Below are 202657 nucleotides of genomic sequence, written 5' to 3'. Positions count from 1 at the left end.
GTTTTACTGTTTTAGGAATTTGTTACAGTCCTTTTATTAATTAATTAATTTATTATTAGATTTATATTCCACCCTTCCTCCCAGTAGGACCCCAGGGCGGCTTTATTTCTTTGTTGTCAATGTACATTTGTTTTGCCAGAGTTACTGCTTCTTTTAGGAGAAACACCATAGCTCAGTGGTACAGCATCTGCTTTGCATACAGAAGGTCTCAGGTTGAGTACCCAACATCTCCAGTTACAGATGGGAATGTCCACTGCCTGAAACCAGTGGCTGCCAGTCAGTGTGGATAACACTGAGCTAGGTGGACAAATGGTCTGACTTAGTATAAGGCAGCTTTGATTTTAATTTTAGCAAGACTTTCACTTTTTAAAGAAAGGCGTTCTCCTTAACCAGCTGTCTTGTTCTATGGAATTTTAAGTGGAGCCTTGATACTTTTCTACAAGCTTGTTTTCTGTAAAATGTCCCCCCAGATCTTAGTGTTAAGACAAAAAGGTGTCATATATATAATCTCTTTAGTTAGTTGCTGTTTTAAAGATGTTTTAATTATATTTTTAAGATTTATTGATAATTTTAATGTTTTTTGTAAACCACTTAGAAGTTTTTACAATCAAGGGGTTTATAAATTTTATTAAATCAATATTAATAAATAATATTATAATATAATAAATAATATATAAATAAATATCTGGATACTTATTTGAGAATAATTCCCATTAAACACAGGGGGATTTCTTTATGAGCAGATGTATTTAGGACTGGGAATTCTAATCTGAGATTGCAGTCCTTATTCTGGATTAGTTAATCCAGAACATGTTTGTTTCTGGCTCTGCCCACTGTTAGGACTCTGACAAATATGTCCAAGAGAATGCAGCCCTCACCAGAAAAAAGGTTGCCTAACTATGAGAGAGAGTCTCATCATACTCTTGAAGGTCTCTTCAAACCTCTCTCATCTTCAGGTTACTGTGTTGGCCTCAAGGAAATGGGCCAGAAACTCACTGAATACAAAGCCATGATTTCTGCTCAGCAGGCAAATAGTCATACAGGTGGAAGTCAGAACAAGACACTGAACACCTCCCCACCCCAAAATACATTTCCTAGTTTCATAACTGCTCTTGTCTGCAATCTTTTAAAGTTAAAATGCTATACTGAAAGATTAGATGAGGTTTGTTTTTAAGTTTACTGTGGTGGAAGGAAGGTGCATTACTTTTCTAGTCTTCTTATCCTGTTCTCAAAGATACACAGAGATTACATGATTGTGTGTGTGGAGTGAGTATGTGTGTGTATGTTAAGGTTACAATGCTTAATAGTACTAGTAACTTTATAAAGACATAAGCAAATAAATTTTCAAAGAAAGGATGATTGTCTAAGCTTCTCAGATTCACACTCGTATACACTGTTGTACATAGCTGAGGTCATTCTTAAGTGCACGTTTTCTTTAGTCTCATCAATTCATCATATATTAATATGTCCCTATTCTTTACTGCTGCTTATTTATATTAAAAAATAAGTTTACAATGAATACCATGTTTTAAAGAAAAGGATTTCTTTGTAAAGAAAACGATTTTTTTTACAAACAAATGGCGTTTGATTTGAAAAATCTGAATGTAATGTTATACAAGGGCTTACTTTAAATCAATAATTTAATTTTCCCATTTTTAAATGTGTTTTCAACCATCCTTCTGTTGGCTTCTATTACAGTGTTAATCCATGCAGTAATGGCACAGGTGATTCCCCCCCTCCCCCCAAAAAGGAAAAGTAAATAAAGTGAGCTTTACAAACACAGGCAATGATTTTAAATATTTTGTTTCATACCCCTTAGGGGCAGATGGCTACTTGATGATGGGTGATCAAATAGTAGACAATATTGGATGAGTTTCAGTGTGTGCAGCTCGAGGATGTTGACAAGATCCTTGGACTGGTGCGGACGACCACGTCTGTACTGGATCCTTGCCCCTCTTGGCTGGTGAAAGCTAGCAGGATCGGAACCACCGGCTGGGCCAAGGAGGTAATAAATGCCTCTTTAAGAGAGGGAGTGGTTCCTGACTGCCTAAAAGAGGCGGTGGTGAGACCACTCCTGAAGAAACCCTCCTTGGACCCAGATAATTTGAACAACTATAGACCTGTGGCGAATGTTCCGTTCCTGGGCAAGGTCCTGGAACGGGTGGTTGCTGGCCAGATCCAGGGGCTCTTGGATGACACTGATTATCTTGATCCATTTCAATCCGGTTTTAGGCCCGGTTTTGGCACTGAAACAGCCTTGGTCGCCCTGTATGATGACCTTTGCCGGGAGAGGGACAGGGGGAGTGTGACTCTGTTGATTCTCCTTGATCTCTCAGCGGCTTTTGATACCATCGACCATGGTATCCTTCTGGGAAGGCTCTCGGAGTTGGGAGTTGGAGGTACTGCTTGGCAGTGGCTCCGCTCCTACTTGGTGGGTCGTCGCCAGAAGGTAGTGCTTGGGGAACATTGCTCGACACCCTGGACTCTCCATTGTGGAGTCCCGCAGGGATCGGTACTGTCCCCCATGCTTTTTAACATCTACATGAAGCCACTGGGTGCGGTCATCAGGAGTTTTGGGGTGCGTTGTCATCAGTACGCTGATGACACGCAACTCTACTTCTCCTTTTCATCATCTTCAGGTGAGGCTGTTAACGTGCTAAACCGTTGCCTGGCCGCGATAATGGACTGGATGGGAGCGAACAAACTGAAGCTCAATCCAGACAAGACCGAGACGCTGTTGGTGAGTGCCTTCACTGCCCAGATGGTGGATGTTCATCCTGTTCTTGATGGGGTTACACTCCCCTTGAAGAAACAGGTTCATAGCTTGGGAGTTCTTTTCTATCCTTCTTTGTCTCTCGAGGCCCAGGTGGCCTCGGTGGCACGGAATGCTTTTTACCATCTTCGATTGGTAGCCCAGCTACGTCCCTATCTGGACAGTGATGACCTCGCCTCAGTTGTTCACGCTCTGGTAACTTCTAGATTGGACTACTGCAATGCGCTCTACATTGGGCTGCCCTTGAAGACAGTTCGGAAACTACAGTTAGTCCAGAATGCAGCGGCCAGATTATTGACGCGGACCAGAAGGTCCGCCCATATAACACCTGTTCTGGCCCGTCTGCACTGGCTTCCTATTTGTTTCCGGGCTAAATTCAAAGTGCTGGTTTTGACCTATAAAGCCCTACACGGCATGGGACCGCAATATCTGGTGGAACGCCTCTCCCAATACAAACCTACCCGTACACTGCGCTCAACATCTAAGGCCCTCCTCCGAGTACCATCCCATCGAGAAGCTCGGAGGGTAATGACTAGAACTAGGGCCTTTTCAGTGGTGGCCCCCGAACTGTGGAATAGTCTTCCCGATGAGGTGCGCCTGGCGCCGACGCTGCTATCTTTTCGGCGCCAGGTGAAAACTTTTTTATACTCCCAGGCATTTTAAACTGTATCTTCAAGTGTATTTTATAGTGTATTTTAACAGTATTGCATTATTGTTGTATTTTGGTGTAGTTTGGTTCCTTGCTTGTTTGTTTGCTTTTTGATTCTGTTAGATCTATTGTATTTATATATTGTGCTTGTTTTATTTCTGATGTACACCGCCCAGAGAGCCTTTTAGGCTTAGGGCGGTATATAAATTAAATTAAATTAATAAATAAAATATAGGAATACAATAATGATATCCATTAAGTAAGAAGCGATCACTCCACTGCCAGAAGACTCAGAAACAAAAACATTATTTTCACAAATTCCTAAATCAAGCTAAGATCATACATTACTCAAACTTGGTCCATAGTGGTTCACATTTTGTTAAAAACGCAATCAAACGATGAACAGATACTATAGCAAACCCCATCCCTGCTCATTACCTCTTTCTTTCTTTTTTTTTTACAATAATTTTTATTCAAATTTTCATAAAACATACAAAACAAAATCATAAAACATTCAAAGACAAAAAACAAAACAAAACAAAAATGATTAAACAAAAATAAAATAAAATGTTGACTTCCCATTTGTCGCAGATCAAATCAGTTATAGGTCTACAATATATAACAATCCTGTCTCTTAAATTATATTATAAAATCACTTTCCTCCAATAGTTATCTTAATTAATCATCAAATCTCATAAACATTACTTTATTCTTTCCACAAAAAGTCAAAGAGAGGTTTCAATTCTTTAAGAAATATATCTATCAATTTTTCTCCTAATAAACATGTCGATTAATCCATCTCGTTAATAATAATAATAATCTTATTGTCATAACCATAGTCCAAATAAACATATCGATTAATCCATCTCATCAAAATCTGTTAGGTCCAATAATTTCAATAGCCATTATTCCATTATCCATATTAATTCCATCTTCCATCTTCAATAGTCCTGTTAAGTCCAGTAATTTCAGTGTCCAATCTTCCATTATCAGTATTCCATAATAATCTTGCTGTCATAACCATAGTCATATAATAAGAGTCTGATGGGAATTTCCTCTATCCCAAATATTTTCTTGCTATCAATTCTGAATAAGTTGCTGAAATATTGTTGTAAAGTCATATCTCTGTTCTTCTTTTTTACAAAATGCACTGGCTCATCTCTTGAGAGTTTTTCCATTGTCACATGGCTGCAGTTAATTCCATATATTTTCTCTATATCAAGCTCCATCACGTCATTCCAGTCCAGAAGATTATCCAAGCCATTGATAACTTTATCTCTAATATCTTCATTAATTTCTTCAGAGATAACGTTAAATTCCAAACAGTAGATTTTATTTCTAATATCCATAAACTCCAGATCTTTTTCCAATTCCACATTTGTTCCAATCTCCAGGGCTTGTATCTTCCCTTTATTTTTTCTTTTCTCATCTCTGATCTCATTCTCCTCTCTCACAGGATCCCCTATTTCTTTAAGCTCCTGCGTCATTTTGCTCAGTTCCATTTTCAGCTCCTTACTGCCCTGTCGCAGGGTTTGTTTCGTTATCTCAATCTCATCCATTATTTTCTGAAACATAATTACTTCCAGATTCTCAGCCACTTTCTTGATTGCCATTTTTAAAACCACGAAAACAAAACAAAACAAAAATAAAGAAGAACCACTTCTTATTTCAGCAACAATTGGGTTAATATTCCAGGCTTGATGACATCACAGTATAAACAGAGCAGCCTGCCTTATCTCTCTATGTTCAAGAATACAAAACAAATTTAGTTCCCAGCATCAAAACAGTTAGTGGCGTCGTGAAGAAGCAGATTCGTCAAAATAAAATAGACCAAAAAGAGAATAGTCCCAGACAATATAATGTTCCTCGGAATAGAAATCCCTCTTCTGTTTATATCTTTAGAATGTACTTCCAGGACAGCTTTTTGCAATAGAAACAGAGATAAGCTGTTAATTTCGTGAATAACAGAGAAGAGTTATAGCTCACCCAGAAGTTCTTTAAAGCTGATTCATTTGACAAATCTCTTTTTGCTGCAACAATTTAAACCAAGTAAAAAAAATAATAGAAAGAAGGGTGCTTGCCTGTTAGTCCATTTTCTCTTTGAAGAAAAGATAAACGTATCGCATTAATCAGATAGAGCTTGTTCGGAAGTCTGTCCGGCATTGCTGGCTGGACCTTTTCTCATAAATTAATGAAATCCAGTCCTCCCAACAAAAACAGGCTTTTGAGGTTGATCTCTACGTTTCTCCCTGCCCGGGAGAAATTTCATCAGTCAAAAAAAAAAATGTTCTGACTGATTTATATCTGAATAAGCTTCTTTTGAGGCGGGAGCCTGTCTCAAAAGCAGGCACAAGCGAAGTCACCCTTCCCGGAAGTCTCCGCTCATTACCTCTTTCTTGATGCTTGTTGCTTGGGCTGTGATGCTTCAGTGCTGAAGCTCCCTTGGCTTTGCAGAGCGGTGGTTCTCTTGTAAACCACTTTTTAACTGTCTAACTCCCACCACCACCACCACCAGCACTGCAATTCCTGTTGTAGACAATCAGGATAAGAACTTCAAAAAGGAGTCTGCGCTAGTCCCAGCTGTGCAATCCAGCCAGATGATTTGATGTTATCATGTCTGGTAAACAACCAAAAGTTGTTTCCATTTTCCTGTAACAGATTGAATTCCAGGAACTGCTGTGGTTGTTTATGGAGATCATAAATGGTCCAAAGGTTGATATTCACTGCCAATGAAAATTACATGTTTGAAAGTATTCCTTTCCTTTAAATTACTACCTCACATTGGTTATAGCATATTGATTGCTGTAGCTTTGTTCAAATCAGGTACCGTCTTAGGGTCAAAACTACTCCATGCGATCACATTACTTCAAGAAAACTGTCTAATTCAGCATCGGTGATAGCCCTGTAGCCACCCTTCCTTGTTAGATGGAGCAGCCTGTGATTTTCCATATTTTGTATAAATAATTATTGTGGGTTTATTTCAATATATATGGTAAGTGAGTTTTAAATAGGTTAAGTATGGGTAAGTAGTGACAGTTGGCAGGGGGAATGTATGGAATGTTGGTGAGTGCTGCACATGATTTGCTGGCTGAATGTGGAATGACTGATTTATATTTGATAGGGAATTGACTTGGAAGCGATAGGGGTTGATGTTGGACTGGGTTAGAAGAGGGCTGGAGGGTGTGTGCGGGGGTTGAAGAGGGTTATAGGCAGGTTAATATTAATTCATAATATAGGAAAGACTTGAAACTATAAAAAAACACATCTAGAAACCACACACTTGAGTACTTGAAACAATCTTGATTAAGAACATCTGCTAAATAAGTAAAACTTGTACTTCATAAACACGCCTGGTTCTTGGCCAGTTACGAAGGGGCCCATAAAGAGGTGGATCATAAACAAGTGTGAGGTAAAAGGTATATATGGTGGCAGCAAAAAGTACCTCTGAGGGACACTAACCAGGGAAGGAAACTAGCCTAGAGTTGTGGCCTCAGGGAAAGCACAAGAGGTGGCACACGGGGGCGAGGCTTGCCTGGAAGCCTGGTGGGTATAGCAAGGGATGGGGAACTTGAACAGGCTTGCTTTACATATAATGTGTACTCTTGATTCTTGAAGCACTATTAACATGCCTTCTTCTCTCACATCTCTGCTAAAGGTGGGGTGTTGGCAGGGTGGGGGTGGGAGAAACCCCACACAACCACATTTCTAGGTGGGGCAGCCACATACCTAGGTGGGCTATTGGGAGGGAGGCACATAGTGCCAGCCAATCCCCCCCCCATTGGTGGAGAGGATGTGAGGGCCAGGCCAGGGAAAGGGAAACACAGTGACCTTCCCCATCACTCATACTCCATCCAGAGAGTATGTTAACTTACATGAATGAATCCTTTTTTGAGAGATCCCCAGGAGCAACAGACTCAAAAGCTTGACTTTGCGTATAGCTACAGTCCCCTTTCCCCTGTGATCTGCCCTGATTCTTCATAACATGAACTACTTTGGTAAAGACAGTGAGCTCATGAGCTTGGTTTTGATGCTGCATTAGGTATCTCAGTTTTACATTCCACCCGAAAAGCAAACTTGTCCATATTACAAGTTTACAGATGGGCACAGAGAAAATAAATGCTATAGGATGTGTTTGTTAACTCCTCCTTGAGAGTCCCTCCTTCTAGTCTTGCTCCTGGCCTTTAGATTTTCCTTCCTGTTGGACAATCAAGGGAAAACCTTTTAACTGGCTGACATACAAAGGATGAACTAAGCAATTAGAAACTAACTGTGGAAAGCAATTGGATTTTTTAAATTGGTTGATTTTTCTGTCCAGAGACCCTGAAAAGACCCCATGCTGAGCATATTGGGAAATTGGGCCTGAGTTACAGCCTAGGTGTCCAGCCAGCCATCAAGCTAACTGTAGTGTAAATAGCAATATTTCTATTCCTTGGGGACTGTTTTCATCCTTTGCCATCAATTAATCAAGAAAAAGTATGATTATGAGTATAATGAGTGCCTTAAAAGAGTAAAAGGTAGCCATTTTTTCAGATCATTTTTATTTTTCACCCTTTAGCAATAGGCACCCAATCCTGCTCTACTAATTATAATGATGGCAGAATAAACAAACTCTTACTTTTTACTGCAGGCAAACAAACATGATTCTGTATTGCTTGCTTTAAGACAGCACAAGTGAAACTGAAACTGAAAAGCAGACCAAAGGAAAGTCCAAGCGGTGAAGTCTAACTGTAATCCCTAATACAAAGCTCTAATATTTAACTCTTCAAGGGTCAACTTACTATACAGGGTGCTTTTTTCAGGATCACTTAAGTAATTACAGGGTGACTGTGATCATGAAAAATCCACCCTCAGTCAGGGAGAGACTTAAGTGAGCAGACTTTTGGGGGCTCTTCCAGATGAGGCTTTTGTTGTACCCTCATCCTGCCTTATTCACTGAATTTTTCAGAGGGTCCTATTCTTAAATTGCTCGTTCTTAAAACAAGCTATCATTCTTTAAATGGAGGTTGTCATTGTCCGTCATGTCACAAATGAAAAAAGACAATTTTCCCTAAAAACTCCTGGGCAGGGGAAGCACAGCTCTGGGGAGGCATGTGATGTTCCTGTATTAATGTAAATATGGTAAGTGCTGTTTGTATAGAAGATACATGGTAAGTGGAATGAAAGAGGAGGGGGGAGTAGATGAGCAGTAGAATGCTGGATGATTGGCTGAGCGTTTGAATGGCTGAGAGTATAAATGGAAGAATGACAGTTGAATCTGGGAGGTGAATGTTGAGGTGAATGTTAAGAGAGGTGGGTGTTAGGTGGCGAATGTGATTGGAGGTGTGTGGGTGTTAGTTGGTGGATGTTAGGAGAGTGTGGAGAAAGAGGGAATTGGAGTTCTAGTTAATAATAAGTCAAGTATCACAGGAATAGATGAAACCATATGCTTAAGTACCATTATAAAAGTAATCTTATTATTTCTGTTATTTAATAAATACTATTTTGGTTTACCGAAGGCCTGATCCTTGGCTGGGGTTTCACAGACCAGAAGGGAGGGTAAGGTAATTACCAAGGCTGAAGGGCAACAGTAACAAATGGTGGCAGTGGTGAAGAGGAGAATAATAACATTACAAGTATCCAGAGCAACCCCGAGTTATATGAGTTATCTACATTGATACAAGGGGGTTGGGAACAGCATAAGCATGCAGTCACAAAAGTAACCGGATAGAGAGAGACTCAGGCAAGGTCTCTGGGAACATTGGTTATAGAACGTGACTGGTGGTGCTGCCTAGCAGGGGGATCTAGTGAGATCTGTGCTAGAGTGGAGAGAGAAACCATAAAAAAGGACAGTCCGGACTGGTGGAGTCCCTGGTGGTGCCTAGTGAAAGGCAGTAGCCACAAGCAGGTAGGAACCTGGCAGGGAGAGCCAGGGAAGGGCATCACAAGGCACTCCTCCCGTCCCGTCCCCCTCCAGCTACAAACTTGATTGGTGTTCATTATAATATCCCTCATGTAGAAAATATATGAGAAAATGATATAAGGAATAGTTTTTCAAAAATTACAATTAACATTTATGGTTCAGACAAAATTGTCTGCACTCTAAGCTGTGTAAACCACAGATTGCATTGACTCCTACCATGTAAAACTATATCTATTTATCAGGTCCATATAGCCCCTTTATGGCAGGTACTTTTTCAAGTACTTTATGGTTGAACATTTTCAGCCTAAGGGCCACATTGCTTCATGGGCAACATTCTGGGGGCTACATGTCACTGGAGGATGGGGCCAGAGGCAAAAACTGGCAGAACAATGACTCTGACTGACCCCTTTGTCTAATAGGCTTCTGTACCAAAAGTTTGATCTGGAAGTTCCTACAAAATTTCCTTACCACTTTTACCTGGTCCTTGGAGCTGGTCACCTGCTGGACATGGTGCAAACTTTGGCCACCCACATATCAGTCACCAGATGTCCCAGTGTCAGGTGACCCATTTTCCTTTGCCTGTGAATTTTAAAATTAAACCGTGTGGACAAAGGCACAGCTGGTAATCGGCACTTACAAACCCTGCCTTGCCTTTGTAAGCACTGCCAATCACTGACAGTGCCTGCAAACCCTGGTTTGACAGGGAGATGCATCTACCTTCCCCACACCTGACATCATAGTGAACATGGCTTGGCCAAAACAGCCCACTGGCCAAATGGAGAGGCCTAGTGGCCCTAATTGGACTTGCAGAGCTGAAAGTTCTCCATTACTGGCCTAAACAGACATCCACCCCAAAATAGAAAAAGCTGATACCAAAGCTAATTGTGACTGGCAGGCTGCATTCTTTATTTTACCTCTGCCATTCTGACAGCTATGAAAATACACATGAGAAAGTTTTCAGTCAGATTAAAAAAAGCACAACATATGTATGCAAGATTAGATAACTGATGCGATTCAGGAATGTCATCTCAGAGACTCTGCCCAGTACTGCCGTCTTTACAGGAGGGACAGCTGTAGCTTCTTCAGTTATAGGAGAAATCTGGAAAGCTTTTTAAGGTTGCAAATGACATCAGAGCTTTATTTCTAAGATTTGCTCCAGGTAGCACAATTTTTCATTCTTCTTAGAAGGCCTGACAAGAGAAAACAAACAAACTCTGCCAAGTAAGCTTTCACTTCAGAATAATTTTAATTTTGCAGCGTAAAGAATTTGACTGCAAGGCATGAAACAATATGATAATCTAAGAACACAAATGTAGGAATTGCATAAGAGATGGCTATGTTGTAAAATAGACACAAAACACTTCCACATTGACAATATTGTATTTGTTGTTACCTGTATGAGATATGGAGCTGTCTGAAAGTATTTTATTGATAACTCTGTCTCTGGTTTCTGTGTGCTTTTTCTAGTAGCCATAAACACAGCCTCTGAGAGGGAAAGGTGGAGATGGAGAGAGCGGCAGGGTTACACTAACCCTGTAGCTACTGTATTCCTCATGCCCTCAATGCAGTGACAGATGTGGGATTGTCCCTGTAGTGCACTGCATAATTATTGTATACAGGAACTTCTTGAACATGTGAGACCCTGGGTCGGATCTAGACCAAGTGAGCTGCATTTAGTTCCATAAGTTAGTCATGACTTCTTTTCCATTGATTTCAATGGGAGCTAAGCAGACAATTAATTTGGTCTAGAACCAAACCCCTATGACTGTCTGTGGCCTCTGTCAGCATATGCCTTATGGCAACAGTTGAGCAGATTACGAGGCCATGGCTTTCCTCTCAGTTCTTTCCCCCCCTTTCAACAATTTACACATAGGCCCAGTTCAGATGTCACAGTGTACTATAGCCTTGGGCTCTTGTATCCTTTTATCTCCTCTCTTCAGGTGCAGCTGGCTTTTGCTTCCATTTTGCTTGACCACAATTTGTCAGTGTGCTCATTTAACTGGTTACTGTTATGTAGTTTCAAATTAACAACATTTAACTTGAAATCACCTGCCAGCAGCCATTACACGATCAGATTGCAGCAGTGGAGGGGAGAGAAGGGGTGCAGGGCCACTCCACTGGTGCTGCTGAGAGACCAGCAACTTTTAGCTTCTCCTCTCCTTCAGCCTTTCTGCCGCAGCTGGTCATTAGAAGGACCTGAGTTTATTTCCTCCTCCTTCGCAATATTTTTTTTCTTTTTGTATCATTTTTTTAAAGATTATAAGCCTGAGGGCAGGGACTGTCTTGTTTGCAGTGATTTGTAAGCTGCTCTAGGAGCCTTTTTTGGGTGAAGAGCGAGATTTAGAAAGCATTTAAATAAATAAATAAAGACAACAAATAAATGCCTTGTTTCAAATAAACCATAGTAACATTAACCACAGTTTATTGGTTCAAACAAAGCAACAAACTGCGGCTAACCAAGAAATGAAGTGAAAGCATTCAACCTTCAACTGAACCAGGGAAAGACATAGAAAGGGGAAATGCATGAGCCTGAGGCTTGCTGAGGTTTGTTTTTATTACGCCAAGCTATGGTTTGGTCTGACAGTCAAATAATGTTAAATGAGGTTGGGGAAATTCAAATGACAAAAGGGGAACTAGTATGATAAGAAAATATATGTCTGTTTTAAACACAAAAAATCTTGCTTGTTATTACAGCAAAATATTAAAAATTCAATGATACTGAAATAAAAGCATTTTAAAAAGTGCTGACATATTATACAATGAGGTAAACATTCCATAAAGAGACATTCAAAATAATTTTAAGCAAGGGGAATAGCGGGATGTTCCAAACAGAGTAACTTAAATGAAACAAGGGGAAGGCACTGGCAGATGGGTTATGTTACTGTAATGAGAACATTCTCAGAAAATCAGTTCTATTATCCAGCTTCATCATGTCCTCGGTACAGCCTCCCATGTGGGAAATTTGTATGTTTTATGATGCTCTTGTGAGGTGATGGAATTGCTGAGTTCCAAACAACTAAATTGCAACTCTGAATAAATGACCCTTCGTGAGATTGTTCAAGATGAAACTGCTTTTTGCTGCCTTTAATTCTCACAAATAACTGTGTGGTCTGACAGAGTTCGGTCTCTCCTTATAGAAAGGTGATAAATGTAAACCACTTTTCTGTCTTTGGGTCACTGGAAAATATCAAATTGTTGTGGCATAGGCTTTCAAGAGTCAGAGCCCACCATTTCATCAGATGCATGAAAAATACTAAAGGACAAATCACAAAGTGAAGGGGGTGCCTCAGAGGGATTTGGGGCTTGCCTGAGGTAAAGCCGGATCTGTATGAGGCTGCACATGTATAAGCAGGGATGTCTGAAGCGCTTTGTGGTCCCTCGGCAATAAGCAAAATCATAACATATGTCTCCAGTATAAGGAAAATGCCAGGATCAGGAGTGGGAAGGAGAGACTCCTTCACAACTTACAGACTCTTGCTTGTAACCAGAGGGAATGATTTCACCCAGAAAGTGAATCCTTTTTAGTCCTTCCCACATCAAAATCAATTTTAAATGGTGTCTAGCACAAAAGCCCTTGGAATTATTTCTCTGCAGTTCGGCAGGTTTCTTACCCAGGGACATCTACCTGATGTCAGCAGTGTTCAGACCAATTACCCACAAAACAAAAGAGGAGATGAAGTGGTTCCTATTTCACTCACCCCCCAAACTGAAATTATTTCCCTTGCGGGAAAAACCACTGCAGCTATCCTGAAATGTAGCAGGATTGGTCCCCATAGAAAGGGTGACATTTTCTGCAAATTTCACTCAATTTCACCCCAAAGTAAAAGTAACCGCTATTTCCTTTTTAAAAAGGGAAAAGCAAATTTGAAAGGTGCCTTGCATAAAAGTCCCAAACCTATTTGCCTGTAATTTGATAAACGTTATCTACTCTGGAGAGGCTAGTCTGCCTGAAAATCTTGTCCTCTTCTCTCAAAAGGAAAAATATTATATACTCCAGCCTTTCTCAATGTGATGCCATCCAGATGTTTTGGACTGCAACTCCCATCACCCAGCTAATTCACTCTCCCCTCACCTTTCCATTTAACTCTGTCAGCTGACTCTCAATGGATCAGAGTCCTCATTTTTGTACCTTTGCAAACCTCAGGTGCTATTAGCTCCCTCCCTCTGCTCTCTGAAACCTGATCTACCTTAAAAGGGTTGCGCTCTGCAGTAAAAAGGAGTACTACGCAGAGAATATCTACATACAGAATGCAAGACATCTACGTACCAAAAAGTGTTAAGCAATGTAGTCAGGTTTATTTATTTCTAAAACTATTTCTATACTGTCAAATCATAAAATATCAGGGTGGTGTACAACATGACAACATAAAACACCATTAAAAATACAGATAATAATGAAAGTGATTGGGTAATCAAAACATTAAAAATGAAACAGCTACAAAGGACTGTTGGCATATAAAGATCCTCAAGAGATGCCTGAAGGTCAAAAAATGAAGGTGCCTGCCAATCTCTGCTGGAGGAGTTTTCCACAGCATGGGACGGGCAACACTAAATGTCCAGCTTCTAGTTGAGGCCAATTAGGCCTCTATAACACAGGGGACAACTAACAGTGCTCTTCAAGATAATTTCAGAGATCAAGGCGGGATATAAGGGCTCAGGTCCTTAAGGTATCCTGGGCCCAAGTTGTTTAGGGCTTTGTATATCATCACAAGAGCCTTGAACCTGGTTCAGTAGCATATGAACAGCCAGTGCAGATGTTTCAGCAGAGGTGGCACATGCTGTTGGCCATTTGCCCCCCCCCATCAGCAGCAGTCTAGGGCTTCATTCAGCCCCACATAGAGCGTATTGTAGTCATTCATGGACTACAGTGGCCAAACGTACCAGACTAAGCTGGTAAAAGGCACTCCTAACCACTTAGGTCTCTAATGACAATCATGTATTGAGGAGTACCCCCAAGCTATGTACTTGCTCTAAATGTTCACAACATGAAGTCAGAGATGCCACATACATAATTTGCCTTGTGATTTCCCCGTTAGGGTTTATATACTGGTGGTGGTATGCAATGTTTTGTCAATGAATTACACCATATCCTATAATCTGTCATGGCAACATGGACAAGGAAGAAGGCAGCAGGAGCGTTATTTTCATCTTCCCCCAACTGAACTCAATTGGAGAAAAATTCTTATATTAGGTTTGGGTTTATTTAAAAGTTGTGCTGTCAGTGTGAGCATAGCAGTGATATGGGAGACTATAGGGTTTGATGCAAGGTTGTTCCTGCCATATCCTTGCCCCATTTTTAGCCACTTTGTTGGTGTAATGGTCGGCCAATATACATGCCATGACATCTGCTAGGATACAGTGTTTCCAGCACTTCCAAAAGCCCCTTAGCTGGCAGATCTTGAATACAGGATTGTGCCCTTAATAACCTTCAAAGCTGATGGCATTTGCACAAATTCTAGTTTTAAAGGTTAGATAAATAGCAAGTATCCATTTTCAAAAATTAGTAGGGTGTGACCGATCACTAGATTTGGTTGGGAACCCAATGTTGTGCTTTGGGAAACAGGCCAATTCAGTCTGAAGTGCTACATTGTTTGACTGTTTAAGCTCAAGGTCTAAGTCTACTATGGGGAAAATGAGACACACACCCCCATTCATTATCAGAAAATTTTGAAAACGGCTCAAGCATTTTCCTTTTTGACAGAAGTGGATAAAATCTGAAGGTATACTAGCCCCTTCACAATTAATGTTGCCCAGAGTGACTGGTTAGCCAGCCAGATGGGCGACTAAGAAATCAAATAAATAAATAAATAAATAAATAAATGGCTAATAGTTCCAAGGGTTTTACGCCTCGCACCTGTAATTTTTTATTTTTATATATATATATGCAGAATTTGATGCTGTGCAGGCATGGTAGATCTTCCTGAGGGGATAAATCCTGGCAAATTTCAGAAGGATGGCTGCAGCAGTTTTCCTGCAAAGTGAGCCCTTACAGTTTTGGGGTAGGTTAAAGGTAATCGCTTAAATTTACTCTAGTGCTTTGTATGCAATTGGTCTGGAAATAGTACATATGAGAGAGATCACTCTAGATAAGAATTCTGCCAAATTGTATACAAATAGGCCCGGGTTGAGGGTTATGCTAGAAGTCTATAACATGATTTTAAAGTTGAAAATCATTCCCTCTAATTATGAGTTGGACCTGACAGTCATAACAGAGCTCTCCCTCCTACATCTCCGCACATTAGTGCTTGGTCTACCTCCCCCTCTCTCATTCTGGCAGATGAGTTAACTTAGATTCACTTTTAACTAATTACTTCAACATCTTTCCCCCAAAGAACCAGAAAGCACTGCTAAAATCATTTTCTCTCATTACAAGCTAGACACAAAATCAGTCCCAAAGGAGCTCTCCCTCCTGTCCCTACCCTGACATTCTCCTTATTTGAAGGCTTTAGTAATGCTGGGAAAAACAGAAGGAAGTAGAAAAAGAGGAAGGCCAAGCAACAGATGAATTGATTCTGAACTTACAAGATCTGAACAGGGTGGTTCATGACAGATGCTCTCGGAGGTCACTGATTCATAGGGTTGCCATAAGTCATAATTGACTTGAAGGCACATAACAACAACAACAAAGTTTAACTTTTAACTAATAGCGTCTGCAGCGTTGTTGTTTTTTACTACTGAGTCACAAATGTTCCACAAAATGCTTTGGGGTGTCCCCACTTTTACGGATCGCCTTGGAGAAGCCAGGAATCCCTCTGAGGCCCCCTGCCTTGGCTTGAGATTTGAGATTCATCTGAATCTGCTGCACATCCCTAGAAACTGGTCCAAAATTTAAAAATTGTTTAGAAATCACCATTTTTGTTATAAAGGCAGCTGATATTATTGGGTGTCCAACAACAAAACAGACCAGAATTAATGCAAGAAAGCTATTTTCTTTCATTCATGGTACAGCTGTAATCAGGCAAATTTTTAACCTTCTGTGTACATACTCACCAGTCTCAAAGCTCCTCAGCCCTCTGGAACCAACGAGAAACTGTCCTACTTGAACGTACTCTGTCTCTCTGTCTCTCTCTTAATCTTCTTCTTATCTGTCTTGCAAAGTTTGGGTCTACCGTGAAGCAAAACAATTCTGTCTACGATATTCATAAATATTTAACATTAATACAGTGGTGGAATCATCATCATCATCATCATCCAAGATCAACCATTCTGTCTTACACAAATGTCACTTTAGTGCTCTTTAGAGAAAGTGATATAGCCATCTCCTGTTGCCTGTCTCCAGCAGCTGGTCATCAGAGGCATGCTACTTCTGTGTTCCATATGGACAGAGAAAGATCTCCCCCCCCCCACTTCATTCATAACTTACAACCCCCCCTCTGTATACATAATATAATATCTATATTTATATCTATATCATCTCATTCTAAAATGTCATGGCTTCATTAGCCTTTTCCCCTGATTATTTTAATTGCCCTTTTCTGACTTTCTGCAGCTCTGTGTAACCTTCTTGAAAATGGACAGCCACAACTGTGTACAATATTTTGTATGCACCACAGCTTTAAATGAGGTGTTGGGAAAACCCGTATTTACAAGGCCATTTGTCTAGCCACCACTAGAGACCACCAAAGGGGCACTGCAAAACTTGAAACTGAAATTTGTATTTCTGAGTTCTACCAAATCTCCAGTTTTCTAGGAGCAGCAACATATCAGACTCTTTTTCTTTCATCTGTAGTTTGGGAGTTTTGACTTTAAGTATGGAATGGTGTACACTGCAACATTTTAACTGAGTTTTAAAAGATAGTAACTTGTGAGAGGTTGTCAAATATAGGCATCTGAATTTTGAAATGCATTTGTTTTCTACTTTAGAATTATATAAAGGAATGTTGGAGAATTCAGCTCTAAGAGACGCAGTTATTGAAATCACAAGTTTGCATGTTAGACTTCAGGAATGGAAACTGGTCAAGCAAATGCAATTGCTATTTGCTTACATTGTTGTGGTGGTGGTTTTAAGTCCACAAATTATATGTAATTAATAATGGTGGGGTTTTTTTTACATTGTTTGATGTTTACTTCACAACAGAAACTTATAGAGTTGGCCAAATACAAGTTTACAAGCTTACATGGTGGTTAGACTATGCCCAAATCTTTATTACTCTGGGACAGAGAAAAGCAGGAAAAGAGCCACATGCCACTTCTACGTGGTATTTTGCTCCTCTCTCTTTAACAGATATACTGTCCGTATGGAGTAGTGCAGGTACAGGAAACTTGTAGTCATCCAGTTGTTGCTAGACTCCAGTTCCCACCAACCGCAGCCAGACCATGGCCAGTGGTCAGGATTGATGGGAGCTGGAGTCCAACTACATCTGGAGGGCCACAAGTTTCCCATGCCAGGTGTATTAGTTTGAAGGGAGCAGCATAATCCTTTGCATGTTTGACTTGGAAGCAGGGATGAGGGAGAAATTCAATTCAGTTCACATTTAAAGCTGAATTTATCAAATTCACAGTTTCCGAAATAATATGAGAACTGAAACACAGCCGTCCTTCAAAATTTGTACTGATCCAAATTTTGCTGTGCAGTTTACCAACCAAACAATGTTCACAAACATCCATAGGGGAAAGTATGCATAAAAATGAATTTACTTACAAAAATATCATACAAACATGAGTGAATGGGCAGAAAAATGGCAAATGCAATTCAATATAAAGTGTAAAGTGTAAAAAATCTTAATTTCACATATACGCTCATGGGGTCTGAACTGGCGGTGACCAACCAGGAGAGAGACCTCGGGGTTGTAGTGGACAGCACGATGAAAATGTCGACCCAGTGTGCAGCAGCTGTGAAAAAGGCAAATTCCATGCTAGGGATAATTAGGAAAGGTATTGAAAATAAAACAGCCGATATCATAATGCTGTTGTATAAATCTATGGTGTGGCCGCATTTGGAATACTGTGTACAGTTCTGGTCGATATTCTAGAGTTGGAAAAGGTTCAGAAGAGGGCAACCAGAATGATCAAGGGGATGGAGTGACTCCCTTACGAGGAAAGATTGCAGCATTTGGGGCTTTTTAGTTTAGAGAAAAGGCGGGTCAGAGGAGACATGATAGAAGTGTATAAAATTATGCATGGCATTGAGAAAGTGGGTAGAGAAAAGTTCTTCTCCCTCTCTCATAATACTAGAACTCGTGGACATTCAAAGAAGCTGAATGTTGGAAGATTCAGGACAGACAAAAGGAAGTACTTCTTTACTTTATCTGACCTCAATAATAAGAAGGAGCCACTTGGCAGCAAGATAGAACTGCAGCCAGCTAGACGGACTTAACTGGGGGTAGGGAGGCCTGCCTGGGCAACAGGCGTGGAGGGGGTTATGTGCAAGGTGGAGAGGGCTATGGTGGGGAGGGTGGGGGGCCACGATATTAAGAGGCTAGGCGGCAGACGCTGGAAAGGTGTAGGTGGCAGGCCATGCCAATATAGGGGAACGAGGGATAGATGCATTATATCCATCCCCTGTTCTGGGCCTGCTCACAGCCAGAAGAAAGCTGGGGGATGTACAACTCCATCCGACCTTCGACTGCTGCTGTGTAATGCCGGGTCTGTGGTTCAGAAGACATCACTCATCCACGATATGATTGTGGATGAGAATGCAGACCTGTTGTGCATCACGGAAACTTGGCTGGATGAGGCCTCAGCCCCGGTGCTTGGGGCCATGTGTCCGGCCAGGTTCCAGTACGCGCAGCAGCCGAGGGTTGGTAGGCGGGGAGGGGGTGTGGCAATTATCTATCGGGAGTCTTTGGTTTTTACCAGACCTCCTCTCCACGAGACCACGTTTGTTGACTGCATGTACTGGAGGTTGGGCCCAAAGGGCAGTTTAGGAATTCTGCTTGTGTACCGCCCACCCCGCTGCACAGCAGACTCCCTGACCGAGGTGCTTGAGGTTGTCGCGGATGTGCGGGCTCTGTCCCCTAACCTAGTGGTTTTGGGGGATTTTAACCTGCACGCTGAGGCAGCTATCACAGGAGCTCCTTGGGATTTCTTGGAAACCATGACTTCCTGGGAACTGCACCTTAGTAATACGGGGCCCACCCATGTACCCGGTCATGCTCTTGACCTTGTGTTTGTCTCGGGAGGGGATGGAAGTGCTCTGAAAATAGGGGCTGTTGTTGTTAACCCCGTGTCATGGTCAGATCACTATCTGGTAAATATAGATCTCTCACTGCCGCACACCCTCTGCAGGGGACAAGGACCTATTAGAATGGTCTGTCCCAGGCGCCTGATGGAGCCTAAGGGATTCCTGAATGCACTGGGGAATTTGGAGTTGTCTGAAGGTCGCCCGGTCGAAATCCTGGTGATGGAGTGGAATAGGGAGATCACCGGGGCAATTGACCGGGTGGCTCCGAAACGTCCTCTCCCCCTGAATAGAACTCAGACTGCGCCCTGGTATACTCCACGGTTGCGGGGTCTGAGACAGGAGGTGAGACGACTAGAGCGCTGGTGGCGGAAATCGCACTCTGAAGACGATCGGACACTGGTTACAGCAGCAATTGCAGCCTACCAAGTGGCAACGAAGGCAGCAAAGAGGGAATTCTTTGCTGCCTCTATTGCATCTGCAGAGTGTTGTCCCAGGAGGTTGTTCCAAGTGGTCCGAAGCCTGGTCGGTCCAGTTGTGCAGGAACCCATGGAACCTTCTAAAGCCTCCTGTGACATATTTGCTAAACACTTTGCTGATAAAATTGAGCGCCTAAAGAGTGCGATTCCGTATGCCGTGGATACAGGAAGTGTGCCAGAGTCGGCCAGTTGTATTCCGGTCTGGTGGGATCGGTTTCAGCCTCTTCCCTCTGAGGAAGTGGACAAGGTGCTCTCTACTGTGAAGCCAACCACTTGCTTGTTTGATCCTTGCCCTACATGGCTCATTTTGGGCTGTAAAGAGAAACTGAGCGAAGGGATCAAGGCAGTGGTGAATGCTTCTTTAGAAGAAGGTGTGGTGCCATTAGCCCTCAAGGAGGCGGTAATAAAGCCCATTCTGAAAAAGTCCTCCTTGGATCCCCAAGATTTAAACAACTTTCGCCCAGTTTCTAATCTTCCATTCTTGGGCAAGGTCATCGAGCGAGTGGTGGCCGAACAGTTAAAGACACACTTGGATGAAGCAGATTATTTGGATCCATTCCAGTCTGGCTTCAGGACTGGTCATGGAACTGAAACAGCTTTGGTCGCTATGGTGGATGATTTAAGGAGGGCGTTGAATAAAGGAGAACATGCATTCCTCGTCCTCCTGGATCTCTCAGCGGCTTTCGATACCGTCGACCGCGGTATCCTTTTAGATCGTCTGGAGAGAATGGGAATAGGGGGCACTGTTCTACGGTGGTTCCGTTCCTATCTCTCAGACAGACATCAATGGGTGGCATTGGGGGATAAGGTCTCGGACCCTTGGCCTCTCAATTGTGGTGTGCCACAGGGTTCTATCCTTGCCCCCATGCTATTCAACATCTATGTAAAGCCGCTGGGAACCATCATCAGGAGATTTGGGCTGCGGTGCCACCAATATGCGGATGACACCCAGCTCTATCTCTCGTTTAAATCCTCACCAGAGTTGGCTGTGGAGACCATTTCCAAGTGCCTGGAGTCAGTAAGTGAATGGATTGGAGGAAATAGGCTGAAGCTAAACCCTGACAAGACCGAGGTACTGCTCGTGGGAGACAGGAAAAGATTAGGAGCTTTAGACCTGGTGTTCAACGGGGTAAAATTGCCCCTGAAGGACCAGGTCCGCAGTCTCGGGGTCATCCTTGACTCCCAGCTGTCCATGGAGGCTCAGGTTTTGGCAGTGAGCCGGGCAGCTTGGTTTCAATTACATCTAATACAGAGGCTGCGACCCTATCTGCCTGTCCATCTTCTCCCACGGGTAGTACATGCCCTGGTCTCCTCTCGCTTAGACTACTGTAATGCGCTCTACGTTGGGGTACCCTTGAAAACGGTCCGGAAACTGCAGCTGGTACAGAATGCGGCGGCACGTTTGATTACGAACAGCCGTCGCCGCGATCACATCACTCCGGTGTTACAGGATCTACACTGGTTACCAGTTGTTTACCGGGCCCAATTCAAGGTGTTGGTACTAACCTTTAAAGCCCTATACGGTCTCGGCCCAGCTTATCTGAAGGAACGCCTCCAGCATCAACAAACATGCCGCCTGACTAGATCAGCCACTCAAGACCTTCTCTCGGTCCCACCAGTCAAAACAGCTAGACTGGTGCGGACCAGAGAGAGGGCATTTTCAATCGTGGCCCCCACACTCTGGAACTCTCTCCCTTATGATCTTCGCCATGCCCCCTCCCTGCCAAGTTTTCGCCAAACCTTGAAAACCTGGCTATTCAGGCAGGCCTACAAGATCCCTGGGGTAGCCTAATTTTATTGGTTTTAGCTATGGGTGGGTTCGGTTTCGTTTTATATTGTAGTTCTTGGGTTTTTATGTAGTTTGTATGTTGTGTTTTACTTGATCTTGTACGCCGCCTAGAGTGGCTGCTTGTGCGGCCAGATAGGCGGCCTAGAAATAAAAAAATTATTATTATTTATTATTACTCAGCGCACAGTCAAACTATGGAATTTGCTCCCACAAGATGCAGCTTGGATGGCTTTAAAAGAAGATTAGACAAATTCATGGAGGACAGGGCTATCAATGGCTACTAGCCATGATGGCTGTGGTCTGCCACCCTAGTCAGAGGCAGCACGCTTCTGAAAACCAGTTGCCGGAAGCCTCAGGAGGGGAGAGTGTTCTTGCACTCGGGTCCTGCTTGCGGGCTTCCCCCAGGCACCTGGTTGGCCACTGTGAGAACAGGATGCTGGACTAGATGGGCCACTGGCCTGATCCAGCAGGCCCTTCTTATGTTCTTATGTTCTATTAGGGGGAATTGCTTGCAAAGATGTGTACGTTAGTCAAAACTGCATACAAAAATGCTTTTATTAGGAGAAATTTGCACTAAAATGCTGAAGAATTTTCATGTTTATTTTATTTATTTATTTTAATTGCGAATTGCTGCACAAATGTGAAGCTGAATTTAAAACTGGAAAACGGACAACGAAGTTTACAGATTCTTCCATCCCTATGTCGAAGTAAGTTTCACCGCATTCAGTGGTGATCACTCTCTGGTAAGTAGTTTAGGATTGCAAACTTAGGCTTGGACCACATTGTGTTCAAATCCCTGCTCAGTCACAAAGCTGACAAATGGGATGTTAAAAAAGTTACCATCCCTTTGCATAGTCTGCCTCACAGGATGCTGGACTACATTTATTTATATTTTTAAAACTTTTTTTCTGTCTCAGTGTAGCACCAAAGCCAGTTAACAACTATAACAGAACAGGATTTAAAAAACATTCATTCAAACTAATTAATTAAATGAATTAAACCAATGGTTCCCAGACTTTCCCACGGACCCCTTGAAAATTGCAGAAGGACTTGGCAGACCACTTAAAAGATTTTTCTGCCTGTTTTGTGGCAATTGTAATGTGCTGATGTTGTATGATTTTAACTGCATTTATATTGCTTCTTTTATTTATTTATTCATTAATTGTAATACAGTAAGATACAAGAAATAAAAGAAGCAATAAAATACAATTAAAAATCAATATGAATAGGTAATGTGATGGATGTGCTGTTTCCTGTCTTCACCCACAAATCCGCAGACATGCCATAGACTACCTGAATGAAGCTTGTGGACCACTGGGGATCAGCAGACCACAGTTTGGGAACCCCTAAATTAAACAAAACTAAATGAAACAAAAGGAAAACACCATCACACTGTACCAGAACAGACCCCCCTTTCCTATTTATATTTATTTATTTATTTATTAAATTTATTAGTCGCCCATCAGGCTGGTTGTCCAGCCACTCTGGGCGATGTACAAAATAAAAAACATACAAATACAAATATATAGGAATTGTTCTTTTGCCTTTAACTAGTAACCCTTGTAATAAGTTGAGAGGGAGCACAGTTTTCAATGAAGAAGCAGAACTCACCTGTCCTGACTGAGGAACACCATATCTCATCATTGTGGCAAAGTGTTCACAGTTTGATGTCAGAAGATTGTATGGAAGCTGTAACCCCAGCAAATCTTCAGCCATCTGTACTATAACATCTGGATCTAATGGAGGATGCTCACCATCACCATCAAATTGATTGTGTACAGCATATGGATCACGACCCGCCACATCAGCCAAACGATCCCGTTGCACTGTGGCTAATAGGGTCTGACCACCTATTACATCCTGACGTACACAATCCCAATCTAAAAGTAAACAACAAAGTCCTTAAAAATTAATTAATGGGAAAATTCAAAGTTGAAATGTTGCTCTGTACATAAGCAACATAGAGACAAGTTTATTATCATTCTCATCATCATTATTATTTATCAGATCTATATAACCACCCATCAATCAACACTTGCTGGGAGGCTTACAACCAAATATTAAAAGCAGAATATACAATTATAATTGAAAACCAACAGAATACATGCTTAGCATAGGGTATGTGGCTTAGAGATGGCAAACAAGATACATTGGGGCAAAGTGCTTAAAAATGGAATTTCATGGCAACTTTTATGGATTATGTAAATCTCTGCTTTTCTGCCCCCCTAGGCAATAGCTCCCCAGAAGCTCTTCACAAAATTTCCTAAAAGTTGGGGGTTTTTTTTTAGTTTGTTTTGTTTTGCCACAATACATTTGAAGAAACAACCAAAAATAGGTTTTTTTGTACCTCGTCAGTGAAAGATTATGGGGATATAATTTCCACACTTTTTCCCAGTTTGACCCTAGAGGGATCAAAATGACTGGAAACAATGAAATAATTTGTAGGGGCATCATGAAAAACATACAGAATAGGCAATTGAAAATGTACACAATATGCATTGCACAAATCTTGTTTTACCAATTTCACTTAAGGATAAAACAGTTCATAGAACCCTGAGGCTTGGTAATTCAGCTGTATTTTATGCACCAAAATCTTCTCATTTTGTATGCTTTCAGAAACCGTGTAACAATCATACCCTGCTCTTATTGGGATATAATTGCTAGGGCAAAACATCACCTGCCCCACCTTTTCTAGCAGCAGTAACATTCATAGTAGTTTACTTTATGCTCTGTTTACACTCTTATGGCCTTGTTCATACATCGATGTCAGCCAAGCTATGGCTTACCCAGATTGTGCAAATGTGCTGGCTCCCGGAGAGGAGCTTACACCCACTTTCTTCTCCTTGGTCCTGTTAGCACAGCGTGGTATGGTAGCTAAGGTTTGGTTTGGTGTGTTGCCTGAATCCAGGATAGCAATTAAGGTCTCTCCTCCTTAACCACTATCTGTAACCAAAGTTTTCCTATGGACATGTAATTTTTTACACAGACATAATGTCATTTATAGGGTTTTCAGACACCCAGGGAAAATTATATCTCCCAGGGTTCCTTGGACACTGCCATAGCAACATTCCAGGGACTAGGGATGGGAGACAGACATTTGAGGAAGGGAAGAAGAGAGATACCAGGCAGAATGAAGAACCTCCCTGTCTGCCGCTGCCACCACAGCAGTAACCAGGTAATGGGTTGGAGGGACTTCTCCAGTCCAGTAGATTTTTCAGTTCCATCCCATTAAAAGCAATGGCAACCTAAATGACACTTTGTGTTAATTCTCAGAAGGAAATTCTGTGGTAGCAATATGCACATGTGTATCCATTCAATGTAAATAGATGCAAGGGCAGGGAAATGAATGATATGTGTCAAAGTGAGAGAGCCCTTAAATAATAATAATAATAATAATAATAAAATTTTATTTCTAGGCCACCTATCTGGCCGAATTAACGGCCACTCTAGGCAGCGTACATAGACTAAAATATAACATAGAGTAAAATATAACGTATAATACAAAACAAAACCCCAGTAGTCTATAGACATCCCGAGCAGCAGGTTCACGCACACATACACACACACGGTCTCTGGCCCCTTCAGCAGTTGCTGCTTTTGTAGCTGGAGAGAGACAGGGCCCTGCCCTTCCAGGCCAGGTGGAAATCAGCCAGAAATGCAGGGAGCAGGTCTTGCAGAAACTCACACAGGTAGATGGTCTCTGGCCCCTTCAGCAGTTGCTGCTTTTGTAGCTGGAGAGAGACAGGGCCCCGCCCTTCCAGGCCAGGTGGAAATCAGCCAGAAATGCAGGGAGCATTTCATTATCTGAATGTTTTAAATCACATTGCCATTTTTGCACCCCTCTCATACCTGGCAAAGTAAAGTGAATAACATTGCCATTTCCCACATAGATGCCCCAGTGTTGGTATCCAGATCTCTGGAACTGAACCATATCCCCTCGTCTCGGCTGTTGTTGTGAAGTATATACATTGATCACAGCTTGAATCTAGAGTTGGGGGGGGAATAACAGCTTATTCTTCAACAGAAATAATGGGTGATATCAGTCATACACAGAGGAGACCCATTTAAATCAATGGAGTTTACAAGGGGAACAGAGGCACATACAATTAGCATTATAATCAATGTCCACTATAAGCGGAGTTCAAAGGCAGACGTCAGTGTTGGTAGCTAAATGAGCAGAGGCAGGTAATCAAAGCCTAAAAAGCCAGACCACAGTCAGCGTTTTTACAGGACTAGACAAAATCCTATTGGCCCTTTGTATCAAATGTCAGTTCTTGAGCAGGGAGTTGTAGTGCTGCCATCTGCAGTGTGGTGCTGAAGCATAACAGAAAGCAGGCAAACAACCCCAGCCGTCTGAAAAGCTACCATAGTGGCACAGAGAATAAGACACCTGATTTTCGTGGATTTAAACATACAAACAAATACATGGAACTTCACAAATCTTTCTCATAGACAAGGGGCTTATAAACTTACAAGAAGACCCAAGAACTCTGTATTTCTATTCCCTGTTTGGCATGCACAAGCTCATACCATGTTAGGCCATTAGCAAACTTAAGTATTTTCCCCCATCAGTTTGATTACTAGCTTCTGTGGTTTTCACTGAGATCCATTTTCCCTTTGAATGAATGAATGAATGAATCTTTATTTTTACCCCGCCCTTTTTCCAAAACTGGAACTTAGCGGGGGCTTACAAATGAAAACTACACATAGGTAAAAAACATACAAAAATATACAATTAAAATAGAATTAAACTATTTGTAACATTAAAATCATGAAACATATACTTAAGATACTAAAACAATTTAAAACATGAAGAATAGGACCATAGAACAATACAACAGACCTTATGAGGCCCTATCTAAAACATTTATAAAATGTTTATAAAAATTTATAAAAATGAACACTTTAAATGAGTTCCCCATTTATATTTAAGTCCCCCTCCCAATGTGTTAGTGTAAGGAATTAAAAAACCCTTCATTTAGCAAAAATAATCAGGCTGTTTATCCACAAACATTTCAATTTGGTTTCCATCTATAAGCAATTTCTCACCCACCCAATCATCAATAATTTATTGCTTCTTATTCATAAATTTAACAAAAATATCTTTTCAAAAGGAAGGCATTTGTGACAGACTGGATCCAATGCTGAATGTAGTCTCAGTTCCTAGTGAACAGTTGTGTATAATCAGCTAATTCCGCTTCCAAAAAGTAACTGGATCACCCAGTTTTTCCTCTTGTATGCCACATAATTTTCAGTGTTTCCCCCTTAATTCTTCAGTAATTTCTTCTAAATTTTTCTGTTTTTATTCATAGCAATTTTGCATGCTCTAGTAACCCCCTTTTAAGAACTTTTTGATCTTGCTGAGGTTGTTCTAATAAGGCTACAGTCTTCTCCTTATGTTCTTTCAGTTCTTCCAATTTCACTACCAATCTTTCAATATTTGATATTTTTCCTGAAACTGTATTTTTGCAATTGTAATTTTGATTCTACTATCTTGTCTCCTTTCAATCCTAAAACATGAGGGTGGAAGCCAGATGAAGTTCTTCCACCTTATCCAACACCCTTCTGGGCTCCTGCTGGTGTGGCAAAAATGAAGTCACAGGAATGCTCTTGTGTTGCTCTATCTTTTGGGGTGGGAACTGAAAAGATTATGGAGAAACACAAGAGAACTTCCCCTCCCTCCACCCCCCAAGTCTTCTCCTGGAGGTTGGAAGGGCACAGGAGGGGGTGAGGGGGAAGAAATTCCATTGAGGTTGTGGAAGTTCAGTGTGTGCAATTAGTTGGATACAACCCAAAGTCTATTCCACTGAATAATCAGATTGCATGTGAATATAAATGCAAAGTTCAAAGATGACGGTCATAAAGATTACAAATTCACTGAGAAGTGATGAGCTCTTCAGATTCCGAAAGCAAAGCACTCCAAAACAAAGGCTGCCAAGACTTGAGTTCTCATTCTTCTTGAAGCGACTTACCAAACCAGCAACCCCCTCTAGCTGTGTTGTACAAGGGAATCTGCACCCTGGCAAATTGCAAAGGTTTTTAAAGTAGCACTGGGACAAGGTCTTCAAAGAAAGGTGTCTAAGGATGGAAACAACTGTTCCTCCCTGATTCCAGGGGAAGGTAAGTCTCTGCCATGTAGACTGGGAAGCAGCATCTGCATCCACAGAGGGCTTTGGATCATTATGAGGACCTCTTTTCCTCCCTTATTCCATTCTCTCCAAATTCCATTCTCTCCTCCGGGTCCCGACTCATAGGGAGGCCCGGAGGGCAGTGACAAGATCAAGGGCCTTCTCAGTGGTGGCCCCCGAACTATGGAATAGTCTTCCCGAGGAGGTTCGCCTGGCGCCGACACTATCATCCTTTCGGCGCCAGGTTAAAACCTTTCTCTATTCTGAGGCATTTTAATTTTTTGTTAATGATTGTAATGTTTGTAATTTGATTTTAGCCTTTGCTGTTTTTAGATTGTGAAATTTGATTTTAGACTGATGTTTTTGTATTATATTGTATTTTATTGTATCTATGTTCACCGCCCAGAGAGCTATTGCTAGTCGGGCGGTATATAAGTTTTAAAAATAAATAAATAAATAAATTCCTGTTTAAACAAACTCTCAGGCCAGCATGCAAGTGTAACAATAAAAACAGTGGATTGCATTCAACTAAGGCCAACTCAGAGCAGACCCATTGAAATAAATGGACCTAAGTTAGTCACATCCATGAACTTCAATTAGTCTACTCTGAGTAGGACTAGCATTGACTACCACTCAGTATCAACAAAATCTGAAAACATACAAACATCAAATGAAACAGCAGCTGAAAAACCAGATGCATGAAATTCACAATGTAATGACATCATATTATAAATTGTATTACAACAGATATTACTAGCAAGAGGGGAGAAAAAGATCCAAGGGGCAGCTCTCTCTCTCTTGTAACATCTCGGTCCATTTTTGGTCTGCACCAGGGGCTGCCCTTGGCTGTAAAATCTGACATCAGAACTCGTAGCTAATGCTGCATCTACAATACGAAAGGAAGATAAAGGACAGAAAGAAAAGACAGGATCTCATATAAGAAAGTTACCGCTCTCCCTATTCCTGCCATTCCTGTCATTCCTCTCTTCATTTTGATTCTCTTCAAAGTCCCAAAGTGAGAGATAAATATCAAAACTTTAAATGTTCTTGCTTCAGGACTAAAATATGAATGATATGAACTCCACATAACGTTTTGTTTATATATACTATGCTGCTAATAAAAAAGCTCCTGCTTTCTTGGAAATGACTAAGTTCTAGCAAAGGAAGTTTGTTCACTTTCATTTTCATTCTGAAACACAAAATGTTTGCATTCTCCACCTACCATTGAAGGTTCAGCTGAAGGTCCTGCGGCATTGCCTCTTATAAACACATACCCTAGGGGTTGCCAGCTGATTAAAAGACTTAGGCATAGGAGAGTAGTGTAAAATGACACTTCAAAATAGCTTTTGACTTTGAATACAGTCCAAGAAGAAAAAACCCTGTAAGTTTCCCTTTTAACAAGCTACTGCTCACTATGCAAGGTGCTGCATTCCTGTAGGCACCCCACATGCAGTAAGAGAAGACACACACCCCCAGGCCTCTGTGACAGCCCTTTTCAAAGCCCCAAGTGAATACAATCACTCTCCTAGTTATATTCTCCCCCCACTGGAACTGGCTGTCCCACTTCATCTGCCTTTTGTAACCCTTTCTTAAGTTACTGACAACCCATGAGGTGACTGCCCTAAAACAGGAGCAGTGAAATTAATGAGTGAAGTGTGTACCAATATTTCCCTAAATGTGTGACCGGTACCAGATAGGTTCTAGGAATAATATACTTGATATATCCACAGCATTTAAGAGATCCAGGCAGTAACGTAAAACAAAGAGGAAATGTTCTATTTTAAAACAAGGACTTATTTAGGACAAGAATATACAGCTGGCACATGAGCGTGATGGTTACCAATGTTATAATTCTCCACCTTTCCCTGAATTCTGCTTCTCAATGTTTCTATATTAACCTACTCTCAAGCAGCCCCCAACAAACTGTCTCCCTCTCTTCTAAAACTCCAACTACTAATCTGAACTTTATTCTCATCTAACTAACTTCATTACAACTTCAACCTCAGCTCCCCTGCTTTACTGACAAAACAGTCTTTTTACAGTCTCCCCCTTCTCAACATTCCAATTTCAGGATTGGCCAATGACAACAAAGAGCAAAACCTAGCCCTGTCCATCAGAGTCTCATCTGGGGTGGAATGCAAGCTGAGTTGGAAGTGGTGCTTTTCATGCTGTTTTACAGCAGAATTATGGGTCAGCATAATTGGGCATTGGCCAAGGGCCACATCCCATCATGCCACCTCCCAGAGTTCCCTGACCCTGTTGCTGCTCCTTTCTTGTGGTTTCTGCCTGTTCACCTGCCTGTTCCAAGCAAATGAGCGATGACAGGACCAACAGCCTCCCCTCACCTTACCTCTTCAGAGCTTGGAAAAGTTACTTGTTTGAACTACAACTCCCATCAGCCCCAGCCCGCATGGCCACTGGATTGGGCTGATGGGAGTTGTCGTTCAAAAAAGTAACTTTTCCAAGCTCTGCTCTTCCTCTGGACAGTGCTGCAGATTGGGCCAAGAGAGGCAGGGCAAGTGAATGGGCAGCAGCAGCGGTGATGAGGTGGTGGGTCTGTAAAGAGTCGGTTACTTTTATACACATGTGGTGGGGGTGCCCACTTGTTCCAACACTCTGGGAAGTATAATCATGGATTGCTGAGAACATAATAGTGGTGGCATGCCCTTCCCTGGCACTATCCCTGGTTACCAAATGCAACTCTTCCTTATAAAGGTGGCAACAAGGCAGGTGATAGCTAAGAACTGGAAAACTGATAATGGAGGCACAGTTCAGGAATGGTGTAATAATCTATGGGAAATAGCTCTACAGGAAAAATTGACCAAGCAAGTAAAGGCAACAAGGCACGCACTTTGATCATGACTTTGTGGTATGATTGTATGGATTTCTGCAATGGGCCCAAGACAGGACTGCTTTGGAAGGACCTAGTAGGCTGAAATAAACAAGGCTGCTTGACTGCAGTAACTGATATATAACTGAATGCTTACCTGTACATTGATGTCTTTGCTGTATTGTGTACTGTTGCTGTTCCTACTAAAAAGTTCCAATAAGCAGATTTTTTTTTTTTAAATCTCATATTAACAGGACTGGGGAATGACATATGGCTCTCTCATTGTAGACAGCCATCAGAGTGATGCTGAGGCAGCATGCAGCAGACAACAGGGAAAGTGTGGAACTTGGCCAGGATCCCAATGAGTACAAGGCACAAGTATATACCTTGATGTCCATTGTCCAGTGTAAATCTCCACTTCTATGTTTGGAGTAGAAATGCTAGTCTTCAGTTCTTTACTTCAGAATTGGGGACTACATGGACAAAAGTTGGCATGTGTTAGGTACATGTAGAGACACAAAAGTTAGCATCTTGGCATGATCTAATATGCCCTCAACACAGATAGATCTACCTTTTTTATTTGTACTAGGGGCTTTGCCCCTGCATGCTTTGCACACCAACCTCCCCAAGCACTTCTAAGCCATCCCCGTCCCTGGCACTTTCAAACCACCCCCTACCACGTTCAAACCACTATCACCTTGGCACTTTCCAGCTCCACCCAGGCAGCCCACTCCCCTCACCAACCCTTCCTCGCAGTACCCCCCCAGTGCCTGTAGGCATTGGTAGACCTCAGCTACCATGGGCCTACTTGTGCTTTTCACCCTCTTGCCTCATTTGTTCCTATGCTGCTGCAGTCCCCTGCTGCTGCCCCACTCTACCCCCAACAAATGCTACCACCTTGTGTGTAGGCTGCTTATGAGCCTCCTACTTGCTCGGCTGCCCAAGCGGATGCCACCACTGATGCCCTGCTTAGGTGGCTTCCCAGCCTCCCTTCTGCTCCCACAGCCTGGAACAAAGGGAGGCGTTGAGCCACCTGTCTGTAATACTGCAAACTGCACAGAGTGACAGTATAACGCTTACATTTTTATTATATGTATAGACACTGCTTTGTGATGGATTGTGCCTGAAAAGTAGTTTATAATTTTAAACAATAAGAGTTGTATTCGACTAAGTCTTACTCACAATAGACCCATTAAAATTAATAAACCTAAGTTAGTCATATCTATTAACTTCAATGGGTCTCCTCTGTGTAGGATTAGTGTTGAATACCACCCAATGTGAGTAAATTAAATAAAGCTCCAAGTCCTTTGCATTCTTCTTATGCTGCTGTCATTAATAAAGTTTTTCTCCCCCTTCTTTTTGATGGGCTGTGATGATTGGGTGAAGGGTGGAAGGGTTGTGGACTTTTTTTTGTGGATGTGAAGAAAAAGTTGAGAGGCTGGTTAGATGCTGATCATGCATTAGAGGTGGGACTGAGGCTCATTTGGATTCCCAAAACTCATCCCCCATGTTTCAGGAGAAGAGGGAGACTCCCTACACCCTTCCTCTCTCTTGGAAAGGAGGAGGGAAAAGTGCTTCACCACTGCTCAGTTGGGCCTCCTGAAAAGCCACTATGGTTCCTTCAAGTGGAACCATGTGCAGAAATCTAACCACAAGTCTAAAACAAATCTCTATACCTGGGACAGAGACTTGGGGCTTATCCAGACGACTGTATAATGTGCGATATGATCGCTTTGTGTATTCATTAATTTTCGATGGTCCATATGATGTCCATTTTTGCGCATTTTCACGCGGTTAAATCCGCTTTTGCAGTACCGCAAAAAATACGATATGCTTTTTAAAATCGGGAATCATCCGCTGTACCTTAAGGCGCTCGGATGCACAGCTCTAATGTGGGTGGTCCATGGGCGTTTCCCCATACCCCTTGTTCCCAGCCAATCATTAATTTCCACTTTGCGTGAATGTGCGTGAATGTCCAGGGAAAGCCCAGGAAAACTGAATCAATCAGAGCAATGGTGTGGTGTTGGGGGGGGGGGGCTCTGCAACTTCTACTGTGCAGCTACAGCAGTTTATTTTTAGCCAGCCTGCGAACTGGGTGGTCGCTCCGGGTGAGATCTGCAATTGTAGTTGTTTGTAAAGCCCCCCTTTTCCTGGCTGGTCTTGCTCAAGTGCAGCTGGTTGGTGCAGGGAGCTCGCTTTGCTCTTTCCTCCTCGCTCGGAGACAGACAGACACGCACAGGCACACACAGCGGAGAAAAGCGAGAGCCTGGCGCTTTGCAAACGGCCACAGGAAGGAAAGGGAGATTTGTGATGGCTTTAGAAGAAGGCACGGAAAATAGGAGGCAGCTTCTTTCTTTCGAGTACTACACAAACCAGAAGGCATTTTATAGTAGAAGGCGAAGTCACGTCAATAATATATCCTTATATCTGAATGCAGGAATGGCCCTTTGTACTATTCAAAGAAATACCCTGCATAGTATGTGGATTAGAGAATGATTAGAACAGTACCAGAAACTAAAGCTTGAATAATTCATGGAAGTTGAACAGTCACTCATCTAAGTACCCTTCTCCCTAAAGTTGAATTTTTTTCCAGGAAATTCACTCCAGTTTGACACAAAAAGGCCACAGCGTATAAAACATAGCAAAAAAAAAATGTAATAAAGAAGCTTGAAATAAAGAAGGCTCCTAACAAAAGCAACAGAAACTCCCTGTGGAGAATGGACCTACTGTCCAGCCTACAAATGGCTGCTCATTTTAAGGTGCTGATAGTTGTGAGACATATCTAACCTGACCCTTCCTTCCTTAGTTCCAAAGCCTCTCATCTCTTCTTAAACGCACAATATCTCCAGCCTATAACTAACGAAACACTTTCTGCATCTTTCTTATTTATGGTAAATGGGGAAAAATGCTTCTCTAAATCCAACCAATCAGAGCTGACAGCTCTTGCCCAATCAGCTTTGTTTCAGAAATCAGCTCAGGAAAATGATTGACTGCCTTGCTGAGAGGTCATGAGGAAAATATAAATTATAAGTATGCAAGAAATATATGAACGTCATCAGCTGTTTTTGTTTTGGTGGAGATCCATACAGAGCAACAATCTCTTTCCTCCTGAATAATATTGCCTATCTAAGTTCATCTAAAATGTGTCCTTTCTTATTATAGACAATGGAAGAGACATATTTATTGCCCCTGCAATCAATCTCTGCATTACTGCAGACCACAACCCATTCTAGGGGTAGAGGCACACTTACTCTTGTGCCAGTTGCAGTGCAATCTCCACCTCTGTTTTCCGAAAATGGGGGCACACAATGCTGTGTAGCTGTGTTTGGAGCTTAGTCTTTTCATATTTAAGTTCAATAATACAGACAAAACTGTTTTAAAATAATTGATCCTCCTCATATGCTCTTCAAAATTTATGTGACTTGTCCTTTTGAAGGAACATACAATCTCAAAAATGCTTAACAACTTTGAAACAAATATCCATCATCTTCCAGATCTATGAAAGCTATGACAATTTTTCTTTATTCCCCTCACACCGTCTTCACATTTAGTGCTGCTTTTTCTTTTCTTTTCTTTTTATGAATAATTTTTATTAACTTTTAAAGACAACACAAACTCAAAATACAAAACAAAACACCAAGGTAGTGCCACAATCTTACAAGCAAAGAGAATAAAAGTAAACAAGTATATAACAGTATGAGTTAAGACATGTCAGCCAAGAGGCTGTTACTCACATGACAAAGAATCTCGCCAAAAGGGGAATTGGGCTTTCGGCAGGCACGGTGTTGTTCCAGTGGTATTCACAAATGTAATAAACTGGAACCATGTAGCTGAGAATTTATCCTTTCTTCTTTTCCCCTGGGCTTTCCCTACATTGTTGGGTTAGCTTTTTGTCTAGTGCTAGCTGCTCCATGCTAGATCCTCCATGCTAGATCTAGTGCTAGATCCTCCATGGCGCAGAGTGGTAAGCGGCGGTAACTCAGCCGAAGCTCTGCTCACGGCTGGAGTTTGATTCCAACGGAAGGAGGAAGTCGAATCTCCGGTAAAAGGGGTTGAGGTCCACTCAGCCTTCCATCCATCCGTGGTTGGTAAAATGAGTACCCGGCATATGCTGGGGGGTAAAGAAAGGCCGGGGAAGGAACTGGCAATCCCACCCCATATATACGGTCTGCCTAGTAAACGTCGCAAGACATCACCCTAAGAGTCGGAAACGACTCGCACTACAAGTGTGGGGACACCTTTACCTTTTAGCTGCCAGATCTTGGCATATCAGCCATTAATAGAATGATTAAGAAGGTCCTTCCAGTGGGAGGCAATTCAAGCCTGGCAGCTACCAGCAGCTTCAAAATCATATATTTATGCATTAAATCAGCATTAGACCCTCCTTGAACTAGAAAGGAGGGCCACTGCCAGATTGGGAGACACTGTTTGCATCGTGATTTGACTGATAGAAGCAAAAACTGTGCCCCAGAAACTGCACTTTTCACAGGACCACCAGAGATAGAAAAATGTACCTTTAGTTGAACATCCCCTCCAACAATATGGACAAAAAGAGGTAATATAGGTAACAGGTGTCCACTACCATCTATGTATCAATTTCAGTCCTGTTTCTCTAATCTCAGATGTGGATCTCAGATGTGATCCTGTGGATCTCAGATGTGGATCCCAGATGTGGACCACATGCCTTTCCAATCTGAATCTGAGATCTGAAGCTCAAGGTCAGCTTCCCAAAGGGCCTGCAGCCTGCCCCCATCTGGAAAGTGAATGTCAAGTAAAAGTTTTAAAAGAATAGATATCACCCCTTTCATGTCCCACCCTCCAGTAGTGCAAAGGTCCTCAAAAGAGGTTAATGATCTCAGGGATCCTTCCAATCGATCACTGTGCTGCATGATGGCGATGGTTTGATGAACGTGAAACCAGTTAAGAGACAAGCCTTGAAAAAGTCCTCTGAGTTTATCAGGCGCAATCGCCTTCTCTCTCTTGTATACTAGTACACACCCTTTTGTCTGCCCAACCTTTAAACTTGTCAGGATGCCTAAAGTTAGAGTGGTCGAGAAACGGCAGATGGGGGAGGGTGAAGGTGCTAGCTGTTTCACTCATGTCTTCCAAACCATAAACACTTCCAGGACAAGATTGCATGCATCCGTCGGGACTTAGACTCTGATGTTATGACAGATGAATCCATTGAAGTGTCCAGAGCGCGGCCTTGTCCTTTATTATTGGATGAATTTCAGTTGGTGCAGCTCGAGGAAGTGGACAAGGTGCTTGGAATGGTGCGGGCGACCACGTCTGCTCTGGACCCTTGCCCATCTTGGCTGGTGAAGACTGGCAGGGCTGTAACCGCCGGCTGGGCCAAGGAGGTAATAAATGCCTCCTTGAGAGAGGGAGTAGTCCCTGGCAGTCTCAAGGGGGCAGTGATAAGACCTCTTTTAAAGAAACCTTCTTTGGACCCAGATGTTTTGAACAACTATAGACCGGTGGTGAATGTCCCTTTTTTGGGCAAGGTTCTGGAGCGGGTGGTCGCCAGCCAGCTCCAGGCGCTCTTGGATGAAACCGATTATCAGGATCCGTTTCAATCCGGTTTTGGCACTGAAACAGCCTTGGTTGCCCTGTATGATGACCTTTGTTGGGAGAGGGACAGGGGGAGTGTGACTCTATTGATTCTCCTTGATCTCTCAGCGGCATTTGATACCATCAACCATGGTATCCTTCTGGGGAGGCTCGCGGAGTTGGGAGTTGGGGGCACTGCTTGGCAGTGGCTCTGCTCCTACTTAGCGGATCGTCGCCAGAAGGTAGTGCTTGGGGAACATTGCTCGACACCCTGGACTCTCCATTGTGGAGTCCCTCAGGGGTCGGTTTTGTCCCCCATGCTCTTTAACATCTACATGCAGCCTCTGGGTGCGGTCATCAGGAGTTTTGGAGTGCGTTGCCATCAGTACGCTGATGACACGCAGCTCTACTTCTCCTTTTCACCTTCTTCAGGTGAGACTGTTGATGTGCTGAACCGCTGCCTGACCGCGATAATGGACTGGATGAGAGCTAATAAACTGAAACTCAATCCAGACAAGACTGAGACACTGTTGGTGAGCTCTTTCCCTGCTCAGATGGTGGATGTTTATCCTGTTCTAGATGGGGTTACACTCCCCTTGAAGGAACAGGTTCGTAGTTTGGGGGTCCTTTTTGACCCTTCCTTGTCGCTCGAGGCTCAAGTGACCTCGGTGGCACGGAATGCGTTTTACCACCTTCGCTTAGTAGCCCAACTACACCCCTATCTGGACAGTGATGATCTCGCCTCGGTTGTCCACGCTCTGGTAACTTCTAGACTGGATTACTGTAATGCGCTCTACATAGGGCTGCCCTTGAAGACTGTTCGGAAACTTCAGCTAGTGCAAAATGCGGCAGCCAGGCTGTTGACAAGGACCAATCAGTCTGCGCATATAACCAGAGCTTGGAAAAGTTACTTTTTTGAACTACAGCGCCCATCAGCCCAATCCAGTGGCCATGCTGGCTGGGGCTGATGGGAGTTGTAGTTCAAAAAAGTAACTTTTCCAAGCTCTGCATATAACACATGTCCTGGCTCGCTTGCACTGGCTACCTATTTGTTTCCGAGCTAGATTCAAGGTGCTGGTGTTGACCTATAAAGCCTTACACGGTGTGGGACCACAATACCTTGTGGAACGCCTCTACCGCTATGAACCTACCCGTTCACTTCGTTCAGTATCTAAGGCCCTCCTCCGGGTACCAACTCACCAGGATGCCCGGAGGACTGTTACTAGATCTAGGGCCTTTTCTGTGGTGGCCCCCGAATTGTGGAACAGCTTACCGGAGGAAATACGCCTGGCGCCTACGGTTCTTTCTTTTAGGCGCCAGGTTAAGACCTGGCTATACTCCCAGGCATTTTAATGTTTAATGTTTTAGTTTAATGTGTCCTCTCTGTTACTGATTTTATTCTATATTGTATTTTAATCTCGTTTTGTACACCGCCCAGAGAGCTATTAGCTATGGGCGGTCTAGAAATGAAAGTAAATAAAAAATAAAAAATAAACATTGCTCTGAAGAATGGGTTTGACAGCAACTTGAAGGAAGAGAGCTGCAATGGCAAAAGTGAGAGAGGTGGAAGAGATGGGAAATTATTCTCGTTCCATGGACACCCAAGGAATTTCCAGCTGTGCACCAATCACATGGAGCAGTTGCTTCAGCTGGTAAGTATCAACTTAGAGATGCAGGTTAGGAAGACCAAAGCCCCCCCTAACCAGCTGATGGAAGAGAACCATCTTGCTCAGCCTAGAGCTTTTGCCCTTTCCACAAAAGTTGTCTAGCAACGTTTGCCACTTTTAAAAAACTACATCAGGGATTGTGATAGGAAGGGTTTGAAACAAAAGAAGAATTTGGGCAGCAGCAGCAGCATCTTCAGCACTGCTATCCTCCCAAGCCAGGACAAGTTAAGTGTTCTCCACCCCACAGTTTTCTTCCTAAGAAAGATAAACAGTGAGGCAAAGTTTACCCGATGTAGTTGACACAGGTCTTTAGTGATTATGACATCCAGATAGCAAAAACTGAGAAAAAATAGTGAGAGACCTGACATGGATTGTAGTTGAGTCTGTGCGGATGGAATGGACTGCCTTCAAGTCGATTCCAACTTATGGCCACCCCATGAATAGAGTTTTCATGGTAAGCGGTATTCGGAGATGGTTTAACATTGCCTTCCTCTGAGGCTAAGAGGCAGTGACTGGCCCAAGGTCACCCAGTGAGCTTCATGGGGATTCAAACCCTGGTCTCCCAGTTCGTAGTCCAGCAGCTTAACCACTACACCACACTAGCTCTGCCTGTACGGATAAGAGTATTCAAACAGAAAAGTTCAGATTTAGCATAATTGATTTTAAGATCACTGTTTTTGTGATATTCTGAGAGCAGAGATTGATCGGCTGGGATTGCTTGGAACAGATTGCTAATTATCAAAAGGATATCATCTGCAAAGAGATTAATGAGGTGTGTCTTGTTATTAACCTGCTAGCACTTCTATGGTCACATCAAACAGAACTAGGTAAAGGGGGCATCCCTGCTTAGTCCCATGGAATATCCCTGCTTAGTCCCACTGGAATATTTATTTATTTATTTATTGCATTTATATACCGCCCCATAGCTGAAGCTCTCTGGGTGGTTTACAACAATTAAAAACATTAAAAACAAATATACAAATTTTAAAAAACACATTTTTAAAAAGCCATGTAAAAGCACATGCTAAAATGCCTGGGAGAAGACGAAAGTCTTGACCTGGCACCGGAAAGATAAAAGTGCTGGCGCCAGGCGCACCTCCTCAGAGAGATCATTCCATAATTTAGGGACCACCACTGAGAAGGCCCTCTCCCTTGTTGCCATCCTCTGAGCTTCCCTCAGAGTAGCCTTTGATGTTGAGCATAGTGTACGGGTGGGTTCGTATCGGGAGAGGCGTTCCATCAGGTATTGTGGTACCAAGCCGTGTAAGGCTTTATAGGTTAAAACCAGCACCTTGAATCGAGCTCGGAAATATACAGGCAGCCAATGCAAGTGGGCTTAGTAATATGTAGAGCCCCAAACAGGAAAACATTAAGCTTACAGCCAAAAATATTCTCTCAAGCATGACAAGATTTTCACAGAGTCCTGCAATATCCCAGTCACCACTCGTTCTTGCATTTCCCATTTACCACCAGTGTGAAGACAAGAGTTGACAATTCTTCCAAAGCTGCATCTGTTCTTGGGATGTCTTAAGCATATGCCTTACTCAAATCCTTTCTCCAACAATAGCATTGTTTACCACATCTCAAATCCACATTCTTCTTTTTCCTAGGTTTACCATATTTCCCAACTACATACTTCACACACACACCAAGGCAAATAAACCTGTTTGGGATTGTTGTTTTTAAATGTCACATACATGTCATTTGAGCCGCTTTAAACAAAGCCTATGCAGGATTCTACGGGATTCTTCTTCTTACCTTGTTCATCCCACCCTATTATTCAAGTTACATTTCTCAATTTAGCCTTTGAAAGAAGATCAACCCCCATTAAGGACCTAACGTTGCACTTCCTGCTGACAGGCTTATTATAAATCAGCAACTGGGAAAACTTAGGAGCCTGATACTGAAAAAGCCAGGTGGGTTGGGGGAATGAACCGATTCAGGATCAGAGAATGAAACAAATGAAACCGCAAAAACAAAGCATGTTTAAAGAGCGATCATGTTTGGAACTCACGAAGAGAAGCCGGTTTGGAAACCGAGAAAGAAAAACTCCAGGCAAGCCTGTGGTAACATCACACTCTTCCTGACCAGTCTTCAAAGTACAAGAAAAGCCACTTACCCAAGTCGAAAGCACACCAGGATTTTCCAAGAAGTTCAGGCCTCGCCCTCTGTTCAGCTTTACAAAATCATCCTCCCTCTCTCTCTCTCCTCATCTGATTCTCCCCTCTTCCCGAGCTCTCTCCGTCTTATACCATGTCAGGATTCCAAGCAGTGACTGAATTTGGATAGTTTGAAAGATATAAACTCTCTCAACGCAAATATGCCATAATCAGTGGAGCAATAAAAATTAACACTTTGGTCTACCCTTTGATTCAGGTGGTATCATGGTTCCTCCTACACCCTGTGATTCAGACCAAAAGCAAGAGACACCTGAGGTTGAGGACAAGAACTTGGAAGAGCAGGGCAAGGATGAGACTATGCTACAGAGCCCACTTGATGAAGCCCTCTCTCTACCCCTGGACCTGGTGAGGTGGGAGAGCCAGTGTCTGCTTCTTCCCAGCCTGTGGGGGACAAGGAGGGTTTAGGAGTGCAGCTCCTGCTGCAAGAAAGTGCGAGAGTTCAGCGGAGGAGGTATGCCAGGTGATGTCTCACAGGGAGAGGTGGTGCATCAAGAGAAGAGAGGAAACTCATCCTTCTCAGAAGAGCACCTGTTTTTGGAATTACATCAGAGCCTTTGTGCTCCTTAATCCTGCCTTGCAGACAGACAGGCTTTAAGGGCTATATTTGACCAGCAGTTTCTCACACCATAAGCTATTCTATCAGACCTCCTGCAGCCTCTTTGCTCCTCACATCTAAAGTGAGGGACAGGGACAGGAGAAAAGAGAAGACAATTGCCCCATTGCTATCTGTTCATGTGGTGTAGTGGTTAGGGAGCTACTCTGCGGTGTTTACAGTGTGGGATGTCTGTTACATAGACGACATTTATTTTTCTCCAAGCATGCAAAAAGTGAGCGGGGTGAGGGGGCATTTTTATCCTCTGCTTTGATTTAACAATTCTCTTTGCTTACCCCAGACTTTTTAAAAAAAATGTTTTTGCTAAAAAAAAAATGTTTTTTTAAAATATAATAACAGAACAAAGGTGGATTGTAAAACTACCTGTATTAAATATGAAAGGTGTGATTAGGTCCACATCAGCCAACTTCTTACTCTGGATTTCTAGGAATGCCTGCATGCCTGGGACAGTGTAAAGAAAGGGTTGAGTTGGTGGCAGCTATCAGGGTTATATCCGCTGAGTGAGATCTGGTTGGCTTAGCCTCATTCACCGCTGTTAAAAAGGCATCTCAGAGCAGTTCTGAAAGAGACAAAGAGTGTGGGGGTCAGTCATCATCATGCAGAGCAATCTATCTCAACCGTAACAGTGTTACTCTAATTTTAACATACAGCCTGCTAATAATGGCAAAAAAAAAATTTGGTGAATGAAGTAGAAAGAAGTTTCTTTTCATTTACAAGAGAGCAGAATAAAATTTTAGCACTGAAGGCCACAAGAGAACCTCATCAAAACCTGAGATGCTGCAGCAGATTTGCAAATGTGTTTAATGTAATTTGCACTTTGTCTAAATGAACATCATGAGGGCCACAACTGGTGGGCAGGAGATTCTCATTCTGGAATCATTAATTCCCTAATGTGAAACATATGGTTCTATGAAAATGGCAGGTACTGCAAAACATAAAGACCTCTGCCATTTTGTACTTACCTCCCGGTTTCTAGAGCATATACTATATATTTTAAGTTTCCCTCTGCTGTCAGTGTAATGAGAACTATATAGACATAGTTTGCAATGCCACCAAAGTTAAGAATGCTTCCATCCCACTGAGTTCAGCTGGATAGAATGAATCAGTGTTCCATTTTGTCTGATTCATTCCCATCCTTTTTTTAATAACAGAAATTGTGGACAGAGATTGGGGGTGGTTTTATGTTACCTATTGGCTACTTTGTTGTTGTTATGTGCCTTCAAGTCAATTTCAACTTATGGAGACCCTATGAATCAGCAACCTCCAATAGCATCTGTTCTAAACCACCCTGTTCAGATCTTGTAAGTTCAGGTCTGTGGATTTTTTTGTGGAATCAACCTATCTCTTGTTTGGCCTTCCTCTTTTTCTACTCCCTTCTGTTTTTCCCAGCATCATTGTCTTTTCCAGTGAATCTTATCTTCTCATTATGTGTCCAAAGTATGATAACCTCAGTTTCATCACTTTAGCTTCTAAAATCAGAAATGATGAGAACATCAGTATCTGCTCTGTAATGCCTAAAAGTGCTCTTAGGTCTGTTTCTGCCAAGATAATGGTATATAATATAATTTCCTTTCCTTTTTAAGGTAACGTGAACCACCATTTTAAAAAAAGTTATCTGATACAGAAGAGTAACCTGGTCTGAGAGCACTAAGAAGCATTGTGTTTTATTATTTATAGTCTTTGTTCTCTGCTGTCTTCTTTCCTCCGTTACTTCTCTGTAACACAGAGCTATAAAGATTATGCTATACTATGCTGAGATTTTATAGAAAAAACTACTGTCAGCACAGTATTTGCCTTTTGGGTGTTGTTCATTGTCATGGTTGCCCCTAATTTTGGGAAAATGTCTCTTGTTATCTTTTGAAAGTCCCCAATAACTTTTCAGATCCTAGTGGCTAAATGTCCATCTATTTATAATGTTTATGGATGGTTAATATTTGGATTCCTCTGCTGGAGCTGGCATAACAAAACTTCACTGAACCTCCCTCCAACTGTCTATCCTAGGGTTGCGAGGTCAGAAGCATCCCAAAACCTGAGATTTCAAGGGTGAGATTTAGTGATGTCACGGGGCAGGCCCCAATGATGGATTGGGGTGGGCCTTAGTTATGTCATTAAGCGTGATACATTCAGCATAAACCACAGTTGCTTGGAGCATACCATTCAAACAAAACAAAGCTCTGATTGGAAATTAAGATAGAAATCTTAGCTACAAGAGGGGGTTCCTAGGTCCAGCTGAAATGATGGGCTCATTCCTTCTAACCTGCTTAGGGAGCCTGGATAGGGAACATTTAATCTAGTTTACTTGCTTCTGGCAAAAAGGGTTTGGGTGCCCTCAGGCCAGGCCAGTCACCAGAAGGCCATTGTAGGAAGAAGGGAACCTAGTGTTATGGAGGTGTTAGATGGGAGCACTCTGGAGTAAAGATGGATGCCCCTGAAGGCTGCAATTCTAAACATACTTACGAAAGAACTAAGTCCCACAGAACTCAATACAACTCCATATCTGAGCATATCTGGTTAGGATTGTGCTGTTTATAAGACTTGACTATGGATCCTCTGCAAAGATATCCATATCAAAGCAGGGTTGGCAACCCTCTGCTTGAAATGCCCTGCCCCTGTCTTTTAACATTGATGCTCCAAACTTCTTTACAGACTTGACCCTTCACAATTGGGGACTTTCATTCTGTTTCCTGACTCCTAACAGAGCAGAGCAGAGGGAGCTGTCTCAGTTGGTATACAGGTGAGGAGATATAAGCAAGCCAGCTTCCAGAGAGCAAGTGAACAGAGCGAGCGAACAGGGAGAGCAAACAGGAGTTTGACAAAGGAGCTGTAGTGAGGAAAGGAAAAAGGCCAAGAGGGTTCTGAAGCCATGTGTTCTGAAGCCGTGTGCTCTGAAGGGCTCCATAGCAGCTTGATTGGAAGGGGTGTGGCCTGATAGCTATTGGCTTAAGGGTGTGGCCTGAGAACTGCTGAGGGCAACAAGCAGCAGCTGTGTGTGCTGGGGCTTTCATTCTGTTTCCTGTAGGTACGGTTCCATAGCAAGTGACCCTAATGAGAAAAGGAGTCCAAGATGGGTGGGAGTTTCTAAAAAAGGAAATTCTAAAAGCCCAATGGCAAGCAATTCCAACAAGGAAAAAAGGGGGAAAACAGCAGAAGAAGCCAAAACATAAAAGGACACATACAGGAAGTGGAAAGAAGGCCAGGCCACAAAGAAAGAGCACAGGCAGGTATCACAAATTGCAGGGATGGTGTCAGGAAGGCTAAAGCTGAGAATGAGCTGAGGTTAGCGAGAGATGCTAAAAGCAACAAAAAAGCTTTCTTCAAGTACATCCATAGTAAAAGACAGAGAAAAGAAATGGTGGCACGGCTACTCAATAATAATAATAATAATAATAAATTTAATTTCTTCGTCGCCTATCTGGCCAATGGCCACTCTAGGCGACTTACAAAATTGTTAAAATACAATTGATAAAATACAGTAATACAATATAAAAACAACACATCTGCAGCAACAATATTAAAACTGGGCAGGAGGCATTTCAGTTATAACAATTAACCCTCCCCAGATACCCCGAAGGCCTGCTGAAAGAGCCAGGCCTTTAAGGCTTTCCGAAACACATTTAAAGAAGAGGCGTGCCGGAGATCTTGTGGGAGGGAGAATGGCAAAATGATAACAGATGACAAAGAAAAGGTAGAAGTGCTCAATTCCTACTTTGGCTCAGTCTTCTCCCAAAAAAGGGTCCATGACCCGCCCGGGAAACATGAAGTAGAAGGGGCAGGATTGGACCTTGAGATTGATAGACAAATGGTCAAGGAATACCTAATGGCTTTGAACAAGTTCAAATAGGCAAGGCCCAATAAACTGCATCCTAGAGTATTGAAGGAACTGGCTGAAGAACTCTCAGAACCACTGTCTATTATCTTTGCAAAATCATGGAGGACTGGTGAAGTGCCAGATGACTGGAGGAGAGCTAACGTTGTCCCTATCTTCAAAAAGGGAAAAAAGGAGGAACCGGGGAACTACAGACCAGTCTGCCTAACATCAATCCCTGGAAAAATTCTGGAGCAGATTATAAAGCAGTCAATCTGTAAGCACCTTGAAAACAATGCAGTGATTACTAGGAGCCAACATGGATTTATGAAGAACAAATCCCACCAAACTAATCTTATCTCAAATTTTGATCAGGTAACCTCCCTTGTAGACTGTGGGAATGCTGTGGACATAATATGTCTCGACTTCAGCAAAGCTTTTGACAAAGTGCCCCATGATATTCTGATTAGCAAACTAGCTAATTGTGGGCTGGATGGAACAATTTTTAGGTGGATCCACAGTTGGTTTCAGAATCGTACTCAAAGAGTGCTTATCAATGGTTCCTTCTCAAACTGGGTGGCAGTAACAAGTGGGGTACCACAGGGCTCGGTCCTGGGCCCAGTGCTCTTCAACATTTTTATTAATGACTTGGATGAGGAGGTACAGAGCATGCTTATCAAATCTGCAGATGATACAAAATTGAGGGGCATAGCTAATACTGTGGAAGACAGAAACAAAATCCAAAGGGACCTTGATAGGCTGGAGCATTAGGCTGAAAACAACAGAATGAAATTCAACAGGGATAAATGCAAAGTTCTACACTTAGGAAAAAGAAACCAAATGCACAGTTATAAGATGGGGGATACTTGGCTCAGCAATACGACATGCGAGAAGGATCTTGGAATTGTCATTGATCACAAGCTGAATATGAGCCAACAGTGTGATGTGGCTGCAAAAAAAGCCAAATTCTATTTTAGGCTGCATTAACAGGAGTATAGTTTCCAAATCGCATGAAGTATTAGTTCCCCTCTATTCAGCACTGGTTAGGCCGCATCTTGAATATTGTGTCCAGTTCTAGTCTCCGCACTTCAAGAATGATGCAGACAAACTGGAACAGGTTCAGAGGAGGGTAACAAGGATGATCAGGAGACTGGAAACAAAGCCCTATGAGGAGAGACTGAAAGAACTGGGCATGTTTAGCCTGGAGAAGAGAAGACTGAGGGGAGATACGATAGCACTCTTCAAGTACATGAAAGGTTGTCTCACAGAGGAGGGCCAGGATCTCTTCTCAATCATCCCAGAGTGCAGGACATGGAATAATGGGCACAAGTTGCAGGAAGCCAGATTTCGACTAGACATCAGGAAAAACGTCCTAACTGTTAGAGCCATTCGACAATGGAATCAATTACCTAGAGAGGTAGCGGGCTCTCCAACACTGGAGGTATTCAAGAGGCCGCTGGACAGCCATCTGTCGGGAATGCTTTGATTTGGACTCCTGCATTGAGCAGGGGGTTGGACTTGATGGCCTTATAGGCCCCTTCCAACTCAACTATTCTATGATTCTGTGAATGAGTAAGAAGATTTTATAGTCTTTCCTGCCTACCTTGTGGGCTGCTATAAACTCACGTTGACAGCCAACCCAATTCCAGTATTTAATACTTGACAGAGAGAGAACACACATGGTTTGGCCTACCTTCACAGGCAGTAGATTGGGAACAACAGCAATTGCAGCCATATTCCCAGTATGTGAATTCTCTTTTACCACGACTGGGCAAGAAACAAACTGTAATGCAACCAACAAGGTGCATCATCAGTAGGTTTAAGGGGGTTAAGCTGAGCGCATGGAACCACTGTTGCTGCTTCTATAGATGTAAGGGAGGTCAGAGGTAAATGAAATGCAAATAGACAAAGACAAAGACGGTGATGATTTCCTAGATGCGATACCATACCAGTCACAACAAGATTCCTATGAGTATGGCAGAAAACTCAGCATCCCACAACCAGTCAGGATTCCTAACCAAAAACAAAAACTAAAAGAATCCTGGCAGCCAGTCAGCCAAGCTCACAAAAATCCCCATGCAGCACAACCTGACCTGGGGCCTGCAGTTAGTGCAGAATGCTGCGGCACAATTGCTGAAATGAGTGAGACCCTGTCAGGTCATAATAACTCTGCTCTGAAAACTGCACTAATTGTCAATTTGTCACCAGGCCAAGTTCAAGGTGTGCTTTTCATGTTAAAGGTGCCAAATAGTATTTATTCTTGTATTAAATTGATCCTTTTGTATGGCAGCACCTACACATTGGAAGTCCCTGCCTATTTACATTAGGCAGCTGCCTTCATTGTACTGTTTTCAGCACCTGCTTAAAACATTTTTGTTTAGGCAAGCCTACCCAGGCATGTAGAAGCTATTATGCTTTTTATCTGTTTTTAACTCATTGTTGGTTTTATTATTTTGAATGTTTTTAAATATGCCTTTAACTGTTTTTGCCAATAATTTTATTGTTTTAATTCATTCTATAAACTACTTTGAGGTTTTTATCAATAAAGTGGTATATAAATGTTTTAAATAAAACACATAAATAAATTTTGGAGCCACTGTGGCCCTTGGGTCTCTTTCCTCTTTTGTACTGAGTCAGGCCATTTGGTACCATCTGTCTCAGTACTGATGACATGGAGTAGCATTGGCTATCCAGGATTCCAGGCAATAATATTTTCCTGTTTGAATTAAATGGTGTTTACTCCCAAGTATGTGGGAACGCGGCTGCCAGACTATTGACGAGGACCAGTCGGTCTTCGCATATAACACCTATTCTGGCACGTCTGCACTGGCTCCCTATTTGCTTCCGGGTGAGATTCAAGGTGCTGGTTTTGACCTATAAAGCCTTACACGGCGTGGGACCTCAATACCTTGTGGAACGCCTCTCTTGCTATGAACCTACCCGTTCACTTCGTTCAGAATCTAAGGCCCTCCTCCGGGTACCAGCTCATCGGGAAGCCCGGAGGGTGGTTACTAGATCTAGGGCCTTTTCTGTGGTGGCCCCTGAGTTGTGGAACAGCCTCCCTGAAGAGGTACGCCTGGCGCCTACACTTCTAGCTTTCCGGCGCCAGGTAAAGACCTTTTTATGCTCCCAGGCATTTTAATCTTTTAATTTTCTTAATCTTTCTACTTTTAACATGTATCCTTCTTAATTTGTGTTGTATTTCGTTTTTGTTGTGCTTTCTGTTGTTTGTTTGTACATGTTTTTGTGATTTTTTACTATGATATATTGTATTTTATCTTGTTTGTTCACCGCCCTGAGAGCTATTCTGCTAAGGGCGGTATATAAATTGAAATAATAAATAAATAATAATAAATAATTAGCATTACTTCTTTATCCCAGAAAGGTGAGTATAGGGTGAAAGCTTCACATTGGGAAGATTTTCAAAACTGGCTAACAATTAGACAAATAAACTGCCCTCATCAACAGCCCAGGAAAATTTAAACTTGTTTGACTCCTTATAATTAGAAAAGTATATCACATTATAATAGCATCATAAGCTGCATGTACACTTTTAAAAAGTTCTATTCAAAAATTATTTGAAAGATATGTATAATATGATATTTTTGCAAGTAATTAAAAATGTGCATGTACACTTTTATTATAATCATAACTGAAATTGTTTACTGCGCATGCCTACCAAGATCCTGCTGTGATCTTCTGTTCTAGATCTCCTGCTCAATTATTGCACAGTGTGCACACAGAGAAAAAGGCACTCCTGCTGCAGCTGAAAGGTATAAGTTTACTCAACTCGTGATGTGTAGATAAGCAGGAAAAGGCAGTTGTTTTCAGGACTTGCAAAGGGTTCTACCTATTGCCTGGAGGTCAACAGATCTCTCATCAATCACAACCCCGACTTCACTTATTGGCTAAAAACCTGAAAGGGCAGGGATTTAAGTAGCTGGCTACTAGTTCATTTAACAGAAGTTGCGGGGGGAGCTGATATTTTGAGATATATGTCTGAAACCAGACCACCTAGGAACTTAATTTTTTTAAAGTGAAAGCCCAAAGTCTGGTGATTGGGGTGACTCACCTGGAGACCCCGAGAGTACCCCAAAAACCCAGAATCTCCAGGTGAAAACCGGAGACCTGACAACCCTCGTCTATCTTGGCTGATGCAAGCAGCAGGGCTTTGGATGTAACCTGGCTTCTCTGCCAGAGTTAGGATTGCTTTGCCTCTTTCTCTTTAATAATCCATAGGACTGCATTAGGGCATTACCAGGAAGAGGGGATTACCAGGGCATTACCTGGAAGAGGGGAGAAAGAAACGTGGAGTGTGGGGGAGGCACTCTATGCCTAATGTTCATATGTTTGCCCAATTTATTAACATCAGGATTATGTGAACTGGCTCTAAATCAAGCCAAGTGATATATCCGTGGTAGTAAATGTCACAGATTCAGCCAAATTCAAAGCAATTTGACTGAAGTAGGAAAAGCCAGAAACCGAACCAATGACATTTCTACCCAGCTGTCATGCTTATATCATCAGTTCTGACCCAAGACATTTTGCTACCTAAAGCAGAGACCCAGGGCCAACACTTTAAAAGCAGGAAGTGGTGGCACTGTGGACCTGGCCTCCTGGAAGTGGCGACGCTGCAGCTTACCAGGGTGGTGCAAAGGTAGGGCAGCATGGCAATGAGGTTGGGGGAGTGCAAGGGCAGAGCCAATTTGGCTCTCCTGCTGATGTGCCTGAACCGCCTCAGTCTTGTCACCATCCTGCCCTATCCTTGCACCATCATGGTACATGGCAGTGGTGTTGCTGCTGGGAGGCCAGGTCTGTGCTACCACCCTTCCCTGTCAGTTACTGCTTTTGGCTGCTTACACACTAACCTGTTTGTAGCACAAAAATAGTTTTTCCTCAGTGAGGAATCATTCATGCTCATCCTCAACTTGCTGTTTTCAATCTAGATTGATTCTAGATCCTGCCATCCCCAAGGCTAGATGTGGTTATTTGATAGGTGTTTGAAAACCCTCCCCTTCATTAGATTATCCATGCCTTTTTCTCCATGCACGTGCCCCAGGTGAATGAAGGAGGTGGTGATTGCAATCTTGGCATACATCTACCCACAATATCATTAGGTAGGTGTGGATCATGCCGCCCCCCATTTCCGGGACCACCAACATCTGTTTTCAAATGGACACACTGAGGGGTAATGCGGAATCAATTTGCAATGACCTTTCCCACCACCACCACCAGAATGAAACCAGATTCTCAAGAAGCCCCTTTTAGAGGTAAAAACTAGGCAATAGATCTAGATAGTGTGTGGACTATGTAGAAAGAACAAGTCGTTTCCATAGATTTTGGAATAAAATGTCATGTGTATGCAGCCTTCCTCTTTTCCCCATCCTCTCATACCAAAGCCTGAAGCCAGTCTTCATCCTGCAATTACAATTGTAATTGTGTTTTAGAATGTTTTTAACTTTTTAGTGTGTTTTTCTTTTTCCTGTTGAATTGTTTTGTGTGTGTTTGCCATCCTGGGTTCCTTTAGGAGGAAAGGTGGGATATAAATTTGATGATGATGATGCACAGCAGAACTGGGCCCTGTATACTATGATCTTCCTCTAAAGCAGCCTTTCCCAACCAGTGTGCCTCCAGATGTTGTTGGACCACAACTCCCATCTTTCCTGACCATTGGCAATGCTGGCTGAGGCTGATGGGAGGCACACTGGTTGGGAAAGGCTGCTCTAAAGTGTATCATTTTACCAGGTCAGTTAAGTCCACTTGTAGGCTCCTTCCAAAATACATCTAGGAATGTTTGCCTTGCCTTTTTTTCTTTTATCATGTTGCTTTGAGCACAGTTCTCTAAAGCTCTAAGCACAGTTCTCCTCGCCATACAGTCGAACAGGAAGCCAAGGCAAGGGGCAGCCACCACCACCACTACCCTGTGTTTGGTCTCTCTCTCTGCCACCCTCTTCTACACTTGAGCAGCCACGTCAACCGTAAACAGTGCTTCTGCGGTGTCTGCACCACCTGGCAAGGAGCGCCATTCCAGCCACGCGTGAGAGAGATGCCTGCTGCAGCCACAATCCAGTAGACAAGAAGCCACATTCTATGTCAGAGTGTGTGCCCCTCGTGCCCCTCATGCCCCCCGCACCCGAAAAATGCTTTGTTAAAAGGAGCTTTCCTGGAGGATTTGTTAACTGAGACATCTCTGTACATTAACTAGAACTGGTGCTAGATGAGTGTTTGGAAGCTCAAGTTGTACATTATAGTAGTTTGCACAGAGCAGCTAGATATAATGGTTAATTTTTAACTGACGTTTCCTGTTTGCAGAAACATTAAACACTCCCTCACAAGCATGAAATGTTCTCATCATGCACTCTTTTTGCATGACACAAGAGCACATTCCAGAGGATGGTTAAAATAAGGCATGATTCATTCCCGTGGAGAGTTTTGCAAAATTACCAGCCATTGGTGTGATGCTGCTGTGGGAGTTTTCTGCATAAGAATACGACACTGTTATATTTTGGTTTAGTGGTGCTCATGATTAATGATTTCTGAAGCAAGGAAAAGTGCAGTCTGTAAATAGCAGACAAAACTGCTTATAAACAGTTATAAAACTTGTAGATGTTGTTTTTGTTAAGTTATTATTTACAGCACTGATGGAGTCAGTCAGGAAACGAGATGCCATATCACAATATCCTGGACTAACTTTATCTGTACTTGGAAACAAATGAAGGATAAGAGGCTTAGACATTTCACTCTCCCTATTTGTAAAATGAATGTTCCATATGTTGATACACTGAATCCTAAAAAGGGGGAAAAGACAAGACTAGAGGAGTTTCAGGGTGAGACCTCTGATTCTGAGATATGCAGGAAACCTTGCTTTTAAAAAAAGGAACGAACAAGAAGGCACTCACTTTCTAATTTTACCAATCTTAAGTTCAGCTTGCCATATTTTGACAGTTTTCATTTTTTTAAGTCTACACAAAAACATATATGCATTTTTGTGCAAATTTCTCCTAATACATATTTTTGTTCTCAGTTTTGCCCAATGTACATATTTTGTTCCCAGTTGTACCAAATTTATATATTAAGAATTGGCATTTTAACTGCTTTATTGGAAAGCTTTCAACTAAGTATTCATGTTTCAAAGATGCACATTTTATTTTTTATAATTTGTTTTGAATGTGGGGAACAAATTGCTCTTCTTTTTTTAGTTCGTCATAATTTCACATATATACTTTATTATTTTTATATAATATACCATTCAGTATTTTTTTAAAAGTAAATTGATTTTAGAGTTCCTTAAAGGAAGGGACCTGTAAGGTCCGAAACATGTCGGATCTATAAACAGAGCCAGACAGCTGACTACTAAAAGACACTTTGAAACTTGAATGCCAAGAACAATGAGCACTTTTTTATGCAATTCAACTGCCATCAATACTTGGATGATGAGGGCCTTTCTGATTTTGCAGGCTTTCATGAAAAGAGATGCAATATACTTGCCCGTTTTATATGATAGTATATCAGTGGTGTTGATCAATGGTAAAGTTCAATATCATATTGTTCATGCATAGCACATACATAGGTGAGCATTAGAAGAAAGGATTTATCATCAGTCAACAAAACACCTGTCATTATGATGGCATAGGGTAACCTATATCTTGCAAGGAACTCTTTCATGGGGTCACTTCCAGTAACAGGATCTTGGGACAAGTTTTTGCTCCGCTACACCTGTGTTTCCAACTGTAGCAGTTTAGTTTTCCCATAGAAGTAGTGATTTGTATATAACTTGGAGGGGGGTACCTTAGGTATGCAGAAAAATATAAGAATTAAATAAAAGCCACCCAAAACAGCACTGTGAGTTTCTAGGTTTCACAATTTATTATTTATTTACTTTAAATATTTATTTATTGCTTTTGAGATATAAAAAAATCTTTCCAAAAGAGTTTATAGCATCATGAACACAAAACACCAATTAAAATACATACCATAAAGATCAGCAATAGAAACACTTATGAAATAGAAACCATCTGACTTGAAGCTAAAACATACAAGCCTTAAAAAGGTCTTCATCTGGTGCCAAAAGGATAAGAGGGGTTACCAGGGAAATTTCCGAGGAGCATTTTCCAAAGGTGGAGCACTACTACAGAGAAGTCCCTACTCTGGAGTCCATACCAGCCTCACTTCAGATGACAGAAAGAACCACAGTGTCAAAAGGGCCTTCAGTTAAGAGCTGAACACTTGGGTAGGTTTGCAAGACAGAAGGAAGCAAATTAGCCGAGCCCTCAGCCCACTGATTCTTGCAGATGGAGACATATCATGCTATCAATAGCAGCTTTGTGTGATCACTAAATAGAATCAACTGATTTCTAATTCAATGGGCTGCTTTTTTGCTTTGTTCTATTTATTCCACTGACAAACAAATTTTTCCCAATGTCACTTACACAGCACGGAATACATTGGTCTGGGGCATTCATTAAGGTGATGTCTGCCACTAAGAAGCCCCATCTGGCATTTATTCGTTGATTAGTTATTATGGTAGCTAGCAACATGCTTCCCTGGGCTTGCCGACTCTTTCAGCTACACAGGCCAGATGTCTGTGTTTGAAATTACCTATATTTGTCTTACTCTCAGGCTGTTGTGTCTGCAGCTGGTGCATGCTTGCACTACTCACAGCCTTTATCATCTATTAAAATCACAGTTTATAATAAGGCAATATAACCTCTTATTCCTAGGCAAAACAATTTAACTACGCACATTTATTGACAGTCTTCACAGTAACATAGTCCTTTGACTCCTTTTGCCATGAACAATTGACCTTGTTTATTTACAGTATACACAAAAGTACAGTAATTAGCCTGGGAATAGAACATTCCTTATTAATTGTCAGGAAAATAGGTCACTTTCTAAGCACTCACAAATCTGAGCAGATGAGCTTTGGGTATGAAAAAAAACAGCTTTAATATTTTCTCTTGATGTTAAACGGTTGGACATCTTAATGGACTTAATAATTGCAAGTATTTCACTGCTACAGAGTTGCCATTATTGCATTATGATATATGCATATGGAAAATGGAACTGTACGATGCAGCTGGTTTTAATAGTGATGTAAATCATATTGCTAACTGATGTGGATTTCTTTTCATACATACCCCAAGCACCTGGCCTCTGGCTCAGTTCCACTCTGTAGTGTACCTATATAAAGTACATAGGCTTTTTTCTCCTATAATTTTGTCTATGTTGTCTTTTGGAGGTGTGTAGATTTGAGGGTGTTTTTAAACAAACAGCGCTGGATTTGCACACAGCCACATATGCATCTTTTGTTCTTTACTAAACTTGTCTAAAATCAGCAAAATGGAAGGAAACAATAAAAAAAGTTTCCAGACACGTGTTTTGGACCAATCTTCTGTTCTATTGATGAGACAGGGTGCTTTACTTGCACCGCTGACCCTTTTAGTGTTCCGTACCACACTATATTGTAGCGGGGTTCCAAACAGTAGTTGAATTATCTTCACCCAAATGCCCCTAAGTGGCAAGTTTGCAGCTATACAACAAGAGTCTTCATTAGAATATATGCTAAGATTATAATATTTCTCATTATATTCCTATGCTTATTTAATTTTCACCATAAACCAAAGCCTTTAAGCTTTTGCCAAATATTTTGTGCCCACAACAACTATATAACAGGGTGAGATTTGACACATTGGCTTCTCCCATCTTTGAGTTCCAGTGAATTCCACCTAGGCCTTTTCGGGGATATTGAGTTGCTTGATTAGACCAGCTGAAACTGAAATGCTCTGTTTACTGCAGAGATAAAGTTGTTGTAATTGTTGCTGTATCTGTTTGGTTGCATTAATCGGTTTAACTGGGAGGAAGGGTGCAATGTACATTTAATAAATAAATAAATAAAATATTTAATTATTATATTTATTGTTTAATCCCAATATTGTAAACTGCCCTGTCACTGTCACCCTGACAGCTGAAGAGCAATCTAGAAGTGTAGTAAATAAACAAATATTAAATAAATTGTGTTGTTATTTAATATTAATATTGTAAACCACACTGTTATCTTGATGGCTGAAGGGAGCCTAGAAATATAGTAAATAATAAATGATATGGAGTTATTAAAAAATAACAGATAGTGGTGTTATTTCAGATTTCAGCAGGGGAAGGTTAAAGATCGGGGGGAATTCACAGTAAACTTATGCCCATTCATGGAATAATTCTAGAGGAAATTGCAAAAGACGAACAAGAGTATATATTTTATGGTCAGTTTTGTGATGAGTTTTAACACCTTATAATAATCATAGCAAGACTGGTCAATCCATGAGAGTTTCTTTAGTTGTTTATAACAATAATCATTCAGGGTTTAGAGCCAGTGATCTATTATGACACAGGTGCTACTGTAGAATAAATACATGTGGTCTGAAACACAGAGGTGGATTGCCCACTTTCTAAATGGATAGAATTCAGCACTACTTTAGGGCCAGACACTGAAAACCACATCCCCAAACTGGCATAAAAACCTATTGGAGAAATGTGCAAAATGACTCCTTTAAATATTTCCCTCTTATTTACAAAAGGACAAACATATAACAAAGTGATGTGACATACTGGCTACAACCAAGCCCAAACCAAATATGACTTATTGAGTTCTAGAGGTAGGAGAGAAATGATTAGCTGAAATTCCCAGCTGCTTGCTCAATGCTGAAAAAGCCATGCTTCACTTGTTTTTAATAAATATTGGATTACTAGAAAAAGTGCAAACAAAATTTTACCCCATAGTAACCTTGCTTTGGTCCTTCCTGCCTTTGTCTGACTATTGCAGACAGATCCTCCTACTAAATACACCCTGTCAGCCTACAGTTCTTTCCCCCCCCTTCCTATTTTTTAAGGTGATCAATTTAAACTCTTGCTCTTCAGTGTTCATAGGCTTGGTTAGGCTCAGCAACGACAGTGGAGATTTTAAGGCAGGACAAGATGGAAAAAACAGGAAGCCAGGAACTGTTTAAAACTCTTTGCCCTCCAAAATTCCAAACTATTCCCCTGTTGTTAGTTAATCAGTAGATTCAAGAATGGCCCCCATATTGATGAAATACAGTCACAGTCATCTTTAGTCAGCTCCATATACGGTCTTTTTTTATCCCAGCTGACTGGCAAAACAATAGGCCAGACTACTTCATTCTCTGATGAGTGCTTCCCACATTACTTATTGCTGTAATATACATTGCTAAGATGCCTGCTGGGTAAGATCACAAATATATGAGATTCTGTAATGTTCACATGTGTGTCTATAAATACTGTTTGTATGCAGAAAGTCCTTCACTACACACCCTGTGTGTGTCCTGGTGATTTCACCCAAGTGCAGAATGAGGAAAGGGCTGTAGCTGGATGGTCGAGCATCTGCTTTGAGGTCTCAGGTTCAATCCCCAGCATCTTCACGTAGGGCTGGGAAAGAACCTTTTGTGAAACCGTGGAGAGCTGCTGCCAGTCAGCGTAGACAATACTGAGCTACATGGATCAAAGTGATGATTTGATTTAAGGTGGTATCCTATATTCCAGAAACACACACACACACACAAACGTAGTCTTGGGTGCAGAATGCAGCGTCTAGAGAATCTCAGCTTTAATTCAAAATCAAAAAGAAAAAATAGGAGGGGGGGTCTTGTCACTGCAAAGATAGGTTTGAAAGTATGTGTGCTTGACATAGCTCAGAAGCCAAAGGGCTATCTGGATAAACTTCCTGTAGTCAGGTGGCTAGGTTCCTGTGTCCTATATAGGTCACACCATTCTCTTATTACTAAAAGGAACAGAATAAAATATGTACCAAGCAAAAATATAGAAATGTGCTTGATTTGCAGGATGTCTGCTAGTTGCTTAATTCACTATTTCATAGCATAGCATTTATTTAAGAATGTTGTGGGGGACACAACAAAGGACAGCCTTGAAAGTATGGCAACAAACATGCTCTCTGAATACTAGAACATGGATGATCAAACTGCATAAGCTTATCATACATATGCACAGAGCAATCCTGTATATGACTGGTTGCAAGTCCTGTTGTGTTCGATGGCACTTTCTCCAAGGTAACTATGTACAGGACTGGATCTTAAGAATCCATTAAATGTTAGTGCTATATACTAACATATTAAACTATTTTCTATTGTTTCCATTTCAATCAAGCTTAATAGTAAATTTCACTGTATGTTTAAAAAATGTAAACAAGATGTGACACTGATGAGGTTAAGCAAAAATCCATGCTCACTATGCACAAGCCAAAGTATTTTTCCTACAGGGAACCAAGTAATCTTGTGCTTGACACGGCATGACCGTTGCTCAGTTGCGGCAAAAGTTCAGGGAAAAAAACACACCTGTGTATGTTTACAATGTATGAAGCCACAGGTTTATGCACATATTGTGTTTCTGAGACATTCACGTAAGTAAAAGTAATGGATTTTATTGGACACCTAATACTTCTCCCCACATCTCAATATATTCTGCTGTAATTATAATAATAATAATAAAAATTTATTTGTGAGTCGCCTATCTGGCCGAGTTAACGACCACTCTAGGCGACGTACATTGCACAATAAAATACAATATAAAAGAACCACAATCAATGAATAGTCTAAAAAAACCCTTCCAATTAATAACAGCATAAAAATTAATCCACTTCAGAGATCCTGTAGGCCTGCCTGAATAGCCAGGTCTTCAAGGCCCGGCAGACCCCCATCAGGGAGGGGGCATGGCGAAGGTCAGGAGGCAGGGAATTCCAGAGGGTGGGAGCCACAATTGAGAATGCTCTCTCTCTGGTCCGCACCAGTCTAGCAGATTTAACTGGTGGGACTGAGAGGAGGTCTTGTGTGGCTGATCTCGTCAGGCGGCATAACTGATGATGCTGGAGGCGCTCCTTCAGATAAGCTGGGCCGAAACCGTATAGGGCATTAAAGGTCAACACCAACACCTTGAATTGGGCTCGGTAAACAACTGGTAACCAGTGTAGATCTACTAACACCGGCATAATATGGTCATGGCGACGGCTGTTCTTAATCAAGCGTGCCGCCGCATTCTGTACCAGCTGTAATTTCCGGACCGTTTTCAAGGGTAGCCCCACGTAGAGCGCATTACAGTAGTCTAAGCGAGAGGAGACCAGGGCATGTATCACCCGTGGGAGTAGATGGACAGGAAGGTAGGGTCGCAGTCTCCGTATCAGATGTAATTGATACCAAGCTGCCCGTGCCCCAGTAGGCTCTTACCTCTTTGATGACATACCTTGAGCTACATGTAGCAGGCAGAGGGACCCTTTTTCATGCTGAGAGCTGCATTCCCTTCTGGGCAACCTTCATGGGGCTACATGCCAGTGATGGGTGGGCAGAGCAACAAATGTAAAGTGAGCAAGGGTGGATGAAACAAAAGTGGGCAGAGCAATAAATGTCAGTTTCACCTTTGTACAGTGGCCTAGTTTCTACAGCCTCCAAGGACACATTCCACCTATACAAAAACACACACACACAAGGAGGGCATGGAGCAGTGAGGGATGAAGCTGCCCTGGGCTCCTACTGGGAGAAAGGATGGAGTAATAATAAAATAAAATAAAATAATAATAATAATACAGAGTAGGAAGCATCCTGCTCTGCAGTATGATGATGCAAGGCAAAGCCCAAACAGGGTATAACAACAAGGTAAGACACAGTTTAGGGGAATATACGAGTTCTGAAGGTACTCCAATGAGGAACAAATTGAAACTCAGCCCTTAAGTAGAAGTAGTAGCAGGTTTCAGCTTAATTGGTAGCACCATCTGTGCTGCACAATGCTGCTTGACTTAAAGGGGCCCAGACTTTTCTAGGAATCTCTTACTGTGAAGTGTGAAGGAGCAGGGGGGCCTTAAGTCTTCTATAGTGGACTCCTCTTTGTCACTATATCCTCAGTCCAGGGAGGCCCAGCAGTGACCTCACAGGCTCATCTGATAGCAGCACTTCTGGGGCTGGCCCTGTTTGTCCTTCCCTTTGAGGTTTGCAGTTGTCTCCAAGGGGATTCTGAGCTCGGGTTCCTGACAGGGAGAGTCCCAAGGGCCACACAGAGAGGTTTTAAGGGCCACATTTGATCCCCAGCCTAATGTTTTCCACCCCTGAGCTATAAGTAAGCCTGTGGGTAGGTAGAGGTAAATGGTAGCATGTACAGTGAAGCAGTCTATACTTCCTGGCTTGATCACTGAGCAGCAACTGAGATGAGAGGGATGAGGCTCAAGCTGTCCTCCATGCCCAATGAAAAGTGTAGGTTAACAAATCATATGGCCTGTAGAACTGTTCCCTACCTTATGGACCTTCCTAGTTCATAGAATCATAGCATAGTAGAGTTGGAAGGGCCTATAAGGCCATCTAGTCCAACCTCCTGCTCAGTGCAGGAATCCAACTTAAAGCATACCTCACAGGTGGTTGTCCAGCTGCCTCTTGAATGCCTCCACCTCCCTAGGTAATTGGTTCCATTGTCATGCTGCTCTAATAATTAGAAAGCGTTTCCTGATGTTCAGCTGAAATCTGGCTTCCATTATTCCTTGTCCTGCACTCTGGGATGATGGAGAAGAGATCCTAGTCCTCCTCTGTGTGACAACCTTTCAAGTACTTGAACAGTGCTACCATATCATCCCTAAGTCTTATCTTCTCAAGGCTAAACATGCCCAGTTCTTTCAGTCTCTCCTCATAGGGCTTTGTTTCCAGTCCCCTGATCATCCTTGTTGCCCTCCTCTGAACCTGTTCCAGTTTGTCTGCATCCTTCTTAAAGTGTGGTATCTAGAATTGGACACAGTACTCAGGATAAGGCCTAACTAGTGCTGAATAGAGGGGAACTCATACTTCATGTGATTTGGAAACTATACTTCTGTTAATGCAGCCTAAAATAGCATTTGCCTTTTTTTAAAGCCATATCGCACTGTTTACTCATATTCAGCTTGTGATCAACAACAATTCTGAGATATTTCTCGCATGTAGTATTGCTGAGCCAAGTATCCCCCATCTTATAACTGTGCCTTTGGTTTCTTTTACCTAGGTGTACATTGCACTTATCCCTGTTAAATTTCATTTTGTTGTTTTCAGCCTAATGCTTCAGCCTATCAAGATCACTTTGAATGTTGTTTCTGTCTTCCAGAGTATTAGCTATTCCTCCTAATTTTGTATCATCCACATAACTGATAGGTATTCCCTAGACCAGCCTTTCCCAACCAGTGTGCCTCCAGATGTTGTTGGACCACAGCCTCAGTTAGCATTGCCAATGGTCAGGAAAGATGGGAATTGTGGTCCAACAACATCTGGAGGCACACTGGTTGGGAAAGGCTGCCCTAGACCCTTCTTATCCAAGTCATTCATAAACATGTTGAAGAGCACTAAGCCCAGGACTGAGCCCTGTAGTACCCCACTCGTTACCTCCCCCCAGTTTGAGAAAGAACCATTGATAAACACTCTTTGAGTATGATTCTGTAGCCAACTGTGGATCCACCTGAAAGTTGTTCCATCCAGCCCACATTTAGCTAGCTTGCTAATCAGATTATAATGGGGCACTTTGTCAGAAGCTTTGCTGAAGTAAAGATATATTATGTCCACAGCATTCCCACAGTCTACCAGGGAGGTTATCTGATCAAAAAAATGAGGTAAGGTTAGTCTGGGAGGATTTGTTTTTTAGAAATCCATGTTGGCTTCTAGTAATCACTGCATTCATAAGGTCCTCAAGAGGTTCTGCTCCAGGGCCCATCTTCCCAGTAGGCAATATTGTACTAGGGTCCTCTAAGTTGTGACACTGCAACTGTAGAATGCTCTGCTTAGGAGATGCCCACCAAGTTACTTCACTAGTAAACTTCAAGTGAAAAGAAATCAAAGCGTTTTTATGATGCCATAAGCTTTCATGGACTACAGTCCCTTTCATCAGATGCATGAAGTGTTATCCTGAGTTACATAGATATACATGGTTTGTGGGGGTGGAGTTGTAAACAGTGAGATCAGAGGAAAATGAAATACAGAAAAGGACAGATGGTGATAATCACTGAGCATAATTAACAGTGGCAATTCACAAAACAGTTGCAGGTAACACTGACTTCTTGGTAGGCCAATTAATGCACAAAACGTGCTACAAATCTGGGTAACACTTCATGCATCTAGTGAAGGAGTCTGTAGTTCACAAAAGCTTTTGCCATAGTAGATATTTTAATAGTTAAGTTGCCACAAAACTCTTTGTTCTTTTTGCTGTAACAAACTAATGTAGCTCTAGAAATAACTTCAAGTAATTTATCAAGACTTTTTAAAAAAAATTAAACATGCTTTTAGATATGGCTGGTGAAGGTGCGTGAGTGATGACGTGGACACTAACCAATAGATGCCCTCCACTGAACCACATTAAAAACTTGCTTATGTTTGTCTTCTCACTATTTGTTGGACTGTTTTCTCCATTTTTATAAGCCTCTTGAAGCAAAAAATGCTCAGCACATGGTGCAATGCAACTCAAATAATAACATAAAGCAGTGCATTCTTTGCAGGTTTGTTTTAAAAGGAGTGGATGCTTCTATGATCGTGACACTGATTTTGTAACTAAGTTTTGCATGGAACATTCACTTCAAAGCCTTTTTAAAATCTGTTGTTTTCTGCTAGATTTATAATGTACAGCAACAGTCTTAGGGGACTGAAGTTCTTCTTGTCTGTTCTTGACCTGAAGTAGTATTAGAAGGTTGAAGAAAACCAGACATTTTAGTCTGGAGGGATTACTGGTTCTCTTATGGATTGTCTTCCTGAAAACCAGCTGATAGCCTTACTGACAAAACTATTTTGGTTGAGGCAAGTTATTGCAATAAAACTGAATTCACATCGATACATTTAGTGTTAGATTTAGGGCTTTTGAGTGGATATATTAAATGTCTATTTCTATGACAACAAACATATGTACTGAGTATGCTGAATATAATAGAAATTGATTGGGCATTTCCAGAGTCTCTCTGTTTCTGGGTGGGATTCAATCACACTCCAGCACAATGATAGTTGTTTGGTAGGTCTTGTGGAACAACCCCCCCCCCCAAAAAAAGATTGGACTTTTTGCAATAAGGAAAGTGATGGAGAAACACACTAGAAACACAAACGCTTTGACACAACATCATCATCTAACTTCCCCACAAACAAATCAGAATGAATGTTCAATAAACAGACCATCTGGAAGTCCCTTAAGTCCTGTTGATAATTATGAAATGGAACCAGATATGAAACTAGGTACAACAACATCAGGATCGTATCTTTAAATATAGCTGTCTAACCTCAATCACATGTAAGGTTTGGATGAGCTGGACTGGTTTGAAAAGCTAAGGGTGTGTGCAAGTGAGGGGTTTAGAACCCTCTCCCCATGGCTTACTTCCTATACCTAGGCATTTTTCCTGTGGGAAAGTAAGTCACATATGGAGGGAGGGTTCCTGCACACCATACCCCCTTTGCTACTACCTACTTTATGGTAGGCACACATTTAAAAGTTTGATCTACTGCTATTTGCATCTAATTTGGCCTTTGTTGTCAAAAACTTTAAATCCCTTTCATTTTTAAAATGTTATTTTCATGTGTGTCCTGTCCTTCCTCCCAAGAGCACAGGATGGCATACATGGTTCTCCCTTCATTTTATCCCACAGCAACTCTGGGTGTTAGTCTGAAAAATAACGACTAGTCCAAGGTTACCCAGCGAGCTTTGTGGCTCTGGAGCTCTGAAACTGGGTCTTCCTGGTTCTAGTCCAGCACTCTCAAACCACACCACCACACTGACTTTCAGTCCTATATATTATTATTTCCATTTATAGACCGCTTACTATCTAAGTGGTCTATAACAGGGTGGAGTCACATCAATTGTTTCCTGGCAGCTATGTTATTATTGAGCTTACCAGGACAAGGAGGAGCAAGAGAGGAGCTGCCCAGTGCACCAGCAGAGCCAATCCAGCACCCCCGGTCCACATAGCTAGCTCCAACCTCACTGCTTCCTGATCCCTCCCCATCCCGGTAAGCAGCAGCAAAGGGTGCTGGTGTTGGGAGGCTTTTGCTGTAGTTCTGCATCACCAGATACTGTGTGCTCTGGACCTCAAAAGAAGAAAGGCTGCCGCCTCACCCTTTGACAGCTCTGGATTGTTCTGGGTGGCCCAGGGAGATCTGGGACTGTCCCACTTCAACCTGCGCTGGGAGGCCATTGCCGATGACTTCCGACCCAAGGATGCCAAATACCAGCAGAGGCTGAATATATTAAGGACTCCCTCAAAGAACAAGGCTCTAGTCCCTTCAAAACCAGCGTCTTCCCATCATTTACCACTGCAGTTCAGGAGCAGCAGAACACAGTGAAAGAGATCGTTATCACCAACATGGCTGCTGCGTACAAACAGGACCAGAGAAGCGTGAAGAGGAAAATGAAAAGTTACAAAATGGACAACGGCGTTTTTTGGGAGTCACGAAGATCAGGTCCTGAAAAAGCTGAAGAAGAGCCAATTTGTGTTTTTTCAAATTGAGACTGTCCTACCTCCGGAGCAGAGCATATCTAGTATAAAAAACCTGGTTGAATGCGGTTCTCTCATTGTGACATATTTAAATGTTCTTTTTCTTTCCTTTTAATAATGTTATTTGTTATTTAATTTTGAGAATTGCATTATTTTATTGATGTACGTATTGCTCTATTCGTGTTTTTGTAAGCCGTCTTAAGGGCCTTTTGGCCATAAGGCGGGGTATAAATAAAATAAATAAATAAATAAATAAATAAAAGATCTCAAAGCAGTTTACAATAGAATACACAAGGTACAATAAAAAATATCAAATTAATTTACAAAGCAAAACACATAAACAATATCCATACACATGAATATGAATGAAACCTTAATCTTTAAACAACTAGTTTAAATAGTCTCAGACTTATATATGTGGAAGCAAGTTCCACAGAGTTCAATAAAACTTACTCCCAAGTCAATATTCATAGGTTTGCAACCTCAAGTCACAAGTGGATTTCTAGATCGTGGCTGCTGTGCATTTGTATGACAGATCGTTATTGTTTACCTATGTAGTGTGGAGTTAGTAAGAAAAGCAGAATTACTTTGAAGGTTTGTGGTACAAAATGAAAAAATACATAGGTGATCATAAGATATTACAGCCTTGGGGCCAGCAAGTTAGTAAGGAAGTTCTGGGAGCCAAGCTAATTCAGGCCAACTGAGTGGATAATTCCTTTGCCTAATTGGTCTCATTAACATCTTAAATAAAATAAACATGATTTTTCAGTGATCCAAGCTATCATTAACTTAATGTTTGTGTGCCTGTCCTACATTTAGAACATAATGTCAGAAAGAAATTCCGTTAAGTTTAAATGAATCTTGGCCACAGGACAAGTACATTCTTGCATAACCAGCTTTGCTTCAAGTATTAGTTTTGCTTTTTATACTTGTTATGAAAGAATACTGCCAATAGTTGCTTGTGTGTTTAGCTCTATTATTTATAATGCCTTATAAATGAGAATTCTAATTATCTTTTGTAAAAAAAATAAAACGAATCCAAAAACCTTATTGTCTTCGTTACATTAGTATGCATATTATACTATTTATTGAACAGATATGTAACATCTTTTAGTATGGAGAAAGAGAGAGGAACTTCATCAGCTGAGGGTGCCCTGGACAGCTTGTGCAAGAGGTAATAGCAAGTCTGTTGTATGTTGGCAGGCAAGACAAAAGCACATTTGGCTGTTCGCCCTGCCAAGCTTTCTGGGCCCCATAAAGAGAGGGAGCACAATGCAAGCCACTGAATTAAAGTTGAACCAGGTGCGATGGAGACTGGACCAAGCAAGCAGGTTAACAACAGTCAAACAGAGGTTGGAATTGCTTCTTCTGATGGCTTAGTGATAAGAATAAGTTGAGGCCCCACTAGTATTGTTCAAATTGTTTCTCACCCATGGGAATCCATCTTAGACAAGTCAGTTTTACAGCCAAATTAGATGTGGCCTTAAATGAGTTTTTGTGCTTACTGTGTACGCTTAAAAACATGTAAATAGCAGCTATTGAGGGAGCTAATAATGATCAAGATTGCAACAGGGCAGGGTGTGTGCACGCATGCGTGTGTTGGGAGTTTAACCCCTTCTTTTGCTGCTGTGGTTCTGACAAAAGTCACTCAGGAAGATTTCCTCCCAAAACAAACAGCAACTCCAAACGTGTGATTTTCACCAGGAACACAGCAGATAGAAAAAGATTAAACACTCCCCCCCATGCTATAATCCTGATAGTTATCAGCTCCCACCCAAAGCTGCTGTTGCATTTTACTTCACATCAGCTATACCTATCTTGCAGGTTCTTGGGAGGATTCAGTTAACCCATGCACACCACTCTAAATGTTTTTTCTACAGGGATGATTACAAGTGATATAAAAAAGTGTGAGCATTGGCCCTGCTGGCTAGGGCTGATGGGAACTGTAGTCCAAAGCATCTGAAGGGCACCAGGTTTGCTACCCATGCTCTACACTGCTCTGCCACCACTCATCTGCTTCAGCTTATCAGAATCTATTGGGATGGACAAGGAAGACATATGCACATACACCCTAACTTTAGGCAGCAGATGTAAGAAGTAGTGCTTTGGGACTAACTGAATTACCTACTGTAAGCATGTACAAGGATAAGTGAAGATGATAGAGCCAATTTTTATTCCAGCTTTACTCAAAATGTGCTAGCAACCAATCCAAAATTCTGTCTACTTCCACACAAATTCTGGCAAGTGGCCCACAGCTCAAAACACCATTCAAACCAGGTTGACAGCGGTTGACAGTAACAAATAATGCATCTATTATTTACATCTTTTTTTAAAGGAAAGAATCACACAGATCTGTGCAGCCATTTCAGCATAGAAGTTGAGCCATTGTTAAAATAAGGAGTGGCAAAAAGGAGGGTCATGTCCAACAAACCCTGTGTAATTTTCCACTGGAATAGTAATCCCACCCCCTTCCCTGTCTGCCATCGGCTGTCCTGGCAGAGTCCTCAGAGGAGCAGCAAGTCAAGCTCTCTAACATCATGCTGTGAATATTTGTTCTGTTTCCACTTGCAGCTGTTTTCACTGCTATATCTTAAGAAGAACCCCCGACATTCCCACAGATGATATAAATGGAGTTTAAAAAAAAAGATGAGGGCCACTGGATACTCCATACACAACAACCAAATTCTACTGATAACTGTTGCAGCAAATATATTACATTGGCCAAGTGAATGATCTGGTGGTGGGCCTGCTGAATGGAACAGCACATACTTTGTATGCAGAAGATGCCAGGTTCCATCTCTGGAATTCCCAAGTTAGGCTGAGAGACAATGACCGGACCAGTGAGCTTCGTGGCTCAGCGGGGATTTCAACCTTGGTCCCTCAAGTCCTAGTCCAACGCTCTGCCTACTACACCATGCTGGCTTTTCCACGTTTGCAGCACTCCTAAAGCTAAGCAGCTATGGATCTGATCAGTCATCTCAACGGGAAATCAGTGAGAAGCCCAGGCACAAGCAGGCTGTAAATAAAATAAATAAAATATTAAGAACAAGGTGTACACTGTGAAGTACACATTTTTTTTTGCCTTTGGTATATACCTCTGACACTGCACCGTGATTGGTTACTTGGTATCTTATCCTCCAGAGTATCGCGGCAGGGGAAGGAAAGCAGCAGCAGTGCTAGACTATTGAGTTAATGGCCTTAATGGGGGATGGCACTCTTTATACCAGGGTGGGATGGGAAACCTGTAGCCCTCCCGATGTTGTTGAACTATGACTCCCATCATCCCTGACCATGGACCATGCTGGGCTGAGGCTAATGCGAGTTGGATGTCCAACAACATTTGGAGGAACCTAGGTTCCCCAGCTCTGCTCTGACTGCTGCCGAGCTATCCACAAACCCCGTTGCTTAATCCCAAACATCCAGGGGCTGACTTTGGCTATTCAGTGGTGATGGAAAGAAGCTCTACATAAACTCAGGAAGACTTTCAAGCCAGCCGGAACAAATAATAAAATTGAGGATAGAGGCTCTTTGCTCCAATTTGTTTTCTAGAGCGTTAGGAAATGTCTCCTCCCGCATAAACCCTCCACCCCTGGCACTGAAGATCTACTCAGGAGTACTTTCTTACATGAAGGCTAGGTAGACTTCCGAAGACACATGGCTTTCGTTCCCATCACGGCCCTGCTCATTTGGAATGTGCTCTCTTTTGTCCCTCACCCAGCTGACTTTTTGGAGGCAAGATTGTCTGGTCTGCTCTCAATAACTGAATGGATCTTGCATCTGGTTTGCTGTGTTGGCGTTTGTTTTATTATCTATTGTTGTGGTTGGTTTTAAATTATGTAAATGTTTACTTTTGTTTGCATACTGCTTTGAACATTTATTTAAAGGGTGGTATGCAACATTTTAATAATACCTTGGGAAAATGCCTCCTTTATTGTAAAGGGTCATTGCTTATTCCAAACCATCACAGACCAACAGAATATAACTCATAGCCACGGAATAGACAGCAGAATTCCATAGCTTTCTGTCAGTTTCAAATATTTATCTGGTTACCTTAGTTGCAGCCTGAATTTAAACATTTTTACTTGCAAGTATATTCCAATGAGTTCAATGGTTCATTCACTGTAAATATGCTTAGGACTGCAGCTTTAGTTTTATGATTTTGCAGGAATTTCTCATTGGCACAACTACCCTGGCAGGATCACAACCTGGTTACCTTAAATAAAAAGTATAATCAGAACCATTTTTGATCCCAGCTTTCTCTGGATGAAATTAGCGGACCATCAAAATCAGTACCCAAATTCCCATAGGTTTTTAATATTTGATTATGAGAATAATATTAACACCTCAGAGTAGTCAATGAAGTTCGCATATGTTATTGGGTTATTTTTACAACAACCCTGTAAGGTAGGTAACTGAGCTCAAGTGCAGCCATAGTAACTTCTTTGGTGACCATATGTTATTGTTCTGCCCCAACTGGGCATTATACTGTCTGCAAGATTGTAGGTAGATTCCTCTTTAGTAAATCTGTTAGCAACTGATAGGTCTGAATTTCTGTTATCATGCCTCAACTGGCTGTTTCTGGAAAGATTCCTTAGTTCTGTGTTTGGGGTGGTTTTTTCTAGAAGGCAGACATGGTCCTTCAGGTCTGGTTCTCCACAGCTTGGAGTGCTTGGCTGTGCGTTATCTTTTCATCACGCATCCATTCTACCTCCTTTGCTCAAGTGAACCCTCTATTCATCATATTTGTGCAGTTAAGTGTTTTCTTGCGGAATTTATTAGTTGCTGTTCAAGGTAACTTATGAATAAAATAGAAGATTTGAGTCCTATAAAGTGTGGATTGGATGTGAGTTTATCTGCCTGGATAGACACACAGCTCGAGTGTTGAGGCCAAAACAGTTATAAGATGCATATCAATTAGGGTTGTTGCATTCCCTTTTTAAAACAGGAGTGAAGAAAAATAAATAAAGCACTTCTGGGCATCTACAGAACAACTCTCTCTACCTGTGAAAAACACTTTCCCCAATTTTTTTTACTTTGTGAAGAAACCCAGCTAATCTCCCTCCTCAGTAAACCTAAGTGTCAGGACTACTGAGCATGTGCAGAGCAATTTCCCCATTTGGTAGGATTAGATCAAATGGCACAAAAACCCATCAGTGAAATAAGAGTGTCCTTGAGCATGTATCTTCTCTAATGATTCTCTTTTGTTTAACAAAGAAATACATTGAAAGCAGGGAAATAATTATGAAACATCTACTCCACCACCCTACCCTGCATTGCATCCATGTGTTCTGGCAGTTGGCAAGGAAGATGAAGCAGCATTTATTTTGGCAGCATTGTTATCAACATGTAATAACATAAGAATTGGCTAGTAACATTTTAAAGGTCTTTGTTTAGGGAGAGATGCACACAGGTACTGTAAACAAATAGTATTAAAAAGCTCTCCCACTGTTGCAATGTTGAGACGGTGTCATATTCTTTCTAATATACTATAACCTCCATTTTTTAAAAAAAAATATCGCTGAGTGGAATTTGGAGCTGAAAGTATGCAGATTTTAATTTTTTTTCTAAAGCTTTCAAGCAATTTTATGTGTCATTTTTAAGACACATACCCAGAACTGCATAGATTCCACGGAGAAAACACAAAGAATGACAAAGTTGGAAAGGAAAAACATGTCCTTCTAACAACTTCCAGACAGGTAGCTGTGTTGCAGCAGTATATTGTAATAACAATCAACAGTGCAACTCTCTGCATATCTACTTAGTATTAACAACACGATCCTATGCATATCTGCTCAATATTAAGTACTATTAAGTTCAATGTGTCTTATTCCGCGATTAGCGTGTATACAAATTGCAGGCAAAGAGTTTTGTAGCACCTTAAAGATATTTAGTGTAGCATAAGCTTTCAGTGGACTAGACTCTGCTTCATTAGAGGCACGAAAATCCCCCTTTCTGGTCTGTGGAGATTACCAGCAGATGAATGGAGATTCTTTATGTAAGCAAATTCGTTTCTCTCTCTCTTTTGCTAGAATAAAACGACAATCCTCGAAAACAGACTAGAGAGGTTTCGGAAAAAATACTATGCCTCCTTTGCTAGGAAAACTCAAAACAATTTACTTGTCTACGATCATCAACAGGAAAAAAATTATCCTGTAAAAAGGAATTTGAGAACAGATATCTACTAAAGACAAGATTAGCTTACAGAGATCCAGTTCAGGTCACTCTTCTCTGCCCATAAAAGCCCTCTAAAAGAAAGGAACGTCCTCAGTGCTATCTAAACCAGGTTTACCCAGAATCAACTCCCACGAAGTTCAACGGGACTCGCTCCGTGCTGAGAGATTCCCAGCCGTAGAAGCTCCTACAGCTACACGTGGACTACCCTTCCACTCACCAAGCTTCAGCTACCGCTAGAAGCCAATAGGCAGCGGCTCTCTGTGCTCTCTTTCCTTTCTTGTGCGGGTAATCCGCTTTCTCGCGAGAACTGGCTAGTAAACAGACAGATCCCTCCTGTTCCCGCTGCTGCTGCCACCCTCCTGCCATTAGAGGCACAGGAGGGGGAAGTGGTCAGACGCTCAGACTATAGGCAGGCGGTGCTGTGAGAGCAAAGGAAGCCGGCTTGGAGAAGCACATAGAGGTGAGTGCGGATGAGAAGGGCAGAGAAGCTACCCTGTAAAACCCCAAGTTAACAAATAAGGCTCCTTCAAAGAAAGATGGGAAGGCTGGGGGAAAAGGAGACTTGCTTCACTTTGGTGCACTGTCACACCTACAGGGAGGTCATATGGGGAAGCTCTTATTCCACCACCACCCAAAGGCGCACACATACATTTCATCATCATGAGCCATCAGTAGAGGCCATAGCCATCACTGTGGAGAAAAAATACCAGCTGCTTCTGTTTAAAGAAAAGCAGTAATTAGGAGACTATTCAGAAAGGGAGAAGGGCGAATATGGAATATGCATATTATCACTGCTAGTTGGGAAGGAACTCTTATTTCTGTATCATCCTATATGTTTTTCTTTTACTCCCCATCATGATACAAGAATGAAGTGTGGGGTGTACTGGGTGTGGAAAAGTGGGTGTCTTGTTATGTGTAGCCTATAAGGGGTATAGAAGTGGTTGAGAAGTGCCCTTTTTCACCTGGGAAGGGGAGCAGCTAAAGGACAAGCTGTGACTCAGTTGTATGTCTTGTACCTGCTTCTTAGTATGTGTGAAATCATTTCCACTCACTCATTGAATTGGCTGCTTCAGAGCCTTGTTAATCTGTAAAGGGGTTATCACTGAATTTGAAACAAATATTTTTTATCTCCTCTAATCCAAATGTTGATGGTAGATTGGCAAGTATTTTAAGTCACCTTCACTTTTACCCTGAAAAGCCTAGTGGATGTGTACGATCAGTTGGTTTGCATTTCAGGTGCAAACATGCATCAGACCAAGTTGTGATCTTAAAATGCACAGAACTCCCAGTTTTGCCAATCACTCTCAAAATGCATTCCCTTGGGTTTACATTCCTTCTGACAATTCAGCATAAGTGTGTTTTAGGGGAGTGAGCCCCACTGGGCTTCATGAGACTTATTTCCAAGGAAGCATATATAGAATTTCACTGTTAATAATTTTTGTGTGGTAGTTTGCAAATACTTTACCAGGAAAGCTCAAAGGTGAAAATATTATCTTTTTCTCTTCCCCATCATCTCACTACATAACCCATTATTGGTACCTTTGCAACTTCCTTGCTCTGCTAGAGAAGTTCAAGAATGTGGTACTTTTATCATAGAATTTGCAGGCATGATATGGGCACAATATTTAATCCAGATATGTGCAGTCCTTTTAAAAATATATATCAGAATTTGAAGTGATGTTGTAAGTTGACTTTGAAGTGATAGAACAACTTTCTTTAAAACAAATTGAGTGTTCTATAAAGCAATGTTCAAAGTTTATCGAGTTGCATGGGTTCAAGCCAAGGAACTTCTGAATCATGCAGTAATGAGGTATAAACAAAGTGTGTATCTCAGTAATATGCACTAGCTTAGTTGATACATGTAACATATAAGCCAGTGGTTCCCATCCTTTATGTGCATGGGACCCACATTGTAACCTTAAACTTTGGCAACCCCCATATGCTAATTGTTGTAATTTTAGTCTCTGTTAATTGAAAAAATACATGATGAACCATTAAATAATATCACTTTTTATTCATCACAAAAACAAATATGTTGATGATTATATCTATTACCTGCCCTTCACCAGAAGGTCCCAGGGCAGATTATAGCAGTGTAAACAACTTCTAACAAATTTTGAAGGAAATGAAAGGGAGGAGATAAAAGTAAATCACCCAGAGTGGTGAACAGAGCCTGGTAGATGCCAGAGCATTTGTACTCTGATGTTTAGTGTTCCACCTGTATACAGCAATGCTTTTTCTTTAGTACTTGGCTCAGAAAACTGCATATGACAATAATAATAATAATATGTCTAACAGACAGAAGTCCACAGATGAAGCTTTCCCCATAATTGTATTTCCATACTAGAAAAGGCTTAATTTAATTTCTGTTTAATTTCTGTCTGCCACACAGCTGTTAAAGGCACAGGAGCCTGCTTTCCCCCAGTGCCAACCCTAAACCATGCAAAGAATTCGTTAAGGGTAAAAACAACAAAATTTGGGCAACTTAATGTTTTAAAATATTTAAAAATATATTGAAAATGAACATATTCAACTGTGTAAAAACACAGTCAGAGCATGTGCAATTTCACATTTTTAAAACGTAGGTTACCCATCAATTTTTGCTCACTTACTGCCTTGGGTCAGCTACTCACTCTCAGCCTAACCTACCTCATATGGCTCTTGTTCCATTGAATTCTATAGGATTAATTTCTGAGTAGACCTGGTTAGGATTGCAGGATAAGTCCTTGTATTATAGAGATAAATTTTCACTTCCTTTAACCAGAATGACACATCTTTGTACTATAAAGCCCCATGTTCCTCTCCCTCCAAAGTAGTACAGCTTCAAAGCTTCAACAGAATTTCAGTCTGGTCTGATTTCTGCAATTTGATTTACCTAGGAGTAAGCCCCATTAAATCTGAAGAGACTTACTTCTGAGTAGACATGTATACATTGTACTATAAGTTAACTATTTGATGAATTTTTAATGAGAGCCCAGGTTCCATTTGTGGGGGGGCGCTCGGGACACTCCTGTTCCTTTTTTGGCAGGTGCCCCCCTTCCAGGGTCCCTGTGTCTCTATAGCCAAAGCCAACCAGCTTGATCGATCTTCAGCTGGGTCCTTCTCTTCATGCACTCACTTGAGTGCTGTGCTACTCAGCTCTCTGTGTGGCAGGAACTGACTATGCCGGCTGGATGGAAGGAAGGGGAGGTGGAAGCAGCTGCATGCACATGCAGTGCAGGCTTGCAAATTGGTGGTGCGCAGATGAGCCATTAATTAATTTTTAAAATTAATAAATAATTATTCTCTTGGCTCTTTGTGACCCCCCGGGATGACTTCCTGACCTCCAGGTTGGGAACCACTGATATAAGCTCTTCTGGATCTAGTCCAGCATTCACTTTCAAACAGCGGAAAGACACAGATCTTCTAGGAACCCATTGGCAGGGATGAAGACAACAGTCTTCTCTTGTTTGCCCTCTAACAGCTAGTATTCAGGGGCATAATGCCTCTGGCCCAGAGGTTGTATTTAGCTCTCGTGGCTAATAGCCATTTATAGAACTATCCTCCATAAACAGACCTAATGCACCCCTGAAAGTCATCAAAGTCACCTTATCATTTGGAGGCAGAAAGACCAGTCTTTTTATAGGGAACTTGTGGGAATCTGGCGCTGCCTGTGTTCCCATTGAGAGGTGTGAATCTTGGGCAATGGTTCAAGCACCTACAAGCAGAAATAGACGCTCAAGGTGGGCCTTCATACAGAATAAGAGTTGGGAAGACCCTGATAGAAGATGCTTAACCTGTCCTTTTAGGCAGTGCAGCTATAAAGCATTTCCAAAATAAGTTTGTCCAACCTTCTCTTGCAGCTTTCCAAAGCTTCCCCCATTTTCTATAGGCCTTTGATTCCAGTGCTAAACCGCATTTGCAGTTAATTTTTAGTACTGTATAAATCTTTGTTTAAGGATGCTACTATTTGGTGGAGAGAATGAAAAAGTGATGGCATTCTATCTGGGGAGAAAGTTATTCTGTTCCTACCATCTGTTTTATCCCTTTTTCTTCTAGGTCAGAGATTGTCAGGTTCTGTATTTGAGAAGTGATCACTTTCATAGGTAGCTGTGTACAAGCCATAAGTGTCACAAAAGTCAAAACTACCTATCAGTAAGGATTTAAAAATTATGGGATGCACATGCTCAGGCACTGCATACAAAACCCATACAAAAGGAGATAACACTTTTCTTTAAGTTTAAGTTAAACAATGGGCTTTAAAACAAACACACACCTTGATTAAAATTTGGGGCCAGATGCGATTTCTTTGTTGCACTGTCAGGCACTCAGGCTGTCAATTTGGTCATCCTTGCACTAGGTTTTATCTTTGTAGCAAGTTGCAAACATTTTTCAGAAATATGGATAAAGATTGCGCTATGTGTCTTTACCCAGCCTGTAATGTTGAGGCCTGCTATTATGTTTGTGTGATTTTTTTCTAAAACATATTCCTTTGTCTTAGACTTTTAAAATAATGTATCTTTGTATTCTCTCAAATGCAGGGAAATGAATTTAAAATGTGAAACAGCTTAATCTGAAATTATATCATGAAGGATCTGTAGCAAGCTCATCTGTTAGGACAATAAAAGGAATTACTTTAAATGCAATATTCATCACTCAGATGTAAAGAGTAAACTGGTATTATGTAGTAAATTGTTCGGTTTTGTGGATCTAGTGGAAGCTTTACATATCTTTTGGTAATGATGGCTGGCATAAATCAAACATCCTATTGAAAACAAAATCACTTAATCTTCTCTCACTCTCTGTTCATTTTGGTGTATAGCTACATTTGGAAGAGCCCTGCTATTGACAGTAATTGCATTATTGCATTCTTCAGAGAATGGGTCTGTAAATAAGCAACAAAACTAAAGTTTTAATTGTCTGTCAAACATTAGTTGCAAATATTTTTAAAATATGTTGAATGTATCTTGATTAAGAAAACCATGATAAAAAATAAGACCAGAGGCAATAAAATCACGTGGTTTCAAAGCAGTACTAACAGCTGGGTTATTATTGGTTGCCACTGCCATGTGCAGTGCAGTGCCATACATTTTGGTCTGGTGCTTGAAATGAAAAGGTTTGGGGGGGGGATGTCATTACCAGAAAGAAAATACTTGTTTAGATGGTCTGATCCAACAGAACAAATCTGTGTATCTCTGGCATCTGAATGCCTTTTGGCAGTTGCTTTGTCCCTGTGTGTGTTGGAGGTGAATGAACAAAAGTGCATTTTTTCCCAAGAATATCTGAAAACAAAAGCTTAGATGGACCAGTGAAGTACCTCAGACGTCTCATTCCTCTGCTCCTTGCATTTGAAATGTAGTTATTTGCAGTTTTATACATTTCTGCTTAGGATGTTAAGGTCATTCTTGTAAAGTTTGGGATTTATTTTATAGATAGTGGCATTGCAGGATAACATAAGTCTAAATAAATGCCTACATATAGGACAGTCTGTTGTGCTGGACTCATTGGAAAGAGATTCTCAAATGTCGTTACAGGATACTTTTTATCCAATTGTCTGCAAAAAGTATTCAGAATGGTGCACAGTTCACACATCATCATAAGCCACAGGTTATCTTAAACCATTGTTTACTCAGTCCTCCCCCTGCATGGGTCCTTGCACAACTCCTACTGCCCCCATTCCCTGTAGCACCCCAAATGGCTCAAGTAAGCTGTAGTATGGCTTCTTGTGTCTGGACCGTGGTTTGTTTGACGCTAAGAACAAAACTTGTTTATTTCTGGCCTGTGGTACAAACCATGGTCCAGATTTGGATGATACAACAAGCGATACTTGTTTGAGGGACATGGGCACAGTGCAGGGTGAGGTGAAGCCACATAGGGTCCATGATTAAACCGTGGTTTAAGACAAACTGTGGCTTACTCTGGCATGCAAATGAGGCTAACATTTTAGAAATCATAACATATAATCCTAAAAACAACTTTATAAGAAATATTAAAATTAGTAGGTTCTTCAGTGTGACAGCAAATGCTCCCAAATTTTCCAAGAAGACAACTTTTTTTTACATAATCAAAATTTTTCAATTTTCTAAAAAAAAGAAAACAATGAGTTTTCACCATTGGGGCAATGGGAGTTAAATCCAACAGCATCTGAAAGGACACAGGTTCTTCATCCCTGCTCTAGAGGAAAATTACCTCTTGGGGAAGGGCTACAGTTCAGTGGTAGAACATCTGCTTTGCATGCAGAAGGTCCCAGTTCAAAGCCTGGCGTCTGCACATAGGAATGGGAATGTTCTATGCTTGGAACCCTGGAGAGCCACTGTAGACTGTACTGAGTTAGATGGTCTGACTCAGTATAAGACATCTTCCTGTGTTTCTGTGAGTAATTATTTTGGTGACCAGTAAATTGAACAATGAAAGACATTGTGGTGCAGAGCATTATGGTACAGGGTGTCTGGGGTTCATTGGCTTTGAAGCATTGATCCTATCTAGGCCTCATTTTTATTTATGGGAATATAGTGATACTATTTAATAGTTATTGGGAGGGAAGACATAAAAAACCCATCCATATATTACACTTTACAAGTTGAAAAAAATGAAATGGACTGCCTTCAAGTCAATCCCAACTTATGGCGACCCTATGAATTGGGTTTTCATGGTAAGCGGTATTCAGAGGAGGTTTACCATTGCCTTCCTCTGAGGCTGAGAAGCAGTGACTGGCCCAAGGTCACCCAGTGAGCTTCATGGCTGTGTGGGGATTCGAACCCTGGTCTCCCAGGTTGTAGTCCAACACTCTAACCACTACACCACACTGGCTGTTCACAAGTTACCTTTTTGAGGTAAGGTGACCAGAACTGTACACAGTATTCCAAATGCTTTTTGACACTCTCAAAGAACTCCCAATAGGTTGGTGAGGCTTGACTTACCATTGCATAAGCCATGCTGGTTCTTCTTCAGCAAGGCATGTTCTTTTCTGTGATTGGTTATTTTGCCTTTAACAATGCTTTCCACCAGTTTTCCAGGGGCAGACATTAAGCCTAACTGGCCTGTAATTTCCAGGATCCCCCCCCTTTTAAAAATTGATGTTACATTGGCCACTTTTCAGTCCTCAGGTATGGAGGCTGATCTTACATATTTTTTGTAGAAGATCAGTAATTTCACTTTTGAGTTCTTTGTGAAGTAATCTGGACCTGGAGATTTGTTAGTTTTTGTCTATTAGGCCTATAACTTCACCTCTTGTCACCACTATCTGCCTCAGTTCCTCAGACTTCCTACCTGCAAAAGTTAGTTCAGGCACAGAAATCTGCCCCATATCGTCCACTGTGAAGACAGATGCAAAGGATTCTGTTCAGCCTCTACTGCCTCCTTAGCATACCTTTAATTCTTTTGTCATCCAAGAGTTCAACCGCTGCTCTATACGGTCTCTTGATACTAATGTATTTAAGTAATTTTTTGTTGTTGGTCTCAGAATCTTTTTTAGCACCCCTTATTGTCTGCTTGCATTACTTTTACCAACATTTATGTTCCTTTTTGTTCTCCTCATTTGGACAAGTCTTCCAATTTTTTTAAGGAAGACTTCTTGCTGAGATTTGTGGAACTAATTAATAAAGGCATTCTTTCATATCAAAATTACATATGATTTTATATATGTTTATCTGATAAGTAGCTGGACCCTAAGCTGATAATGGATTAGTCAGTTTATTTCAAAGCATTGGAGGATGGGGGTTATACTTGCACACTCTGGTTATAATTGCTCAGCATTATTTATTATTTTAGGGAACAAAATTTGTATACCGCTTGATTATTAACAACAACAACAAAACCTCTAAGCAGTATTGGTGACATGATTGCTAGAACTGCCAAATGCACTAGTGCTTAAAGTTTAGGCCCTCCCCTGAAATGATCATCCAGAGAGTGGCAGATGACAATAGCAGCAGCAAACCGTATCAGTGCTTGTGCTGGCATGGGCATGATGAGGTCCACCAGGACTGATGCTGGTCACTGCAGCATCCTTCTTATTTTCAAAAACATTTTATAGTCAGTGAGTGGCCTGCCAGGCATATACTTGGTTACAGATGCTCATTTTATTGTTTTTATTTTAAGAAATATATTATCCTTTCCTCAAACAAAACGGTGCTTATGGCACAGTAGACTTAGAATCATAGAGTTGGAAGAGGCCTATAAGGCCATCCAGTCCAACTCCCTGCTCAGTGCAGTCTCATGAATACCTCCAGTGTTGGAGAGCTCACCACATCCTTAGGTAGTTGGTTCCATTGTCATACCGCTCTAAGGTCTTCCTGATGTTCAGTTGAAATCTGGCTTCCTGCGACTTGAGTTTATTACTCTGTGTTCTGTACTCTGGGACGATAGAGAAGAGATCCTGGCCCTCCTCTGTGTGGCAACCTTTCAAGTACTTGAAGAGTGCTATCATATCTCCCCTTAGTCTTCTCTTCTCGAGGCTAAACATGCCCAGTTCTTTCATTCTCTCCTCATAGGGCTCGTATGTCCCCTGATCATCCTAATTGCCCTCCTCTAAATGCATTCCAGGTGGTCTGCATCCTTCTTAAAGTGTGGTGTCCAGAACTGGATGCAGTACTCAAGATGAGGCTTAACCAATGCTGAATAGAGGGGACCCAGTACTTCATGCAGTTTGGAAACTATACTTCTGTTAATGCAGCCTAAAATAGCATTTGCCTTTTTTGCAGTCACATCACACTGTTCTCTCATACAGTATTCAGCTTGCGATCAACAACAATCCCAGGATCCTTATCGCATGTAGTATTGCTGAGCCAAGTATCCCCTATCTTATAATGGTGCATTTGGTTTCTTTTTCCTAGGTGTCGAACTTTGCACTTATTCCTATTAAATGTCATTCTATTATTTTCAGCCCAGTGCTCAGGCCTATCAAGATCACTTTGAATTTTGTTTCTGTCTTCCAAGGTATTAGCTATCCCGCCTAATTTTGTATCATCTGCAGCTTTGATAAGCATTCCCTGCACCTCCTCATCCAAGTTATTAATGAAAATGTTGAAGAGCACTGGGCCCAGGACTGAGCAGTGTGGTACCCCACTCATTACCTCCCCCAGTTTGAGTAGGAACTGTTGATAAGCACTCTTTAAGTATGAGGAACCCTGCATGTTCACACTAAACCAAAGTTTGGCTTAGTGTGATTTGAGAACCAGGCCTATACGCTATCTATCTGCTGCAATTTTAATTTTTTTGTTTTATTGAGGGATTTATTTAATAATAATATCTTCAATTACACATCAAACAATTCTCAATTAGTTTTTTAAATACAAATACAGACAGGTATTCCCAATAGTTTTTAAGTGATTTGAAGTTTTCTTTTCTGCAATTAACTTGCCCAAGGTTTAAAACCAGGATAATAAAGCCAACTTCATTTATTTTTATTTCATGATTTTTGTTGCTTGCTCGGCCCAATCCAAATGTGTGGGGAGGCACACTTTCTTTTTCAAAAATAAATGTTACTTTAAGAGCTCCAGACACAGCATTCCAGTGTAACATGTAGTTCAACCTTCAGTGCACCATGTCACATTTTAAAAATGCAGATGTACATTGGGCAACCAGAAATAATTGGAGCTTTTCAGCCACAAGTGTGTAGTGGTGATGTCTGAGTAGGAAATGATAATGCATGAAATGTCTTAAATATTTTGGTGGAAGTTAGGTATTTTAATCCCTGACAAATCTCAGCCTCTTTCACAAGTGCCTGCCACCAAAGCTCTTACTACTTTTTCTTTTTTATAGGGTATCGGGGGAGGTGTAAATTGGGCCCCTTTGTTGTAACAAGAAGCAGTTTGGGCCCTTTTGCTGTAACAAGAAGTTTTTGGGGTTCCTGTGTCAGTAATTCTTTGCTAAGTGTATGTGTGATCTGCATTTTGGAATTTTTGTATGTTAATTTATAGTTATTTAGATAGTTTATTGGCATACAGGTGGTCTAAGTATTCTTATGGTGAAGTGTCTCCGGTAACCCGTTAGGGGTTAATGTAAAATAGTTGAGCAAATTCAGCTGAGATATGGCATGTACCGAGTGGCTGGAGTAGTAGTTCCCACAGCTGTGTTACATCTGCAGGCTTACCCTCCTACAACGACTTGGCTGAATACAGCAACATCCCTGGGATATATTACGTTGGCAAAATTGTCAATATATTTTTTACAATTGAATGACAGAAGGAAATTATATTTATTTATTTATACAAAATTATTTCACTCATTATTGTTAAAATTTCTGTTGTATTAGTTTGTAACTTAATTCATGCAGGACAATTGAGTTAATGAATAGCCCACATATCAGTTTATATCTTAGAACATAATACACAAAAGTAAGTGGATTTATGGCATCTGTTTTAACAGCTGTACAACATTCTTCACTCGGAGGCATTCACCATTAGTCGTTAATGTTCTTAATTATATTTTTTGCCCTTTGCAGTGTATACTCATCATGAAAGCCACTGAAGAAGACTAATTGTTGAAACGCGTTAGGCTATGTTATACATTTTGCAATTTATTACATATGGGCATTGACTTATGCGTATTGGCCACTGTTCACAAGTTGCCCTTTATCTCTACATTGATATTATCTTGACTATATCATATATTTTGTATTTTATTGTATATGGGCACTGATTTTTCTATGATTTTGCTGGCCTTTTTTATTATTATATGAGAATATCTATAGGGATTTTATATTGACTGTTCATATACATATTAAATTTTTGATATTGTTTTATAATTTTATGTCTGTACCTTCACCTATCAATGCACATTTCTAGGGAAAGGTTTTTTTTTGTCATTTAGCAATTGTACTGGGATAAAGTAGTTTGTCATTATACCTTGTCAAAGACTGAACAGTATCTGTTGCATAGGATTAGCCAGTAGGTTCTGCTTACTATAAACAAATTTAATGGCTCTGCACACTACTTACTTTTGTATTTACTGTTTACTTCTGAGAAACTGTTGGAGAACAGTAACTGCTTTCCTGGAGTATAGATGCACACATGAATGCACACACTCCTTATTATCCTGACATGTCCCATTGTGTTGGAAGTCTGGCCTGGAAGTTGAAAATCCCTAGCTGTGGGCCTGAGGCTGTCAGTTACAGAAAGGCAGAAAGATCTGTCGTTGTCAATTGCAAAAGCAAAGCAATAGCAGTTTGAAACTTGGTCAGCAGCCTTTGCTTGTATGAAGCAGCCTGTAGCTTAGAACGGGAGAATGGATAAGGAGTTGCAAACTTTGGATCACCACTAGAATGTTCAGGACTGGATATTTCTAGAGGCCATGGTCAGAATTACTTAGGACTCAAGGAATGGCAGGTGGAACTTTGGAAGGTTGAGAGAGCCTGCAGTTTCACTTGGGGATGCTAGTGCTTGTCAAAATTCTGTTCCAAACGTTTTGTTCTTTTGCAAAACCTTTCTTGGATAATCGTATATTAACCTTCTCCTGCCCAAGCCATACTGATACTTACAAAGCCCTGCTGTCTTTCAGTTTTGCCTTGTCCATCTTCCATTGTAAACCTTTTGGACAGGGATTCTGTCACTATTTACATGCATTTGTTTATATGATGCATAGGTCACTTTGTCAGTACAATTGCCCTGAGCAATATACACAGTTTTATTAAGCTCACAAATATGTGCCACGTTGTTTGACACACACACCCTTGTTCCCTTCTGGTCCAGTGTAGTGCTGATGTTCTGGTTTTTGATTCTGTAATAGCTGATAGGAACACAGGAAGTTTCCTTGTACTACTGAGTCAGGCTGTAGATCTCTCTAGCTCAGTATTGTTTCTACACTAACTGACAGTGGCTGTCCATGACATTGGTCTTGCCCACCTCTACCTGAACACACAAGGCTTGAACTTGGGAACTTTTGCATACAGACCTTGTGCTCTACTACTGAGCTATGGCCTTTTACTCTTGGAAGTGTTTTCTGGCTATTTAATTCAGAGAGAGTGTGTATAACCACAAGTCATTTGCATGAAGTCTAGCAGTTGAGGACTCGATAATTACCGGAGTGGTTTAACAGCCAGCTCCTCATCCCAGAGAACCCTGGGAATTATACCTCTGTGAGGGGAGTAGGGATCTCCTAACAACTCTCAGTACCCTTCACACAATACTTCCCAGGATTCTTTGGGGGGAAGCAATGACTGTTTAAAGCAGAATAAATGTATGGTGTGAATGAGGTCTAATAGCTGAAGATCTGTCTACTTTCTCCTCCCTGCTCTCCTCCATAAGTCTTCCATAGTCTTTCCTCTCCTTCAGACTATGAGAAATTCTCTTAGTCATTATTAAACCTATGGGCTTCCTCAGGCTCTTTTGGCAGCAAAGGCAGGGCTGGATTTTTACTGGCGAGGTTATTTTAAGAGACCTCTTTCCCACCCTTTAGTCATAAAACAATCCTGCCAAGATACTGTGCACTAGTAGGCTGTTCCAAATAAATTCCATATTTGGCTTGGATAGATGACAAAGCTTCTGTCTGGAGCAACTGAACTCGTTATTTGGGTGCAGTTTCCTTGTATTCAAGGATGTTGATCATGTTGTCAGCAAAGCACCTGACTTATGAGATGAAATCACATAAAACCACGCACTCTTTTTATGATTCACTGCTCATGTACAATTACTGCACCTGCATACGTTTGATTTTGGTTCACTTCTGCCAATGATAGTGTTCTGTCTTTATTTGCTTTGTCAAGGGAGAATATTAAGGGGATGTCTGCATTTTTATTTATGCAAAATCTGACTGACTGGTGGCTTGTAAAGGAAAAAATATTCTTTTTGTGTGTGTCTTATTTGCGGTATTTTTAACCTTAGGCGATGCCAGGGTAGGTTTCAAGGGTTTGAGATACTGGATTCAATTCTACCAGAGTAAACCTATAAAAAGCTCTTCTAATATATCAGCTAATCTCAGTCTAGTCCTTTAAAGTAATCATTATCTAGAAAGAACCAGAGTATCTTCTCAAGTATATGAGACAACACAAAAATATCATTTGATTTTGACAACTTGGATGGCTTATTTACACAACGCATGTCCCCAGATTACAATCTCTTAACACACTTAAGCCATTGGTTGTTCACATAATAATGGGGTGAGGCTAAACTGAATTCAAACACAAAGAGTTGATAAATTGGCAGGGATATTTTGTCCTCTGACAAACTGACTGCAAACATTCCTGTTTACCATTCATAACAGTGGCACAGTAATCTGAGTTGATGGGCAGAGGATGTAACTGAAAAAAATGCAAGAGTCTCTGCCCACAAACAAAACCAAGTTGAAGTTATTATTTTGGGATAATCCTCAATTAATATTCTATAATGTGATGGTGTAAACAAGTCCAGATGCTAAGTTGTTCATTGAAACTGTGGTGCTCAAGACCCCATTGCAAATAAAGCAAATTCAGAAGATTCAAACACGTATCACAGGGTCCATTCTTATGGGCCGGGAAAGCCTGGGCAAAAGTGTCAGATAGGGGAGAGTGGCAACATCTCCAGCTTCCTCTGCCTGTTGTGGGGAGAATCTTCTGAACAGGCAGTCTCTTGCATGGTGAGCATAACATGCAACTGTGCTCTTACTTCTGTATAGAGGATGCTATCCCCAAATAATCAAGTGTCTCTTTAAGTTACCTGTTTTCCCCTGCTGCCAGTGAATAAGGGTTTGCTTAGCTTGGCATGACATCCAGCCTTACCATTACTCTTAAATACAGCAAACTGGTTTCTAAACCAGGATACACTACTTCCTGAGGGTGTATTTACATTGCAGACACTGTAATTTTATTACAGTAATTCCCTCTCCCCAGGAAGTCTTAGAGAAGTGCTAGGAATCTTCAACAGGATTGTCAGCTCTCTTAACACAGTGAAATGTTTTGGGAGGAAAGCCATGATGGTTAAAATGTTATACAACCAATATAGGTTATATAATTCAGCTATATACTGAAAGAAAGAAAGAAAGAAAGAAAGAAAGATTTTATTCCAGTAAGATTATTATGGTTTCCTTGGGAATTGTACTTTGATGATGTTTCTGAGAACTGTGTTAGCAATCCTGAATCCCCCCCCCCAAACTATAGTTCCTAGGGTTCTCTTAGGAGAAAAATGATGATTCAACCTGTTTAAATATATGGTGTTGTAGGTATGCCTTCAGGGTCCCTTTTCCAGTGTGGTGATTAATTGCTAACCCCTGAAGATTTCTGCATTGAACATTGGTGGTAACATAAACCATGAACGGTTGCTCTGGTTCCGGTTTTCTACCTTAGCTAATTCTCCTCCCCCGTCTTCATGCTGAAAACAATCCCCACATTCTCCATCAAGGTAACCCATACTGAATTCTGCAACCTTTGTTATTAAACCTCTGTTACTAATTAAACCATTTGTTCTGCATACGTAGTAATAGTAGAGCTAACAGTGAGATGGGATGTTGGATCAGTTGCACAGAGCTACACTTGTGTGACTTGATTTGTAAAGCATATTTCTTTTTCCCAGGCTTGAGATGGCTTCCAACAGGATATAGAGAATCAAAGTGGCAATAAAAATGATTAATAAATAAAATAGTCAACAGCAGTAGTAACACAGAGACACTACAGCCTTTCAGAAGAGGTAGGTTCTGCATCTTCTCCAAAAAGCCACAAGAATCCAGCATTGCATCTCATCAGGGAACTCCTTCCACAGCCTCAGAGTAATTCCAGAAGAGGCTCTGTTCCTTGCAACAGATGTTCTTATTTGCATTGTGAGCACACAGAGTAGGGTCCACCCTGGAGAATGTAAAGTGGGCTCATGGGCAGAGGCAGTCTCTGAGGCATTTAGGTCTCTGTTTATGAAGGTTCAGTTGCCCTGGCTCTCTGCAGATCTTACTGGAGATAGTCAATATTAACTCTCCAGACACTGTTGGACTCCAGCTCCCATCCATTCTACCCAACATGGCCAGTGGTTTGGGATGATGAGAGTTGTAGTCCAGTGACATCTGGAAGGCACCATGTTGGCTAACCCCTGAAGTCTTATAGAAAGTGCTTTCAAGAACAAAATGTGCTGTGCTCATATATTAAAAATGCCAAGAATTTTGATATCATAGGTAGAGAAGTCCTTTCCTGCAAACAACCATCTTCAGATGGCTTCGTTTTATATCGGACATAACATATAAGCATATCTGCAAGCTTTGCTGCAGTCAGGAATCGTTTACAACTGTGATTTTATGATCTGAAAAGTTTATATATATATATATATATATATATTAGAGAAATAGAGCAATGTAGGATGCATTTCAGATTGAACTTCTTGAAAGTAGCTTATAAACAGCCAGTGGCATAGTTGCCTGGTGAGTAGAAATGGCTAACCAGGCAGGAGCACCTTGATAAATTGTGTGCCTCAAACCACACAAAGGTTCAGCTGCTGCAGAATGTAGTTAAATTAGTGGATAATGCAATGCTCTGTTTTCAAATAGGGACAGGTCACAAGGAATGCTAACTTGTATATTGCTACTACATTAAACTCTGGCACAGTTGAAGGGGCCACCAGAGATGGCTATCTGTGGCAAGGAGCAGGACTTTACCACAATTTCTCCAAAGCTGTGCATCTACTTGCCAGATGAGGTTCGTTTCTGGATGGGTGGCTTTTTGGAGAGGAGAATGTAAAACCTACCTCCTTCAGACTGCAAAATTGGCATTTGGCTCTGCATGGTGACTGCTGCTGTTGATACTGTGTGATTGATTATTTTTATTGTCAGAAGCTAACTCAAGGTTTGGAGAAGCAGGATATAAATATTTTAAGCTGCATAAGAGGACCTTTCAGCCTGAGGGCTACATTCTCTTATGGGCAACCTTCTGGGGATTACATGCTAGTGTTGCATGTGGACAGTGACAAAGAGTGGGTGGGACTAGAGGCAAAAGTAGGTGGAACTCTTGATTCTTTTGTACAATAGACTCCCTTCCAGCCACACAGCTCAGAGATTTCTATATATACACTCCCACCTACCTCTCTCCAGCCAAGCAAAAGATATTATCATAATTGAGCCTTTGGAATGAACTGTGCTATACATGAAATGGTTCACATAGGTGTGCATTGGTATGCGGGCTAGTCAAAAATTAACTGGGGGAAGTGATCTTTTGTGACTTTGTGTTAAAGTCAAGAAAATGGATTATGTTACTGATTGCCTCCAAGTCTCTGGCCTAGAATTTTCTGTCTCTTCTACTGCATCAGGTTTCCATTAACTGGCAAGACAATCCACTGGTTCATTCATTCTCATGCTGTGAATAGTTGCAGTGTATTTTTTCCTATTTCCAGAGATTGTTCCTGTTGTCTATTAGTTGGGACCAGATTGAGTTATGTGACTGGATCTGCTTTTAGTTGTAGATCCATCATTCTGGCCATTCCATAGAGCAAAACAGAATTACTTTAAATGGCCAAAATATTTGTGTGCACTGCTTTTAGAAATAGGAATGCTTATGTCAAGGAGAACTAAATTTATCTTGTTGCACTTGTTTTAATATTTAATTTTAGGACTGTACCTAGTTGTACTAGTAATTGCAAGTTTTTCTAACTCAGATGTTGTAAAAACACATTCTAGATTCTTACAACATAAGGTGAAATTCTATACATGTCTACTCATAAGTAAATTCCATTGAATTCTGTGAGGCCTATTCCCAGGTGTGTGATTATAAGATTGCAGCCTTAAAATATTAACCACTCAGTCAGTTTTCATTTCCCTGTTTTGTGCTTCTAACTGAACTTTAAGCACTTTTTTGTTTAGTTTTTAACTGAACTTCAAGCGATTTTTTGTCTTGCTGAATTTCAATGGAACATTTTTAAGTTTAGGTGTCAAGTTCTATTGAAAATGACATAAAACTGTAATCTGGTTCTGAGTAAATCCCATTGAATTCAGTAGGAGTTGCTTCTGAATAAACATAATAGAAGAAAGCTGCAAAGTGCTTTAACTATGGCTGGATTATTGCCTGACACTTCTATCCTTCATTTTTTTATATAATTGAGGCTAAAACAAATTTTCTGTAAATATTCACTGATTTGTCACATTTTGATTTTTTTGTTTCACAGTTTTCATTTAAAAGATAGCAAATGCAAGTACATTTATTTTTTTATTTTTTTATTTGTTGAATTTCTATACCGCCCGACTAGCATAGCTCTCTGGGCGGTGTACAACAGAGGAATATAAATATACACAATAAAATCCAATAATTCGGTGCAAGGAACATGTATGTAGGCATCCACAAATCTAAAATCAGTTAAACATATTTAAAAGACTAAAATAGACTAAAATACCTGAGAAAAGAGGAAGGTTTTAACTTGGCGCCAAAAAGATAACAACGTTGGCGCCAAGCACACCTCATTTGGAAGACTATTCCACACTTCGGGGGCCACCACTGAGAAGGCCCTAGTTCTTGTTATCATCCTCCGAGCTTCCCTATGAGTCGGAACTCGGAGGAGGGCCTTCGATGTGGAACGTAGTGTACGGGCCCAGGTTCATATCGAGAGAGATACATAAAAGATCATTGTGGTTGTTCTTGGTTTTCTTTTTCCCCCCTAATCTAAAGTAGATTAGAAAGCAATTTATTTGGTATTAAAGTGCAAAGAAATCTCATAAGCAGGGATTTCTCACAAACCTTTTTGGCTAGCCAGTCATTATTTTTAGTTGCCACCTATGCCTTCTCTTCTCTCTCACTGAGCTGGTGTGAATGTAATGGTATGTCAGCCTCTGGCTTATTTCCTTGTCCATGTAGGAAAAAGAGAGTGAGAGGAGCATTGCAGTGTAGACTAGCACATGACATGTCCTCATTAAAGAGCAGTTGGCTGTTATGTGAACTGGACCATAAGCACTGGAAATTTGGTGTTAGTACACTAATACTTTAATTACCTTTCAACCACAGAATTTGATGCAAGCTCCTAAAATATGGTTGGGGCACTTTGGAAAAATTCTAAATTGCCTGTGTTACATAGCTGTTTAAATATAATTGACATTTTTTCAGAAGCAATATTGATACAAGTTGGTAATTGACTTAATTTATACTCTCCGTTGTGTACTTTAGATTTTTCTTAAACAAAACTGTGTGCTGATTTATTTATATAACTCTTAAAATATGTGTATATGTTTGTTTGTAACTAAATAGGACTATAGAAATTGCAAATCTTCCTGGCAAAGATAATTTCACCTTCCTGTATTCTCTTCCCCACCCACCATCCCGGAGTCTGCCCTCAATGCTGCTCCTATGTCTGAGGGAGCTTGGCCCAGGTAAATTTTAGATAATATGAAAAGAGCTTACCCTAATAATCATATGGTATTAAAATGTATTGTTAACACAACAAGCCAAGCCCTGGAGTTGGGTGTACGTGCACTGTTTAAATTTCTTCGCTTTACTGCTATACAAAACACTCCTAATCCCCCTTAAAGTTTATAAACCATGACTTCTTGCAGTATTGTACATAGGGCTGCAAGACCCTGAACTACACAGAGCTATTGATCCCTTTTCCGAGTATATGTTACTCTGTAGATTAGTGATTCAAGGCAACATGGGTGAATGGAATGACCTATTACCTAGAACCAGGCAAACAGAATTCCTGGGTTAATGACTTGAAAAGCATTGTAATAATGCTAACAGAATGGGAACATTTTAACCTATAAGAGAAAATATTAAAATTTTACATTCCTTTGTAGGAATGCTTTTTTGTATGCTGAATATATGTAGAAATTAGAAGGGGCAGGGAGATTTTTTGTTTTCCTCTTTGAGTGTTCATATCTCTAGACTGGTTGCAAGATCTGTTTTGGGGTTTAAACATCAAATCTTCACATCTAATTCTCCTCCCCACCCCACAATAGAGGCGTACTCTGTGAGAACCAAATCTCTGAAATTGCACACTGGCTGAGATAATGGAAAAGCGATGGATGGGCAAAGAAACCTAAAACATTCCTTCTCCTATAAAGGCTTACATGGGAAAGTGGGCAGTCTGTGGCTCTATTTATTATTTATTTATTATTTGATTTATATCCCGCCCTTCCTCCCAGCAGGAGCCCAGCTCTAAAGATGATGTTGGACTTCCAACTCCCATTGGCCTCAGACAGCATAAGCAACGGTCAGCAGTGATGGGTGTTGTAATCCAACAACATCTGGAGAACCACAAGTTGCCCATCCCTAGCGTAGATCTGTCAGTGAAAGCTGTGCGTAATTGACACCTGTGCCAACAAGAAGAAATACCCCTAGAGTGTAGCATTAAAATGAGGGTATTTTTATTTAAACAGCTAGTGGGGAAAATATATATTTCATAACACCCAGGTGGGGGATATGCAAAAAAAGATTCTTGTTTTTAGGATCCATAGCATAGATCCACAAAGGGTTTGTGAATTAGTTATCCCTGGATTTAAGATTTGAATGACATTCACATTGATCCATCTCGAATTGTCTCTTCCCCTCTCCCCATCTTTTATAGTGGAGTATAAATGAGAGAGGATAGAACATAATTAACTATAGCAGCTGTCCCCAGACCACCAGTGGTCCACATGCTTCATTCAGGTGGTCCGTTGTATGTCTGTAAAAATTCAATTTAAAATCATAGAGCATCTGGCACAGCACATTACAATTGCTACCACAGGCAGAAAGATCCGCCAAGACCCTCAGCAATTTTTAAGTGGCCCATGGGGAAAAAGGTTGGGGAACCACTTGTCTCTAGTATTTGTCACGGTGTTGACCCCCTTTTAGAAAGCATGGAGTTTATCCCTCTTAAGGTCTCTGATCCTCACATCCATCCTTTGGTGTTGCTAACTAGCCTGCATTGTGTCCTACCATTATTTTGCAGCCTACACTTCATTTTTCTAAATCCACCCCCCTCATAGGGTTAGCTATTTGCATAGAGCGCAGCCTAGCTTACTAGGTGGCCTTGTGCAATTTGCTATTCTTTCATCCTTTCCTCTCTCTCCACTCCGCAACCCCTCCTTGCAATCTGAAGGTAAAACCTGTTTACATTAAGAGCTATTGTAATCTATTTCTGAGACTATGTATGTATAAAGTTTTTTTAAAATGCTTCATAAATACTGTCATTGTTCCTTGTGGCCATTCTCTTATCATTGCTTTTCCCAACTTCAGTATTCATCTCCATAGTGGAAGAGATCGAATCCAGAGCTGAATGAAAAACTATTTCACTTTGGAAATGTTTCCAAAATATAAAATATTCTTTGTTATTTATGTGCACTATTACATAGCTTATTTCATTTTTTATAATGACTAATATCTTATCAGATTGATGAACAAAGAATTTGTATAGAGTAGCTACAGTTTTCAAATGCAAAGATGTATCACTGAACACCAAAGTCAGGATCATTCAGACCATGGTATTCCTAATCTCTATGTATGGATGTGAAAGTTGGACAGTGAAAAAAGCAGATAAGAGAAAAATCAACTCCTTTGAAAAATGGTGTTGGAGGAGAGCTTTGCGCATACCATGGACTGCGAAAAAGACAAATAATTGGGTATTAGAACAAATTAAACCAGAACTATCACTAGAAGCTAAAATGATGAAACTGAGGTTATCATAGTTTGGACTCATAATGAGAAGACATGATTCCCTAGAAAAGACAATAATGCTGGGGAAAACAGATAGGAGTAGAAAAAGAGGAAGGCCAAACAAGAGATGGATTGATTCCATAAATGAAGCCACAGACCTGAACTTACAAGATCTGAACAGGGTGGTTCACGACAGATGCTCTTGGAAATCGCTGATTGATAGTCGCCATAAGTCGTAATCAACGTGAAGGCACATAACAACAAACTAAATTTTAAGATGATGGCAAGTTTTGACTTGGAAATGTTCAGAAACGGTTGATATAATCTACCATTGATGTGACTTCAGAAGTTGGTTTACTCTAGGTAACTTCAGTTTTAGGATGAATGGCAGTAAGTGGTGACACTTTCTCCCCTTATATAAAATGTAGAACAGATTTGTCTTGAGTCAGAATTAAACGTCATTTCAGTTTTTCTAACAAGCAAGTTTTGTCAGGGATTTAGGGCTGTTTGGCACTCTGCTAGAAGATCTGTAGCCAAATAATATTAGCTGGTTAAATGGCCTTTTTAACATTTCAGCAGTCTTGTATGTCTTGTGCCCGGAATAGAATGATTCCATTATGTAAATGGCATGATCTTGAAGTGGAATAATGACTTCTTTATGGGCACTTCCAGGAAACATGGGTGGCCTCTTTTCAAAACAGTTAAGGCTTTAGGGTGGAGTAAGGAAACAGTGTTCAGATGACATTCTGAATAGGGACTATGCTGGCAATATTATCCAACATCTGTTGCTTATGTTATGGTATAACGTTGTGGCTAGCTGATACAGTTTGAAGGAAAGAATGGGAGCTGTGCAGTGTTTTCCCTACTGCTATTTTTATTTTGGACATCAGATTTATGAGACATTAAGTTGTTATTGTTTAATGGTTTGGATCTGGTGTGAGGAGGTATTCTATATACAGTGATGATGTAAATATGTTGCATCCCCTCATGGAGCATCAAAAAAGCACAATGTACTTCCAATGTGAAGTTCAATTTCCTGAGAAGCTCAATGTTCAGTTTTGAGAAGGCAGGTTTTTGCCATTAATAGTTGCAAAGTTAGCTGTATTTGAAAGTGAATGGGAACTCTCCAAGGAATTGCAGAACAATTTTTTTTCAGAAGTGGCTTTGGTGTCCTACATGACCAGCAAAGTCAGAATAAATAGTATAATTTCAATATAAATTAAGTAAAAAAAGGGAAACAATTTGCATAATTCACACACATCACAGAATACAACTGTTTTTGGTACAGAATTTGTCTCACCTGGATGCAGAATTTCAGGGTTTTTTAGTACTCATGACCTTGCTTGTATTGGATCAGACAAGTGGATAGTCAGTGGTTCTTGAGCATCTCAGCATTTGTTCTTTGCTAGTACCACTGCTAGAGATGCAAGAAAGAGAACCTAGGCCTCTACCTTATGCAGATAGTCATCAATTTATGGGCCCTCACAGTTTGCTGAATCAGATCTTTGGTTGGTCTGTTGTGGAGAGTCAGGGAAACATCACAGCTGCTCTTCTCCGTGTTCCGGCCAGAAGTCAGAGTCACAGATGTAGCTGCTGTGCAAAGACATGGTCAGTGATTTATGTATTCCTTCCATTTATATCACATAGGTGAGCAGTTTCTGTGTCTAATGGGTAACTGGCCAGTTCTTGATTGGATTGCACTCCCCTTGAAGAAACTGGTGTGCAGTTTGGGAGTACTCCTTGATCCAGCATTGATACAGGAGGCTCATTTCCACCTCCTTGACCGGGACAGCTTGGTAGTGGTGATCCATTGGTAACCTCACTGTTGAATTACTGTAATGCACTCTACATGTGGCTACCCTTGATGGTAACTTCAGAAGCTGCAGCTGGCACAAAATGCTGTGGCCTGAATATTGAATGACACAGTAAGTTGGAGCTACATCACAACAATTGTCCGTGATCGTTACTTATTGGCAAAATACTTCCAGGCTCAGTTCAAGGTGTTAATATTTGATAATAAAGCCTTAAATGATTTTGGGAAGGGGGCAAATACTTGAAGGAGCACCTCTTCCAGTATCTGCTGATCCAGGCTTTGAGATCTGCAAGTGAAGCCCTGCTTGTGGTGCTGTCAATAGACGTTCACCTGTATGTAGTAGTTGGGTGAGAGCTTTCTCTTTTTTTTTATCATTAATTTTTATTCAAATTTTCAAAGACAAGAAACAAAACAAAACAAAAACAATTAAACAATAAAATAAAATGTTGACTGCCGATTTGTCGCAGATCAGTTATAGGTCTACAATATATAACAATCCTATCTCTAAAATTATATTATAAAATCACTTTCCTCCAGTAGTTATCTTAATTAATCATCAAATCTCATAAACATTATTTTATTCTTTCCACAAAAAGTCCAAGAGAGGTTTAAATTCCTTGAGAGATATATCTTTCAATTTTTCTCCAAATAAACATATCGCTTAGTCCATCTAATTCAAATCTGTTAGGCCCAATAATTTCAATAGCCATTCTTCCATTATCTATATTAATTCCATCTTCCATCTTCAATAATCCTATTAAGTCCAATAATTTCAGTAGCCATTCTTCCGTTATTAGTATCCCATAATAATCTTGTCATAGCCATAGTCCAAGCAAACATATCAATTAATCCAACTCGTCAAATCTGCCAAGTCCAATAATTTCCACAACCATTCTTCCATTATCAATATTAATTCCATCTTCCATCTTCAATAGTCCTGTTAAATCCAGTGGTTTCAGTATCCATTCATCCATTATCAGTATCCCATGATGATCTTACTGTCATAGCCATAGTCATATAACAAGAGTCTGATGGGAATTTCCCCCATCACAAATATGTCCTTGCCATCAATTCTGAATATGTTGTTGAAATATTGTTGTAAAGTCACATCTCTGCTCTGGGTGCATCTCTGCTCTGTCACATATTTGTAGTTAATTCCATAACTTTTTTCTATGTCAAGCCCCATCACATCATTCCAGTCAAGAATTCTGAGTATGTTGCTGAAATATTGCTGCAAAGTCATATCTCTGTTCTTCTTTTTTACAAAATGCACTGGCTCATTTCTTAAGAGTTTCTCCACTGTCACATATCTGTAGCCAACTCCATAGATTTTTTCTATGGCAAGCTCCATCATATCATTCCAGTCCAGAAAATTATCCAAGACATTGATAACTTTACCACCAAAATCTTCATTAATTTCTTCAGAGACAACGCTGAATTCCAAACAGTAAACTTTATTTCTAACATCCATAAACTCCAAATCTTTTTCCAATTTCACATTTGTTCCAATCTCCAGGGCTTGTAGCTTCCCTGTCCCATCAAACTCCTCTCTCACAGAATCCATTGTTTCTTTAAGCTCCTGCGTCATTTTGTTAAATTCAATTTTCATCTCCTGTCTACCCTGTCTCAGGGTTTGTTTCGTTATCTCAATCTCAGCCATTATTTTCTGAAACATAATTTCTTCCATGGTCTCAATCACTTTCCTGGTTGTCTTTCTTAAAACCACAGAAACAAAAATTATTTCAGCCACAATTGGGTTAATGTTCCAGGCTTGCTTATATCAGTGTAGACATTACAGCCTGCCTTATCTCTATGTATTCAGGAATACAAAAACAAACTTAGTTCCCAACATCAAAACAATTAGTGGCGTCGTGAACAAGCAGATTCGTCAAAATGAAATAGACCAAAAAAAAAGTTTTTGTTCCCCCCTCCTCGAAATAGAAATCCCTCTTCCGTTGGTATCTTTAGAATGCACCTCCAGGACAGCTTTTTGCGATAAAAACAAAGATAAGCTTTTTCAATTTCTTTCCTCCTTAATTTCGTTAGTGAAAGAGAAAAGCCATAAACTCACCTAGAAGTTCTTCACAGCTGATTCATTGACAAATCTCTTTTTTGCTACACCAATTTAAACCAAGTAAAAAAAGAAAATAGAAAGAAGGATGCTTATCTGCCTGTTGAAGTCCGTTTTTCTTTAAAGAAAAGATAAATGTGTCGCTGTAATCAGCAAGAGCTTGATGAAAGTCCATCCGGCATTGCAGTTTGAACCTTCTCTCATAAATAAATGAAATCCAGTCCTCCCCACAAAAACAGGCTTTATGGTTAATCTCTACGTTTCTCCCTGACCGGGAGAAAATCTTTACCAGTCAAAAAGAACGTTGTGACTGATCTTAAAGCTGAAAAAGCTTCTTCTGAGACAAGAGCTCGTCTCAGAGGCAGCACAGGCAAAGCAACCCTTCCCGGAAGTCCCCGGGTGAGAGCTTTCTCCATTGTGATGCCCTGCTTGTGGAACTCCCTACCCCTGTAGATCTTCCAAGTGCCTCTGGTGAGATCCTTTATCTTCCAACGAAAGATATGTTTACTAACCCATACATTTATGAATTTTTGATATCAGGTACTTATATTGCATATTAGTATCTCTGCTGCTTATTGTATGTATGAACTGTTTTATGTATCTGTAATTTTATTCATGTATGGGTTTTATTGTTTTAATATTGTAAACTGCTCAGTGATTTTTCAAGAGAGACATCGTGACTTGCTTATGGTCACCCAGTGAGCTTGCCAGATAGCTAAACCCAGGTCTCTGATCAGATAACCATATGACCACTGCATCACACTGCCACTGTGGCATCTACCAATCCTAGAACATCACTACAGTGAGAGGATGGGTAGGGTGGTAGTGCTGTCAGCAGAGACAGATAAGCAATGGTTAGTAACTAGCTGGGGAACCGCAGCAACAACACTGTGAGTTTGTGATGGGTGAGAGTCCTTAGTATAATATACGACATTGAACTATTTCATCAGATGGGAACTCCTCTGTAATTTTCCTTCTTTAGAGTTAGAATCACCTGCCCTATTTATAGCTTGATGGTTTAGTGCCAGAATTGTTATCTGCTCTTTCCAGGCTTAATAAAACCCAGCATCTGGGTGTACTCTTTCTGGTGGTGTCTGCATTAGTGAGCATAGGAATCACTGGGAAACAAATATTCATGGTTTTGGTTATTCTCCCCCCGCCCCCCAAAATCCTGTCATTTTGTGTAACTGCAGAAAAGATTATTTTTCCTCATTGTTAGCAATTTAGTCCGATATCCACTCATTGGGTGCCAAATGCTGGAAATGATCAAAATATCTTCTGTCACTGTGTACAGTTTCTTACAGAAAGTATTTTATTGAATTTCCTGTGCATTCAGTTCTAGATTTGGTTTGTGGGAATTTTTTGGTTGATAAACAATTCTGTTTATAAACTATTCTTTATTATTAAGCCTGCTAGTATAAAACTATAGTTCCTCCATGTAAATTGGGGAGTTCATGGCAATTTCGTTTAAGATATATTAAAATCAGTGGGATGGAAATTATATATTGCAGTGTGGAGGATTGTTGTTTTAGTGTGGTTTTAGTCTTAATGGCTTTGCTGCTGCGACCTTGACAAATATCAACTGTTTTGATTTTTAGTTTGCCAGTCCTCAGGCTTGTGGAGAAAAACAGTTAATGTGAGTCAAATGCTTTCTAAAACGGATCCCTCAAACCTTTGCATATTTTTTTAAGGAAAAGAAGAGCTGTTTCCTGTTCTGTAAGGTGACTTCTCTCCCCTACTCTAATGCTTTGTATTTTGAATGTTGTAAGCCGCTTTGGATACTGTTTGCTGTGGAAAGGTGGCATACAAATAAACGGCTGACAGTGAGACATATGTTTCAGTCTCCAGGTTCTCTTTCAGTAAGCATGGAAGAGGGCCCTAATTCTTCTGGGATTTCTGCTCCAGAGTTGTTCATTGGAGAAAAACCTGGGCATTTAAAAAACATATGCTTCATTCACATTTGACATCATTCTGTGTATATTTTGCCACTTAAACTCTGATATAAAAATGTGCCTCAGTTTGTAGAATAAAAATTGTCCCAAAGACTGACACCCTGATCTAAACAGTTATGTTTCCCTTGCAATGCCATACTAACTTTTTTGTGAATTGGTGTCATCATAGTAGTCATCAGCTGCTATACTATCAGGAGCACTGCCTTCCCCTTATTCCTGGCATAATATATGTCCTCATACCCTTAGGGAAACTTGCTTCCCTGCTAATGTGGATCTAGACATTTAGTAAGCAGATGGAAAACCCAAACTATAATTTTGACTAGAAATCCTTATTGCATTGCTTTTGAAAGCACAACCTGTGATTTTCAAACATATGTGATGGCAATGGCTGTGTGACACGGAAACATTCTGGTACTAAGTAAATGCTGACAGAATGTTTCTATTCATAGCAAAACTGAAGAACATTTTACTATTGATACTCTGTTGTTCTTGTATGCATGTATACCAGTCCCACAACTGCTAGGCTCATGGGTGACTTACACTTGATTGGATCCAGAGTTGAACTTTGTAATGATTTTAAATCCCATTGATTTCAATTTGAACCAAGTTCAACTAATTTACTCTGGATCCAGGCCATAGCATCTTAATAGTGTATATTAAACTATTTAATTTCTTGTTTGTATCTTTTGTTTCTGGCAGTGCATGGATTGTCTCATTGTTACATTAGAGTGAATTGAAATGTTTGTGTCTCCTTTGAGTTTAAAATTCTGTAGATTCTTTGTAAAGTTCTACCCTATTCCTGCTTCGACTTCATCTCAGATTCTCATTATTTTGCTGTCTCCTTGTCCAATTTGTTCAGGCACCAGATTGTGATGCCTGTCACAATTTCATGGTAAAGTAAGAAGCATGCACATATGCAAGAGACTGTGGACTTAATTGTAGCTGCTAAGAGAGACTTGTCTTTTTTTTCATTGTTTACCCTCTAGTAAAAAGATTTGCTAAAAATGCTCTTGTCTCGTAGTACACATATTTTCCTTCAGTCACACTGGTATGCACACCAGTCTTGTGACTGTCTGCATGTAATGGGACAATGGGTTCATGTGTGCTCCCAGTCATACATACACATTGATTCCCAATCATTATCCTCCCTTCTTTTTGAGTGCAAAAAATCACAACTCTTATAAGTCATCTCAAAAAGGGTTGTTGATTCCAGTGAGCGTTGCCTTGAACCAGATGCTTTCTTTGACCTTGTTTAAATCTCTTAACAGGCCTGGTATCTCTCATATCCCTCTCCCCTGTGAATTAAGATGATACTTTCTTTTGCAGACACTGTCGCTATCTGAGAGAGAACTTTCCACAAGAAAAAAGGCATTTTTTGTGTGTGGTGGTGCTTTATTGTGAAATCTCCATATCACAACACCATTGCGCTCCTATTGCAAGGAACGGTGGGATATAATAATAATAAGTATTATTTTCAGAGACCTGTTTTTAAAAACAAAACAAAAAACTGGTTCCCTCAGGTCTTAAAGGATTTTGATCATGCTCTGATTTTTTGCTGTTGCAAAAATGTAAATGATTTTTTTTTTTACAATGTTCTTCTTGAAAATAAGTGAAAAAATTACTGGTTTGCAAAACCAAAAACCTTTGCTAGCCTTCTGGTGGCTGATGGCAGAGGGACGGAGAGCTCAGCTGTCCCCTCTCTGGCAGTCTGGGTGTGGAGGAGGGATGGAGCACCCCATCCGTCCTTTGCCAGCCTGTTTACTCACCTGCATGCAATTCCTTGTCACCCTTCCTGCAAGGATAGTGCTTAAATACAAGGATGTAATTTTTTCTGAGGCATTTTGAGTGCCTATTTTAGTACGGAAAAGTTGCCTAGTTTTTATTTAAAAATAAAAATGCCTCACTGCTGTATTCATGGGACCCAAACCTCATGCTGTGGTTTGCAGAGAGCCCTGTGTTCAGTAGTGTAGTGGCGAATTCAAAAGTGCAGGGTCCCTTCATGATAGTCACAGCAACATCTTCTCCCTCCATTTTTTTTCTTTTGCTGCTGGATTGAGAATGAGTTCCTTGTTAGCGCCTTCTTCCACAACATACATCTCTAGGAACCAAACAGCATGATAGGGGAAAGTTAGTTACTGAAAAGAGTCTTCTCCAGGCTGACTCACCTCCTTTCACTGATTGGCTCCAATCAGCAGGAAAGGACAAGGAAGCATGTCAGACTCTTCTACTAACACTCTCCCCTTTTATGCTGATTGGCTCACAGGATGCTGGAGACATAGAAACCCTGCTGGGACCCTGCTCCTAAACAAGTAAGGGGTCTAAGAACCCCCTGAGATCCTGGACGACTACACCCTTGCCTATTTTGTACTTTGAACTACTGACAATCAGCTGATTTGCTTCAAAGCTCTGTACAGTCCACGTGATTTAATTTCAAACTTTGCCAGTAAAAGTAAGTTGTCTAATGCCATTGTATGTCAGATAATTAGCAGGTGGGTAACCCCACTAATGTGTGAAACTTGGCCTGTGTGTGCATGTGCAGGGGGAAGATAAGGTTTCCCATCCCTGGTCTAGCAGCATGAAAGACGATTAGCCTTTTTTCTTTTTGGCCAAGAGCCGGGACAGAGAAGAGGGAGAGTGGATGCTTGTTCCAGTCCTTGTGCACCAGAATGCTAGCTGACACTTGTCCACTGTCTCCACCCCTCACGGTGTACTGTAATAAACTGCAAGGTTGCTGTGGGCTATTGCCTGCATAACACAAAGAGTTATGGTGTTCAGGATTTACCAGTGTTGCAGGAATTCTTGCCATGCACCTGGCTTTAGAACTATATCATAACTATATTGAATAAGGTACTCTGGAAACTCCTTTATAGATATACTCTCTATCTTAGGCTGAATAGAAGTTACAGTTTGCTTCCTCCTTGAACTTGCAATACTTAAGTGTGTATATGGCTGCAATCTCTTATGGATTGGGGTGGTGGTGTACAGGTTGGTACTATGTGGTAGACAGACTGAAAATAACAGTATTTTATCTTCTGTACCCCAAAAAGAAAAATGTTTTCTGTGTGACTGAGTCCATGTTGATTGACTTCAGATGTTTATAGATGGGTAAATAGCAGAACATCCCACAGCACTATAGCAGTCCGGATGAAGTTAATAGTGTAAGGGACTCTGTGTTCCTCATCGTGGGTTTCTATTTTTTAGTGAAGGGAAATGAATTTTCTTCTGTTGAGTAATTATTATTTTATGCACTCTGTTGCAGTACATGTTACTATGGCAATGACTGCAGGGACTCCAACATCCTTTCCCATGAGCAACCACACCCGGGAGAGAGTGACAGTGGCCAAGCTCACACTGGAGAACTTTTATAGTAATCTAATTTTACAGCATGAAGAAAGAGAAACAAGGTACTGGATATTTCTTCTACATTTCCAGAGTTTTCTCTCTGCATGTGTTTTAACTCTGGCTGACAAATAACTTTTAACTGGCCATCTTCTGACTTGACCAATATCTGAATGACCAACCAAATTGGCTCTGCCTGAACACATCAATTCAGGCTCATAGACAGGCAAAGGGCTCTTTAAACCTCTTTCCTCCCATATGAATAGCAAAAGAGATTTGGGCAGGATTCTCTTGTGCCATTCCAGCTGTTACTCAACAAAAGCCTCTATTGACAAAGCTGATATTTGTGTATTAGCTTCTTTGTTAATTAACCCATGGAAAAACTGAGGTCTTGAAAGAAACTCTGCTTTTTATCTAGAGGCTGAGCTATACCGAAGTGTACCTTTTATTTTTAATGGCAAATTGTTTCTTTAAATAAAGTCAGTTGATGTTTTGCAACAATTTGCAAGGAACTGTGAAGAAAGAAGAAGGGGGAGGAGTGCAAGATGGGAGAAGGTTCCCCTTCCTCATGTTGTCTTGTGTTCCTCTATTCTCTTGTGTCTGGATTAGCAACCAGGAGGCTGGTGCACTTCAGGGATTTTGCCAATGTAGTTATAGGTTCAGTGTTCACCTCCCTGCCCCTCAGGGAAATAAAAAAGGGATCCCGTCACAGGAATGAGTGTGTGAGGGATCCCTTGGATCTATGTACAACCATCCCCAAACTGATGGCCTCCAGATGATGTTGGACCCAAACTCCCATCAGCTCCAGCCAGCATGGCCAGTGGTCACGGATACTGGGAGGTGTAGTCCAACATCCTTTGGCAGGTGCCAAGTTGGGGAAGACTGAGGAAGAACAACAGTGGCAGCCTGAGATAAACTCAACATTTTGTATTTCAATTCCTCTAACTGATGTGATTGTAGTGTAAAATACAGGTTGTTCGTTTTATAAGATGTACTTTTGTTTCATACCAATTTAGGCAGAAGAAACTAGAAGTGGCCATGGAGGAGGAAGGTTTAGCAGATGAAGAGGTAATGTGAATATTTAAGTTGCAAGCTTTTACTATTTACTGTTACGCATTGGTGCATAATTATTTATGAGCATGCACATGAGTAGTCTGTCTTTGAATTACAGTGCCTAGAAAAGCCAACAGAAGTGAGAGGAAGCTAGAGGTAAGCTGAAGAGAACTCAAACAGAAAGTAATAACTTGATTTTTTTTGTAAGGGAAAAGTAGGATTGCTAGATTTAAGACAGTTATGTAATTTTTAATAGCAGGCAAAGGTTACCTGCTAATTCAGGGACAGGGGGCTTTTTTCATCCCAGAGGCCACATTCTCTAGTGGGCAGTCTGCTGGGGGCTGCATGCCATTGGTAGATGGGGCTGAGGGCCAAAGTGTGCAGGGCAACAGATGTGACTCTCATCGTTGTACAATAGGCTACATTCCAGCCATGAAAAATCAGAGGGTTTTTTACACACACATGCACGAGACATTAAAATAATTCAAAGACACCCAGACAAAAGCACTCAAAGAGGGTAAGGGTGTGGCCTGGATGAGGCCATACTAAGAAGGGGACTGGAAATGACTGATGTAACTATCCTTTCCTTAAAGGCATCCCATATATTTTAATCCATACAGATATTTCTTTAGTTGAATCTAGCACGTGCACACACCTTCCTAACTCGTGTGGGTATTCTGTTATCTTGCAGTGACTTGTTGAACAAGCAGCATTATTTAACTAGCAAAACTTTTTACAGTGTAATATAGGATCCAAGCTTTTAATGTCTTGATAGGCAATCGCCCCCCTGTTGCATACACAAAATGTTGAGTAACAAGGGGGGAAAATACGCGATCATAGATGCAGCTGAAACTGAAGAGCAAGAAACATTTGTGCAGGCATGAAAAAAATTCATGCTCAAGAGGTCTAAACTTTTAAGCATGTTCTCAAGCCCTGGTTTGCTGTGTAAAACAAAGGGGGAGGAATTGAGAGGGGCTGTTCTAACCCTTTCAGTGCCTGCTAATTCTGTCCTGCATATGCTTCCCACAGGCCATTTTTGCACTAGTTGGCTTTATTTGTAGTCTCTTAACTGGGGAAAAGAGATTGGGGAAGATATTTGTGCGGAGGAGATCTAGCAATGGGAGAAGTTAAACACCACCTCCGGTTTGCTCTGCCCCTGCATAAGCATTAGAAGGTCAACATTGGGTTTGGAACCTTATGTGTACATTACAATGAGTAATTCTGCCCTCTGTCATCAAATTATTCATTATTCACTTGCATGCAAAATACAGCTTAGATGCTTAAGAATTGTAAGAGAAAATTATTATTTCTCATTTCAGTAACACGTATTTATGTTTTCAGCTATTGAGGTTCCCACAAAATCTGGGTCTGTGAATTTGTTTTTCTCATTTCTGACCACCTAGCATTTAGCAATTACATTTTAAAATGTATTTTTGCAATCATGCAGAATAAAAATCAAATAGGCTCTCATGGTGCTGGGTGGCAAGTATGTGCTGCTGAGCTGAAAGAAACCTGACAACCACAAGAGATTGCCATCCTATGTACATCTAAGTATTGTAAGTGCTATGGCAAGCTGAAGTAAGTCCCATTAAGTTCATTGTGATTTAGTCACACTAGTCCATGTTAGTCTTACTAATTAGTCAGTATGACTTACTCTGAAGTAAGTATACATAGGCCTGCAGCCTTCATTTTAATGTACCAAAACGGGGTTATCAATAACATTATCCTTCAGTATTAGATAATGTCAGGTGTATGGTAGCAAACAATATCACTAAATTTCAGCCACTTACTATTTACAGCAGGAACAGCTAGCTAATCTTTTTTGACCTGACAATCACATAAGTCTTTGGCCAACCCTTCAGGGGTTTATGTGTCAGCAGTGGCTATAGTCATCCCACACTCTTATGCACGCACATGCACAGCCAGACACATACACCCTCAGTTGATGCATGCAAATCGGCTTAATAAGGAGGTGATCACCCCCTCCATGCCCATCAAAGGAAGGTGGTGATTTGCATCCCCAGGACAGTATTGATCTAGGTAGAGAGGTTTAAACTTTGCATTGTTGTTGTTTTAAAAAAATATTGAGGAGCCAGAACAATTTGCTTGGAGTGGAAAACCAGATTAGGTGTCAGGGATTAGCCACCCCTGACTTACAGGTTTCATTTCTGTAAACAAACAGTGCCTGGGAGCAAAAAATATCCAACAAATTCCATTGATTTTTGCCCTTTGGGGTGCTTCCCCCCTCTAGCTAATGTTAACCTATTGGGGTAAAAAAAGGTAATAATCCTATTCAGTTTCTCAAGCAAATGTCAACCCATGGAAGCAAATGTGCCATTCTTCTGATACAATACAAGACACAGCTTTGTTTTGGGACATTTTGCCACTTTGAGGCACATTGGGATTTGGCTTGGGATAGCACAGTGTCTCATAAAATTACCAATGTCACCTTCTTACCTTCTTTCTCAGAAGGTTAAATAGATTTTAATTTGTCTTTCTGATGTTTGCATATCACCTTGAGTCCTTTCATGTAAAATGAATTAACTCAGTCTATGATTTCATTATTTTTGTATACGCTTAACTTATCCTGTTGTGGTATCTTAGAGTCAATGCCTTCTGTTGCAATCTTGTTCCCCAGAATCTATGGCTTCTGTATTATAGTGTTTCTTTTCAGACCTTACTCTTGCTAGCCTTGTCTACACTCTTCTTCCAATCAGAAAACAAAGGCAGTATCACCCCAAGTTGGTTTGAGGAGGGGAGTGTTCTCCATTTGTACCATAGTACCTAGTATTTTATTTATGTTAGAAAATTCCTACTCTGCCTTTTAGCCCCCAAAGGGTCCCTAAGGTGGTTGCCAGATTTAAAATATATAATAAAAATAAGGAGATAAAACAAATACAGTGGCCTGGGTCATATGTCACTTTAAACCAGGGTTGTGGAACCTTTGGTCCTCCAAATGTTGTTGAACCACAACGTCCATCAGCCCCAGCAAGCATGGCCTGAGCCTAGGGGTGATGGGAGTTGTAGTTGAGCAACATCTGGAGTGCCAAAGGTTCCCCACTAGGACTGGCACCAGGTTTCTGGAGGCCCTTGGGCACAGGCTATCAGTGGGCCCCACGCCCCCGTGCTTTCCTGCTCCATCCACTCTTCTCTTTCCTCTTGGCTCTACCCCTTTAAAGTAAAACAAATCTTGACTGATATGGCAACCCCTGTTGTCAAAGGGGAAAAAAAGAACACTTTAAATTTTGAACCTTTGAAATGATGAGTGCATTTCCTCACCACTAAACGGATGCAATACTCCCACACATCCAAAATTAACCCTTAGGTCTCTCTATGATAATCACACTTCCTTTTTTGGAGATAAAAACATTTTTGTACAGGCAAATTTAAAAACCTAAATTTTGTTTCATTTTGGGATATCTTGATATTTTATATTATAGCATTATCCATAAGAACATAAAGAAGAGGCCTAAAAAATTGGCATAAAGAAGACCAACAGCACATTTGGTTCAGCATCCTGCAGCCTAGAAGCAGGACACAACTGCAATAACCCTCTCCTTCTCGTGTTCCCCAGCAACTGGTATTCAGAGGCATATCTAGAGAGCAACTGATATTGAGCGATTGGGCCGATGAAAAGACCCACTGATTGCAACTTGCTGGGAACACCCCAAAACCTGGAGCTGGTGCAGGGGAGGTGAACCCCAGGGGGAATGCAAAAGGGGATAAGAACCTAAGAGGAGCCCTGTCGGATCGGGCCAGTGGCCCATCTAGTCCAGCATTCTGTTCTCACAGTAACCAACCAGATGCCTGTGGGAATCCTGTAAGCAGGATCTTAGTGCAGTAGCATTCTCTCCACCTGCGATCCCTAGCAACTGACCATGGAGGCAGAGCATGGCCATCACGGCTAGTAGCCATTGACAGCCTTATTTCCTTATTAAAACTATATAATTTCAAAGAACAAATTAATAGATAAAATGTAAATGTAGGAGCCAAATACTGCACAGGCTCTTAAAAGACTACAATTCTATGACTAGAATTATTTTTCCTCCACCTGTCTGGGTGCATTTCAGAATGCTAAACTAGTAACCATGCATTCAGCAAATATATATACTGTTTGTGATCCACCATGGGAGGGGTTTACCCTGAAAGGTGGCATATATTTTTTTTCTATTTAAAAACAGGAAAAATATATAATGTCACTTTATTTCATTTTACATTTTAATTTAATTTCTGTCTTGGAAACTTTATTTTTTTTAAAAAAGGATGAGATATTTTTACCTTATTATTTAAACAGCTTTCCAAGGCTTGTGGGACAAGGTTGGCAGAGTGAGACCATGTGCTCCATCAGAGCATATGCAGAACAAATTTGTTTTTTTTCTGCAAGAAGATATATAATAGTGCAACCCTAATTGTGTCTTCCCAGAAGTAAGTCCTGTTGAATTCAGTGGAGCTTCCTCTCAGGTAAATGGGATCAGGATAGCAGCCTAAGATAGGAAAATAAATAATGTATAATGCAAGCCTTACAGTTTAAATACTAAAGTATATATACTGCTGTTGTGCTTTATATGCCTGTATGCTAACACAAACGCTTTGAGTATTGTAGATTTAACCAGATGTAGTGTGTATTGAATTTGTAATCTTCCTGTTGATCTTCTCCCAATTCCCAATACTTCTGAACAGGAAATGGTCAAGGCACCATATAAATTAATTAAAATTGGGGGCTACAGCGAGGTTATATCCCAGAATAAGGCTACAGAGATGTTTGTTTTTCTTCTTGTGCCTGCAATGCAGCTTTTTTGCACAAAGTAAATTGCTTGCCTTATCTACAGTCAACCAGTGGATCAGCCATTATGTAATTAAGAAAGCAGCAAAACCCTTCCTACCTTCCCTCCAGCCTTTGTGTCACTCTTACAGTTCAATCCTAAACCTATTTACCTGGGAGTAAACCACATTGAACTCAATAAAGCTTACTTCTGAGTAATGATTAGGCTTGCTTGTTAAACTCTCCAACAGTTCCTCCCCTCAGCTTTTCCTTGCTTGCTCTTCCTGCTGCTGCTATCACTGTCCAGCTCTGCCCTTCTCCCATGCCTGTTCCCTATCCTTGTAGAAGCATCGGGGAGGGGCTTCGGGATTGGGTCCTGTGCTGCAAGCACCAATCATCTGTCCTGTTCCTCGCCTTCCCTCAGTGGAGTGCAAGGGCTTGCTTCGGGATTGGGTCCTACACACACTAACCCAGGCAGCAGCAGGTATGCCAAGCCAACTGTAGCTGTTACTAGTCTCAGACCAGGTGCAGACCTCAAGCCAATGAGGGGCCCCTTGGAGCTCTTGGGCCTTGTCCAGTGCCCCACTTGGCTGTCTGCTGCCACTGGGTCTCTTCTCCACACCTGCTCAAAACCATAGTTAAGCTAAACTATGGTTAAAACCTGAACTCCAAGAGTGCAGGTGCACAGGACTAAAATGGCAGCCACTTTTTCCTTCCCACTTCTGTTGCTCTTGTACTGCTAGGATCCCAAGCTATGGCTTGTCTCTTCCAAAACAAATCACAATGGTGATGGTGTGTTCTTGGCTTACCTCTCATGGTTTGTGTGGGGGAATCAAACCATGAGCCTGGGTTTGGACAGAATATTTAAGCAAACCATGGCTTGGCTCCCAGAAGTGCAGCAGGGGGAGGGAGGAGTAAAGCAGCCACAATTTTTGCCCTGTGTACTAACATAGAATAGAATTGTAGAATAGTAGAGTTGGAAGTGACCTATAAGGCCATCTAGTCCAACCTCCTGCTCAACGCAGGAATCCAAGTTAAAGCATACCAACAGATGACTGTCCAGCTGCCTCTTGAATGTCTCCAGTGTTGGAGAGCCCACTGTCTCCCTGGCCAATTGGTTCTATTGTTATACTGCTCTTCCTGATGTTCAGCCAAAATTTGGCTTCCTGTAACTTGAGCCCATTATTCTGTGTCCTGCACTCTGGGATGATGGAGAAGCAAGTTCATCTGAGCATACAAAGGGGTGGGGAAGGAAGTACATGACCCCAGTGCTCACTTCATGTGAACCAACCCCCATGTAGCAGTTGGGGAGAATACAGCCACACAAATGTATCTGTTCATCCCAGCCATTCATTCTCTTGACTCTAAATAGCAGGTCATGTATAATTTGGTCCTTAATAAACCTCGAGTCTAATGTATAACTTTGGTAAGTTTTATCTACCTTGGCTTTGTTCTTGTTGTTATGTGCCTTCAAGTCGACTACGACTTATGGCGACCCTATGAATCAGTGAATTCCAAGAGCATCTGTCATGAACCACCCTGTTCAGATCTTGTAAGTTCAGGTCTGTGGCTTCCTTTATGGAATCAATCCATCTCTTGTTTGGCCTTCCTCTTTTTCTATTCCCTTCTGTTTTTCCCAGCATTATTGTCTTGTCTAGGGAATCATGTCTTCCCATTATGTGTCCAAAGTATGATAACCTCAATTTCATCATTTTAGCTTCTAGTGACAGTTCTGGTTTAATTTGTTCTAACACCCAAGTATTTGTCTTTTTCGCAGTCCATGGTATGCACAAAGCTCTCCTCCAACACCACATTTCAGAGGAGTTAGTTTTTCTTTTATCTGCTTTTTTCACTGTCCAACTTTCACATCCATGCATAGAGATCGGGAATACCATGGTCTGAAGGATCCTGACTTTAGTGTTCAGTGATACATCTTTGCATTTGAGGACCTTTTCTAGTTCTCTCACAGCTGCCCTCCCCAGTCCTAGCTTTCTTCTGATTTCTTGACTATTGTCTCCATTTTGGTTAATGACTGGGCCGAGGTATTGATAATCCTTGGCCAGTTCAATGTCCTCATTGTCAACTTTAAAGTTACATAAATCTTCTGTTGTCATTACTTTCATCTTTTTGATGTTCAGCTGTAGTCCCGCTTTTGTGCTTTCCTCTTTAACTTTCATCAGCATTTGTTTCAAATCATTACTGGTTTCTGCTAGTAGTATGGTATCGTCTGTGTATCTTAAATTATTGATATTTCTCCCTCCAGTTTTCACACCTTGGTTCAGTCCCGCTTTCCATATGATATGTTCTGCATATAGATTAAACAAATAGGGTGATAAAATACACACCTGTCTCACACCCTTTCCTATTGGGAACCATAAAATTCCTACTTTGAAACTAGTTTAGCCATCTTAATCATCTTTCCATAAAACATTCTGGAGCACAACCGAACCCAGCATTTATTCAAATTCTTTTTTAAACTCTAACTGTTAAACTTAAATGAGAGGCATTTAATACAATCTGAAAAATATTCAGTTCAAATAATTGATGCATGGTGAAATATTTTTCCCCAAGCTGCTATAAAGTCTTCAAAAAAAATAAAGCTACTTCATAATTTTCATCTGCTACAGGCTAGATAAACATTACAGCATATTAAAAATTGGAATTCAGTTCTCCCAGGAGGAACAAGAAAGTTATTACAACGTTGATATAACTATCCATGACAAAGTAAAACTGAGTGTAGGATATACATTCTGTAAAATTATCCATTTGTGCTACACAAAAAGTAACATTTTCAGTACATTAAAAAAAACAACTAATTAAGATATAGTTAGTATTTCTGTATTTTGATAATTAAGGGTTAGTTAGCTATTCCTTTTTACATTCTTGTTTGTTGCATTCTGACAATACCTTTAATGAGCAGCTAACACTACTTAAGCCTTCATGGCTGAGGAGTTTAGTGACCACTACCACATTGCTTCCATTTATCACTGCCTCTTTACCTATAAATTAAAGTGGCCCTCTAGCTATCTTGATCTATTTTATATCAATTTCTTCATCCATATCAGCTGAATATGTATGGCATTAACCTCATTTACCAGTTGAGAAATGATGAATTAAAATGAGATCCAATTCCTGGTCATATAACACACTTTTAAAACTGCCTGCTAGTTTCCACCACCTGTCAGAACAAAATAATAAATGGTAATAAAATGAGGTATATTTTTGTTCAGCTCATAGAAAAACCTAAATACACCCATATTTTTATGCAATTAACCACTAAAACTACCAAGTCCTTCTGGATATTCAACTCTTGTTGCCCCAATGAAGCTAATGTGTTTGCATGCACTGCATTCAGATGGTGTGAAATGCACTGTATTAGAAGCGTTAAGTTTAAGTGTAAATTCACTTCTGTAGTCTTGCAGAAATACAGTATTTTCTATACAAAGATTAATAAGAAAACCAATGTAATGAAGAATGAAATTGATATCAATGAGAGATGCTCAACAACAAGCAAGCTTTTATTTTAAATCAGTCCAGTTCCAAAAAAAGTGATTTGCCAGAATATCTACAAATTTTGCTTGTGATATGAAAACTGCACTGAGCAAGACTGACTGAACATTTTCTGTAACATACTATGCACTTGTTTCCCTATATTTTGTAATTTTATTCCATTACTATCAAGCCAGTGTGGTGTAGTGGTTAAGGTGTTGGACTACGACCTGGGAGACCAGGGTTTGAATCCCCACATAGCCATGAAGCTCACTGGGTGACCTTGGGCCAGTCACTGCCTCTCAGCCTCATGAAAACCCTATTCATAGGGTCGCCATAAGTCGGAATCAACTTGAAGGCAGTACATTTACATTTACTATCAAGCACAGGTATAAGCCCCGCACAAGAGATGCTGTGCATTTGCTTTTAAACCATAGTTGAGCTTAAGTGATATGCAAATGCTGTCAATACATTAATTAAATAATTAAAGCAGCAATGAGAGAGAGGCATAAAACATGGGATCAGTTCAGAAACCTTGGCACAGCAGGAGGTTCAAACCAATTAATAGTGTATACTGGAATGGCGCCGCTGCATATTTTAGAGGATGTTTGTGACACAGTAAGATAAAAGGTTTGTTGCCACGGTTGTAGATTGTCCTTTGGTTCTTGCCAAATAAGAAAATAAATCTGAGGGTAGAATATACATTCTGTACAACTATGTATAATTGCTACTGCTGGACAATTTTGTCACATTTCTCGAGTGCATGTTGTATCTAACTATTCTGTCTACCTCTAAAATATTTCCCTACCTCTTTGGACCTTGCTGATTAAGGAATGACCTAGTAATCCATACTTTATATTGACATGAGAGGGGGCACGATTCTCCAGTAGGGCTTTTGTTGTTTTTTGCCACTAAATTGACTTCTTATGATTGTTTCAGAACATAGACGGTAACAAGAGAGTAGTGTGAAAGTTAGGAAGTCTTGGGTTGAGAAAAGTGGGTATACAGTGCCATCTTGTGGCTTTAAATGATATATGATTAAAAGTGTGGGGCTTTTTTAAAGGTAGCAGCATCCTGTCAGAATACTTTGTGATGTTTGTATTTTGCTCATGAAAATATTTTTTGCCTGCCTTTGTAATATTACATAGTCTGCTAAATGTCAAACATCAATTGTTGACCTTTTTTCTGCTGAAGCCGGGGCATGAAGTAATGGGGCTAAAATGGGCATATAAAGTTGCCTTATACAGAGCAAGACCATTGGTCCATCTGCCTCAGCACTCTCAGTGGCAGCAGCTCTCCAAAGTCATAGGTGATGCACCATTGCCCATCTGACCATTTTGGCCAGGAATGGTGGATCTAAATTCCACAAAGCTTAGGGCAGGGGTGGGGAACCTTTTTGGCTCTGTGGGCCAGATCCTGATCAGGATCTGCCTCATGGGCCCAATTTGACAGGCGAGTGCAGCTGCCTACCTGTCAGTCACTTGATGTCAGGGGTTTTTCCCAGGTCCCAAAGCCAGGATTTCAAAGCACATAGCAGGCAGCAAGACACTGCTAAAAACAAGGGTTTTTCCTTCTTTTCAGAACAAGGGGGGGACTTTCCTTTCAGCTGCACGTTGTTGCCTGCTATGTGCTTTGAAAAAGCAGCCAAACTGAGGAGGTTTGAGTGTCCTAAAGGGAGTTTTCTTGTGCACCTGGACAAAGCAGGATTGCCCACCCTTAGCATCAGTTCTGCTTAGCACTGAATTTGGGTGCACAAGAGAGTTTGGGTGAGCCAAGAACAAATCTTGGTTACTGCTCATGATTGGTATGGAGAAAAACCATAAGACTGGGGCCACATTCACACCATACATTTATTCCACTATTTCCACTTTAAATGGTCATGGCTTCCCCCAAAGAATCATGGGAAGTGTAGTTTGTGAAGGGTGTTGAGAGTTGTTAGGAGACCACTATTCCCCTCAGAGAGCTACAATGCCTAGTGTTCCCTGGGAAGTAGGGCTGACCATTAAACCAATTGGGGAATTGTAACTCTGAGGAGAATATGGGGTCTCCTAACTACTTTCATTACCCTTTCATCACTATACTTCCCAGGAAGCTATTACTGTTTAAAGCTGCTTGCGTTGGTTGCCTGTATGTTTCCAAGCTCAATTCAAAGTGCTGGTTTGAACCTATAAAGCCTTACATGGCTTGGGACCACAATACCTGATGGAACGCCTCTCCTGACACGAACTCACCCATACACTACGCTCAACATCAAAGGCCCTCCTTTGGGTGCCTACTCTGAGGGAAGCTCAGAGGATGGCAACAAGGGAGAAGGCTTTCTCAGTGGTGGCCCCCAAATTATGGAATGATCTTCCTGATGAGGAGTGCCTGGTGCCAACACTGTCATCTTTTCGGCACCAAGTCAAGACTTTCCTCTTCTCCCATGCATTTTAGCATGTGTTTTTAAATTGTTTTTTTTAAGTGTTTTTAAATTTGTATATTTGTTTTTAATGTTTTTAATTGTTGTAAACAGTGCAGTGAGCTTCGACTATGGGGCAGTATACAAATGTAATAAATAAATAATAATAATAATAATAATAAAAGTGGAATAATAGTGGAATAAATGTATGGTGTGAATGTGGCCTGGGTTTGCACAATAAGGCAGTCTCTGGCTCGTTTCCCAGCATTGTGGTGAGAACAGGGGAGAAGTAGTTTGAGAATTTTTTGAGCAGCATGCTTACATTAAACCATAGTTTATTTTTAAATATGATTTAAAGTGGTATGTTAAAGGAGTCCAGTGGGAGTTCTTGAATCCTCCATCTCTGTGGAAGGCTAGAGGGAATTGTATCCCATTCTTTTGAACACTTAATGATAGTAATATTATAAACGAATCACTCATTTATATTATGTTCTTAATTTTCTCATAGTTAATATATAATTCTTCCCTTTAGAAAAAGCTACGAAGATCTCAGCATGCACGCAAAGAAACTGAATTTCTACGGCTAAAGAGAACAAGGCTAGGTCTCGATGACTTTGAATCTTTGAAAGTTATTGGAAGAGGTGCTTTTGGAGAGGTTTGTAATGTGTGCTTTTTCTTAGGAGGTTCTGTTTCAGGATATCTTCCTGTCAAAAGTACAGTCTTACTGAACAAACTGATTATCCTGTTGATAGTAATGGGGGGAAATACATTGTAATGTGTTTGGAATTCTTAGTTTTTTGTCTCTTCCCCCACTCTTCCCCAGCTTTCTAGTCATCGCCTTGAGAGCTTTTTAAGACCTGTGATTGACATAAATAAACATGTGTTTGTCTCCCCACCACCAAACTTCCCCCCCCCCATTATCTCAGTTGTATTTTGACTCTTCCCTTCTAATCTGACTGGAACTCATTTTCATTCTCTGCTGTTTGTAGGTGTTCATATTGACCATCTGTTATGGTCAGTCTGCCTCCAGTTTTGGAATTACTATTGAACCAGTGTGTTGTGTTTTTCCCCCAATATTAGAAATTGCTAGCACATGGCTCAAGACTGCACTTTAATAATAGTTTTTTTAAAATAAATAAATCCATAGGTACGCCTCGTTCAAAAGAAAGATACAGGTCATATTTATGCAATGAAGATACTAAGAAAAGCTGACATGCTGGAGAAAGAGCAGGTATGTCTTTTTAGTCCATGGTAGGTACTTCAAAACCAATGATATATGCAGTGTTGAGTGAAATATATAAGTAGTATTGCCACTTCAAGCTAAAAAAAAGACGATATCATGTGTGAAGTTGCTCTTCCTAGTTCTAAAGCCCATTTGTTGCTAGTAGGATACATTGCTTGTCACTGTTAGCAGAACTGATAAGTTACTGAGAGATTTAATATAGAAGTTTACAGAGATGTTGGACAAGACTGAAGAATCTGTTGGCCGAGATAGAGATTGTTGAGATCTTCTCTGGGGGGCAGTGCAGGAAGAGAAAAGGCTATTTCCTTTTTTAAAAACACACACTTGAGAGCCTTTGGTTATATATCTGTGCACTACTGCACCCTTTTCTGAGTCGTTGGAGAAAGATGTGCTGCAAACCAAAAATAAACTTGTGTTTATAAACGCCTTGGGAATAGTGTAACATGATTTCTGTAGTCAGCGCGCATGCAAATATTACATGACTTTGAGCTTAATCCTAGGCTGGAAAGAATTATGTGACCATTCACTGTGGATTGTGTGAAGCTGTTGATCACAGCATTGTGGACCCATATGAGTACAACATTGCCCTCAAAATATCTTAAATGTGTAGCATGTGACACAGGTGTGTCAGTGCATCTCACCTGGAACCCCTGGAAGTAATTACTTGCCAGAGCGCAAGAAAAGCTAGTAACTTGAGTACTGTTAAAGCATTTATTGGGAAGTTGCATTTTAAGACAGAACTAAGAACCTTGTGGCCTTTATTTCTGTAAGGTTGAGCAAATTCACATAAGCATGTATGAGACATGATCACTGCATCTTATCACATAAAGCTTGGTTGTGTGAAATGGACTACAAGCTGACAGAATGATTGAATTTGTCTGGCATTTGTTGTGTCCACTCACAGTGTGGATTGCCTTTTGAAGTTCTTTAGCTTATATTGCCCACAAGGCAGAAGGCAATGTTGAGACAGCGCTGAAGTCCCGTTGAAATCAATAGCACAAAATTAAATGTTCAAATTCCAATAATATCAGCAGCATGTGTGTGCATTTTGACATTCCGTGAATGGAACTGAAATCACATGTTTATTTGGGGAAGGCAAGTATGTATGTATAGTGATACTGCTCATTTTACCTACCAATGGCGAGTTTCTTCATTGCATATGAAAATGGGTCAACTGGTGTTTTACATAGAAAGTTAGGTCAGTATGTATTGGCTGTCTTTCCTATTATGAATTTTCTGTTTTGTTATTCACTACTCCCAACTAGGTAGCTCATATACGAGCCGAAAGAGATATTCTAGTTGAAGCGGATGGTGCCTGGGTGGTGAAGATGTTTTATAGTTTTCAGGACAAACGGAATCTTTACCTGATCATGGAGTTTCTACCTGGAGGTAAAATAAATAAATGCTTCATAATGGAAACCAGTGTCATTCTGGCCAGGGCTAAGAGCTAGTCCTGTAACCTATTCTCAATCTCTTAAGCATGATTAAAGGGTGAGGAATGTTTTATTTGCACTTGCTTTGATTTTGTAACTCAGTGTAGCAATACAAAGACAAACCAGTTATTTTTTAAAAAAAAATAAGTCAGAGAAGGTTGATGATGGGGAAGAGTTTAAGTGTATACAGAAATGCTAAATAAGGCTTTGGAGGTCTTCCTTCTACTCTTAATGAAAGAGCCTTTATCACTCTATTTTGAACTGCTGGATTACTAAAATACTTGGGACAGATGGGACTTGTGTTGTAAATTTCCGAGTTATCAAAATCTATTGAATTGTAAAATGCTGTCATTCTCCTTGATTCAGGGGATATGATGACGTTACTAATGAAGAAGGATACTTTATCAGAGGAAGAAACACAGTTTTATATATCTGAAACTGTGCTGGCCATTGATGCCATTCACCAGCTGGGTTTCATTCATAGAGATATTAAGCCAGATAATCTTCTGCTGGATGCAAAGGTATATAATGTTTTTATGTTTCCTGTATTTTGTGGCTTCGTTCAGGTCTTGGGTATTTGCAGTACCCAAAGGCTGGAAGGATTGAGTAGGGATTAGCTTAGAAAACCAGTTTCCCTGGCCTTGCACTATATGCTTATTCCAGGAATAGAGAACATGTTTTAGCCTACGAGGGATGCATTCCCTTCTGAGCAAGGTTCGAAGGCCCACATGCCAGTGGTGGGTAGGACCAGAGACAAAAGCAGATATAGCAACAAATGTAAACTTTACCTTTGTGCAGTAAGCTGGTTTCCACACATACTTGAACATCCCTCTCTATCCTCCATCCAAACAAGTAAGAAGCATTATCAGAGTTCAAGGACACACTCCAGCCTGGCAAAAACATTGGATGCAATGCAGGGCCAGTAAGAGGTGTGGCCTGGGGACAGTTCAGAGGACCAAATACAGAGCCTGAAGCGCTGCATCCAGCCCCTGGGCTAGAAGTTCCCCACCCTTGGTTTATGCAAAGCTGGCAGAGGAAAGGAGTTGGAAAAACAAGCTCCTCTCACCCCCAACAATTCAAATGCTGCTTTTATGCATAAATAATAACATCCCTTAAAAGTTTATTTCATTGGATTCAAACTATCAAAGCTATCTTTTTGCAAGGGGTCTCTAGTTCTTTATATATATATTTTAATTACTTAGCATAAACCCAATAAATTATACAAATGTGATGAAAGGTAATTTGTTTTATATGATTTGTACTTGTGCACAGTTTGCAGGTTTATGGTAATTGTTTTTAATGTGGAATTAGGAGAGAAGGGTTTTGACTTAAGGGGAATGGGACACTAGAAATGAAAAGTAGGAAGTAGTACCTTAGTTTAGTGGTTGTTTTTAGGAGTGTCAAGGCAGCAGCTTTCTCTGAGAAGCTATAGCATTAAACAGAGTCTGGGTAAGAATTATTATTATTATTATTATTATTATTTATTACATTTGTATACTGCCCCATAGCAGAAGCTCTCTGGGCGGTTTACAACAATTAAAAACATTAGAAGGGGTTCTACCCTGTTTTGGGGTTTTGCTGTACTCTCATCTGTGCTGCCTGCTTGGATTAGTAACAATTCATATGGGGATCAGCATGATGTTATGGTGTTGGTGCTGATCCAGCACACCAAAGGGCCACATGCAGCCTTTCCAGGGCTTCTCCTTTCTCTTTTCCTTGAAATGCTATCTATGAAGTTTAGATTAGAGGATCCCCTGGAAAGGCAATTGACACAGCACCAGGGCTACAATTAGAAGTACAAATCAACAAAATCCCCTTGTGTATGTGGAAGCAGTTTAATAAATTAAACTTTGTTTAATTTATTCCTAAGATTTCTCTGGAAACAGAACAATATAAATTCAGCAAAATAGGTGGCCCTCCCAAAGCAAAGTACCTTAACTGTTAAAGGCAAAGACACAAATAGGTGTGTCGTCAGCATACAGTGAAAGAAAAATGGTAGATTCACCTGTGTGGGGAGGGAGTTCCACCATTTAGGGACTGCCACAGAGAAAGTCCTCTCCTAGGCCGCCATTCACTGCATTTCTGAAGGTGGAGGAGCTACCAGGAGAGACTTCTTCTAAGCACTTTAGATACCTGTTTGTGCCTGGAAGCACAATTAGATATCTTCACCCTTCCTAATCGATTTCTTTCCTCCAAACCAACTTCTTCCTATAAACAGTTAATAATTTATAATTATTGCCTTATTTACTATTGGTGGAGATGAGTCTACTGAGTGAAAATCATGCTTCCTTTTTATACGTCACTATTGTAATTATCTTCTAGTTCTGTATTCAGCAATTTTAAGTATAGATTTTCAATGTACACCTTTATAAGAATTTCAGGTAGTTCAGTGCCTAAGCTCAGTAATGTTTTCTTCCTGTAGGGCCATGTAAAACTCTCTGATTTTGGACTATGCACAGGTTTAAAGAAAGCTCACAGAACTGAATTCTACAGAAACCTTACTCACAATCCACCAAGTGACTTCTGTAAGTACAATATGTTGTAGCTTAAATGTGTTAAACTACTCTGCACTCCCTCAAAGGCCTTGATTGTTATACCTTACATGTTACACCTGCTAAATTATATAAATACATTATTTTTGCCAGAACTCCTTTCTGAATGAGAACAAAGCCTATCACAGGGGATGATCAGTGCCACCAAGAATATTTTAAGGATCTGTTCACAAGTTTAGCTATCTGTAATCCCAAATTCATACATCTTAGCTGTGGCTGGATTGCAAAAGAACCCTTTGGTCAATTGCTCCAGCAATGATCTACACACCATTGCTGATGCGATCTAGCATGGCAGGAGATTATGATAGGAGACTGTACCATTTTTGAAAGCTTCCTTGTGGTGTGTGCCCCCCTGCAAGTTTTTTTTAAAAACTAGCATAGGTTCAAGCTCAGCCCATTTCTAACTCTCTCCACTGCGTGCTTGCTTTTTTATTTGCAAGGATGTATTTTTTATTTATATTACTTATTTTTGCAATGGGAGAGCATTCAAAAATGGCACCTCTCATCTCCAGCCTGAAGTGGTGCAGTATATTCTCATACCTTTGCTGTATATGTGGACAAGGCCAAAGATCACAGCACAAAAAGAGAACCTGGATACTTTTTAAAATTATAAACAAATCCACTTGTGTGCTGAAGTCCTGTTACAACTGTTTTGGTATTAATAAAGGTTTGGTATCAACCGTTTCCAACATTACAGTAATTGTGTTTGTTCTCCATCCCTTACATCTCTAAAGCTTGATTTCGCCTACTTTCCTTTGTGTGGAGCTGCTTCGGAGTAGTTAGGCTCTGTGTTGCTCTGGTAATATGTTTTAAGCAAGTGCCATTTTTTGCAGGGGAGGGAATGATGCAGTTGACTTTCATGTCCTCCATTGAGGAGCTTATATGAGAAATAAGCACATCATTCCTCCTTCCCTCAACATGATGCTTGTTTACACATTTACAGTGTGAGACTAAAATATGCCAAAGCAGCTCCCGTCGTGCACAGGTAAGATTTGGATTGTGCCCTAGCTGAATTTTTCTTGAGGTGTTAAAATTAAAGGCATTAATTTAGATCTGTTTTGTTTCTGTGAATTAGCATTTCAGAATATGAACTCTAAGAGAAAAGCAGAAACGTGGAAAAAGAATAGGCGACAGCTGGTGAGTACCTTGTTGGTGAAACATGCTGTACTTTTGAGTTCTTTCTATAAAGTGTTTCAGCATGATAACCATCTGCTGAAAATTCATGCTTCACAGACCTATACTTGTCACCCTATCTCCTTCTGAGCTATAAAGAAAGTTGAAATTGGATGGCAGGTGTACATTACTTTAACTCAAATTAATATTGTCAGAGTATTGGCTAAATTTCTCTCTTAAAATCATCTTATTTTCAGGCCTATTCTACTGTTGGGACCCCAGATTATATTGCTCCAGAAGTTTTTATGCAAACGGGTTACAACAAATTATGTGACTGGTGGTCTTTGGGAGTGATTATGTATGAAATGCTAATAGGTAAGAATTAATCATTTTTTCCCTTTTCTAAGGAAATAACTTTTTATTTGATGATTTTGGTGGGAGAGCCAAGGAAAGAACAGCGGAGTTAATATTGGGCCCTGTGTCAGATTTATAACATTTCCTGTAATTTAGTCTAATTTTGACATTCAAATGGGTACATCATTTTTTATTTTCTTACATTTCTACAGGTTATCCCCCTTTCTGCTCTGAAACACCACAAGAAACTTATAGGAAAGTTATGAATTGGAAAGAGACTCTAGTATTTCCACCTGAGGTGCCCATTTCAGAAAAAGCCAAGGACTTAATTCTAAAGTGAGTTGATAATGCTTCTGAATATTTGACGTTTTATTCCACTTCTTTTTTTCTGTATGCAGAACGAACACATTGATGCACAGTTTAGTTAGCACTAAACATGTAATCTTGGACTCCTGTTGTTACCTTAGGGCAGGTATGGGGAACCTTTGGCCCTCCGGATGATCCTGAACTACAATTCCCATTAACCTCCAGAAACATGGCCAATGATCAGGTGTGATGGGAGTTGTAGTTCAACAACATCTGGAGGGCTGAAGGTTCCCCACACGTGCCTTAGCGCTATGGGAGCTTCTGCCATGCAGATCCAAATGCACATGAGAGGGACTGCTAACATACCTACTTTCCACAACAGTATTGCTTTCTGTAGAAACTTAAATGATAGAGTGGAAGGTAAGTGAATGGGAAGCCTTTCCCCATTAATTCAGGCTTCCAATGCTGTTGGAGCTGATGCAATGTCAGAAAGTATCCCCAGTTTTCACACAACCAAATAAAATTTGCTTTGCCAATCCAGATTTTGAAGCATGGTGAATCCCAAGAATGATAAGCTGTTGAAATTAGTATAGAAAACAAAAAAATTCTACTGAAATTAGATGTAGAAGCAACATACATTAAGGCAAAATGTACTTCCTTAAGAGGCCTTCTGGCGATGTTCACTTGTCTGATGTGAGCAAGGCAGCAGGCTGGCTTACCCAATTTAGCAACGTAGACATCAATGTTTCTGGCATTTCTTATTTATTTTAAGCATTTTTACCCTGCTCTTTAGCCAGAAAGGCTCAGCTTACAGGAGATCAATAAAAACAAGAACCAAGATAGTCCCTGCCCACAGACTTACAATCTAAAAGACATGACACAAAAGGAAAAAGGGGTTGGAAGGAAAACAAGTGAACTTGGGCATTGGTTCTTCATGACCAGCTTAAGTGGAAACAGTTCAGGGAGGGGAGAATCCAAACAGAGTTAGTATCTCAGCAGAGCCGATGGAGTGGGCTCTCATCCCATCTCTCTCTCTCTCTCTGCTGCGGCCAGATACAGCTTCTGTAGTTTGAGCAATATGCTGCTGATTAACATGTTTGTTGTATTCAGGAAAAACTGGCTAGACTTGATTCTGATAAGGCATCTCTTATGCTCTTGTTTGTAACACAGGAGAAGAACGGAGGATGCTAAAGTAACGCAGGATGATTTTGCAGGCGATTTAAGTGCAGGAAGGAACAGAAAACTTAACACCGCAAACTTCACTCTGTGTAGCAATTCTAAGGGCCTTTCCACATGTCACTTAGTTTTGCCCTTCATTTGACATACAGCTCCATGTATCTTATCTCAAGATTCTAGTTCAGTTGATACTGCAGTTTTCTAGCACTAAGCTTGTAATATCCCCCCCAAGTATAATGCTGTTCCTTCCCTATCCCATACACCCTGCCTGTCTTAGAATGCACTCAATTCTATTATGATGGAAAGCTGTGTACTCCAGCCTTATGCCAATGCAGGGCAAAACTGACTAAATGTGAATGCAAAGCTGGGAGGGAAGGAGGAAGAGGTTGAAGCAGTCATAGTGGCCTGTTGAATTTTTCCAGTTCTGAATTTTAGTGTGAAAAAATGAATTTTGTTGGGCCTCCTCCCTCTTTTTTTAATTGGTTTTTGTGCTAGTTTTATGTTATTTGCAGCCCTGCCTAGACTGTTGCTACATGTGGTCTCTGCATGTATGCATGCATGATTTAAAGGGGATCCTCCTGGCTGTAACTGTGTAACACAGTTGGTTACTTATTCCTATGTGGACTAAGATGCAGGAACTCTGTATGGCTGATGTCAGTTGGAATGGCTTTCACAGTGGCTGCTCTAGGCATACAGCATAGTATTGTGTTGTAGTAAAGCTGTCTTTCAATTAGCCCAGCAGCAGGAGTTTTAGGGGAGAGGCAGTGGGCTATCCATAGCTAGGTTTGGCCTAGAATTCACTTGGCTGGGGAGAAAGAAAATGACACTTGGTAGGATCTAGCACACCCTAGAAACACTCTTCCTTCTTGACTTTGCTTATCTTGAAATGCGGCTCTGTTCTGTTTTCACTCGCCCCGAGTTGTCTTTACAAGCCAATTTCTCTCATCTCCCAGGAATCATGCTGGGCACTCTTCCTTTTACTTGTCACACCATACCTGAGGGGGCCACGGTACTGAAGCCCCACCTTCTGGAGCAAGCCATGCTTAGAAGTGTTTTCTACCCTTTATTATTTTGCTGCTAGCACAGGATTGTTCTTTATTCAATGTTGTATGAAATAGTCAGTTACAATGGGACTGACTCCCCAGATTGTTTGATTACCTGTCTGAAGTTGCTCCATGCTGGTACGCAAGACAACTTGCTTCCGTGCTAGAAATATACAGGGTGTTGTTAGTCTGTATTTTGATACTGTGAAAATGGAGTCTCTGATAGCAGCTTACTAAAACTGGGCACACCTCCTAATGGAATCCCCAGGAATATGTATGAAAACAAATCTCCTACAAAGCTGCCTTAGACACAGTCTGTCCCTTGTCCTTCTAGTTCAGCACAGTTAGTCGTTGATCCTTTAACTGAAAATGCCAGGGACTGAAAGTGGGACTGCAATATGTACAAAGCAGCATATGATCTACCATTCAGCTTCAGTTGCCAGTCATGCAACTCCTTCATAAACAGAGACCTCCATAGTTTCTGTTTAAATTGCATCTCAGAACTTCCTTTCTTTATCACTGTGGCTATAGGTCTGATATTGTTTCGAGCCTTTACCTTCCACACCCGCTTGTATTGAAAAGGTTAACTTCTTAACTTTGAATCAGCCCTGGATATGTCACAAGCTAAGTGCACAATTACCTGGTCGTTGTAATGGTTTAAGGAATTTGTTGTCAGTCAGTGTCTAAAGAAATGTTAATAAGACTTTTTTTTAAAAAAAATTGCCATGTGATGAAATTGAAATTAGAGGAGTACAACTGAGTATTGGGATGAAACACTCCAAAATACTGATATACTTTAATTTTATTTATATAATTAATTTATATTATTTAGTAGCATCTCTTCAATCATAGCTTTCAGAGGAGCTTACAAAAATAAACGTAAAATTGCAATAAAATCTAGCAAAGACAAAAGTGAGAGGTAGTTAAAAGAAACTATTTATTATTATTATTATTATTAAATTTATAATCTGCCCTTCCTTCCAAAGAACCCCAGGGTAGCAAACAACAAACAATGAAACATCTTAAAAACAATTCTAATACAAATGCAGATTGGGAAAGATCTCTACTTAAAAGGTTTGTGGGAAGAGGAAGGTCTAGCCCAAAATAACCACAAAACTAAAAGGCCTGGGCAAATAAAGATTTCACCTGACACCGTAAATAAAATGCAGTATCAGGCTACTCTTCCAGGAAAGGAAGTTCATACAACTTCCTCAGGAATGGGGAACATGTGACCTTCTAGAAGTTGTTGAACCACAGTTCCCATCATCCTTGCGCATTGACCCTGCTGACTGGGGCTGATGGGAGTTGTAGTCCTAGAGCCACAGTGTTCCCACCTCTGACCTACATTATTCTTCCCAGCATGTGTGTGATTTACAATAACAGAGGGAATAAAACCACAGTTTTATAAAATGAATAAAAACATAACAGCATAATATAAAACTGGCAATAAACAGTTAACTTATTATATTGAACACTTTAACCTACTTCTCCCTTCCTGACAGAGATGTTCAAAGTGGTTAACGAAATCAACATTTTTATATCTGTGCACCTGCACCCCCCCCCCGTATGGGGCTTCCAGGGGTCTCCCTTGCAGGCCACTGACCAGGTCTGTCCACATCCCGCCACAGTGTAGCACCAGGTCCTAACAAACCACCCACTGAGCCTGAAGGACAGTTAATTCTTAAAGCCAACTAAACTGAGAAAAGACAAGAAACTTGCTTTGTAGTCCATCAAGGGCTTAATAACCTGAGCTGTGACCTGGGAACTCCTCAGTTGAATAACACCTCTGTTATCCGCTAGGTGACCTTAAAAAAAAACAGTTACATGTTTACATATTATTCTTGCCCCACTTTTTTTCAATTATATATATAAAAAAATCACTAGGCAACATCCAACAATAACATTATGAAATCATAAAAAAATAAAACAGGTAGCAGAAAATGACAGACGAATAAATCATAATAGTTTTAAAATAAAATGGTAACAGCAATAAAATCAGCATTGCTGTTTATTAAAAGCATGGGCAAATAACTTGGTGTATTGTCTCTCGGCCAGTCCCCTTCCTGAAATATGGAGGCAATACTGATATACCTTGCAGGATTGCCATATAGGTTACAGGGTGTGTGTTTTCTAAAAAAAGAAATGTACACTCTAATCCTAAATGTTAATGATGTAGGTCATGAATCTTGTTAGCCCATTATCAGTTTTGTTTGCAAAAATGGTATTTTTCCAATAGAAGATTGGCTACCTTCTATTTTTATCACTCTTCCCAACGGATTGGTGGGAGGAGTGTCATGTACAGAGATCTATCCCTTTTTGTTTGTCTATATAGTCAGCTGCTGTATAGCCACCTCTCCCACAAGTCCTCTGATACATATGGAAGCCGGGGGGGGGGAGGGGGAGACTGGTTTTAAAATCTGCACCTTTGTGTATGCAGAAAATAGGGAACTATGGGAATGTCTTACAAGCAGCACATCAGTTTTCTGAGAATTCAAGGGAATTGACTGGACAGGGCAGTTTCCTGGTGTGGGTGGTGATCTCTGTTGGCAACCAGATCTGTGGTTCCCTGAGTTTGATTCAAACTCACCAATTTTCAAAATACATCCCTGTCTTTTTGAAACATTGGTTTATCTTTCATTGTTGACTATCCCAGTTGTAACATTTTTTCATCCTTTCTCTCTTTTAGATTCTGCACCGATGCAGAAAACAGAATTGGTAGCAATGGAGTGGAAGAAATCAAGAGTCACCCATTTTTTGAAGGTGTCGACTGGGGACATATCAGGTACAGGCACTGAAAGATTAAAGCAGGGATGGGTAACCTTCTTAAGCCCAAAGACTGCATTTCCTTGTGGGTAATCTTCTGATGTCTCCTGCCAGTGGTGGATGGGGCCAGAGGCAAAAAGTGGGTGGAGCAACAGATGTGACTCTTACCTTTGTACTGTATGCTTCATTCCAGCAGAAGTTAGAGGTTTCTACACAAACACCTGTGCTTGCACACACTTCTCCACCCAGGCAAGCAAGAGGCATCATCACAGTTCAAGTACACCTGCCAGCAAGGCAAAAAGCACTTGAAGGTGTGAAGCAGGGTTGCTTGTGAGGGTTGTGTCCTGGGAAGAGTCCCAAGGGGTGGCTGTAGAGAGGTCTGAAGGGCTGCACTGAGGCATGAGGTTCCCCACCCCTGGATTAAAGCATAGCCGTGAGAGAGAGCAGTTGTGTCTCAAGCATCTACATGATCTGAAAAGTTGGGGACAAAGCACCTGACACACATTCACAATCTGGTGGAAATCAGGGGGCAAAGCAGCAAGTGAACAGGTACTTGTGTGAGGGTATATACCTAAAAGAACCAGCTTCACACACCACAGTTCAAAGCCACAAATGTATTCCATAAACTAATATGCAACTTTCTAGTTAGTATGGGGAAAATGGGGAAATCTTGGGAGTTTTTTTAGAAGTGCTTGGTAGTGATTGTAAAGAGGCAGTTAATAAACATAAAATGCAGTATGGACAAAGAGGGAGAAGAAAAAAATTAACATTAGGGGGAAGGGTATGTATATAAATGTTCCATTGTTAGTCAGCAGGAGTTGAAATACTCAGGCCTTGTTACAAGGCTTAATATGTAATCAAAACACCAAGTCTTCTCAATTATGACGGAAATAGGTAGAGTCAAATTATTAAATCCAGATCCTGTTTTCCATGTTGTATGACTCCCATAGTGAAGGGCTGGATGGTTTGCCTCAAACTGTATCTTCCAGTTCCTAAGCAAACAGCTGGAGATGGGCAGGTCACCTGTGACTCGCATCAGACTAGCTTGAAAACAAGCCAAGCCATTTCCTGTAATTGGGAGATGGCATGGTTTATTACCAAGTCTTTTCAGTTCGACACTAACTCGCTCTCCCCCCCAACTTGATAGTTGGTGATTGCTAACAAGCTTCCTAATTCCCTTGCTGTCAAATGGCAGTTTTGTGTGGCCAGGAAAGATCTCTTCATTTGAACTCAATAGACTGTACCTGTGTAAACTGCCCCTCCCTGCAGAGGACTATCTTGCCCCTATGAGCTTTTTGGACCCTCCCAATCACTTTTGGACAGCAAGGGATTGTAGGAGGCTTGCAGTACTCATTGGACTGCCTTTTACAGCTTTGTGCAGGCAGAAGTAGTCCTGACACTACTTGGGGTATCAAGGGAAAGACTGTAACTCAGTGGTAGAGCATCTGTTCTGCATGCAGATAGGGCTAGGAATGTCTTTTCTGAAGCCCTGGAGATCCACTGCCAGTCAGTGTAGACAATACTGAGCTAGATGGACCAATGGTCTGTCTTGGTATAAGGCAGCTATCTGTGTTCTTATGATAATGCTACTCCCGGTTGCCTTTGATAGCTTTGGCCAGGAAGGTGGCCCAGGAAGGTTCTGAGTAGGGCTGCTGGCTGTGTGAAGTTGTTTTTGGAGCTTAGAGCTGGGTGGGTTGGGATTGGGTTTTAATCCTAGGCAGAAAAGAATTCACAGGTTTGTAGTGCTTGCTATGAACCGCCAGAGCTCATATCTTGTCCTGAGCCCAGCAAGCTATGCTGGCGTCTTTGCTGACCCGCCTAGAAAATGGACTATCCACCTTCCCTTTTACATATCTTTTGACTTGAGATGCATTAAAAGCATATGGTCAAAGAAACATACTGCTCCTCCAGCTCGCCTGTAGCATTGCTTTATATTCTATAAGGATGTAAGGATAGTGGCGGTGTGTTCTATATAATGGAAAGACACACATTGTAGTGAGGATAGATTATACAAATGACATACCCAATTAGTTATATAAATCTGCTTCCTAGTTGCAGGTTTTCAGTAGGATACTGACTTATGTAGCAAAACGTGCAATGCTTTGGGTGAAACAACAGGTGTAAAGATTGAAGTTAGATGGCTGGTAAATTTTCTCATAAAGGAACAGAACTAGGAAAAGGCAGAGGGATGGAAGAGTCTTCTCTGGTTAGCCAGTAATGCTGTATGGCTAATTCATCATTAGATATGGCAGTGCTGCCATTGTATGTATTTAAAAACAGGATTAAGACTGCAGTCCTAAATACAGTTACCAAGGAGTAAGTCCTGTTGAGTTCAACACAGCTTGGTTCTGAGTAAACATGCTTACAATTGCAATGTAAGTTGTACTGTTAAATGATGGTAAAGTATCTCATGCTCTTTACTACTCTGATCTTTTTGTTTTGCTGTAGAGAGAGGCCGGCTGCAATCACTATAGAAATCAAAAGTATTGATGACACTTCTAATTTTGATGAATTCCCAGAATCAGATATTTTACAGCCAGGTAAAAGTGCACATGAATGCTGCAATACTCCTTAAACTAGTCCTGTAACTTTGAGAGTAAGGCCTTGCCTCAAACGTCTTGTTTTTATTAAATCAAGAACTTGTATGTACATGTAATCAATATACTCCTAGTTTGCTGCTGTTGGATCCTAAGCTTTTTTTGCTGTCTGCATTTACACCTGTTAGTACTGTTGTGTGTTATGCATCTGTTATTTTGATCTAAGTGATATATTTTTCCCTTCTTGAGCTACTTTGGCTACTTCTGTAGAAAAGCAGGATAAAGATAACAAAACTAAAGTGGCCCTCCATTCTAAATTTTACATGGATCAGAACAAGATGTATTGTAATACACTAAGGGTTTTATTTTGTCAGTGACTGGCCAAGCTGCCCTAACTTCACAGGAGGGTAGTGTATATAGAAAGGGTTCTACATGCTATTAGTTGAGCACATCCTACAGAGGGGCAGAGGAGGCAGAAGGAGTTTAGGGAAACTGCTGTGGGTTGTTTTTTTTAATTGTTCATAAATGTTTAAAACAACTAATAAAAATAAAGTGAGAAGGCCAAGGGTCTAGGAAATAATGAGGCAATGGACTGATGTGGCAGAAAAAAGGAAGCAGAAAGCCAAAGGAAAATGAGGTACTCCAGAGGGAAAGGGAGGAGTCTGAGAGAGAGAGGAAAGCTGCAGAAGCAAGAGAGCTTGATGTTCATGCACTTACGGCTAGCTCTTTGGGTCTAGATTTCTCCAGCAATGTGCTCAAAGCTGCACCACAATTTCAGCCTGGGATCCAAGTGAAAGGCGAAAGAATGAAAGGGGAGTAGTAGTCTGGCATTGATGTAAGAGAATTTGACTGCTAGCAGACTGCCTCATGAAGGTGTGTCGATGGTGTTCCTAGAAAGGCTTTGGACAGATTGTATGGTGCAAAGGAGAAATGGGAACAACTAGCGAACCTGTGTTCCCTCTAAACATTGCTGAACGACAACTCCCATCAGCCATGGTTGCTGGTGGTGAAAGGAGTTGTAGTTCAGCAACATCTGGAAGCGCAAACATTCCCCACAGCTGAGCTAGGAGGAGGCAGCTGCTTCTAGGCCTAAGGAGCAACATGGAAAACTCCTTCTGGCCAAACCATGTTTTCCTGTGAGGCAAGTTAAGAATGAAGTATGGGGTACATGGATCACTTGCCTATAATCGCTTGCTGACTTTGCTACTACTGCATGATGTTTCTTGCTTCTAGGTTTATCTCTGTAGAAATCAAAAATATTTTATCTGAAGGGAGGTGGTAAACATGGTTGCCCTTAGCAGGCTTCCAGCTAGTAATTCTTACTCTAAGAACAAGGAGCTTGGGGATAATGCAGATTTAAAAGAGCAAGATCATAGATATACTTAAGAGCATTATAGATGAAAAGTATGTTATCCCAAGCATTCTGAAGGGGTCCAGGTTTAATGAGTGTAGTTATCTTTGTTTACCCTTGGATCTCAAGTAAACTCTGTACAATGCTGTACCCTTTTATTTGTGTAATTTAAAAGTTCGTGTTCCTCTCAGATAGTGCAAATTATTTAGGTTGAAACCCATCGTCAGTGACAATTTACCTTGACACTGCTTGGAATTTGACTTGGTGCATAAGCATGTGTATTTAAAATCTCTCTCTGTCTTTGCATTCTAGTGCCAAACACCACAGAACCTGACTACAAGTCCAAAGACTGGGTTTTTCTTAATTATACCTACAAGAGGTTTGAAGGGCTCACTCAGCGTGGCTCCATCCCTTCTTACATGAAAGCAGGAAAGTTGTGAAACACTGCAGAAATAATACATAAATAAGAACTCAGGTAGCTGCTACATCATGGCATAGATCTGGATACAATGAAATGGTCACGCAGATGGACTGATGCACATTGCTCTCACAGAGAAATTAGGAAATTCTACCGGATTAGGATTCCTAAGACTACTACAAGAATTAGTTGGCAGTGCCAGCTGGCTTTTCTCTTTTTTTTAATAGTGAATATTTTTGTTAACTTTATTATAACAAAGGTACTGGAATAAAAAAAGGAATGGACATCCTCTTTGTATCTGCACTGCCTGTGTGTGTATAAAGGTCAATTATGCCTCTGTTTATATTGTGGCTCTGTTTGTACTGTAATGTGTCTAACTTGCCCAGGAATTAAAAGCATATCACATTTGTAAGAAGCAACATTATCTGTTTCTTGATAATGTTACCCATTGTGTGTTTAACCTGGGCCTGGTTTTTAGATATGCAGTATGAAACTAGAAGCCACTTTTTTGTAATGTCATTTGATGGGTTTCCTATAGCTAAAGTGTGATGACATAAGACATTGTCATGGAGTTCCTTAAAAAAATATTATTATTTGGTTCAAACTAGCTATTTTAAATGTTTTTCTCTGCGCTTAGTGGCTTATGCCAGCCTTTTCCAACCAGTGTGCCTCCAGATGTTACTGGACTACAATTCCCATCTTTCCTGACCATTGGCAACGCTGGCTAAGGCTGATGGGAGTTGTGGTCCAACAACATCTAGAGGCACACTGGTTGGGAAGGGCTGGCTTATGCTCTAGCTCAGGGCTCCTAGGTATAACACTGAAGATATGTTGTACTTCAGACTGCAGCTGGTAGCCTAACTGGTGTAGAACTGGAATCTGTGACACAGTATATTTAGCATTATAAACCTCTGCTAAGGCAGCTGTAATTCTTTTATTTTCAGGGGAGAAATGGCACTGTGGTCAAATCAAAGATAATGTAACAGCTTCAGAGCGAGGAAATTGCAAAAAAGGAAAAAAGCTGGGACAGGGACAGACGAAGCAGCAGCAGATGCTTTTGAATATCAATGTACAACATACCTTTTGCTTGTTTCATTTTCTTCCCTCCTCCTGAATTAATTTCCATGTAATGGTTTTGTGCCATGTTATTCTCCTTTGAGTACCAAAGATCCTGAAATGGCTTGATTACAAATGTATGCAGTTCTGTTCACCAGAGGTATATGCGGTTCACTTCTCATCAAAATGGGGTGTTAAGATTGAAGTTCCTTCACGGTTTTTAGCATGTTGGGTTAATTCTTATGAATTGAAATCCTGGAGATGACTGCCAACTTAATGAGGCAAGGGTTCAGTGGCTAATCTTTCTGCATGTGGGGAGTTAGAGATGAACTGCAAAATTGGAAGTGTTGCGTAGCACAACCCTCTTTGTAAGCAGACCACTTCAGAATGCAGGGTGGTGGGCAAGTTGAATCTTCTAAGTTAAAGAAAAAAATGAAGAACATCCCTGCATTTAAAGAACTAGCAGCATGTTGGAAAGAAGTCTAAAATTATTCTTTCTTACATGCTATCCTTCTATAGACAAACAGGTTTCATGTGAAGGAGCATTCAGATATGTAAGCTTCCATGTTCAGTCCCCCATCTGCCTGTTGAAAATAGTCCCAGAAGAGCTGTGCAAGAAATAAATGCATAGTTCTATATGTGGAAATGATGCAGAATCTATCAATGTTGCTAGCATTTGAAATCTAATATTGCTTGAGAAATTGCACTGTTCATTTTGTCTTGCTAGAGAACTAGGTAAACCTTTTCTTTTCTTAGGTTGGTTACATAAGGCCACAGTCTTATACAAGGATACAATGAGAGAGATCATGGTGTCAATTAAGATTAACATTGCTAATGAATCACAGAAAACTTCATATCCTGCTTGAGCCCATGATTAGTCATAGTTTTATTTCAATTTCCTATGGTGTCTGACACACTACCCATGATCCAAAGTGCTGCAGCACATCAGAAGGTGTCAAAACTGGCCCTGATGCTGCTCTTCAAAGGGAGCTGTTTGCAAATCCATATACCCACTTCCAGTAGTCCGTACCACTTCTTGGATGGCAGTGGGGGGGGCGGGCTAGCTCAGAGATGGAGAATCTATGGCCTTGTAGATGTTTTTGGACTCCAGCTGCCATCAGCCCCAGTCAGCATGGCCACTGATCAGGGATAATGTGAGCTGTGGTCCAACCATATCTGGAAGGCCATAGACTCTCCATCTCTGGGCAAAATAGTGATACTCTGAGGAACAGATCTGGCCTGAGCGTGCTGCTTGCTTATCTTTATATTATGAACATGTTTGGGGCTGTCTTTGTTTTTTAAAATACTAGAATCCACAATAGCCCAAAGTGCATGAAAGGACATGGAAAACTGTGTGAATGGGCTTTGATTTTGCTCTTTGATTTATTTTTTTCTCACACAAATGTGCACAGCTCTTCCCAAGTAAATAATCAGTGGTTAAAAAGTACTCTCATTTTTATGAACATTTAAACAGATTGTACCTTGACCTTGTTTAACGTTGATTACATTTCAATACTTTACCTGAAGAATTGAATGACAATTATTATTTCTTTCTTTCTAGACAAATTCAGTAGTTGTGGTTTGGGAAAAGTTACAATAAAAAGCATTATAAAGATTTATATAAGGCTTTTTACAGCATATTAAATAAACATGGGATTCTTTTGTACAAGTTGTATTTTGTTAACACTTACTAGAACATGCCAACTGGATTAAAATTGGGGAAGAAATTTCCCCCTTCTGTTCTATACAGCATCCAAAGGGCTTTAATGGGTTTTGACCAATGTTCTACTTATCATAGGTTTCAGTGTCATACCCTGAAAATTCTACCCTGCCTAAACGACCTTTTTTATATCTTACGCTGCTTAGACTTTGGTAGATAACACCCACGATTACTACAGAAGATCAACATGAAGCAACTATTGCTAACCTCCATTATTAATATACCGTGATATAGCTCTTACTGAGCTGTTGAGCTACAGTTGTGAGATCCTGTGGGCAAGTGCTCCCTGTAGGATGGTTGAGGGAAGGCTAGGCCAGAACTATTATTTCTAAACCTGCTTAGATCCCCTACTAGCAACCTAATAATCCAGTGAGCGATAGATGCACCATGTTATGTTGCTGGTTGTACAGTAGTTTATGTATACCCAATGCACACTAGTGGCAGTGTATTGCAGTGAAAGCTCAGTAATGGTGAACAAGATTTCCTGCCATTATTAATCTTCATAAAGATGATCCTGATAAAAGGAACACTGGGGTTGTATGAACACAACCTGAGAATCAATTCACTATTCTTTTAACTTTATAAAAATACGTATATCCCACTTTTCAATTCTGTTGTGGCTGACAACACAAAACAAAAACATTCCAGTATATTAAAATTAACCAATATTCCAAATATACCCAATTTACAATAATACTGTCAACACCTAGATAATCCAAAGAGACATCAGTTTTCAGATTTTTATCACTCATTGATTGCTAAAGGCTTAGAATAAAGTCTTTTTGAATTGGAACTGACAGGTTGATAGTGTAGGTGTCTCTTGAATGTAGTTAGGGAGAGAGGGTGAGATTGTGAATGTTTCACAGAAAAGAGCCTTTCTCCTGTAGACACCTAGCTAGGTTCTGAAGGGGAGGCACCTAGAGCCTCTCTAGATGGTCATACAGGTAGGTTTACAGGGAGCAGCTGGTCCTTCAAATATCCGGGTTCAAGGCCATTTAGGGCTTTAAATGTCAAAACAACACTTATAATTGTGCTCAAAAATAAAAAGGTAACCAGTGAAGATCTTTAAACCCTGGTCTAATGTGACTGAAGCTGCAGACGTTGATTAATAACTGGGCAGCCACATTTTGAACAAACTGAAGTTTGAAACACACTTCAAAGACAGCCATTGTGATAATCTTAGTGCAGCCTTTCCCAACTAGTGGGCCACCAGATGTTGTTGGACCACAACTCCCATCAGCCTCAGCCAGCATTGCCAATGGTCAGGAAAGATGGGAATTGTGGTCCAACAACATCTGGTGGCCCACTAGTTGGGAAAGGCTGTCTTAGTGATTATCAGTGATGCAAAGATACCTGCACAGATAGAGCTGCAGCTGGTGCACTGGCCAAATCTGGTGAAAAATTATTTTTGGCAATGGACACTGCTGGAGCATCCAATGAGGACAGATATAATAGCATCTCCAAGCTGCAAACCCAATCTTTCAGTAGGAGAAAATCTACCAAAACAGGATGAACACCATCTTCCAGAACAACTTTGTCTGCAGCAGCCAATGCATGCAAAATATTCCCAACATTGCAATGAACAGAGAAATCTGTGGGTGTAGAGGAGCTTAATGTATGCATCTGAGCACGTGCACAGAGCCTCATGACTGAGCTTTAACTGATGTGATTAATCAAAATTCAATTATTCACCCAGGATGGTGGTTGCAAAACTAGTTTATTGTGAACCCCGAGGATTACTTGGATACTGTTGGGGATTACTCAATGAGAGATCAAGTCACGGTGGACACACTTCCATTTAAAACAAACTTATAAACCACTTCTTATTTTCCCCTGCAGCATGCATCAGCAGAAGCATGTTGAGCATTTTAGGGTGCACACTGCTGTGTGATGGTGAAACTGAGCAGGCTTATGGCGCAATCAAACTGGTATATATGATGGGTTGAGGGGAAACAGGATGTGGTGTATCCCCGGCAGGGGTGTGTGTGTTGGCACAGCCTGGCTGCACACAAAGTCCCACACTCAGGCCTAGCTAGGGAAATCCACCGCCAGCCCGGCTCAGTCAAGACTAGCACAAATCAAACCAGTGGCAAGCCTGAAAAAGGGGTGTTCTGGGACAGTGTCGGGCAGAATTGAGGAGAGGGGAACTTATGCTGCATCCTGAGCATGTTTGGCTCGGTCCTGCAAACCCCAATCCTGGCAGACGATACAATGGGGGAAAGAATGGCAGAAGGAAACTGGCATTTCTTTTCCCTCTGCTGAGCTCTGGCAGTGCAGGCAGTGTGCTCTCCTGGGGGCTCCTGATAGGAGGTAGGATCATGTGGCAGAACCATATGCCACCTTCCCTTTTGCTGGCTCCATGTATGCCAGCCCTCTCTGAGTAGGATTGCTCTGTTATCCAGTATTCTCTGTTAACTGATTATGCAACCTAGCACACAACCCACAATCCTCTGCAATGAGCAGAGGTTCTGCAGTAGATTCCTTGGACGGCATATTGATGTCAAAAGGGTTCCCTGAACATAGAAAGTTTGAAAACCACTGACCTAAAATACCAAAATATTGCTGACATGTCATGACTAATCTGGCACTAGAAAGTCTCTGGATACTTTACGTATAAGAATAGTTTAAGGAGTTAATTGGTGCTGATCTAGCAACTATATATTTTGGTCATTCAGTGATATGGTGATTTCTAGGCTTAAAACAAGCTGGACTGCTGTTATTACTCTCTGGTTATCTCTAACTGCTAGGCTTTCCTATCTTTGGCTATTGTTGTCTTGACCAGAGGTGTATTCAGTCCCTATGTCTAAGAGACAGTTCCATTGGTCCAGCTGACCAACTGTTTTTCTAACCTCATGCTGGTCAAAGAAATGTTCAATTTCATACACACTTTTTTAAAAATTGTATTTCAACTACTTTTACATTTGTTTAGTTCTGATGTAATAAGAAAAGCTCTTTATATAAGACTGTTGATTCAAAAAATTGTAATGTCTGTTTGAGCTGCCCTACCAGATGTAGAAGAGCAATGGCAGGCTACAAGGAATCAAAGGAGAACATGTTGCACTTGAAAATTGTTATCATCTCCAAACCAATTATGTGAAGGTTGGTGTAGTGTATTGGTTAGTGTGAGATGTCCCTGCTTATTTACAAGCGCTCACTGTGAATGAAGCAACACTAAGTAATTCAACAGTAGTTTCCTGCCACCATTGTCTTCTCAGCATGTCATCCAACTAAGCTACTTTGAGTAGTTTGTGGCCTTTTACAACTCGGAGCTTAGAGATTAACTCCTGACTGTATGTGATTAGAGTTGCTCAGTCTAGGGGTATATTCAGGGCTCCTTGTAGTTATTTTGGATGGTTTTTAGTTGTTGTGGTCTCAGGATATCATAAAGGTGTTCAGAGAGGTGTAGACAGCTACCTGCTTGTACAACCTTTGCCCTTCATGGCTGATAATTAGCAAAAAAGGGTTGACTGATTTGGGCCCAAGCAGTGTTGTGAATACTTTGTTGTGAAAAGGGGTGGTCTTAACTGCCTTAAAAGAGACATTAAAAGAGACTGCCTTATGAGGTTGCTCCTTAGAGTTCCCTCCTTAGACCACTGTCAAACACAGGGGTTCACAGAGGCATGCAGCTAATGAACAGATAAGGCCAGACCATAAATCTGCCAGGCAGGAGGAACCAGGGGGTCAGCCAGCATGTTTTACTGTTTGGAAAGTGCCAAAGGAGGAGGCAGAGGAGTCCTTAAGGGAGTCCAAATGTCCGGAAACCAAGAGATACGATCAGGCAGGGCAGGGTTCAAGGCATGGGTTTAACAGGAGAGCTGGAGTAATGTCTGCAGCAAGGCTTGAAGTTGACTTTAGCAAAGAGTCTCCTTCCAGCCTTTTGTACTCTGCATGCTGGCCCAGGTGCCTCCAACCAGCCTGTGTTCTTGTAAGCTCTCCTGCTCCTTAATCATGTAAGCTCTCCTGCTCCTTAATCGTGCTGATTGCCTTTGTTGCTGCAACACCTGTTGGTGCCTTCTCTCTGCTGGGGAAGGGGCAGCCTCCTGGTCACTTCCTGATTCTGACAGGCAGGCTCCCTCAGGGGCTTATCTCTGGTCTGGTAAAGGGTCCTGGGCTGTTTCCCTGCTTGTCCCCTCTGCTAGGTCTGCAGTCTCCCATTCCTCTTCTTCCTCGGATGAGTCTTCTGAGGGAGGCATGACAACCAGCATGGATTACCTTAACAAATATCACATGGTAGCAAATATTCTGTTTTTGAATAAGGTGCTTGGGCAGGTGGTAGCTGTTCAACTCCAAACACTCTTAGATGGAAACGATTATCTGGATCAATGTTAATCTGATTTCAGATCTAATTTTGGTACAGGAAACACTTTGGTTGCCCTGATACCAAGAGAGCTATGGAGGAATACAACATAGCTCATTCTGTTGGATCTCTTAGTGACCGTTGATACCATAATTCTGGATAGATTTGTCTGGGCTGAAGACTGGCAGTGTCATGCTGTGGTGATTCTATTCATACCTGGAAGGCTGTTTATAGAAGGATGTGCCACTATGAAGGTTCTACTCAGTCCCATGGCATTTATGCTATGGAGCTCCATTTTATCTCTCATGTTTTTTAACATTCCCAGAAGTTGCTGGGCGAGGTCATTTGGAGAGTTAGAATGAGATGTAGTCAGTATGTTGATGACATCAAACTTTTTTTGTCCTTTACACTGAAGTCAAATGAGGCAATGGAAATTCTGTACAGGTATCTGGGTTCAGAAGTGGATTGGATTACTATTATTAAACTGATGTTCAATCTGTGATTCATCTAGCCACGGAGCTGGAGTTCAACCTATTCTCAGTGCGGTTACATGCTTCCTAATGGATCAGGTTTGTAGTCTGGGGATGCTCCTAGATCCAGCTTTATCACTGCATTACATTGTTACTGGAAGCCCAAATGGTATCAGTGGCTTGGAGAGTCTTTCACCCACTGAACCTAGCTTTGATCCTTCCTGGATAGAGAGTACCTATTCAAGGTTGACTGTGCACTGGTAATATTCAGCTTAGACGACTACAACGCAGTGTAAAAATGTAATCTGAACTGTTTTACTATTGAGTATCCATCTCTTTAGACAACTGTTGGCAGATTTTTTTTATGATGTGATATTAGCCATAAAAGAGAGAAACCTCAAAGTATAAGCAAAGAACAATTTTCTATTGAAAAAAATATATTTATACATTGGCAAGTATGTAATTCTAATGTCCCAGGCTATGGTTTGAAGGCACACAAGGCCACCAACTTGCTGAAGCTAAGCAGGTTTGGGTCTGGTCAGTGCCTGGATAGGAGACCACCTGGGAACATGTATGCTGCCTTGGGTTCCATGCTGAAAGAAAGGAGGGGTATAAGTGTAAATATAAATAAATAAATAATTATAATGATGTAAGAATACAGTCCAAACATCCTAAATAATAAAAAAAATTCTGATATGTCCAAAAGACATAGAATGTATTTCAGAAATGTTATACAAGGTTTATAATAACTCTTGACCCTGGCCTTTGACACCTGAGACACATATTTTTAGGACCCACCCTATTTTGTGATTCTGATTGTTTTTTAACACTATTTTAAGGTTGTAACCTATCCTGGGATCTTTGAGTGAAGGGTGGGCAATAAATGCTGCTGCTGCTGCTGATAATAATAATAATAATACAATAATAATATAAATATGTTGCCTATGCCTTTAGATGCTAAGATAAAGGGTAGAAACACACTCACTGTTTTGCCAGCTCCTGTGCATCTCCACTTCGCTCTTCTGAAAATGGGGGCACATGACGCTAGTTAAACCCTGCCCCCTTTTACTGTAAAATCTGGTAGGATTAGTTTGAGTGCATTTTTTTCCATTCAGCTTCAAAGAGATTTCACAACTGATTGGCAGATCAACTCATTCCCTCTCCAGGTGTGGCTAATGGAAACGCTTTGCTGTAGGCGACTAGTGTGTTCACAGCCAAAGATAACACAAATAAAGAGTAGTAAAAAAACAAGCCCGGACAAGCAAACTTTCTACCATAAAAACTGATTATTGAAGCATTTTTCTTCTCTCTCCACAGGAACCATTTATTTAAATGAAAGAGTAGCAAGCAATTGAAGTGAAGGCTTTGGCGTAGCCAAAGAAGGTATTTCAGATGGACTTTCCTGTTCTTTTACAATATCCTCGCAGCTGGTGGTGGTTGTGATTGGTTAAACTTTGTTCATTCTTCCTTTGCAGGCATTAATTCTTTTCAATTGCTTTTGAAGTTAAATTAATTGCTTTTGAAGTTAAAGTGCATTGTGCAGTCATACAAAGGACACTTGATAGAGTTAGAGATCATTCTGAATTATAGTTGTGCGGTGAGTGACCAGGATTTTCTGCTTGTATTTTTTTTTAACAATGAAGCTTATCATAATACCTTGGATCACCTTTGCTTTGACTCCCATGCCAGCTTTCTCTCTGCTTATGCCTTTGACTTGAGCACCTCCTCAGGAGAACATATTTTAACGTAGTCATGCCATCTCACTTCTTAATCTTATTGCTGATGGTTTTTGTTTCAAAAACTGTTTAAAAACAATATATTAAAAACCTCAAGCTAAACCAATTATAAAAGCCATAAAAACAAACTCCAGCCTAGTAATAATACCAACATAGACAAACAGCAGATAGAAAAATAACTAGCCAAAGGCCTTTTTGAAAAGCTACATCTTATCAGCGACCTGCAACCATATAGTGATGATGGGTGCACCTGAGTTGGAATTCCACAGGGTGAATGCACAGGCTGAGGGAGCTGGAACAGCACTTCAGATGAAGACCAGAGCATGTGGGGAGAAATGTATAGAAAAAGGTGGTTCTTAAAATACCCAGGTCCCAAGTGGCTAATTTAATTTTTTAATTTATTTAGAAAATGTATTGTTGCGCGCCTCCCCAATCTCCGAGCGGTGAGATTTCTGGGGTCCCTGCACTCCTCTAGGGTTTGGTTTCCTTTGGGAAGAAGGTCAGCTGAGACTGCGGTGTCTTTATGAAATATGGTTTAGTTACACACATTCCAACCTGAGCTTAGGACGGAGGGAGTTCAAGGCATCAGCAGTCCAATATCCAGCTTTTTCATCTGGGTTGCAGGAGGCACTCCAAATGCCATGGTGCAGAGAGCCAGTCTCTCTGCCTGCCTTCAGTCACCAGCCTTCTCTAGACACAACTAAAACTACAAGCCTCTGCTGGGCTCCAGGAGGGGGGAGGGATGCTCTCCTGAAGAGTTTCAATGACAAAAGGATCTTCCTGGCCCATTCACCGTTGCTGGGCAACTGATAGGCCCATTATTTTACCTGGCCACACTATTTGATTAACAAAGGAAATTCATCTGGCTAGCAGAGCCAGCCCCCAGGCATAGGATTCCAAATCAGAGGCTGGAAAGGGGACCCACAGGAATCATCCATTTCAACCCCCATGCTCATAACAGTATATACTACTCAATCAAAACAAATTTTATTCTAGGTGGGGAACAATTTTTTTAAAAAGCTGCATAAAACAATATAAAAATCAAAACATTAAAACTGTCCAGTAAAATAACTAATAATACAAAACTGATCACATTTCAGGGAAAACTTGATTTAACAAAATCAACACCAGCACTTTATGTTGAGCCTGGAAATAAACTGGCAGTCAGTGCAGCTTACAAAAATTGGTGTGATAGAATCAAAGCTCTCAGCATCCGCCAGCAACCTACAACTACAATTTACATACCCTTTTCACGGGTAGCTCCATTTAGAGAATGTTACAGTAGTCTAATCTGTCAGTAGGGCATAAATGACTGTAGCAAGGTCTGATTTTGTTAGGAAGGGTTGTTGGCAAACCAGCCAAATCTGGAAAAAGGAACTCCTTGCTAATGATGCTATCTGTGTACCCAACAGGAATGCTGGGTCAAGGAGTACTCCTAATAACTGATATTTCAAAGGGAATGAAATCCCATCCAAGACTAGTTGTAGACCCAAACCTGAATTGGGTGGTTTCTCCCCACCCCCTCCAAGTACTTCCATTTTATCTGAATTAAACATTAGCTTGTTCCACCCTATCCAGTCCTTCACAGCTACCAAGCAGCAGTTTAACCTTTCATCTGTCTCTCTAGGATTTATAACCCAAATCTCTCAGTGGCCTCCCCCCAGTTACTTCATGTACATATTAAACAGCATGGGAGGGCAAAATAGAGCCCTGAAGAACACCATAATTTATTAGCCAAGGAAAAGAACAACTGTCCCACAATACCATCTTCTGGGTCTTGTCTCAGGGATAAGTTGATCTACTTAAGTAAAGAGGATATACAAGCGAACTAGCTGTCAGAGAATGAGTGAACAGGAAGAGCTAACAGGAGTTTGGCAGAGGAGGTGTAGGGAGGAAGAAACAGACAAAGAGGGCTCTGAAGCCATGTGCTCAGCCTCTGACCGTGTGCTCTTTAGGGCTCCATAGTTGCTTGACAGGGAGGGGTGTGGCCTCACAGCTGCAGGCTGAAGGGGTGTGGCCTGATAGCTACTGAATGCAACTAGGAGCAGCTGTGTGTTGTGGGAGTTTTCATTCTGTTTCGTGACTCCTAACTGAGCAGAGCAGAGCGAGCTGTGTCAGTTGGTCCAGAGGATATACAAGCAAGCTAGCTCTTAGAGAGCAAACGAACAGGGAGAGCTAACAGGAGTCTGGCACAGGAGGACAAAGGGGAGGTCCCTAAAAAAAATTATTTTTCTTGTATGGCATGCCACATACCAGTGGGACTCTCCTATGTACCCTAAAAGAGAACAGGACAAAGCACAGGTAATTCCAATACAAGTAGAAATAAAGAAACAAAAGGCAGTAAAGACTATGGACAGGAAGGACACCCCAGTGGTGGTGACCTGCAAGGTGTGTGCAATGTTTGTTTTCTTGCCTGAGAACAACATGGCGTACACGTGCAACAAGTGCAAGCTTGTGGCGCTGTTGGAAGAAAAATTGAGGGGCCTGGAATGGCGGGGAGCCACACTGAAGAGTATAAAAAAAGATGAAGAGTTCTCAGGAGAGCAACAACAAAGTGGAGGAAACTCCGTGGAAAGCGGTGTTAGGAGCAGAAGAGCTAGAAGATGCCCTTCACTGGTGGAACTGCAGGACCACTTCCAGGCACTTGAGGAAGAGACTAGAGGACAGCCTGCAGGGGAAGAATTACAGGAGAACCCATGCGACAGTGAGCGAGAGGCTGAAGCTCAGTCAAGCAGATGCAATGACACCATGCCCCACAACAAGAAAAGAAGAGTAGTAGTAGTGGGAGACTCCCTACTACGTGGGATTGAAACCCAAGTATGCCAAGAAGATCCATGGAAGCAGCAGGTATGCTGTCTCCTTGCAGGATGGATTAGAGATGTGACCGAAGGGTTGCCATCACTCATAAAGCTCACTGACATCTCTTCCTTGTGGGAATGAATTATACTGCCAAGTGGAGCTACGAAGACTCACATCAGACTTTGAAGTTCTGGGAAGGAAACTCAAGGATTTTTGGGCCCATATAGTTTTCTCGTCCAAACTTCTGGTACTTAGAAGTGAAAAGGGAAAGAAAAATACTCCTGGTGAATGACTGGCTACGAAGGTGGTGCCGATGTGAGAGATTTGGAATTTGGGACCATGGGCTACACTTCCTGGAAGATGGGCTGCTGGCAAGTGATGGGTTGCACCTCACAAGGACTGGGAAGAACGTGTTTGGCCACAGCATGGAGAACATCATCAAGAGAGTTTTAAACTTAATCATAAAGGGTAGGAAGACGTAAACTTCGCAGTAATGACTAACAAACGCTTGTGAACATAAGAGGAACTGAGGGAATGGCTCTAATAGGGCCCAGTAATAGTCTTCATAAAAATGTAGGAAGGAAACCAGGCCATAAATCACATGGTCTTCTATGTCTGGATACTAATGCCCAGAGTATGGGAAACAAACAGGATGAACTGAAACTCTTAATACAGGAGAGTAAATATGATTTGATAGGTATCGCTGAAACTTGGTGGGATGACTCCCATGACTAGAATACAGCATTTGAAGGATATAACTTGTTCAAAAAGAACAGAAGGAATAGAAAGGGAGGTGGAGTCACACAATATGTTAAAAATATATATCCCTGTACAGAAATACAGGAAGATGAGCTTGGTAGCTCTAAGAGTATCTGGAGTAAAATTAATGGGGCAAGGAATAAAAGGAACATGGTAATTGGAGTCTACTACCGGCCACCCAATCAAGGAGAAGATGAAAATGAAACTTTTGCAAAGCAAATTGCCAAAGTTTCGGGGAGGCATGATGTAGTAGTAATGGGGGTCTTCAGTTACCCTGATATCTGTTGGGAGACAAATTCTACCAAAGACGGCCCCTACAAAAAAATTCTGACATATGTTGGAGATAACTTTCTCCTACAGAAAGTGGAGGAAGCAACTAGAGAATCGGCAATCCTTGACTTGATTCTAACCAATAGAGATGACTTGGTGGATGAAGTGGCAGTTTACAGGAACTCTGGGGTAAAGTGACCACACTATACTAGAGTTCTTGATTTTAAAGCAAGCAAAAGCTGAGAGTAGCCATACATGTACAGTAGGGCCCCGCTTGTTGGCGCCCTGCTTTTTGGTGTTCCGTTAATATGGTGGCGCCAGCAGGCTGCTCAGCTGTAGCGCAGGGAGCTCCAGCCACCATGCTCCAGCTGATAGCTGACACCCTCCAGCTGACAGGAATCAGCTGCAGCACGTGAGCTTCCCACCCTCCAGCTGATCAGCTGCAGCGTGGGGAGCTTGTGCACTCCAGCTGATTCCTGTCAGCTGTAGCTCAGGGAGCACTCAAGCTACAGCTGAGTAGGGCCCCACTTTCCGGCAGTTTTCGCTTTTTGGCGGGGGCCTGGAATGGAACCTGCTACATGAGTAGGGCCGTACTGTACTCTAGACTTCAGGAAAGTCAATTTTAATAAACTCAGAACAATGGTAAGTAAGGTTCTATAGCAAGCAACCCTGATCAGAAAAGGAGTATAAGATGGGTGGAAGTATCTAAAAAAGGTAGTTTTAAAGGCACTATTGCAAACAATTCCAACAAGAAAAAAGGGGGAAGACAGAAGAAGAAGCCAATGTGGCTTCACAGAAAGCTTAGAGATGGCCTGGAAAAAAAAGGACATATATAGGAAGTGGAAGCCAGGCCACAAAGGAAGAGTACAGATAGGTAGCACAGAATTGCAGGGATGATGTCAGGAAGGCTAAAGCTGAGAATGAGCTGAGGTTAGTGTGGGTTGCTAAAAGCAACAAAAAAGCTTTCTTCATCCATAGTAAAAGACTGAGGGAAAAAATGGTGATACAGCTACTCAATATGGATGGCAAAATGACAACAGATGACAAAGAAAAGGCAGAAGTGCTCAATTCCTATTTTGGCTCAGTCTTCTCCCAAAAGAGGGTCTAGCACTTTCCGGGCAAACATGAAGCTGAAGGGGCAGGATTGCAGCTTGAGACTGATAGACAAATGGTCAAGAAATACCTAATCACTTTAAACAAGTTCACATCTGTGGGGCCTGATGCTGCATCCTAGAGTATTGAAGGAACTGGCTAAAGAACTCTCTGAACTGCTGCCTATTATCTTCACAAAATCGTGGAGGAGGGGTGAAGTGCCGGATGACTGGAGGAGGGCTAATGTTGTCCCTATCTTCAAAAAGGGCAAAAAGGAGGAACCTGGGAACTACAGATCAGTCAGTCTGATATCAATCCCCGGGAAAATTCTGGAGCAGATTATAAAATGGTCAGTCTGTAAGCACCTTGAAAACAATGCAGTGATTACTAGGAGCCAACATGGATTTTTGAAGAACAAATCCTACCAGACTAATCTTATCTCATTTTTTGATCAGGTAACCTCCCTGGTAGACTGTGGGATTGCTTTGGACATAATATATCTCAACTTCAGCAAAACTTTTGACAAAGTGCCCCATGATATTCTGATTAGCAAGTTAGTTAAATATGGGCTGGATGGTACAACTATTAGGTGGATCCACAATTGCCTTTTTGTACTCAAATAGTGCTTATGAATGTTTCCTTCTCAAACTGGGGGGAGGTAACAAGCAAGGTACCACAGGGCTCGATCCTGGGTACTGTGCTCTTCAACATTTTTATTAATGACTTGGATGAGGAGGTGCAGGGTATCAAATCTGCAGATGTTTCAAAATTGGGAAGGATAGCTAATACCTTGGAAGACAGAAAAAACATTCAAAAGGATCTTGATAGGCTGGGATATTGGGCTGAAAACAACAGGATGAAATTTAACAGGGATAAATACAAAGATCTACACTTAGGAAAAAGAAATCAAATGCACAGTTATAAGATGGGGGATACTTGGCTCAGCAATGCTACATGCGATAAAGATCTTGGGATTGTTGTTGATCACAAGTTGAATATGAGCCAATGGTGTGATGTGGCTGCACAAAAAGCAAATGCTATTTTAGGCTGCATTAACAGAAGTATAGCTTCCAAATCACATGAAGTATTGGTTCCCCTCTATTTGGCACTGGCTTCATCTTGAGCTCTGTGTCCAGTTCTGGTCTCCGCACTTTGAGAAAGATGAAGACAAACTGGAACGAGTTCAAAGGAGGGCAAGGAGGATGATCAGGGGACTAGAAACAAAGTCCTACGAGGAGAGAGAACTGGGCATGTTTAGTCTTGAGAAGATAAACTGAGGGGAGATATGATAGCACTTTACATGTACTTGAAAGGTTGCCACACAAAGGAGGGCTAGGATCTCTTCTCCATCATCCTAGAGTGCAGGACACGGAAGAATGAGTTCAAGTTTCTGTGCTAAGCTATTTTCCTAACCCTGAGATATTGTCTACGAGTTCAGTTGGAGAACGTAGTTGTGCGAGTGATTTTGGATCAATCGATGTGTCATCTTTGTATACAGTAGGATTAGAGGGACAGTGGATCAGCAGGGGCTCCAACAGTCGGTAAATATTCACATTCTATTGTGTGTCAGAGTAGTGTTGTGTGACAACTGGAAAACATGGGTTAACGCGTTCCTACATAACGCGGTAGAATTTTGACTATCTGGGTCATTGGGTGATCAGAGGGTGGAGCTTGGCTTGCCATAAATTGCGTGAGTGGACTAAATACGGTGTACGCTGAATGGAATTAGCATTCCGATTGCGTGCAGAGGTTAAGGGTGCCTCAATTCCTTGAAAGCAATGGGATTTTAAGGTGAGTCCAACTCTGCATTGGGTTATAAAGTGAGCAGGAGGGGCGGAAGACAGCGCTCCAGGCCCTGGCATGGCTGAGCTGAAGGGCTGATTTTGGCAGGCGCAGTTCCTTTTACGGCACACAGCCTTGCCATTCTAAGCATATGAAAGCCACATCTCTAGAAACTGTCTCTCGCTCCCTTTTGTATTGACTCCACCCCGTGGAAAGAAAAGGCAGAAGGTAGTGAGGGAGAACTGAGATAACTCCTGACCTAATGGGGCTCGTCGTAGGTGTCCCTCGTTGAAAAGGACGGGAAGGTTTGAAGCGCTTGAGTGGACGCAACAGCATAAGTGCTGTTGCAAAACTGTAACGTGCATCGTTTTCCGCAGGTGCAACAACTCCTCACAACTCTCTTGCTTCGCCGCCGCGGTGCTCCGTGGCGATAGCACTGTAAAGAGGCCGGGCTCTCGCGAGAACAAGCGCGCTTCCTAAATGAAGGCGAGGAGGCGGCGCTGCCGCAGCTGAGGTGACTCCCGCCCAGGTGTTGGCTTGGCGGCAGTGGCCGCCGGTAGACCTGCTGCTTCCTCCGCTCTCCTGGGGCCGCGGGCTCTCTCCATGCCCCTGGGGCAAGGGGCTGCCGCCGCCTCTGTTGCCCCAAAGAGCGGGCTAGGTGGGGGCGCTTGCTATGGCAGAGGCGGTGGCAGGAGCAGGCGTTGAGGAGACCGATGAAGGGCTGAGAGCGGCTGTCACGGTGGTGGCTGGCGCAGGTGAGACGGAGGGCGGCGGCGAACTCCTTTCTGAAAAGTTGGTGGGGGTGGCGGGTGTCGCGTTTTTCCCTTTGCCATGGTTACGTTGCAACGAGCAGACCCCAGAGGAGGGCGTTTAATTGTGTGTCCCCCTGACGTTAGCTAAATGTGGAGGGAGGTGGGGTGCGGTTGCCCCCCTTTCTTCCCAAGCCCCGCGTACCCGTAGCCAGACGTTTTGTGTGTGTGATATTATCTTTGCTCCCTAACAAGGGCCCCCAAGACGGTTTACAGGAAAAGAAAATGCCACAAAACTATAACAATTAAAGCAACTCCGCTGAATTTTTTTCGTGTGAGTTCTTAACCTTCACCCCAAGGGATCAAAGTATAAAACGAGGGGGAAATGTGAAACTTTCTTCTCTACGCTGCGGTGTAATGCCATTTATTTTGTCTGCCCTAGTTTTCTAAATGCGAGCCCTGTGATCGAGGGTGTTTTTAAGCTATTAGGCTAGCGTTTGTCGCACAGGGAATAAAGTTGTTGCCAGCTGCTCTTTTTTCTTCTACTTGAATATTTCCTTCAGAAGAGAGGGTGGGTGGGAATGAGCAGCGAGATGAACTTGTGGTGATACTTTGGGGAATCCCCGTGGATCTCGTAAAAATGTTTCCAGGTGGAGCTGCAGTTTTCTGAAATGAGACCAAAATAATGGTTTTTGGTGATATTAATTGTATACATAACGTTTTACATTCATGTACATCATGTAATAATTTAACAGGGTATGTTAAAATCAGTCCATCTGTGGCTCAGAGTGTGATTTATACATTATTTAATTAATATACTATGCTGACATTTGGGGATGTGCTATAAAGATGCTGCTAAATGCAGTCTAAGCAAACTCTTTTGTGTACAGCATATCCTACAAAATTATTGGTATAGATGTAGGAATAGTTTTACCATTTGACCAGATTTATTGTCCTGAAATCAGAGTTGTATATTCCTGGCTAGTCTACTTTTTTGCTGCCATTTTTTTCTAGATAGTGTCTTCTAAAACATATTTTCATTGTCTTAGTTTTTAGTAGTTTTGCAAGTGGTAAGAGATAATTTTCTGCCATGTTATGGATGATCTTTGTGTACATTAATACCCCCTTACTCTGTAATGATTTAAAGAGGACCAAGTGATATATAAAACAATATAAAAGTGTGGGGCTGCTTTCTTAGTAACTCTAGATTGTCGATTGTCAAATCTTAATTTCAGATACAAAGGTAACCCTTCTATTATTTCTATTTTACTTTGTACTACAGAAGTAGAATGTTTAAGTTTTTTCATTCAAAAATTAGGTCAGATTTTTTTTTGCCCTATCTTAATTTCAGGCTGGTATGATGCTTGCAAAACTTATGACTGGATTGTTCAATTTTGCAGTTTTGACCTATTAAGAAATTCAGTTTTCCAAAACTGAATGGTGATCAACTACCAGAAGGTCTAGGACAAAATCCAGCCCCTGAAGAGTACTGGATCTCTCAACACCCTCCTCTGCTCATCCAAGAAAAGTTTGTGCAATGAAAGGTGCTTTAGCTTGCCATTAGCTCTCCCATAAAATGAGGGTTGCAGCAATGTTTTTGTTTAAATTGAAACTATAAAGATATGGGGAGGATACATAGACATAAACATTGCGAGCACATTTTCACCAATCAACAAGGCTTGGAGAGAGTTGTATACCTGGAGTGTTTTTGGTGTAAACTTTATGCTAATGTGTTTCCTGTTTGGTTATTGCACCTCATTTGCCCATTGGCTAAGTTACTGCTGCTATTTACTTCTCCTGGTCCATGGAGTATAAAGATATAAGGACAATAACTGAACTAACTGTTACTCTTCTAAAAACTTAAATACAGTGAAATGTCTCTTATGAGTCCTTCCTAAAGCTCCTGCTCTCCTGCCATAAGTAAATGCTGATTTGCAGTTCCTTTGTATATAATTTTGTTTATGACTTTTCTATGCAGAGTAACCTATAGAATTATAGGCAGAGATGTGGGCATAGTTTTACCATTTAGCTAGATTTATTGTCCTGTAGCCAGAGTTGCATATCCTTGGCTGTTTTAATTTTTTGGTGTCTCATATGCTGTAATTTTATTTACATAGTATATTTTAAAATGTAAGTTTTTAGTACCTTGGCTTTTTAGTACTTTTGTGTATGCGAAGAGATAATTTTCTGTTATGGATTATGTAAGTACTGCATACATTAATAGCTCTTGCTCTTTAAATCTGATGGCCAAGTGATATATATGAAAGGTAGGGCTTCCTTCTTAACAGGTGAAATCCTGTAGAATAGTTGCTAGGTGAATATACATTTGAACATTAAAATGTAGCTAGTAATTTAGAAATCCTGACTGAAACCTCATGCACATAATCATTATCCCATTATTGGAGAAGAAGAATTATATTTAAATCTCCAAATGTTGTTAAACTTATCTGAGATGTACCTTGCTAGCCATACTCACTGTGGAAATTAAAGCCTTCCAGCAAAGTACAGTACTAGAAAACTAATGAAGCTGATAGTTTTTGCAAGCTCCTTTTAAAATAAGTTGTGCAACTACTCAGAATTATGTCAGTGAGAGTGTGGGGTTAAACTGATTTCACCGCCAAAAGATTAAGTAGATTAGTACTGTATCATATTGTCAGCCTAGAAATGACAAAGACTGCAATCCTATACTCACTTACCTAGTAGTGAGTCCCATTGAAACTAGGAATAAACCTCATTGACTGACTTCTGAGTAGTTTGTATAGGGTTGCACTGCAAGGTGGTAAACAGTCACTTGCCTGAATGCAAATTTGTACTTCAGACTAATCTACTTGAGTGATTGGATAAAGGTTTGTTGATCTGACATCCTGTAATCTTGAGAAAAAACAAGTACATAAATTGTTTAGTAACAATGAATTTATAAATGATTGTATGGTATGGGAGAAATACTTGAGTTATGTACGATGAGCAAATCCAAAGCTTTCTGTAGAACAAGAGTTTTTTCATATATAAAATTGACCAGAGATGGCTTCCAGCTTTTTATATTTTTAGGATTTTAATGTATTTTGACACTATTGATTGGTTTGTACCATTTTATTTCTATTTAAATAAAACGAAAATAATGACAGCAGTTTAATTATAACAACTCTGTGCTCCGTATACTCTGTGTGCTGGGGTGCATTTAATGATAAGCACAGCTTATTTCTAGATGCATGGGGCTCAATGTGCTTCCCCTCCTGACAAAGCTGCAATCAGGATATCAGAAGCATCCAATTCCATTTTCAACTAAGTTCAGTTTGTTGTTTTGTCCAAACTGGGGTAAGGTTAAACTATAGTTAGTCCAAACAAGCAAAGATCTACCTGTGGTTTCTGATCCTGGCTCGTTTGAGCAAACATTAGTTAAAATTGGCTACAGTTTCTGGTTGGGGCAAAATAGCAAACTGGAATTAGTTTAAAACAGCAGGAAATGTTTCTGATTGCCTTAAACCTATGCTACAGCTGGTATAGTACAGTGGGGAGGAGGGCCTGGCTGGGAGCCAAGAGTCTGTGAGTTGAAATCCCCGCTCATGTCACCTGGGTGTCAAGGGGCAGCTAAAGATCACCCCCACAGTGAGTGGCTCAGGGGTTATGTGCCCTGCCATCTGTGCAGCTGTGGGCAAGCTGCAGAGTCCCAAGGAGCCCAGTTGCCCCCCAGCTGGCAGTTGCGGACAAAGAAGAGGCTGGCTTGTGCAGCTGTAGCAAGCTGAGCAGGCCCTAGCCAGCTGGGGAGGACTAGCCTCAGAGGGAGGCAATGGTAAACCCCCTCTGAATACCGCTTACCATGAAATCCCTATTTATAGGGTCGCCATAAGTCGGATTCGACTTGAAGGCAGTCCATTTCCATTTGGAACCTATGCTGGAGATGGGAGGAGCAGCAGGCTTTTGCATATAATGCTAAACTATGATTTACTGTTATGTCCAAACTAGGCTGCAGCCTACCTCCTGTTATAAAAAACAAACAAACAAAACCACCCTAGCAGAAGCCTCCCTAAAAATCAAAGTTTATTAAAACCTGGAAAATCAGACTTTGGAATGTATCTTTAGGGAGGGGGTTCTATTACTCCAGGATCACTACAGAAAAAGTTCCCTTCTGTATTATAAAAGCTAGCAGAACACAAAGGACAGGACTTTCTGAGGGAGAATGAAAGAAGAGAGCTGCAAGATGCAGATGACCTCAGTTGTCAAGGGCAGATAAGAAAGTGTGGATTTTCGAAGAATCCCATTCACAAAATTCAACAGAATTGTTATCTGTTTTATAGAAGGCTGCACAGAGGTTTGATAATACAGGTTTGTGTTGTTCCTGCCTATATCTAGAAGCAGATAACTCAGTTGAAATACCAAAGAAATCTTTTAGAAGAATAAAAATTTGTGACATTGAGGGATCCTTAGATTTGAGTTGCAGTCACCTGTTCAGTTACTTCCCTAAAGGGACCACAAGAGACTGGCTGATATGCTTACTGCAATAATCCAGGATTAAACACAGCAGTAGGTTATGCATTTATTTGATATTTACCAGCTATCAGCAAGATGGTAGACTGTATGTAATAAGTAAGACTATAGTGAAATGAAATGGACTGCCTTCAAGTCGATTCCGACTTATGGGCGACCCTATGAATAGGGTTTTCATGGTAAGCGGTATTCAGAGGGGGTTTACCACAAGCAAGTATATAAACTATATCAGCTTGCATGTTAAGAATTTTTGAATTTCAATCTTCTCTTAACATGCAAGTTGATATAGTTTATATACTTGCTTGTACTGTGAGACAACAGACAAATAAAGAAGCATTAATTATCCAAGGTTCTTTTCCTTGTGTTTACTTCTGCTTCTGAATAACTTCTTGGTAATGCAAATGAAATAGGTAAATATTGAAGCAAGGTAAGGAAGAGGTTACTAATTTGGGGGTTTGAACATGTAAGCAGGTCTTTTGTTAGATTTGATATGTGTACTGGAAAATAAATCTGTTAAGTCTTTAAAGTCCATAAGAATCTTCATTATTGTCTCTTGCAGCAAAACTACTGCTACCCGGGATGTGTTTAAAGTTCTGTTCTTGTTGGTGATAAAGTTAGTGTGAATTTGTATGTTGATCACAAGGAGCATGAATACTCTTTAAATTTGTGTACATATAAGACCTTTTTGTGATTGTGAATGCAGAGCATTTAGGTATTCATTCTAGGTTGAAAACCTTTATCTGTAGTTGAAGTTTATTTTGTTGAGCTACGCGAGTGTAAGCATTCTGATGGACAGAAAAGAGAGGCAGGCTCTGGTGCTTGGTAGATTTATTAAGGCTCAATGTGTTTCGGAGTAATCCTTCCTCAGGAGCAATGGAGATCTGTTTCTTTTTCTCTGCCTGAGCAGTTCAAATTCTTTATCCAGCTCCACACAAAACGAACACCACAGGCGTTTTGTGTGGAGCTGGATAAAGAATTTGAACTGCGCAGGCAGAGAAAAAGAAACAGATCTGCATTGCTCCTGAGGAAGGATTACTCCGAAACGCGTTGAGCCTTAATAAATCTACCAAGCACCAGAGCCTGCCCCTCTTTTCTGTCCATTGCGTGGTGCTTTTCCCTTTGGTTTCTGTAAGCATTCTGATGACCAGATCCTTATTGTCCTTTGCTTCCATGTATGAGGCTAGGGGTATGGTTTCTTGAATATTTTGTTCATGTAGTTCAGTATGCCCAACTATTTTATAAGCTGATTTTTTCAACCAGGTTTAAGCGAAGTTTTTAGTAGATGACTATGTCCAGTGCTCTTGGCTATAGTTCAAAAATACCTATTTTGTAATATGAGACCAAGATTTGTAAGGCTTGAGCAAGATACGTCAGCTGCTCATAAAAGAAAATACAATTAAACAGTTCAGTGAGGTGTGTGTGAGAGATAGACACAAACACACTCTAATTCATTGAGTTATGGTATGCATGAGTTGTATCATAGTATGGGCAAGAGAGAGCCTGATGTTTAAGATGATATGGGCTATCACTTTTAGGGACACATTTGGAATGTGCCAGGCAGTTACTGCTGTATAGCCATTTCTAGTTGGGTTTGCAGCAGTAGTAATTATACTTAAAAGCTAATCTGCTTTCAGGTGGTATTCAACTCTGGAAGGCACTGTACTTTCCCTAAAGGACAAGACACACAGTCTAGGAGTGGTGTTAGGTTTGTTCTCTTCAGGTTCTAGCAGCCTTGGTGGCGCACAGGATCTTTTATCTTTTGAGGCTCATATGCCAACTGCAGCTTCTCCTGGACCTAGCAATAGTTACCTGTACTGTGGTAACTGCAGGGTTGGATTACTTCAATGTGCTTTATGTGAGGGTGCCTTTGAAGGCAGTTCAGAAACTATAGTTAGTCCAGAACACTAAAATTTAGCTTTTATTGAAACAAAGGCAACAAAGCCATACAAAAAACCAAAAAATACAGAGAAGGCTTTAGGGGAAGTACAGAAGAATGTGCAAATACAGGTCTTTCAATTCATACCAGGCAGGGAAAACAAAACAAAGTACATATGTCAAGCATTCCATATCACAAGAGAAACCACTGGAAAATATTGCTGGAGGCCGTTGTAGCTATTATAAACAATAAATTGCCACCATGCATTGTAAAACAAGTGAGCCTATGTCTTTCCTTGAATGAGTTTCTTAAGATAAGTAATCCTTTCCAAAATAGCAAGGTTGCAAACATCTTTATACGATATTGCGAGGTCATTCAGGGTTTTCCATTTCTGCGTAATGGACAGCCGTGATGCTATTGACAAATAAAGAATAAGTTATTTTGATTTAAGTTCCATGTTTTCATCAACAGTGACAACAAGTATAGGTGAGAGGTAGGATGCATGGGTTCATGAACAATATTAATGATTTCTGCTATAACCATCAACCAAAATATTTTCACCACTGAACAGTCCCACCAAAGGGCTGAAGGCACATAAGGCCACCTCCCTGCTGAAGCTAAGCAAGGTCAGGTCTGGTCAGTGCCTGGATAGGAGACTGCCTGGGAACCATATATAAGCCGCCTTGGGTTTCATGAAAAAGACAGGCGAAATATAAATGTAATAAATAAATAAAATATGTTCCTCTCTGTCCACAGTTCCTCCAACATAATCGACTACATGATGAGATAACTGTATGGATGTTCGGTAACACTTATGCAGAATTTTAAAATTAGTTTCCCTTACATTGCCCGAGACTGACTTATTTCTTAGTCCACCATCTCTGCCAGATAAAAGGTAAAGGTGTCCCCGCACTTATAGTGCGAGTCGTTTCTGACTCTTAGGGTGACGTCTTGCGACATTTACTAGGCAGACCATATATATGGGGTGAGATTGCCAGTTCCTTCCCCGACCTTTCTTTACCCCCCAGAATACGCCGAGTACTCATTTTACCGACCACGGATGGCTGGAAGGCTGAGTGGACCTTGACCCCTTTTACTGGAGATTCGACTTCCTCCTTCCGTTGGAATCGAACTCCGGCCGTGAGCAGAGCTTCGGCTGCGTTACTGCCGCTTACCACTCTGTGCCAGGACACCTCCTTAATTTCAACTCCGAGATCAGTTTTCCACAGTTGTTTCGGTCTGGATAGGGGACCCATATCAGTTTCCAAAAGGATCCTGTATAAACATGACACAATTCCCTTACTAGAGTGACTGTAATTCAATAATGCAGGGTCTTGTAGCATGAATCTTGACTCCAGGATTAGTGAAAATATGGTGCTTTTGAAGCCAGTTCAAAGTCAGGCCCCTACGTCTTCGGTAGTGGGAGCCAGTGTGGTGTAGTGGTTAAGGCGTTGGACTACGACCTGGGAGGCCAGGGTCCGAATCCCCACATAGCCATGAAGCTCACTGGGTGACCTTGGGCCAGTCACTGCCTCTCAGCCTCATGAAAACCGTATTCATAGGGTCGCCATAAGTCAGAATCGACTTGAAGGCAGTACATTTACATTTTATGTCTTTGGTAAATTGTTACATAGTGATCTGATTGAAATTTACATAAAAATCTTTCAATCCAGCATAGCTTTTAGCAATCCAAGGTACCACTCTTATCCAGGTCAGCCATCTGAATTTTGGGGTAATATATAAAAGTTATAATTGGAGAAGAAATAGGAGAAACCCTACCCTGCTGTTTTTTCTACACCATAAACATTGTTCTGGTAAAAGGATTTTCAGACTTTTAAATTCGAATCGTAGGAAGATTATCAAATGGAAAGGCTGAAAGTGGGCCCATCTTCAGCATACCTTCCTCCAAACCAATCCATTTTTTGTCTGCCTGAGTAATTTAAAAACCCATTTGCCACAATTGAAAAGCATCATAATACAGAGTTAAATTCAGGAGTTCCCATCCTCTTCCATTTGGCTTCCTGTAAAGAGATTTTAGCGCAATTCTAGGATGTTTGTTCTGAAAAACAAATGCATTAACTATCTGTTGCCATTTCTGAAGAACACTTGGAGGAAGGGTGATGGGAAGAACTTGAAAAAGATATAGTAAGCAGGGATCCACTTTCGTTTGAAGGGCAGCAATCCTGCCTAGAGTAGTCAAATTAAGTTTAGACCATTGTTTGAGATGCCACTTTAACTGTTTGATCAACGGGCAACAATTCAGGCAGTATAAGTTGTGAAGTCTAGGCTTCTAAGAACTGCTAATGTAAACCAAACCAAATCAAATTTTATTACAGTCAACAGACCATTCAGTCATCGGATAAAAACAGATAATATTATTACAACCTCATCTAAAAAATATAAATGGAATATATATAAATAGGTGAAATAATACAAAAATACAAAGTGTGAAATTGATTTGATAATGTAAACATTATTTAACTTAGTTAGTGCAGGTTGTGCCATATATTTAAATTGGTTGTTTGTTTTAGCTTGTCTTGAATTTGCTGTATACTGTACTTTCTTATTAATTCATTATTTTAAGTTTTACTTACTTCTAACTCAGTGTTTAGCCACCCTGGGAACGTAAATTTGTGTTGAATGTGCAGGATATAAATTATGAAAATAAACTGACTGGCACAGAGTAAAGAAGCATGTTTATGTCGTTGGCGCTCTTTTGTATCAAGGTATTTACAGATCTAGGTCAGCAGTTTTTGGTGTGACTGTCTTTTTTCTGTTTAGATTGGCCAAAATACATACAAAACAACTCTTCCTCAACTTGGGCACTATTTTGCTATTTCCAGATAATTTTCAAATGGAAGGAACCCAGTGTGTTGGTTCTACAGTCTCAAGCCTTATGAGTCCTATAGCCCAGCCTGTCACTGCCAACTCAGTCAATACATTTGTGGTGGACTTTCCAAGAAAACGCAAAGGAAGTGATACTGATAACCAGTAAGTGAGAGTGTTTGTCTGCATCATTGTAATATAATTGTGTCCTTGGTAGACTTGTAGATGCTAATTTGTGTGTGCATGTTGTTACGCATCTAGTACATCTATTTTGGAAGACGGGAGTCTTTCATTGTTCAGAATCATCATCCTTGGATCAGCATAACATTTATGCTCCACTTGGGACTGATCATGCTTTTTGTGTGTGTTCAGCAGCTTCATGTTAAATACATGGCAAAGTTGTGATTATTTATTAATATTATCCCCCTTTCTTTCCAGTCCCTACTCCCACCATTATTCATCTGCCATGACATATTTCTGTACCAGGAAAAGCCTACCGTTTTCTGTGCTTCGCACCACTTCCAGCTACCTGCTCCTTGAAAACTTCTTCAAATTCACCTGTTCTCTAGAATTTTCCTAAATGAACATACCTTTGCAACTTCTGCTCACGCTGTCTATCCTCCTTATTCCTTTGTAAGGTTTTTACCTATTGTCTATTCTTTTCATTATTATAATTTGCCCAGGTCCCTCCACTCTGCTTCTGGGATTTTTTTTCTGTGCAAGGAAGTGCACATGCATGTTGAGATACACTGGATAGTATTCTGCTGCCTACAGCGTTTTTTGAAAGTGCTTAAGCAATTCAGGAGGCATTCATCCACTGTCAACACCTCCCACTTCTCCCAATAAGATAATCTCCACATTTGCAGGTGTGTTCATGGCTCACATCATGGCTCACATCAGCAAAAAAGACCAGGAAATGAACAGAAAATAAGTGGGACTCTAGCTACTAGTGAGGAAGGGAGTCCTGCAGGAAATTTAGTCCAAAAGAGTTCTGTTTTAATTCCAGTGTGCAGGGTGGGGAATGGGTAGAGCCTGGTTGTATAAAAAAGGCAAATAAAATAGGCTGGATGCAAAAGGAGAGAGAAAAGACGTAAAGATGGAAGGAAAAACAGATTGACCTGAGCAGTGAAAGAAGCAGCAAAATGCCTATTGCATTGAGCTGTGCAGGGGGAGAGTCTGAAGAGTTGGAGTTGGGAGGAAGAAACTGAATTTTATATAGAAGTGATGTATGTGTTTGTCTCTACATAGATGTGTGTGACTGGGCTTGTTATTATTTATTTATTTATTTATTTATTTATTTATTAAATTTATATACCGCCCAACTAGCAATAGCTCTCTGGGCGGTGAACATAAAATAGCATAAAAATACAATGAATAACAAAATAATACTAAAATACAATCAACAATCCAATACAATAAACATTTTTAAAATTAAATCAGTGTAACTTAAAATGCTTCAGAGAATAGGAAGGTTTTGACCTGGCGCCGGAAGGAGAGCAGAGTCGGCGCCAGGCGTACTTCCTCAGGGAGACTGTTCCATAGTTCGGGGGCCACCACTGAGAAGGCCCTAGATCTTGTCATCACCCTCCGGGCCTCCCTGTGAGTTGGAACCCGGAGGAGGGCCTTCGTAGCAGAACGTAGTGCACGGGCCGGTTCATATCGGAAGAGGCAAGGTATCGTGGTCCCGCACCGTATAAGGCTTTATAGGTTAATACCAACACTTTGAATCTAGCCCGGAAACATATTGGCAACCAGTGCAAGCTGGCCAGAACAGGTGTTATATGCTCGGACCGCTTGGTCCTTGTCAGCAATCTGGCCGCCGCATTTTGCACTAGTTGTAGCTTCCGAACTGTCTTCAAAGGTAGCCCTACGTAAAGCGCATTACAGTAATCCAAACGTGAGGTTACCAGAGCATGTACCACTGATGTAAGGTCCTCTTTACTCAAATAGGGACGTAGCTGGGCTACCAACCGAAGTTGGTAAAACGCATTCCTAACCACCGAGGCTACTTGAGCCTCAAGTGAGAGGGAAGAGTCTAAAAAGACTCCCAGACTACGAACCCGGTCCTTTAGGGGGAGTGTAACCCCATCCAGGACAGGGTATATATCCACCATCCGATCAGAGAACCCGTCCACCAACAGCATCTCAGTCTTGTCTGGATTGAGCTTCAGTTTGTTAACTCTCATCCAGTCCATTGTCGAGGCCAGGCAATGGTTCAGCAAATCGACAGCCTCACCTGAAGAAGATGAAAAGGAGAAGTAGAGCTGCGTGTCATCAGCATACTGATGACAACGCACTCCAAAACTCCTGATGACCTCTCCCAACGGCTTCATATAGATATTAAAAAGCAGGGGGGACAAAACTGACCCCTGCGGGACCCCATATTGGAGAGCCCGCGGTGTCGAGCAATGTTCCCCAAGCACTACCTTCTGGAGACGACCCGCCAAGTAGGAGCGGAACCACTGCCAAGCAGTACCTCCAACTCCCAACTCTGCGAGCCTCTCCAGAAGGATACCATGGTCGATGGTATCAAAAGCCGCTGAGAGATCAAGGAGAATCAACAGAGTTACACTCCCTCTGTCTCTTTCCCGACATAGGTCATCGTACAGGGCGACCAAGGCTGTCTCAGTGCCAAAACCGGGCCTAAAACCCGATTGAAATGGATCTAGATAATCAGTTTCATCCAATAGCGCCTGGAGCTGGCCAGCAACCACCCGTTCCAAGACCTTGCCCAGGAATGGAACATTCGCCACTGGCCTGTAGCTGTTAAAATTGTCTGGGTCCAAGGAAGGCTTTTTCAGGAGTGGTCTCACCACTGCCTCTTTCAGACAGCCCGGGACCACTCCCTCTCGTAAAGAGGCATTTATCACTTCCTTGGCCCAGCTACCTGTTCCATTCCTACTAGTTTTTATCAGCCAGGAGGGGCAAGGATCCAGTACCGAAGTGGTTGTACGTACCTGTCCAAGCACCTTGTCCACGTCCTCGAGTTGAACCAACTGAAGCTCATCCAACAAAACAGGACAAGACTGTGCTCCGGACATCTCACTAGGATCTACTGCTATAACTTGAGAGTCTAGGTCCTGGCGGATACATGAGATCTTATTCTGGAAGTGATCGGCAAACTGATTACAGCGGGCCTCCGATGATTCCACCGTGTTCGGAGGGTTTGAATGGAGAAGCCCCCGGACAACTCGAAAGAGCTCTGCTGGGCGGCAAAGAGATGATTTAATAGTGGCAGCAAAATGATGTTTTTTAGCTGCCTTCACTGCTCCTACATAGAGCTTAGTCGAAGCACTAACCAGCGCATAATTGTATCCGTCGGGAGTTCGTCTCCATTTCCGCTCAAGCCTCCTCCTATCTTGCTTCATCGCTCTCAGCTCCGGAGTATACCATGGAGCTGTATGAGCTCTACACAGGAGAGGGCGTGCAGGAGCGATCGTGTTTACAGCCCGGGTCATCTCCGTATTCCACAGAGCGACCAGGGCTTCAGCAGGAGTGCCAGTCCTATCAGCCGGAAAATCCCCCAGAGCCCTTTGAAAACCTTCAGGATCCATTAGTCTCCGGGGGCGGACCATTTTAATAAGTCCCCCACCCTTGCAGAGGGAAGAGGTTACTGAAAGTCTAAACTTCAGCAAGCAGTGGTCTGTCCATGACAAAGGGAGTGTTGTAAAACTCCCCACATCCAGATCACTTTCCCCATGCTCAGTAGCAAAAACAAGGTCTAGAGTGTGCCCCGATACATGTGTTGGACCACTAACATATTGAGACAGCCCCATGGCTGTCATGGAAGCCATGAAGTCCTGAGCCGCGCCAGACAAAGTGGTCTCGGCATGAATGTTGAAATCCCCCAGTACTATTCGTCTGGGGGACCTCAACAATATATCCGAGACCACTTCCGCCAGCTCAGTTAGGGAAGCCATTGGGCAGCAAGGTGGGCGGTACACCAAAAGGATTCCCAGCCTGTCCCTCTGGCCCAACACAAGGTGCAAACACTCCAGGCCAGTAACTGAATGAACATGGTGCTTGGTGAGTGAGATGGAACTCTTATAGACCACAGCAACCCCACCTCCCCGACCCTCAGATCTACCATGATGCTGAACCAAGTACCCCGGTGGGCAGAGCTGAGAGAGACCAACTCCTCCCTGCTCACCCACCCAGGTCTCGGTTATACATGCCAGATTGGCTGCCTCATCCACAATCAAATCGTGGACGAGGGAGGTTTTATTATATACCGATCTGGCATTTAATAACAGCAACTGGAGATCTGAGAGTTGGCTGATAGGACTACCAACGACCTTGCGGGTGTGGGAAGGACCGGAACAAGGCACAGCCACAACATGTCTGGACCGCGTTCCCCTTACCTGGCACGTCCTTGTTAGTGTGTATGTGGTTTGTTAGTATGTATGTGCCCCCCCCCCAAAAAAACTTACCCCTGGAGGAACGGAGCCCTTAGTCTGAAAAAGCCAGCAAGAGTGTTTTTTTTTGCATGCATCAGTTTCTTTGTCCTGTGAGATAACTGCCTGCAAGTAAGAGGTTTTTTTGGTTGAGTATTGTTTGATTGCTAAGTGGATACAGCTGGAGTGTGAGTGGGGTCTGTCATGCCCGCCCGACCCTCAGGGTCCCGGGAACATGCATCAGGCTCAGACCCCACCCTTAGGGAAATGAGACTGGAACCGAAAAGCTATTACTTCACCCTTGCCAAGGCGGTGTACGCTCACAACAACCCTGCAAGGTAGAAGGTAGGCTGCCACCACCCCTGTATACTGGTCCACTCAGAGCCAGGGGATCTCTGAGCCCAGAAGGTATATAAAACCAAGGTCCTAAAAGGCAAGAGTCACAGTTACACTCCTTGCCAGGCACCTCTGGTTTAACACTTAAAATCCAAGCTTTTAACTTCTTAACCCTCTTTGGTAATGAGTGACTGAGGTTGGGTCAAAACACTGAATTTAGAACCACCCCTTCTCTCAAATGAACACACCAGGTTAAATAGAAGTAGCTTTATTAAAATATATAAGTGCACATATCATATAGCAGCAAGTAATCCTTTAAGACCATTCACCCAACAGGGGTTTAGGTTCTTACAAGAGAATTCATACACACAACAAGAAAATAATAAACTAGCTCACCTAACTACTTACATACGAGGTAGTTGGTTGCGTGGCACCTCTCCTAAGAGAGATGGATGTTCAACATAAAGCAATGGAACCAGACATAGGTTGCCTTCCCATAAGCAACCCCAGGAACCATAAGGCAGAAAAGGTTTGGAACTCTGGTGCCAGTCAGCATAGGCAGAGAACAGAGAACAAAGGCTGTGGGTCCCTAGCCCTATACTTAAGGGAAAAAGATCCTAACGGTCCAAGATTAATTGACCAATCAGGAATTGACTGATGTAACTTTCTTCTCGATGTTTCTCACATTTTCGCGCCTTCAGGCCCCCCTCCCAACGGTGTTTTCCAACTGCATAGGCCAAGGATGACCTTGGGTGCCAGGCACTGGCTAATCAACAAAGATAAACAGGTGCAGCTTGTTAAGGCTTCTTCTAACCGTCTTCAGCTGGGAAAATGAAACTTAACTTTGCAAAGTGGCAAGGCCTGTCCTTTCTGACTATAACCATCTCCCAGAGTCCCTTACTGGAACCAAAGTGTTGTCATCAGATTTCTAATAACTCATGACCATTACAGGTTCATGACACGCCCCTTTTTGGGAAGATGATGTCAGAACTCTGAATAGTTCTGCGTCATCGCCACAGCAACCAGGAATAAGGGAACAATCAGAAAAAAAAAATTCCATCAACATTACAATACAGCATATAAAAAAGAGAAGAAAAAACAATTTAATACATTTTAAGCAAGTGAGCTACTTCTTGTCTTATGCCTTCTAATTAAGTTCAAAGTTACAACATAACAAACAATAAAGGAGAAAAAAAAAAAAAAGAAATAAGGGACCCCTAAAACACCCAAAAAAAAAAAAAGAAAACTTTATTATCAAAAAAAAAAAAAATAATAATAAAAAAAAGAATAGAATAAAAAATGGGGTGATCCAAAACTGGTCCAAGTTCAAAAAAGGTCATAAGCCGTAAAATCTTTAAAAAGTCCATAAAACATGTTAAAAGCGTAAAAGAGTAAAACAAGGTCTAAAAACGGTCCAGAGGTCATCAGAGCCAGAAAATCAGTCCGTGGAATAGGCATGAATCAAATGTCAGTCAACTGGAACAGGTAACCGAGATAGGGCATCTTCAGCAACCTCCATAGCAGGAGTGCAAGTCAAAACCAGATGTTTCCTAGAAAAATATTGCTTCATCATATTCACATGGTATACTTTAGGTTTCTTATGGGATTTAGGGTCAATTAGCAGATAGTTGGTGTCGCTCAACTGGGCCTTGACAATCAAAGGGCCTTCCCAGGCCACCGACAACTTATTGTCTACTTGGGCCTTTAGTACCAAAACTTCTGACCCCTCAACAAAGTGTCTTTCTTTAGCGTGAGCATCATAATGGGCTTTCTGCTGTTGTTGAGCCTCCCCCAAATTCTCATGAGCGACAGCCAAAACATCTCTTAAGATATTCTGTAACTTCTGGAGGTAAGTTACTACCGACACAGGCATAGCTTCCAACCTTCCTTCCCACTCATTCTTGAGTAATGACAAAGGCCCCACCAGATCCCTTCCAAAAACTAGCTGGTTGGGGCTGTAGCCCAAGCTGGCAGAGGGAGTAGCCCTATAGGCGAACATCAGGAAAGGTAAAGCTACATCCCACTCTCTAGGATGTTCTAACACATACGCCCTTAACATTTTATTAATAGTGGCGTTCATTTTCTCACATAGCCCATTCGAGGAATGGTGACCAGCAGTCGTAATGTGATGTTCCATACCAGCAAGTTCCCAAAGTTTTTTAGTTAACTTAGCCACAAAACTCGGCCCTCGGTCTGACAAAATAGTCTTGGGAAACCCCCAACGCGAAAATAACTCTAACAAGGTTTTAGCAATGACTGGGGCAGTGATGGAACTCAAAGGAATAGCTTCAGCAAATCTCGTGGCAAAGTCAATTACAGTCAAAATAAATCTTCTCCCAGTCTTAGTCGGATTAAAAGGGCCGATCACGTCCACAGCCACTTGAGCAAAAGGTTCTGCCACAATCTGGGATACTTGTAAGGGTGCCTTGGGGTGATCACGCGCATACCCAAGTTGTTGACAAATATCACAGGATTTTACATATTCTTTAACGGTCTTAGCCACTAAGGGCCAATAAAAATGCTGGGTAACAGAAAACAAAGTCCGTTTCACACCCAGATGCCCCGCAGTCACAACATCATGGGCCAGCCGCAATACATCCAGGCGAAAAGGTTTTGGCACAACTAATTGTCTGACTGGTTGCCAGTCCGTAGAATTCCCCCCAGGTACATGTTCTCGATAAAGCAAGCCTTTGTCCCAATAAAATCTCACTTTCACAGTCTCTGATAAGGCAGGAGGGCTTCTCTCGGCTTCTTCTCTGCAGTTTTGCAAACTCTCATCCTTCAGTAAAGCTGCCTTAAAGGCTTGGGAGCTGGCTGCCGGTAATTTACATTCCTCCGTCTCCCCCACACTGGGTTGAAAGGAGTTTTTTCCCTGTTGTTCGGGCAGGGTCCCAGCCCTCCCAACGGTAGCCCTCTCTTCCTCGCCACCCAGAGGCCATTTCTCCCCACAGTCTTCCATAGGTTGTGACAAAGTTTGAGACCTGGTAAGAGCGTTTATTTTCGCTTCACGTACAGTCTCTTGACGGCTTAGGAACAACAAATCAACTCCTATTAAAACATCCCATAAATGGTCATCCGAATGAACTATAACTCTATGGCGTCCAGTCCAGCCTCGGTATGAAAGCACCACATCAGCTACAGGCACTTGCACTGTCTGCTGGCCATACGCTGTGACCGCCACTTGTAACTCTGGAACATATTGCTCCGGCTTAACCAGCCGTTCTGCAATACTGGTAATTTCTGAGCCTGAATCGATTCTTCCCTTGACCTTAATACAGTTTACATATATGGATTCAGAAAACTGCGTTTGAACCCATTCTTTACATTCCGATGAAAGGGGTCCTGGAGAGTCTTTCTCTGGAAACAAACTATTCTTTACTCCTCCCTCTCGATCCCCTGACACAGTCTGTACAACACTCACCGGCAGGGCTTTAACAACTGGTCCACGAGGAGCCTCAGGACGGTCTTGTGAATTTGGGGCAGAAAATACAAAATCCGATTCTGCTCCTTCATTCTCCTCGGCTGACGACCATGAAGAAAGTTCAGGAGGTTCCGCTCCAGGGGACGTTAAGTCTCTCACGCGTGCAACTGGAGCAACCTTTGGGTTCTTCCTTCCAGCAGGATTGGGCTTAGACAAGGTTTTAGAACAGGAATTAGCTTTATGTCCAATTTGCCCACATTTAAAACAAATTATTTCTCCACGGGGCTTCTCTTGCAATGCAGCCTCGGGCCGGGCGGAAGACACTTTGAAGTAGCCAGCAGGCCCCCCTTCCTCTTCCTTCGCCGGTTGCCCTGGTTTCTGCATACCTGCGATCTCTCGCCTCGGCGGTTTCACAGGAACGTGCTCCGGTCTCCGAAACAAAGTATACTTTTCTCCAGCTCTGTTTTTAAACATACGATCTGCTAGCATGCCTGCTTCAGTCAGAGAACGGGGCTGCTGGTCTCTGACCAGAGCCATCAAATCTCGAGGGAGGCGTCTGTAAAACAGTTCTTTTGCAAACAGATCTAAAACCTCCTCTCGGGTTACAGCCTCGGCTGTGTCAGCCCAACGTTCCACATTTCTGCCCATCCGTGCAGCAAAGGCTGAGAAGCTTTCCCGAGACTTCTTCTGGTCTGTTTCCAAATGCCGAAAACAATCCTCTGAAGTTAGCGCAAAATGAGACTTGGCTAAAGCATAAAAGTAGTCAAAATCATCTACATACTCCAGTGGCAAAGAGTTCAACAGTTCTCTCAACTCGCCTTCAGCATTAATGCGTAAAGCACTCATCCAGTACTTTTTAGGCACACCTTGATCTCTACAAGAGTGAGCAAAAACTTGGAAGAAAGTAAAAATGTCATCTGTCTCACGAAAAGTCGGAAAGGATTTTTTATGGAGGTCTGGTCTTCCTCCTCGCGGTTGTTGCATCTCACGAGCAAAGCTTTCCCTACTCCGGCGATCTTCCTCCATAGCCTTGAACTGCAGGGACAACAGCTTCATTTGCTTAGCCAGGTAGCGCTGCATGCTCCTAGGCAGCTCTTCCTCATCCAAATCTGATTCCTCCTCATCTTCGCTATCCTCAGTTTGCTTAGACACAAACTCCTGGTCATCCACAGAAGGCTGAGGCATAAACGACAGAGCAGCAGCGCCTTCTTCCAGCTGAACAAGCTGACTAGGCAACGCAGTGTCTGCCAGGAGCACATCCTCGGCTCCATTCTTTTGAGATCTGGTTTTTATCTTTTGCGACATTCTGCACTAACCTTACTACCCAAAGTAACAAACAATTGTGTCAGAAGTCTCTTTAAAATTTACAACTTGCTGCAATGCACTTATCTCACACAGCGTGTTCACTTAAGAGCAGGAATGGCTTCGATCCCACCGCTGCCACCATGTCATGCCCGCCCGACCCTCAGGGTCCCGGGAACATGCATCAGGCTCAGACCCCACCCTTAGGGAAATGAGACTGGAACCGAAAAGCTATTACTTCACCCTTGCCAAGGCGGTGTACGCTCACAACAACCCTGCAAGGTAGAAGGTAGGCTGCCACCACCCCTGTATACTGGTCCACTCAGAGCCAGGGGATCTCTGAGCCCAGAAGGTATATAAAACCAAGGTCCTAAAAGGCAAGAGTCACAGTTACACTCCTTGCCAGGCACCTCTGGTTTAACACTTAAAATCCAAGCTTTTAACTTCTTAACCCTCTTTGGTAATGAGTGACTGAGGTTGGGTCAAAACACTGAATTTAGAACCACCCCTTCTCTCAAATGAACACACCAGGTTAAATAGAAGTAGCTTTATTAAAATATATAAGTGCACATATCATATAGCAGCAAGTAATCCTTTAAGACCATTCACCCAACAGGGGTTTAGGTTCTTACAAGAGAATTCATACACACAACAAGAAAATAATAAACTAGCTCACCTAACTACTTACATACGAGGTAGTTGGTTGCGTGGCACCTCTCCTAAGAGAGATGGATGTTCAACATAAAGCAATGGAACCAGACATAGGTTGCCTTCCCGTAAGCAACCCCAGGAACCATAAGGCAGAAAAGGTTTGGAACTCTGGTGCCAGTCAGCATAGGCAGAGAACAGAGAACAAAGGCTGTGGGTCCCTAGCCCTATACTTAAGGGAAAAAGATCCTAACGGTCCAAGATTAATTGACCAATCAGGAATTGACTGATGTAACTTTCTTCTCGATGTTTCTCACATTTTCGCGCCTTCAGGCCCCCCTCCCAACGGTGTTTTCCAACTGCATAGGCCAAGGATGACCTTGGGTGCCAGGCACTGGCTAATCAACAAAGATAAACAGGTGCAGCTTGTTAAGGCTTCTTCTAACCGTCTTCAGCTGGGAAAATGAAACTTAACTTTGCAAAGTGGCAAGGCCTGTCCTTTCTGACTATAACCATCTCCCAGAGTCCCTTACTGGAACCAAAGTGTTGTCATCAGATTTCTAATAACTCATGACCATTACAGGTTCATGACAGGGTCCACCACCTGCCTTGGTAAAAGGATAGGCTCTGTGGAGGAGTCAACACCAAAATGGATTTTTCCTTTGGGTTGTTACTTCGGGGAGATAACTGGGGCAGGCTATGGAATTATAGCCAAGCACTATGGGTGATAGACCTGTGACTCTAACCCAGGGTGAGAGCCTGAGGGAGGGGAACTTTGGTTTGGTGTTCTCCCTCCCCCCCGAGGGAGAGACAGGGGGAGGAGTGTTGGAGTGGCATTACTATCTTTTGCTTGACAGTGTGGGTTTGCCTGACAGTGTGGGATGTGCCCAATACTGGGCCTTAGTTTATTATCTGTGGCCCTAATCTCCCAGCTGTATGCCAGATGATGTGCCAAGATGTGTCTTGGTAGCAAGGAGTTCTGAAAATGCTGCCTCAATTTAATTGGTGGTAGACAGACGGTATAGTTGCAGTAGAGGAGCTGACCACCCCTCTGGGGTGGAGGTCTAGATGTTGGTTCCAGTATCCTGCGTCCTCCAGAAGCTACTGGAACCCTCTAATCTGGTGGTGCTGTTATTGAATGCCAGGTTAGTCCATAATAAGGCCATGCTCATAAACAATTTGATTACGGATGGAGGGGCTAACTTGATGTGTATTACCAAGACTTGGATGGGTGAGCTTGGTGGGCCTGACCTAACTTATCTGCGTCCTTGTGGGTACCAGGCTAGATTGTGACAGGCCCATGGTGGCCATGAAATCCTGAGCTGGTCCTGAGGAAGGGGCCTCTGTCTGTACATTGAAATCTCCCAGCACAATAAGCTTAGAGAAACCCATAGCTACCTCTGAGAGCACCTCCACCAGCTCAGGGAGAGAGACAGTGGGGCAGCCGGTATACCAACAGAATCTCTATCTTGTCTATGTTTCTGTTTCAGTTGCAAACACTCAAAAGACTGTGAAAACCTTAAAGGAGCCTCGAGAGAGGTCTAGTGTCCCATGATAAATCACTGCCGCTCCCACTCCCCAGCCCTCAAGGCAAGCCTGCTGGAGGCAGCAGTAGCCTGGTGGACAGAACTGGATAATATGCACACCTCCATGCTCTTCTAACCACGTCTCTGTCACACATGTCAGATCAGCTTGGTCATCAGGACCAAGTTGTGGATGGCCGATGTCTTACCTGTTACTGACCTGGCATTCAGCAGCAGGACTTTCAGCCTCAAGGGACAGTAGCTAGACCTACCTAGGTCTGCTGTGTAGGTCAATGGGCTGGATAGCCACCCTAAGCTACTGCTGGGAGGAAGGGCGGGATATAAATTAAATAATAAATAAATAATAGACTGATGGTCACTAATTGTCCAGGAGTATGTCTCCTGAAATGGCCTGCCCTGTTGGTTCCAGCATAACTCCTCCAACTCACCGGATGACTGATGCTGGCCCCTGGTACTGCCCCTTCCGGAACACCCCCTCCTAAACACATTTCACCCCAACAGCTGTAATCCAAGCCATATCACTAAAATATCTTATAAAAAAGCTTACTAAGCTTAAAAGGTAAAATAAAACTGGAAAAGGGAGAAACAGACAACAACAAATAGCCCTGTGGTCTCGAGTTGCAGGTTGAGAGCCACAGGACAAGAGCTGTAGTTGGCCAAGGGGTAGGACAGCCAGGAAGGTCAGTCAGGCCCGGATGGTATCCAGCCCTATTTGGCAGGCATGTGTCTTCTCTTCCCCTTTAGCAAGAAACCTCTTGATCTTGGGAAGGGCCCAGAGGGTCTGCGTCTGGTGTTGGGCAGAGATAGATTGGGGATGCTGCTGGTCAATCAACCACCCTGTTGCTCAGCAGCATCCCTGGCCGAGATGATCTCTGATGTGGTGTTTGAGGACCCCAGGGCAATAGTTCTGTGTGATTTGAACATCCACATGGAGGCTGTTGTTGCACTTGCACAGGACTTCATGGCCTTCTTGACAGCTATGGGGCTATCTCAAATAGTCACCAGTCCAACACATCGAGCAGAGCATAACCTTGATGTAGTATTTACTCCAAGTGATAAGTGATATGGACTGGTGGTAGGAGGAGTGCAGTGCACCCTCTTGTCATGGTTGGACCATTATCTGGTGAAGTTTGGACTAGTAGTGTCAATTCCACTATGTAAGGATGGTGGGACTGTTCGGATGGCTCTCCTTTGGAGACAAATGGAACTCTCTGGGGAATTTTCCTGCAGAAGAAAGCTAATGATCTCGTTGAAGCCCTGGTCTCGCTATGTAATGGTGAGAAAAAACGGGTGGTTCACATGATTGCTGCTGGTTGTCCCTTCCAGCATTATGGACCCTGAGCGGTTCCTTGATATTCTAGGGAGCTTCAGGCTAAGGAACAAGCTGGACAAAGTCTAGAGTGCAAGTGGCACAAGACTTGCTCCAAAGCTCACTGAATACTGGTTAGTGCATATAATCATGCCTATCGTGTGGCAGTGCAGGCTGCAAAGAAGACTCATTTTGCAGTTTGCATCTGACCTCTAGTAGCTGACTAGTGGAGTTACTTCAAAAGCTCTGAAGGTTAATGACTCCCATTCTGTGGTAGGGACATCTGGAGCGTTCAAAGACCCACAGTGACCAACTGGGTACACATTTTGAGGATAAAGTCACTCAAATTTAGAGTGCCCTTGACTCTGCATTTGTTGTGGTTCCAGATGAAGTACTCAGTGATGTGTTGGGGGATCAGCTTGTTGACAAGATGCTGGCAGCTGCATTCCTGACCATGTAACATCTTGACTCCTGTCCTTCCTGGCTTATTAAATATGGCAGAAGGGATTGAACTGGTTGGATTCAGAGTGTATTAATGCTTCACTGTGTGAAGGGGTAGTTCCTGCTGCCTTGAAAGAGGTGGTGGTAAGGCCACTCCTAAAGAAACCAGCCCTGAACCCCTTGTTTTGGAATAATGTATTGACCAGTGACAAATACTCCCTTCTTGGGGAAGGTGGTGGAGAGAGTTGTGGTGGGACAGCTGTGAGCATTCTTGGATGACATGGATTATTTAGGTCCATTCCAACCTGGATATGGGCCTGGGGATTGGGCTGAGTTGGCCTTAGTCATCCTGAATGATGACCCTTACAGAGAGTGGGACAAGAGAAGTGTGACTCTTCTCCTTGCTTTCTTTGTGGTGTTTGATAACATTAACCATGCTATCCTTGTGGACTGGCTGTGTGGAGTGAGAATTGGGGCACTGTGTTACAGTGGCTCCAGTCATGCTTACAAGACCGCAACCAGAGAGTAGTATTGGGAGAGTGCTTTTTAGTCCCTTGGCAGTTATGCTATGAGGTGATGCAGGGCTTTATTTTACTAATGCTATTTAATATCTATATTAAACTGCTCGGAGCAATCATTAGGATTTTGGGGACAAGGTACCATCAGTATGCTGATGAAACTCAGCTCTGTTTCTCCCTAACATTTGTATGAGGAGAGGCTGTGTGGGCCCTGGACCGATGCGTGGATGCATTGGTGGGGTGGATGAGGGAAAACTAAGCTGAGCCTGAATTTTGGCAAGACAGAGACACTGTGGATGAGCTATTCCTGTGTCCGTAAAATTGGTCAATTGCCTGCCCTGGATGAGATTGAACTCTCCCTGAAGGAGCAGGTATGGAGGTGCTTCTGGGCCTAGCTTTATCACTAGAGGCTCAGGAGGCCTCAACAGCTAGAAGTGCCTGGGACCACAGCTATGTCCGCCTTTGGACTGGGAGAGCTTGACCACAGTAGTTCAGGTGTAGGTGACTTCAACATTGGATTACTGCAATGCATTCTGTGTGGGGTTTCCCCTGTGCTTGGTTTGGAAATTGCAGTTAGAGCAGAATGCTGCATCACAGTTGCTGACACACATAATGCCTCTGCTCAGAGATCTGCACTGGCTTCCAATTTGTTACTGGGCCAAGTTCAAGGTGTTACTATTGGTATATAAAGCCCTTATCAGCTTGGGACCAGTTTACCTGCGAGATCACCTTATTCCATATGTGCCCATTCAACTGCTTTGATCTGCGGAACTGGCACTGTTACAGGTGTCACACAATACTCGTTATGCATTTGTAAAAAATTGTTCTTTTAGTGTGGCAGCACCTATGCTTTGGAACACCTTGCCTATTAAAATCAGGCAGGTGCTGTCACTGTATTCATTTCAGCGCTTGCTTAAAACATTTCTGTATAAGGAAACCTATCCAGACATGTAATTCTGATGTTTTTTAAATAAATAAATAGGTTTCCCACTCCTGCAGTTTGTGGTAGCATAGTGTATTTGGATAGTTCTCTTAGGTTTTTTCATGTTACAGCAAAATCTTGGATATCTCTTCATCACAATAGCAGCGAAACAATAGGGAAAAGTCTTAGAATCACATTGCTAGAATGCCAGTGTCTACTAATAAACTTTGTAATTGTTGTTCAAGGTAAAGGAGAGTTCTTCTCTTTTGACATTCTTCCATATCCAAGGTCTGTTGTAGGAATAGTAGGAAAAATTCAGCATTTTTTCTACTACAGTAGGGCCCCACTCATACGGCAGGTTACGTTCTGGACCCCCGCTGAAAAGCGGAACTCATTGAATAGAATGGCACACGATGCCCGAAAACCGCCGTAAAAGCTGAACAAGCGCCGTATGAGTGGGGCTTTAGTCTAATTGCGTCTAATTGAGATTGCTGCATTAGTGAAGCGCCGTAAAGCGAAGTGCTGTAAAGCGGGGCCCTACTGTATATTTATTCTTCATTCTTGATGTCTTGATTTTTGATGTCTTCTAAAAAATTTAAATTCTCTTTCTCTAGGTGTGCATGTGGCATTGATGTTGATGATCTCCAGAGCAGGTATAATGCATTAACTAACAAGCAAATAGAGAAATACATTTATTGTGTTCAGGAGTGTTGAGGGATGGGATTAAATGTATATTTGTGTCTGTATCCTTTCAAAGTGCTAATGAAGATCACGTAAAGATTAAATGCCTAGAAATATTGGAAATACCCAGAAATAAATTGTTAGGTAAAACAGTGTTTCCCCTTTAGATAAAATGGCTAGTATTTGTTTAGCTGATAGAGTTACTCTGAACCTGAGAACCGAATGGACTGCAGAACTCCAATATTTACTGGGCATAAAACAGTACAAGATCATCCACATGGGACAGTAGAAGATCCTAGGAAGAGAGAGGCTGGTGTATTCTCATCTTTAGTGCATGTGCAGGAGTTAATTCAGGCTTTAACTTATTTGTTTGCTTGAAGGCCCATGGTTTTAGTTTTAAGTTGATGAGGTATTAACTTTTAGTTAGTGTTAAATTTAGATTTAACTGTAGATCACGTTCATGTGATATTTAAACATACACACTTCTATAATTGAAACCTGAAAAGAGTTTTCAGCAGTCAGCAGTTTATCCACCATGGATACTCAGCCCCTACTAGGGATGGGATCCATTAGTTGGTGCCACTTCAAAAAGCATTCTGTCAACCTAACAGGTAGTATTGATTCAAGTTCATTCTGTGTCCGCTACCAGCTGCTTGTACAGGCCTGATTTTCCCCTCTCCAAAACTATTGATTTTGAAAGAAAACACTGATAAAGGAAAGGAATGCAGTTTTGCTGTTTCCTCCACTATGCCTAAGGCTGGTCAGTTTTCACATTAGCAAGCAGACAGACTGGCTGTTTTTCTTTTGGAAAGGAAAAGAGGAAAGCAGCTTTCAATGTCCCACCATCTCCTCCTAGAGTCAGCGTGGGTGAGACTTGGTTTTTTTCTTCCCGCTTAGAATTTGGATTACTCAAGTGGTAGGGGGTGGCAGAGAGATGTATTACTGTGCTGTGGGTAAAACAGTAAAAGAACAATATATTCCAGGGAACATTCTAGGAGGAAACAAACCAGTGTTGGAGGAAAGCCACTGAAGTTCAGAACAAACAGGATTGCTGCACAAAGATGGAGAATATGCAGATCAATGAAAAATCCAGTGCTAAATCCAAATTAAGTGGAATTCTCGTCCATCCCTAGCCCCTGCTGATGTTTGCATGTCAATATTTTCTTCTATCTCTAGTTACTTGTCCTTACCTCCAGTTATTAATTGCAGAAATCAGTGTGGCTCTTTTTATATTTTCTTGCTGTTCAGAAAACTTAGCAATTTGTTGTGTTGTGTTCACCCTGTCCTATTTTCCCCTAAGTATTACTGCATAATTTTGTATAATGGTGGAGGAATAACCCAAATAATGATGATTTCCCCCCTTCCAACTGAATAACAGAACTCTTTTTTTAAGTGAAGGAGTGAAGATGAAGAACATATAAAAAAATAAATATTTCAGGTTCTGCAACTTAGGAAAAAATAGTTTTCTGAAACAAACATATTAATTTAAATGCTAGTCATCATGATCAGGTAGAGAGTCTTCTTCATAGTAACACCCTGATTATGAAACAACCTGCTTCCATCCTTCTGGTGTTTTGGCGGGGTTGTGTTCACCCAGGGTTTCTAAGTAATATAATCTGGTCCTCTCAGTTTTAAAACCTGTGTTTTAACTTTGGGGTTGTAGTGAGCTTTGCATGCTGGCTACTTTTTAGTCTATGGTTTTATGTTTTATTTTGTGTTTGCTTTTATACTTATTGTAAGCAGCCCACAAAATTTTGTTATAGGGCAGCATACAAATGTTATAATGGCTCATAGTGCAATCCTGTGCATGTCTATTCAGAATTAAGTGATACTTACTCCAGTGAACCTTACTTCAAGGCAGTAGTGGATGGTTAGGCAGTGTGGGTGGTGCACTGTTGCTCTCCCAGCTTCTGAACTTGGTGGGTTGCTGCTGCTAACTGAGAGAGGAAGGAGTGAGGTGCAGGGAGCGCAATGACCCGCAGTGGCGAGTGTCAGATTGGCTCTGCTACCGCACCTCACTTTGATCTCCTTGCACCTTCCCCGCTTGGTTAGTGGCTGTGACCCATTATGTTCAGAAGCCTGGGAAGAAACAGTGCCCCACCTGAGCCACCTCACTGTCTGTTACTGCTTCAAGGTAAGTGTGTGTGGGATCATAGCCATAAGCATATTTAAGTTCCATTGATGTAAATTGTAGAGTGCTTAAGATTATTTTAACTTTGGCAAGATTCTGCTCATCATTCCTGAAATGTTGGCGATGCTCTGGAAGTCCCATCTCATGGCTTGTACTTCTGTCACAGCATTGTATAAAAACAGATTTTTACAGACCAATACTAAATCTTTCTACTTAGCAATATAGTGTAGTCCTACTCATAAATACGCCCTATTGAATTAGTGGAACTTACTTTAAGGTCCATGGGTAGACTGCAGCCTTAGTTAACATTAAATATTTAGGTTCCACTCAGAACACTGTAATGCTGCAAGCTCCATTTGAGGTGGAGCACCTATATATATATATTTCATTAACCTTTTTAAAAAACATTTTTTGGGGGGATGATCACTTCCAAATTTCTTGAATTGACTTCGAAGAAATCTGCCTCAATATTGTTTTAATAAATTGTGATGCATCTAGGTATATGCCATTGTGTAATTGATTGTAGATTAATATAATCAACACCTGCTAACATTACTGCACCATTAAATAAAATGACAGTGCAAGATTGATCCCGTTTCCATCCAAGATCTTAAGGACAGGAGTTGAGATTTTGTAATCAAAGCACCTGTTTGTTCACAAATTGTTCACATATTTCTGTTCTGTCCACAGGTTTTACTGTGTGAACATTAAAACTAAATACACTTGCCTACTTGGATACTTGGGGGCAGGAATGAAGTGGTGAAGAAATAGTCTGGGCAGTGATTAATAGGTAGAGGTGGAGAGACCATGAAAGGGTCTTTAGAATATACTTCTGCAAGTTGCCAAGTTTTCTCTGTAGCACTGGCCTGATTCGCACTTCACACTAAGCTAAACCATGGCTTAGCACAGTGTTTCTCATCCGGTGTGCCTCCAGATGTTGTTGGACCACAATTCCCATCTTTCCTGACCATTGGCAATGCTGGCTGAGGCTGATGGGAGTTGTGGTCCAACAACATCTGGAGGCACACCGGTTGAGAAACACTGGCTTAGCATGAACATGACGGCTCCTGGAGAGGAACTTGCAGTTGCTTCATTTCTCCCTAGTCCTTTTGGCTTCTGCACTGAGCAAAGCATGTTCCCTACACCAAGGCTCATGGTTTAGCTCTCTGCACTATGAGCTGTAACCAAGGTTTATGGCTTGTGGTTAGTTTGGTAACAATGAGCCCACGTTTGGACAACACATCAAGTCAAACCTTGGCTCATCTCAACATAGTGTGGCAGCATAAAAGACTGGGGAGTGAAGTGGCTGCAAGTTCCCCCCCAGGAGCCCTCATGTTTGTCTTAGCATGATGTGCAAAACAGGCCAATGAGGGCTACAAAATGACAATTAGAAAAAAGCAAATCGCCATCTCTCAGTTCTGTATTGTCAGTGATATGAGAAGTGATAGTTTTTTGGTTAATTGTACTCACTGGTTGTGGTGAATTAAGGCTGCACTTATTATTTAGAGAATGTTCACTGTAGAACACTTTGGAGTACATCCCCTTAAGATGGGAGTTCACATGTGGTGACTAGTGATGGTTGATATACAGGCCTTTTATAATACCAAAAATGATATGCTGCTGTGAATGTATATGTTCGGTATTTAGGAAGAATTCAGATCTGTAGCTTGAAAAGTTTCATTAGGTTTTTTCCTCATAAAACATACTCATGTCTTGTCATCAGATCTTAAACTCGTATCCCCTTGAGCTTTCTCATTCTATACCATACACTGTCAGACATTCCTGGATGTATTTCTGCTTGTTTTAGGCTACTGTGCTATGCACACACCCTTTGCGGTATGTTTCATTGAAATCTGATTACTTGCTTCCAAGTGAGCCTGTGTAAGATTAAAAGGTAAAGGTGTCCCCGCACTTGTAGTGCGAGTCGTTTCCAACTCTTAGGGTGACATCTTGAGATGTTTACTAGGCAGACCGTATATATGGGGTGGGATTGCCAGTTCCTTCCCTGGCCTTTCTTTACCCCCCAGCATATGCCGGGTGCTCATTTTACCGACCACGGATGGATGGAAGGCTGAGTGGACCTCGACCCCTTTTACCGGAGATTCGACTTCCTCCTTCTGTTGGAATCGAACTCCGGCCGTGAGCAGAGCTTTCGGCCGCGTTACCGCCGCTTACCACTCTGCGCCACGGAAGATTACACTGCACTATTTATAAGGTCAAAAAGGAAAGGGAGTTTTTTTTATAACTATATAGATGTCTATATTTACGCGAGAAGATTGAAATGTGTCTTATTTCATTAATAGCTATATTTGTATAAAATATTGAGTTAACAATCCAGTAAGAATTAAGAGAATATGCAACACCAGGAACATTTTGAAAGAGCTATGCTGTGAATATGAGAGGGTTGTATCACTTTATACTGCCATCAGATATGCAAGACTATTAGAAAGAGGGTTTAGAAGATATTAAAGAAATTGCATAGGTTTTCTTCAGTTAATTCTAAAGGTTGCATTATTGAATGATTTAAGGAGTTGTGAAAAGAGAGAATACAGAATGTCAGTGAGTCACTTGGTAGAAAGGGCACAATATTAGTTATATAATTGGTATAGGAGAATCTGGGTTATAATGTGTTCTACAAATATGAAATGTTTAAACACTTGTGTGATAAACGAAGCTATGATTTATTTCTTGATGACTGGAGATATATATTTCCAGTATACCCATGAACATAAATAAATAAATAAGTCTGTGTCTGTGTTAGAATTGCTTAATATGTTTTTTAATAATGTGTTTAACCCTTTTTTAAAGTTGTTTTTAAAAAATGTTTTAACGTTGTTTTGTTTTAATGTATTTTAAGATCGGATTTTATGATGTTTTAAAGTGTTTTTAGCGCTTTGTTTGCCACCCTGGGCTCCTGCTGGGAGGAAGGGCGGGATACAAATTAAATAATAATAAATAAATAAATATTATGAAGTTAGCTTAATAGACAGTAGGTCGCCTAAAGCAAAACTCACGTTTACTCAGAGGTCCCATTGAGTTCAGTTGGACTTACTCCCAGCAAAGTGTCTATAGGACTGCAACCGTTTTGCATCTTAAAGCTGTACATGTTTATACAACAGATCTACTTCTTTGGTTTTGTAATGTCTATATTTTGAGTACAGACGTGCCCCAAGGCAATAATGCACAAAGACATCAAGTGAAGATAAATATAACAAAAACTGAAGCTCTTTAGAAGAAGGATGTTACATTTTACAAAATCTAAAATACATTTATAAAAGTTTTCTGAATTCTTATTTGTTGGTACTGAGGAATTTGATTCTGTACATTTTGTGTTTTAGCTTGCCATACTTTCCCCATTGTTTCATAATGATAATCATTGATAATTATGGGTGGCACAAAGAATTAAAAATTGTATTACTATGTAAAAAGCAATAGATTAAATTTAGGAACTGATGTATGACCGAGAGGCAAGCCTAATGTAAAGATGCGTCTTTCACATTTTTCCTAGGGAGGCTCATAGCCAAACAGAAAAAAGAAGAAGAGACAAAATGAATAACCTCATAGAAGAATTATCTGCTATGATACCTCAGTGCAATCCAGCAGCCCGTAAACTGGATAAACTTACAGTATTAAGAATGGCTGTGCAGCACTTAAAGTCATTGAAAGGTGAGTAAAAAATATTAAATATCCTATTTGGGTGGAAATTAAACATCAGTTTTTCATCCACTTCACCAGTGCAGAGTGACTTCCACAAATATAAATATTAGTGTCATGTGTAAGGTAAATGCTTTCTTTAGTTGTAATGCCTTTTGAACAAGTTACCTTTCTATCAGGCATGAAAAGTGTTGTGACACGTTCTAGTGTTGCACAGACAACAGCAGTCCTTGCTTTTAGTGCTGGTAAAACAGCCCATCAGATTTTGATGCTTAGAATAATTTCCCACTGCCTTTGGCTGTTTAAGAAAAGAATGGAGTTTATTCCTAGCAAAAACCCCTGAAAGATGTTTTCACCAGTTTTGTCTTTGCTATGATCATATCAATTTAGGACTCCTTGTATAAAGGCTTTGGTGGGACTATCTTCAGTTAAGATGCTTATACATCTACAAGATCAGTCAGTTTCAAGTATTTACAGTGCAATCCAATACTTGTCTACTCAGAAATAAGCACCATTGGGTTCAATGGGACTTACTTCCAGGTAAGTGTGTATTGGATTGCATCCTTATTTGCTTAACCTTAAACATCTTGGGACCAGGATAGCTGAAGAAGCACTCTTTTCCTTATTGCCCTACATGATCATTACAATCAGCTGAGTAAGTACATTTGGTCGCGCAGCTGTCTAGGGAAGTGCAGTTAGTGGCCAACAGAAGGAGGGTCTTTTTTGCAGTGGTGCCCATACTATAAAACCATTTCCCTCTGAGCTTAGATGAGCATCCACTTTAATTAAATTCAGGCATCTTTTAAAAACATATTTGTACACCTAAGCCTTAGCTGGTGCTTGAGCTCAGTATATTATAATTTTAACTTGGTTGAAGTCTTTCAGTTGCATATCCTCTTCGTTGTGATACGTGTTCTAATATTGTTGTGCACATCCTTGAGACTTGATGAGAATGTGATACACAAATGTTTTTAATAAATAAATAATAGTTCTGGTTTAGGGGAATATATGCCTGTGAGCTGGCATCAGAAAAATTGGGAAATTATTTTGTGAAATCACTAGAATTTAAGAATGTCTAAAAGCTTATTCCTATGTTAACCTTATTGTAAGGTAACCTGTGCAATTAAGCCTGTACAGATGGCAGAGGTTAAAGATTGCATCCAATGATATCTCCCTTAATTCAGCCTAACATTCCTAGCTTGTTGCTTATTTTTGAGTGGCTTCTCACTCATAATGGCATCTTCTACTTGCAGCTTGAGTAAATAGACAACAGCCTCCTTCCTAATAACTTCTTGGAACGATAATCCATTCAGAATACAATCCTCTGTTTTTCCACATGACCCTAGCTAATTGAGGAAGCATGTCCATGTGATTTCCATATCTTTTGTTTTTGGTTTCATTTGTGAACCGATATTGCCAGCTTGTATAAAAAGAACAAGAATGTCAGTAGTTGTGCTTTTGTGTGTGCATATTTTGTATTTTTTTCTTCTTCCAGTAAATCAAGGACTGTGTTTTAAACCTCTTTGTCTGTTTTTGACCTCCTTTTGTAAATTTTTCATTTTGAAGGTTCTACTAGTTCTTACTCGGAAGTCCGGTATAAGCCTTTGTTTCTACAAGATGATGAACTTCAACACTTAATCCTTAAGGTAAGTAAAAAAGATCAGAATTGGCTATTCTTTAAACAGCAGCTGCTTCACATTGCATTATTTACTTCTAAAATACCTACTTTGCCTTTCTCCAGGACAATCTCAAGATGGCATTTTTACTCTCTCTCTCTCTCTCTGTGTGTGTGTGTATGTATGTATGTATGTAATGTAGACATCTATACACACACACACAATATATGTGTGTGTGTATATACACACACAAAAATCCAAAATAATAGACATTAAGTAGCATTGAAATCTGCTTCTGAACTTTCAAATAGTTCAGATTGCTGCCCCTCCTTGCAATCTACAAGTAAGCTGAAGAGAACATGGCAACACGTGCTAGATTGGGGCCCTGCATTGTTCTAGCTCAGTGATTCCCAAACTTTTCCCCCCTACTGACCACTTGAAAATTGCTGGTGGTCTTGGTGGACCACTTGATGATTTTTCTGCCTGTTGTATCATTTATAATGCACTACGCTAGATGCTGTACGATTTTAATTGTATTTTTATTGCTTCTTATACAAACCTGATCCTTGAAGGAAAGTGTGACCCAAACCAAAGCAGATAGTTGACCAGTTATCCATTCTCAGGAACCATCCACTCCCAGTGGCCTCATGTAGAGGTTAGATAGCGTTAGGGACAGGTTGGTCCCTGTGGCTCTCCACAGCACCATCCAGTGCTATTCTCTACAACCAACCCTGGAGACAGGACTGGAACCACTCTAAAACAGTGCCCTAGTGCCCATCTCACAAAGCCGGTTCAGGAGGATGCTATGGTCAATTGTGTCACAAGCCACTGAGAGATCAAATAAGAATAACGTGGTTGCACTCTCCCTGTCCTTCTCTTGATAAAGGTCCTATAACCAGGCCTGAACCTTGATTGGAATGGGTCAAAATAATCTTCATCCAAAAATACTTGGAACTGTCGCACCACAACTTTCTCTGTCGCCTTTGTCAGAAAGGGTGTATTTGTAAAATGTGTAGCATATTCGTGGATTTTTTTTTACTTAACATTTATACATTTATAACTTACTGTGATGGTGCAGGGGTGGCCAGTGTTGATACCTCCAGATGTTACTGGACAACAACTTGCACCATCCCTGACTATTGGCCATGCTGGCTAAGGCTGATGGGAATTGTAGTCCAAAAATTATCAAAACCATACTGTTGGAGGAATTGATGGTCTTGAAGAGGACAACAAAACAAAAAACAGATTAGCTCACAGAAAATTACTAGTATAGCTATACTGACATAAAGATGATTTTAACAGAAAGCTATCATGTATGGAACCTTTAAACAGAATTGGGAATTTGGGAGTAATGCAGAACACAGCAACAAATGCAATGGAGCTGGTTAGACATCTTCAGTGGACACCCATACTCTTTGATTCCCTATGTCTTATCATCCAGGGCACTGGATGCACATGATCAGTTTCACTTGATCCTCAACCCTTATGCTGGTTAATCTTGAAAATTTCACAGAACAAGTTATAGAAGGCCAAAATGCTCAGTAAACAATTCTGACCACTATTTGGGAAGAAAAAAACTTATGCTCACCTACTTTAAAGTAAACTTAATTGAATTTGCTGGAATTTACTTCTGGGTAAATGCGCTTATGATTGAACTGTTTTTCACTGTCTATAACATGTACAGTGTGACTATCTGCCTGTTGGACATATCTCATGGGTGTACTCTTGGTGCAATGAGTTTGTGGCTCTCCAGGTACAAGTTTGTTTCCTTGAGGCCAAGGTGGCTGACCTGGATAAGCTGAGAGAGGCAAACAGTTTGTGGATGAGGCCTTTGGGGGACATTATAACTGTGTCTCACTCCCAGGATGATAGCTCTCCTGCTATCATGGAGAATGAGGGCCTTGGGAAAGGAGAGGGTCTATCTGAGGAAGAATGAAATGATCCCTTAGAAGGGACCCATTCCTTGGGGATGAGTGAATATTCTGTTGTGCTGAGGATACTTCTCTGAGGGGATTGAGGGATCCTGGTCGTGGGCGATTTCATCATTAGGAACATAGATAGTGGGGTATGTGATGAGCGTGAAGGCCACAGTGGGATTTGCCTGTCTGGCGCGAAAGTTGCAGATGCTGCCAGTTGGTTATGTAGTTTGGTGAATAGGGCTGGGGAGGAGTCAATACTCATGGTGCATGTTGGTACCAATAACATGGGGAAACGAAGTTGTGAGGTCCTGGAAGCAAAATTTAGGTTGCTAAGTAGGATGTCCTCATAGGGATGGGAACCATTGAACAGTGCTGTTTCAAAAACATTCCATCGATCTAACGGGCAGTATCAATTTGAGTTTGTTGTTTGCCTGCTATCTACTGCTTTTATTGGTCTGATTTTTTCTTCCAACTATATTGATATTAATATCAATATTGTGGAAAGAAATACCAATAAATGAAAGGAAATACTGATATTTTGAAAGGAAAGTGACTTCGCCTCCTTTTCCACTATGACTGAGTCTGGTCAGTTTTCATGTTAGCAAGTAGATAGCTGTTTTCCTTTTGGAAAGGAAAGGAGGAAAGCAGCTTTCAGTGCCCCCCCCATTCCCCACCTCCTCAGCAAGCCTATAGTCCTTAACATGGGACAGGCTCTTTAGGGCTAGGTTACCTTTTAATCTCTATTATAGGCTTGGTTTGCTTCCTGCTGCTTGGCATTTGGGTTATTCAAGTGGAGGGGGGCTGGGGGAGAAAGAGAGAAACCTGTACTGCTGTGCTGTGAATAAATTCAATAAAAGAACAATGCATTTGAAGGGGGAAATCTAGTGTTGAGGGAAAGCCACAAAATTTCGGATTAAACAGGATTATTCCACAAAGATGGGGAATATGCGGATCATTGAAAAATCTGGTGCTAAATCCGAATTCAGTTGAATTCTCACCTATCTCTATGTGCTCACAGTAGACTATTCCTGATAGTTGGACTACGACCTGGGAGACCAGGGTTCGAATCCCCACATAGCCATGAAGCTCACTGGGTGACCTTGGGCCAGTCACTGCCTCTCAGCCTCATGAAAACCCTATTCATAGGGTCGCCATAAGTCGGAATCGACTTGAACACACACAGCCTGTCTACCACATTCTGCACTAGCTGCAGTTTCTGAACTAAATGCAAGCGTAGCTTTATATAGCGCATATGACAGTAATGCCATTTTATTTGTACTGTTCAATTTCAACTGTACAATCAAAGACATGTTTAAAAGGTGAAGAAACAACCAGTTTTAAAGAGGAAGTATGGACTAAGTAACTGCCCCAGTTTTGGGTACATTGAAATAGCGACTGTTCTAACACATTCCTACTTCATTTTACATTCACATAACATGTTGTTGTTGTACTGTGAATGTAAAGATTGACAGACACCAAATATATCCCATGACTCCTGTCTGGTAGTCTTGTATCACTTCACATACATATTATATAGTCATCCCTTCAATGTTGTGACCTGTATGCTGACCAGACCTCTCTCACAGAAGGAAAGGAGACCTCTAGTTCAGTTCCTGACTAATGCTTCGCAGACTCCATTCCTTGGAGAAGTATAAAAGCTTGTACAATCCAAAACATATAAATCCTCCAAGGTATTGGTCTTATTTTATATGCTCATTCTGATGGAGCCACTGAGTATACTGTATTGTTTGGTTGAAGCTTTATTCTGAACTGGCAACTACCTTTTTTGCAATTCTGGTTCATCAGAGACTTTCAGATAATGTTCCAGGTTTTGTTAGGGTTTTTGGTTCTGGTTCAGTTTGTCTCTGTTTTAGACATCCTGGAAGGATCTAGGAGGTTTCTTCCTCAGATTATTTATTCATTACCATATTTGTTAAGTCATTTTTCTCACAGAAGTGACCCAAACTGACTTGCATTAAAACAAACATAATCAATAAAAACCTAAAAAACACACCAATACAAATAAAGAGCAGGTCTACTATAAGAGCTCAGATCATACACGTTAAGGGCCAAAAGCCTGGGTAAATAGGAAAGTCTATGCCTGGTGCCTAAAAATAAAGGTGGCACCAGGCATGCCTCTCTGAGGAAAGAGCATTCCTCTGATGTTGGAAGGGAAATCCTGAATCCAAGGTGCATCAATTTTAAAGATTAAAAGCCATCACTTTGAATTTTGCTTGGAAACACACAGGGACCCAGGGAAAATGTTTTATCAAGGGTAAGATGTTCAAGTGTGCCTTAAACGATTAAAACTACTGTCAACATTATAAAACCTCTTTTTCTGTCCCCTGAGGTCTTGCTTTTTCTGCCTAGCTGCCTATGTTTGCTAATAATGGTGTATGTGTGTGTTGTTTTCTCTCTTAATTTACAGGCTGCAGATGGGTTCCTCTTTGTGGTTGGATGTGACAGAGGAAAAATCTTGTTTGTTTCCAACTCTGTTCTGAAGATACTTAACTATGACCCAGTAGGTGATATTGTGTAGTAGATTTTAATTCTAAAGTCCTAAAAAGAGACTTCAAATGTATGTGAAAAAAATTAACTAGTTTACCAAACGATTTTTGCATCATTAAAAAGCAGTAGAAAGGTGCCAATGTTTTGCTGTGAATTTTATCATGGAACTTTGATTTGGGTGTTTGAGACATTGTAGGGAAAACATGGCCACTATTTGGACTGCTGCTGTTGCAGCAAAAAAAGTTGAAGAAAAAGAAGGGAAAGATCTATTTCTGGCTGCTGCTACTTTTCAAATACAGCTCTCTGCTTGTACAAAATTTTTGTAATGTTTCTTCTACCCCCTCCAAAAGTTGTAGAAAATGTCTCCTTACGCTTCTGTGGTTTGCCAGTGGGCCTTCAAAAATGGATGACATTTTTGGCACTGCACTAGAAAATACATTTTCTTAGAGCTATGTAATAGTCATAGAATATCAGGGAAACCTTTCCAGTGAGACCATTTCTTTCTGTGAGAGCTGGGGAAGAGAAACTCTCAAGAAGGTTTAAATGCCCATTCTTGAAGCTATTAAATTCTGTTTAATTCATGTATAGGAGGCATTTATTGTATTTTTTATTTGACAGTTCTCACTAAACATCAGAAGTGCCTGTCCTGACTTTTGTGTAAAGGCAAAGGTTTTGGGTTTTTGTCATGCATACCAAGCTCCAAGCCCCCTTGACTGCTTATAACAATCATCACTCTGAGCACACAACCAGTAAACTGGCCATATATTATTCCAAAAGAATAATTACAGCTGGTCTGAAATACTGGAGCAATTGATGTCCCCCACAAATGGTGCCTTTGCTACACTGCTAATGTAATGTGTTAGTTTGAATGGTCTGGAGGTTACTGACTCCCAGTATAGGGGAGGGACCTCTGGTGAATTTGAGGACCCTCTGAGCAACTGGCACTTGGGGGATAAAGTTGCTTGACTTCAGAATGACCCTGATTCTGCAGTAGTTGCAGTTCCAGATGAAATACCCAGTGCCAGAATTGTGAGATCAGTTTCAGCTAATGTAGTGAGCTGATATAGACAAGCTGCTGGCAGCTATACAACAGACCACGTGCCCTCTTGACCCCTATCTCTTCTGGCTTATTAAATATTTATAGCAGAAGGGGTTGAACTGGTTGGATCCAGAGTGTGTTAATGCTTCATTGTGTGAAGGGGTGGTTCATGCTGCTTTGAAAGAGGTGGCGGCACAGGCAGTGTTCCTAAAGAAACCAGCCCTGGACCCCTTGTTTTGGAAGAATGAATTGACCAAACCAAAATATCTGCTTCTTGGGTAAGATGGTGAAGAGAGTTGAGGTGGGACAGCTGTAAGCATTCTTGGATGACAGATTATTTAGAACCATTCCAATATGGGTTGGGGTCTGGCGATGGGGCTGAGTTGGCCTTGGTCACTATGATGAATGACTTTCAGAGTCCAGGAAAAGGAGAGTGCAACCCTTGCTCCTACTTCTTGTTTTCTCTGCAGCTTGTGATACCGTTGACCTCATTCTGGAATTGTAGATAGATATTTCACAATAAAATACTTAGTTTAACTTTTTAAGTACTATTGATTGTCCAGTTACAAGTTCCAATCCTATACCCTTCACTTCCACGCATACCCTATGGTTTTTGTTTTGGGTAAGCTGCTTTTACATTGAAGGGCTGGGTATATATTCCAAAAATAAATACACACCCTTTCCATGCTGAGTGTTGTAGAAGGAGTTCTTCAGACACAGGTGGCTCTTCCCCTTTAGTGACTGACAGTGGGCAAGCTTCACCTGCATGAATTTCCCTCGCAGAACAATGTTCATTGCTTGCTTTACCATTGAATTTCAGGGCTTCATAATGTTATTTCAGTAATTGCCAGCCAGTGCTCATTGCTATAACTTGAAAATATCTGATGTTCAGTTATTCAAATGCAGTTTTGTTTGATACAACTGCACTGAACAGTGATAATTGTAATGGAGTACTTTAAGTTCTTGGTGACTTTCAAAATAGTTGTGGCTTTTTGTTTATGAATGGGATATGTGATGCACAACTTGTAAGCTGCTAATGTTGTGTTCCGTTAGGCCAGTTTGATTGGACAAAGTCTTTTTGATTATCTTCATCCAAAGGATGTTGCCAAAGTGAAGGAGCAACTTTCATCTTCGGATGCTTCGCCAAGAGAAAAACTAATAGATACCAAAAGTAAGTCTCTACCTAAAAATGCTTGGGCTTCATGATTTAACTCTTCTGATATATTCATATACATGTAAACATGTTTCCATAATGCTGATTTGTATGAGCAAAACCATAAATGCTTGCTTGTACTTTAACACAATCAAAAGTGCTCCAAGAGGCATGTTTTTAGATAATGCCAGTGAGTATTGTTAGATATATGCCAAGATTATGTAATTTTTACCAGGCAAGTTAGTTTATTCTTCTTGTATTTAATAGATCTTGTTAAAAAAAAAGACCTTGTGCAGTCAAGCATGGGATAAAATGCTTCACTACTGAGAATCACTGTACTCTGAAAATGTTAAGTGTCAGTTCTAATATAACCACATCTTACTTACATTGTAAATATTACCGTATATTCCGGCGTATAAGACGACTGGGCGTATAAGACGACCCCCAACTTTTCCAGTTAAAATATAGAGTTTGGGATATACTCGCCGTATAAGACTACCCCTGCTTATGACATGCAAGCGATGTACCTTACTGGCGATTGGCTGGTTGTTGTATACAAAGCAGGGGATTTGAACCCCAGCCTTCCAGGTCTTAATCCAATTCTCTAACCACTATACTCCACTAGCATAAAATAAAACTCGGCATACATCCTAACCGCTACACCGCGCCACATAAAATGAAACAAAACCTAGCTAGGGGACAGGGTGGTACAGAGCGAAACAAGTGCCAGGGATGAGTTGGGTGTTTTTAAGCTCCACACCCTAAAAATGAGATGATGACATCAGCCTGTGCTGGCACCTTTTCACTTTGGAATAGTCTACTGCACAAAACACTAGTCCCTATGATTGCCATTGCTTCTTTTTAGCCTGCATCGCAGCCTCCCCTGCCCTGGTGCCCACCAGATGTTTCGGACTACAACTCCCAACTGTGCTGGCTGGGAGTGGTCGTGCAAAACATCTAGAGGGCCCTGGGTTGGCAGAGGGTGCTGTGCCCCAAACATTTCCATTTCCAGGCCGATTCTAACAGAACCACCACACTGCAAATTCAAACAGCTTAGCTTAAGAAAAAGCATACAGAATTGCCATGACTTTGCCCACATGCCCTGCATTTAAACACACACAGATGCAGCTTCCCCTGCCGCCTTCCAAGGTCTTAGCGATCAAGTTAGCTTGGACAGACCTAGCTGCAACACTTCTCTTTTCACAAACAAGGGGGGGGGGAAGACAAAAATAAATAACCAAGCCCAAAACACACACACAGGGGACAGAATAAGAATTGCTAACTTATTTCGGGGAGCTGCGGTGCATTCAATTTGCAAAAAAAGTATCTATAGTGGGTGGCAAAGATTTGGTGTAGGCCTCAAGAGGAGACGGGCACTTCCTGGATCTAACAGAGAGGGGGAAGGAAAGAAGAAATTGAGCCAGGGAGAATGCACACTTGGGGGAAGTTGGACTTAAAATATTCCACAGGGATGCAACATATTTTGGGAAGGCAAGCAGAAGCATCTCCAAATAAAAGTAATAATAAAGAAGAGCTATCATGCACAAACATGGCTTTCAGGCACTGATGGGCGGTGGGGACACCATCCACAATCTTAGCTGAACAGGGCTAAACAAACAGAACATTGTCCCAACCACAATGGCCCAACCACCAGCAAAAACCAGAGATGACCCCTCCCCAGCTAGCACCAGTGTTGGACATTCAGGGGGCGGAGGGAGAAAAAGATACATAATGCCTCCTATCTCCCCCTTTTTTTGGCTAAACATTTGTAGTCAGCTGCAAAGAACTCTTCCATTTCTCAAAACACCAAAGGCCTTTAACAAAAATCTGCTTCCCCATCCCAGAGAAACAACACAAGCTGGGAAGAAGGGGGGAGGTCGGGGTTCTCCCCCCAAAAAACCCCTAAGTTAAAAAAAAACTTTATCCAACCACAATCTTTTTCATATATATTTTTAAAAGATTTTTTTAAAAGGAAGAGAAAACAAAAGGGGGGGCTTATAGATTTGAGGGGAGGGGGAAAGACCTGGAAAGGCCCCCCACCCTCTATAGAATAGGATTTCTGAGAAACAGCATCAAAAAGGAGGGAAGGGAATGATCATTACTCTAATTTTCCAAGAAGAAAATGAGCGCCAGTGTTGTTTCTGCAGCAATGAATCAGATCCGTGGGGAAGGGGGGGCTGTGAATTTACACTGCCCCCCCAAATCTCCTTATAAAAATTACCGTAGTCGGGGGCGGGGAATGCACAGCTCAAGGAACACACCTGGCCTCAAAGTAAGTTTAGCTATTAAAAGCAGCTTGCCCAGAGCTTCACGGCCACGATCCCACACACCTTTACTTGGAAGTAACCGCCCTTGAACATAGCGGGGCTTCCTTCCAAGTAGGCTGCAAAATCCTAAGCGTCTGGGGCGGGGGATCCCCCTTACCTCCGAGTAAACGTGCAGAGGGCTGGGCTGCTAACGGGATGAGTCGATGCGAAAAGTTCACCTTGGCAGGCAGGGGGGGGGGCTTCTTTACTTCCGAATAAAGGCGATTCCCGCCGGGCTTTGCTTGGGAGTGAAGAAGCCCCCGGGGGGCTTACTTTAGAGTAACGATGCAGCGGAACTGGGCGGCGCAAACTCTTTCGAGCATGAATTTCCTTGGGGAAAAAACGCCTAAGCGCTCCATGCAATCAAAAGCAGGACTGGACCCAACCTTGGCCACAAAGTAGGCCTGCTAAAATCAGAAGGCACGGCCGGGCTCCGTTAGTTTCAGTGGGTCTCCTCTGGAGTAGAACTTACCTGGAGGCCAGCCCGCAGCCGATCACACATTTCCCAACTCTAATTCGAGGGAGACCACGTCACCCCAGCCATGCCTACTCGGAAGTAAGTCCTCTTGACTTTCACGGGGCTTACTCCCAGGTAAGCGGGGTCACGAGCGCCGCCCCAGTCAGGCTCAGAAGAGACAAACATTCACACACCCCATTTGAAACCGATGGGCTCAAGTCTACTCTAAAAGTAACTTGAATTGTTGGATAACCCCCATAAGCATTTTCCCGTTAAAGGAAAGAAAAGAGACCGATCCAACTTAATATTTTGCTCACCCGATGAAGGAGAGAAAGAGAAGATGGGGAGGGGGAAGGACGGAGGGGAAAAGGAAGGTCACCCCCCACTCACCCTCTCCGACCCCAAATGGCTTAAAAGAAACGTGCCTGGCGCAGACCCGTTGAAATTAACAAGTCTAGTCAGTTTCACCAGAGGAAGCAGAATTGCTCCGGACTGGCCTGCTTTGGCTAATCTTTTCCTGAACCCAAAACGGCGTTGGAAGAAGGAAGGATTGGACAGGAGGGGGACGCTGAAGGAAGGAAAGTGGGGGGGGGAAGAGAGAGACTTGTTGCAAGGAGGAGAGAGCTGTAGTTCCTTACACTCACGTTTGGCAGGAAGTCAAATGGATATATAATATATATATTCCCCTTTCTTTCTCCGGCGCCCGGTTTAATTGATTTTTTTTGCGGGGGGGGGAGGGATGAGGAAGGGTCTCTTCGGCTTCCCACGCGGCGGCGGCGCTGCAATGGCGCCTGAAACGCAGCACCTCCGCCGCCTGCCCTCCGCGTAGCCCCGTCGAGAGGACCCAGGAGATCGGGGCTCCAATACCCCCTGCCGCTTTGCCAGGAGGCTCACCGGGGACCCTAAGTCGGGCCCTCCCTGCGGCCGCTGGATCACGCCCTTCGCCCAGCACCTGCCCTCCTCCCCGGGGCCAAGCAGACTTGGGCGCAGAAGGGCTTCCTTGGATCCAGCAGCGACCTCCAGCCATCTCGTCCGCCCCCGAGCTCCAGCCCCCACATGCCGGGCCTGATGCAGCTGCGCTCGCTCAGCGGCGGCCCGAACAAGGAGCTCCGGCAACTTCTTCCCTGTGGCTCGGCAAGCCGGGGGCAGTAGGGAGCCAAGCGGCCGGGCTCCCTCGGGGCAGCCTTCAGGTATATGCAGGGAGGGGATGGAGGCGCCCCTTCCCCTCTAAGCCGTGACCATTGGCCGCTACTGCAGCTTTGTTGTGTCTCGGAAATGTTCCACGCCGCTCGCTGACCCTCCCCCCGGCCCCTCTGATTCAGCCCCGCCGTCCGTCCTCCCGCCCGCGTCATCCCGGCCTGGCCTCTGGCTCGGCAGCTATTTTTCAGCACCCGGCGTATAAGACGACCCCCGACTTTGGAGAAGATTTTCTGGGGTTAAAAAGTCGTCTTATACGCCGGAATATACGGTACGTTATTTGCAGCTGGTTTTTGTATGAGCTTTATTAGAACCTTTTTTAAATAAAAATGTGCCTATCAAATTAGAGATGAAAACTGTATGGAGTTTAAATTCATACTCCAATAATGTTTCGTGCATAACATTGGTTGCGTTGTGAAATACCGTGCTGCTTTTTCCTCTTGAGGTTCTTAATCATATTTCTTAATTTTAAAATTTTAATTCATCAGAGGTTTCTAAACATACATGCTAACATTTCAGAAACAATCTGAAAATATATTCGAAGCGTGTTAAAACAGAATAGTATTTTTAATTCCCATGAAAAGCATTTTTGTGTTGTGCTCTTCTTTTTTTAAATTTTAAAAGCCGGTTTGCAAGTTCACATGGATTTTCAAGTAGGATCATCATCTCGTCTGTATTCTGGTGCTCGACGTTCATTTTTTTGTCGAATAAAGTATACAAAAAACACAGTGAAAGAAGAAAAGGAGTCCTTGCCAAACTCAAAAAAGAAAGGTATTTCTTAAATAAGTGAAGAAACTTTTATTTAAAAAACTGTATGTGTTAAATGATAATGCAATTGTATTGCTATTGTATGTTTTAAGGCTGTATTTCTATACACACTTATTTGGAAGGACCATAAAGCTTAATGGGACTGACATCTGAGTGCAAATATATAGAATTACACTGTAAGTGACTTAAAATAATATGCTCCTGGAAATCTGAAAGGGTTTTCTGAAAGGCACTGGAGAGGATTTAAGTTACAGGACTATGGAGAATATAAAGGTTTCCTAAAAGAGCTTATAAAATTGGAAAAACTCAATACACAATGTGGGCATGAATTCTCCTTTTTTAGATGTCTGTAGAAATGTCCATTTGCAGTATGCAGGACTTATATTCTTAGAGTAGGATATTGCACAGCTATTGTTTATCGCATCTAGTTTCCTTATATTTAACTTTTATTTTCTCATTCATTTTTTCTTGCTTAGTTTAATTGCTAGAACATTTACTACTTTTTTTAAAAAATGTAACTTCAACCTCATGTTTTTCCCCACACATGCTTATGCATATCTTTGTGTGAGCATGTTCATTTTGTGTGTGTGATATTTAGGATATAATCCTGTTTAAAAAATTAATGCTGTAAGAATTTGGCCTTCAGCTATTAAGTATCTAAAAAAATAGTTGGGAGAGAAATTAACTTTTATTTCAAGTTGCTACTCTCCCTTAATCTGAAGTTCATACTGGAAGCAGTCTTCATGTGCTACATCTCTCTGCTTTATTAAAAAGAAATGGCTGTCATTAGAATCAGCATTCTACACATGGTCGCATGCAAGGTCTGTAGGAGACTGACCTACCATCCTGCATTAACCCAGGTGTAGCAATTGCTCTGTAACAAGATTCCACTGACCTAATCTAGATGCTTGTACAGGGTTGCAATATTCCTTTTATATGAATGAGGTGGTTATTTAGGATTGTATCTTGAGGATAGTGTTTAATATAATTGAATGCAACAGGAGCAGAACTTAAAAGTACAACTTAACAACAACTTCAGTAATATTTTGCCAACAGTTAGGATTCAATTGGTAGTAGTTTCTGCAAGATCGCCAGTTCAACATATGTATGTTCTGTTAGGATTTTCAAAATTAATCTAGCATGTATTATATCAGGATTTTTCAGCCTGAGGGCAACATCCCCTTCTGGGCAGTCTTCTGAGGGCCACGTGCCAGTAGCAGGCAGTGTCGGAGGCAGCAGTGGTCAGAGCAATGAATGTATATGTTACCTTGGTACAGTAGGGTGGTTTCTACATACACACCTCTATCCTTAATCTTGATAAGCAGGAGACAGTATAGCATTCCAGGACATATTCCAGCCAGGCAAAAACACTTGGTGTGTGAAGTAGGGCCAATGAGGAGTGTAGCTTGGGAAATGTCCTTAGAGCAAGATAGAGAGGTGTTGAAGACAGCATTCAGCCTGCAGGCCTGAGGTTCCTCACCCCTGTATTATAGGAATACAACCAGTAACATTTTGGAAATTCCACTAGTTTACCTTAACCTCTCATTGCAGCGTAGAGCCTGCCATGCCCATTTGTAAAGGTAAACAACCAGTGGTATCAATATATTGTAAGTCTTCTCTGTTGGTCTAGTGTTCCTGAATGTAATGAGGACCTAGTACACTCATATTAGAATAAATATAATGCATCTAGATTGTTACTTTGAAATAGAAAGATAATAGGTTGAAAGGAATAGCAAAGCAGCACTTTTCCGTTTACCTGGGAAACCTCGGAATACTCTAGTCAGTCAAAGCTGGATGATGCCCATCTGAAGCCTAACTTACACCTCCATCTGATCTCCCACTTCATCTGAAACAGTGCGAGCAAAATGCTAAAACAGCAGCGTAAGCAAGCCAGACCTAAACAGCAGTGCATAAGATTGGGCTGTTTTACCATTGTGTCTCTCGAATACTTTGCAGGTGCCGGGCTTTAGAATCAAACTATATAATCAGCAGCCGCACATGCGTCTGTTGATGTACTATTACACTTGAGACTGCAGTTCTGGGGTTCAAATGTTCCCCCATATTGGAGGAGGGGAAGCCTCTCTACATACATACAACTAGCATGTCATTGAGAAAGATTTGAACAGAGCCTTTCCCCTGATATATATGGACACGGGATTATTTTCAGGGGAAAGTGTTCAGCCATACTATTCCTTAACTGTACAATAAATTGTAAAAGTCCAGCAACAGATCTATTTTATGTGAAACTACTGAAGTGAACACATGCAGAGACAATGACTTGGATCCTAAGGTAAGTTAATGAAGCTCATGAAAGGAAACGTTCCCATCCCTCTGCATCTCCTCAATAAGTCTACGTAGGGCCCTCCTGAATGATGTGGTGTGGGAGCTGATAAAGTGGGGGAGAAGGGGCTGGGAAACTCCCATAAACTTCCTTAACTTACCTATCTTGGAATCCAAGCCAGTCTAGAGATTTTAATAGTATAAAGCTCAAAGTTCCTTCTGCAGTTTATCTGGCTCAATATAAATTGTAACACATTTGAAATCAAACAGTGTTGTACTGGAAAACAGTCTCTATTACTAAACTGTTTAATTTTCCTCTTACATGTAAGAACATGTTTTAATTTCCAGCACCTGTGACTTACCTTCCCAAATCATTTGTAAGATTAGAAGTGCGCTTCTACAGGTAAGCTTAACCTGAATAGTGTTTTTTAAAAATCCTTAAAAAAATACAGTGCAACCTTATGTTTAAGATTTGTAGGGCTCATGCCTTTAGGTAAGTGCAAAACATAATAACCTCTGACGTTTTTAGAAAATAAAAAACTATTTTATGTTTTGACTTAATTAGATCATAAAAAGTACTGTACTGTTCATTGCTCTGGGTATCTGAAGAGCTGGCCTCCTAATGAGGTGGGAGTTGAAGAGGAGAATGATGCCGAAAAAGACAGCAGTAACTTTAACTGTCTTGTTGCAATTGGGCGATTACATCCTTACACTGTTCCACAAAAAAGTGCTGACATAAAAGTCAAGCCAACAGAATTCGTAACACGCTTTGCCATGGATGGAAAAATTGTTTTTGTAGACCAACGGTAAGCATTTTGTCTCTTTAATAGACAATAGCTCAGTCTTAAATTGTCTAAGGATTTCAGTACAGTAGGGCCCCGCTTCACAGCGTTCCGCTGATGCGGCAGCTTTCAGTTAGGGGAAATTCCCTGTTTTAAAGCCGATTTTGCGGCATTTTCACAGAATTTTCGTGCGACGCAACCCATTATAATCAATGGGTTCCGCTTTACGGTGGGGGCCTGGTCCCTAACCCGCCATATAAGTGGGGCCCTACTGTAGTTAGAATAGATTCCACCACTAGCACAGGATTCCTATGAAGTTGTTGTTGCTCTGTAAAAAAATTCAGTCTTCTAGTTAAGACTTATTTAAATAATTAGTTGCTAATTAAGGTGTGCTTTTATTTGATTTGATATGAAACTTTTTACAAATTATCTGCAACTTCAAATTGATCATTATACTCACCAGTATAAATACAAAAATAATCATGGTTCTGAGCCTTAGTTCAGTTCCAGAACTGTTGTGGTGGTGTTTCATTTCATTAGACGTAATAAAACAAAAGGATGACAAGGTCATGTTTGTTTTGGTCTTCTGTTTTGGCTCTGTGTGTGTTAACTTGGAGTCTTAGCATTGTTTCCTTTTAGACACAAGTATCTGTTGCTTTTGGTATGCATTTTCTGTTTTGTGAGGGACTGTGGAATTAAAGTATAACAAGAAGGCCGTTTTAGATGTTCACAAATCTATAGTGTGTTCATGTTTTCTTTATAGTGCAACAGCAATTTTAGGATTTTTGCCACAAGAGCTTCTAGGGACTTCATGTTACGAGTACTTCCACCAAGATGATCACAGTCATCTAACAGATAAACACAAAGCAGGTACAACACTGTAGTTACTCCCTTGTTATTTATTTCCTACAACTGTTGAATGAACATTTTAGTTTTGGGGAAAAAACCTACCTTGAATAGTGTCTCAGTAGTAATGCGCATGCATGCAGAGTCCTAGGTTTAACCTCTGGAATCTTCAGTACAGACTGAAACTGCTGTCTGAAGCCCAGGAGAGCAACTGCCAGTCAGTGTAGCCCAAGAGGAGGGAAATGTTTTCTGCTTGAGGGCCACATTACCTTCTGGGTGATCTTCTGGGAGTCTCATGCCAGCAGTGGGCAGTGCCAGAGCCAAAAGTGAGCAGAGCAATATATGTGGATTTTGTTGTAGGCTAGTTTCTTCACACATGCACAGCCATTTCTCTCATCTATCCAGGCAACAGAAGCATTGTCATAATTCATTGACACATTCCAGCCAGGCAAAAATTCTCAAGGAGGGTACAAAGCAGGTCTGGGTGAAGGGTGTGGCTCAGGAGGGTATGTGGCCTGGGGGGAGTCCCAAGGACCAGATAGAAAGCTCGAAAGTCTGAGGTTCCCCGGTATAAACTAGATGGAACAGTAGCCTGACTTGGGATAAGTTAGCTTCCTACCTGATGTTGCCTCCTACTGGTAGCATAAACAGATAATGTCTACTTAAACAAATATGCGTGTATGACAATAACAATTTCATAGCTAGGGATCAGTTCAGTTTGCATTTCAAGCTGATTCTGTCAAATTCGCACTTTCCCATCCTTTGAAATTTGCACATTCAAATTTTGCAGTGCAGTTTGCCAACAAGTTTTTGAATATATGAGTGAAAATCACTTAGGAACTTACATAATGCATTATCTGACAAGAAATTGCTTGCAAAAATGTGTACATTAGTCAAAACTGCCTGCAAAAAAGTGTTTATTAGGAGAAATTTGCACTGAAATGCTAGAGAATTTTCACGAGGATTTTTAAAAAAACTTGCATATTACTGCAGAAATGTGGAGAACTCAATTTAACATTTGAACAATGAGAAACTGAGAGAACCACAATTGACAGGTGTTTCCATCCCTATTCATAGTAAAGCTCTGGGTAGAATTCGTATTTCTGGAATACTTCTACGCATAGTGGAAGCAGCCAGTTTGAACTGAGAAAATAAGTGGCAAAATGGTGATAGTGTTATTATAACAATAAATTTTTGTAGCACACTGTGTGAGAACTAGTGTAGTGGCTATAGATGTGAACTATGAGCTGGGAAGCCCTTGAGTGGAATCCAGGTGGTGACCTTGTGCTCATGGAAGGGCTTCTGATCCAGTGGAGACATCAGTTTCCGGAAGGGGAGGGAAAGAATTTCCACCCTGTTGTGGAACATCCCCCAACCTTCTGGAGTTGATTTGGGGGAAGTGCTGTGGACTGTGGGGAGTTGCAAAAGTCGTCTCCTCTCTTTTCCCATTAGGAGCTCACTAGATAGTCTGAGGCAATATGGGAATAATACTGACCTACTATAGAGGGTTGATGTAAGGAACTATGTGCATAAGTGCTAAGTGTTGTACATCTGTTTTTCCTCCTCTGTTAAGACTTCGGTATCATTTGTCATGCCAGCAAGCCTCTTGAGTGTGGTTAGGGTCCTATAGAACATTAGTATATACATGGCATTGAAGGATTGCAAATTTTGAATGGATATATCTGCAGACCTTCCCGTCTTTTTTTTCAGTACTTTTTCAGCCTGAGAAATAGTCCTACCTATAGAAAGTGTATCTGTGTAACCTAAGAACATAAGAAGAGCCTGATGGATGAGGCCCAGTGACCCATCTGGTTTAACATTCTCACAATGGCCAACCAGGTGCCTATGGGAAGTCCGCAAGTAGGACCTGAGCCACAAGAGCACTCTTCCCTCCTGTGGTTTTCAGCAACTGCTATTTGGAAGCATACTGCTCCAGCCTTGGAGGCAGAACATGGCTAGTAGCTGTTGATAGGCTTATCCTCTGTGAATTTGTCCAATCCTCTTTTAAATCCATCCAGGTTAGTGGCCGTCATTGCCTTCTGTGGGAGCAAATTTCATAGTTTAACAATGCACTGTGTAAAGAAGCATTTCATCTTGTCTGTTCTGAATCTTCCAATATTCAGCTTCATGCTGCAGTCTTTCCTCATAGGGGAATCATTTCATCCCCTTGATCATTTTGGTTGCCCTTTTCTGAATCTTTTCCAGCTCTATCATATTTTTTTTGAGGTAAATGACCAGAACTATACACGGTATTCCAAATGCAGTCACACCATAGATTGGTATAATGGCATTATGATATTGTTAGTTTTCTTTTCAGTTCCTTTTTTTATAAACCCTAGCATGGAATCTCCCTTTTTCACAGCTGCTGCATACTGTGTCAACATCAACCCCAAAATCTCGTTCCTGGTCAACCACTATAAGCATATATGTGACATGGAGGTTTTTTTGCCTTTACATGCATCACTTTACACTTGTTGACACTGAATTTTGTTTGCCATGTTACCACCCATTTACTCATTTTGGAAAAGGCCTTTTGGAGCTCTTCACAATCCCTTTTTGTTTTAACAGCCTTGAACAATTTAGATCCATCAGCAAACCTGGCCACCTCACTGCTCACCCCTAACTCTAGATCGTTTATGAACAAATTTAAAATCACAGATCCTAACACTCATCCTTGGAGGATTCCACATTCTACATCCCTCTGTTGGAAGAAAGGTCCATTTATTTCTACTCTCTGCTCCTTGTTACTTAACCAGTTCCTGATCCACAAGAGGACCTCTCCTCTTATTCAATGACTGCTAAGCTTCCTTAGAATTCTTTGATGAGGTATCTTGTGAAAAGGTTTTTGAAAGTCCAAGTACACAATGTCAACTAGATCACCTCTATCTACATGTTTGTTGACACTGTCAAAATAATTGTAACAGGTTAATAAGACAATACTTACCCTTGCAGAAGCCATGCTGGTTCTGCTTCAGCATGGCTTGTTCTTCTATATGCTTGGTTACTTTATCGTTTACATACTTTCCACCAGTTTCCCCAGAATAGATGTTAAACGAATTGGCCTGTAATTTACAGAATTCCCTCTGGATCCCTTTTTAAAAATTAATGTTACATTGGCCACTTTCCAGTACTCGGGGTATGGAGGTGGATCTGAGGGACAAGTTTTTGTTAGGGGGTCAAGCAATTTCATATTTGAGTTCTTTGAGAAAACTTGTGTGGATGCCATCCAGAGCCAGTGGTTTATCAGTTTTTATTTTGTCTAATAGAACTAGATCTCTCATCACCACTCTCTGCCTCAGTTCTTCAGATTCCCTTCCTGCAACAGTTAGTTCAAGCAGTTAAACAGTTTGTTCAAGCACAGGGATCTGTCCTATATCTTCTGCTGTGAAGACAGATGCAAAGAATTCATCAGCTTCTCTGCAATCTCCTTATCCTTCTTTAGCACACCATTTAATCCCTTGTCGTCCAAGGGTTCAACTGCTTCCTCTGGCAGTCTCTTGCTACTAATGTATTTACAGATTTTTTTGTGGTTGGTCATTACGCTTTTAGCAAAGTGCACCTCCAGTTCTTCTTTAACATCCCTTATGGTCGACTTGCATTTCTTTTGCCAAAGTTTCTGTTCTGTTTTCTCCTCATGTATACCTGCATCATAGGTGCGATAGGCTGAATAAAAGAGCATTTTAAATGACTACCAATTTACAGCTGCCATAGCAAACACTGGTTTAATTGAAACATATTTGAACATTGGTTTTGTCCATAAATTATCTTTTCCAGTGCTGCAGAGCAAAGAAAAAATATTTACAAATTCCTACAAATTCAGAGCAAAAGATGGCTCTTTTGTCACTTTAAAAAGTCAGTGGTTTAGCTTCATCAATCCATGGACCAAAGAACTGGAGTACATTGTGTCAATCAACACAGTTGTTTTGTAAGTTACTCAGCACTATTTGAATACACTCAGTTTAGCATTTATTTTAGTCTTGATATAAAAAACCAGTTAAAAAGATGCATGTGTTTTCAGTACCTATGAGCTTTTAATATAAAAATATTTCCTTTTATATTTCATTTATGTGGTATTAATGCAAGTGTTCTATTTTAGCTCTGTGCTGCTAACCTTTATACTAAATCAGTATCACCTTGTATTCTAGGATAGTATTAATGTCTTAATTTTTAAGCCAATTACTGGCTGTGCTGATGCACAACAAATGCTAGATTTTATTAAAGTGTATTTCATTTTTCATTGCATTGGTCCATGTCAAGCTTGGTGTACTGAATAAATGTCCGACATTTCTATTACAACTTAAGATGCAGTCCTTTAGGTCAGACTTCCATATCCTGGAAAGACCCTCCGTGGCGCAGAGTGGTAAGTGGCGGTAACGCAGCCAAAAGCTCTGCTCACGGCCGGAGTTCGATTCCAACGGAAGGAGGAAGTCGAATCTCCGGTAAGAGGGGTTGAGGTCTACTCAGCCTTCCATCCATCCATGGTCGGTAAAATGAGTACCCAGCATATGCTGGGGGGTAAAGAAAGGCCGGGGAAGGAACTGGCCATCCCACCCCATATATATGGTCTGCCTAGTAAACGTAGCAAGACAGCACCGTAAGAGTCGGAAACGGCTCGCATTACAAGTGCGGGCACACCTTTTCCTTTTTTTCCATATCCTGGTGCCCTCCAGATGTTTTCAACTACAACTCCCATCAGCCCCAGCCACTATTGCCAAAGATAAGGAATTATGGGAGTTACAGTCCAAAACTAGAGAAAGTTGAGGAAGGCTAATTTAGGTTGTTGTGACAGGCTGTGGGGTTGGACCCTGTGTGTGTGTTTCAATTAAATGTTACAAAAATGCATGGAGATGAGCCAGTGCTGAAAGATGAGTAGTTGGTACAATCCCCATTGTCTGAATTTGCATTGTTTTTACCAACTCTAACCAACATGTGAAAATTTGATTTTTATTACTAACTCTAATCCACTATATTGAAGTAGCAAATTGAAGATAAGATGTGTTGTTTATGTCTGGGAAAACTCCTTGATGTAGCTTTCTTACTCTGATACATTTTTAGAGGTCATAATGAATCTGGTGAAGAAGCACTCTTGCCCTGCAGTTCCCTATCTTCAGAAGGCAAGTATGCTCATTGTGAAAATAGTATTCACAATCTTCCAAAATGCAACGTTCCGTGTAGTAGGGGTACAGTAGGGCCCCGCTTCCCAGTGGTTCGCTTCCCGGCGTTCCACTAATGCAGCGGCTTTCATTCCCCATTTTAAAGCTGCTTTCGCGGCATTTTTGTGCAACGTGCCCCATTATACTCAATAGGGTTCCGCTTTATGGTGATTTCCACTTTACGGCAGGGGTCCGGAACGGAACCTGCCGTATAAGCGGGGCCCGCCTGTACACAAATCAAACCGTGTTATAATACTGTAAGGGAGCTGCACTCTGGCCATACCACTAAAAAAAATAAATCCTGATACTGGCTGCAGACTTGTCTATCACGTTAATAAAACAACCAGAATACAAAGAGGTATGCAAATACCTGCATGAACTAAAAGGGCTTTACAGTTTTTCCCCTGAAATAGCAGTCCCAACTCGCACCCTCCTTTGCATTGCAAATAGTTTTTGAAACTGTGTTCGTAGCATACATTTAAAGCACACCCCTCAAGAGTCCTGGGAACTATACGTTACCTCTCACAAAGCTACCATTCCCAGCACCCTTAACAAACTACAGTTCCCAGGATTCTTTGGTGGGGTCGGTGTGAACGTGCTTTAAAGGTATGGTGTATATGCAGTCTTAATACAGTTTTTTTAAAAAAAGTTTGTGTCACAGGGAATCAGCTGTCCTTTTAACTCTTTTTATTTCTCACTCGTAATTTAGATGATAGGAGGCACAATAACATCACTTGTTAATGCAATTCACCAACATGTTGTGAAGTCACATTGGAGGCTTTAAACTTCCTTCACATGGGTACAGCAACAAGCCTTTTATGAAGAGGAAAATGGAGCATATAAGAAGTGATGTGTATTCACTCTGTGATCTTCAATTTTGTATGAAATTAGGGCATTACTCAAAGACGGGTAGCCAACACTGTTCCCTCTAAGTGTTGGACTGTAATTCCTATCAGCTCCAGTCAATGTGGCCAGGAATGATGAGAGTTGGTGTCCAATAATATGTGGAGGGCACAGCGTTGGCTACTCCTGCTCAAAGGTATATCTGGCATTTACATTCCCCATATAGAATATGCTTGAATATATACACGTCCTCTTCCCATTCTTCTAAATCTGGGCTTTGCAGACAAATAAGTATTTATTGTAGGGAAAAACGGATGGTACAAGAGAAAAATCAAGTAGAATGATGATTTTGTTCTATTACCTAGGTGGCAATCTTGATGTTTCTATCCCTGTTCGTTATTTTTATTTGGGGTGGGGGTATTCCCATACTAATTGTGAAAAATATGGAAATTGAATGTTTCATTACATAAAAGAAAGTGTTCCATCTATGTCATCCGAACTGCAATAAATACATCCTAGTGGACAACTAAGACAGCTGGTATAGCACAGTGGGGAGGAGAGCCTGGCTGGGAGTCCAGAGTCTGTGAGTTCAAATCCCCGCTCGTGTCTCCTGGGTGTAAAGGGGCAGCTAAAGATCACTTCCACAGTGAGTGGCTCAGGGGTTACATGCCCTGCCACCTGTGCAGCCGTGGGCAAGCTGCAGAGTCCCAAGGAGCCCAGTTGCCCTGACAATTACGGACAAGGAAGGGGCTGGCTTGTGCAGCTCTGGCAAGCTGAGCAGGCCCTAGCCAGCTGGGGAGGACTAGCCTCAGAGGGAGGCAATGGTAAACCCCCTCTGAATACCACTTACCATGAAAACCCTATTCATAGGGTCGTCATAAGTCGGGATTGACTTGAAGGCAGTCCATTTCCATTTTTTCAGTGGACAACTATTTGTGACACAGTTGAGGTTATTCTAAGAGTTAAAACGGATATCTGTTAAAGTGGAAAATAGTGTAGAATGAAATAAAATAAACTTGAATCCCTTTCTCTTAAAACATAGAACCACCAAAGCCACCATTTCTTGATGTACCAGGGATGTCTACAGGAACTGTACTTGGGGCTGGGAGCATAGGAACTGAGATTGCAAATGAAGTCTTAGATTTACAAAGGTAATGACTATATTTTGCAAATTAGATTTATTTTTTAAGAAAGAGAACATGTAGATTATATTTGTTCCATGTAAAACATCTTTCTGTTTCAATCCCACAGTGATCTTTCTATCCTAGTTTCCCCTCCAGCCTCCAACAAAACTTTACACATAAGGGTACATCTGACATAAGGAGCAGGTGCTAGTATGCTGCATAAGGTTATCCCCTGATTTGATTTAGTTCTCAATCCCCCGAGGCTTAGAAATTGGAACCTGTGCTGCTTAACATGTTAATAAATGATCTAGTGATGCCCACTGGAGCAAAAACTCTAAATTTCACCTATGTGCTTATGGGGTCTGAACTGGCAATAAATGACCAGAAAAGAGATCTTGGGGTTGTGGTGAATAGCTCAATGAAGATGTCGACCCAGTGTGCAGGAGCTGTGAAGTAGGCAAATCTAGTGGAAAATGTCTATTTATCAAGCTGTGTTTTAGAAGCCAGATAACGTGTGTGTGCAAACGCTTTGTGATGAGGATTAAGTATTACCTTTTTTTTAATCTAGGCTGCATACTTCACCTGTTGGTGAGTTAAGTCCATCCAGTCTTATGAGGAAGTCTTCTTCCCCAGTTCTAACAGTAAACTGTAGTAATGTGAGTATACATAAACCACTGTTCTGCAAGAAAGGTCACTGTTTAATAACCCAGTAACTTGATTTGATCTTATTTGGTAGCCCCCTTATGTGCATGAAGTGAGTCCATGTATAGAGTAAGGAGCAGGGCCAGCCACTGTTCCCACCCCAACATCATGTGGCCATTCAACACATGCATGTCTAAAGAAGATCTCTTTTGTGTAAGCAGCTGCTAATGTATAAGGGTGCTATGTGAGTGGTACAACCATGTAGTAGAAAGCCCTGATCATGTGAAGCGCATGTGTGTGAGCAGTCATTCACAATAGGGGCTCTTCACACATCCATCCTCAACACACAGATGCCAGGCAGAGCCAGGGCAGCAGCATAGTCCCACTGCTTGGATGAATAAATGACCTCCCCTTCACATGTGTAGTGTGTGAAGGAGGCTACCCTAGAGTACTTATAACAATATTTTTATAACTGCTGTTTACAGATGGCAAAACTCTTTCATTTTGGTAGTATGAGAAACTGGCTTTCCATATTATGACTATAGATTGCCCAAGTACGAGCAAAGATGACTTCTGGAAAATAACATCTGGAGAAGCCCACTGAGGGACCTGTTGTCATACTTTGTCAAGCTGCCCTTTCAGGCCACAATAGATTGCAGAATTAATTGTGCTTTATCTAGTTTTTTCAGTGGTTTTAATTGTACTCAACTCTTTATTGGATTGTGACCTTCTAATCTAACATCGGTACAAACCCCAAAATTTATTTTAGGGGGCAAATACAGAAATGTTGCCATTGTTCGTTGCTTCAGGGATGGGGAATCTTTCTATGAGAGGGCTGCATTCCCTCTTGGCCAACCTTCCAGGGGCCGCATGCCAATGGTGGGGAGGGCCAGAGTGGGTATAGCTAAAGTGGTTGGGTGGGACCAACCCTCTTGCACATATGTGCACCAGACACACAGCTTATGCATACATGTAAGCAGACATGTACATACAGCACACATCATACATCTGTTCCTTTGATTCTGTACACACACCCTCAATAAAGAATTTAAAAGCTTGCTATTGGTAAATGCAATCAAAACCCGTCCACCTCCCTTGAAGGAAGAGGCAGTAGCTTCCTCCTTCAGATTTACTGCTGGTTTTTAATTTGATTTTTCCTTTGAGTTACCTGTGAAAACAGAGGTGAGCGAAACATCACTTCCAGTTATTCCCAAGCACCATGCTGAGCACTCTGGAAACTGAATCATGATCCATACTGAATACTTCCTTGCCAAGGAGGGTGGTGGTGGCGGCAGAGAATACTTGTAGTATATGTCTTACTTTTTGATCACTGCATCTGCCAATAACATCATCGAAAAATGGTAGAGGATAGCTAGAAAAGGTTAACAAGATGGGTCTGGGCCTCAGGCTGCCAGTTCCCTGCCCCTGCATTACTTGTAATCAATGCCGTCTAACTTTGCTAATGTTTCTTTAAGAATAAACATTGATGCATATGATTTCTGTGATATGATTGAAAGCTGACCATTTTTATAATTCTGTGTGTGCTCAGGTGCCAAAGAAAGAACTTCTTCACCTGTGTCCTTCAGGAATAGAGGATTTGGAAACTTCAGGGCAAAACCAGGACCCTATCTCATTCCCAAGTAATGAGCCTCTTCTCAGTAAGTTTTCCGTTTGTTTGTTTGTAGCCTCTGAAGAAGTACGTTGTCTAATTGAGTGCTCTCAGTTCCAACCACTTTGAGATTACCAGTGCTCCTGCCCATATAATCCTTAAGTAAAAGGAAACACACATAACCTGTGAATAGAACCTGACTAGGTACAGAGATGCTCTACCTCATCCACATGTATAAAATGCTTCAAAGTTTAACACAATTGTTCTGCAATTGTATTGACTGTTTGTGCCTGTCATCCTTCATTTGCAGCGCAATCCTATATATGCCTGTTCAGAAGTAAGTCCCACTGAGTCCAGTGGGGCTTACTCACAGGTAACAGTGTTCAGGATTGCAGCCTTAGTAATGATGTCAAAATGGATGCACTTAAAAAAATCATTGAGCAATCCCAGTTAGCTTAGAAAGGCAACTCATAATTGACTTGTCATTGCTACCAAGAGCAGTATAATATTCATACCTGAGAGACTTTGCATTCTGACCATAGTTTTTCAATTTATGTACATTGACTTATCTCGAATGTTACTCCCTTTTGAATTATTGTTTTATTAAATAATGAAGGAAAACTGGAATAGCTGCTCTTAATAAGTTGCTTAAACAAATGTAGTTTGAAATAAGAATTTTGTGGATGGGCTTTTTATTGAAAGTTATTTTAACAAAACAGAACAAAGCCCTATTTGTATATTTTAAAACACATGTTTAGATGTGTCCATTTTCAATATGGAAGCGATAGGATTTTGGTTTTGTTTTATTTTTTTTAAAAAAAAGCACAGCTGGTATAGCACAGTGGGGAGGAGAGCCTGGCTGGGAGTCCAGAGTCTGTGAGCTGAAATCCATGCTCGTGTCTCCTGGGTGTCAAGGGCCAGCTAAAGATCACCCCCACAGTGAGTAGCTCAGGGGTTACGTGCCCTGCCACCTGTGCAGCCGTGGTCAGGCTGCATAGTCCCAAGGAGCCCAGTTGCCCCCCAGCTGGCAGTTATGGATAAGGAAGGGGCTGGCTTGTGCAGCTGTTGCAAGCTGAGCAGGCCCCAGCCAGCTGGTGAGGACTAGTCTCAGAGGGAGGCAATGGTAAACTCCCTCTAAATACTGCTTACCATGAAATCCCTATTCATAGGGTCGCCATAAGTCGGGATTGACTTGAAGGCAGTCCATTTATTAAAAAACACTATCTAGAAATCTGTTAATTTTTTTTCTTGTGGCATAAATATACACAAGTCACATGATTCTAAATCGGTCATTTTGAACCACCCACTTAAAGAACATTAAGCAACAATCTTTACTTGTAGTAGAGCATTTGGTTTGCATGCAGAAGATCCCTAGTTCAATCTCTGGCATCTCCAGATAAGGTTGAGTATATCCCTGTCTGAAATCCTGGAGGGCTGCTGCCAGCCAGTGTAATATTTTTCCTTCTTTGTATTTCAGTCATGGCTATCTTGCAAAATGTAAAAGAAAGTAAAGACGTGATGTAAAGTATAGTTTGTTGTGCTAAAAGAGTATTGCATATTTCAGAGTAAATGGTGAGTTGTAAAGTCTAGTTTTGTGATTTTATTATGGTGCATTTATGGTGGCATTTTTGTTTTTCTTAGGTGACGCTTCCCAATTGGATTTTGATGCAGTATGTGGAAATGACACTGCCATGGCTGCACTTATGAATTACTTGGAAGCTGAAGGAGGCCTGGGTGATCCAGCAGAGCTCAGTGACATGCAATGGACTCTTTAGTATTACACAACTGAGAAGGAACATAAATTACTTTGATGCACAAAAAGAATAATTCATCCTCAAGTACTGTATTGGTACCTTTTTAAGGCTTTAATTCATATTTCCAATATCTCTATTTTTAAAAGACTTTTGCCTTATTCTAAATGGTTTTGGCTGCATATGTTCTATTTTTTAAGGACACAGGAACCTCAATTTTGTTACTGATACACATGTTGACTGGGATGTTTAAAACATGGTTATATTTTTACTAAAATATTTAAGCAGTTGCTGTAAAATGGGCATAGAGATTTTGTGTTGAAATGCTTTAGTCATATTTATTTTTGTTTTTGTTGGTTAGATTCCTAATTTATTAGTGCTGCTTCAGAAAAGCATGCTGTACTTGAGTAGATCTAGACTTTTTCATGTCCATTGCTGGAGGAGTTCTGAGATTAAGAGATTTTATTTTACTTTTTAATTACAAACCCACGGATCAAGAAGCCAGCAGTGGAAGTTTGTTCAAACCTGAACATTCATTCATCTTGTTAGTCAGGAAATTATGCATTGCCCCAGTATTCAACTGCTACAGGGAAGAGCTAAAAGAACCGAACTTGATATATTATTTTCTAGTGTCTGCAACAGTGACAGAAAACATGAGGCATAAGGA

At 41.4% G+C, this 202657-nt stretch overlaps 3 protein-coding genes across 13 annotated transcripts; 2 read left to right on the top strand and 1 right to left on the bottom strand.

The window, feature by feature from the left end:
- Positions 1-10224: 10224 nt before the first annotated feature.
- On the bottom strand, positions 10225-28885 carry LOC133363110 (phospholipase A and acyltransferase 3-like). 2 transcript variants are annotated; one of them, XM_061582218.1, is made up of 5 exons: positions 28787-28885; positions 25559-25694; positions 23321-23589; positions 16312-16451; positions 10225-10511 (listed from the first exon to the last, which is right to left on the bottom strand). In XM_061582218.1, exons 1-4 carry the CDS (start codon positions 28826-28828, stop codon positions 16317-16319), a joined length of 582 nt encoding a protein of 193 aa, XP_061438202.1. In that variant the 5' UTR covers positions 28829-28885; the 3' UTR covers positions 10225-10511; positions 16312-16316. The 2 variants fall into 2 exon arrangements, with proteins under 2 accessions (XP_061438202.1, XP_061438203.1); XM_061582219.1 differs by lacking the exon at positions 10225-10511 and having other exon boundaries at positions 16321-16426.
- Positions 28886-69425: 40540 nt separating this feature from the next.
- Positions 69426-129504, top strand: STK38L (serine/threonine kinase 38 like). Of its 2 annotated transcripts, XM_061582202.1 has the most exons (15): positions 69426-69597; positions 97713-97898; positions 98709-98853; positions 99805-99856; positions 111023-111145; positions 111638-111721; positions 112999-113122; positions 113533-113687; positions 115589-115691; positions 116794-116855; positions 117089-117206; positions 117398-117521; positions 122397-122492; positions 124922-125013; positions 126674-129504. In XM_061582202.1, the coding sequence occupies exons 3-15, from the start codon at positions 98720-98722 to the stop codon at positions 126799-126801; spliced, it is 1395 nt and encodes a 464-aa protein (XP_061438186.1). In that variant the 5' UTR covers positions 69426-69597; positions 97713-97898; positions 98709-98719; the 3' UTR covers positions 126802-129504. The 2 variants fall into 2 exon arrangements, with proteins under 2 accessions (XP_061438186.1, XP_061438185.1); XM_061582201.1 differs by lacking the exon at positions 97713-97898.
- A 4240-nt stretch (positions 129505-133744) lies between these two features.
- Positions 133745-202152, top strand: BMAL2 (basic helix-loop-helix ARNT like 2). 9 transcript variants are annotated; one of them, XM_061582195.1, is made up of 17 exons: positions 133745-133785; positions 135640-135705; positions 152714-152861; positions 168146-168184; positions 173852-174009; positions 175564-175643; positions 179961-180053; positions 182133-182250; positions 186817-186963; positions 189806-190046; positions 190786-190892; positions 194643-194793; positions 195924-195982; positions 197907-198015; positions 198557-198644; positions 200180-200288; positions 201881-202152. In XM_061582195.1, the coding sequence occupies exons 3-17, from the start codon at positions 152725-152727 to the stop codon at positions 202012-202014; spliced, it is 1770 nt and encodes a 589-aa protein (XP_061438179.1). In that variant the 5' UTR covers positions 133745-133785; positions 135640-135705; positions 152714-152724; the 3' UTR covers positions 202015-202152. The 9 variants fall into 9 exon arrangements, with proteins under 9 accessions (XP_061438179.1, XP_061438181.1, XP_061438177.1 ...); XM_061582191.1 differs by lacking the exons at positions 133745-133785; positions 135640-135705 and adding exons at positions 142703-142769; positions 143138-143515; XM_061582197.1 differs by lacking the exons at positions 133745-133785; positions 135640-135705 and adding an exon at positions 135900-135919.
- Positions 202153-202657: the final 505 nt, after the last annotated feature.

The sequence above is a fragment of the Rhineura floridana genome, chromosome 8 (assembly GCF_030035675.1).
Source record: "Rhineura floridana isolate rRhiFlo1 chromosome 8, rRhiFlo1.hap2, whole genome shotgun sequence".
Classification (NCBI taxonomy): domain Eukaryota; kingdom Metazoa; phylum Chordata; class Lepidosauria; order Squamata; family Rhineuridae; genus Rhineura; species Rhineura floridana.
Note: the sequence above shows the minus strand (reverse complement) of the source record. Positions and strands in the feature narration are given on the sequence as shown.

Coding starts and splice junctions, on each gene's coding strand:
- BMAL2 (XM_061582191.1), top strand. CDS start 143,434: ATGGCAGAGGCGGTGGCAGGAGCAGGCGTTGAGGAGACCGATGAAGGG. Junction 168,185..173,851: donor GTTGATGATCTCCAGAGCAG/GTATAATGCATT, acceptor CATTTTTCCTAG/GGAGGCTCATAGCCAAACAG. Junction 180,054..182,132: donor AGATACTTAACTATGACCCA/GTAGGTGATATT, acceptor GTGTTCCGTTAG/GCCAGTTTGATTGGACAAAG.
- LOC133363110 (XM_061582218.1), bottom strand. CDS start 28,828: ATGAAGAGAGGAATGACAGGAATGGCAGGAATAGGGAGAGCG. Junction 25,695..28,786: donor TGGCAGGAATAGGGAGAGCG/GTAACTTTCTTA, acceptor CCCCAACTCTAG/ATTCAAGCTGTGATCAATGT. Junction 16,452..23,320: donor GTGTTCCTCAGTCAGGACAG/GTGAGTTCTGCT, acceptor TGAATATCGTAG/ACAGAATTGTTTTGCTTCAC.
- STK38L (XM_061582201.1), top strand. CDS start 98,720: ATGGCAATGACTGCAGGGACTCCAACATCCTTTCCCATGAGCAACCAC. Junction 99,857..111,022: donor AAGGTTTAGCAGATGAAGAG/GTAATGTGAATA, acceptor TCTTCCCTTTAG/AAAAAGCTACGAAGATCTCA. Junction 125,014..126,673: donor ATCAGATATTTTACAGCCAG/GTAAAAGTGCAC, acceptor TTTGCATTCTAG/TGCCAAACACCACAGAACCT.